Source organism: Orussus abietinus, unplaced genomic scaffold (genome assembly GCF_000612105.2).
Source record: "Orussus abietinus isolate OABI.00-Male unplaced genomic scaffold, Oabi_2.0 scaffold17, whole genome shotgun sequence".
Classification (NCBI taxonomy): domain Eukaryota; kingdom Metazoa; phylum Arthropoda; class Insecta; order Hymenoptera; family Orussidae; genus Orussus; species Orussus abietinus.
In genome coordinates this window covers 1,711,630-1,961,030 of record NW_019395988.1, presented here as the reverse complement: position 1 = coordinate 1,961,030, position 249,401 = coordinate 1,711,630, and the positions used below count along the sequence as shown (strand labels likewise).

The 249,401-nt window shown below is 46.4% G+C and overlaps 12 protein-coding genes and 1 long non-coding RNA gene across 17 annotated transcripts; 5 read left to right on the top strand and 8 right to left on the bottom strand.

The window, feature by feature from the left end:
* Positions 1–6,391: 6,391 nt before the first annotated feature.
* Positions 6,392–87,451, top strand: LOC105702413 (mediator of RNA polymerase II transcription subunit 20). The gene is made up of 5 exons (XM_012429965.2): positions 6,392–6,746; positions 7,004–7,146; positions 81,520–81,779; positions 86,639–86,749; positions 86,845–87,451. Exons 1-5 carry the CDS (start codon positions 6,733–6,735, stop codon positions 86,935–86,937), a joined length of 621 nt encoding a protein of 206 aa, XP_012285388.1. The 5' UTR covers positions 6,392–6,732; the 3' UTR covers positions 86,938–87,451.
* Positions 14,480–66,788, bottom strand: LOC105702411 (facilitated trehalose transporter Tret1-2 homolog). Of its 2 annotated transcripts, none has more exons than XM_012429962.1 (8): positions 66,719–66,788; positions 21,811–21,918; positions 16,743–16,876; positions 16,349–16,595; positions 15,952–16,236; positions 15,519–15,771; positions 15,048–15,394; positions 14,480–14,759 (listed from the first exon to the last, which is right to left on the bottom strand). In XM_012429962.1, exons 1-8 carry the CDS (start codon positions 66,740–66,742, stop codon positions 14,622–14,624), a joined length of 1,536 nt encoding a protein of 511 aa, XP_012285385.1. In that variant the 5' UTR covers positions 66,743–66,788; the 3' UTR covers positions 14,480–14,621. The 2 variants fall into 2 exon arrangements, with proteins under 2 accessions (XP_012285385.1, XP_012285386.1); XM_012429963.2 differs by lacking the exon at positions 66,719–66,788 and adding an exon at positions 37,436–37,853.
* On the bottom strand, positions 84,540–86,735 carry LOC105702415. The gene is made up of 3 exons (XR_001104292.2): positions 86,652–86,735; positions 85,997–86,215; positions 84,540–85,406 (listed from the first exon to the last, which is right to left on the bottom strand). It is a non-coding gene; the product is annotated as an uncharacterized LOC105702415 (long non-coding RNA).
* Positions 87,452–89,292: 1,841 nt separating the features above from the next.
* On the top strand, positions 89,293–91,102 carry LOC105702412 (very-long-chain enoyl-CoA reductase). Its single transcript, XM_012429964.2, has 5 exons — positions 89,293–89,422; positions 89,505–89,552; positions 89,902–90,212; positions 90,310–90,719; positions 90,859–91,102. Exons 1-5 carry the CDS (start codon positions 89,417–89,419, stop codon positions 90,984–90,986), a joined length of 903 nt encoding a protein of 300 aa, XP_012285387.1. The 5' UTR covers positions 89,293–89,416; the 3' UTR covers positions 90,987–91,102.
* Positions 91,103–91,141: 39 nt separating this feature from the next.
* On the bottom strand, positions 91,142–95,295 carry LOC105702350 (cilia- and flagella-associated protein 57). Its single transcript, XM_012429849.2, has 4 exons — positions 95,068–95,295; positions 93,459–94,968; positions 93,207–93,380; positions 91,142–93,039 (listed from the first exon to the last, which is right to left on the bottom strand). The coding sequence occupies exons 1-4, from the start codon at positions 95,268–95,270 to the stop codon at positions 91,267–91,269; spliced, it is 3,660 nt and encodes a 1,219-aa protein (XP_012285272.1). The 5' UTR covers positions 95,271–95,295; the 3' UTR covers positions 91,142–91,266.
* LOC105702410 (leucine-rich repeat-containing protein 49) lies at positions 94,909–101,409 on the top strand. 2 transcript variants are annotated; one of them, XR_001104291.2, is made up of 10 exons: positions 95,302–95,917; positions 96,211–96,371; positions 96,455–97,090; positions 97,161–98,410; positions 98,503–98,876; positions 98,964–99,203; positions 99,299–99,323; positions 100,593–100,806; positions 100,949–101,107; positions 101,285–101,409. XR_001104291.2 is itself a non-coding variant. In XM_012429961.2 (8 exons), the coding sequence occupies exons 2-8, from the start codon at positions 95,819–95,821 to the stop codon at positions 99,500–99,502; spliced, it is 2,964 nt and encodes a 987-aa protein (XP_012285384.1). In that variant the 5' UTR covers positions 94,909–94,929; positions 95,765–95,818; the 3' UTR covers positions 99,503–100,157. The 2 variants fall into 2 exon arrangements, 1 of the variants encoding a protein (XP_012285384.1); XM_012429961.2 differs by lacking the exons at positions 100,593–100,806; positions 100,949–101,107; positions 101,285–101,409 and adding an exon at positions 94,909–94,929 and having other exon boundaries at positions 95,765–95,917; positions 99,299–100,157.
* Positions 101,410–101,873: 464 nt separating this feature from the next.
* On the bottom strand, positions 101,874–103,046 carry LOC105702414 (doublesex- and mab-3-related transcription factor 1-like). The gene has a single exon (XM_012429966.2). It carries the CDS (start codon positions 102,390–102,392, stop codon positions 101,937–101,939), a length of 456 nt encoding a protein of 151 aa, XP_012285389.1. The 5' UTR covers positions 102,393–103,046; the 3' UTR covers positions 101,874–101,936.
* A 3,306-nt stretch (positions 103,047–106,352) lies between these two features.
* On the bottom strand, positions 106,353–117,935 carry LOC105702425 (DNA ligase 4). 2 transcript variants are annotated; one of them, XM_012429987.1, is made up of 13 exons: positions 117,796–117,935; positions 117,434–117,493; positions 113,579–113,749; positions 113,345–113,502; positions 112,752–113,026; positions 112,269–112,589; positions 111,668–111,974; positions 111,437–111,566; positions 111,092–111,349; positions 110,590–110,778; positions 110,204–110,515; positions 109,662–109,901; positions 106,353–109,578 (listed from the first exon to the last, which is right to left on the bottom strand). In XM_012429987.1, exons 3-13 carry the CDS (start codon positions 113,738–113,740, stop codon positions 109,225–109,227), a joined length of 2,706 nt encoding a protein of 901 aa, XP_012285410.1. In that variant the 5' UTR covers positions 113,741–113,749; positions 117,434–117,493; positions 117,796–117,935; the 3' UTR covers positions 106,353–109,224. The 2 variants fall into 2 exon arrangements, with proteins under 2 accessions (XP_012285410.1, XP_012285411.1); XM_012429988.1 differs by lacking the exon at positions 117,434–117,493 and having other exon boundaries at positions 117,796–117,882.
* LOC105702424 (general transcription factor 3C polypeptide 3) lies at positions 113,756–117,747 on the bottom strand. The gene is made up of 5 exons (XM_012429986.1): positions 117,733–117,747; positions 116,635–117,049; positions 116,363–116,566; positions 114,391–116,270; positions 113,756–114,243 (listed from the first exon to the last, which is right to left on the bottom strand). Exons 2-5 carry the CDS (start codon positions 117,036–117,038, stop codon positions 113,963–113,965), a joined length of 2,769 nt encoding a protein of 922 aa, XP_012285409.1. The 5' UTR covers positions 117,039–117,049; positions 117,733–117,747; the 3' UTR covers positions 113,756–113,962.
* On the top strand, positions 117,491–123,965 carry LOC105702423 (membrane-bound transcription factor site-1 protease). 2 transcript variants are annotated; one of them, XM_012429983.2, is made up of 15 exons: positions 117,491–118,186; positions 118,261–118,373; positions 118,605–119,161; positions 119,235–119,366; positions 119,431–119,640; positions 119,727–119,911; positions 119,990–120,287; positions 120,416–120,567; positions 120,642–120,922; positions 121,009–121,120; positions 121,213–121,471; positions 121,540–121,814; positions 121,882–122,171; positions 122,281–122,560; positions 122,649–123,021. In XM_012429983.2, the coding sequence occupies exons 3-15, from the start codon at positions 118,616–118,618 to the stop codon at positions 123,019–123,021; spliced, it is 3,393 nt and encodes a 1,130-aa protein (XP_012285406.1). In that variant the 5' UTR covers positions 117,491–118,186; positions 118,261–118,373; positions 118,605–118,615. The 2 variants fall into 2 exon arrangements, with proteins under 2 accessions (XP_012285406.1, XP_012285407.1); XM_012429984.2 differs by having other exon boundaries at positions 117,492–118,186; positions 118,256–118,373; positions 122,649–123,965.
* LOC105702427 (protein RTF2 homolog) lies at positions 123,607–125,286 on the bottom strand. Its single transcript, XM_012429990.1, has 4 exons — positions 125,218–125,286; positions 124,714–125,097; positions 124,169–124,566; positions 123,607–123,892 (listed from the first exon to the last, which is right to left on the bottom strand). The coding sequence occupies exons 1-3, from the start codon at positions 125,284–125,286 to the stop codon at positions 124,171–124,173; spliced, it is 849 nt and encodes a 282-aa protein (XP_012285413.1). The 3' UTR covers positions 123,607–123,892; positions 124,169–124,170.
* Positions 125,287–125,307: 21 nt separating this feature from the next.
* On the top strand, positions 125,308–127,354 carry LOC105702426 (ataxin-7-like protein 3). Its single transcript, XM_012429989.1, has 2 exons — positions 125,308–125,965; positions 126,119–127,354. The coding sequence occupies exons 1-2, from the start codon at positions 125,749–125,751 to the stop codon at positions 126,889–126,891; spliced, it is 990 nt and encodes a 329-aa protein (XP_012285412.1). The 5' UTR covers positions 125,308–125,748; the 3' UTR covers positions 126,892–127,354.
* Positions 127,355–128,328: 974 nt separating this feature from the next.
* On the bottom strand, positions 128,329–191,646 carry LOC105702349 (MAP/microtubule affinity-regulating kinase 3). Its single transcript, XM_012429848.1, has 11 exons — positions 191,629–191,646; positions 179,579–179,707; positions 175,799–175,965; positions 131,901–131,962; positions 131,637–131,766; positions 130,698–131,010; positions 130,092–130,195; positions 129,914–130,021; positions 129,104–129,403; positions 128,586–128,778; positions 128,329–128,457 (listed from the first exon to the last, which is right to left on the bottom strand). The coding sequence occupies exons 1-11, from the start codon at positions 191,644–191,646 to the stop codon at positions 128,329–128,331; spliced, it is 1,653 nt and encodes a 550-aa protein (XP_012285271.1).
* Positions 191,647–249,401: the final 57,755 nt, after the last annotated feature.

The following is a 249,401-nucleotide window of genomic DNA, read 5'->3' as shown; positions in this document are numbered from 1 at the left end:
CGAGATTACAGTAAGAAACATCAGTTAGGATCAAAGGAAGAAAGGAAATTGCTAAACTAAGAAATATATATTTTTTATTTCAAAGAATAATTATTTGGCTCTAATAATTATAATATATTCGATTATTATTCGAGTCAAATAATTATTCTCCGGATGAATGGAGCATTTCTTCGCCACTACTCGAAGAAATATTTCCTTGGTCCGATGAATTTTTTTCTCTCCTTTTTTCTCTCAGTGTATGGAACGTAATTCTACGCGCAAAAAGCGAGGTCCAGTAATCCGAATCTTATCGAGTAACCCGAGTTTATCGGCCGCTCCAATTTAAGCTCGCATTCGTTAACTTTTGCCCTAGGATAGTTTCTTAGGGAATTCCATTAGAATTTTCCAAATTGCCGATAAATCAATTAAATCAATCGATCCGCGACCCAAAAGATGTAGGGAAAATTCGTACGCCGTCGCTGAAGAATCGAGGTCCTAAGTCTTAATTTTAATTAGCTTTATTAAATCTAGCTATCCATCTATCACCGAGCGAGCGGAAATCTTGAATAACTTCGATCCACTTTTCGGATGAAAAAAAGGGAAAAAAAGTATCTCGCGAACCAGGGTCGACCTGGGTGTTGAATTTCGTGGGGTCAGTAGATTAGAGTAGATAGGAAAACGTGGGCAGAAATTCGAAAGGCCGGCTCTGTCCCTCGATGTTAAAGAAAACCTGGACAAGCTCGTCCGAGCTAACGCGAATCCGATACACCCTCCTCGGTCTCTCTTCCCTCCTTTTCCTTCCTCCCCAATGCCCATCGCTCTGTCCCCCTTTCTCTCGCTTCTGCGCCGCCCTTGCTTCCGTCAATCTCGGAACTTTGAAGCGTTCCCCTAATATCGAGTGGCCCAGGTGGTGGAACCCGTTCGGCAAACTTTACTCGAGCAGGAATTTCATCCTTTGGGGGACTCGAGACACTCGTGGAGACTTTAATAACTTCCACCCTCGCGTTAGATCCGATATCCTACCTACGTACTTCGTCCTTATATAGGCGACATGTCCTGGAGTCGTCTTTACACATCGGGCATGTAGAGATTCACTCGTATTTTCCGGGATACTTAACAAAAGATTTCTGAATAGTCGCAAAGTGCGAACCAACGATAGAAATGATCGCTGGTTCGATTGCAATAGAAATTATTCTTGCAAGTTATTCTTTGCAATAGAAATTATCGTTGGTTGGATCTTTGCGATAGAAATTATCGTTGGTTAGGTCTTTCCGATAGAAATGATCGCTGGTTCGATCTTTGCGATAGAAATGATCGCTGGTTCGATTGCAATAGAAATTATTCTTGCAAGTTATTCTTTGCAATAGAAATTATCGTTGGTTCGATCTTTGCGGTAGAAATTATTTTGTTAGGTCTTTGCGATAGAAAATATCGTTGGTTAGGTCTTTCCGATAGAAATGATCGCTGGTTCGATCTTTCCGATAGAAATAATCGCCGGTTCGATCTTTCCGATAGAAAGGATCGCTGGTTCGGTCTTTGCTATGGAAATTATTGGTGGTACGGTCACGAAGGTTCGTTTGCTCAACTTCGGTCAATTTTTAAGGCACCTGCCCTTAGGATGCACCGTAAGTCGAGGTCCGATAAGCGATTTGGCATTCGGCCATTGCCAAGTCGGGCGTTAATCTCGCCGGCAAACTGAATGCAGAAAAGGGCACACGCTTGCAGCACGCGACGCTCCGAGATCCTAGACGCCGATTGCTCCCGGAAATGTGTGCTTCACGTTTTACTCTACCCCCGGTGTATTACATACTTATTGTAGCGTATTGCACGTTTATCGCAATTACGCCGACCGTTGTAAATGTCGCGGAAGGCCTATTATTCCGCGGCTGTTCTCCAAGATGGATGGCGGTCTCTAAATCGTTCTCGAATCCCTGGGGAGATGACCGACAGTGCATTGAACTCACAATTATCGGGTGATTGGTTTCAGAAATTTCCGTGAAACAATTGATTTTATTATTCGGGGGTAGAAGATGATTTCTGGGGGGGGAAATAAAAGTCGGGAATATCTGGGTTAAGATTCTGGACGTTGAATCGGCGATCGATGCCGTGACCATTACCGGGGAATCTTCCTTCCCCCGGATGCTGTACCTTTTCTCGTTAAGCGACACTCTTTCGGAGTAATCCTCCCTCTTCTCCTGTAAATCCACTCGCGCCTTTCCTGTCTCTCCCTCTTTCTCTGTACGTAATCGTGGTGGGATATCCGGGAATGTCCCCGCTCTTCCGGGACGACCGGTTCTCTCTCTCTCTCTCTGTCTGTCGGCCTCTATCGCCGGTGGATCTCTTAAAGTGAAAAGCGCAAAGAGAGGAACGAAAATCGGCCGATCGATCGCCGAGGGAAAAATCCTTTCCCTTCCTTTTTTCCCCTTTTCTTTGTCTTTCTCGTCGCAGCGGCAGAGTCGCTTGGAAAGTCGCCTTGTTAACGAGCACTCGAACGATTTATCACGAGCATCGTCGTCTCGAAAGTAGCCAAGTACAAGAACTCGATCCAGGACGCGTACCCAGAAAAGGAAGCGCCGATAAAAATCTATGATAATTTACATTCATCTTGGAACATCTCGCAAGTGACGTTCCACGTGGAATATCGTAGAATGGAAGAATTAGAAATTGGATTTATTCACTGTCCGAGTAAATGGCGGGAAAATACGTAAACTGTGCCGTTACCAAAAGGTGCATCCGATGGAGATTAAAGGAGACTGAAGACCGATGTAAAAGGAACCTCCAGGGAAAAGGAGGAGAGAGGAAGAAACTAACCGGCTCTTATTCCGAAAAGATGCATTCGGGGGGATTAAAGAGACTAAAGAGCACGCCAAAGGTCGGCGAAGAAAGCGGATCGAAAAAAGACAAATCGCTCCCAACCGGAAATGATTTCAGAGAGATAGATTAAACGAATTGCCCTGAAATCGGGAAAGAAGGTCAAGTGACTTCGACCTGGATTTCGATAAATTAAAGGAAAATAATAAAAATCAACGTCTCGTCTATATTTTCACGGGACGTCCTCTTCGTTTCGAGGCGATGTAAGTGGGGAATAATTTACTCGAGGTTGGTATAGGAAGATTAAAAGTCTTATTAATAATCCGACCTCTCGGAAGCCACTTGGATGTCACCTTAATGAGCAAGGGGATAATGAATCATTGGGGGAATTTTTCTTATTCAGTTCTTTCTTAAAAAAAGAGCTTCTAGACGTTCTCTTACCTGAACAGAGGACACCTCTGAATGGTCGGTAGAAAAGGCGAAGAGTACTCGAGGAACCTTGGGAAAACCAACCTGTCGGTTTAATGGAAATTGCAGGGGCTCTTAAATTTGTTACTTCTTTCAGGAGGTCTTCGTTTCAACTCTGGGTTTTGTTGACAGGAGGAAAGCGCACGTAAGAGCTTCGCCAGCGAGGTTCCGATTACTCGCTGGAAATATGACCGTGTCGCGAATGATTCAGTGACGATGGCTTCTACTTCCACCTACCTTTCAACGACATTTCTATCCACGCCTCGGAGGCAATTTTCCACTTTAAGAACGAGTGCCGTCCACGGTGCTGAAAGTAAAATGATCGCCTGGAAATTGCTTTCCAGTTAAATAAAACCGGCAGGCAGATAAGAAAGTGGGACACTCTGTATTTCATTGTCTAAAAAATGGTCAAGACCTCCGCGTCTACCCCGAGAAAGAAGAAATTAATTGAACCAAGATAATATATATATATATTTTTTTTAACTCAAAAAATAATTATCTCGCTGTTATCGATCTGTATTAAATACCATAACTTGATGTGCGCGTTCAATTGCGCCTGCAATTTCCGTACCGGATGCAGATACTGGGACTTGCATCGATATAAAATTCCCATTATCGCAAGGATGCAGATTACAGTAATGCCATTCATCGTTAATAAGTTATATTGTAAGATACTGGTGAATTATATCAGCGGAGGCCGTTCTCTTTACGCGGGTGCATAATTTCTGCATAAAACCAATGCACTTCATTTATCCGACCTCAGGCCTCGTATCGAGAATTCATAAAGTCATTTTGCCAGATTGATAATCCCCGATGGATATATGCCAGGAATTCCGGGATATCACGTTATCGATATCTCCAGTCTTCGCCGACCGTGTTTTATTATTATTAAAGTGAACGGAGGTAATTTTTAATGGTTTCTCCATGGGGAATAATGTCACAATTGAATTTACGTAGGAAATTCTAGATGCTTATGGTGCTTGAAATGTATCACCTCGGTGTCCCATTTTTTTCCGATTACACGTTCTCATTAATCTCATAGTTTACCGCCAGCTGGAAAGTAATCCCACGCGTTAATAAGGGACAATGTATAAAAAAATGGGGTTTCTTTAAATAAAAAAAAAAGTGTCTGCCCTATAAGCCTGGACGGGTCAAGAACGCACCTGTGACGCCGATCAATCGGTTCGATTGGTGTCAGGTCACAGTAGCTTTGGGAAACGCCGAGTTTGAACCACAAGCCAGGATCAAAGGGGATTTATTCGACGCTGAGGGACTTCCAAGTAACTGCCAGGACGTCACAGACGCCATTGGGAGGTAAAAAGTCCTGAAAAAAAAAATGAAAACGTGACACGAAGCAAAACAAACCAGTTGAATCGCGAGAAAACGCCTCCGCGAGGTTTCTCACCGTCTCGAACACTTGTCGAGTCCTCGTTAAAATCGAGTCCTGGTTCAAAGGACATCCCTCAGGATCCGGTGGATCGTCGTGGGAGGCTTTCCACGTGTCTCGATTTTCTTCTTTTTTTTTGGAATTTTTTTCTTCCCCCCACAAACCTCTACGACGGACTTCAAGTAAAGAGTCCTACCTCGTGACATTAGCTTGGAATTAAAAGGGGAGAAAAATGGAGATTGCCCCCAACTCCGAAGGGATCTTCATTCCACGTGCCAGTGCCGAAAGTCTTTTCGAAGTCCTCGGAATTTAAAGTGTGAGGAAATTAAAGAGAAAGAGGGAAACCGAGTTTGGGACTTTCCTCGAGCGTCGAATTTGTTCGAGACCGAACGACGGTTCATTTTCCTTTTGTCAATGACAATTTGTCCGACTCTTTTGCCTCGAGCCATCTTTAACGAAATACTGCATTGCATTTAATGCACTGGGCAAGGAATCTGAGGAAGTCTGAGATCAGTGTTAAAAAGTTGTAACTGCAGTTTAATACAATAAAAATGTCAGGGTTTTATGGGCATTTATTAAAGGGATATTTTAAGAAGGGAGGTACATCAAATAGAGACGTGGAGGTCCCGGTCGATGACTCCTCGTGTGTAGGCGATGTGAAATCAATTGAATTCCGGAATGTCCATCACGTGCCGTGGGATGCACATTGAATGGGCGACCGAGACTTTTAATTTAACGCGCCGATACGCTTTTCCTCGGATTAGTGAAATTGAAATTTCTGGGAGCGATGGGAGGTGGCAGAGCGGTGTGCTAAAAAGACAGAGAAAAGATCTAGGGGAAAACTAGCGGTAGGGAACTAGGAACATTGGTCCAAGGGAGAGCGGCGGGGCTAATAATAAAACCTGGGCCGGAAGATGGGACCGGATGTCGAGGGACACGTGACGAAAATACAGAACGATTCCATTCATCGGTGCACGTGAGAAATCGTTAAACGATCTACCCATCCGCGACCGTAGGCCAGCCCAGTCATTACTCTTAAAATGGTTATGGTCCTACATGCACGAATAAACGTCCCGTTTTTGTTACGCAATCGTCCAGAGTACCGCAAAATGGACTCATTTATCGAAACCAACGAGCGATGACGCGACCGACTTCGTTGAATAATTATTTCGACTAGACATACATGTATAAACCCTGATTTAGCCTGGAAATAAAACCGAATGTTGACGTAAAAACGGGGGGCATTATTTCGCAAAATCGTTACAAAACTTTCGCTAAATCTCCGGTAGGCTATTGGGTTGGTTAAAATCAACATTTCATTTATTTATACGGTCTTGATTGGTATTTTGTGTTTATTAATCAAGGTATCACGCAGTCAATTCTTGTATAAACATTGGATTTACTACTTTACTCAGTTTCGCTGGTTTCTTTTTCGCTACTTAAATGTTGCCATTATGACGTATAGCGTGCTGTACACGGGAATGGTAGCGATAATTAGGTATGGAATTATTCATCCCCGGGCGTCTTTTAAATTACAGTCATTTGAATTTCGCGGAATTTTGGGATTCTAGTTTACCGCGACGGTGGCGCCGCTCGGTAACTGCGGCGGCTTCCTGTACCAGCTCTGTCCGCTGCTTACCGTTTGCCGCCAGTCTCGTATCGTCCGAGCTGTTGCCACGACCGAGTGATATCCGTTTCTTAAATTTGAGGATTGAACTTCATTTCTTTGCCCTTTTCGAACTAACTTTATTTCTTGGTCTATTTCACACCTTAAACGTATAAAATCTGCTCACGGAAAGTGTCAATTATCCGTAATTTTCGTACTTCTCAGCGGGTAATTCAATCCGTAGAATTGGAATCGTGGTCGGTGAAGCCATCAGACCCCAAGTAGTGGGGGTTATTTAGTGTATTATCCCACCCATGAGGGAACGCTGAAGACCGTATACGCAAAACTACATTGCGGTCTTATGGGACCTTCCGCTCTATCTAATACTCTTTGGTCCAGAGTCTAGACTGTGTATAAACAGTTCGGTTGAGAATCCGGCGTTTTCAATTAAAGTGGATGGTTAGGACGAATTAATTCTACAATGGGGGTCACAGTGTGAGTATTGTGAATTGTTGAGTATTGTTAATGCAGACTTGATGTCACGCCGGGTGCAGATCTTTTGTTGACTGTGTATTGTTCGAAATAATCCGGTACGGCGGTTTGAGGTTATGATATTTTCTCGGCACGTGATGATAACAGCTCTGTGATGTTTTCATCTGTTGATTCTATCGATTCATAGTCAATGGGAGCGGGAAGATAATATTCTGAAAATCGTCACATTAATTTTGTTAAATTTGTCGTATTATTTTCAGGCTCCAACAATTTCCTACTACAGAGAATCGAACTGGCCCACAAACCATCGAGTTCCTCACGAAGCGAGTCATTGCCCTCGGAGCGGTACAGACTGGACAGTTCTTAGTCGACTGCGAGACGTACATGTCGATGCCCCAGCTCGGTGAGTTTAATTGCATTGAAATGCAATGGTATAAAGTTCTGAAAAGCGGATCCTTCCGACTAATATAAAGATAACACTTGCGCCAATTCTCACTGTCATCTGTCTGTATGCGCTTTTTGGAACTTCACCCATGCAGTGGTTTTCTTTTTTTTTTAGCTCGTTTTGATATTATAATATGCCTTGGGAATTATGAGATTATTAGTCTCGGTATATTACAAAACAGAACGAAAGCATATCCGAAAGGAAATATATTATAGTGGAACTTTAGAAGGGAAACGGGACAATGAAAGCTGCAAGACTCGGGTTTTTGTTTGAATAAATATCTCTTATTTTAGAGAGTATGTATGTATTCCTCTTGCCCTCTCTTTTACACTATTGTTATTTTCTCTTTCTTTCTCTTCTCTCTATACAAATACACAACACCTTGGTTCCACTGTTTCCCGACATTTTAAGCACCTTGTATTTTCCCTCACTTTCTGGAAGTGGAAGTATCTACGTACTCGCACGATGTATCCCAACTTGCTGTCCTTAAGTACACGTATACACGTATCGCAAAATACATAATTGCTATTGTATCGGCACAATAATTAATACACAGTCTCATTCACGCATACCTTACAGTTCTACCCCGGCAGGACTACTTTGTGCTAAGTACTCGTATCTAAATTCGTACATGGGAACTAATCCAGTACTGGTTCTTGTACGACAGGCGAACAAATTCCCTCGTACAATAAAAAATCTCATATAGACTTCCTTGCAAAACTTCACGGAGAACGCAGTTAATCCGTTTCCTCCTAACTGAGAACATCGTGGCATGCTTCGCACTTAATGCAACTTCTGCTTTCTTTTATCTATAGGGCCTTCGCATCGAGAGAGAGAGAAAAAAAAATAATTATTGTTTCCTTTATTACTATCATCGAAGAGATTATCTTCTTTCAGTCGAGAATTACGAGTGAAGTTAAAAAGTCCTTTCCTAATAAGTTTCAAGTGAGTTCCGAAGGAGCTTCGCTCTTCGATGGCAAAATGCCTGGCAGCTGCCTCGCAGAGACGTATTCGTGGAAAGTCTCTTTACTCGCATTCAAATTGACATATTGAGCTTTCATCTGATAGATATGCAGTTCCCAAGGAACTGTGCTTTGGAATTGTGTTTTTTAACGTATTAATTATTCATTTTATTTCGTTTAGAGCCCTGGGGACGTCCACACGAATACGCTTCTTTGGGGCTACAGTCGAGCATTTTTTATTCCGGCTCGCTTCGGTAAACTTGTCTCACCGAGATGTAACGATTTACTCTATGAAGGTACAAACGAACTACACCCTAGGCGTCATTACAAAAATATTAAATCTAGTAAGCGAAGCTAAGAGGAACGACCCTCCGTCGAGGGGTCGTTTACTCTACCGCATCCTCTCAATAGTTGGAAAATACATTTTGAGATTTCATCTCGAACGGCGTTTGTGTATAGGTAATCTCTTTTAAACGCATTTAAGGTGTATAGTTGCGGCCAGCACTCGGTTCTACCTTAACTCTCCCCACCTGGGGTGTATACTTCCCCTTATTGTCGTGAAGTATGTAGTTTTTAAGGGATCGTCATACATCTTTATCGTTAGAATTATCATTAACGTCGATTTAATCCTCGCCTGCGTCTCCGTGCAGGGTTTTGGGAGAGATTATCAATGAAAGTAGCCTGAAGAAAAATTCCTCCATTGTAATTTAGGTGATAGAGTGCAATGCAAGTGCCAGTCGGTGTGGCTTGGTATATACATGTATCGGTGAAAAGTTAATTAGCGTTCTTTTTTTTGTTGTCTTTTTCTTTTGTTATCCTAAAAGCGACTTTCATTAACAGTGGGTTGCATAGTCTCGACCTCCTCCCTACGGCATGCTTTTCTCGGCCATCGTACTGGATTTTATCCCCCTACTTTATATGCATATTTATGTGTACGTATATATATTTAAATGTATGTTTAAACCTTCAATTCGCAAAAGTGCACGGTGCAGATTTTTTTTCTTTTTTTTTTTTCCCCTCCTCCTCGGTGATTACTTACTACGGAGCTAAGGAAAGGTCTTGAAGTCTTGAAATTCGAAACGCTTGCGATTAGACGCATCCGATGTCTGTCCGTCGAGGTTTTACCATGGGAGAGAACTTTAAAGCGGTTTTTTAATACACTCGGACGATTCCTCTTTTGCAAAGATAATTAGTCGTTTTCAATAATCGAAAAAAATCGTCGATTTATGGGTCGAAAGGAAATTGTTTAATCCCGTATCGGCATATACAAGTCGTAGCGTCGCCTGGTTAAGGTTAACTTTTGATAACAATTTTTCCGGATACTTCCGGGTAAGTGATAACACGCGGTTATTGAACTCATCCCCGGAATTGAAACTCCTCTCGAAATCGCGATTTTTGGTATGGCTCGAAAAGAATTCATTGAATCGAGGAAACAATTCATCGAACAGTCGCAATGAGGTATTTCTCTGCTTTAAGTGACACTCTTTTTCTTGCTTTCCTCGGTGCACCGGTAAGTATATAAGTGGTCTTGACGATGCATTTATATTGTTGGACGTTATATACGTGCACTGTCGGTCAAATGTCCTGTATACTTACCGGTCTGTGGCCCAGTACTCCATGCAAGAGCCGTCTATAAGTGCGAAAGCCACGTGCAGAAACGAGGCCTACTCATGCTTAGAAGCGAGACTTTGCAAGTGAACGTTATTTTCGTTATCTTTTTTTTTTTAATTTTTCCCCTCTTTTTCGTTGGCTTGTTACCATTTTCGGAAACTGAGATAACACCGCGACCTCTTATCTCACGCGGATAATATTCACAGAGAGAGAGAGAGAGAAAAAAAAAAAAAGAGAGAGAGCACCGCATAAATGTATTTCACTTAAGTACACGTTCCGTCGACCTCTACCTCAACTTTACTGTAAAATATCGGATATGGCGGTGGGATATGATTCAGGGGAGTAAAAGCAATTGCTGGTTTAAGACCTCCTTGAGTTATGGCGGCTCCGACCGCAAATTAGGGGATAAGTGACCGCCCTATGTTAGAATTCGGTATTATACACCCTGGTTAATGCGCTCCCTATAAACTATATAAAAATACAAAATACACGTGTTACTCTAAAACGGCTTGTGGTGCCTGCTGATACCTCGTTGGGGGCACTGATATCCTGCTTGACATTTTTTTTTCGTCCCACTTGGGATTTTCTCCTCGGGATTTCACGCCCAGGAAGCTTATTCCGAGGATATGGGACTCGTGTCCCTTATCCATGGTGTTTTATGGCCAACCTAACGAGGCATCGGCCCCCTTCGGCTCTGGTTTTTATTTCCTTTCTTTCTTTCCTTCCTTTTCTCGCGCGACGAAATCCTTGCTCCTTCGACTCTCGATTCCATTCGCATTTTCACCCCCGGGATTTACCACGATATGGTGGATATGAAACTGCGAAAATAATAAAAACCACAGCCCTTCGGCTGTTCGAGTAGATCGGCATTAGCCTATAAAGGAAACGTCAGGATAATTGGCGGTAAATCTCGAAGTAACAAGTGTCCTTTGGTTAACCCTAGATAACTAAGCTGTGAGCAAAGTTATGATGCAATCGTTTGGTTTTGTTCTTCTCCTTCTATTTTTTTTTTTAATTATTGTTTTTAGTAGAATGGCTTGTTATCTGGAGCTAACCTCGCCGGAAAACGCGCAATTGCACTCTCGTGCTGGATATGTCGCTAGACGTACATTTCTGTATAATTACAGTGTATAATGTATACGGCGATTTCTTCGTAGGAAAAGATAGAAGAGGAGGAAGAAGAAGAAAAGAGAGAAAATAAACAAAATCACCCTAAAGCTCTTATTTACGAGTTTGGCAATGATTAAGTATTGTCGATAGTTCATTCGTTCGTCTGCCTCGCTAATCGTGGACGTGGTCGATTAATCTCGACACGCATCAGACAGTGTACACTCGAGTGTCTAATTCATACGAAATATAGTATATTCGGGGGTTACGTGTGTATACTTATCTCTAATATTTATATTTATGTATATGTATATATATATATATATCTACAAGTGATATTGTCGTAGGTCCAAGTCAAGCTCGCCCGCGCATGACCTGCGTGGTGTTCGAGTACGCGATCGTGTACACTGCTAATATTAATGTATATTTGTATCTTATGGCTTGGGTTGTTTAAAAATGACCCGTCACTTTTTTTCTTCCCTCTTGCCAAATCGCGGATAAAAAAAAAAATTTCGGGTGATCATTAATCGACCCGGTATATTTATTTATCCCTTGAGTCGCGGCCACGTCGAAGGCGAGTCATCTTGTTGATTTCTTCTTCTTCTTTTTTTTTCTCCATTTTCCCTTTCGCTCTCGGGTTTCCCGATTTTCTCGAGGCTATCTTGGTATTGGTCTAAATTTATGCGATATGTCTGGTTGAGGAGGAAATTTCATCCCTTCGCGGGGGGATTGAAATTCTTTCCGTGGGGCGTCCCGTTCCCGAAGACACCCCAGACCCTGTTTTAACGCATCCTCGATTACTTAACGATACTTTTGAGCGTTTCGGCAAACCTCGAATTGGTTTACTCCTTTTTATTTTTATTTTTTAACAGTCTGGAATCCTAGAACTATCTAGCGAGAAAGGGCTTGACACGTGTCGAGATGTTGAAGACTGATTCGCTGTCGACGTGGCCGTGATTAAGGGGATCGTTAAATGCTCCTTGAATCGTGATTTTCGGTACGGTGCGTTATGCACTTCTATGCCCTCAAGCTTAACCCTTTCTTCACCCTCGGATCATCCCCCTCCCTTTTTTTTTTCTTTTAGAGGGGGAAAGAAATTAAATTCTATGTTCATCGACGCCAATTTTATGTTACCATTAGAGAGTCGATTCTGAAGAACGGGATGGGTATAATCAGATCGCACGAAGTGTTCGAGATAATATTTCCTTTCTGTTAAGAAAAGGGAGCGTACCTGGAGACTCAAGAAAATCTCTAGAATGGAAAAACAAAAAACAAGTCCGTTCGCTCTTAAGGTCCCTGCACTTCTCTCTATCCGAATAGAACACACTTTGCCCCGAGACTGGGGAACCCTAATGGCCCTTACTATGGGCCGCGGCCTAATCTCCTTTAATTATTTACAGTAATTTTACTTTACCGATACAGTGGTAATATTGTCATGGTTTAACAAGGAAGGCACGATGCATGGAAGTTTGCCTTCAGCGATCGGCTAAGTCTGGCTGGCTCTGGGAAGAAAAACCGTCGTCGAACGATTCGCGGTCCCAGACTGAGAAAAAAAAAAAAGATCAGTCGACTAAAAAAAATATATCGTTGTCTGACTCGTGTACAATTGCAAGAAACAATTATTTCGTCGAGGGGATGAATCGTTACCGTTGACTTATGCGAATTTCGTTCTCTTCATTGATAACATCTCTTAGGACGTAATTTACGCAATGCATGTTTATTTGAGTCAACCGACCTTTCTTTTTTTTTTTTTTTTCTCTCGAAAAGGTCCGCCGAAGAGAAAGAATCGTCGCAAGTCGCATAATCCCCCTAACGAAACTCCACCCTAATTATTGTCAACGTTGTCGTGGGATAGCGCATACAAAAGGAGCCGTAAGAGCCCTCGTGGTCCGTCGATTAATCTTAATTATGATGCGCCAGATTGGTCACTCTTCCAGATAGCTCGGTGCTCCACTTTCCTTTTCGGAAACGAGAGATACTTAATCAGCTCGGTTTCTGGTAATTATTAACGCTCCCGCGGGAATTATCAACGTTCTCTGAACGTTTATTTTGGCCACGTGCAAGGTATTGTCCGAATTTGGTAGTCTCTCATCTCCGACAGTAGTCTAAATAAATCGGAAATTAATGCTCAGAGGGCGAGAAGGAGGCGTAGAATTTTAGAGGAAAGAAATCCCGGGGAAATTATTCCTCGAGGCAGGGTCAGTCGTCGCGTTTCACTTGGGAATCTTTCGCGAGAAATGGCCACCGTTGAATCCTGCCGAACGCGAACGACGGCAGTCTTTCCCACCGTTTAGAGGAGCGTGGACCCCGTTAATTCGTTTGGGTAATCGATCATCGCATTGCGCGATAAGAGAGACCCGTTCCGAGTGGCCTCGTTATCGGGCACGATCGTGCCCGACGTCGCTCCAATTAATTCCGAATTCCTCTTCGTCCTCTTCGTGTCGCGTCCCAGGAGTCCCGGATGCACCGTGGAAGAAGGCCAGTCCGATGCACTCTCCCGGTTGCATCCTCTTCCATCTCGAGTTTTCTCCGTCAGCCTCCCCAGGCGCGGATTCGCATTTTCATTATCTCCCCAGGAGGATCCTTGACCGACCTGGACCAACGGGATCGTCGGTTTGGATCCCCTTTTGGATGTCCTGGATGATCAGCGGTCAATTTTTATCAATGCATTAGGGTACTGAATGTTCATGACTATATTTGCCAATTGGTTTCGCTCCGTCTTCCCGTCGAACGTTTTCGACTGGCTAAAAAGGATAAAGGACTTCGAGGTCCAACCGAGATGAATTTCTTAGACTCGAGACTCCCTTCGGATCCGTAGATGCCCAACCTCGTCGGCTCTTTCGCGGATCACAAGTAACAGGTCTTGTAGTAAATTAGCGCGACGGTGTCCTTGCCGTAGATCCTGTACTCCCTCTCGTAATGCACCTTGCCAGGCATGTATCTACCCCTGGGGAGGCTCCTGTCCAGCCTGGACAGGCTCCTGTAAAGCTTGGCATAATTTTCGTCCACGTCCTCGAAGGGCCTCGAGTCCCTGCCCTCTCTCCTCCAGGAGGTTCCGGGACGAGGGTATCCCCTGCCCAGGGCGTCCTCTAGCTCCAGGTCGGTGAGGTCGTGCAAGCTCTTGGGGTGACGTCCCCCCGATCTCCTGACCCCGTCGTAATTCGATCTCCCGCCGAAGTCGACGGTCCTGCTCCTACGGGGCACCGTGGAGTACGGCCCGAGACCGACGTCCACCTTCTCGACTCGTCTTGACCCCAGGTGGTTCCCGTTCTCCAGGGCCGGTCTTCCGGGTCGACTTCTGCAGGAGGTCTTCTTCCGCAGGTCCAGCTCCTGGGAGAAGAGGTCTCGTCGGTGGCCTCTAGGGTCCTGTCTGGCTCTATCGAGACCTCTCATCCCGGTGGTCCCGTTCAACCTGGAGGTCGACTTCTCCCCAGGATGGTCGATCAATCTCGATGGTCGCTGGTTGTCCTGTCTGGTCGTCAAGAAGCCTCGAGATTGCACGTAGCTCCCCAGGTTCTTGCCCAGTCTGCCCGTCTTCTCGGCGAAGATCCCGCAGTAGTCGGAGATGATGCTCCCGCTCGTTCTACGGGGGTACATCTCGGTGATGGGGTTGGAGGGGTTGGTCGTCCTATGGGGACCGGGGGTCGAACTGTACAGGGCACGGGGGTCGTGCTCGTTCGGGTAGGCCCCTCCTGGCAGTGGCTTGCTCGTCTTCTCCAGGTTCGACAGCCCTCCCGTGAGGGAGGCCTTATACTACCGGGCTTGGGCGTATTCTGGGTTCATCTCGTCCAGCTGCTTCCCCTTCGTCTCCGGGACGCAGCACACCACGAAACAGAGGCCGCACACCGCCATCGCCGCGTAAAACCAGAACGCTCCGTGCAGGCCCAGCAACTGAAACGTGGGGAAATGTTATATTCTAGGTCCCTGGGATGGGGAAATGGTCGTTTCGGCTCTTTTGGCAATTTTATCGAATCTGGAAAGGCTAGATTTGTTTGGGGGGAGCGTTCCATTTGTAGCGAGATGTTATGTGGTCGCGTCAATGATTCATTTAAACTGATAATCGGAACTTTCCGGCCGCGTTAATGGGACTTTCTCGTTAACGATGGCTGGTGGTAACGGATTGTGAATCCCTAATCGCGAGCCACGCTATCCGCGAGCTCGAATGACGGAGGCACCGACCTGCTGGAAATCCATGAAGAGCTTGATCCCGAAGAAGGCGCAGATGTAGCTGAAGCTGGAGCTGATGCTGGACCCGAGACCTCGGTACTCCAGAGGGAAGAGCTCGCCAATCAATAGCCACGAAATTGGCGATATGCCCAAAGCGAGGGCGGTGGTGAACACCAACACGCAGAGGAGAGGAATCCAGTCGTGTTGTCCGATCACCGATGGGTCGGCGTAAGGGAGGTTTTGCGTCTGCGACATCGAGATGTAGTAGGCGTAGCTGCCGAATCCGGCCAGGGCCAAGGACATGAATACCGTGCTGGCGATCAGCAGAGGAAGGCGGCCGACGATGTCGATCAGGAAACCTGGAGAATGGACGTTAATCGTTGATCCGCCGATTCCGTGATCGCAGCCAGAAGAGCCTGCACCGCATTCGACTGGTTTTCTTTATTTTTTTTCGATCAAATCCAATGGACCAGAAGGAATTACCTGACAGGAGGGACGCAAGAAGCTGCACGAAGCCGATCGCTATCGTCGCCCCGTGGGGGTTCATCCCTCCCAGGGTCTGGCGAAATATGATAACGGCGTAGTAGTTGAAGGCGTTGGCACCCGAGAACCTTTGGAAGAACATGAGGCCGCAGGTGATGGCGATCGGCTTGTACAGCCGCGGGGTGAACACGCTGTTGCGGAAGGTCAGGCCGTACTGCTTCGCCCTGGATGCCAGGACGTTGGTCTTGATGACCTGAAACCCAGGGTTGATAGAAACGATGCATTCTATCGAGAGATAAAAAATGGCCGATTGAACAAAAGTCAGCTGATCCTTGCCCGCGTGATGTTAAACCCCAGCCGATTTTAGGTGGGGTTCGCGATGTGGGGAGTTAGTCGAAGTCCTGATTGCACTCGGACTGGTCCGTATCGTTACCTGCAATTCGTGCCTGACGTCCACGTGGGAGCCTCGAAGCCACTGCAAGCTCCTCGCGGCCTCCTCGTCTCTCCCGTTGAGGACCAAGTACGAAGGCGTCTCCGGGATGAAGATGGACCCCAGGAACAGCATCAACGGGGCTATGGCGACCAGCAGGGCACTTTGTCGCCAGTCGAGGTACGTCCCTGCCATGTACGACAGCAGGACCCCCACGTGGCCGACCACCTTCAACATGGCCGATAGACATCCCCTGATGCCCGGCATCGAGATCTCGGATATGTACACCTGGAAGAGGAAGGCTCGTTACCTGACGTTACGTCTTTGCTGGAAGAAGACAAAAGGTCTGCCCCCGGGATGTAGGATAGAGAGGAAAGGAGAAGAGACGACTCGGGGGTACCTGGGTGACCATCATGATGACCGAGCAGCACAAACCCCCGACGAAGCTCGTCAGGTAGACCAGCTGGACGTAAGGTGCCACTGCCGTGAGGATCCATGCCGTGGTCAGGGGCAAGGACGTCACCCTAAGGGCCAGCCTTCGTCCTCGTCGCATGATCCAATCTCCTATCATCGCCCCGAACCAGGCGCCCAGCATCGACAAGGACGCCACCCACGAGGCCTCCTGCTTCGTCACGGAAAAGCCCGACCTGGGGAGATGTACGAAAGTTCCGGGTGACGATGCGCAAAATCGAAGAACCAATTTCAATTTAGATGGTACCTCAATGATAAACCTTCTAAACCCGGTATTGGATAAATGTACCAAATTATGGATAGCGATGAGGAAGACTACCCACCAAGTGTCGTTACCGGTCGACTGATAGAGATGCGTTGGTTGGGCATCCAAAATGGAGTCCAGGGCAGGCGAGGTGTACCCCTTGGCCAGGCCCGATGCCAGGGTCCCCATGGACAGGGCCAGGGTCGTCAGGACCTGGAACGAAGAACCACGTGAAAACGTCGCTCGGACGTGCTCTCGAGGCTCGATCCAATTTTCCAGCTTCCCCGTAAATCCGGGAAATCCTCTCGAGCGGTCATCGGCGATCCTCTCGACGAGGAAGCAGGGCCTCATTAAAATGACCGAGTGCCCTCGCCCGATCGCCGATGACTCCCCCGCAATTGCATCGCGGCCATCCCCCGGGAAAATGTGGATTAAATGACCCTCCACCCTCCCAACGAAACGGGGAGTTAAGAACCGATATTTTCTTATCATAGATTTCCCTCGAGACTTCGGTCAAGATGTTCGGTCTTGCGCATCGGGATGTTGGGATAGGTCGCGCATGCACTCGGTATCGCGCCGGTGCATCGTAGACAAATTGCATTTCCATTATAAATGCAATTCATTATAAATGCATTCATTGAGGATCTCAGGGTGAATCGGATGAACATTATCGAGGAAAGGAGAAAGTAGAAACTGTTTCCCCGGGGATGGGGTCCACCCCTTTAATCGGCTCGATCCCCGGAGGGAAGTTCGGCCTTGCGCATCGGGACGTTGGGATAGGTCGCGCATGCACTCGGTATCGCGCCGGTGCATCGTAGACAAATTGCAGGCCGCAAATTGAAAGCCGAGTCCCGCGTGCCGCCTGGAATACTAAACGCCTCCCCTGCCCGCCCTCCACCTTGTCGCGGTTCCCCGCGTACCGACACACGTTTAAAGGGCTATCCGCTTGCAAGTGCACCTAGTGCATGCACGCGGCGCTGCACGCCGGCTTTTTGCTCCCGGGGCCGTGTCCACAGGCCGACATTCATCCGCCGAACTATCCGTTTTCAAGTGCAAGCGTTTTACGCACTTGTGAACCCCCCCCCCCCCCCGGAAGTGACCGAGTAATCGCCGACCGGGTTCCATGCACTTTTTTGCATCGACCCGGGATCTCGTTATGCACCGCCGCACGGAGGCAACACCCTGATTAAAATCAATGAACGTTTGCGTACAGCTTTACACACCTCGTAACGTAAGTTTCACGTAGAAGGGAGAGAGAAAAAAAAACAAGTGAAATGGAGAGATCAGAAATTTGGTTGCATCCGTTGCACCGTTTTCCTTTTTTTTTTTTTTTCTTTCCCCGCTTTCGGTGCATACCGTTTGCTAGTTCGAGTTCATCGATCGCCATCGGTGAGTAAATTATTTTATCGAGACCAGTTTGATATCGATCGGGGACTAATCGATCGCGTTGGCGAGAACTTTTTACGCCTTAATTACCCTCTCGAGCGGCGCACTTTCGGTGTCTAGGTGCACTTGAATGTCGGAATGGATTTCATGAGGATCGCGTAACGCTTCTCTTGGAGTCCGCGTTCGTGTTGTCTTTCTCTCTCTCTCTCTTATTTTCCTTCTCTTGCTACTAGATAGGTCGTCGCGGAATTGCGCCGCGAAAATGTATGTGTAAGATAATAGAGAGAAAGAGGGGAAAAGAGGGAAAAAATTGCGAGGTCTGTTTCAATTGTGCCGCCATTGTCGGATCATCGGGTTCTATGGGTGCGCGGTGCATTTCGAGATTTAATAAATCGCGATTTAAATCTTGATTTTGTAACATGATAACCGGTCGATTAAGATTCATGATTCTAATGAAAGGATTTGAATGCAGGCTCGATTCGGCCTTTTGGTGGATGTTAAACGACGTTGACCGAATTCTCGTAGGTGTGCTCGGTGGTGCAACGTCGGTAAGACTCGCGTTGCGGGTGCATTAGCGGTTTAAGTGAATCTTAAGTATCCGAGGTGCGCTCAAATTCGAAACTCGGCTCCGCCTATTGACTCTGGACTCGAGTGCGGATCTCTTGCTGAATTATTAGCGCGATCTGCCGTGCACTTTCATTTGAGATCCGATGCCGCGAAAAGTGCACTTAACCCCGGGGTTGCAGGGGAACATAGAGATATTCGCGGGTGCTTAGCCGCTACCTTAGGCAAATTAATCGCACCTCCACTTTCGGAAGTCTCATCGAAGTCCTAGGAGAATGCCGGAATTTGGAATTTTCCGCTCGGCTGACCGAGAACCGATTTGACGGTGGGGTCGGATGCATCGCTTTAATTGCACGTGCCGGGAATTCCCTACGACATTTCTACCCCGATTGGATATTCACGCGCCGAGTCGCGCGGGCGCATGCGCGATGCACCTGAGATGACAGCCCCCTCTTTAAATCGTATGATTCTCCACGAGAGCATGTCACATACCCGACGTGCCTTCGCGCGTGCGCATGTGCTCGATCGAGAGGAATCTTAAGTGTCATGTGCGAGCCTCGCCTTACCGATCTCCCAGAAATCCATTTAGAGGATCAATTGTCATCCGGGACGATTGAGCCACGCCGACGTTACCCAGGTGCGTCGACAGCGACGCGCCTCTCGATTTCCCATCGACGAATGAACGTACGAAGAGAGGAGGAAGAAAAAAAAAGAAAAAGAAATTGTAATCTCGGGAAATCGCTACGATTTTTCATACGACGCGGTGCATCCTCTCTTGGAGAGATGCATTCGATGTGCACCGTCCCCTTCCGCTTTTAGCGAAGATAATTGTCGAGGCGATCCACCGGCACTTGGCAAGAAGAGGCGCCTCCACTATCAGAGTCTCGCCATTTGCTTCTCGACTGATGGACCGGAAATCTGACTCCGGCGATACCGTCGCGTCCCTATCTCCTGGGACAATAAACAACTGGGTTATCAAATACCGTCCCGGCAAACAATCGCCTTTTTCCCAGGGGAATAACGCCGAGGAATGAACGATTAGTCGAGATTCGATGTGAAATTATCTCCGGATGACGGTGACTACTCCAGTGTCCACGAATTTCCTGAAAAATCGACCCGACAGCACCGGGTTTCGGGAAATCCCGGTTTCTTAGGTCTCTCGATTTTTCCTTCTTTTTTTTTTCTTCCTCCCTTTCCGTGGAAAACTGTGATGGAAATGTGAATTTCGTTGGACTCCCTATCTCCCCACTCGGGGACTCTCACTCATCCATTTTATCGCGGCATTCGGGTGCACTTTAGCAGACAAGCCAAGGGTAGAAGTTAAAATTAGCCATTAGCCCGGACCTATTAGTGCCCGTGGAAAAAGTTGTAAAAAGCCCCGGGCTCATTATGGAAATGCGGAAACGCGGAAGGGAGAGGTTTCCCCCTCTGGCCAGGACTTTTCATTGTGTCAGCGAGGGGCTTTTTGCTCCTCTTGTCACGGTCCAAGGAGTCTCTCCGGGGAACTCGATTTGCATCGTAAAAACACGCCGACGAGTGAACTCTATTTTCCTATTTTCCTAATTTTTTTTTTTCACGTTTCATCTACCCGTGATTTTTTCTCTCTCTCCCTCCTTCATTCCGAGACGCGCTATCCATGCAATCGCCGTATACGAGGCAAGGTCTAAGAGTCAAAATAGGAAAATAGAGTTCTCTCTATTTTCCTATTTTCCTCATTTTTTTTTTCACGTTTCATCTACCCGTGATTTTTTCTCTCTCTCCCTCCTTCATTCTGAGACGCGCTATCGACGCATTCGCCGTATACGAGGCGAGGCCTAAGAATCAAAATAGGAAAATAGAGTGAACTCTATTTTCCTCATTTTTTATTCACGTTTCATCTACCCGTGATTTTTTCTCTCTCCCTCTTTCATTCCGAGACGCGCTATCGACGTAATCGCCGTATACGAGGTCTAAGAGTCGCGATATTCCTCGCGAAGGTATCACGTGGTGAAATATGGGACAGGCGTGAAACGCGACTTCCTGGGCGTGGGCCTGGGAAGAAATCGAGGATAAAAAAAAAAGAAATAAAAAGGAACGCCGCGTATTCCCGCAATCTCGAGGATGCGCGACGCCATCCGCGAGGAGAGGCACGCCGGATAAAAAAGCCGCGTAGGGGTGGGACACGAGGGCGATATAAACGTGCGGGACAAGCACGCCGTAAAACAGCCGATAAGAGTGACAGAATTATAGGGCGAGGATAGTCGATATATCGGGGTGAGAGGGGGGGGAATAGTGAAAAAGAAGGCCCGATTGCCATTGTGGCCTGCGATTACGCAAGGAGGTGCAGCAGTCCTCCGGGTGCACCGGGACAGTGATTGGCACTACGGGATAAGAAACGCATTAGATCCAGAGGTAGATACGGATGTGCCAATAGCTTGAAATGTCGTCTGCTTGAAATGTCAATCATTGCGCCCCTTGCCCTATAGGCTGTCGATAAATCCCGGGTTTAGTATCGAGAGAACGGGGGCGTACGGTATAATCCACGTAATAAAAGCGGGAAGGAGGACTTCCCGAGCGGCGTCTTATCGGGGAAGGGCTCTGTAAAAGGATTGATAAGTGCCGGGAATAATGGAATAATCGAGCGGGAGTCGAGGCAGGAAGGAGGGAAGGAGACGCCCTTCGATTCGGCTCGATGCACTTTTACGATGGATTGCTGTGGTTTTTTTCTTTCTTATAATACATTTTTTCCCCCGTCTCTCCGCTTCATATGCCCGACAAGTGTACTAATAATTGGATATGTGGAGATTTAGACGTTTTTTAAATTTCTTATTCAGGAGAGATAGGAAATTTTCGCCTCCATAGGGCGAATCCTCTCGAGGTGTCGCTTTGCATTTAAATATGGCCGCGAGCCAAAGCCACCGTATCAAAGCGGGACTTAGTCGAAGATCGATAAAAATTCGAGATTGAAAGCCCGATCGCGGGCGGATCTTAGGCGGGATCCCGAAAGGATTGAGGTTAACCTTCGCGCCGAGTTATCCCTTTTTTTTTTTTTTTACCTCCGAACGATCGACTCCGGGATTATAACGACGGGGGCCGAAAGAAAGGGCTTAATTCTCCGGCTCTCGGCGCCGAAGCTTAGCTCCTCTCCTTGGGAGCTTTTTTACCAAATAAATCTACTTAGGGGGGGCACTGTGCTCGCACTGAGGAGGGCACCAGACCTGCGCCATGTGCTGGGGCCTCGTCGCCGTAGACGTCATGTGGACCACGGAAGCTCGCGGCATCTTGAAGCTCTCTTCGCCCCTTTCGCCTTCCGGTACGGTCGTCACCTGGAACCGAGATATTAAATCCACGGTTAATTTCCATCCAACCTTCCCCTTTAAGAAAATGATCAGTGCAAGTTCCCTAAGCGCGCGGGTAATTTACATTAACCCTTTGATAAGTACAATCATTCGGTTGCATATCCCTCGAGCGAGATGAATTATTCTCTTTGAATTGACAATATCGTTCCTTCGGTCCCGATGGGTTAATTTCTTGGGGTGACGGAAAAAAAAAAAAAAAACGCCGCGATTGGATCCGGGGATCCAATTGCTCGTTATTTCCCCGAGGGTTTATCTAGGACGGATTCGACGGGATTTTCGCGAGTCTTGGGTAAGCGCATCTAAGTGCATTTAATAAGCGGCATCGTAGGGCCGCAAACTACGGGACATTGTCTCGCAGCTGCTAGACGCAAAAGCATTCCGCGGGCATCCCGTCTATCGTCCATTTCTCTTTGCCTCTTCCGTACCGCGGCTCATGGATCGCCCACGTAATACGCGGAATCGCGAAACATTATAATTAGACCTCCCCCCTTGTCGGTTACGTCAGAGACCGAGTCGTTTACCGGACTTGCGTTTAACCCGTTCGCGAAGGTACTTGGCTCGTACTTGTACACGTACTTGTATGGGAAATGTCCAAAATCGGTATTAAACCATCGTAAAGTGGAACGGAGAGTTTCGATTGGATTGATCGTTCGACGTACCGAAACGAGGCGATCAAACGCTCCCATTTTTATGACTCGTGTAATTGGACGACACCGTGCCACGGGATAACGCACAGAGGATTTCGATTAGCACGGGGACAATGGGCACCTCGCGAAATGGACATTAATTGCAATCACGAGTTGCCAGCTGGGACGGCGGGTTACAATTAGTACCGAGAAGGGCGATTCCTCCGATCAGCTGATCGGCTCGCGAGATCGACGCCGTCAGTGAGATTCATTCACAATTTCTGCTGGCGGTTTCGCGCCGTCATCGGAAGTCATTTGCAATTTCTGCAGACGGGTCGCGACGTCGCGGTGCGATTCCGCGGAATCCGCGGCTGATCGGCCGCAGGGTCCGTCGGAATACTTAACGATCGGTCGAAACGCGCGATTCCCGAGGCGGGACGAAACAGGGAGGAATGGAAAATGCAAATCCATCCTTTTAGTTGAGGCCGCGGTTCGTTTCAGGCGGGAAAACCGCGGCGGAATTATATTCCCGATAAAAGGCGATGGCCGCATTGTTGTGCTAATTCGCGGATCCATTCCGTCCTATTAAGTTTCCACCGATCCGTCAGTCTTCTCCTCTTCGTTCCTCTCTTCCCGTTTTAATTAAATTTTTTCTCCCATTTACAAAGGACGATTAATTAATCCCGCTAGGCTTTTCTGGGGTGTTCTCGCTTTTCCTCTTCTCTCTATATTTTTTTTTCTTTTTTAATAAAAATCTCCAGCCGCTGGAATTGCACTCGGCGCGCCTCCACCTTCGGTGGGATCTGTGCAGTTTATGGTAACGATCTAGTTTCTAATAGAAATCTCGGGCTCTCCTGTATCGGACGTGTACACGTGGACGATCGATCGAATCGCCGGAGTCGATCTTCGAAATCAAGACATTGTCAGTCGACAAATCTCCCTTCGGTAATCTGATTAGAGGGGGATTATTCCGACTCGAAGGAGTTAATCACGCCATGTCCCCGGCGCCGTTCTGCGGCAGACCTTTCAATATCGTCGATTCTCCCCGTTCGATCGCCATTCGATTGGTCTACCCGTTCCAGAAGATAAAATAAATCCCCTTAAATCCGGAGAAGAAAAGAAAAGGAAAAAGAAAAACTTCAAATCGCTCTCCTGTCTCGTTGACTTTATTTTCGAAAAGTTTCTAACTCGGCAATTTCGGCCTAATTACCCCCCCGAGGGGGCAGCGCGTATATTTTCTTTGAATTTATTAATGAAGTTTTTGTCTAAAGATCGATCAACAAAAATAAATGGAACTTGCTGCCATTTGATAAGGTCGATATAACATCCCGAGGCACGGTAGACGGAAAATTCTGCCTCCTTGGATTTATTAATGAAGTTTTCGTATAAAGATCGATCACTTCCGGGGGATGCAGGGAACTATATTTGGAGATGCACGGAGATAGATTAGCCCCTCTTATCCCGAAGGAACGGCGGTTAGATATGTATGCAGGGCTTATTTGAGGATGAGCTATAGCCGGCCGCTCGATGGGGAGGAAGCAAGATGGCTTTGGAATTAATCGAGGCCGAAGCCATTGCAGCCGTCTTAAGGGTAGGCAAGGAGGTTAAGCATCCCCCGTTTAATCCTTGTTTTCCATACAAATTACCCCGGAACCCGAGAGCGGGGTAAAACCGATCATGGGCAGGTACCCTCCTTACCGAGCCGGCCACTCGAATTGCGCGCGTTAACGAGGACATAGCCGAGATTTTAATAAAAGATCCGGCCAATGGCTCGCCTCCCTTGGATCTCCACGGCTATGGGGGAAACGGGAGGAGGTTAATTAGAGATCCGCGTGATAAGAGACGAGGCGTTCGGGAAACCCGATCGACGCTCCGTAGAGAAATTGTCAATAGACTTTTACCTCTGAGTCACGGATGACTCCTCCACCGGTCGATTGTCTTTCCCCTTACGAAGAGTAGGTTTGTATTATCGTTCGGTTTATCGATGCGCCGATAAGGAGCGACAACGGAAACTCGGCTAGAGGCTGCGGCCTGCCTTTGCCGAGACGATAATATTTGTTATTTAATTTATTCTTAATGTAGAGGACCGAGAGCGATGGCAGGAGTTAGAGGGACCCTTTGAAGACTCCCGTCTCCACGGGTCGGGTTTCATTTTTATTTATTCCAGTATTTATGCCTGTTAAATATGCAAGGCGGAGAGGGGCGGTCGAAAGGATCTCGGCTCCTCTTTAATGGGGTATCGGGGCAAATAGTGGTCGTTATCAAAGGCGGCTCTTCCGATAGAAGGGAGTCCGCGGAAGCTCCCTCTCTCCCTCTAGAGGAGCCCGGGGGGTCGGCAAATATTGCCTTAATAATTCGGTCAGTTTGGATTCGATGCCACGTCGAGAGGATCGATCGCAGGAGGGACCTCGCGAGGCTCGTCCTGCGCAGAGGAGTCCTCGCGGCCTCTCCTGGTGGATAATTAATCGCCAGTCAGCGTCAGGGACGGGACCAAAACCGAAACTAAAACCTCGACCTCGTCCGAGAGGGCCCGCCGACTTCGGATGGTTTCCCCGTTTCCCTCTTTCGCTCGATCTTTTTTTTTTTTTCCTTTTTTTCCTCCACCCTCCCGGGCGACTCCTTCGAGGACTTTTGCGACCTCGCAAAGAGAAGAGAAACTTCCGGCGTGGGAGATTTTCCCCATGGAGCCGATTGGCCGACTCGCGATAACCGCGATAAGGAAGTTAAAGGATGTCTCCCTCTGGCTCGGTGTAGTAATTTTATAACCTCCTTTTTAGGCATTTCGCATTGTAAAGTTATTCCCGCAGGAGCAAACTTTCCTCGGCAATGCCTTTGCTGAAAGTGCAAATGTCTCTGTTGTACTTTTTCTTTTTCTTTTTCGCGCAACCCGCCTCAACCCCGACCTGCCTCAATTCCGACCTACCTTAACCCCTGACCTCCCTCAACCCCGACCTACCTCGATGCACCGCAAGGTGCGGCGCTGCTCCCGAGCACCTCGGGGGGACTTAAGCAACGAAACTACCCACGGTCGGTACTATTTCACGTTTTATTAGGCGCCTCTCGTGTTCCGCGTCCATTCGGGTCAAGCGGCTATGAATATCTGTATCCGAGCGCGACCACTGTCCCGCGCAACGGGCCATTTTATTTACGACGTTTCGGCACGTTTCGGCTGGCCCTCCCGATACCTCTGAACGACTTATTTGTTCTAGAGAGCCCCGATGCATTTAGAGATGCACGCTAACGAACCCACCGAGGCATAATTCATCCCGATATTTCGGACTCTCGTCGGGCCTCGTCGGCTCGGATTCTACGCATCCTGTCTCGGATCGGTAGAGACGAGTCTCGGTACAGGGTAATTAGGGCTCTCGTCGTGTCAAGGAACCGCCTCCATTAGCCGTTTCCAAGACTCTAGGAATCCCTTTGCCGGGTATTTTCTTTTTTTTTTTTTTTTTCTCTCTCTCTCACCGAGGGTAATTGGTAATGGGGGGTTCGATAACGAAGGGAGGGGGTCCAGGTTTCTATTCCCATTTTTTTTTGTTTTTTTTTTTCCATTTCTTTTCGTCTCTCCTGGAGAGGTCGTATATTTTAGTCGCCGTCCCGTGACTCCTATCCCTTGGCGTATAAAACCGACGAAAAAGAGGGCTCCCGATCGATCCGACCAGCGAAGACATATGTAGGGCCCCTTTGCATCCGAGGGTTAAACGAGTCCACGCAGCTTCCCTAGGGAAAATCGATTCCAGGGCGTCCGGTGCAAAGGCGCATCGGCCAATCCCGTTCCATTCGCGATCGCGAATCGTGAACTCGGGGAAAGTACTCCGAGGGGGAAAGAGAGAGAGAGAGAGAAAGGGAGGAGGAGGAGAGGGAAACGAGAGATTGAAACCAACCCCCGCTCTTCCGCAGGCCGCCTCCCCCCTGCAATCGGGGCTGCAATCGAGAAGTGGTCCATCGACGGGATGAGGTATAAGTGAATTCGAAAAATCTTTCGAAATATTCTCATTGTTTGTAATTTCTTTTTTTTTTTTTTTTCTTTTACTCGCCCGGTGCAGCAAGTTAAATAAAGGCATTTGCATTTATTGCCGGGAAGCCGGTAGGATGACCCCCTGCGAAGGGGCCGCGTGTATATAAATCTCTGTGTATAATCTGGGATACACGTATTAAAATATATACCTACCTAAAATACGCAAATGTACATGTATATAAGTACATGGATCGCTGTAAAAGCGACGGGCTACGGTATAACACCCCACAATGGGCGAGGCTCGGAGCGCAAGATTGCATTAGGGTGCACCTCCTCCTCCTCCCCGACCTCGTTCCCCCCTTTTGGCGCTCAGCTTCCTTCCGGACCGCTTTATTCTCACCGAGAGTTCTTAGTTTTCCCTGGTAAGAGTCCTCCCCGACACCCCGGGGGGCTGCTCGTTTCCTCCGTTTCTTTCGCCTCCTTCGCCCCCTTCGGGAGCGGCCCTCGTTTGTTCGGTCCTGCCTTTAGGTCGGGACTACCTTTGTCCGGTCTCTCGAGGGTGTCGATGACTGACACCCTCCCCATTAACGCCACCCAGAGAGGGAGAGGACGTCGAAGCCGATTAATTCGATTCCCTCTGGCCAGGACCCTCCCCTTTGCCTCCTCTTCGGGGTGGTCGGGGGTGACGTCCGACTCCTGAAGACCCTTAAGGGGAAACCGCGCACGGGGATGTTTTCATGTGAACTTTTCCACTTTCTATTTTCCACAAGGAATCGCTATCAATATTGCCTCTTGTTTCTTACCGGGCTCGATCCAAATCCAAGCACTATTGAGATAGCTCTCCATCGCTTGGGGCTGTATTTCTTTTTTTTTTTATTTTCATTTTATTTCCTTTTTCATTTTCACTCCCCCGGGGGAGGGAATGGGGCTTTTTACGGGGTCAGGAAGAGAGTATAAACTTTCCCGCGGCTACAATGGGAGTTATGAACTCTGCCACTCGGATTACGAGCGCACCGACGTTGATTGCAGTTTACAGCTGCACTCGTTGCACCTGTCCGCTCGGCGGTGTCGTGCTCTATTTCATTGCCCGGACTATTATTCGGGAGGTATCGATGGTTAGTCCTTGATAGACTTGCCGGGAGAGAAATGATTCTTTGATTCCTAATATAATGTTTCCTAATGGAAACTATGCTGAGAGGTTACTATTCCTGGTTGCCGGTGACGTGAATTCACGTAAGTTTAAATTCTATCCCTGATTGCCGCTGACGTGAATCACGTCCATAACGATACACGATACAAGTTTGCGGGAACCAGTTTAAGAATTTCATTATTTTCGCCGGTACTCAGTATTTGAAACGGAAAAAATTTCCCGGTGAGGGAGGAATCGATATCATCGTATATCGCGAGGAATCGATATCAACGTAGATTCGCAGCGATTTCCTCTTCTGCGTTAATTTTAACCATTTGTGGATACGGATATTGTCATTCAGAAATGCAAGCGATGTCTCTGTCTTATTGGACGCGTATCTAGGATCTTCGGTCCGAATCGTGGCACATCTCGAAGCGGTTGTCGAGGTCCTACGATGTTTGCCATTCATCTCGAGAGTACACGTCCTCGTTACCGCGGGCGTTATGGGTACAAGATACCCCAAGATTATGGGAGTTATGTTAAGGCGACAGTCGTAAGGGTAACCCCCCCTCAATGTTTATGGTTCCTTGCCCCGCGTTAATGGAACGTACGAACATTCGGGGAGAACTATCGTCGTCGTTTCGAGGTACCGGCCATCTTTAGAAGTTTCCCCTCTACTCTGGTCGGTACACCGGATATTTCTCTCATTCGGTACTAGGAGTGCAGTGAAATTAATATTATACCGATAATTCCGCAGTGAACATAATCCCATCGAAATGATTACGATAAAAATAATCGGATTTGGGCGCAGGGTACTAGAAGTTAGAAATGAAAAATCCAGGAAAATGGAATGGAGAAATATCCGCAATTGCGATATAAATGATTTACACTTGGACGCGGGGTACTATAAGTTAGAAATGAAAAATCCAGGAAAATGGAATGGAGAAGTATCCGCAATTGCGATATAAATGATTGAACTTGGACGCAGGGTACTAGAAATTAGAAATGAAAAATCCAGGAAAATGGAATGGAGAAATATCCGCAATTCAGATATAAATTATTGAACTTGGACGCGGGGTACTATAAGTTAGAAATGAAAAATCCAGGAAAATGGAATGGAGAAGTATCCGCAATTGTAATTGACTCGAGCAATCCAGAGACGGGGGGTGAAAAAAGGGACCCCGAAGGGTGACGAGTCGACGAGAAATTGGATCGGGAAACCGAGCCGGACGAAAGACGTTGCACCGCGGGTGCAGCAGACGGATGCACATTGCACGTACCCTGTGCACCGCGGGTGCGATACATGCAGCACTAGAAATGCAATGACTAGGAGCCCAAAGGCCAGGCCGGCGAGGCGTTAAACCGAGAAATGACAACGAACGGCAACAGCAACCTCTTGCGAAACTGCATTTTTCCCAAAGAAATAATAAACCGCGGGAGGTGTCGTACCGTCAATTTCAAGCGATTCGAAGCCAACGGCAATAAACGTAAAATACCATAAATTCGCAGGTTGGGAAACCGGTGAAAGTTGGCCAAGACTAGGTTAACGCGATGCAACGATAGGTGCAAGTTTAATTTCTTTAAATATATATTCGAGCCTGGGGAAGTATTCCCTGCACGGGGTGTAATACCTTATACGGGGGAGTTCAATTTGGGGGATTCTCGAGCCACCCCCTCCGCGTATCGATAATTTAAACTGTACGGAGAACTATCGAGGGATGTGCCCTCGGTTATGAAATGGCGCATTGTTCGGCGCCGCCGACAAAAGGCGGGGACTTTCTTTCAGAAACACTCGCCGATGCCTTCGATGATTTAACCGGCAATGGCTGCGAAATTAAACGAAGGGGACGCACGTCATTCGCGACCCCTACGTGACATCACCGCACCCCGATTACGAGTTATGGCTTTTTCGTAGGGGTTACGATTAAGAGCCAATCCGAGACTTAATCTGCCCGAGAAGCATTTCTTGTTCCCTTGGGAATCCCTTGAGATGCGAAAAGGAAGAGAAAAAGCCCTCGCGCTGCACTTTCTGCCGTGAAATCTGCGAGGCACCCCCGTGGAATCGCGATTACATGCTCGTTGTGCGCCAATCAGCGTTGCATTCACCCAGCTCGGATTTCGCGTGAAATTCCGATCAGCTGATCGCATTTTCCACCCGCCTACCGATTACCGATTTTCAATGAGCGTCGATCAATACTGCATAATTGGAAATCGTCAGACATCCCCGACGGGCGGTGCATTAAATGCATCTCCTGAGTCATCTATACAAATGTCAAATATACCCTAAAAATAAATTCCAAATATATTAGAAATAAATTCCAAATATATTAGAAATAAATTCCAAATATATTAGAAATAAATTCCAAATATATTAGAAATGAATTCCAATTATATTAGAAATAAATTCCAAATATATTAGAAATGAACTCCGGACCCACCTTAACAGCGAACGAGAGTTTACATCTATTTCCCGAGCTTCCCAAAGAAAAGAGTCCCTTTCCCGGGATAATTCCTGGACGCACACGATGCCTCAATTGTATACTTCGATCGCGGCTTTAAATCATCCTAGATAAGATCTCATTGATTGCATTATCGCCTCGAGCGCCGGCTACTCCACGCAGCTTCGATCGCTCGAGTCGGTAAACGAGGGCGAATCGCTGATCGGGAAACCGGTAGCGATCGCCGGGGATTAAAAATCGAGCAGTCTGGAGGCGGCGGGCACGCGTGTGCATCTTCTCACGATGCACCGTCGAGTGCACTTCGCGAGCTGTGTGCGCGCGCAGCGAGCGTGGGCCGGCTCCTCGTAAAGCACCGTTCGCAAAGGACCGGAACGCATTACGACGAGTTATTCTCGGATCACGGAGCGACATATCGCTTTCCTTTAATCTCGACACACCCTCCCGTAGGAGGTACCCCCCTCCCGCTTCCTATGCCCCGGCAAATCTCGAGCGCAGCGCGGAGGATGCACGCAAAGAAACGAGGAAAATAGGAATAACAAAATTCAAGGATCATTCCCTGTAAACCCGAGATGGGTGTCACCGAGCGGAGGATTAATTTCAAATGATTAATTTTACCGTCCGATTGTTTATTCTCCCAACAATTGAAGATTAACTTGAAAAGACGTGACGTCAGCGATCGCGAATGTGTTAAAAGACGAAAAAAAAGTCGGGCTCCTTGAAGGATCATTTCGAAGGATCTCAGGGGAGCTCGGGAGTTTTCCGGAAATCCCAGAGTGGAGTCCCGGATGCAAGTGCATTAGGAGCTCTCTCTCTCTCTCTCTCTCTTCCCCGATTAACCGAGCCCATTGTAAGGGCCAATGCACGGTAATCAGTGGAAATGTTCGAACCATCAATTCGAACCGAAGGGGGGGTGAGGGGTAAATCGGGTCGCGTTAAGATTCCTGGCTCGAGCGATGCCTAGGAAGTCGGGAAGAGGAAATGCACTCGGTGCACTCGGTGCACTCGGTGCACTCTGGCATCCCCTTATCGGCCGGCGGCCTCTGTATCTTTTATTCGTCATCGAATCAATCGAGCCTTAATAAATTGGCCCAATTTGTCGGCCAGGAGACAGTCGAGCCAAGAGAAAACCGATGCACCTCGAGGGGGTCCTTTTCAGGACGAGGACCTTTCCAATCCGCGGCCTCCTTAACGTGTTTCACTCTTCTTCTTCTTCTTTTTTTTTTTCTTCTTCCATCCCTTCTCTCTTGCTCCTTTTCTGAAAAATTCCAACCGGGAGAGAGAAGTCCCTTATCATTCTTCCGTTCGCCGGGTGGAAGGATGCTTCGTTTATCTTCTAATTTTTTCCCGGTTCTTTCGAGTAATTCCCAGGTTGAAATAGTGTCTAATTTTTCGCAAGGCGGTAATTCTTCCCCGCGGTGGAGAAATATTAGACTTTGTTTTAGCTTTTAGGGCTAAATGTGCCCTTGTAGTCTGGGGAAACGTCTAGTCACTGATATCCAGGGGTGTTGGAGAGACACGTGTTTCTTACCGGGGGTACGCCCTGGACAAGGTATCTTTTCAACCCCCTTGCTATCTTCTCCCCTTTCTCTCCAAATATTTGACCGACTCCTCGACCCACTTACACCGGGCGGAAATCTCCCGAGCAAATGTTGGCGCATTCGGCGGACATCTTCGCAGGATTGGTTTTCGGTTTTTCGAGATCCGCGAGTCGCGTCCCCACCGGTTAAGAGATCGAAGTCTCAGCCAGGTGGAGGGAGAGAAAATAAAAAAAAGAAAATACATCCTATGAGATTCGTAAAAACTTCCCCTTTACCGAAGGAAAGAAAAAAAATACCGATTTTTCGACGACTCGCTTTTTACCGCAATAATTATTTTTTTTTTTTCCCGTACCACGGTATTGTCCAGCTCTCCGTCAATTTGTTGCACCGCTAGCTCGTCCACTTTATTATTTGGAACGCAAACGAGGCGGCATTTGTCCTAGTTGAACCCGTCTCGGGTTTTATTTAGAAATGTACAAAATTAATTAACTCCCGGTTTCCCCGTTGATTAAACCGAGCTCGGGGTTAATAAGGATTTATTGCTTATTTCGTTTGGTCCTCGTTTTTCGTCGCGTCGCGTAGCGGACTCCCCTGCGATTCGCAGAAGGGTTCCCATGGTGTTCTGCTTCGGCATTTCGCTCGGCATGAAGTGGCTTGCCGATGTCCACCATGCTCGACAAGTACCTATTCATCGGCCCCGGCTTCCATCTTGCCGAAGGAAGTACAGGAGAAAGAGAGAAAGAAAAAGAATACGCTCTCCCAGAGAAGGGCATCGTCGAGAAAACTCTCCTCCCGCCGAGACGCTAATTCCGACGCCAAAAATCATTGCAAATCGTCCCAATAGCATTTCACTTTACTCCCTTCCCCGAGAAAGAAAAAAGAAAAAGAGAAGGGAAAAGAATTCATCGAACCGACGAAATGATTTTCTAGAAATAGTACCGACTAGTCTAGGTAATTCAAGGAATAATGGATTTGACTCGAATTAATTGAAATTGATTGTCAGGATTCACTCGGATTCATCTGAGATCAATTTTCGCCCCGGAGTTACATCCATTTCTCTTTCTTTCTTTTTCGTCCCCCCTTTTTTCCCAGAGTCGAGAGCCCCTGATTTGCGTACACGCGTACACGATGTATTCCACGTATTCAAAGGTGCAAACCCTTTCATTAGCGCGTAGGCCACGCGCTCTATTATTCCGTACAAAATCTGGGATGTCCATTGTCGGGCCCGCGAACAATGGGGCCGGCGCGTCGCGCGCTCTATTTTCAATTATCACTAGCGAAAGTGGGCAGAAAATCGGCAAATTGCGCGGCGATTCCGTTCGATCCCGTTCCCCCTTTTCTTCTTTATTATGTTTTCTTCATTCTCTTTTTTTTTTTTTCCCCAGGACACGTGGACCCTCCTCGTCGCCCCCTACTCGGCTCTCCATTCTCTCGGTGGTTCGTGTTTTTTCACCCCCTGTCGGGTTCTCATCTCGCCTGTCTATTTTATGAATTATTAACCCCTGCACCTCCTTGCCCCCCCCCCCAATCCCATTCCATGATTGGCCTCCACCCTAGCGCCGTCACCCTCGATCGCGACTCTTCGCCTCTCCACCCTTTCATTTTTCGAGATTTTTCGTAACCCTCTATTACGGAATTTTTCCAACCAGGTGTATACAGTACAATCAACAGGAATTTTTTTGTTTGGGCGTACAAGAACCGGATAGCAGGGAAATATCGAGCGAGATCCGCGTTTCAGTCCCGAAGAGGCGAGAGTTCTCGCGCCCAAAAGGGGTGGCGGGTTTCTCGGCAGGTTTAGGGGGGTTGCTCGGGATGAATATGCAAAAGACTATGCAGCTTTGTCGGCACGCGGAGATGATGCACCCCCAGGGATAATGGGGCAAGGGGGGAGGGTCGCGGGACACTCGGAAGCGGCCGGCACGTGCTCCAGTTTCCCCGAGACCCACCCCCTGGGGGGTGGTGGGTTTCGCGGGGGGTGAAAACGCGTTGTTAAAATCGAAAGGCGCAAGGCCTGGTCAGGAAACAATACCTCGAGATTATCCTTTCTCATGGTGATTCCGCGGCCGCGCAAAAGGGGGAGGACGAAGTAACCCCTTCTCTCCCCTCCTTTCTTCTTTTTTTTTTTCACTAAATTTTTAAGCCGAAAGGGGGAAACCACGTTTCGCGGATTTGGAGGTTCTGTGGAAACTCTGGGTCGTTTAAAAAAAATAAAATAAAATATTTCGACGAGTCTCTTTAGGGGAGGGTAAATCCTCGCAATGCTCTTCTTAATACTTTTGTCGTTCAAGTAGGGACCTCATTCGCACGGAATTTCGTTGAGAAAATCCCGACTTTTTTTTTTTTGGGCTGCAACAATTGCATTGTTCCAGTAGATACTTAATTCTGTGGATTCGGCTGGATGTCGAAGTTACTTAAAATACTTTCCGCGATTTCTTTGCTCGACCCTGCATTTAATTCACTCGAGACTCTTTTCTGGTCGCTGCACTAGTGTCATCGGGCAAACCTTGCGCCTCCGACGCAGACGGTGTGACGGCCGAGAATACGCACGCACGTCTAAAAATACTTGGCCGGGCGCGTGCGTGCGTGCATACGTGCGTGCACCTCCGTCACAATGGGAGGCACCTGTCTCTCGACACTTCCAACGAGGCTAGCCGCTGAAATGGAGCAAGATCCACGGGCGTCGCGGCGCGTCGACGCCTCGAGGGGGGGCCAGGAAAGGGTTAACGCGCGTCGGCGAAAAAATGAGTCGCAGTACGCGCGGGGGAAGGAAAGAGAAGAGAAAAAGAAAGAGAAATCGCGCGTAAACCTGACACCGAGAGACGTCTCGTCCACTTGACGTTAAGTGTAACCGAGTACCCTTTAAAGATATTCATTATTTTTCGTCCCATCGGTACTGGTGAGAGGGAAAAAAATTCATTCGGTCTTAGGAGGATAGAAGGAAATATTTCGCTAATCGTCGAGGTATTATTCGAGTACCCTTTGTACGATCTTCCGTGATTATCGTCCGTTCTATAAATGGTTGGCCCCCGGGATGAAAGAGATGGAAAAGATGGTACCTGCGACGCAGCGGAAGCCAAGTTAGAGAAAGAGAAAAAGAAAGGAAGAAAATGAGAGAGGAGAGAGAAAGAGAGGGGCAGGAATGAGACAGGTAGTGCGTGGTTTGAGAAGAATGACCGTGGACAAATCGTCGCACCCATGGGGTAACTTGGAAAGGTAGGCAGAGGTGATCTTCGTCTTTCCACGGGGAACGAAATGACGATACCTCGTCATTTTCCTAGTGCATTCTTCTCAGGTGTACTCGGTAATCGGAGCCATTTGCAAGCGACTCGCGTTCGGCTTGCATTTGCGGGAGTACTCGAAGAAGTGGTCGGAGGGGAAGATAAGAGGGAAATTAAGTCGGGAAATAAGTCGCCTCGAGGGAAATCAAAATCCATCGGAGTGGGATCTCTTGAAATTTAGTCGCCTTGAATTAGTGCCATTGGCCGGAGGAATCTTTAAATTTGGTCGCCTTCAATTAGTGCCATTGGCCAGAGGAATCTTTAAATTTAGTCGCCTTGAATTAGTGCCGGAAGTGCTCCGGAAGCCGTCCTTTCCGCCTCCTTCCGAATCTTCATTTTCGTCCTTTCATCGCGGAGGGTTAGATTTTATCTTTCAGCGCGGAGGTTGCATCGGTTGCATCGGTTGCATCGGTTGCATCGGTTGCATCGGTTGCATCGGTGCATGTCCAAATAATCGAGTGAAAGGGTCGGGCAATGGCGAGCTTTCGACAGGCAAAAGGCCGAGTAGAAAGGGAAGAGAAAAAGGCCCCGAGTCCCGGGGGATATCTCCGTCTTTCGTGGACCTCGAGTCCGGGAGACTCCCTCGGGAGTCCCGCGACTTCCAAGAGGTATATTCCTCCAGAACACCTCGGCCATTCCCTGGACCGACGAAATCGGCTCCTCCTTATTCGCATACCGGCAGAAAAATCGGATCCCGATCCCGCGAATCCGATCCGGGGATAATTGATAAGGGATGAACTTGACTCCGGCCTTCCGAGGAGCGGTGATAAGGAGCTACTCGGGGAAACGAGCGGGTCAGGGATTACGATACCGTGACGAGGTCTACATACGACATAAATATAAATAACGCAAAGTTAACGTGAAATTAACGAATTCACCGTTTTATACGATCCGCAATTTTTTTTTTCTTTTTTTTTTACCCGAGTGAAGTCTTTTTGTTACGTTTTCATTAACGATAATAGCAACCTTTTAACGTTCTGCCGCCGGGAGATTTCATTTCTCGCCAGGGCGTTGGGACTGCATGCTTTTTTTATTTTCTTTTTAATTTTTTTGTCCCCGGTCGACCTCGTTGCACCCTTTTCGAAATCGTGTCGGGAATGCGAGGGATGGCCAGAAGCGCATAAATGGCCTGCACCCGTCCGAGGAATTATTACTCGGCCAGCCAGTCGATCCATGAATGGGACCGCGGGCCATTGATGAGAGTAAAACCATTCCGAGATATGCTCGAAAGAGCCGCGATTTATTTGGCCCCGTATTTTACCGGCAAATTGGGACTGCCGTCTCGAGCAACGCGTACTTAATCACGCGAAGTCTCTCGATAATAATTATCCTCCTCTCGGCCCTCGTAACGAGACCGAACTCTCGAGGCTGCCGAAGGTGAGTGGAATATTGAGAAAATGTAGATCGATGCCATCTCGATGCCGTCGATGCCGAGAAAGCTGGAACGACGATCTCCCCTTGAGATTTTACGGCGAGGGCGATTATGAATTTTCGTGATCGTGACATTCCCTTTCGCGACAAATTACAGGAAATCTTGGGAAATCGTGATATATTAAAAAATAAAATATTTCACAGCATTGTTCCTTTAAAGTGGTCTAAATGTTAACGTAGATTCGTGTCACCATCGGGGGCCTCGCGTCCCTCGAGGAGCGCGAGCCATTAATGGGAGCAATGTATAATTTCGCGGGTCCTCGCCTTGCATCCCGAATTCCTAATATTCCCCTCATGGGATATCCCGAGGGTGTTTGCAAGGGAAAACAGGGATGCACATATGGGACGCGTTCCCGAATCGAAGACGTGTCCTACGGGACGACAGCCTCTAACACGAGGCGTAATCCCTGGAGAGCATAGGACATCCGTCCAGAAAGGTCGGAAAATTCTCCCTGCCTCGATTTTCCTGAATTTCGCCTCCTCCCCGAAAATCCTGCCTAATGAAAACCCGGAAACGCGTAAAATCCGTACGCTCCAATGAAAACATAGAGACCGATGGGGTCCTTTTTCGCTCCCTCGAGTGCATAAAACCGCGACGCATCGCGGACATCCCGGATTTTTCCTGGGAAAACAGATTTTCCCTCCTCGCTTTTTCACCGCCCTCGGTTCATCTGGAACAACTGGAAATTCCGCCCCCCATGGAAAAACGCGTTTCCGCTTTTGCGATTCATTTTTTAACACTGTTTCTACCAGGATTTTGTGTGTACCTATTTCGACCAAAAGGTTTTGACGAGCTGGAGGAAAATCATACCGCTAAATAAATTTAACAATTATTATACGTAAACTCAAAACATTAATTGAGAAAGAAAATTATTAAACTTTGAAAATAATTTCAAGTTAAAATTTTAAATGGTGTCTTTCGACACCTTAGGTAGAAATAGTGTTAACGAAGGCATGTACTCCGGACAGAGGGTTCTCGTCCAGAGTTCACTTTAGCACGGGTACGAGCGAAAATGGGGAAGAAGGGAGAAAAGGGATGCGAGAAATGGTCACCAGGAAACTCACCTCGACGTACATCCGCGGGAACCGCGAGTTTCGATTATTCTTCCCTTTGAGCGGCGACCCCTTGACGGCGACCACGTGGGTCCCGATTGACAGCGACCACGCGTGCCGCGGTTGACAGCGACCACGTGGTCCACTCGGTGCGCGCGCACTAGTGACGGTCCTTAAAAAGCGATCAGTGCGCTCTTTCTCCGATGTCCGAGCAATCGAATGGGATTAAATTAATATCCGAGCTATTCGCCGTATCAAGGGAGACAGCCATCCATCCTCACTTTTATCCTACGTTATCGAGTCTCCCCCGGGCATCCCCGTCTCTCTTCCACCGGGCGTCATGGTCGTCATCTCTCTTCCCCGAAAGTCTCTCGTCAAGGCGACCGACTAATCGGCACCTTTTCCCAGATCTCTTCCCTCCCGCCCCCCCAGCCCCCCTATTCATTCCCTCCTCAAGGGCCGACGAATCGCGCGGTTTTCAGGAACTCTATCTGGATTTTAATCATAACATTTCGGGGGAGAAAATGCCGAGTAAAAAGATTCCCGCTTTCCCGGAATTTTAATTGAATCTCCTCCCCCAAGAGAATCCGGGCTCCCTTTGACCGTGGATCCTCCGACGCAGAATCCCGAAGTACTCCTCCACCTCGCTGAGGAATTTCCCCTCCGCGTCGATACTTTTTAATCCCGACCCGATACCGACACCCCTTTCCCCCCGGTGTCTCCGTTATCACCCGATACCTCGATTTAGCCTTCGAGTTCGGTATGATCGGTCGAGATCCTACCACGAGGGCCGAGGGTGAGACCTCTCCCGTGACTCCTCTCACTCTAGGGGAGATCGAACGCGCACCTCACGAGTCCACTCGTCGAGTCTCGATATTCCGTGTCGGGATCGATTTCGACGCGATAGTCGGCGGTGGGTTTCTCGCCCTCCACGAGTTGAGTCTAGGAAGGGGTTACGTCGATCCATGTCGCGAGGGGATCGATCGGCGATCGATCGGGGTGCACCCCGGTCGGGCGCTGCGCGGCCGTGACTTCCCGCGCTGGTGACCGTCGCCGCACTGAGAGCACGACCGAGGGCGACCGGGAGACCTTCCCGAGTCTCTCTCGTGCACGCGGTCTCCCGCGGGTGCGCGCGCACCCCGCGTGCACGCACGACACGCGCAGCGCGCGGCGCGGAGCGTGCATTCGGCGCGCGACCGCCGAGCGGAGCGCATCGTGCTACGTCCTCGCACGTTGCGATATATCGTAGCGATTTTGACGCAGTGCCGCTGAATCTATAACAAATTGTCCGTAACAAAAAAAAAGGAAAGAAAGAAAAATGTTGCCTTCGAGTAAGCTCTGTATATACCTACGTAAATACATTTTTAATCGCCTTTTATTGACAATGGAAATGTCTCTAAGGAAATAATTTACACCCTAGGTGCCCAACGGAATCACTGAACAATTGTTGACTAATTGCCTCCCGCTTGAGGGTTTAATATTTCACTCTGAAAAGCGATTTTTCTTTCTATGCTATCGTTCCCTTGCAAATAAACCGAGATATAGATTAGACCGATATCACGACGGAGGGAAAGAGAAATATTTTCTCGGCTCGATGGGTGGCGACATGTTCTAAATATTTAGACTGGCCTGGGGTATTCTATGGTGTTGGTACTAAGGTTTCTGGTGTATTATGGCTGGGGTATAATTCGTAGGGTTTTGAGTACGGTTTGCGAAAATCTCTCTTTCGACCTGTCGATTCGGTGGAATCGATTCGGTACGAAGACCGTGTTAAGAGGCCGATTTATTACCTCGCGGTTGCATCGAGATACCTGGGGGGCAGGTGTGTCATAAAATTCCGGTGATTGATTGCGCATAAAAGCATAACATTAGTGGCTTTATGTCCGCCTCTCGTTAGTACTAGCCCTAGAGTGCCGCTTTCCTTTGAAGAGTCCCTTTCCACTCGCTCTTCCAGAGACCTTCTTCAGGGCCGACTTGGGTATCGCATTTAAACTCTCAGTTACGAGTAATAATAATCGTGCCGTTCCGTCTGCAATCTCCTACGTTAAAAAAAGGAACCATAATAAATTTACGAAACACCTATTGGACATTTCTTATCCAGGGGTATTAAATTTACAATACGGCTGTACTTAATAACCGTGATTTTTAATTTCACGGACTGGGGTAAGAAGCGATAATATTCCAGACGTTTGTACATTTAAAAATTATATTATCGACTATGCTCAATTTTTAATACAAATGCGAGACTGATACGTTAAAAAAAAAACCGTAATAAATTCACGAAACACCTATTGGACATTTCTTATTCAGGGGTATTAATTTTACAATACGGCTGTACTTAATATCCGTGATTTTTTAATTTCACGGACTGGGGTAAGAAGCGATAATATTCCAGACGTTTGTACATTTAAAAATTATACTATCGACTATGCTCGATTTTTAATGCAAACGCGGGACTGGTACTCGACTTCGGACAAGTCTGAGGTTAGCCGGCGCTGCACCGGTGCACCGGATGCACTCTCCATTCTTATTTCACGCGCCGTACGCACCGATTTTATGCACTGTCGCAATTGCGTCCGCGTGCAGAAACGTTTAATGGCATACAGAAGCGACCATCCCAGGGATCACGTGACGGATCGCATATAAATGCAAATAAGGGAAGAGAGTCGTACGAGCAGGACCTAACTTACGAAAGTTTCGCGGGGATGCAGAAAAGTGCATTCGCCTCGCTAGGCCCGCGTAGCTCGATTTAAGCGCGGCCGCTTTCATTTTCTTTAATAATTCTTAAAGAACAATCGGCATCGTTTCGCCCATTCGTTATCGTTATCGCATTGATTCACTTGAATTCGCTTATATAGTCCTTTTTTTTTTGAATCCTCGCGACGGGATTTTCAGTAGAGGGATCAGGAGGTGGAGGGGCTCGAAAAAGAGGGAGCAAGGACTCGTGGGAGAATTTCAATGCTAGCCATCAGTTATGTCCGCGCATTGAACACACGGATTCGCTGAATGGACGCGAGGCGTTCCCTAACCTATAATCTAATGCCCATTACGTTTACGTTGGGTACTACCTGTGCATTGCTGCCGGGAACATTGAACGAGTGAAGCCCACCGGTCTAACCCCACGTGCCTCGAGATCTCTATACACTCCTGGAAAGATGTACGAACGCAAAATCCTTATAGAAATTAAATAAAAAGAAAAAAGGAGGAGGAGAAAGAAACGATGGAACGTGTCGCGGGATTTTTGCACCTGAGGGGAGGAAGGTGGGGAATTTCTTTTACTCCAGAAGAGGACGCTTATCTCGAGGGCCTCGGAATTAGTCCTTTTACAATCCTATCCCGACATTAAAATTCTTTTACAATCCTATCCCGACATTAAAATTCCTTCGACCCTCCTATTCGCGCTTGGGCGAAGTTGCGTGGCGATCGGCTGCTCTCCACTTTTTCTTCCTTCGGGATAATCTCTCCCAGTTTTTCTGGGACCCTTCCGGGTCCCTTTGGACGCATTTGGCACGCTCGGAGAAGCATTTTGCAGCTTTAGTCCTGGCAGGTAGCACGGCCGGGCACGTGCTCGCCAACGCGCGTGTTTCCTGAAACGTGTTCGGTACGTGTCACGCACGTGTTTCCTCCGAAATGTTCCTGGTGGCCTCGAGGCTGCTTCTGGACTCCTCGAACCTCTTGAACGAACTTAGAAACGATTTACACGGAGGCCGATATTTTTTTTTCGGCGTAAAAAAATTCTCAGGCTTGAAATGTCGATAAATCTCTCTCTGAAATACATGAACTTGCGTTTAGAAAATTATTTAGGGATAAATGAAAATGTGGACAGGAAAAGGTCTTACGAATTACTCGGGTTAAGGAATTTACTCAATGCTTCGTTTAGTTCCCTAGTTGATATCCAGGGTGATAATTTGTTTTAATAATTCCAGAGTCGATTCGTTAACGCGTCGGGGTCGGAAAAAATGTCCGGCGGGTAATTTCGCTTGAACTTCCTGGACCGGGTGTGCGGCTGTAATTATAACTCCCGAGATTTACAAGGAAATGGCTAATAAAAGGCTGTGTGCATTAGCGGACGCGGTAATTGCGCAAAGCGAGGGAAATTATGTTCCTGTCGCGATGCATCTTCGAGGCAGGTCGGTTATTAATTTTATTTGCCAAGGGTGGGGGGCCCGATCAATCGACTCGGTGAGTTAATCAAATTAGGCCTTTTAACGCCCACGAGGGGGGCGGGGGAAATTCTGCTTTTCGCAAAAATCGGTAATCACCGGTTGTCCATCGATGATTATAATTCAACGAGGATATCGTCGTCTTCTATTAATCTCTCCTAGGCAAGGTACGATGTAACCGTCCGGTTAATCAAGGGAATTGCATAATTTCCGGAGGGATAATTAAAGTCAGTTCCCACTTGAGGAATCATTATCTCCGCGACTTCTCCAAATCGGAATATTCATTTTAAAATCGTGCGCCTCAGGAATTACCTTTAGGAATTCTTCCTTACAATTGCGACGTTAATTGCCTAATTAATCCGTAAAGGGAAGTACCCGTAATTCCGAAAATGACGGTTTCCATTCGAGTAGCTCTCCGGAGGCTGTCGAGACCGGCGCTTTTCCTCGAGTGCACCGAGAGGAGTCCTAAGTACACGGTGACAATATTTGTCCATTCACCGAGGCGCGACGTGTCCCGAGTGTCCCTTCTGTCCCTCGAGTGACACTTGTCTCCCTTTGAAAAATCCAGCCCAGGAGGATATTTGATTAGAGCTTCTTAGCACGCGCTAGACTTTCCGGGACGACCATTAAGGTGATACAAAAATGACATCCGAGGAATTTCCTTCATTAATTTTGATTTTTTTTTTATCCAGAACAAGGCATAGCGAATCGTTTGAAACTGTAGCCCGTGATCGTGTAAGCCCTAAGAACACTTTTCACATTTATTTACCATTACAAATGTATACATTTTAAAGGATTCGGCACGTCCAGTTCGGAAAACAGTTTCATAAACGATCGACCCCTCGGCTGCCACTTTCATGCCACCTTAAAGGGACTGTAACCCGTGATCATGTAGACCCTAAGGGCACTTTTCACATTTATTTACCATTACAAATGTATACATTTTAAAGGATTCGGCACGTCCAGTTCAGAAAACAGTTTCATAAACGATCGACCCCTCGGCTGCCACTTTCATGCCACCTTAAAGGGACGCTTCGTCTCCCGGGGATTCATTTGTCCCTTTCGCGAGATCTCGGCCAAAGGGAGGCCTCTGAATAATAAAGCTCGCAGATGAATTAGTTATCGACCTCTCCCTCGAGAGAGAGCCGAGGGGATAATCCTGTCGTCAGACCCCGACGTCTGTACAGGACGGCCGAGGGTAATAAGTTTCCCCAGGATTCCGTTCTTTTTCGTCTCGTGATAAGAGCATGGGACCCGATATCAGGCCGGATGCCCGCGTCCCGTGGAATCGTCGGGAATTCCCTCTCTCCCCTCGATAGGACCGTCTCACCTCGTCCTTGTATCTCTCCTCGCTCTCCTATTTTCTCGACTTCCCTCCGAGAAAAGCAAAAAGGACCTCTTAATCGCTCCTTCGAGTCGGCGCATAATTCCCACGTCGCTGATAACGGTGATACCCGATGGGTCGCCACGTGGGCGCCCTTTAAACATTTCTCGCGTGTTATCATCTGGTCCGGCACAGCCTCCAGGGTCCTTCGTAATAAATTTGATAAGATGCGTCCATGACCTCTCCAGGCACGACGTGATTACTCGGTCTGCCTAATTTATATTTATTTAATGAACCTAAATTTAATCACTCGCTACTAACAGATGTTTTGCTATGTATTAAACATGAATGATTACAGGGGCGCCCAATGTTTAATGTTTTGTCATTTGTTCCCAAGGACCACCTCGTCCTCGCTGGTGGAGAGGAACTCGTCTCCGAACTGCCCTCGGTGCAACTATTCCGCCCCGCCGCAAACTGCATTAAGATCAATGCTGCGGGTTTCTAGGCGAGCCTCCGGCAATGTTGCACAACGGCCCCTGTTCCCCGGCATTTCCCGGTTACTGCTCAATCCGCTCGCAACTAACTTCCATTTTCGACAAGTTCCCGCGAAAGACAAACGAGGATTCCCAGGGCTTGATTATTCGGGGAGGGTCGACGCGAGATCGACGACTGGAAGGTGCGAACAAGGAAACTCGCTTTTCCTCCGCTTCCTCTCCTGAGAAAAATATATATACTCTCACCCCTTCCCACCTTGCGTTGTTAAAAATAACATTGGGAAGTTTCATTGAAAAATCAAATTGAAATGATCAATTTTCTTTTTTTGTTTTTTTTTTGTTTTTTTTTTTTTCAGTCTCGAGGTGACGCTGTTACCGTGAATGACCGAAATTGGAGAATGTCGACTTTCACCGGTAAATGTCAACAGATACCAAATACGTCGGTGAAAGATCGAATATTTCATTACATTGTTGTACATTCGGACCCTCTCCAGTGTGTGTCGACAATCAGATATTAGTGCATGGTGAATGTCAACATTTACCGGTGTAAGTCAGAAATAAGGGTATTTAGCAAATATTTCGAATATACACTAAGCGACTATGTGAATGTTGACATTCACTGGTGAAAGTCGACATTCTCCAGATTTCGGTGTTTCACTGTAACAAGGCGAAGGCGGCCTCGGCGGAACTTTTCTCAAACCTGGACGCATCGAATCGTTCCTGACCGTTTCCTTTTCTCTATTTTTTTTCTTTTTCTATTTTTTATCGGACGTAACCCTTCTTTTTTTAATCCACGATTTTTTGATCGATTAGACCCCTTGATCTGGTTGCGACAGAAAACTTTTCCCGGTGTTAGGAGAAGTTTGTTGCCCCCTGCCGTGCACATGGTTCAAGTTATATGCGAGGACGTAAGTGCATCCATGTGAGAATGTAAAGTGCGCTCGTATCTAATTACGGGCCACCCTCTTGTGTACCTCTGGCTCCGTGATTTATAGTTAGCCAAGTTAGGAGCGCCGTATTGTTTCAACGGCAGGGCCGCTCCTACTCGGCTGAGATTGACTTGCCACTATCGACTCTCTAGATTCGACTTGCCGCAATCGACTTATCCGAATTGAACTTGCTCGCTGACCTCGGCTCTGGGGAAACGTGATCAACCGCGCCCATTAATTCTCTGACGTACGTCGAAAGGCTTTTCGACTCCGCGAGAGTTTTTCTCTCCACGTTGAAAATTCAACATTAAACCACCACCTCGACATAAAAAAAAAAACTCGTATCTCCGAGCGATATGTGTACACTTATCGATATCATTCACCCTATCATGTATTCACCTTGCAATTGTTTGAAAATGATATAGTACATTAAAATGTCATTTGGCATTAATTTTTTGGACCTCGCGATTCCAAAACTTCGAGGAGTCGCGCAAAATTTCGGCATTTTGATGCCGAATGGAGCAAGCGACATAAAAAAAAAATCATATCATCGAGCGATACGTGTATACATATCGTTATCATTCACCCTATCATATGTTTTCACGTTGTAATTGTTTGAAAAGGATTTGAAACGTCATTTAGCGTTGATTTTGGAGTACCTCGCGATTCCAAAATTTCGAGGAGTCGCGCAAAGTTTCGCCATTTTTATGCCGAATGGAGCAAGCGACATGGAAAAAAAAAAAAAACTCGTATCATCGAGCGATGTATGTACACTTATCGATATCATTCACCCTATCATGTTTTCACCTTGCAATTGTTTGAAAAGGATATAGCACATTAAAACGTCATTTAGCGTTGTTTTTGGAGTACCTCGCGATTCCAAAATTTCGAGGAGTCGCGCAAAGTTTCGGCATTTTCATGCCGAATGGAGGGAGCGAGCGGGCTTTGACATTACATCGATCTAAATCGACCAGCTCTAATTTTATGCTCGTTAAGCATGCACCCAATCGAACTGGTCTTGCCGTTATTTCTGACATAAGGTGCGCAGGAAAGGGTGCGCGCCAGAGAAAAGCGCATTTTGGCTCGGCCGGGACCGGAAGTGCCTCTCGGTACCACTTCCGGATAATTGTTTCTCGCTTCCCACAGCTCGTTTCATTGGATTATTCCCTCCCGTTACTTTAACCGGTAAAATGAATTTCCTTTCTACAATCCCGCACGGCCGCTTCCAACGAGGGTTATCAATTAATCAGTGAAATCATAGTCAAATCGAAGGATAATAAATCGGAGGCTGATCATCTCGGTCCCTCCTAAGTCTCGTCGGATGGAGACGTATCCGCGTCCGGAATTTCGTCACGGCTCTCGGTCACGAAACTGCGTGAATAATTGCCCCGCGATTACGGCGCATACGCGCACTGTAAAACATGGCAGCCGACGATAATAATGACCTACGGCGTACCTACTATAATGGCGCCATTGATCAACTCGTAAAATGAGCGCATATATCAGAGGCGAGCTCGCGAGAGCTGTCGGTAACGACGTTTCGTCTCTGGCCCATCTTCGGAGAGAAGAATCGGTTCATGTTCAATCACCCCATAAAACCAGGCCATACAGATTCTTATTAAAAATAGGTCGATGGATTTTCTCTAGACATTAAACAGTGGATTTTTATTAAAAACAGGACGAGGCAGACTCTTTTCCACCCGACGAAGGCGCTCGTATGATAGCTTGTCGAAAGGATTTATATACAAATTATTCCATAACAATTATTATATTATTTATATACAATATATTCCTTTCTGTTGATTCAATGGAAGCGGGAGATATAATGATAAATGTATTTTCTGATAAACGACAAAGAGGGATATTCCATTGGGTCCGGGTAAAGGATTCCTCCGGGTTCTCGCGAAAGGAACTCCCGTGTTTCTCCTTAACTCACTTCCTATTGAAATTAATTCAATTCGCAATCGCGGACTGGGAGGAGTCCGATATCGATTCCCTTCGGGTCTTCCCTGAAGGAATCGATCAAAATAACCCGATCGATAGATCGGGGAAGCCACGCGACATCTCGTTACGTCTTCGAAGGACCTTCGAATTCGCGAACCCGAACCCCCAGGTCGTTACGGTAACAATTGAGGTCGTGGAAAATGGCACCGATCTTCGAAAATGTCCCGAGAAAATTCGCGATTCCCTCGCCGGGGGAATTTTCCAATCCTTGGAATCTTTTCCCCTACGGGGATTTATTTGCGCCGGACAAGTAAATTATCGAGATCGGGGATCCCAAAGAAATCTAAAAATTCAAGCGGTGGTGGTAGGGTAATTAAATATGCAAAGGTTTTATTTTTATTTTTTTATTTATTTTTTTTTTTGGTACTACAAAGCGCACATCGTCTACGAGCAATAGAAGCGCTTCAATCCTGGATTTCCCTCGAATGGTCATATCTCGAAGTAGCCGAGATGAGAATCCGCAGCCTCGCAGTCTGGCCATGCATATTCTCCTCTTTTTCCTTTAACGAGATCTCTCAGCGCGAAATGGACCGCACCGAGGCGTTGACGTCTCTTACGCACGCGCGCAATTACACGCCCGTTATGCACGCGTGCAGTTTGACGTCTCTTAAGTGCGCCTGCAATCTTACGCCTATTGCATCTTGACTTGCGACCGCGTATAATTCTTTCTTTCCTATCCGTCTGTCCGTAATTGCAATTTTGTTTGCGCACTCGTGTAACGTCGCATCTACTGCACTCACGTAATTTGTTTCTTAATGCAATTCTGCACCATAAGCACACGTGTACTTGAAAGTCCAGAAGACGCGCACGTGTATGCATTCCAAGGTAAAGTCCTTCCGCATAATCCGGTCATGCACCGCAATTACGAAGGTGCGCCTTAAGAATTACCAGAGTGCACTCGAGCTTGCACTTAGAACTGACTCTCGGAAGTGCAGGGAACGATCTCAAAATCGGGCGCGTTTACACCTATAAATCCGCGAGGTGAAATACGACGTCCAGATTGGCCATTCTACTGAAATTCCCTTCGGGTCTAACGGAAGTACCAATTCCTAGACTTCGCACTTCTGCTTCTAGTACCTAATCGTGATCGTACGTAGACGTAGGAATTTTTCTTTTTTATCACATGCATCGCTCATATTTTTATTTTTTTTTTTTTTCAATTTTATTTCTAACTCGTTAATCACAGCTATTTTGGTTTTAAGAGACCTTTGCTTGGATTTCTTCTCTGATCCATCAACTATCTACCGGAGCAATAGTTTTATGATCGCATATGCGCGTAGATGATTTTTTTTTTCTGATCAATTTCCAGCTCGAGAGACTTTTCCCCGTGTCCAGGGTAATCGTCCGATTCGGTCGATCATTGTGTTATCACCGACGGCAAAATTCATTACCACCGAAGCAGAGGCAGGACAGGAGAAACGGGGAGAGAGAGAGAAGGTGCCGCTTTCGAGTTAACGTCTTCATTAAACTCCCACCTATTACGGATTCGGGTTTGACGTTGACGAGGATCCCTCTTCCCCTTCTCGTCATTTATATTCAAAAACCGGCAGGGAGTCGAAAACTCGCTCTGAAAGGCAGAGCCCTCTAATTCGAGCCTTCTCTCTTTTCCTCTCTCTCGAGAGGGATTTTCAACGGAATTTAAACCGTTTTAATTCCCTAATTTATTTTGTATTTTATTTATTAACTTTCACTATATTATCCTCAGCTCTCGTGACTAGTATAATAAGAAATTAGATCTTTAGGATATTTAAGAATTTCACCTAGTGTCCCAAATTGTATGAAACGAATATTAAAAAAAAAAAAGAAAGAAAAGAAAGAAGAGAGGCTAGGGAAAAAGGGTCCAATGATACAGGGGACGCTTTGCGGTGAGGTTTCGGAAACGAACGGTAATGTTGCGGTAATCCTGGGTAATAACTGATCCAGATGCATCGGTACGGGGTTAATAGCATATTCTGGTGAATCGAGTCGTAAAGTCGATCACAGCTCGCCGAATGGGGAAATTCGAGGGAGATCGATGACGGTCGTGGGTAAAAGTGCCTATCAAAATGTTCCAACCTGGTAAGCATTCTATGCTAATTGTACGTATCGGTGTAAAATGCCGATGTAACCCTTTTTTAAACATACGTTAATGACATGACGTTGGGTAATTTGTAGGTAATTTCTGTTTAACGGAGGAAGGGTTACGAAGGAAAGGGAATTTATAAAGGTTTTTCGAAATCTGTTGAAACTTCGGGGCGGAAAGCAACTCTCTTCGCCTTTTCTAATATCTATTTCTTGGTTTTTCTCCATTCCGCGCTCCTTTTGTTCGCCCTCAAAGACAGAGGAACGAGCTCTCGGTCTCCGGCATCGTCGAGGTGGGATTATTTCGAGGAATGGGAAGATGTTTCATCCTCCTGGCCACACCGAGGCGGCCGCCATTATGCTAAGTGCTGCCAATTAACTCGTAGGTTCTCCAACTCTTTGCACTGGGAGTTACTAAATACCTAGAGAAAAGGAAATGTCATTACCGAGGGAATTCCAATGGCGACAGTGGAACGTACAATCGAGATTCATGCGTTTTACCATTTTGATTAGAATGTACGCTACAAAGGTATGCATTTTGGGAATACTTTAATTAGTCACGCCGCGGCCCGACAATTGGAAGAGCCGAAGACTGAATTTCTTTCACAGTTTCGTAGGAAAGTCTTCCAATGATACTTTATAGCCAATCACGCCTAATCCATAGAGCGATATTTCTCCTGTAAAGACTGTATGAGGGAAAGATCGAAATTCGAGATGCATTTCCGTAGGAAAGTCTTCCAATGATACTTTTCAACCAATCATGTGTAATCCATAGAGCGATATTGCTTTCGTAAGGACTGTAAAAGGAAAAGATCGAAATTCGAGATGCGTTTCCGTAGGAAAGTCTTCCAATGACACTTTAAAATCAAGTACGTGTAATCCATTGCTCTCATAAGGACTGTATAAGGAAAAAGATCGAAATTCGTTCGAAATTCGAGATGCATTTCTGTAGGAAAATCTTCCAATGATACTTTTCAACCAATCACGTGTAATCCATAGAGCGATATTGCTTTCGTAAGGGCTGTAAAAGTAAAAGATCTAAATTCGAGATGCATTTCCGTAGGAAAGTCTTCCAATGACACTTTACAGCCAAGCACGTGTAATCCATAGAGCGATATTTCTCTCGTAAGGTCTGTAAGAGGAAAACAGGGCCGAAATTCGAGATGGAAGGCGAAAAGAAAGAAAGTAGGTTTTGGATTCGCTGATAGGCCCTACTTGAATTACGACTCCTCGGCTCTTCGGGTCTTATTTACGTCCCTGGATGTAAACACTTCGGTCCCACGGAGAGTTCCACTTGGACGTTTCACGGTGACGGTACTTTCTTTCCCACTTTTCCCCGAAGACCTCGAAAGTGCTCTCTGGACTCGGACGCCTCTCGTTCCGGAGAATCCGGAGACGTCTGCGGAATTCTCGGCCGGCCGATAAAGATGTCGACGGAAAGGGAAATCGCGGGGAACAGTTTGTCAGAAATTCGAGAGGCATCCCAGTGAGCTCCATTTCGGTTGGATTTTGGAAGGATCTTCCCGACTTCGGGGTACCATGCCCATGAAGAAGACCACCACCGGTGACGAAGGCCAGAGGCCTTCCAACGCGGAACGTCACGTGCTACACGTCAAAGGTATTGTCACTTGATTTTATGGAGAAACTCGAGAAATGACTCAGCTCTCAAAACGATTTTTTCCATAATTTAGAACAATTTCAGGCCTTTCACGTCCCGCGCACGAAGCTTATTAGCTAACAATAACCAACAACGACACTGATAAATTATAATTCGATAATTTGGCAATTTATTTCAAGTCAAAATTGTAATAGAAGAAATACTATCGGTCATGTTTCTTGTATCAAGAGGAACTCTTGATATAAAGTATTGCATGAAATAATGGAAATTTATTATATATTTATATTTTTATTTACCGAGACCCCGCGACTAGTGTGATCATTTCTTTTCTCGGTTCATTTATGGTATTCAGGAACTTCTCCAAGGGTCCCAAAAAATACCAGCTGTGCTTAACGTTATTTATTGTTAGGGAGACTTCTTGCATTTTCTGGGCCTCGGATCGGGTGTTGACGGCGTCTCGTTTATTTATTATCGAGCTTCAAAATGAAATTGGAGTAGACTGGGAAGAGAGAAGAGGAGAGTTTGGGCCTAATGGGCCCAGCTGAGAGAAATCTCTTAGCGAACCGTTCGAACCGTTTGAATTATTCTCCTCCTTATCAGAGGTTGGAATAAGTTAGTGCGGATCCGGAGGTCTCCCCGGGGGATTTATCGACCGTCGACTTTCCGCTTAAATAAATATCGAAAATATCTACGGGGACGGCGTTAAATCTTTCGCCTTCCTCGCTAGAATTTTGGAAACATTAGAATTTAGGAGCCCTAGGGACCCTGACTCGACTTTCGACCCTGTTTATCATATTTTGGGCCTCATCTTTGATTTTTCGTCTTGCCGTTGGGAAATGTTGCAGATCAATTTTTCTGGATTACATCCCAATTAAATTATTCCGTCAATTTAGTCGGTGATTTTTTAAGGAACTCCGTCAATATTAAATATCAAATTTTCGGTCTTACCCATGCCAAGGAAAGCTTCATAAACCATTTTTATCAATTACCTACGTCTAAGTAGAAGCTTCGGTCCTTTCATTCTCGACATATTTCTAGAACTATTACCGCATGTCGGGCCTTGTTCGATCCAGGAAAATAAGCTAAATTTTCCCATCATTTTCTGGGCACACCCACGAAGTTTCCCCGTAAGGGGCCCGTCTAATCGGTGTTATTTTCGGTGGTGGGGCCCAAGGCGATCGGCACAGGGAAGGGAACAATAAGATACCGATGGAAGCAGCCATTCGCAAATTGACCGATCCCTCGAGAGCTTTAGGGGCCTTTTGTCCCAAAAGGAACCGGCAATTATCGAATTAACTTCGTATTTACGACCACCGGGGCCAAAAAATGGGCCCCGATTTCGCGGCCTTAAGGCCACCTCGGACGATCCATGTGTGAGAACCCTTTCTTTCACCTCGGCCATTAGTTGCCCATATAAACTCGGTACTTCGTTAACCCTTTATTTACGGTCAAGAGAAGCTGTACTCGTCCTGCTCGCGACGCGCGCATGCAAAGTGCGTAAATAAACGCGGTAGCCGGCAATTACTTCGAGCTAAGCACCCCTAACAAATGGAGGCCATCTAGACGAGTTCATAAAAGGGATCGATCGTCCCTTAAAAAATGATTAAATGGTCAATAACGAGGAACGATCCTTGGATCTCCTCGAAATTTCCACACAATATCGTACAATTTCAACGTCACAGTTTGAAGGTGAGAGGATTTATTTCGTGGAAAATTATCTTTGAGAATGTCGATAGGGAAGGAGGGGGAGTGACGGGATTTACGAGGAGTTAAGGGCGAGTTAAAGGTGGAGAGGGAGAGGGAGGCCGAGAAACGCTGGGCATAAAGTGTTTTTCCCTCAGGAAGCGAGAGAGGGTCCTAAGTGGACGAAAGGACTTTTGTGTTGGGGTAAACACTCGGGGGCAGGGGGGGAAATCCTTTAAAACGTTCTGCCAGTTAACCGGGGGTCCACTCCACCCACGTCTTCTCAATAATGTCGGCCCCTCCCCATGGATCGACCCCCCGCGAACTCTCGCTCTCGACGTCCCTCTTTCCCTCGGAAAATTCCCTTCCATCGATTCCTCCAATCCGGCTTCCTTTTCATCTTCCCACCCCTCGCATCCGTTCCTCACCCTCTCGTCTTTCTCATTTCTTCCCCTATTTCTTCCCCTTAAAAAATGCCCCCCCCCCCCGCCCTGATTTGTCCCATTATTATCTCGTAGGTTATACTCCGCGATAATTCTTCGCTTTTTAAATGTTATCGAGAAGGGGGAGAGATGCCCTTCCTGTCTTTCTCATTTCTTCCCCTATTTCTTTTCCCTAAAAAATGCCCCCCCGCCCTACTTTGTTATTCCACTGATTTGTCCCATTATTATCTAGTAGGTTACACTTCGCGATAATTCTTCGCTTTTTAAATGTTATCGAGAAAGGGGAGAGATGCCCTTCCTGTCTTTCTCATTTCTTCCCCTATTTCTTCCCCTTAAAAAATGCCCATCCGGCCTACTTTGTTATTCCACTGATTTGTCCCATTATTATCTAGTAGGTTACACTTCGCGATAATTCGTCGCTTTTTAAATGTTATCCAGAAGGGGGAGAGATGCCCTTCCTGAACGAGGGTCCATTCTTTCGGGGTGGAGGAGGCTTCGAGTGCGCCTCTTTCTCCAGAATTTTATCCCCATCGAAGGAGAAATATTCCGTCGCTTTGACGGAAAGGAAAACGCGAGGGAGTCGGTCGTTATTCCGCCGAGAGGGACTGGCAGAAATCCGAGTCCCTCTCTCGGCAACTTCAAAGCGAATCGCGAGCGAGTCCTCATCTCGAACTAAGCATCGGATTCATCCCCGAGATCGCGTCGCTTTGTGAACCAGAAGTTCGAGCTCGCTCGATAAACATCCCCGTAGATTTTTGCCATGCAAATATAGCCGGCTCGAATCTCCATTGGCCCGGTTCTCGGGCCGGCCCGTGTTTCTATTTCGTTTGTTTTCCCTCCTTCTCTCTTCTCTCCTACCTCTTCGATGAAACTCTAGCCGCGCCCTAATAATAGGAAAACCCGCTCCTCCGTTTAAGTTGTCAAGGAGTATCTCGGTTATTGATCCTCGTCGGGGTATCCTCGAAGTGAAATCTCTAGACGCGGTTGTAAGAAACAATCGTTTTAATTTGACAATTGTTGGAATTGTTTGGAATTGTTGGAATTCAGATTCGTGTTCTTATGATTGCATTTTTAAAATTGAGAACAGAGTTGGACGAGGGAATCAGCGCTTTTATTTGTGCATTATTACGGATGTACTTGTGATCTTTTTCTTTTCTTCCCCTTCTTTTTAATTATTCATGCGGTTATCGTTGTAAAAATGCCGGCCATTGAGAAGGCGAGCCGCGCGAAATGCATCTGGGTAATGGGAATGAGATAAATGGGCCTCTTCCTTTTCCCCCTTTGAGACGGCTCAAGTATGTTGTCGCAAACACGGGACTTAACCTAGGTATTTAGATGTTATATTTCAACTCGAAGAGAGGAGAAGAGAAGAGAGAGAGAGAGGGAGACTGTCGCCGCGAGGCTGGGCTCGGCTTTGATCTCTAACGCGCACCGCGCGGTGTACACGGATAAGTACGGTAACGAGTACATACATAAAGTTGCGCCAAGCCGTGATATTTCCTGAAGAGACCTCGTACAGACTAGGGAATTACGGGATCAACTGTCCCGAACGGCTGTCTAAATTTCAGGGAAAACAACAAGAACAAAAAAGAAAAACACGAAGGGTAAATTCTGTCATTGTTCGAAATTTCCTTAAGAGGGAAAAAAAAAAAATGATTAAAAATTGCGGGAATTATTTATGCACCGCCAAATGAAATTTCCTTGACACACAATCAATTCCTCGGGTGATGGATAAAATTTTCCTTATTTTCTGGTCGATTTTGATTTTTTCGGGATTTTCCTATTTTCCCCCGAAATGTTCCGAAGAAATCTTGCTCCGTCAGCCGTTTCGCAAAGACGAGGCCCTTCCTGGATACCGATCGAGTGCGGACGAATTTGCCTAATGGAAAATAAATTTCCCACCCTCCTGGCGACCCCCTGCGACACCTCGGAGAGCATGTACCCTCGTCACGCGATAAATACCCCCCGCGATATCGCGATGCCACGGAAGCTGTAAATCACTCGTGAAAATAGTCGGCTCATTAATAAGAAGTCCGGGAAGAGAGGAAGTGGGCCAAGATAGAGGGAGAAAGCCGAAGAAAGCTAGGGACTTCTCCGACTACCCCTGAGCTAGTTACATACATGCACATGTATATGTATGTATACATATCCGACCGAGCCGCGAAACTGGCATCTCACCAAGTCACGGACAATACTCATTTCGGGATTCCAACACGTCTCTCCCGGATCGATCCGAGACGATCTCTGCTTCCCATTTCCTACAAATCTACGAAAATGAAGGTTTCCCCCTCCCGCGAAAACCAAAATAAAAAACACACACCCGTGCTATCATTTGTTTCGCGGTTTGGCATTTTATGAAAATTCATTTTTGCATTTCTTTCTTAAATTTTCACGTTTCCAGTCGAACCCCTCAGCAAGTTTGATACGTACGATACAAGGCGTGACATATTCCTTTGATAAAAATATTGAGACACCTGATAATATTTTTTTTTTAATTTGAGAAATTTACAATTTTAATTTTGTTGGGTGATTCTATATGTGAGAGGTGGGGGCACGTTCGTGAAGATCTCGTGCACCTAGTTGCGTACGTGCATTGCCAAGTGCACATTGCGGTAAACAGGGAGTAATTGGCGACGTCGAGGTGTCTCCCTTTTTGCAGCAGCTCGTCAGGGATGTTTCAACAAAACGAGTCGACTTCGGCTAACCGGAGTTTAACTACTCCGGCTAAGGGATGGTTAATTCTCCCACACCCCCCAGAAACTTCGGGGTATAATTAATCGGCACTTCATTGAAGCGTACAAGAGGGCTTCCCACTCTTTCCCGGGTGGAAACTCTCTCGGGGATATCGGACTTCGAAATAGCCACCCCCGTTGTGGCGGGGTAAATAACGAGGTAAACAGAGGGGGCTCTTTAAATGTTAATGGAGAAATTAGCATGCGAAGTGGGTAGGGTATTGTGGGTTTCAAAAAAATCCCCCGTTACCCTGGGATCGTTTCGTCCAGAAAAGTATAAGGAACCACCCCCAGAGAACGACGATTTGACACGCAGAAAAATGATTTCGCGAACGCATCAGCTGATCTCGCCAAACTAACCGAATTTCATTCCCGGCGGAGCATCCCTTAGTCGATCCGGTGAAACTCGGTAATCGTAGGAGAGGGTTGAGGCCCGGGTTTAAATCCCGGAATTATAATCCGGAAAATAAAGAAGGAGAGAACGGAAGAGGGAGGAAAAAGCGTAACTCGGTGACCGGGAGGGTTGGAAGCCGAAAATTTCGAGGGAGCTTAGGGGGGCGGAAAAGGGGTGGCGGAAGGGTTGGATCTCTCGATTCGGGAAGTGCTTCCTTTGTAAAATAGTTTTTCTGGGTTAAACGCGAAGGCTGGGAAGGAGCGAACCGATGGGAGGGGGCGGGGTGCCCTGGTGGGGGGGAGGGAAAAAGGGAGATGGAAAAAAGAGGGAAAACGCCGAAAGGCACCCAGAGTGATACAGGGACCGAAAGGAAAACCGATAATTAATTCGGTCACGTCTCGGCCTCCCATTTGGAAAGGATCCCTCCACCCTCGTCGTAAATTTTCCTCCCGGCGATTCCACCCTCTCGCTCCCTCTTGCGCCTCTCGGGGGGAGGAAAAGAGAGAGGGGGACTGGGTAGGGTGGAACCCTGACCTACCTCACCGCGAAAGCGTGCGCGCACGTCAGAGACACGTACGAGAGAGCTTTTCTTTCCAACGGGGTGCCTCGGGGTGCATCTCGCTTCTGATCTGCGGCGAGCTTGCACACCCCACGAAATGCACGTATCGTGGTTAGGAAAAAATTTTCCCAGACTTTCCTTTCGACCCAAGACTCATTCCATTACGCGAAAGTCCTGCCACGGAAGGGTAGTTTGCGTGCTAAGAAATATGAGACTTATTTCTTCTTGATGATAGGTAATTATTATTTATGTTTTCTGTTTATACCTCAACGGTTCCGTTGTTATCGTACGATTTGAATTAAGTTTCCCCGGTCGTGGGTAATTTATTCATCCCGTCACATTTGCGGAAAATAGAGGAAAGGGTTGATCGGCCGTGGACTCGCGGGAGAATGAGTGCATCCCGAGTCAAACCGCGACCTGGCCCGAGTCTCCTTCACCCCCTGTGTTCTCTTCCTCGGAATAAACCCTTTAAACTCGTGGAAACTCTTTGCCCGTCATCCCCCGGGTGGCGTTTAAGCCCAGGAAACCGAGAGCTTTCCGGATGCCGGTCCATTAAATCCACTTGCAGCGCGTCGATAGTCATCGGAGGGTGATGGACAACTTCCAGGGGGTTTGACGTTTCTATGTGTACATATGGAATGACCCTTTCGTGACGCCTCAAGGGATGAGAGAGCATCCCTCTCGAGGAGCATCGGAATCCCCGGGAATCCCTTGGAAAATAAATTCATCCCCAATTGATGGATGGCTAAATGGGGGAAGATCCCTCCCGGTCTTTCGCGAGAAGGGGTTAATTGCTCGGGCATTTTTGCAATATATTCCGTCAGTGTCAGACCCACCCCCGAGAGGTATCGATGGACCAAGTCGCGGGGTGAAAGAATCCCCCGGGACTGCCCTCGATTCCGCCCTGGGATGATTTATAAAATGTGGAGGAAAAAAACTGGAAAAATAACAAAAAAAAAAAGGAAGTTGGGGAAAGTAACGAGAGAAAGAAGACACGTATACCGGGGGGTGGTGGGGGGGTATTTTGAAATATTGCCTGCATCGATCAGGTGGCCAGGCTCGGTCGGTTCGACGGCGGCAGCTCGGTGTTTCCGGGGGCTCGATTTATTTCGACAGGGGCGGAAATTAAAACCGATCAATGGCCGCCCTATCCTGCCTAGGGGCGAGAACGTCGGAGGGAACTGGAACGGCGAGGAACGGGTTAAATCGGCGGTCTTCCGCGGAGAGAAAAACGAAAGGGGGTAAAATCGAAATCGTAAAAGGCGAATCGGCGCTAAAGGAAACATCCCCCTCAATGTTACGCGCGGAAAGATATTCGGTTGAATAAGGGTGAATAACATATATATATTTATATATATAATATTACTGTACGTAGATTTACGTATCACCGCGACCAGGTAATACCTTGCTGGAAATAATTGATATTTCTACCCCGAAAAATGGTGAGGGGGGTGTTTAATAATTTAAATATTTCTAGTTTGAATAAGGGGAGTCCTTTAGCTGGACCATTTTTTTATTTTATTTTTTTTTAGGGCGCGAAATAGCCAATGGGAGGGCGGAAGTGCCTGCGAAATCGAATTTCCACGGGGTTTAGGGGAGGTTCTTGGAGGGATTATTTAATATCCCTGGGGTGGAGGGTCTCCAGGGAGCTAGTCGCAATTCCAATTTGCGAGCGTAACGATCTTCTCGATGGAGGATGCACCCCCTCTACGAAGGGTGGGCACCCCTCCAGGAACTGCGGAAATTCGGGGAAATTACTCGTCGTTTGATCGCGAAGTTCGCGGGGGTGGTTCGCCCCCCGCGAGTGTTCCCCCTTGACGACCCCCTCGTCCGTACCCCATAATCGGGCCATTTAGAGGACTTCGATTCGGACCGGATTTAGCTTACCCTATTTCGAAAGAAGGGGAGCCTCGGACGACAATCTCTCCTCCCTTCTGCGTACACCCGTGTATTCTATGTACGCAATCGCGGTTATCGTCATTAAGGTGATACGAAAGTGGCGTTAAGATGTTTCGTTTATGAAACTTTTCCCCGAACTGAATGAACCTAGTCGCTTCAAACATGACAGGGTGAACGTGGAAGCTATGAAGAAGGTCCTGGCACTCGAAAAATTTCTTTACAGATGTTTTCAATATTTTTTTTTATAAAAAAAAAAAAGAAATTTCATGCGTTTCAGGACCTACCTTAAGGCCTCCGCATTCACGTTGTAGAGTTTGAAAGGATTCGTGAGATTCAGTTCGGAGGAGAGTTTCATGAACGATTGGCTTCTCAGATGCTACTTTGGCATCCCCTTAAGACTCATCGTTGTCCCCGCACCTCGTCGCTGCGCCGAGTAGCGGCCGATCCGCAACAGGTACGCGGTAGCGTCCGGGCCGCGAATCGCTGGTCCACCCTTTACTTGCGTATATAAAATGCAGTTTTAAGGGAGCGCAACCGCGTCCCGGGCCGAGGGAAGGTAAATGACGGGCCGTGAGAGCATATTTGAGGAGCGAACTCGAGTTGCGGTGGGGCGATACTCGTGAAACAAGCCGAAAACGAGGCGCACCGCGGAGCGAGGCAACCCCGAGTGCTAAAAAGCCGTCGCAAAAGTAATAAGCAGGCGCCGCGGTTTCCCCTTTCTTCTCCTCTTTTTCGCCTCCCCCCCGTTTCCCGGCGGCCCTCTTTTTATGGCTTTTAGCCGCTACTTTGCTGCTCCTTTGACCGGAGCGTATACCCGGTGCCAAAGCGATCCCGGATGAGAAAGGCCCCGTGTCGCCAGGAGACCCGGGGTAGGTTTAGAGGCTAGGGGAAATTGTTTCATAAATCACGCCTCTGTATTCTTGCCAAGCGGAGTTCGGCCGTCGGGCCGACCTATCCTCGCCGCGGCCTCCTGCGGGAACATCTCCCGCGGGATGCACCGCTCTCGAGATGCATCTTTTGGCCCCGACGGACCTTTTTTTACTAGGCGAGCCCTCGTGCACGTACGCGACATCCTCCCTTCTGGAACCCCCTCGCCGGGGGAGATTAACGGAGCACTTCTTCCCCATTTTTCCGGCCCTCGATGGCGCAGGCCGTCCTCGAGGTCTCGCTCGACCGGCCGAGTTTGACATACCCTTCCTGCATCCCAGGATGAAGATGTTAACGTTGCGTTATTTCTTAGTCACCCTCGTTAAGGGGATTATTATATCATATGTGCCCATAATTATGAAAGTGGTCTAAGTCATATATTTTTTGTTTCGAAATTACATTGAATTAATTTCGTTTGAAATATATATGGCGTGAAATAACTTATAAACTCATTTTTTTTTTTAATTTTGACTTAGACCACTTTCATAATTATGGGCACATATATATATTATACAATTAACATCAAAATTAAGGGGACGTGAAAGTGACGAGAAGAGGTTTCGCTTATGAGACTCTTCTCCTCGGGACCGAGTCCACCGGATCGTTTTCAAACCCGACAATGCGAACACGGAAGCTACAAAGATGGTCCTGACCCCCGTAGAATTTTAATTCTTTAATGATTTGTTCGTAGAAATTTTCTAATTTTTTTTTTTTTTTTATTACGAAAAGAAATGAAATCTCGCGAGTTTCAGGAGTTGTCTTAGGCCCTCCGAGTTTTCATGAACGATTGAGACTTCGGATGCCACTTTCACGTCCTCTTAATTTCCATGTTAATTGTACTCTCGTGTAATTGAATTGAGAAAAATGTATGTACCACCCCGATTGCGGGGGCAAGGCGCCTGATTAACGCGGTTAGGGTTAGACGGAGGTGGGACCTCGGGTCGACGCGTAATCTTGAACTTTGACGTAACGCCATTATATTTCATGAGGGCGAGAAGTCGTATAAACCTGCGCCTACGACGCCGCGGCGGTTAATATGCATAAACGGATTGTCCCACAAACTTGTAAGGGTTAAGTTTAGAGCGTCGGGGGGCCGTGTCGATCGAAAGTCGGGCCGACGTGTCGGCGTGTTATCCCGCTTTTGGCCGGAGATCGTCCCGCAAAACGCTGACTGTGGATGGCCCTTCCGTAGACTCGAGGCTTCCTTTGCCTACTCGTTCCATTATAAAAGTAAGCACCCCGAGCTTTTGCTCGGAGGTCTCGAGGGCTTAACGAGAGAAGGCCCGTCTCCCCGCCTCCCGAGAACAAGGTTGAGGGCGTTTTCCTCTTTTTTTTTCCCTCGCTTTTCTTCATTTTTTTTTCCCCCTTCACCCTCGGGGGAAATTTCAGCAGATTCTTCAAATTTCTTCATCCGCGGAAACATATTTGGTCCGATCGATTGAATTTTCCCGTGAGCTCGATCGCGGTATGTGCTCGTCACGCGGAGGGTGTACTTGCAATTGGCATTACGCGAGATGCGAAAATCTGGAAATATCTCAGATCTCACTTCGGGATTTTAGGTTGTTGGGTGGTGGGTGGAGATTACGTGTGCCAGCTCGTTACGGGGGGGTATGTCGGTTTACACGTTACCTCGACGGTAATCTCGCATTTTGGCGAGAAAGGGGTAGTGCTAATCCCACGTAAAATGTGCGCCCATGTAAATGTGTGTCAGCCGAGATTATGCACGGCCACTCTTTTATGCAGCATGTAAGGAGCTTAAACCGTGGATTAATGTTCGCATTCATTTCGGAAGCAACCGTTCGAGGAACGGCTCGTGCCCGGAAACAATGAAATACTCCCGCGGAATTCCCTCGGAGATTCCCAGGAATTGAATTCGGATACCGAGGACGTGAGGGCTCACTCCTCCACCTTCCTCGAGACGGTTCATCTCTACTCGGGATACGCACTTGCGTTCTAGAAACGCGGAATTTCGCGATTACCGAATTAATCTGTTATCTGGCACTCGTACGGGTATAGAGCGATGCCCTTTATCAGGGTACGAAATGCCGACGAAGTAACTTTCTGTCGATTTATTAAAACAATTACTCAGTTTTCTAGTTACCTTGATACCGTTGCATGGACTCGTCGCATGTATGAGAAGGAAAAAAAATTGATAATTAAATGGCACTTTTAAACGGGGCGGTTCATCCCTCCTCGAGATACGCACTTGCGTTCTAGAAACGCGGAATTTCGCGATTACCGAATTAATCTGTTATCTGGCGCTCATACGAGTATAGAGCAATGCCTTTTGTCAGGGTAGGAAATGCCGACGAAGTGACTTTCTGTCGATTTATTAAAACAATTACTCAGTTTTCTAGTTACCTTGAGCCCGTTGCGTGAACTCGTCGCATGTATGAGAAGGAAAAAAAATTGATAATTAAATGGCACTTTTAAACGGGGCGAAATTTCATGGCTCGTTGAAGGGCCATTCCCTCCGGGTTGCGCATCGGGTGATAGCCCCATAACCATTATCAGCAGATTTAGGTCAGGCTTAACTTCGGCTCGGATCGGTTTCGTTAATATTGCGCAACTACTCGCATAACTGGGCACTTAGGCTCGTTTACCAGCTGGATGTTTCACCAAAGAAGACCGGTGGTAGTCCCGCGAAGATCATGGGATTTTATCTAAATTCTTCTATGAAACTTATCCTTCGAAGTAAGGGAATATTTGTTTGATTCGGTGACTCTTTTTTTTTTTTTTCCCTTTATTTCGGTGCATCACCTTAATTTCATTATTTTGCTCAAATAAACGATACGACGGGGGGGAGGATTCCCAACTCGAAGTCGGGTGCATTTTTCCTGTCGTTGCGGAAGTTTGCGAGGTGGACCGAACTTAGATCTACGCAGAGGGAAAAGTGCAGCGGGCCCTCGAGTGCACTTCAGTCGGGCTAATGCACCGAAGTGGACGGCATGGTACATTGCCTGATTACAAGAGTCGTATGACCCGGCGTTACCTACGCCCTATGGGAATAGCAATGAGCAAGTGCAAGATCGAGACCAAAAGTTGCTGGTCTTGATTTTGATCTTGAACTTTCGAGTCTTGATCCAGGTCTTGCAATATCGAGTCTTGGTGTAATACTTCCTGCAGCGGACCGAGATTTGTCCCATCGTCGTCTCTAAAGCCATTCGGTCCCACGAATCTTCAAAGACCCAGCCTTATCGACCCCGTGCACATCGATGTATACGTACATTTAATGTGTACATGTAATTTAATACGTATATGTATAATTAAATCCCGGCAAAGTGAATGCACGACGGTATCCCAGCATTTTCTCCAATTCCAATAACTCGTCCCGAGGGTCACCGAAGTGGCCCTCGACATCCCGCAAGCGATGCACTTAAGTGCACTTCAATCGCATCGATGCACCGATGCGTCCTACCGAAGAACTGTCCCCTGGTGTCGAGGCTCGCTTTAACCGATAAATATTTTAATCCAATATTTTCCCCACTAAACATCCCTTTCCTAAATCATTCCCATGCACTCTCAACCATTCCCCGATATTCTCCCACGCGTGTTCCCAAAAATCCCAGCGAGTCTCCAGGCCAGTGCGGCCCTCGAAACGAATTTCCGTCGGCGATTTACATAGGGGAATTTTTCTGCAAACAGGCCTCGGTTTATCCTCCCCTCCCCCTTTCCAGAAGGGGGGAAGTAGCTCGCGGGGAGTAATTATTCACGCGGGGGCACACGTACGCGTGCACACGCGCTGGTCCGATTCTCTCCCGGGGATACACCTCTTGGGCGCGCACCCCCTCCGCGGTGGGTTAAGGGTTGTGTGGCGGGCAGTGGGTGGTGGGAGGGCGTGCGAGAGAGAGGGCGCGATCGGACGAACCGGGTGCCAGAGAGAGAGGGACCGAGGTGGCGGTGCGCAGTGGGCGCGATCGCGTGCGTCTGCGCCGCTCGGGCCGTCAGTACCCGCCGGGACGTCGGTGTGGGTGGGTCGATCGGTATCTGGGTCGCGGGTTTTGGCAGTAGACCCACCCCCTCGCCTGCCTATCTGCCTACCCCTTTGCCTGCCCACCCTGGCGGGCTCCCTCGCTCCCCTGCACCCCCCCTCGATAGGCCCCGCAATTTACGAATCCCGAACCTCCCCCCCCCAGGGAGCACAAACTTCCCCCGGGCTCTTTATTCCCCCCGGATGGGGCAGATTCACCCCCCGGCCCCTCGGTGGCGGAAAACCTCGCCGGATGGCGGAAACGGAACTCCAGGGCGACGGAGATGGCCGCTCGAACAAAGATATCCTATCAACGGGGGGGAGGAATTGCTTGTCTTGGACTTTTCGAAGAGGGTTGTTTCGTTTTTTATTTCTTTTTAGATTTTTATTTCTTTACTTTTTATTCCTGTTAAGGGAGGGCATCCCGGGGACGAGGACTTCTGGCTTTGGTTTTGCCCGTCTTCTGACGGCCCTCCGCTCTTTTTTGGGGAAAATCAACGAAATCGTCCCTGCGGCCCGTTTTCCGCGACACTTGGCAGACCTTGCGGAACGCTTTAGCTCGGGTTATCGCGAATACGCCGGAGGCCCGTTTCCCGTTTCCCGTTTCCCGTTTCCGCGGAATTATGCACACACCTACGTTCTTCATTCCTCTTGTTTTTTTTTTAACGACCCTGCAGACTGGATTTCTCCTTTTCGGAGTCGAGCTTACCTCTCGTACGTCGTGCATTTAGTTTTAATCCAATTAATATGATTTCCGTGTAATAAATCCCACGAGGCGAGAATTCATTGAACCGAGGGAAATATTTCTATGAATTTGGGTGGAATTCTTTTTTTCTTTTTTTTTTTTCTACCACCCTTTCGTGCCCTCCGATGTGCCGATCGCGTTCTTTTCTAGATCCTTGTACGAGATGAAAATGAAAATAATAAGAAAAGAGGAAATGATATACTTCGCCCATCGAGTCTGCTCGAAAGTCCCCTCGAGAAACTCGTTCCCTCTTCGGTTATGGCGATCCCAGATCTCGTCTAGGAGGTGGGGCAAACTTTTTCTCCCGCGAAACCCGGTTCTCCTCCCTTCCTCTTTCCTCTCGCTCTTTGGCGTGGGCGTAAACACGTGCTCCTCCTTTTGTTCTTGGCCTCGGCCGCCACGTTTGTCTAAGCGCGACGAATGTGGGCCGCGTTTGTCCCCATTGTGTAACCCTCGGCTGAATATCTTGGGATCCTGGGGTAACAAAACCTGGACCTCGGGAGAGGATCTCCCTTTTCCGGGGACTGTATTCCCGGAGGGTGCGACTCCACCCCCCGAATTAGAAGAAAAAAACAGTCCCCCTTAACACTATTCCCACCAAAGGTGTCAAAAGACACCTTTTAAAATTTTCACTTGGAATTATTATCGAAGTTTAATAATTCTTTCTCAATTAATGTTTCGTGTTTTCGTATAATAATTGTTAAATTTATTTACCGGTATCATTTTCCTCCAGCTCGTCGAAATCTTTTGGTCGTAATAGGTATACACAAAATCGTGGTAGAAAGAATAGCTCGAAAAATTCGCGTGAAATTCCTGAAGGATTTTTATCCCTCGGATCCCCCACTTTCTCGTCCCCTTAAGGTTACTAGGTTCCCGGCTAGGGGATTCCTCATTATCCTCGATTAGAACGTCCAATCAATGCGACTAGAATATTCATACACCTCGCGCAGTATCTCGGGATATCCTGAGAGGTTTTGATAAAAGTCCTCGCCGAGGAAACGTATCTCCTCCCGGGTGAGTTAAGGGATAAGGGTGCCTTACTTTGTACCCAGTGCACCCTCTCTTAGACCGGGAGCCGTCCCGGGTTCTTATCGAGGTTGTTTCAGCCATAAAGTCCCCTAAGCTCGAGCGAGCCAGGCGAGGCGTGAAATTATGGAAATCCTTAACTTCTTAACTTACGGACGAGACAAGCGTTATGGAGTACGAGAGAGTTTTCCGGAGGTTGGGCACAAATATCGGGATTTAATTCCGCCTTCATTCCATTTCAGGATCCTTACTTCTCTCCCCCGCGATCTTCCTATTAAATTAACTCGATTTAGTTTCACGTGGTTTGTGCACAATTTTTTTTTTCATATTTTCTGTACGTTTCATCCTTGACCTAGGGTACCGATCGGACAGATCGTCCTTAATGCGCGCCTCGTTTTTTATTTTCATCCATTTTTCCAGCTCTTTTTCCTTTTTTCTTCCTTTTTTAACGAACATCTCCACGCGATCGGGATCCTCGAGTCCTGCGAGGCTGCTCTCCTCGGGTGACAGTTTTTTACGGGCTTTACGGCTGTTTTACGAGGGTTTTACGTTTGCGACACCCGGTAGTTCGTAAATACCCGCGTGTGTGTGTACACGTATACGTGATTATATGTATGTATATGTATAAAATATATACAGGTACGAAGACACCGCGCAACAACGAGCAGTAAACGTTTTACCGTTTAGCCGTTCCGGTCGCACCCCTCCTGTGCTTTCGGCCACGGGAGGAACGCAAACCGGGCCACTTTTGAAAAAGCTCGAGACGACTTTACTGCCCCCCCCCCGGGGGGGGGGGGGGATCGTAAAAGAATTCCCGGAATTAATGGGGCACACCATAGGGACGCGATTTTTGCCACGCGGAAGAGGTACGCCGATAAGGCCCTCGGGAAAAAATGACAACCGCTTTACTACCGAGGAGGGATCGTAAAATGGCCATCGAGAGGAGAAGAGAAAAAGGGACTTCCGAGAAGACGACGAAATACCGATCGGATAATCCGCGATTAACTAACTAACCGTGGAAATCTCTAGGAAATTATATCGTCGGGTTAAATCGACTCTGTTATCAAATTAAATTGGAGTTAAGTGGGTATTGAATGGAAGAATGGGTTTTTCCTGGGATTTTCGATATTTTAAACGTTTCGCACATTTCGGCACGGGTCAGCTGGGAATTTGCACGAGCTCCGGGTTTTTGGAGCTTTCAGGCGTGCAAATTGCGTGCCCGGGTCGATGCAGGCTCGAGTCGAGTTGCTCTCGCGGTGCTTTTCCATGGGTTTTTTCCCTTTTGAGATTTCCTTTTTTTTTTTCTTTTGGTCGCCTCGGAACTTTAAATATACCGCGCTCGGGACGACTGAGTCATCCGCTATTCGCGGGCAGAGTGTACCTTGGACCGCGGTCAAAAACGCACTCGAGGTGTCCCATCTTGGGATGCAACTGTCGAAGCCCGACCGATCGTCGTCACTGTCAATCGCCGAGAGAGCGCAGTCGGGTCCGAGCCGTCGGCGGAGACGGATCTCCTCCGCCTAGCGCCTCGCAAGAACATAACTCACGGAAATAATTTCTATGAAGGGTTTACAAAATTTCGGTATTTCACGGGTAAAAAAATCCACGGTTCCCTTTCGATTCCCTGAAAACACTCTAAATTCTTTTTTATAATAAAATGTAAAAAGATCAATGCCCTACCATCCCTTCTATCGAAAACGACCTTTTATGGGGTTCCGCACCCCATTGGTCTACGTTTCGCGAAGCCTCGGAGAGGTTATGGTAATGGGGACCAAATTGGAGGGTAAACTCGTACATCCCGGTAATTCCCGGGGATTCTCGAGGATGTCCAAGGAAGGGGTGCGTGGACGGTTTCGGGGTCGATATCGGTCCGGGACTTGTCCGGTTCGCGCTTATCTATTATGTACCGGTCCCGCTCGTTGCGCGCGATAATGGCGTCGGCGGGCTCGAATTGGCCGTATTATTGTCGTCGGGCTCCCTCTCGCGTTCAATTTCATCCCCCCGATTCTTACCCCGAGGGTCGCCCTCTCACCTCGGAGAGGACATTTTCCGAATTCTCGGAGTGGCCTCGATTCCGCCTATCCGAAAATCTCTCACCCCCTTCTCCGTTAACCCTTTGACCGGTAAATCCAATTACGTCGCTAGGTCGCAATTAACGAGCCGTGACGTCGATCGCACGTATCCTGGATCGCCTTTAATCGCCGTGCTTTCCCGATGTCCACGTAATGATACACGTAGAATGATATGACGCTTAAAAGGAGAAAAAAAATTAAAGGGATGAATTCTGATAGCATGCCGAGGGGAAATGATTTATCGTTACTCACGTAGTACTTGTGATGCAGTGACATTTCCTCTTCTCTCTTTCGCACTTCCGGCCTCACGAATCACCGCTCGACGGAGCCACCCATTTTCGACACTCTAGTTCCTCATCCGATAGCATAATCGGTCCGTAATCCTCGCACTTAATAAAAGTACCTCTCGGTACTTCCCTCCATCCAGCATCCCCTTCGCGTTTCCTCCCCCTTTTCGCACTTATCGGCCCCGGGACGAATTATCAACGATATTATCATTCCTCCCTCGCCACTCGCCGCGAAGTCCCGATCATAAATCGATGTAATCGATGTAATCGATATAATCGACCGGAGCACCCCTTCCGTCGTCTTCGCCGCGAAGGGTCCTCATCGCGTCGTCGTTTTCGCCCCTTTTTATCATCGCTTCTTTGCCCTTCCTTCCGCTTTTACCGAATCAATTTCCTCGGTCCGTGATCCTCTATCTCGAGATTTTCGGGATTTTCTTCATCTCCGATTCATAATTATACCTTCCTCGTCGATTTTTTATTCCCTCGTGACTTCATTTTGAATTTCAATTGTACATCCCGTATGCATTTTCTATTTCTTCGTGTCATTGTCTCGGACTTTGTTAGCACTTACTTCATCGAATTTTTTACCCCCTCGGGTCTTCATCCTGGGTTTTAATTCCACATTCTTTATCCACTATTCTTTTCTCGGATTTTATCTAATTCCGTCTGTTTCTAGGATCGTTTCACGCGCTTCGTTTTTTTTTCGGGCTTGCTCTCGTAAGGGTTGTTTCCGGTGGAGACGCCGGAAGTACCGGAAGTAGTCATCGATGGTCCGACCTGGCTCCCCGCGGTTTCCTTCCGTATTCGCGGATTTCTCTCCGCACTACTTCCACCGTCGGCGGGTTACTGTCGAGCCCCAGGGTTTATTGTCATCCCTTATCGCCTGCGAGCATTTCCACCTTCTCTGTGTCTCCCTTCTGTCCTCTTCTTTCTCTCTCCCCTCTTCTTGATCCTCTCTATGGAGACTGTAAGTCGTCCCTCTTCGAATTCTCCTTCAACTCGATCCTCTGGAAGTCACAGTTGAGATTGTGCCACCCAAAATTTCACCCCTTCGGAGGAAAAGCTACCCCGAAATATGGGGATGGTGATTTTTTCCCCCCATGTTCTCTTCTTCTTTTTTCTTGAAATTTATTTTGAAAAGGATTTCAGGAATCCCCTTCCTCCCTCTTGCTACTCTCGTTTTCGCCCCTTAGGCCGCGAAGGGATTCCACCCTCTTCCCGGAAAGTCCACAACTTTTTTTTTCCCTCCCCTCGAGAATCTTTTCCGCCGACTCGTTTTCCCTCTTCACACCTCGCCGAGCGATCTCCGACATTTCCCACCAATTTTCGCCGCCCTTTTCAACCCCTCGGCCTCGAGGGGTGATCGCGATTCGCATCCCTCGGGACTCCACGAAACGTCCCCCTTTTTTCCCTCAATTCCCTTGTTAACCCCCTACACCAATTTTTCCCGGCTAAACTTAATGCAGCGTTTTGTTATTTGCGATCGAGGGACGCGTATGAAAAATTGCAAATTACGTAGAAGTGCGTGGGAAGATAATTAAAAATCGTCAACTTATAAAACAGTCGTTATCGGGCCGTTAATATTTCCAAATTTCACCGTACGTCCATTTTTCCTGGCTAGGATAAAAAAAATACAAAAAAGAGGGTTACACAGGGCTCTGTCTGGCTTCTCTCCCTTTAACTCGTATCTTGAAATTTCGAGCGTGGAGTGATGGTCGCCGGTGTGAAAACGGTGCAACTAGAAATCAGCGACTTAATTAAAAATCGTCAACATATAAAACAATCGTTATCGGGCTGTTAATATTCGCAAATTTCACCGTACGTCCATTTTTTCTGGCTAGGATATGGGGAAAAAAAAAAAGAGTTACACAGGGCTCTGTCTGGCTTCTCTCCCTTTAACTCGTATCTTGAAATTTCGAGCGTGGAGTGATGGTCGCCGGTCTGAAAACGGTGCAACTAGAATGCACCGAGCGGAACTCCCGGATCGATGTAACGCACCGATGTAATCTCGTAAAAAGCGCGGATACCGAGCTGCATCAGCAGAGCACTAAAAGGGTGCACCCGAGCAAGAATTCCGGGGGGATTTTTCTTCGGGCACTCGACCGATCCCCGGCGATTCTTTTTCCCTAGGAATTTTCCGAGGCCCTTCTATCACGTGCCCTTAGCTACCCCCTATCTGCCCACTTAACCCCTTTCCGAGCTGGCCAATTTCGGCATATTGAATTTCCGAAGGATGCAGTCATTCTATCAGCCCCTTCTTCGACGGCCCCGTCGGGATAAAAAACGATCCACCCTGAGAGAAATTTAGAGAGAAGAGAAATGCTCGACGAGATAACAAAATTAACGATGAATGAAAGCATCATCCCCCTGGAGAGAGAAAAAAATCCCACGAAGAAATTGATATCGCTATTAAATAAAAAATCCATCCCTAACCCCGGAAATAAATTTTGGGAAAGGCACCCCGTCAAATTCCTGAAATTAAAAAAAGGAAGGGAAATCCTCAATTGTATCCGTTTTCGTCCTCGGAAAAATCTTTTTGAAAATTGGGACCGTTTTTAGTTTATAAATTAATGGAATCGTCGATGAGGGAATGAAATTATCGACTCTGTGAGATGGGAAGTTTTTCGGTTTCTTCTGATTTTTATTTTTGATTTTTTTCCCACCCTTGCAGTCGCGATTGCACCGAGGGAAGCAGATGACATGCCCGGGTGCATCTCTGTCCGAGTGTGAGAGAACATGGACGAGCTCTTCCTCGACGAGTGTCGCTCTTACGGTTTCCGGGGCTTTTAGTCGACCCGGCTTTAGTTGGCGAGCCTGTAAAAACGTCCCGGTCCATTAGCATTTCGACGGCGTGCATTCGTTTTTCTTGCATTCCCTCCCAGAAAAGAAAAAAGGGGGGAAAACGGGAAGCGGGGAGAGGAAATCGCCGAACTCGCCCCTCCGGACTTCTCGAGGGCGCCTCGAACTTCCCAGATTCAGACTTGCATCTAGGTGCATCTCAGTGCATCTCCAGGTTCGCACTTGCCGAGGGATCTCCCGAATACCAATGAATAAGAAATGTTCCCTTCTCGCTGTTTCCCCGTATCCTTTGTTCCTTTTTTTTTTAAGCAATTCTAGTCCTTTTCTCTATTTTACTTATCATTGTAGGGTGCCTTGGTTATCTAATAAATTAAATTCCGAAATAATGGATCTTTAGGAATTTCACCGAGTGTCCCAATGAGCGGTACTTTAGATCCTAGGGGGGAATTCTTTTCGAGCGGGATATAATTACCCTAGAAAAGTACACGAAACCTCTTATCGATTCTCGTATCGAACTTTGCGCGTTCGATTAATTTAATCTAAACCGCGAATCGAGGTCCTCCCTTCGCCGATATAATTTTCTCGTCGTGAGACAATGCGTCTTCACGCAGGAGCGATTAACAATTTCGGCTAGCTGGGGCTTATCAGAGGGGTCGGTGTGTTATCAAGCTCGGCGAGATAGTGGCGGGGACCTTTGTTCCTCGGAAATCGAAGTTATCGCGAAACCATTGGCGAACGTCGAAGCGGGTCACGTGGTCGGCTGTTGGTGACATATCGCGATAACTTTTGCGCTGTCGGGACAATGCGCGGCTTTAAACAGTCCTAATTTATGGCGGCGCTCCTTTGCCGGTACGTTTTTATGCGAGATCGCGGAAACGGGAAGAGGAAAGGGTGTACCAAGATAAAAGAAAAAAAAAGAAAATATAAAGAGAGCCGATTTAAATGCTGTATTTAGGGAAGGGAGAGAATGTTTATTCCCATCCGTCCACGGTATTAATATTAATCCACCGCTGTCCGCGAGATGCATGAACAAACGGACTGCGTTTCTTTTATAGGGACGGAATACCCGCAAGCGGAATTTGACACGCACGCGCGTGACCGCGTCGACGCGAGCGGGATTCCGGCGACGTCGAGCGTCGCGATTTTCCGCTACCAATCCGCGTAAATCCCGCAATTACGTATTCGTCACGGCCTCGTTGAATGCCCGATAATTAATAATTCGTTTATACATGAATAAGCGATAATAACTCGGCCCAGATTCCGGAGTTTCTTTGCGAATGCTCTCGGCGGAAGATCGGAAAATTCGTTGCGGCAGATATTCCAAACGCGCGAGGGAGTTTGCCTTTTTCTTTTCTTTTTTTTTTTTGGAAAATTCCTCTTTTCTCGTCATTTTGTTACCACCTGAATTGTGGATCAGCTGTGCGGAATTATCCGTGGAGATATTTCTCCCCAATATCCGCGGGCGAGGAATTGGCAATATTCAAAAACGGATGGAAATTGCATCCCGTTCGCTGCAAACTCGCGGGTGAGGCTTTCGAAAATTAATCTCGCCTTTTATTTTCATTTCATGCGCTTCGAGTCGCGGATTCTCACCCTATTGTGGGCCGAACAAATTTCGTATGAAATATTTTACGGAAATATCCGCGGGCGAGAAAATGCAAATTTCACGGCGGGTGGAAATTGCATCCCAGTCGTTGCACTCGCATGCGAGGTTTTCGAAGACTCTTTCGAAGACACCAATATCATTCGGAGCGATATTCCGTATTTTTTATTTATACTTTTCATGCGCTTTGATCACGGATATTCACCCTATTGTGGACCGAACAAATTTCGTATAAAATATTTTACGGAAACATCCGCGGGCGAGAAAATGCAAATTTCACGGCGGGTGGAAATTGCATCCCAGTCGTTGCACTCGCATGCGAGGTTTTCGAAGACTCTTTCGAAGACACCAATATCATTCGGAGCGATATTCCGTATTTTTTATTTATACTTTTCACGACGGATTAGAAATTCTCGTCTTGGCTCGAACGTCCTGGCTGCCAATTCGGATGCAGATGGCGAAATGCAAGGCCGCGATGCACCCGGGTGCAGATAAGGAAAGAAGACGATAAGAGACGTCTCATATAGTTTATCGCGACATTTAGCCCTTTATCGGGATACTTTTTCAGGATAGATCCCAATGCCTGCTGGGATGCAGATGCAACGTGCTAGGTGCAGCCTTGCACATGCACTTGCGCGCGCATTTACACGCCCGCGCTCGTCGCATTATTATTCACGAGGATGGCGATCGAGCAGTCGCATCTTATTGTCCCTGGCAAAGGCAGTTAACCCTTTACCACCCCCCAGTGACCTGGAAAAACGTCCACCCCTTTGCAAACTGCGCCCCAAATTCGTTGCAAGTCCTCTTCAGATCAGATTCTAGACTGTCACAAAAAATTGCAACAATTGTTCTCGGAATATAAAAACGCTCGTGGATCATTCCATCATCCCCCGCCCTTATATCGCAACCCTTTAAACCATTAATCCGTGATATTTGGGGCAAAAGGCTCGAGATGCACTTTTCGGGGGAAAAGTGCATTTCCTGGAAATGACGCGTTTTCGATACACTCGGCCCGTTCGATTCGCCGTTTAAAAGCGCGGGTGGCTTTCGGGGTGAGGGTGGAAAGGGGTTATCAATATCTGCGAAACACTCCGGGCAAAGTGGCGCTAATCAGTGCGATCCCAAAATGACCTATCGATCAGCGGAATTAACCGCGCCAGATTCGAACAATGCGGAGCCAATAAACGCGCCGCTGCGTTTCCGACGAGGTGCATTATTGTTAATCGAAAATTTACCCCTCCCCTCGAGACCCCGAAATTTGAGTAAACAAAGTTACATTACGACCCAGTTTCGCGACTTGGAAACCCGCTCTTAGAAATCGTTCATTCGTTATCAGTCGGGTCGCATCCCCAGCGAATCGAAGATTGGGGCTGGGAAGGAAATTGGGGGTGAAAAAGATATCCCAGGGTACGTCGAATTTCCGATTGTCTAATAGTCGCCTATCTTCAGGGTCAATAAAAATTGTCGACTGAATTCTCATAATTAAATTGAGGTAATAAGAAAACGAGTGATAAGAATTTCACGGGGGCGACACCTCGCTCTATGGCTCGGGAATTCTTCCCTTGTGAGTGGAGATTTTGCTTTTAAATGTTAATTTCGTTTTATTTGCAATGTTTAGCAGTTTGTCCCGCCTTGTCGACAATTTGCCTGGCTTAATTTATGAATTAAATTTCTGGGACGTTAATGATAAGGGGTTAACCGCGTTTAAGATGGGAGTCACTCGTGAGGTTTAATCGAAAAACTAGCGACTCGCTCTTTTTGAGATTCCGGCCCCGTTCCTGTGAGTCACTTTTCGATTCCACCCCCAAGGGGTGCTTTTCCACGGTTGACCCAGTCACTGATAGCCCCGACCAACTTACTCCCATGGGTGAGTTCCATTACTCGGCCACTAGGAAAAGTGTCACCCCCCACTGGGATATCTGCACCCCAAGTGATAAGTCAGCCCAAAAAGAGATTCCAAAATGCGCAGGATGGGTTAAAAGCCCAGCCCCTGTTATCTCTGCTCGAACTGTTCAAGCTTATCAGGAGAAAATTGCTATGTCAAGAGAAACGTCACACCTAGGAAGGAAAAGAAATTCCTCCACCTTCCAGAATGCACACGCGGCCCTGTTATCACCGCTTAGAATTTCCCCTGTTATCTCTCTCCCTATCGAAATGTCGCAGGGCGTCAAAAGGGTTGAGAGCGAGATATCTCTCCACCTAAAGAATAGAAATAAAATCAGCACCTTCCAGGATACGAGCCTAGGTTTGTTATCACTGTCTCGAGTGCCCCCGAGTCGTTGGTATCAACTTTGATAATCTCGACGAAGGGCGGCAAATAAAGGGTCGAGAACGAGGGCGAGAGGGAGAATCGGGTACCCGTGAGTCGCGCCCTCGCGGGGTTGCGTTCCCGTGCAACCCCCACGACGAATCGCGGGCAACTGTGGGCAACTGAACTACCCCAATCGGTTGGAACGGCGGCTCGTAGTGCGCGACCCTCTGCGCAAAACTACCCTCGGCCGGCGATGCACCCCCTGCACCCGGCCACGGAGCCATGGGACCAGTAGGCCTCGCGGCCGCGGAGCGACGAGGACGGAGCGACCGCCCGCCTGCAGGGTAGAAAGAGACGGAGCGCCGCGTCTTATCGGATAGAGCAGGGAGTGATATCGGTACAAATGCCCGATCACCCGCTATCACTGGCTGACACGTTTCTCCTGGTATCGATTAACTACCCCGACGTATTTTCAGATATTAATGAGTATTAATCAACATTGATCGATATATATTTTTTTCCCCTCGATTAAAGGATTGGGAGAAAATTCAACTGGGAATGTAAATTAATTATAAGGAATGGGGGTGGTGATGATTTCATTTGGAAGTGGATCTTTATTTCGGCGCACTGAGGATAAGAATAATGTCTTTCAACCAGAGACATATTTCTTTGGTTCAATGAATTTTTTTTATTTAATGCAAGGAGAAAAATATCGTGAAGTAATGCATAATAAAAAAGTATATTTATGTATATATTTTGGTTTTGGCGAACAGGCTGAATTCAGGGTGAGATCCCGGTTAACTTTCGACCGGGAGCTCGGCGCATCCTCTAAGGGTCGGAGGTCATTTTTCGAATCGATGACTCGCCGGCGCGATCGGTCGAGGTCTCGTCCGCCCCCCGCGAGGGCCCACGGGCTACTGAGCCTCCCCTGGCGCGGGGGGCGGCCCTCTGCGCACGACTACCCTCGGCCGGCGATGCCCCGCACGGGTCGGCGGGCCCTGACTGCGCGAGAGCGAGAAAGACGCCGCTACCCGCATGGGCGCGAGAGCGAGAGAGACGGAGATACCACCGGCGGAGAGAGGCGAAGCGACTGCCGGTCGACCGGTGAGAGAGGGAAACGCGGATGGGACGGGGTACAGCTGCGGACGCCGGCTTAACCTGGGTTAGTTAGAGAGATTATGCACCCAGGGGGGGATCGGGACGAGGAAGAAGGTGAATAAACCTCGACTAAAGGACGCGCAAAGCCTCCTCGAGATGACGGCGAACCCGCCCCGTAATTTAATAACTAATCGATCGGACATTCTTTCCCCTTGTGTCGTAGGGAATTTTTAATTTCTCTCCCCTGGATCTTTGGTATAATCATTTATTTTCGGGACCCTATGAAAAGAGACCTACCCTTCGGATGGCACTTTCGTATCACCTTAAATCAGGAGTTGAGAATTTTTAGCGAATTAATTACAGTTTCATGAATTTCTGCCGTCTTGGCGGGGGGATGAAATACCTCCTGGGGAGATTTTAAAACCAAGCGATTAGGGGAAAATAGGCCGGGGGGATTTGTATTGCTGAAAGGTGTCCCTGCGGGGAAACGCTGCGGCGATAATGCAATTAATCTTGCAATTTATCTCGACGTCACATTTTTATACCGCCTCCCTCCGCCTTGGCAATCATTTTCTCCCCGGTCCCACTGTACACGGATGTGCGGAAATGAGGTTTGAAATCACCCCTTGAGTCTAGGCCACCCTCGAGAGGGGTTCACGTCCTGAAATCGTGTTCCTTTCCGCACCTTTCCTTGGAAAAGCGATTTCATTGCCATCACTATCGCGTAAAAGAAAACCCTTTTTATTTACTTACAAAATTTTCAAATTTTCAAGAAGAAGTTACCAGTAGTAATTGAAGTAATTACACCGAATTTGTAATTTCGGTGTAACGACTTCTACCTTGCGTGGTTAAATTCCAAAAGTATGAGACTTCTTAACGCGTCCAGGGGAGGTTAATAATTTTCCGCAAATCTTGGAGAATAAAAAGAAAATATGTCCGACTTGGTACATCCCCTCTTGGCACTCGAAGTCGATTTTCCGTAGTGCAGGCGTCGTTAATGTCCCTTAATTAATGATTTCACAAGGCCCCGATGCCGAGGGGATAGTTAAGTAAGCCGGGATAGAAATAATAAAGGAGAGGGAGACTCCCTGGATGTGGAATAAGCCGAGGGAGAGAGAGAGAGGTAGCAGCTGGAAGTTTTAATAAAGCGATCGCAAATCTCCCCGAGATAGGCGCGCCGGAAGGAGAAAAAGGAATTTTATTATGTTCTTGGGAGGAAACTTCCTCCGCAAGTAATTCCGGGATTTACGAGAGATAATTACGAGAAGCGTGTATGGTGTTAACACCTACTTCGCAACCATACCGCCGTTTTTTCTGAAATTCCTCCCCCCTATCCCCAGATGAAAAATATGCTAATCAAAGTCATATTCGATCGAGCGTATTTTATATTGCTAATCGTATAATCAATGTATTTCGTATGTTTTCCGCATTTTCACCGTCCAATTAATGTCCAGGAATTTTCTCGCCCCTTTTTACGTATCATACGGGAGACGCCTCGCGCTCGAAGGGAAAAATTGATGAAAAGCCGGCTGATGGGATGAAATTCGTTCGGCTCTCTTTCCTTCTCCCTTGGAATTGTGTTTTCCACGCGAAATATATCGGCTCGGGGAAAACGGATATATATCGCAGCTCCCCGGCGGACTTTCCGCGTTTCATGAGTCCCTCTTGACGTGCAATAGTTCGCCCGGTCGCTCTTCAAAAGAGTCGCGGCTCCGTGTCGGGTTTTACTCCCTTTTTTCTCTCTCTCTTTCTCTCTCTCTCTCCACCATACACCGGTTGATGACGAAATTGCATTTGGCTCGAAACCGAAAAACCGCGATTCGCGTGCTCGTTGCCGTAAAAAAATCACGCCTCGTAATTCCGCTCGGTGCGTCCCATTCCGCCCCAATCGTCACGAGGTCGCCTTCAATTAAAGGAAATTCGGAAATTGATATCGTCAAAATGAGATTTTTTTTAATGTTCATACGTAAAGATAATTTAAGCCAACCTTCCCCATCGCTGGAAAATAATTTAAAATCTATTTAAAGGCAAGGTAACGCTCATGTGAAATTCCTAAATCTCGTAAAGAGCTTAATCAACTAAACTAAAAAAAAAAAAATTCATTGAACCAAAGAAATATTTCTTTAATTCGAAATGTATCGTCCAATTATGATGGCGTTTGAAAATGTTTTCCCTCCAGACATTTTTTAATGGGATTATTCTTCCCAACGTAGATATTCGGGGGAAAAGTTTCAGTTCCCCCAATGTCCAGGGTTTCCTCCAGTTAGGAGCTCGCCGCTAAAAATACTGCCAGTCTAAATAAGAGAATCGCGAGACGCATTCCTGGATGGCCCGTTCTATTAGGAATCCCGAAAAGCGCGAATGAGTCTCGTTTCTTTTAAGCATTCCGCGAAAATGGGGAAGGGAGACTCGCGACCGAGAGGTGAAATGCCGAAAGTCACGGGCGAGAAATAGAATCAGGCGGAGAGTCTCACCGACTTTACTCGATTCGAAGAAAATCCAGCACAGTCGCTCTTACATATATAAATATTTTTTAAACCTTACCAATTATTATTATAAATAAATAAATATGTACCTATATATTATTGGAGAGTCGGCGATAAAAAAAAAAATGTGAGAATTGCGAAACCGAGTGGACGTTGTCGAGCGTTGTCCCCCGAATGTCGACAAGACCTAGAGAACAGCAGGTTGGAAAAGAGCCGTAACAATCTAGCACGTGCGATCGCTCAATGCGGGAGTAATTAATGGTCGGCGGGCTGCGTAAATCGCAATGATAAAATGCAACGCGGAAATGAACCGTTCGGCTCTATTTTACGAATGTCCGCCATTCCGCAACCAGTTCGCGCGTTCGGCTCCCGGAACACGTCGAGTGCCAAAGATCTGTACAAACGTTGAACAATGGGCCTCATTACCTGAGCTTTCTAACCGCTGATAACGCCACTGTGAAGAGAGACGTTTAATATCGTTTGATATCATTTTAATCGCAGACCCTCGCGATCTCCTTAAAAAAATTATACAAACTAGGAGGAATAAATAGAAAAAAAAAATTCAAGCCTGCCAATTTTAAGGACTAAAGTGGAGCATCGTGTTCCTATCCGAGTTATGAATTGTTTATACTACGTCGAAACCCATTTAAGACCTGCAATTAGAGGTTTCGGGACTAAGATTCCGATTTGCGCGACACTCTACGCTCTTTCAGCGACCAAAAGACTCGGCTCCCTTCGAGGCAGGTGCGATAAGAGATAATCGTGATAAATAGGGAAGGTGGGCAGGAAAACTGGGACACGGGGAACTGCATATCTAGATCCTTTGCCAAAGGATCTAGGACGAGGCTTCGTGCGTGCAAACACCTATAAAGCGTGGCAAACGGGAAGAGGTTTCAGAACTCGTCCTCACAGCCGGTGTATGTATCTCTTCCCTGCATCTGCACTTTTCAGGGAAAAATCAGGCGACCTGCCCCAGAGATCTCGGGGTGGAATATGAAAACTGGAGTAGCCAAAATATTTTTCCCTCCTGGCCGAGATCCCGGGCAATTGGTTCGAGACGACAGGTACACATTGCACGTTCATAAACAAAAGATCCAGAGAAAAAGCAGACTCGTATGCTTCCGGCGTATTGCCCTCGACATTCCACGATGCACTATCCCTAATTGCATAACGATATTATTTAAAGTCTCGTTAAGGCGCACCTGCATGCGGATTAGGTCGCGAGATTGCACCTCGCAAGAGGCGACCTTACTTGCATCCTTCCGATGCACTTAGTGCACCGGGCGCAATGGTAAGGAGAGAAGTCGCGAGGAAAATTGCAGAGCGAGCGATAACGCGTTTTACCATTCCCCCCACTTTTTTTTTCCAGTAATTTGTTAACTCATTAATTTGCTTATATATTCCTTTATCGAGCCACCCTGACTGGATTGAGCAATTTTTTTTTTTTCCCCCTCCTAATGCAGAAATTTCATCAAGTGTCCTAAAATGGATGCATGACAGCGGTACCGTAGATGGAGCCGGAATAGATAATCGAAGTTATGCGAGTAATTGAGCCATGCACTTCTTGGAGGAGCAGTTAAGGAACCGATGACCATTTCTACGACGGTTTTAAGCTCACCTTATAAGGGGCCGCGATCGTCTCGGAGGCTAACGTGGACGCCCCTTTAATTTCATTTCCTCCGCGCGACATTGCCGCTCTAAACGGCGCAATTAACATAATAGCTTACTTTGCCGCTTCGCAATAATTTGACGTCCCGCTTTCTACGCGTGCCATAACTCATCGCCCCGCTTCGGGAAATCTCAATCTCAAAGGCTGCGCATGCCGGGAGAAAAATGATTTATTCGGAAATCCCAGGGCAGATAATGAATATGACTCTCTATCGAGTCTCTTCTACTTTCCAACGAGATTCCTCGAGGTGTATATATATATATTTTTTTAAAGAGCGCAGAAAAATGAAACGTGATAAGAAATCGATTATCTAACTCGAAATGTGAGGCACCCCTTTTTAATTTTTTTAATTTTAATTTCAAGTTTAATTAAAAAAAATATATATACATATATGTCATCCCCATAGAAAATGAAAAAAGACCGAATTCGTTCGTCGCACCTTACCAATTCACGGCTGAAGCAATTAGGCCGAGTACTCTAGGTGCAATGAGAGCTCTAATGCCGTGCACCCGAAGTCGGTGCAGATATTCCCGTTCGGCTCTAGTCAGCGATTTAACGTGTAATCGCTTACTCGGACCGTGGAAGAGACGCATAAATGAAAAAAAAAAAAAAAAGACAAAATTCGTTCGACGCACCTTACAAATTCACGACTGAAGCAATTAGGCCGAGTACTCGAAGTGCAATGAGAGCTCTAATGCCGTGCACCCGAAGTCGGTGCAGATATTCCCGTTTGGCTCTAGTCAGCGATTTAACGTGTAATCGCTTACTCGGACCGTGGAAGAGACGCATAAATGAAAAAAAAAAAAAAAAGACCAAATTCGTTCGACGCACTTTACAAATTCACAGCTGAAGCAATTAGGCCGAGTACTCGAAGTGCAACGAGAGCTCTCTAATGCCATGCACCCGAAGTCGGTGCAGATATTCCCGTTCGGCCCTGGTCGGCGATTTAACGTGTAATCGCTTACTCGGCCCGCGAGAGAGACGCATAAATGGAGCTTCCGCGTTTGCGGTCCATCCCTAAATCCGGTAACGGGGCCGCATGTATCTACCGGGCACGCGATGATGCACGCGATGATGCACGCGAGGGTGCACACGAGGGTGCACGCGAGGCTGCACACGATGTAGGATGCTCTAGAGCCGCATTTGCAGGGGTTTAATCAGTCCGCGTTCCCACTTCTCGGCCCTCTCTGTCTCTCCTCCCCTTGATGTCTTTTTTGCTCCGGTTTTGTCGTACGCGGTATCGCCCCGACACGCGTCTAACTTTTCGCGTCCCGTGATTGCGTGGCCGAGGGAATCAATGGGTGCTTTCTTTCTCATTTGTCTCGCGAGAGAATGCCGACGTTTCCGTGTCGCTTTCCGCTTTCCCTCCTGTACAGGAGGGAGATAGGGCCGCGGGGAAACCGCAGCAGAAACCGGCTAATTTCGTCACACTTTTCACCGTTCTTCCAATTATTTTTTATTTCATTTTTCAAATGGCATAAAATGTCGGAAGGGGTGCGGAACGATTTTCCTTTTTTTAATTAGTCTACGGTAAAAGTAGCTCGCGGATAAGTGCAGCCGATAAGACGATACCGTTTATCGTCTGGCATGCGTTTAAAACCCGGCTGCATGCACTCGAATCACTGACCCAAATTACCGGGACCACTTGAACGGAATCTAAAAAGAAATGATCGGGTTAAACGGTGACGTAAGAGAGATTATGATGGCCGTAGTCCCTGATTAGAATATACATATAAACCACGCCGGGCAGATAAACGACGAGGGGCCGGCACTGTTAAAAGGATTCATAAGATATGTTATTAATTTTATTTTTAATTATGTTATTAAGATATGTTATCAATTTTATTTGGAATTATGTTATTAAGTTAGTACCCCGTCTCCGAGTGATAGTTCCCTCATAAATGTAACAAGATTGTGATATCTTTTTTTTAACAGCGTGTAATAAGATCCTGTGCCTCGTTTCATGGGTAATAATAGCGACCTTCTCGTGTTATTAATCGAGCGGGAATATTCCTCCGTGGTGTAAGTACCGGCGCCATGAATCTTCATTTGCGGAGTGGGATTTATCGCGAGAGGAGTTTGACGTTTAATCCGATCTTGCGATCCGGCCTTGCGGACTCTATCGAGGGATCTTGAATGATAACGTGGATTTTCCGTCCCGACGTCGCGGCGAAGCAATAAATAAGCGCAAGGATGGTCAGGCCCCGAAATTAAGGCGTATAAAATCAACGTCGGGGCTGTCATTAACAATTTTGTCACCGGGACTTGGGCGAGGGGACCTATTATACTTGCGAGGCCTTGTAAATAATTCATATGCACCCACGTTCGGCGACACTCTGCTATTAGGGTGGACGGTGGTTCACCGTGAATATTCAACAGTTCTCACCTCGTACGTTTAATCCCCATAGAATCCCCGAAAAAGTGGGCGGACGTTCGAATAAACATTATGTACACCCCGTGATTATCCGCGGTAAAAAAGACTCATTTTTCTCTGGGGTAGAATTAGGTTATCATGGTACCCTGCCTTTTCATGGAAAATGTGGGGGAATAATTATATAATGTCATTATTTGTTCTTAACAGGCGTCTAAAAAACGGTCCACGGTCCAATATTCCAGGATTTAATTCCAATATTCAACAGTTCTCACCTCGTACGTTTAATGTTACGTTTAATGTACATTAAATCCCCATAGAATCCCCGAAAAAGTGGACGTTCGAATAAACATTATGTACACCCCGTGATTATCCGCGGTAAAAAAGACACATTTTTCTCTGCGGTAGAATTAGGTTATCATGGTACCCTGCCTTTTCATGGAAAATGTGGGGGAATAATTATATAATGTCATTATTTGTTCTTAACAGGCGTCCAAAAAACGGTCCACGTGCTGCACAATTCCGAGCAGCCGGCATCCGTTTTCGCAGTCCTCGAATCCGGGAATAAAGTGGTGCCGCTAATTGCCGATGGATTGTTCGATTTGCTCATGCAAAAGATGACCAACATCTACACTAGCAAGAAGCAGACGAACATCGAGTCGAAAGGACCTCGATTCGAGATCGGGGATTTCTGCGTGAAGCTTGGCAGCGTGACCATGAGCCAGAACTTTAAGGGCGTCTTGGTAGAGGTTGGTCCAGAAATTAATAAATATATTAATTATTCCTGATTAATTGTTGGGGATAAACGAGGTAGTATATTACGGTCCATTGAAAGGGGGAGAATCTACTTGTAAGTAGATCTCGCTGTCGAGGTCGGACGAATTCTTCATAAGAGTACAGGAGTCTTTTAACTTGTATTTTATCTTAAGGGGATATGAAAGTGGCGTCGAAAAGGTTTCGTTTATAAAGCTTTTCTCCCAACTCGGTTTACCGAATAGCTTGAAACTTTACAACGTGAATGGGGAGACTATAAGGAAGGTCCTGAAACTCATGAAATTTCAATTCTTTTCAAATTTCTTTATGGGTAGTTTAAAAATAGTTTATAAAAAATATTTCGCGAGTTTCAGGACCTACCTTAGGGTTCCTATATTCGCGTTTCAAAGTATGAAAGGGTTTGTGACATCCCGTTCGTAGAAAAGTTTTATGAACAATTGAGCTTTCAGATGCCACTTTTGCATCTCCTTAACTGCAGCAACGCGTAATTCTGCGGTGCAACCGGTTGCACTCGCATGCAAGACCGTACTTATTAACGCATCGGATAAATCATTGGCGCGGCTTATAAGGGGCATTAGAGCCTTCTTAAATAAATACACCGCGATTAAATTTATCGGCGGTGTAACGCGGCTTGATTAACAACCGTTTCTCCGAGTCTAATAAGTGGCGCGTGACGCAAGTAGAACGTGTTTAATTCATTTCAAATCGATCTGAATTACGAGCACTCCGGTAGGGGCCTCTCTGCTAATTGAAAATAAATCCCGAAAGCTTCCTCCGGGGGGTGCAACGTTATTATAATCCCAGGGTTATGGTTTAATCGTTTACTCGAATTTCTATTTTGCCCCCGTAAGGGAGCGGAGTAAGGTTTAAACAATGCACCCCGGAACAATTAATTTGTATCGCTTCGCGATACTGGCCGTGCAGATAACAAGCCCTTTGCCCGTGTTTATTTAACAATCATCTGGACAATTCGATACGCGCAAAAAACAAGAAACAATTGACAATGTGATAACAAGGAATTATATTTCCCTCGCGTGTCGCAGCGTTCACTCTTCGCGAGAATAATTTTCATATCGCTCGGTCAATCCGATGGGGATAATAATTTCTTCTTCGTTAATTCTAATAATAAATAAAAAATTATAATAATAGAAATTCATTTACTAATTTAGCAAAGATTTTCAGTTTGAAAGGAAGCTCCCCAGGGTTTATATCTACGTTCGGTACAATTGCAAACGTTTTTGCCGTTGCTGGCAATTGTTACAGCGGTAAGAGGAGTACTTTCTTCAGCGATGCCTTCCTATTGTAAAATTGCGAACGTCAATTTTTTTTTTAATTTTTTTTCCGTGATTATTAGGGAATCGTCATTTTCTTTTTCTCGACTGGACTTTTATTGAACAGTTCTTCCGGCGTTCTGAAATGATCATCGAGTCGGTTAATTCGCGTCGAGATGACGACTCTTTACGTCAAGGCTGTGCACTCGAAGTGGTCCAATTTCCACTTTGCAGTGCAGCCGTGAGGTGCGAGTGCACTTCCGGTAGGTACCGGATACGACGCGATTAAAATCTCCGATAACGACTGCGCTCGTTCGACGTATCGAGAGGTCGCAGGCGACCAGATGCGAAACCGATTTTCCCGGAGTCTCGCTCGTCCTCGATTTCCAGCCTGCCGAAGAACCGAAGCCGATTGACGAGGCGGCAGTCTCTGATTGGATATTGAGTATATTATGGAGGCCGTTTCCATCCCTGCGATTTCACATTCGCGACCGCTGACGTGAATTCACGTCATTTATATATTCTATTCCTGACTGCCGCTGACGTGAATTCACGTCCATAAGGATACACGATACAAGTTTGCGGCAACCACTTTCAGAATTTCATTATTTTCGCCGGTACTCGGTATTTGAAACGGGAAAAAATTTGCTGCTCGCGAATCTGTTAAATTGCTGTTTTTTGCGCCGGGTGCAATCACGGGATCTGAGAACCGTCCATGATAAGACATTCCCAAGGGATTTAAATTAAAGCGACTTGGCCAAATGATTACTACTTCGAGTAAGGAAATACATTTCCTGGGTTCGATGGATTTTCTTTCTTTTTTTCTCTCTTTTTTTTCACCGGTGTAGGAGTAAGTTTCACTCGATTTGACGTTTTTCGTCACGAGAGATTTTACCAACGGGGAATATCTCATTGGAGGGATCGATCGCGGTATCGGCGAAATTCTGCAACGCCTAATCTCGATCGGTCCCCGTCCTCGTTACAGGTTACAGGTACGAGCGAATGCACCTGCACCTGCGCCCGTACGTACAGGGGTGCACCTAGGTGCAACGCGACTCGGCGTAAACTCCCGTAACGATGCACGTGCGTCTGCACCCGTGCACCGCTGTCTCGTGTAGGTGCAGTCCCCGAGGACGTCGTTACAATTTGTCGCTGGCCGATGTATAGGTAATCGATCGATAACTTTACGGCCGTCGATCCAATCGGTGTCGCAGACGTCAGAACCGTGCGCCAGTTTTCCCGACATCCCGGGTGTCCAGCTTTTCCCAGAGATCCGAAATGATGGAGTGCATTTTGCTGGGCGATTGGTGCAACGGTTGGCCAACCGATAATTGCACAGTAATTAATATATATAGATTAGGAGAATATAAAAAAATTATCGCGGTATATTTTCAAGCTCGCCGACGCGTTACGTCGAGTGAATTCTTAAGTGATACGCAATCTATCGTAATTAATATATAATTAATATATAGAATAGGAGAATATAAAAAAATTATCGCGGTATATTTTTAATGTTCACCGACGCATTACGTCGAGTGAAATCTTAACTGATACGTAATCTATCGGGATTACGTTCGATCCAGGTCGCCCCAATTTTCGGCGAGCATATTTGCTCCCTGACCTCGAACAAGTCCGAGCCAAGTCGAGGGTTGGTTGAACGTAGAACCCTCGCCATTTGTCTCGTATAACTGCATCCCCTGGATACTTTATACTCTTCGACCTCGGAAATACTCTAAAATAACGCCAGGAGCCATTAATTCCAATGGAGGCATTCCCAGCTCTCTCTCTCCCTCTTCTTTTCCCCTGGGAGTATGTACTTTTCATTATCGCTTCCTCGGGGCAAGCCGCAGCTTCTCACCTCCTTTTATTCGGCCCCACTGCTCTTGCTTAATCCAGTGCACTGCGTCCCACGATAAGAGCCGAAAATTAAATGAGAAACGATCGAGGAGGGCCGAAGGAACGGGACCTCTCCTCGGGGAGGAATTAAATGGGAATTAAATGCGAATGGAATTATTCTCGGCGAGAAAGTGGCCCCGGAACATTTTCCCCGCGGCTTGATCCTCCGGGACGGTTAAAAAGAATCCATTAAAAAGAAAGTAATCAGCCCGCGGTACCCCCAGCAGGGCACGTAACAGTTTTCTCATTTAAGTTCTTCCCTTCGCCAGGCGCAATGACGGAGGCGGCTTTAATAGGCTTCCTCGGTGCGTGCGGTGTACACGTTACCGCAGGATTTCCGTTGTCCCTTTATTTTGCTCCGCCATTTCGTCGCGAATATCCCGGCCAGTCGCAAAAAGGGAAGCCCGGTAGCCCAGGAACTGCGGGAACGTGTTCCTGTAAATGAGGATTTTAATTAAACACCGCTTCCCGTGTCCGGAAAAAAAAAAGAGAGAAATGCCAAATTTGCATCTAGACTCCGTCAAGAACGACCTGATCTCGGCGAAATTTCATTCGATTACCTTCGCAAGCAGAAAAGTGCAGGCTAAAAATGAAATTCGATCTTGTAAGAGTTAGCAAATCGGTATAAATTTCATTCTATTATCTTGGCAAGCAGAAAAGTGCATTCAGAAAATGAAATTCGATCTTGTAAGAGTTAGCAAATCTGTATAAATTTCATTCGATTACCTTCGCATGCAGAAAAGTGCATTCAGAAAATGAAATTCGATCTTGTAAGAGTTAACGAATCGGTATAAATTTCATTCATTTCACACAAAATGTGATAATATATACCCCATGTGTGTTCGAAGAATGAAAGTTGAGAATAGCGAATTGTACGATAGGGTGGTTTAAACTTGTTTGTCTACGCTTTTCAGACGGTATGTCAAGGTCTTAAACCTTGGTACGCTCTGGGTTAATTTATGAAAGAAAGAAACGGTAGGAAAAAAGGAGTTAACTGCGGAATGATTGATTCATAGTGTCGTTACGTGTCGCTTTGGCAGCTGTATATATTGGCTTTCGCGTGTCCTGGACTCTCGAAGGCGAAGAGAATCCTCTGCAACCGTGAGAATGCTTGTTATAAAGTCGTTTCGCAGCGACCCTTCGGAGAATCCGGGGCTGATAGATTGTAAACGGTCTCTTCGTCGAGATTTACATCTTCGCGTCGTTTAGGTACCTCCCTTGAACCTAAATTCTCCACCCAAGAGCTGCAACACGTGTCATGGATTATCAGATATCAATATTTCCGAAAGTTTATTTCTTATAATTCACCCTCGAATCGTCCCGATTCAGACAGCCAAATTTTAATATAAATAGTAATTAGCTGTAAAATATTACCGTTTTACGTTTCGTTACGCTTCAGACAGCCAAACTTTAATATAAATAGTAATTAACTGTAAAATATTAGCGTTTCACGTTTCGTTACGCTCCCCTTGATACTTCCATTTCCCCAGAAATGTCGGTAATAAGAGAAATTAATGTCTCGACTCTAACGCTCAGGTTTAAATATTAATAGTAAATAATTGTAAATATTTCACGTCTCGTTCGGCTACCCTTTCTTGATGTACGAACTTCTCCTAGCTTGACATAAAATGTTTCACTTAAAAGTGTGGTCGAATTGCAAATTTAAGGTGGAATACAGACCTTGCGTCGTGCCGGGAAGCGCTTGGGAGCTGATGCGAGAATTTCTCCAAGGATTCCTCGGATCCGCCGTGTCGAATCAAATTCCGCAATATCTGCAGGTAGGGTCTCCGCCTTATTTCTTCCCACGTTCGTAAGTGCTCCAGTTCTCTCAACCAAGGAACCGGCGAGACCCTATAAAACGAATCTGTTGCAGAATCGAATAAATGACATTTATCAGCCGATGGACACGATTCACCAATATCTGGAGCACTTCGGCCAATACAGGAAGTCGACGGGCGTGATATGAAGGAGAAGTTCCGCAAGTGATCCTCGTACTTGCAGTTACCTTGTTTCCCATTTTTTTTATTCCATTAAAGCGATAAAAACCGCGGATGTTCTTGAACCTTGATCTTCCTGGATTTCTGTATCGTACGATGTCGTGAAGGATGTACAGAGCATTGCATCTGCAATTACGAAAAGTGAGTGGAATTTCAAATGAAATTAATAACTGTACCTGCAGGAGAATATTTAGCCGAACGATAAAATTCTTGGTAATTGGTAATTGGCGTTTGACCAAAATACTCCATGTCTTTATTAAAATATTCTCGGAAAATATTAACGGGTTTAACCGATTTTAATTAATCGAAACTAACGAATCTGGTCAAGTTGAACTAAAGTGAGGTTGACTCGAGCGAAACGTTTCCTGAAACGAGCCAAATGCCGTCGATTTTATTCAATGGACCGATGCTTTTTTTTCTTGGCCTTTTTCTTTTTCCTACATGTAGCAGGTTTTTAATAAAGCAACGGTGAAAATGCATAAACGACGTGTAGTGGCTCTTTTACCGGATAGCAGCTGTCGGTAACGGGAGTAATATTTCCTGTCCGAGAATCGTGTGCCATCTAGGGTAGAGAGTTAAACTCTTTTACCGACCGAGGCGAACGGATGATTGTTGGAAAATAATTGACCGACGCAAATCGGTAATCGCCCTCGGTGGTCGTTCGGGTGGGCTTAGAATAATGGAACCGGTTATTAACTTCCGATAATTAACTCTTCGCCTCTGTGCTTAGGGAGAGAACCCCGAGAATTAGAGCTAAGGAATACCAAACTTTAACGACGGGTCCGATATAATTCTCTTAGGGCGACGTTTATGATAAAGTATTGTACCTGCACTTAAACATATGTTATTAGCTAATAAATTACGAGAACGGGGTAATTTCTCCTTACTTTAGCTCCGAATTGGACTAAACTCGGATTATGACACGTACTTGTTGGTTCCTTTTTCAACCCTTTATGTAGAAATTATTTACCTGCGCGGAGAGATCTTATATTAATATAATTAACGGCTAATTTCTTACATTGGGTTACCTTAAGTGCGGGCAAATTATTACTAGATGGTATAATAATTATGTTTTAATTCATTCTGCAGAATGTTCCACCTCGACGAAGATTCTCGTAAGTAGTGTTCGACTGGTTGCAGAGAGTGCGCCACTAATCTGAAAACGTCCTATTTTTTACTTACAAATTCTTTAAGATATTGCGTTTATACATAATTGTTACACTACAAGGTAAACTAGAAATAGGAAACTGTAACGTCAATTGAACACCAACCCTACACGTTTATATGATAATTTTTATACCTGTTACAACTATTCAACATTAATTGCGATACTTGATATAAGCCACCATACATTTGCAAGATAGGGCCATCTTTAATACGGCAATGTATATTAATAATATATTAACTACCTGCAGTTGACGTTTTTTTTATTCCCCGTGGTTCATGAATACTAACAGCCTCTGGTGAATTCCAAGTTTAAAGGTAATAAACGCTCCGTCGACTGTTAATACGAGTGCACGGAAGCAATGACATGAAACGCAAAATGAAACGCGCAAGCTGAACCGTTAATTATGTAAATGCAATTCTAGACGGTGCGTAATTCTTGCACATATTCGCACAAAGAGTAATTTCGTTCGTTCCAGCCTACGTTTATTAACTATACCGGTGCACTCTAAATAATAACAAGTTTTGTTAAAGAAAAGAAAAGAAGAATTCCTACTTTAGTCGCTCACGTTGTAGAAAGGATGTTAAATAATGGAAATGATACAGCCAGTACCAGATTAACAAGCGCGGGCATATCAATGGATGTTTTTAAATAGGTTTTTTAAAGAAATCCATGACATGTAAATTATTATGAAATCTTTTTTGCGGTGTGTCTCGCAAATGGAGAGGGACAGAGAATAAGAAAAGGAGTTCTCCTTGGCCGTTTCAAGTTCGATGTCGTATGAACGACTACCTTTGCGCTGTCGTCGTTAATATCCGGTCAAAGATCATCTTTTAACTACGCTTCCCAGGGAATTGATTAACCGAGCCATGTAGACTCGTGTATAATGAGGAATTTCTTAAGTAACCCACGAAGGCTACCACTTCCGGTCGGGACTAGTTGACTTCCGTTTGCCGTGAACATCCAAAATCGAGGCATAAGATTTTAATGTCCGGAAAGGTGATTTTATTTTTAACAAGATGCCGAATCCTCGTAAAACTCAAGAGAATCCTTTATTCAATCGTCCTTAGCTTGATACGCGATTATTTCGAGTTATCTCGGGAGTTATTCGCGGAAAAGGGAAATTCTAAATGTCGAATCAATCTACCTTGTGGGCGCCAGTGGCGCCGTCGCGTGGCTGGAAGACGAAACGCTCGGCGAACGGACGAGACATCGTGAAGCGGCTTTCAGACGTTCCTGGGTATTTGTAAAGAAAACTCGACAGTTCTGGCCGCTGAACAACGATGGAGGTATTTATCACGAATGGTTACAAAAATCGCGAGCCTTACGGGGAGAGAATTAAGCCTACTCCTAACTCTGCCTTTCTTGCAGATCGAGGTCGTGTCTGCTGGAACCTCCAAACTCATAACCACCGTGGAGGTAAGCAAACAAAATGTCTTGATTAGGACAGTGCATAATTACTGTAAGTCTCGCTACAACACGCATCCGAAGAGATTGAATTTCGCAAGAACGTCGCCAACCTGACCACTCGCTCTAGAAGTGTTTTCACTGAAGATTACTCTGGGTCTTGATGCACTGATTTAATTCTTTTTTTTTACGCCGGAACAACATGTGTAAATGTAGAGGTCACAAGATAACATGCTGGAAACATTTGTCAGCAGAAGCAACGTCATGAGTTTTGTTATAACATTACTTGAAAGAAATATTAAGTTACGTCGGAGAGACAGGATTTTCAGGCATGGTTTAATTCATCTTCTGTGATTTTTAGGTTACTCCGAGCACTACGATTGGGGAGATTAAGCAAAAATTAAATAAACTGAAGAAAGCTCCATATGTCGAGAGGCAGAGTTTACGATTGGATTCTAAGGGTAAATCCTTGTCCGATTCGGAAACCGTCAAAGGACTGTCGCTCAAAGCTGGTTCCAAGTTGTATTATAGGGATCTTGGACCACAGATCGGGTGGAAAACTGTTTTCCTTGTGGAATATGCCGGTCCTTTAGTCGTATACCTTTGGGTGTACCAAAGACCATGGCTTTTTTACGGCAATGTAGCGGATACAAAATTGGAGCCAGTAGTGCAGTGAGTAGTACTAATTAATTAGTTTTCATCCATGAATAAAACAACATTTACTTCGTCGAACAGTTCTTCTCAACTTCAATAACTATTTGTGTTTTAGCTGGGCAGCGGCTTGCTGGACAATTCATTATGCGAAGCGGTTATTGGAAACTTTGTTTGTTCATCGATTTAGCCATTCCACTATGCCATTAAGAAACCTCTTTAAGAATTGCTCGTACTATTGGCTATTTACAATGTACGTGGCTTACCACGTCAATCATCCATTGTACACAGCCCCTAGCCAATTCCAGTCGATGCTCGGAGCAGCATTATTTGCAATTTCTGAGCTGGGGAATTTAAGTATTCACTTAGCATTAAGGAATTTAAGACCGCCGGGTACAACGGTTAGGAAAATTCCAAAACCAACGTCCAATCCTTTCACGCTGCTGTTTGATCTAGTCTCCTGCCCCAATTATACATACGAAGTCGGCAGTTGGATTGGTTTTACAATAATGACTAAATGTCTTCCAGGTAAATTTGCCTTTAGTAGCGCCGTTCTCATTAATAACAAAACATGTTCATTGACGTAACTAAATTCTTAAGAGATCTTCCTTGAGAGAAAAAATTATTAATAAAAGCTAATCACACTAATTATTGCATTCTATTTCAGCGGGCATATTTACGCTTGCTGGTGCATATCAAATGACAGTATGGGCATTGGGAAAGCACAAAGCGTACAAGAAGGAATTCCACGACTATCCAAAAAGTCGAAAGGCCATCATACCATTTATAATTTAAAAGTACTGTCCAACCCGACAGCTTTATGAGTTTCTTAGCCGGATCTAAAGCTCAGCGAACGTACAACTTTGTTATCGTTGAAATTTTTCATACCTAAATAAATTTGTCAAAATCCACCTGGGCGGAGTAATTATTACTTAACGATTAACAAAACATTACTCGGTAAGTATCACACTATTGAGATACAAATTAGCCTCCCCACGATATAAACAATAAATAGCAAAGATTATCCGATAACTCCATTTTTACATATATACATCAACCCGTACGTACTTGCACATTATAAAAGATTTTTATCCACATTATACTCCTCTGGCGGTAGCTTGTTAAGAAGTCTCTTGATGTCCTCCTTTAACATAATGACCATATGTTGGCATTCTTGCATTTGTGTGCGATAAATCTTTTCCAACTCCTCCTGGCCATGGCAAGCTTTCGCCAGTTTGTTCCTAGCTTCCGCCATTTTAACATCTTTTGTTCCTGGTATCCCCAGAAGATTCTCCATGTCAATAATGCGTTTTTGTGCACGTTTAAGCTCGTCCCTCAAGCCGTTCAATTCCGTTATCAGCACGACGTTTTCCTCCAGGACCTTGTCCAAGCCTTTGTCACCAGGAGACACGCCTCGGAACACCTGCTTCCTCAAGGAAGCCACAGTCCTCTCCAGGTAATCCCTCTGCCTCATGAACTCACACTGAGCATCCAAATCAGCCTTCCGACTCCTCAGGAACTCTTCGTCGTCGCTGTACCTGTGAAATAAATTAATCACCGCAATTTTCAGGGCATGGGGCTCCTGCACGAGTCCCGCCGTGTCCAGAAGATCGATTCGGATCTTCCTCAACAGCAGCTGGTTCCTCTTGTTGCCCTCAACTTCCGCTTGGACCTCTCTACGTGCCGCCGCGAGCTTCTCCCTGAGCTCGAACAACTGCAGCTCCAAACTGACGTTGGTCTTGTGCAAGTTCACCAGCTCCGTCTCCATGTCCTGGATCTTCTCCTTCAAGGCTCCGATCTCCTCGTCGCGAGGGTCTATCTGATTCTTCAGCTCCCGGATCTTGTACTCCAGGACGAACTTGAACTTCTCCAGCTCCTGGTTGTTGCGCTTCAGCTCGTATATCCTCTTCTCCTTGTCCTGGATAGTGCCGTCTCTCTCGTCGATCTCCTTCTTCAAGCCCACGACGTTCTTCTCCAGCTCCTGTATGTTCTTCTGGAACTGGACTTGCTCCCTCTGGAGATGCGAGACTTGCCTCTTCAGCTCGTCCATCTCCTTCTGCCCGGAGACGTACTTGTTGCGCATCACTCCTGCCTCGCCTTTCAGCTTAAGATTGTTCTGCCTCTCCTCGTAGAGCAGCGTCTCGTAGTTCGTCCTTATCTCCACGATTTCCCTATCGGCGTCGTCTTCGATCTGCACCTTCAATTGCTCGTGCACGCGAACCTGGTGAGCCATCTCCTCGTGGGTGTCCTCCAGTTGGGCGTTTTTCTCGTGGATCTGCGCCTCGTATTTTGTCACGGTCTTCTGGAGCTCCTCCTTCCTCATCAACTCCAGCTCTTCCAGTCTCCTCTCGTAATCCTCTCGCATCGCGTTGGTCCTCTCCTCGAATGCCTGGTACTTGTCGTACTCCGTTATCAATTTCGCATCGTAGCTCGCCTCCATCCTCTGCATCGCCTCCTCGTGGCCTGTCTTCATCTTCACGATCTCCACGTTGATGTTGTTCAGCTCGTTCGTCCTGTCTTCCTGGAGTTTGTCGATCTTGTCCCTCAGCTCTTCGATCGCCTCGCAGTATCCCTGATGCACCTCTCGCATCTTATCGTTGTGTTGCACCTCGGTTTGTCGCATTTTGTATGCATGCTCGGTCTCCAATTCTCTCATCCTTGTTGTCAGGTCCTTGATGGTTTGTATCTTCTCTTCCAGGTCGCCCTTCGAGATCAAGACCTCGTTCGTGTAAGGCAGTTCTTTCACCAGCATCGCTGCCTTGCCCTCCGGGAAGTGCACTTTCCAGAAACACATGCTCCCGTCTCGAGAGGTCGATATCATGATCTGCTCGTTATCGGACAAGAGGATCTAAAAAGGAAATAGGACATTTTAATGATACACTCCAATTGTAAGGTTTAAAGGTCCCGCTCGTGGTAATACTAAAGTATCATGATGAAAGAGTGAATCGTTGTAAATAAAGCGATGCGCTTTCCAGGACAGGTCCCTTTAGGAAACCATTTAAAAGAATTACGTACGTGCGTAGTATCGGCAGAATGGTAATGGAAGTCGGAGTACTCCAAGGGGTCTTGAAGAGGGCATTTAAACGACAATATGATCCCACCGGGACACGTGATGAACATCATCAGGTCGTCCTTCCCCATTATCATGGACTTAAACTCCATTCCGGGTATCGAGAATTCACGTAGTATCTGAAAAACGAGGGTAAGTGATAATGATAGAACGTTGATAATTGTTTAGAAAATACAGGAGATTTAAATAAAAATTACCACGCCATCCTTAATCTCCCTGATCGCGTGGTCGGTGGCGAGACAGTAATAAGTTTGCGCGTCGGCGGTCAGGACGATATCGGTAAGGACGATTCCTTTCAGGATGACCTCGGCGACCCGCGACCCGGTGCTCATGTCCCAATCATAAATGGCGCCTTCCTGTCCAATGGTGACCAGCTTGGTGTCCGTCTGGGTCCAGACGATACCCTGGATCCTCCCGGTATGGCCCTTCAAGATGAACCGATTCCGGAACCCGATGGTCGTATAAACCTGAATCAAATTCCCATTAACCGCGGCGAACATGTGCCCGCCGAAGCTGAACTTGACCGTCTTACAGTTCCTGATGGGGAACTCCTGCATGGAGAGGAGATTGTCTATCAGGATGCTCATGAACCGCAACTTATCGCTGAACCCGACCAGGCAGAACAACCCCGTGGGATGCAGAGCGATGGAGCAGATGTCCTCCAGGTACTGCTTCAGCATGACCAGACTCTCCGATTCGTAGTCCCACAATCTCACGGACCTGTCCTCTTGTCCACAGGTCATGAACATGGGCTTCCACGCGCACATGGTCAGCCCGGAAATGGACCCCTGGTGCAGCATCTGGCCCATGATCTTTAAAGACCGGGGCTCCGGGTCCATGTTCAAATCCGGACCCCATAACTTGGCGTAGAACAGCTGGGCCCACCCAGTGGTGACCAACAGCCGATCCGAGCTCAAGTTTGCGTTGATGCAGTTGATTCTGTACAGATTAGGGTTCTCCTGCTTGGAGGCCTGTTCGGGCACCACGTAAACGTTCCTCTTGGTGTACTTGTGGGGACCGTCTCGCTCAAAGACCACCAGGGTCCCGGCTCCGAAGCCAAATGCAAAGCCCCTGTTGAAGGCCACCAGACCCCGGACGTCGTGCTCCCAGAATGCGTCGTCTCCGGCCTCCATGCTGGACTGGGATGCCGTCGTCTGGATCACGTACTCCTCGCGAATCTTCAGGTTCATCAGAGAGATGTCCTGCATCTTGTAGATGTTCTTCAGGTCGCCGTTCTCCAGGTAGAGGATCCTGCCGTCTCGAGTTCCTGCCAGGAGCCTGTCGGTGTTCAGCCAGGTCATCGAGCTCACCAGGATGTTGTCGGCCTTGGCGAAGCCGTAAGGACGCCACACGGATTCGGAGACCGTCAAGAACTTGAAGGCGTAAGGACCACCCATTGCGATGATCCCCGCGTCGCCGGGGTTGCAATGGATCGTTCTCACCAGCGACATGTTGTTCTGAGGATTGCCCACCTTCAGACTTGACTCCATCTTTCCCTTTTCCCAGTTGTAGAAGAGCATCGTCTGGTCCGGCTCGCCGGTCACCGCTGCCAGGTACTTGTTGTCAAAGGTAAAGGAGATGCAACTGAACTTCGTCACTCCTGGCGCTTCGTAGGGGATCCCCAGGAACTTCTTCCTCTTCAAGGTCTGCAGGTCGTAGATAGAGATGGTAGGCTTGTCGCCGATCTCGCAAAGGGCCGCGTATCTCCTTTTGGAATAGAAATCGCACTTAAGTAGAAACATCAGGGAAAAGTCAGGTATTCGATGTATTTAAATCCAAGCCTTGAATTTTTACAAGAATGCTTACTTATTCGGCGTAACGGAGATGATGTTGACGCGATGTTTTTCGGGCAAACGAATTATCCTTTGTCGCCTCTGGACGAAATTGTGAATCGCAAGTGTACTACCGACAGGGTACAGGATGTCGGTGTCGGTGATGTAGTGCGCATTTCCCGAGATGTCTGTCTTCAGACCGAAGAAAACCCTCGACTGCAGGACCGGTATCGCCATTTTGAGATAAAAAATACCTGCAAAGTACCGATAGAAATGTAAAAGTTAAAACGTTCCCACGACTCGTTCGACACGGGAGGATAACCCTAATAAAACGGCGTCATCGTTTCCCTGGCAACGGGCCTTCCATTTGATCTGTCTTTTAGCACATTCAAATTTCCGCGGTCGATACAACAGCGCCACTAGCGGAGAAATCTCACATTAATTTCGTCACTGCTTGAAGCTTTGACTGCATACAGAGTAAGTTGGGAGATTGCTCATGGACAGGATCCACTTTTTTATTTTTCAAGTCATCACAGAGATGCGTTGGGAGCATAGATGAGGATTATAAACGCGATCGCGCAACGCCGCTCGTGAGCAATCTCTTAACTCATCTCTGATCGGAATGCTCTTGCGCGGTAGATAAAACAATCTTTAAAAATGGACGGACGAATCCTGTGGAGATTTACGAGAGTTGCAATGCGCAACGACAAACAAACGAAAATTAATTCCAGCTATTCCAGAATACAGGAGCTGGGTGATCTCTTTGACAACATGACATTACTCAGATGACTTGGCCGACAATTACAAGGACCTGGTTCTATTTGTTGGTTACTTTAGCACTCTTTGGTTATGTGATGCCAATAAGCAATAATAACAGTGGAAGTGTAAGTACACGTAAATTTGAGAATTTATAAACATTTTCAGCTCAGCAACATGATCCGTACATGTGGTCAATATTGCTAATAATTAATGTAAGAGATATATCGTCTAAGTGTCGACAACTATTTATGTCTTTGAGTAAATTTCATGATTATTTAATAATAGCCAACTACTTTCACATATACATAATTTGTTGATGGTAAAGTTAGGAATAAGTTACTGTCCCTTTTAGCGACGTATTGAAGTCGGCATGGGATTTCATTTATCAGATATTAAAAATGAGTATCGTTATTTCTAGGCTAAGAAGTTGAATTTTAATATCAGGGGTAAATCAGCAACTGCTCATGAAGAAATAAATGAAAGGGATAATCAGTTTTTAACAATCGCACCCGCATTACCAATATTGCCCGGTGCTCCGATCCCTCAGAAATTAGCAAAACGGTCTTATAGCTCTCTTAGGTAATATGAACATTAATGTCAGAGAAACATTGCTTTTGTATTTGGTCACATTGACAGTTATAATAGATATTTTTTTAAAATAGTTGTACATCCAATTTCAACGTCGAGGATGCCGAAGTTGGGGGCTGTGACGTCGTCACACTGCAACATGCGGGAGAAAGTAGAACAGTGGTGGCCACGCGTTCTCCAGAAGAGCGGGAAAAGAATCCTGACAGAATATGTCTTGACAGACGAGGGCTCACAACTTTTCCCAGTATAGTAGGGGAGACTAAATTAAGATTAATGTCTCTCCAGCACAACCTGCTAACTAAAATCGATGGAAAGCATTTTTCTCAACTGAAGAAACTTGTCTTTCTTGATCTGTACGATAATCAAATAGAGAAAGTGTGCAATATTGACCCGCTAGAAAATTTAAGGGTACTTCTGATAGGAAAGAATAGAATTAAGAAAATAGAGGGCCTACAAAAGTTATGCAAGTTAGAAGTTTTAGATTTACACGGAAATCAGATTGGGCAAATAACAGGTTTGGAAAATCTGGCTTCGTTAAAGGTGTTGAATCTGGCTGGGAATAACATTAAAATCATTGGACAGAATGACTTTCAAGGCTTGACATCACTGAAGGAATTAAATGTCAGGCGTAACAAAATTAAGAAATTACTTGGCTTCGGAGAGACACCGCAATTGCAAAAACTGTATCTTAGTAACAATGACGTCCAGAAGTGAGTATAATTACTTGACTTTTAAATGCAATCTAAATGTACAAAGTAGTAAAATCTGACTTTCTTTCAGAATCGAGGACATGAATAGTTTAGCAAAAGCCTTGCAAATTAGAGAAGTATCCATCGATGGCAATCCTGTCACTCTGAGTCCGAATTGTGTATCTTTCTTGGTGGCTTATTTGCCAAATCTGCAAGTTCTGTCAACTATGCAGGTAAGCGAACAGCTACGCAGAGCTGCTGCAGCCTGGAGGACGACGAAGGAACAGTCGAGCTCTGCCTTTTTGGATCTGAGTACACAAGTTAGTGTAAATGTCTTACGCGAAGAAGTGATATCAAATGCAAAGACAAACTGGGAACTACTGAGATCGCAAACCAAATGTTTAGTTGGCGGCACAGGCAAGGCTAGTAACATTAAAAGTGATCGCATCAGAGGTCTTAACCTGCAAAACTCGAACAAACTTGACACCGTTAAGCTAAAGAGCTTGGACAAAGCAATGTGTAAAGGTTTTGGAAGCTTGACTTCCATAAATGAGAATGCAGAAATGAAAAAGATTTTATTTAAAAAGAGAAGCAACTCCAGTGATAACATGTTCGCAGGCAATGATGTGTGTAATGTGAATCCTTTGGAATTTAAACTACCGCCAATATTAGTTCCTATTATAAATAATTTAACTGAAAACAAAGGCAACGCTGGTATAGGCAATAGCAAAGACAGATTGCTCTTCATCGATGGTGAAGAGAGTACAACAGACTCCGATCTGGAGAGTTCTGAGAGTCACGAGAGTTTGAAGAGTAATTTAAGAAACCACTTAATCAATTCCAATAATCACTTCTCAGGAGATAAAAATGGTTCAGTAAAGAACAAGACCTCTGAAGCCCATCCCTCCGTCAGGAAGTTTCAAAATGAGGGTCCAAACATGATGTGCTTCAACAAGAGTAGTAAAGTACCTGCCAATAGTTCCAGCCCGAGAAGACAGCCTTTGTCTAAAAATTTAAAGCCATTTTACGATTACGAAGGTCGAACTGACTGCCAATCTAGCGCAGTTGGCAGTCTGTCATCGTTCCACTCCTCCAGTTCGAAGACCAGCAGTGTTGACAGTTGCAAGTCGTTTCTCAGTGACTCCACTGGATCTTTGGGACTTCAGGCTACAGAAGACACGACCCAGTTGTCTGAAAGTGATAAAATTAAAGAGAAGGTGCAGTTAAAAAGAGTGGTACACTATAAGAGTAACAGAGCTGCCACTGCTCGAGCTAAACACAGAGCTGTGCCACCGCCAAGTCCTCCACCGCAGCCGCCTCCACCAAGAGAGAGAGAACAAGGTATAAACTTTAAGGATTTTTAATCTCAACCTCTCATCACTTCCTTTATTCCGAACTGGAACGTAATTCATTTTTTAATGATTTATTTACAGGTGGTGATTATTTAGTAGAAATAGTTGGACGATGTCTAAATGTCTACGGGCAAGGAGCACTGCGATTCATTGACAGACCTTGGAATACCTCAAAAGCCAATGACGTTAACGTGGTCAAATTTAACTATGTGCAATTCAATGGTGTAGCCACCGTACTAAATAAATTAAAACACAGATTCCCTAATGCGGAACACTTCATCTTTAAAGAGACCAACATTAGTCATCTGGGTCAGATTAATGCTCTGGCTGAGGTACAAGGTTTGTCGAGTATTCGAATAGAAGCGGAAGGTAATCCAATCATATCGAAGGATTGGAAGATGTATGCCATTTTTCGCCTGGCTCATTGGGGATTGAAGGCCATCAATGGGAAAGAGGTAAATCTCTAATAAATTACAATATTTATGCTCCATTCATTTGATATAGATTTCTGTTCTGTAACCGATGAATATAATTTGTATTAGATAACCGAACAAGAAATAGAACTAGCCAACGAAGAGTACTCCGGGTTAACAGACATCGTCATGTGGTCACTGCCAGAATCGCTTCTGCAACCTCTTCTTCAAAGGCTTCATTTGGAAAAGGCTCAGAAACAGAACGGGGAACAAATTACTGCCAAACAGTTTTTATTTAACTGCGACCCGGCTTTGAGGAACGTCGTCGCCAAAGAAGCTCTACAATGGCGACGAGGAAACGTCACGCAAGTAAGTCGATAGTTCATTATATTCAGTTATTAATTTAACAACCCAAAAGGGGCAGATCAACCTAAAGGTTGATTCATGCTACGATAATGTTTCAGGAGGATCTTATTTGGAGGCACAAAGGTAAAGTACATCTGTCGAGTTTAATCGATGTTACTATCGACGCGATAGAGAAGCTACAAATATTAGAAAAAGAATGGCCCAGCATCTTGCACGAGATCGTACGCGACACTTTGGTGGATTATACCGACATGAACGCGTACATGAAACGTTGCATTTCAATGCTTGATATGGATAAATAGTGCACATTCCCTTAGGCAATCTAGGAGTAATTGAAATTCGGCGCAGGTCCTTTTGTCTCAAGTGATGTTCGATTTCATACGTGTACAAAATAATCCAACGCAATCGCCTCCGGTACCGTTAGGACATGTAATTAAACAGATTTGTTTGCAACCATTTTAGGAGATAGCAATCATTAAAGAGGTAGATAATAAATATTGACGAGGATTGGAAACGAAATGGCATGCAAGTATGAGAGTACAGCTAACGTTCTGATTTTAGTAATTCTGTATATTAACCACTAAACCTGAGTACTTGTAATTCATGACTATGCCAATTCATCACTCGCAGAAGTGTGATAATCGATGATTAATCGCATCGCTAGTTAGGGTACACTTTCGCTCAATTGAACTGTACAAAACGAGTTTACGGAGTCTTCAAAGTTGTTACTGTTTTTGTAATAAATGAGTTTATCATCGTGTTGCAGTGCAATAAAATGGATCATTGTCCGATCGAGCAGTCGAGCGCGACCTCGTCCTCTTTCTAAAACGTCTTATACTTGGATATGTTTGATGCAAACCTTGAAATAATTACCAAACTACTCCGCAACAATGTTATGAACTATTTACAGTGAGTGATGTAAGCGCCGAAATAAGAATACAACTTCTTTAATACGGATAATCGATTATTCAGGCTGTGATGATCCTGATATCCTATCGCAGTAATTTCATGAAAGAAATTTCATTATATTACAACCGACATTAAAATATCACTTCGAAGAAGGTATCCTGCGCTGTGTTATATATTTTCAAGAAAATTAGATAGAGTGTCTTCGTTGAAGTGAAAGTATTTTTATAAAAATATACCACAGGCACAGTCGAAGGACTTCCTATCCGAAGTGATTACATGAATCAGTTCGACAGTCTCTCCGTCTATAAAATTCATAATTCTAATCGCATATCCTTATCAACAGAATAATATGATAGATATATCTAAGATCAGTCGCAATTACAGTGTACAGTAGAGGAGCAAAATGTTAATGTTTATCAGCGTCATTTTCTCCCGATGAGGGACTCCACGCTGAATGGCAATGGAGGTTTCTTATCGATGCAGGGATTACTATTATCAACGGGCATTTCCTGCGCATCCGAGGCTGCTCTGAAGAAATTGCTTACATTCGAGTTTGAAGTTCGATAATCCGGAAGGCAACTGTACCAAGGAATACCCGGATAGGCCGGACAAAATTGTTGGATCCCAGTCAAAGTGTCTACACGTCGTTTCCGGTCGCACTCCACGGATGACAATGGTCCCAGCAATCTACCGTCTGGTATAACTGGAAAAAATCCAAATAGACAAAATTAAAATAATTTCCTTTATTCAATGTGACATTCCTAGCGACTAACTTGATCGCAAGAATTTTTTCGTCGCGATGTATATATATCTATGAGTGAACGAATTTCTTTTTCCAGGTGAAATAAATCAGAATATTGTCAAAATTCTATTCTAAGTGTCGCGAGACTCAGCCAACGTAAAATCTCCGCAGTTTATTAGTAAGGGGCAAGACATGAACGATTGGCAATTACATCTCGATCAGAACTCATTACCGAGGCCTAATTTATCGTTCAATAGTAAGTATTAAACGTTATACCTAATCGCATCCCAACAAATCGCTCAATCAATATTCGGGAATGTCCTTTGAATACTTAACATGGCTCGATACTCATTAAATGCAATTTCCCTACTATTTCAATGGAACTTTATACCCCGATTATGAACATCTATATAACGTTACGTTCTATTTGCAGGGAGAAGTATATACGAGAAGGAATCGGGTTTAATCGGAAATGGTGGTTTCGTCCATGATACGATTCCTTCAAGCGAACGCTTTCCAGGTGGCTCGAGAGGAACGAATTCGCCCCGAACAGCTGAGAGCAAGGCTCGTCGCCTTTTATGATTTCCGGAGTCGCAGAACCCCTTTGAAACCCGAGGAAACTCGCAGGAGTCGGGAATAACAGAGTTTTCCGCTCCCTTCCGGAAAACGATACCGCGCTCTGTATCATTCGAGTGGACAAGGGCGAAGAGGAGAAACGGAGCGAAGCAATATGGCGGCGCAGAAGAGATGCACCTCGCAGCCGTAAAGTTATTTCAGTCCCATTGTGTGTATCTACCGAAGGCTCGGGACGTTTAAACAAAATTTCACATCCCTCGTCGAGAACTGCGCAAACCAACGAAAGCGCTCGAGAGGGTTTGCGAAATCCAGCGATTCGGGGAACCCCGCAACACTTTAAGGCGATATCAAAGTGGTACCCGAGGAATCGAATCGTTTGCGAAACTTTTCTCCTAGCTGGGTGGAATTTCACGAGTATCAAGACCTTCCTTAGAGCTTACATTTTATCGTGGCGTAATTTAAAACGATTATATAGGGGATGACCCTTTCATGTCGCCTTAGATTTTATATTACAATGACTGCCTACAGGCGTTTTGCAGGCTCGGGACTGCGTTCAGGCTTTGGAAATCCTGGGTGACGCTGATCCTGGTCTGCGTGAGATGCAGCTGATGCCTCTGGAAGTTCCTCAGCCTCCTTTGATAGGCGACCGTGGCTCGTTGCTGGGAGTTTACTGGAGGCTGCTCGTTCCCCACCACCGAGGGTGTCAAGAGGGCATCAGGAACACAATTCCCTAGTGCCTGTTGCTGCCTACGCAATGCTACTTGGGCAGCCATTACGCGTTGTCTTTCGACCACCAACAAGCAACATGGACATCGGCAATCCTTCCAAGCGCAGGACCTCTTGTGACCTTTCAGACTGGAAATGATGCCATGATTCCGGCACCTCGCACATTTCGGACTTCTCAGCCGATTCTCCATACTAGGGGACTGACTGGAACTTCTTTCACCTCCCTGGTCCGTTTTCATGACACCGACTTCCTGCCTCGATTCTCCCTGGAGCTGGAAAATAATCCATTGCTAACTTTATCTGTACTATCATTGTTAAGGGGATGTGAAAGTGGCGTCAAAGAGGTCTCGTTTATGAAACTTTTCTTTTAACTGGGCCCATCGAATCGCTTCAAAGTTTGCAACGTGAGTATGGAGGCTGTGAGGAAGGTCCTGTCGTCCATACAATTTACATTCTTACAAAATTTGTTTATACGCATTTGTTTTAATTCTGTATTAAGAAGGACATTTCATGGGGGTCAGGACCTTCCTTATAGCCTCCACATTCACGTTGTAAGGTTTGCGCAGTTATGTCCAAGTAACGCAAGCCGGTTTGAAGTGTCTCGCTGTACAAAGATAGACTTCTATAAAACGAGGAGAACGACGAAGAAAGCCCTTTCCCCTAGCTAGCTTAGCTTCGGAGAAAACGGTTTGTCACGAGCCTTTGAATGGCACCTCGCTCATCTCACCGAAAGGACGCGCAAGTAACGCGCACATAGACACTGTTACAAATGCAGACCTGGGTAACGCATCATTCTCTATTTTAAATGCAATGCGGAAAACGATTTTCCCTTTCACAGTTCAAGGGGACGGTTTTTAAACCATTTTGCATTCCCTATTAAAGGGATTTATTTTAAACAGTTTATCCAGCTTTGGTTAGATGACACTTTCCTCGGTAATGAGACTGCGTAAACTCAAATGACATGTTCTGAATTTAATCTGCCAATTTGAATGGGAACTTTTGTTAAACTCGCATCCGCGAAATCGCTTTCTTGTGACGTCCTTTGGCGTTAAAAATCCGTTAACAATTTCTGTGTACGTATGTGGTACGTAGTGCGTGAATATCGCCGGTTGAATTGAATCGAGATGAAGCCTCAAGTTATGTATAGAGCTTGGAAAATATTGTGTTGCACTCTGCGGTGCCGTAATCGACTCTTGCCGATCAAACCACAGACTAGTATCAGTGGGTTACATCAATGTTGGGTATTTTAAGATCGGATTCAATAGTTACAACTGGGCATACGTAACGATTAAACGATAAACTTACAGTCTCAGTATTGCTTCCCTTTAGAAGCAACATGCTTAATTATGGACTGATGGAAAATCCAGGGAAATTTACGTAGGATTTTCACACACTGATGTTCTCACGTAGAAAAACGTGAAACGGAAAGATTACGAATCGGACAATGTATAAATACATATAACGTTGTATATTAAATGTAACATTGTGTTATATTTAATTAAACGAATTATTTTAATTTAAAATATCTTGATAATACAATTAATTAAAATGAATTATCAAGATATTTCTTTGGTTCAAGGAATTATTTCCTTCCAACGTAACGTAATTACCTCGAGGTCGTTACTTCTCGCGAAGCGAATTATTCCTTTATACGGGAACTAGGATTCTTTAACAACAATTACAATTGTCATTTCACATTTGATACACTATCGAAATCTACGTTACTAAATCTCAGAAACGCTGCGTTACGTTATCGCTTAGAAACGCGCTCGTTAACTGAAACGCAAATGAGTTCCCCGAGAACAGTTACAAGATTATTATTTCTTCCTGCGAGGAGGAGGTAACGCGTTATCTCCTCCTACCGAATTATAACATATTTTTAGCCCTCACAGCCTCTCCATTGGCTCGGATCTTACGGAGGCCCCGCCATGTGTATACAGAACGAGCCAATGGACCGGTGCTCCGATTTTATCCTCAACTCTTAAGAAGAGGGAAACTACGAGTATCAGTAGGCAACATACGTATATACACATGTACACCCTAAGAAAAAAAAATAATCCATTGAAACAAGGAAATATTTCTTAGAATAGTACCAAAGAAATACCGATTTCATTGAAGGAATAATTATTTAGCCCAAATAAGTTACCAAAATTCCGCAGAACCGTCGCATCCAATTCATCCGAGTTGATTTCAGGGAAATAATTGTCCTCTGAATGAACAAAATATTTCTCTGATTCAATGGGATTTTTTTTTTCTCAGTGCGCTAATCACGACTGGTGTGATCGGACTTAAATGAGAAATGGCCGCGAGGTATAAATCGCTAAGAGATCCCGCCAACATGAGGTTGTTTTCGTTCCTCTTCCTCGTTATTTATCTTTCCCCGGTTCTCTCTCATTCCGCCCGCTTTTGTCTTAGAATGCGTCTTTCTCGGCTTCCCTAAGAAGACGCCGCATCTTCCTCGCTCCGCGGAGGTATTCCTTCGACAGCTGCGACCACATGGCCATTTTTCTCTGATCTGACATTAAGAGCTCTTCGATACGATCCTCTTACATGTTGCCAGCGCACAGTTAATATTAGTTTAAAGTTTGTTATTGTAAGACGTGAGGCGTTGCCATGGACTTCCTCCGAAGATTGACCGCGCTTTAGGACGCCATCCGGCTAATGCCGCGCGCCGCCATTGTTGTTCCCCAAATAATGCCTCGTCTTGAAGTCTTGCCGCCTTGACGGGAAGCATTCGGCATTTTTACCGCACCGTGCATTAGAAATGACACGTGCCACGCTTTCCCGTCGACGGATCGCACGTGCTTGCTTCCTATCCGCGCTGAAAGTTGTCTGTAAAAGCCGAGGAAGAACGGAATGCCGACGCCACCGCCGCCATCTTGAAAATCACCGACCGCCGGTTATCGCGAATTTAAGAGTAAATCATGAATTTTACAAGTCCAGAGCACTAAACTACCCGTTTTTGTTCCTTAGTTTAGTGTCGAGTGATCCGAAAAGAACGCATTGACATAAATTGCGACTTAGAATGACTGACGGATTATTCCTGATCGCCTTCGCGTCATCGGTGAAGGCGCCAAGCCAATTCGGACGGCGTTCTTCTGGGCGATTTAAAAAATTCCCTGAAGCTTACCTTGTAGGTAGTCTCAAGGATGTAAATAGGATATTTTTTAGGACGAGGTCAGTTTAAATATACATATATCGGAAGGAACGAATGAAGGACGCCTAGGAATTCTCCCTAATGAGCGTGGAATGACGGGGTGTCGCACATGGAGCTTTTTCCTTCTTACTTCATGGACAGTTGACACCCTCGTAAGCTTGTCACGGCAAATATGTTGACAGGCCGTTCTCTGTCTTGGATGTCGTTGAGAAGAGGGAAAAAGAGAGAAAACGGCAAAAAGCTTGACTAAACCGACGTTACATCTTCGTCGGCGAAGACGATGTTCCGCTTCGGCATCTTTTTCCTGTTCTCTTTCTTTTCTTGCGGGAATCAAAGCGGAGGACTTCTAACTAAGACACTTGATACACTTCACGGTTTTTCGGCTGTTAGAGCTTCTGTTTTACTCCCTGTTGATATTTTAGTTCATTCCGTTGAACACTATTTTCCTAACGCTTATGCTGTAAAAGGAAAATTATGCATTCGTGCGTCGAAGAAACATAACGCGCGGCATTAAATTAATTGCAGAAACTGCGCTTTATTATGCGAGATATTCTGTATGTAAAAATGATCTTTAGTAATTCTCGTAACACATGGATTTACGACTTTGCCTCAGGATGTCAAAATCAAGCGGACAAAATCACAAGTCTAACCTATCCTCTATATTTATTCGTTAACATTTCGGGTTTAGAAAAAGTAAGGGCAGCGCAATTTCCGGGTAATTTTCTGTAATGACTTTTAGACGTTCCTTGATTTTTCAGAAGTCATCGTAAATGTGCGGATTGGAGCGTTTTTCTGAAAACGCAAATTCGCCCTTGCGATGCCACATTGCACCAACAATTATGGTTGGTACCTTGGGAAATTCTTTCTCGGTATTACTGGCATATTCCTCCTCTACGTGCGCTTCTTAAAGGAGCCGTAAGTGTGTAATAATTATTCCCTCTTTCGGGAAGTACCTTTAAATAATTAATTCGTCATTTTCAATTGACATTCCATTTTAGAGATATACTTTGTCTGTGTCGACCAAGGAAACGAGAATGGGCCAGGTCGAAAGGAAAAGAGTGAGCTTTTATTGGCTTTACGTGCAATTATTATTTCTAAGAGCTACTTTAATCTGTCTTGTGTCGAATTGCCAAATTATTTGTTGGAAATTTTCCGCCACCTTCTTGAGAATTATTATTCCCAACGTTTGTAAGATTAATGACTAAGCGACGTTTCGGAGAATTCTTAAGAGACGCTTCACGATGTTTGATTGGCTATTTTGTTATTTTGCGAGATACAATTTGAGACAAACTGACAATGTATAAATTAATAACATTTCATTCTTGTCCCGCAGGCGAGCTGATCGATGCACCTGTAAAAAGAAGTAAGTTTTGCCGTTGTTGGTAGCAAAGTAAGAACAAATGCTCTCAAAAATTATTAACGAAAATTGACCAGACAATTATATGGAATTAATTAAACTAATGCGTCTACAGGTTTTCTCGTGGTCAGAATTATTATGCGTGTGGTTGCAAAAAAAGGCCGCCGTAAGTGGAATTTTCATTTGATGACATTGTTGTTGATACATTTTTTAATATTAATTAATATCTTTTTATATTCCTATAGACCTGAAGATGCTCAGAAGGAAGCTGTTCTCCAGCGAGTAAAAATTAACACCGACAAGGACAAAGAATGTTGTTGCAGCCACAGAAAAACTAGATGATGAAAAGGACGTCGATAAATAATTTTTCAGAAATATTCGATGAAAAATCACAGTTAAATATCAAAGTGAGAAACGGAAACAAATATTAATAATGTACAAATACAAGAAATTTTGTACCTCGATGAGGTAGAGTATAAAATCGGTTACATTGGAATACTATCCTTGAAAAGAGACGAGGCAGAGAGAGAGATATCAATAGTCGGAGATTTCGGAAAATTAGGCAACAGAGAATTTCAGAGACGTCGGATCCAACGACTGACAATCCAATTATCTTGAAGATATTTGAAGAAACGCGAGATAAAAATAACATTGCCTCCGAAGTGCTGGAAACGGACATTAACAAGGTTTCTCGTATAAAAAAACAAGCCCGGATAAAGTACGGTCGATAGGGTAAAGATAAAGTTGATTAAAGCAAGGGAACGAAATGATGAACCTCATAGTTCAAAAAAAGAAAATCTATCATCCCAGCTCAGAGCGTGAAATATCTTAAATTCACTGCTTAATAAAACGCAGTTCTCCATTATCTCTGCCATACAAAGGAAGGAAGTGTAAGTATATTCTTTAAAATGAGAAGACATTAAAATGATATTAAAAATAAGGTATAACAATTCATTCCCTTGTTCAGGTCTTGTAAGTGAAAACGCAGAGATCGCCTCGCACCGCATTCGGAGCTCTCAATTAAGCGGTTGGCTACTATGGAAATAAATAATAAATCACTGGGCAGACCTAGAGAAAATAAAATGAGGAGTGGAAGAAAAGGAGGAAGGCCACGAGTGGGTAATTATTAAATAACCATTTTCGCAACTAAGCCCGGGTTTTCGTTAGTAACGTGTGAATAAAGGCACGCGAGTCTCTAGAGGAGTGCGTTCCAAAAGAAGTCTGAAACTCGATTAATACGCGTCTTGCTCCGACTTGACGGGTCTATAAGTGGATCCCCGTTGGAAACGACATCAGTCATATTCATACATTATTCCAAGTCCGAGCCTCCCAGAGCACCGGCCAGGGTGTTGCTCCGCCTTTTTGCTAACGAGATCCCCGATACTATAACAGTATACACCTAAATGCCAAGTCCCTTCTCAGGAGCGACGTGACACGTCGTCGACGTTGACGTATTATTTATTTCCTCCGGGTCAACGGGGCCTCCGAAATGGTATTTCGACGTCGGCCATTTGGCCGAGTCTTCCTCCCTTTGCCACTTGATTTAGTCACACAGTTCATCCTTTCATTAACTCCCCTTGCAATATACATCCTGTAACTACTCGTCGATATCTTCATTAACTGTCAATTAACGACCTTACTCTCGAGATATAGAGTTTCAAAGGAATTACATTTACAATTTTAACGGTACTCCGTATGATCGCGTCGAGTTGTCCCCTAACTTCGTGCCATTTTTTGTATTTAAAAGGAAACATCTACTTTAAGAAGTAACATTAATCAATTATTTCGTTGTTCACGACTTATTTCCAATGTCCTGTTAGTTTTTTGGGTTACAAAGTGACGTTAGGTAAAATTGTTAATAATTAAACGGCTCGAGCTTACAGCCCACCCTAATATACGCAATCCAAGATGGCGCCTTTGAAGCGTTCCCTGCGTTTTTGCCATGCTGTTTACTGAGTCCTTTTTCCCCCCGCAAATTCAGATTTCGCAAGCCGGGAACGAGGGGCAATGAGTCGTCTCACGTTCACGCAAAAGAAGTCGCACTTAATCGCGAGCCCTCGCCCTTTTCGTCCCTATCTAGCGAGATCTCTGAATGGCGGCCATTGTGCGGGATAAACATCGCGTCCGCATCTGCAGGCTTGGGCGGATTTTGCCCGCATTCCGGGAATAAAAGGAGCAAGCAATCTCGGCAAAATGGGGGGTGGCACTCGGACCAGGAAGGAGAAATATATTTTGAAACGCGTACGAAGATGTTAAACGAGCAAACTGTCCGAGCAGGTCGGTTCGTCTTCCCTCTGGCGGTGGTTTCTCAAGGTATTTCGACTCGACGTTCCCGGTCTGAGAACCAAAGCCAAAACGACCCGGTCTATTTCCACGGTTACTGTTACGCCCGTTTTACAGAAACACCCGTCAAGAAATGCGCGTTTAACCCATCAGACATGTAGCGCCGCAAATGTCGATGCTCACTTTCTAAAATTATACACTTATCTCTTAACAAGTACCATATTATCTTTAAATAAATACACCCAGATTAAAATGCTTCTCATCCGAGTTAATCTCAAGACACCTCGAGCATGTATTCCGTGTCAGGCAGCAATCTTCGTTCCTTGAAACAGTCTTCTATCCACTGGCTTCGTACAAGCTTAAGAATTCCTCTTTTCGAGGCAATAGCATCTTTATATCGAGCGCTGGCTTGCGGGATGTTTTCATCGAGGAACACCCTCGTTACTTTATCGTGAATGGTCTCTTCCACTATCCCATCCATGAATCGAAATTCATATTTTCTGCAGTCCATCGGGTCGTCGAAAAATCCAGCAACGCCCCTGAAGACCGAAAATGGAGAGACTCCCTCTTCGAACAACTCCTTGTCCAGCTCCTTGCACTCGTCCAATGTAATCGCCACTTCGCTAGCCTACAAAATCAAACCTTTACTTACATATCAAATTTATATCGTATTTTTATTCGAAGGGTCTTCCATAGAAATAGTAGCTATACCTTCCCCGACATTTCCAAAGAGCGCGACAAACTGTTCTCATCAGCCTCGCAAGTGAAGCTGTCGTAATAAATGTCATAAAGCTGGAAAAGACGATGTCTGGTGGGTTCGCTCGCGGAAAATAATTCCCAGGGGAACCAGTCTTGCAGAGCCGACCAGTTTTCCTCTTGCGTAACGCGCATAAGCCAATCCAAATTAGCCACATCATATCTTTCACTTTTAATCAGAATTTGCGGCTTTACCTGTAACGATATCGTTAACGGGTGTCATTCAGTACCGACACCTGGTGAGATACACAGAAACAAAGTGCCTCGAGTAAAGGAAATGATTCCTTCGAATGTAGTTAAAGAAATGAAACGTATAATATCGATTTCTTATTTTATTATTTCAAGCCGCGGGGTATTCGATCCATTGGTTAAACATTCGGCATCTTTGCAGCGGAGACTATATTTATTTGATCTTACTCCTGTTTCTTTAACTCCATTCAAAGGAATGATTTCTTTCAGAGAAATAATTCTCTTTCTAAGCGTAGACTAGAAGATACCTTCTTAGGATCTCCTACAATCACGCAAAACGTAGAAGGTCCTGCATTTTTCACGACCCTGGCTCCATGGTCCAGCAAAATCCTTTCAACGTCGCTCTTCGTCAACTTTTCGTTCCCGTTGATTACGCAAACCTCCTTCCCATCGAATAATCGAGTCAACCTCACCACCTCCGAGGCTCTTGGCTCGTCATAGCTTCCCTGTATTTTGATTTCTTTTAATCGCAACACTCTCGGAACCTTTTTACGAGGAGCGTCATCGATGTCCTCTACGGTTGCGTGCCGTTTCGTTAATTTTTGTACAACGCCGCTGGTCTGAAATAGAGTAATAAAATAATAAAAGGTTATTCTTGTAGAGAGAAATTATGGTTTAGATGCGGAATGTTTACTTGAATCAGTGATAAAAACTGCGTGGTTGTACACGCGTCGTCCCATGGCTTATCATCTCGAACTTTCATTACTCGAGGAAATCTCAGAGTGTATCCAATAGGATGATCTGGACAGCGAATTATTTCAGTCGCTCGTATTTGCAGCACCGTGGAATGTTCAGGGTGGATCCATAAATCTGGTGGACATACCTGCGATTTTTAATGAAAATTTATTCAATCCCTCTCCGTGATAATTAATCTATTTGTTTCGCGATGGGTTAGGCGATGCGAAAGCGGCAGTCAATGTTTTATGATACTTTTCTCCCAGCTGGATGTAGCGAATCATTTCAAACTTTACTACATCAATGTGGAGACTGTATAAAAGGTTCTGGTACCCATGAAATTTCATTTTTTATACGAACTTTTAAAAATGTCTATAAAGAAATTTCAAGAATATTGAAATGATTCTTTTTTGATGCCACTTTCACGTGACCTTATGGCTAATTTGTTTCCTCTGACGTACCCTAGGACCAACGACTCCTGGGGGAGCTTTCGCAGCCCAATGTTCTTGGAACTTGTTAAGCAGCTCGTTTAGCTTCTCTTTAGCTATCCCAGAACTTACTGCACCAACGGATTGGAATTCCGTAGGTTTTCCTCCAGGTTGAGCAGGGGGACACGCCGCACCCACCAGGAAGCTGTTCACCACTCCTCGACATTTTCCCTCGCCATAAAATCCTCCAAGGATCACCAAATCTATGTCTTGCACAAGTCCGTCCGAGTACTGTTTAAAACAGGTGAAAAATTACAGCTTTCTGTTTATATTATTAAATGTATTTTAATTTACCACTTCTTCATTACGTGAACGTACTTCGGCTTTTATTTTGTAGCAGCCACTTCCTTCGCGGATTTTCGGGACGTAAAGTGACTCCGACCTTTTCAGTACTATTCCCTCGTCATTGTTGTCCAGACTCACGTTAAATAATTGCAGTAGCTCCTCCCTGCGCGATGAAAATGTATACAAATTGCCATACAATTATACACATTGTCCGAGGGAAATAAATAAAATTTCAGGGATGGAAAAGAAAAATTGATGGAATACCTTTTCGAAATTATCTTGCTCTCGCTTTTGACCAGGACTCCTTCCTCCTCTGAGAAAGCAGTGTCCAGTAATTTAAGTCTCTCTTTTAAGGGCAAATTGACAAGCAACTGGTCATTGTACATGACAATGTCGAAGGCAACAAAGCAAGGTTGGTGATGACTCGTAGGAGACAATTTTTTAACGTCAAATGCCATTCCTTTCGATCCGAACTTCTTGTTTATTTTGTGCCATCCCATCAGCTCCCCGTCCAAAATGATCGAGTGGCAATTAGGGTTCACCAGACTCGCAATTTTCCTCGATAAAAATCCTACATGACATACCGATAGTTAAGGTTACATTATGAAGCAGAAAATCCCATTTCTTTTCATGGTACCTTTCATTTCTTTTAACGAAGAACAAATACTTCGCTCGAGTTATTCCATGTTTTTCTTTTTCTCTTCAACATTATCATTCAATTCAAATGAGCATTATTCAAAGGAATTTTTCTCAATACAGTCATCCCAATTGTGGTAACAATTACATATCACGTTTCCCCGTGTACGTTTTTAGTGCAATGAAAAGCTGACGATACATTTCATTTCATAATCCAAATTATCATTACCTGCGTCCTTAGTCTCGCCGTATCCTTGATTGCTCGAAATATCGAAACCCATTCTTGTGAAATATTTAAATTTTCCATCTTTCATGTGCAACTGAGACCTCTCCCCATCGTATTTGGTTTGTACAAAGTAAACACTCTGGTCTCCTTTGCCGAATAGTTTTCCAATTTCTTCGATTTTACAGCGTTCCAAGAGCATTGGCTTAAAGTGAGTGAAAATCTCGATACCAAATCGCGCTCTGATTTTTGGATCGGACAATTTTTCGCAAACTTTCCGAAGGCTGCTCGTCACGTCGAATAAATCCTCAGCGTCCGGGTGGAAGGCTGCAATTTTGATTAGAATTTTTCAGAATTTTTTTACGTGATTTTTTTAACGATACGAGATACGAACGATCTGCCCCGATATGTAAATCAGGAAACTAGGAGACCATCGAGTGAATTTTCATTTAATTATATTTTTAATAATAATTTCTTAAGTAGACCAACCTTCGAATATTCTTTTCTGTCCCATACCGAGTCTTAAATCTTTGAGGATAATTCGAGTCAACCATTTCAACTCGAATGCACTTATCTCCCTCGTTATTATCTGAAATTCCTGGTCTTTGCTCTGATTAGCCGCGTTTCTCGCGGCTACATTCTCAAGGAAGGTATTTATTTCCTCGATAGACCGGGAAGTTTTCACATCGGGAAGACGAGTTCGCATCACCCAATAGACGCAGTCAGCAAAATCTCCAACGTGGGATTTATCCGACGAAGGGGCTCTAAATAAATATAGAAAATTAATGGGAGAGACACTCTGATTAAATCCCTTCCTGGAAGGGTTTATCGATGTAAATTTACATACTCAATCGTTGATTATTGTCTTAAAGAAAGTTATAACACGATATTACATTTGATCCAAGTAAAACTGCACCAATGCGGTAAATATACAATGTGCATTTATACATTTTCCAACTTGTAATCTCTCCGCTTTACGTTTCTCTACGTGAAATTTCAACAATGAGGTATGCAACAATGTATGTAAATTTCCAGCGATTTTAATCCAGGGTCGGGAATAAAAATCGGACGGACGAGCTTACTTATAATTCGTTAATTTTTTCGCATTCTGGCTGTTTTTCCCAAAGCAGAACACGCGAATGTATAAATTAGCCAAAGTCTTCTCTTTCAATCCGTGAGGTCCGCGTTCTCGTTCGAGTTGCGGTAAAAGTAACCTGAGTAGCGGAAACATTGATATATCCTAGGGAAAAGTATATGTTTATTTATCGGATAAATCGTGCGGCGGAATATCGTCTAAAAAAAAATAAATAGCCTACCGCGTCCGGAATTTTGTTCTTAAGTTTAGCAGCCAACTGTCTCACGAGATCTATGAATCTCCGCAATTCCTCCAATTTCGCATTTCCTTTAAGCCTGGTAATTCGTTCCAAGATCTCGCAGAATTTTTTGAATTCGATCTTCGAGGCTAACGTCGTGGTCATTTTTGCTTTCTGGAATGAAAAGGGTATTTCGATGAAGGAGGATGTTACTTATTCATCCCGAGTTAAATGGCAACTACCGCACTTTAAAAAATCGCTGTTACAGTAAAGTAATGACTTGTCGAGGAAAGAAAAAGACAGTAGTTGGAGATATTTAAAAAATGTTTAGAATAGGCAAATATATGTACAGGTTTATGGCTTATTTTATACTTTAAGACTAGTACGTCACACTGTGATGTAATTCTCTAGATACATTCTAGCCAAAAGGTGATTCTCAGTGCTGACGTAAATCAGGTGTAAGTTAAAAGCGGCCTCTTTCCTTAAATCTAAAAGATTCGAGCGCTCTTGAATAAGTTTAGGCACTGGAGATTCAAGAACCAATTTGTAATGGTAAATGGCTCCGGGCAGTAAGCCAAGCTGATGGTAACACCGTGCCATATTGTAGTTGACTTCCTGTTCACCTCCGTCTCCTCGAAGTTCCTTATATTTTTTGAAAAATGCGAGAGCTGGAAGAAAAAATCGTAGTTGTTTGAAGCATGTAAAAAATCTATCAGAATAATAGGTAATTATTTATAAAGCTGGTGAGAGAACTTCTCTACCAAATGATAAAATCAGCGTTTAAATTGGTACTTAATAATATTCCCATAACTTACCTTGAACCACGAGTTGATTCTTTTTAGCAGAAAACTTCTGGCATGCCATTTGTAAAAATGTAACTCCAATTAAAAGGCACAGCAGTGGATTAGGGCTCACTTTGAAAAGTGCAACGTAGTCGTTCAGAGCATACTTGTACGTTCCAGACACAAGACAATTGTTTGCATGTAAAATATGCAAATAAGAAAAAGCATCTTCCTGTCCCAAAATTCGCATAATAAATCTGTTGTGCCTACAATCTTCTGCTCGCTGTATAACCACGTTCAGTAAATTCCATGCGTTGGACCTTCGACAAACTCGCACTAGCTCCCGGACCAAATTATATCCATAGTAAGAATCCCTGTTATGGATGCACGAAATCAAGCTAAGAAATATCACATATGAATTTAACTCTTCGAATTTTCTTGATGTCAATGCACTGCAGCACACCCTTTGAAGAAGACCGAATTTTTTGAGGTTAAAAGCAACTTTGCATATCTGTAGCAACAGGAGGAATTCTTCACGTATAGTGGGTTCATTGTTCGTAGAAAAATCAGGAGAGTTTTCATCTTCTAGAGACTCCCCACGTGACAGCCGATACAGATTCAAAGCATCGATTCGTTGACGGATACCGGTTGCTTTGATCAAGCAGTGCAGTTCAGCTTTGGAACGAAGGATAGCACAGTGTCTTGAAAGTAGCAGCATCCCAGACCGTAGAAATTCACCATAATCCTTGACCTCCAAAAGGAGTAAAGTTCTTTGATACATCACTCCTGGATCCAGGATATCCACTTCAGGATCTTGTTTCAGAACCTCGATCGCCCTGTGATACTGATTCGTATATTTGTACAATTTAGCGAGTTCAATTCTCGCTGCCAAATGTCGAGGGGAAAGGGTCCTTACGATCTCATAAGACTCGATAGCTTTCTGTACATTCTGACAGCCGACCCAGCATTCGGCATGTCTCAGCCACACGGCAGCCAAACTGTAATTTTCACTTTTAACCAATCGTTCGAGGAGAGCCAGAGCTCTGCGAAACATATATTTTGTCATCAATGCCTCAGCAATATCTAAGAACAGGTCTCCGGAAACTTCAGGATCTTCCGTAGTGTAGAACTTCGGTAAGAGCTTAATCACTACATCGATTTGATCTAACTCGATAAGAATGACCAGAAGTTTTGCTTTCAGATCTACGACTACGTTATCAGGCATTTCACAGGACTCGATTTCAAGTTTTGTCTTGGATTCTTTGTTATCTGTCTTCTGAACACGAGCACTGGGAGAACTTTCCTTAGCGATTTTTATTTCTTTTGTTCCTGCATCATCATCCGCACTGTTTTGCTCATTAGAAGCCTTATAGTGTATTTGAATTTTTGTATATTCGGTCAGTAAGTCTAGACATCTGCGGTATTGTTTCACTGCGATAAGCAACTCTATCATAATATTAACTTCCTCCAAAGTGACAAGCTCAGGACATTTAGTGAAGATGTGTTCCATTGCTTCTAGTGCTTGATCATTGTTGCTGTCTTGCATGCATCTTTTGGCAACCATTTTTGCACACTTGACGATATGATTTCCATCTTCCGATGTTAAATGATGGAGTAACTTGAAATATCCTTTAAGAATTCCCCTTTTGTCACCAATCTCTTCTTGAAGCTTTGCCCTGGTCTCGTACAAACATATATCTTTCGGGTTTCCTTGGATAGCTTTGGAGTAGCAAGTTATGGCTTGTTTGATGTTATCATGCTCTAATGACAGATTTGCAAGTCTGATCCACTGATCAGCATTTTTTGGACTAAGATGAGCTGCTATTAAAGCAAATTGAAGAGATTTCTGTGGCTGATCGTTTTCATAAATCATTGCCAAGGTGTAAAACGGTTCCGGAGCACTTGGCACTTGCCTGAAGAAGTAAACAATTTTTTCCATTAAGGATGAGTTTCATTTTTGTATGAAAGCACTCAATATATCTATTTATAGGGTACTATAACTTGCCTAATAATCTCCATACACATTTGTACCGCTAAGTCGACCTCTCCCCTTGCAAACCTCAAATTAGCCTCTCCCATTAAACCTTTAAGAGCGGGTGGAAGAATTCGTCTTCTACGTTTAGATTTCGTTTGGGAAACATTGGTTGACTTCTGTGACTTGCTTATGCCAAATTGCTTCGAAGCCATTAATTCATTTTCAAAGGCTTTTCTGAAATCGAAATAAGTCATCACAGAATACTGCTTTTTTCTGTTCTATGTATAACGGTTAAAGCCTACCTAGAAACTTCAGAGTCTACTACTTCAGTCTCTACGCTTTGATCCATCCGAAAAGAGTACTCCGAGAATGTTAGTTCACCATTTAAAAATTGCTTTGTCAAGCGGTCTTCTTCATCCGCTGTTAGTACCTCTTGACGTTCAGCATCAGATGGTACATCGGTGAAATTATTACTTTGATTAGGTTCATTTCCACTTGCAGCAATAAGCCCTGGCACTTCGTGAGCTTCTAAAGCTTCGGCTTCAATAAATTCGGTCATATCCACATCCATAGAACTAATAACGCTTTCATCTAATTCTTCTATCACTACAGGTGCTAACATCGAATTTTCATTGATGATAACAGGAGAATTAGCACCTGACTGTTGGAGCTGGAACACAGCTCGTGCATCGTCTTTGGAACTCATTTTGTCACTTCCTAAGTAAATAAATAAATTACATGACTGCCATTCCTCTTTACAAGAACTCCGCAAAGTGTAACTTTTGACACGTTTAAATAAAAATTAATAATTCAGCATGAAATATTTTTAGCATTTCACGCAACATCGTAAAATTATAAGTGTATGTAAAACTGTTTCATGTAAAAGGTGCATAGTCTCACAAATTTCATATTTGTCGCAAGAGCATAATACACGTTTTAATACACCATCTTATATACCTTTTACTACTAACAATTCATTGTCATGCTTCTAATTATAGACTCGATGCAATGCCAATTTACTATAAATATACTCAAAACGTGAAAATATCAACAGGGAACTTACGTACAGCTTAGAATATTAAAAATAGCATGTTTATTTACCTACAATCCTGTGCCTGGGATTTTATACTTCTTGTTTTGCACTATTGCACAATTAATTTCCTAGCATGAAAACATACGAATACTTTTTAAATTTTCGGCACTGTTGATTGCTGTTATTAAATATTACAAAATTCCTGTGATTTGTAAGATAAGTGAATATGCACAGAACGCGTAGTAGTCAGAAACGGAGAGGTTATGTTCGGTTCAGTATTGACTATACACGATAAATAAATTTCAGCCTTTTTGTGATTTCTTTAGGATACAAGTAATTAACATTTACATTAATGTTTATCACTTACAGAATGTGAACATAGTCCGGTAATTAAATAAATATATGATCACAGAGGTTATGATCAATCTACCTGTTTCGTTAATTTGTCTTGAATAATTGCTTGATTTCGCAGAATAGATATTTGTCAGTATTTATAGAAGGTTAATTAACATACAATTATTACTTTTCTGTTAAAACTTTAACGATAATACAAAGAATTAAAAAAAAAACCATAAGAGTGACATCTCCGACACGCCTTAATACGCAGCGGAATCGCGGAGCTTACTTCACCCGAGGACCGTCTTCTATTTGTTTTCATTATTTATAATTTGTTTACAACCCAGAGGTTTGCGATAGTGGAAGATGTCAGTACGATTAACGAGATAACCAGTTGCTCCGCCAGAGAATCGTAAGCAAAAAGGCTCTTGTAGAAATGCGCATTTCATCATGGACTGCGACTTTAGGAATTTTGAGGTTAACACGTGAGTACGACAGAGATTTAAAAGTACTTGATTATTTATTTTTTTCTTATCAATCTTGTATTTTTGCAGAGAAGTGGTACGTTACCTGGTAATGCAAAAGTTGAAACACCCGTTAATGGTGACAGATCAACAAAGAATAGCGTAGATCACTTCAAAAGGATATATGTAAACAATGTGCTTTAACGTGGTAAGCTTTTCAATGTACATTGCACATTGGATTGTATCAAAAGATCTTTCATATTATTTAATACAATTGATAATGAATAGCTCAAAAAGTAAAGCATTTCAAATGAATTTGACAGGTGTCGACTGAATGCATTCGTTTTAGCAAATAAAATTCCTTGATTAAGTGAAATTTCATATTCGATATGAATTAATAATTGCACTGTAGTTTAAAATCCTTGTATATCTGTACCAGGCACAAATAACATGAAGCCATATGTTTTTTGGCTGGACATTTTCCTGGTGCTGTTAACCGTTGCTGTAGGTGAAATCGGAGAAAATCGATCCAGCACTTTGGGACATAAAGGAAACACTCCTTTCCCAGAAACTCAGCCATGTTTTCAAACTAGTCACTCGACTCCCAATTTATGCAATTCGACTCGCGACCAAGTCGAAGTTAAAGTTAAATTTTCTACAAGAATTGTGAAAAACGAGTATATCGTTGCCTTTAAAGGCTACTACAAGCCTCATACCCGAGAAAGCTACATTGGAGCTGCATTAAATTCTTCCGGCATTCGAAATTGGAAAATTCTTTCTCGTGACAATCCTGCCAGTGGGTTTCCCAGTGATTTTGACGTGGTACTTTTGGAAGAAACCGATAAACACAATGGTCTTAGCGCATTAAGTGACCATCCCCTCGTGAGAAGGGTTACTCCACAAAGACTTGTGCATCGGACATTAAAATATATTAATGTGTCCGAGGATGGCGATGCTCCTGAATATAGAAACTTCAGGCGGAAAATCAATAACTATGTAGGTTAATAGAAATTCACAGTGAGAGCCTAGATAAAACCGAATAATAATTTAAATGGTTTAATCATTTCAGAACAATCAATATTGGCAACCAGCAAATCGCCATGCATCTCGAAGATTATTACGTGCAATTCCTAGACAAATTACAAGCATACTACAAGCCGATGCTCTTTGGGGCATGGGTGTCACAGGGCGTGGTGTTAAGGTAACATCTTACGATACAGAATTGTACTTAAAATTAGCCCATATTAAATTTGTCTTCTTTAAAGGTAGCGGTGTTTGACACTGGATTGGCTGCAAATCATCCACATTTTAAAAAGATTAAAGAGCGTACAAATTGGACTAATGAGAAAACATTAGAAGATGGTCTCGGTCATGGAACCTTTGTCGCAGGTGTCATTGCGTCTTCTTCACGAGATTGCCTCGGCTTTGCTCCGGACGCTGAGCTGCACATTTTTCGCGTTTTCACGAACGCGCAAGTGAGTTTCCTAACTAAACACATCATAGGTTCCATTATTTCCACGGATTTAAATATTATAGTACATCGTACTCGTGCTCTTAATAGGTGTCATATACTTCGTGGTTTCTCGATGCCTTCAATTATGCCATTCTTGCTAAAGTTACCGTACTTAATCTCAGCATCGGTGGTCCAGACTTCATGGACCACCCTTTCGTTGATAAAGTGTGGGAACTTACAGCTAATGGGGTTATAATGGTTTCTGCCATTGGCAACGATGGTCCATTATACGGGTGAGAATATATTCCTGCAATTAATAATTGTTTTCTTATTTCATATCTAAGTAAGAAATAATATTTCCCTTATTTTAGTACACTGAATAATCCAGCTGACCAAATGGATGTCATCGGGGTCGGAGGAATCAATTGGGAGGATCAGATAGCCAGATTTTCATCTCGTGGCATGACGACTTGGGAACTGCCTTCTGGATATGGAAGAGTTAAACCTGACCTGGTTACCTACGGATCAGGTGTTCGTGGATCTGCTTTGCAAAGCGGTTGCAGAACTTTATCTGGCACTTCAGTAGCAAGTCCCGTTGTTGCTGGCGCTGTAGCTTTATTAGCTAGTGGCTTTGTGGGATCGGATGATTCCCAAGCCTCGAATCAAAAGGTAACCTATTACGTTAAGGAATAAGTTTTCGCCTTATTTTTAACACACTTCATTTTAACGATATGCTTTTCAAAGCAAGATTTAATGTGGCATTAATGTACCGAGTAAATTTCTCAATGATATGCAAGGTAACACCAGCTAGCATGAAACAAGCATTGTTGGGATCAGCACGACGATTGCCAGGAGTGGGAATGTTCGAACAAGGCGCAGGCAGATTGGATCTTCTACGTGCATTTCACTTCTTACGGTCATATACTCCCAGTGCTACGTTAAGTCCCAGGTGATTAAAGTCCTAAATTGACTAAACCGTCTCCTTGAACAATAATTAACATTCATCTTTTCTTGGTGATACAGTTACATAGATTTAACGGAATGCCAGTACATGTGGCCTTACTGCACGCAGGCTATCTACCATACAGGCATGCCAACTATTGTTAACGTAACAATAGTGAACGGTTTAGGTGTCTCTGGACACATAACAAAGCTCACATGGCATCCGTACACTCGTGAAGGAAATGGAGAACGCGTAGACGTTTCTTTATCTCACAGCGATGTACTCTGGCCTTGGTCTGGTTGGTTAGCCGTAGCTATCACAGTTCCATCGACAGCCAGCGATTGGCAAGGAATAGCTCAAGGTATGTTAACAACATTAAAGTATATCCATAATTAGTCTCTGCCTATTTCTGATTAAAATATAGAAGCTAGTAATTTTAAATAACAGGCCACATCTCCCTGACAATCGAGTCTCCTCCTGGTGACGGTGAACAAGAACCCAGACGAACCACAATCGAATTACCATTGAAAGCTAAGGTTATTCCCACGCCTCCTCGACAGTAAGTAGGACCATCGATTTGAGTTAATTAAAAGTGATTAAGCTTTCCTTTACGTCGAGGTTAACTCATCGTACCCGAATGCACTTTAACAGCAAACGAATTCTCTGGGATCAATTCCACAATTTGCGATATCCTCCTGGGTACTTCCCAAGAGACGATCTGCGCGCCAAGAACGATCCCCTCGATTGGAACGGCGATCACATCCATACAAACTTCAAAGACATGTACCAACACTTGCGCAATGCAGGTTACTACCTCGAGGTACTAGGAACTCCGTTTACCTGCTTCCAAGCGAAGAATTATGGTACTTTGTTAATTGTCGACTCGGAAGAGGAATTTTTCCCAGAAGAGGTAATACGTGAATTCTTAACTCTCACAACCTGTGGAACCTCATCGAGAGAATGACCATTTTCTACCAGGTGACGAAGTTGAAAAGAGACGTGGACGAGGAAGGTCTATCGGTGGTGGTGTTTGCTGACTGGTACAATGTCACTGTCATGCGGAAGGTGAAATTCTACGATGAGAATACTAGACAATGGTGGATACCGGATACAGGTGGAGCCAACGTTCCTGCCCTAAATGATCTACTTTACCATAACTGGGGAGTAGCTTTCAGTGACTATGTCAGCGATGGCCAGTTCGAACTTGGACAACATCCTCCCGTAACATTTGCATCAGGATCGACGATAGCACGGTACATTGGCGACTGATAAGATAGGCGTATGGTACCCGATTATCCTGACTAATCCTTCGTGTACTAGATTTCCCAGAGAAGGAGTGGTCCTGCACGCGGAATTGCGAGACCAAGGTCAGGAACTTCTGTCGGAGAATGAAGGTGGCGCGACATCGTTGGTGCCGATCCTCGGGTTGTTGCAAGTCAAGGGCCGCGACAAAGTGCAGCAAATTAAGGAGATCGTCAACAACGAGATACCGGATCAAGCCGAAGAGGGCGACGATGATCACGACGCCAAAGAAAGAACGAACAATAAGGCCGGCAGGCTGGCGGTCTACGGGGACTCGAATTGTATCGATGATAGCCACCTTCAGAAATGTAAGAAAATAAGATAGGTCGTAATTTCTACGAACGTCTACGTGCTGGATATAAATACATCATAGCTTCATACTTCTGTGTTATCATATGAGATATCATTTCTCGGTAGCTTGTTTCTGGATGCTGGACGCCATCTTGGAATTCGCAACGACCGGTCAAGTGCCCTCGATATTCACAGAGGCGGAGCGTCGACATAAAAATGTTAAAACTGCGGATCTTGGACGACTGGAGATCGGTGAACTACCGAGACGCATGGAAGGCAGTCATTTGAATCGCCATAGCAAGGTCCTCGAATCGGAGAGTTCTGCCGGTGGACGACTTCGTCCTTTGCCGCCATGTCCGGTTACTGTTCCTGCCACTCCGAATCCCCTAAATGATTCCGCTCCTGTGTAAGTGGAATCTACAAGTGAAAAGGAGTTAAACTAACAACTAAGAGGTCACTGTAACAAATTACATTTCACTGTTCCTATCACCCAGGAATCTGTATAAGTCGCAGAAACTGCTCTCGGTGAGCGACAACGTCATAGCAGCGGTTCCAATCCCGCAGGACTCCGGTTCTTCCTGGATAAGGCGACGAGGAGGTGGAGTGAACAACGTAATTCGACATCACTCAGGATTGAACAATGTCATTGCTGGAGTGAAGATGGAATCCTTGGAGAACGACCGATGGTTCCACGTGAACCAGTGGGGTTTCTTGGCAGGGATGATCCTCTTGGGTGGGATTCTATTTTATATGTTGAATCGATGGGGCTACTGCATACCTCGACGACATTCACGTAGAAAGAGAGCTGTGGGAAGACTGCGGAGAGTTATTCAAGCCATTGCTATTCGCAGAGTGCCACAGATGTGAGAAATTGCATCGGAAACCCTGGAACAGCTTATTTTGAATGGAACTTCCAGAAGCATCTCGTGAAACGACGGATAAAGTCTGTCCTTTACGTTGGAGGCACTCAGGAATCCGTATACATTGTATAGACGTGTTTCGTGTTCCTGGGCAGCGTATTCGTGTAGTCACGTTACAGCGTTGTAGAGACTAATTTCGAAATCGTCGCACCAATGATCCATCTTAGTCCTTGAAGCGTCTTGTAAATTGACCATTGAAAGATCAGGAAAAATCAATCACGCGTAATGCCGGTGTGGTGTAATTTTATCGAGGTTTTATCCACGTTTTTGTAGATGCGATTTTTCTATTTTTTCATTTGCATACAGGACTGGTCATGAGAAATCCTTTAGATAGCCGTGTATTTGTATGACGTGAATAATGTACCGTTTATTCTGGTTTTATTTACTGCCTGGTATTTCTACGGAGTACCTTTACTAGTACAAATGTAATTTCTTGTAAAATTACATGACACGTTATGGGCGATGTTGGGATAGAATATTTTTTTTTTATCTTATGTGTTTAAAGGAGGATGTTTTTTTATGATTGTTTAAGTACAGTGGATAATGGTGGGCTTTATTGAAACATTAGAACCTGCTTAAATTCGAGTTATGTACCTAGGTGTTTCGAGGAAATGATGGTCTTAGACGCAGCAATGGATCAAAGTACTTACTCGACTAATTATTTTTTTACGAGAAAGATCGTCTTTATGCCTCAGAAATCTAAATAACTGTCAGGCCCACAATTGTGAACGAAGTTTCGAGCGTTTTGTTACTCATGTGGCCGGAAAGAATACATATTACAGCACGGATACATCACCTAGTGCATCTTTTATAAAAGGCTGTAATATGGACCAAAATAAATTAGGTAACAAATTACCTAGATAAGTAGAGAGTAAATGTATCTTACAATTAGTTCGTCTCGTTATTTTTGTCGCTTGGTTCTTAATCATTCAAAATCTTTGCTAAATTCTCACAAGCCACTTTTAAATTCCAGTAATTTAATCGCGTATACAATGTCAAGACTAATTCCATACTTGTTCGTAATTTTTCACTTTTACCAAGTTGTTACGCTTAAATTATATTTGTACTGTTATAATCTACAACTATGAAATTACCTTCAATTATAAAATGGATTGTAGGTTATCCAGTGAGCTCTGGTTTGCTCTTCGGCAGACTTGTGAGTCGTGAATATACTTTTTAAAACTTCTGAAGCATTCGGATCCTTGGCAACGCTGTAGTCTTCTTTAGCTTTCTTATATGCAGGGTCTTCTGCCTCGACTCTTTTACTCGCAGGCTTTGTCACTACTTTTTCCTCTTTTCTATTTTTCTTTCTTCCCACCTCCTCCTTCTCACCAACTTCGGAACTTGTCTCCCCAACGGTTCTCTTCTTTTTTCCTTTCCTGTCAGCTTTCCGGAGAAACATATTCACCTCCATTGTTTTTAAGTCATCACCTTCTGCATTCAGCACGATAATGTCAGTTTCTTTAAAAGGTGTTTGGCATTTGTGGCATACCTGCAATCAAAATTAATTGATTATTAGTAGAATATAAAATATGACAAGCAAATGCTATAAAAATATTTAGTAAAATATTTTTAGATTTGTTTGAAGAAAATTGGAGGTTTCATTTTACTGCGTAATAGTAACGATAATAGACCCTACCGAAGTTTTAATTTCCTTCAAGGCACGTTCGCTCATTGCGCAGCCACACGTCCACAGGAAACAAAATTTATATTTTCCATTCATTTCCAAGCCAATGACAGGGCAAATATATGGGCTTTTTCCCCCATCGAAATACCCATCACCCTTCTCCGCTTTAGTTCCATCAAATGCAGGATTAAGAGTCAGCTGCAAGTCCTTGACATCCTTTAAATTTTTAATGTGTAGGGCTACTTCGGGAAGGGTGCTGCGATCGAGGAGTCCTTCGAGCACGGATTCTTTACTGTAAAGACGACCCAAACTGCAGGCCACAACTGGAGGTTGCAATGGCAATTGTCGTATCGTACAATGACGCCACCTGAATGCTAATTCTGCATCTTTATCTTTCTGTAAGTAAAAGTGTCCAGTCAAAATTAGAAACAATTCACGTGTACCTTCCAACGATACTCGTAAAATTTCAACAATAACGATTTACTAAAAGTTTAGCTTTCGTATCCATTTTTTTACCTGTTCTGGCTTCTTCTTTACGCGAACGAGCTCATCTCTGCGAGGGATGGTTCCACCATCGCAACCCATTGTCCACCTTTTGGAAACACTTTATATTCTTAATCAACAAATAAACGACAGATTAATGCAAATAAAGAGCGCAGAAAAGTTGTTAAAAACAATCGCATCGACGTGACGTATACTGGGATGTATCGAAAGAGATGAGTTGGGAGATTGCCTACGGGCAGGGTAGCGCGATCGCGTCCTGTGCTGCCCCTGGTGGTTGGTGAGGCGACTAACGTACGAAACGACGAAAATAGAATGTGTATAAGAAGACAGGGACGTCACACCTCGAGGGTGTCCGTCTTTAAGTGCATTATATGATTTTGCAAAAGTTCTAACGAGTTATGGCCGAATTGGATATTATCAGTCTATTTGGTACCTGTTTTCGTCACTTTATTAGGAGTTAGAATTGCCTGTCATTCACGTAAGGTAAACACAAGCGCGAAGAAGCTTCTAACTGTTACTTGAGAAAACAGCGTGACATTTAACATGTCTGTCACTGAAGAACGAGTACAAGAGCTTAATAGACATTTCTTAGAGTTTATGAGTAAGTCTGAAAATGTCGACACTGCTACGAAAGAAATCTACGAAGACCTTTTGGAGGAGGTCTTGATGGGTTTTGTTTTCGATGTTCATCGGACAACAAAAACTGGGAGCTCTGACGTCGAGGAAGGAATTCCAGACGACGAGTCTTATGCTATCGTGGGTAAGAAAATTTAGTGGTATAGATGGGTTTAGTACAAATGTATTTCTTTGTGTTGAATCGTTTTATAGCTTATACTTGTATAACTTGGTTATAAGACTTGAATGACAGTACGCTAATTTTAGCATTATCTAAGGAAGAAGTAAAATATTTCAGATTCGCCTGGGCTGGACGTATTTGGTCAACATCCCATAAAAAAGTCGCAAGAGTGCAATTGCCCAAACTGCGATAGGGGTGTGGCTGCGTGTCGATTTGCGACTCATCTAGAGAAATGTATGGGCATGGGCCGGAATAGTTCTCGAATTGCATCTAGACGTATCGCTAATAATTCCAAGGACCTGAGCAACTTTAGTGGTGTCATTAGTGATGACGATGACGACGTGGATTGGAGTTTAACCAATGACAAACGTAAAAGAAGAAAAGACCGAAATGGAATAAAAAGAACAAAACAGCAAAAAAGTGGCCAAAGGAACGGTGAAAACGTCACTGAAAGTACGCACACAAGCAATGAAAACTCTCCTTCGAATTATGAAAATATGTCATTGGAAGATAAGAAGACATTGTTGACGCAAATATGTGGAGTGGTATCGGAACACACTAAAAAGCTATGTACTCGATCTATGCGCTGCCCTCAACATACGGATGATCAGAGAAAAGAAATGAGGGCTAGTTTAGAACCGGGAAGCAGTATGCCAAATTCTCAGGATAATCTTCACGTCGACGTTGACACCTATGACGAGGGAGATGGGCAGAATTTAAGAGAGGTCTTGACTCGATGGGACCGAGAAGGTTCGAGTCATTCCAGTCCTGCCGATTCCACATCAACTACCTCGACATCCTCTTTAAGTAGAAAACGCGACACGAAATCGAAGGGCAAGGGGAAAGCTCCTAAGAGAGACCGCGGGTCACCGATTTCTCAAGGAGATTGAATTAGTGTCGGTAATTTATTAAGTAGCTGGATGCAATTCACTTTACTAGTGATAATTATTTAATAATATTCCTCAATACTCCATAAACTTGAGTTTAACCCGCGACATGGGCGAATTCATTTTAACCAACTCGTGGTTCAATGATTCTGATTAAAATTGCTCCGCAACAATGTCAAGTGTATTGTATGGGACGAACTTAGTTGTAAATTTATTTGCTACAGTACGCTCTAGGAAAAGTATTTTAAAGCTCCGATCAACTCTATTGAGAAAATACAACATTTTTTGTGAAGAATTGATTTTTACACGATCAGCAAATGTCTATGTTGCGTGCTTTTGTATGATCATATCCTGTGACTGATCGAAGTAAAGAACTGCAGTGTCATGTGTTCATAATGAATGACTATTGGAAGGGCATTGTAAAGTTTAACCTGAGTAATATAGCAAATAACATGTTATAATAACATATTTGTGAATTTTTTTCGCGATGCGAACTGCGTCCACGGTAGCTTGATGGGGAAGGTTGTTCCGTTTAAATTCATCTCTCGAGCTAGTGGCTGCGATTTTTTTTCGAAGGAGACACAGGGTTTGGAGTTTTTGTGAGGAGTTCATCACTTTTTCAGCCGGTTCTCTGGCTGCCCAGAGTTGTAACAGGTGGCAAGTGCATTAGCCGTCTGCATCCTCCACTGGAGGTAGCACAGGACGCGGTCGCTCGATCCTTCCCGTGAGCAATCTCCCAACTCATCTCTGGGGGTGCCAGATTTACCATCGACAGGTTGAGTCGATAAGTTAGTACAAACCTAGAGGGCGTCAACATGTTTCCACGCGTCGCTTACAGATGGCAGCACAGACAAGTTTCCACCGCGTTTAAAAATTCCAGTATCATTGGAGCACTTGTTGCTGTCTTCTATTAAACGAATAACTTATTCTCTAACCGTTAAAGTATGTAGCGAATTTCGGCATTTCTTCTCGAATAAGTAAACGAGTAGAGCTTCACGCCATATACACCGCACGTTTAGCTACAGGTCGATGTATTCATGAAGCGTTCGGTCAACGGAACGAGTAAAAGTACTCATCATTTATTCAGCATCGGTATGTACACAACAGACATTACTTTCGAATAAAATACCTCGGAATGCTCGTCTTATGGTTGACTTTTCCCTCGACTGCGGTTACCGGTCTCGTCAAAGGGTTACCCTCCTCCACGACTCTGGAATGATTCGGCCATATCAGTCGGATTCATCGAATTTTTTCCCTGCTTTTCGAATTAGTCATCGTCGACCTCGCTAATCCTCCGACATTCCATAAATAAATTTCTCTTCCGATGTTTTCTACTTCTTTTCTTATTTTGTTGGTCAAACTCCGAGATATGTATCTCCGAATAGAAATAGGGGAAAAAAAATGACAGGGGGGTCTTGGATGAAAAACAATGCATGTCGTTCACCTGGAAAGGTGTCGTTGAGGGTACTTTGTTCTCTGGCTCATTATTGGACCAATTGATTGTGGTGATCGTGTGTTTTTAGACGGAAATGGTGTTGGTGGTACTGCAATACAATCTCCCTGGGTAGACTAAAGAAATTCGTAATTTTCTGCATTAGGCAGTGTAATTAATCGTTTTCAAGTTTAATAAACATAAAGAACCATTTTGGGATTTTTATCTTTTATGTAAAAATTCATGTAACCAGTGTTCGGCTTACAATTGGGGCCAATAATTCCTCCTGGCAAATCGGGGAATCCTCTTCTTTGTTGCACCACCATTGTTTAGGATTCTGATCAACTTTTGGAGGAGATAAGCAATAATGTTGCCGTGATACGTTGCATGGTGAAGACACGCTAGGATGTACGTTTTGTTTAATCTTTGGCTGGGTTACGGGCCTTTCGGCGAAACTTCTGGAATTGTGAATCATTATGGTCATTAAAAAACTCGGTAGAGTTTTGCGCCAAATACACATATGTACTCATAATTATGAAAGTGGTCTAAGTCAAAATTAAAAAAAAGAAATGAGTATCAGTTATTTCACGCCATATTATTTCAAACGAAATTAATTCAATGTAATTTCGAAACAAAAAATATATGGCTTAGACCACTTTCAAAATTATGGCCACATATAGCGTCGGCCTGGCGCGTCGTAATCAAATTTTAGACATCTAGAAATTCGTTATAAGGAATATTTTATAGCATAAAATAATATCGAAGAAGGGACTCGTGGCTCACTTTTTACTATTTGTTCGGCCGCGGTTTGCGTTTCCTTTGGCCTCGGATTTCTTGAGCTTCCGTTGAAGAGTGTCGAGGTTCGTCGAAAATACGGGAATTGGTCTCATTCTCCAAGATTGATCTTGTAGAGACGAAGTATCCATCCTGGACCTCTCTGGGAGCAACGTGGAGCAACGTCTCTCTTTGAACAATGGCTTTGTTGCAATTTTGCCAGACCTAATCCGACACCTCTCGCTCAAACTAGACTCAGGATGAACGATCATCGAGTTCCTCGGCATCTTCTCATCCTTTGCGAGGAATCTACCCGGTAAAAAATACATTTGCACATTTAGTAAAGGACAGCATTGCTGACAAAGTTTTGCTCTTACTGCAGGAACAATCCCACCAACGGCAGAATCCTTTCCAATAATATCTAACGTAGATGTGACCATTCCAGAGAGCTTTCTTTAAAAATAAAAAAAAAATAAAAAGAAGTGCCTGCCAAATGAGCAAATGAATTTGTCGCAAGAGAAAAGAGTACTGTAGTCATGAACGGAATTTCTGTTGCGAGGCGAAGTAATCGGTCTTTTGTTGCCAATGTTAACAAAAACCTTTCTGGATTAATGTTTCCCTGGCCCATTTGAAAGTATTCATGTTTCTTCGCGCATGTTAAATTTCTTATGACCGTACATTTAATTTCTATTTTTTTTTTCTGTGGTGTGCTGACAGTACGGATGGCATAAGTGTAATGTAGGATTTATCGTGCAAACTGTGTTATGAAAAATTGAGGTATTAAGGGTTTTATTTGTAACCGTGGTGACAACTACTGACTCAGAATTTTCAGACGGCTGATCAGACTTCTGCTTCCAGGTCTGAACGGCTTGCCAAGACTGAACCTGGACCACATTCGCTGAGGCAATCTTTAGCATCTCGTGAGCCCTGGGAAGTAAGTCCGAGATCATCTACGAATTCTTTAGTATCTAGGTACTCTGCGAATTAATTTTTTTACTTGATATTGTACATGCCGCCAATTTCCCCATATTTCTTCTGAACAATATCCGCTTCTATGGTGGCCCTGTCCAAACTCGTCGCTTCCGCGATCTCTTCCAGGATCTGCGGTAATGAATTTCGATAAAAAATCTCTCATTATGGCTTATTTATCTAGGTGAAGTCGGAGGAAGACGTTGGTCTTAAACAGTCGTTGGAACAATGAATACCCGGGATTTCGACAGTTTTGCGTCGATCGCTTCATCACTTCTCAACCGAAATGGCATATGGAACCCTTCAGTCCGTATAATTATCAACGTAGACTGTAAAAGACTTGAACGTAAGTAAAAATGTCGGGAACGGGACCCGCCAGCTTATGATACCACTTGGGTACTCAATGTGAAGTTACCACCAAAAAGGGTATAGATGAATTTTAATTTAGCGAGCTGGAATCAATTTCAGAGTGCCTTTCATATCATCGTAAGAGGGGTCGATCGATCTATCTACGAGGTTCGATTAGCGAAAATCGAGGAGATTCGAGGCGGCGTGGGACTCGACTTGGAGGGCCAGAAGATAGGGCATCCGAAAGGAGGGTTTTGCGAGGCTGTAGATCCACAAGAAGGCTCACCGCGTTGTGCTCGACGGCATCCAAATTGTCTTCCGACGTGACCTTGGCCGTGGTTTTTTGCCGGGCAGCGATCCAAGGATGGTAGCACAGTTCCTTGATGGTGATCCTCTTGTGGGCGGCCGGAGTCAGCAGGCGACTTACAAGGTTCTTGTACTCGACGGACATCGTGGTGATCCTTTTCTCCTGCAGCGTGGTGAAGCCACGATTAATTTGGGTCATCAACCTCCTGCGCCGTTCCTCCGAGGACGTTTGGCCATCCTCAGGACTCAGGAACGGCAGGCTACCGGTCGCCATTCCGTACAGGACTACTCCTCTGTGAAGTAATTTCCCTTTCAGACTGTGGCCATCATTTTCGAGCGCCTTTTAATTTATTACACATTAATAATACATATTAATAATATGTATTATTGATGTATATATACGTAGAAACTATCTTGATAAAAAATGGAGGGAAAAGGAAATAGGGAAATAGAAAAAAAGGAAATAGGGAAAAGCTGCAGAAGAGGTGATAGTCACATAAATCACCTTTCAGACCGTCACTTTAGATCGCCCTTTACTTACAATTAATGTATTTGTAGTTTACGCAGAAATGATCTTTACCGAAAGCAGGGACATAGGGCAAAGCTATTTAACGTTTGTGATATCTGGTGCTAGATGTTAACACGACCGTTAAAGAACAAGTAATTAACAAGAGCCTTACCACTGTGCTGCGTGTATTTATGTAGAAATGCGTTTGGGTGGTACGAGAAACGAAACGTGCTTATGGAGGTTATCATTTATCGGGTAATCATTTATCATGATAACGAAGGTTTGTGGTCGTTCATACACGGCAAGAGGATTTTATTTATCGCGATTTAAGCAGGAAATAGGGGGAAATTTCGTTCCGAGTGTTTAAGAGAAACCTAGAGGAAGATACGGAAATTCATTGGGAACACTCACAGGCTCCAAAGGTCTACTTCCGGTCCGTACTTCTTGCCGAGGACGAAGAGTTCCGGCGCGGCATATTCCGGGGAACCGCAGTGCGTCTTCAGGGGATTGTCCCTCGTGTAGAAATTGCCCAACCCGAAATCTGTGCTCATAGGGAAAGAGGAGATTAATTTCCTCCGGGTTTCCGTCTTTCAGGTAAATTATTGCAAATCTCGCAATTTCCGGGCATGAAGAAAAACCCGCCTCGCGAATGGCGCTCGCCTTGGCGTGACCCACCTACGACTTTTATTCGCTCCTTGAGCGCATCCTGCAGCATGATGTTCTCCATCTTGAGATCTCTGCAACACACGATGGGAGTCTTTTTATATCGCCAGCCAGCCGAGGGTATCGCTCGATCAGCCGGGAATTAATTGAGAAAAATAAACGGCCTCGCGAGAACATCGTCGAGGGTCCTCGGTAGGGAGCTGAAGAGGAAGGTCCTTGCGCCGTTTTCGCGCACTCGAGTTTCGGCCGAAGTCATACGATCTCGGCGTAAGTCTTTTAACCTCGCGGACGTTCCGTTACGGGATGTGGATCCCGATATCGCGTTTGAAGATCTGCCGGAAAAGGAGTCAACATGGCGAAGAAGTTAACCGTGGCCAGGCCAAAGAAAGACGATTCGACGTTTCCACTCCTCTGGAATCGTTACCGTACCTCTTGAGTTCTATAGTACGTTTTCACTCCATGACATTAATCTCAGGACTCAAAATGAACATTTGAAGCTTTATCAATGATTGGGTTCCGCAATACATTTTTTACCCCTTGAAATTAATTCCAGGACACAAAATGAACATTTCAAGCTCTTTGAACTGGCCGGGCTTTGAAATCGCCTTACAAATAGTTGGGTTCCGTAATACATTTTTGTAACCCGTGAAATTAATTCCAGGACTCGAAATGAACATTTCAAGCCCTTTCAAATGATTGGGTTCCGTAATACATTTTTTATACCATGAAATTAATTCCAGGACTCAAAATGAACATTTCAAACTTTTCGAACTGGCCGAGCTTAGAAATCGTCTTTCAAATGGTTGGGTTCCGTAATACATTTTTGTGACCCATGAAATTAATTTCAGGACTCAAGATGAACATTTGAAGCTCTTTGGAATGGTCGTCGGGAGTTGTCCTGTTTCCAACTCGATCGTCGAAATTCGCGAGGGCCGCGACCAACACCGGGCAGGGCGCGGTGCCCTTCCGTGTCGAATTACCTCGCCTGGGTCCTGAAATTCGAGAGCAGGGGGAGGTAAAAGGGAGAAGGAAATCTCGCGAGAGAGCGATGCGATTAATTTGAAGGGTGCAATCACGGGTAGAGTCGGCGCGCATGCGCAGTCGACGTCGCCTCGACCTCGGGATCCTCTCGCTCTCTCGTCATTTCTCGCTCGTCTAGAGATTCGGCTTGGATCGATTCTGCTCCTTCTGCCCTTTCGAGGGTAGAAGGCCGCTCTGTTTAAAGTCGTTTACATCGAGGACGCGATCGCAAGATTTTTCAGGGCTAACGCGTGTTTATAGAGCAAGAATTTAGTTCCAGCTGAACGTCACAGATGGCGACGCTGGTCTTAAACAGTCGTTAGAATACCGAATTTCGGGGTTTCGACATTTATACGTCGATCTCTTCGTCCTTACTTTACCGAAATGACATATGTAACGCTTCAATTCGTATAATTATCAACTTAGACTGAAAAAGACTTGAGCAGAAATATAAATGTCGGTGACGGGACGCGCCAGGTTATGTTACCATGTATTGAAAAAGAAGTTAAGAGCGAAGTAACTCGTTAAGGGTGATTTAAAATCAGTGCTATTGAATGATACCGCTTATCATTGAAAAATGATCGGCAAGAAGTACTCGGAGGACAATGTTTCCCGGATTATCGAGGTAACCTCGGCCCTGGATATCGATTTAACGATTCCCCTCCATTATTCCCGAGAAGACGAGGAAGATCATTCCGTCAGGGAAAGAACGGCCAGGGAAGGCAACGCTCGGATGCGCCGTATCACAGAATTGACCGATGCCCTCCGTGGCCTTGGCGGCGAGATGATAGTCGGAGTGACCCTGAAGACGAGGCCACGGTTGTCCATTGGCCCGGACGCTCGTTTTTCCCCGGCAGTCCCTTGCCCTCGGATGGAAACGCGTCGCATCCGATATAGGCGGAATAATGCACACCTTGCGATCCGCCGGTTTATTTCTTCATTCCGGTTATTTGTGCGCCTCCTATTCTTCACCAGAGACTGGCGAGCACACCCTCCTCGCTCGAATGGTCAAACGAGTTTGACCAGAGAAATACGGAGAGCTGACGTCACGCACGGCACTTCTGGAGTTGATGAGAAATACCCGAATGCACTTATTAACCAGAATACCGGGGAAAGAAAATCCGAGATATTGTAAAACCCAACGACAAAGCTGAACCGTCTGCTCGGAAATCGGGAAAATTGACGTGGATGGTTTCCATGGGACTAATATTGAGGATAGAAAAGGGAAACGCATAACCCGAGGTTCGATCGAGGTCGACGGTTGAATTTCAGGAGGGAGTTCTGCATTCGGCGGTAAAGTAGAATTTTCTTTTCTTGAATTTTACGGGGCAGAGGATCCGACAAAGCTGAACCGTCTGCTTGGAAATCGGGAAAAGTGACGCGGATGGTTTCCATGGGACTAAAATTGAGGATAGAAAAGGGAAACGCATAACCCGAGGTTCGATCGAGGTCGGCGGTTTGAATTTCAGGAGGGAGTTCTGCACTGGTCGGTAAAGTAGAGAATTTTCTTTTCTTGAATTTTACGGGGCAGAGGATCCGCCAGAACCGGTGTGACCGGAGAAATCTCTGCACGGTTGTAAGTCACGTACTCGGGTCGACGTATCTTTCGCATCTACGGCCCTGTGGGACTGTATGCTATATCGAAAGGAAAATCTGGCCGGATTGGGTGTAATTTACCCGTGTATATACGGGAGTACGAAGGTATAGGTCGAGCGATCCGCGGCCCAACCGCGCATTAGCCCCTAAGGCTCGCAACATTGTACCTTGATTAACCGGGAAAAATGATTATAGGACGGAGGCGGTCGCCGAACGGATTCTATGGTATTTATAGTTGGGCCGTTTTCTAGTTAAGTACTGGATATGCCGGGCTAAATGAAATGGGAGGTAAAGCGCCGATCGGATAAGCGCGATGCTATCAGGGCCCTCGATATTACGCGGTCATATTACACGGTTACCGCGGAGGAGCAACAGCTACGAGCTGTTCCGAGTCCTGAGAACAAACGCGGGGACCTTTGGACGGGTATGTAGGTGGTAAATCCCGGGATCGACCACTGGGCTGGGGCCGGGATGAAATAAATTCCCGTGGAAGGTCCTGGGAGTCCTTTGGGGGTCCGCTTTAGGCGGGCCGGCCGTAAACGTCCCGACCGGGCAGAATGCACCGGCCGGCGCGGATCGGCAAAAGGAGCGGAACGCGGCTTTTATTCGGCTTGCAAATGAAAGGATATGCCCCGGAGAGAAAAAAGGAAACCGGCCGCAGGGTTGAACGATCGGCAAAGCCGATCGGGTTTGGTCGGAGGCCTTACCTTCTTCTTCAACGATTCGGCCGACTACCAACAGGGACGCGAGGTGTTCCTCAGGGATCAAAGGAGCGATCCTGGATCCTGACTGGTCTAACACGGCTGAGGACATCGGGTTTGGTGCCATCATGAAATTGATATCGTTATTGTCTGCATCGATGGGAAGGGTGTAGGGAGAAAATCTGCAAGGCTGCGATAACCTCATTGCGCGACAACGTAATTTCTTTCACTCTTTGTTTCATTAGACTGGACCCTTAGAAGACAAAATTCATTTAATCGAAGGAATGTTTTGTTAACTCAAGGATTTTCGGCGGAATGGTCAATGTGACTATGGCTAGAAATTCCTAAGGCGGAAGTCTTGGCTAGGGATTATATCTTATATAACATTTTCTAGTCACTTTGCAGCTCCCTGAAGATCTGATTTCTTGGTTTAGAGGAATGAATAAAAATGAATAAAAATTAGTGAAGAAATCAATTTGCCCGGACGGATCGGTTTCGTTGCTCGGGCTAATCTCACGGATGAGGGGGAATTCCGGGGCGAATGCTAATGCAATCTGTTTTCGTTACCTTTCGGCTTGTTTTTGCATAATTCCAGGTCGGCGGCGCGGCTCTACCCGCGGAGCCGAGTCGTAAAGATTTCCCGGGTTTTATTCCCGGGCCTCCTAAATTAAATGGACCCCTTTTTGTCCCTTTTTCGATCTCGGGATTAAATTAGCTTTATTCCCCGGCTCTGGAAAACAGGTGCAAAATAATGGGATCGTTGCGCCTGCCGACCCAATTGGCGCCAATTGGAGGTCTCGAGGAGGCATAATTAAATCCTTGCACTCGAGCAATGTCGAGGATGTTTGACGGGTCGTGCCCACCTAAGGAGAGGATTTCAAAGGACACCTCGTCCTCCACTGGAGGTCGGGGACATCCTGTACATCGTTGACAAGTAGCCTGGAAGGAGTCGAGTGCACCTGCTGCAACCGATTCCCCGACATTGTCCACGAGTGCACGTGCCACGTCCACCTAATTATTGCGACGTCAAGGTCCCTAGACGGTAATGAGATACCTCTTTTGTCAGAACTCGAACCTCGTCATTTTAATGCCGAGCTTTGTACCCTCCCCAATGATGAATCGCTCGACGAGCATCTTTGCTCTCATCAGTCGAGCTTTTAAAATCCCGGGAAAAAAGGAAGATGTTCTTTCGTCCTTTCTCCTTCCCTCCAATAGAAAGGAACCTCTGTAGAAAATTGACTATAAGGAGAAAATAATTCCTTTACAATTACTATACCAGCATGGCTAAAATATCGTTGCAATATGAACCATGCGGATGATGATCACATCTAATGGTAAATATTCTAGTCCCTAGGCTAGGGAAAATTTCTGGTTTAATTATTCATCAACGTAATTTGATCAGAGGTTCCCTTTCTATGAAAGACTGTACGTAGAAAAATGTGACGTTCCACTTTTAGAACCCTAGTTAGGTTCAATAGAACCCTTGCAGATTTTCCACATGGGTAGTACTCTGTGTACGGATTTATCGGGAATTTTTTTTTTTTTTTTCGCAGTCGGTCGATCGAAATTAATTGCCACGAATTGATCTGAACAGCGCTTGAGGTTCGTCATCGGAAGACCGCGTCGCTTTGGTGGGGATAGTTTGCATCTGAAAGAAGTCATTAGGGAGTTTAATGATTTCCGTATCTTTTTCTCGCATTTCTGGAGTTCGTGGGAGGTCGGGTTTCAGGAATCCTCCGTGATTTACACGGGGATTTGCATAGGCAACAAAAGACACACAAGTCATAGCAGCCCCTTGTAACGTGACAATGTTTACACCCGTCTATCCGCCGTCTAGAAATCATTAACTCGAGATCATCTCCCGTGATTTGTGGACCTAGGGTGGCAAAGATTATCCCGTAAACGCCATCGATCACCTGTTGGCACGCCCTCGCAGCTGATAACCGCTCAATCAAGAATCCTGCTAATTAATAAATCCCTAAAGTGGTTAAAAGTAATCCTTCCGGAGATTTCGGGCGCGTCCTAGCCATTAACCCTGGATTTACCACCAGCCACTTTGCTGTTATAAAAATGTCCACCATTAAGCGCACCGCGGGTATTCCGTGTAAAAAATGGCGTTATGCCTTCTATCATGTCCATTAAGAAATTCTTATTAAAATTCTTCCTGTGCGGCACGGGCTTGCATATTCCAGGGGAAAACGCGATATCCCAGGACCTCTTCTTATTAAACGAGGAGGACTTTTATATCCGACTTTCAGGACGCATTCCCTTCGGCCGAAACGCAAGGACGTCTCGTAAAGTCCGCGGATAGGTCGTTACTCCGCGTTTATCTAGAAATCGGCGCTCGGACATTGTTGAGCGGCGAACAGGTTTTCAAAATGGCGATGGATTCGGATTATGGGCATTAGCGTCAGGGGGGCCTCGCGATAAAAAAGGAGACGGGGCCCGGGAGGAAGAAAAAGAGTCGCGGCCCCGTCTCGGCCGAGCGAAACGCGAAATATCGAGGGCTCGCGTCGACCGGGAACCCAGTCGACTTTACGAGCTCCCGTTCCCGGTCCCGGGAACCCACCCGGAGCCCTGGGAACCCGGCCGGCAGGAAAACTCCTGGAACCGTTCGCCACGACGGTCGGCCCGCGACTGATCGCTCCATCCTCGGAGACCCCCTCGGTACCCCGATAAGCCGCGGGATAATTTATTCCAACGAGTGAGCCTTTCCGTGAGATTAATCGCCCGACGTGGGGGCCTTGACATTTATCACTCGAATATCGATACATATTACGCATCCCTGTACTCTCGGGAGGGACTCCATGTCGCGTTCCATCTGGATTCACGCAGAGAAAGATATCTGTTAAATTAATAGATTGTATCCGTTGACATAAGGATTGCAAATGTTGTGTCGGTCCCTTTAAGACCGCAGCTTTGCAATGTTAGACATTTAGTTAACTCAAGTGTTGGCTAATTAACCGCAGTTTATTCGCGAAAATGTCCTAACCCCCAAAGTACGTCGGGGTCCATTGACAGTTCATGATCTTCAAGTTGTACACCGGGAGACATCAATGCCCTCCCATCCTGCACAGGCGATGCCGTATCTGCAAGGGAGGCATTCATGTCCGCCATTGTACCAATGTCTCGTCGCATCGCCATTTGCAATTTATTTTTCTTTCCCCAGCACTCGCGATTTCGCCGGCGACGTCACGGTGCAATTAACACCTCCAATGTTAAAATTTCACCTTCGAGATAAGCCGGGCAAATGCGTAACCTCGTCTCCCATAAAGCCCATTAAGGGCCCTATCTGCCGTGACCTATAATGGCGGGACGATACGAAGCCTCCCGTCGGTGTAAATCAAAAATGCATTAAAGTCCCCGCGGGGCTGACCGAACGCGAGATTAACGATTTTCCTTCCGCGTAAAGTCCGAGGATCGGGATTAGGAGTTGCCTTTACGGCTCGGCCGATCCCGAGGCCGTTAACGACGCCCGTCGACGCGGCCGTGAATAAAAAGAGGCGAAAATAAAGCCGGGGAAAAGAATGAAGCCCCGAACGCGGCCGCGATCATCCTCCCTTAATGGTGCATTCCCTCCTTAACGTCTTGCTCCTAAGGCCGGCACGAGTGGCGCGCTTTCGTTATTACGGGAAAGAAACTCGGTCCAGGTGTTCCAGATACCCCGGCTTTAGCCGACATTAAACGAAGAATTATGTAAACTCGAGGGGTAATGACCCGAGGAAACCGCGGACCTCTGGGAACGGGGAGGAACAATTATTACCGAGGTCATTGCCTCGGAATTGCTTGATATTCCACCGAGATCTCGCGAACTCCTCGTTAAGGTATTTCATATTTTCACTTACGAGGAAGTCGAGGAAAAACGTCTTTAAGGGTGTACCTTTACGGTTTCATTCGCATCCTGTAGAAAGGAACTTTTTTCCCTAGTATTTATTGGGATTAAAGTTCTTTAGGAAATCTCTTCATCCGTTTGCCCTCCTTTGTCGGGTTCGACTCGACATCCCAATGATTTTCAGTGTAAAGGGTTAATGGCGAGTAAATATTGTTCCGTATGAATGTGTGTCGGAAATTGTTTTAATTTTTTTTTCATTTCATTCGTTGCATTTCATGCCATTCATTTTATTCCATCAACTCAATTTATTGACGCAAGAATTTATACCTTTTTTTTTTCTGTAGTAAATGATTTAGATTCAGATTTTTTCCCTCAGGATATACGCATATATTTTATACATATATTGGCATTAGTTTGGAGGTTACCGTCGGCGCGCGATTAGTTCCAAGGAGCCCCGTTGGATGGCTCCACCAGTGTCGTGAAGTTACACATCCTCCTGTGATTTATTCGCTCTCACGTGTACTCGAAGCCGCGGGATTTATTGCCGCGAGGCTTGGGCAAAATTTGCGAAATTTATTGCATACAAATCTGGCACGCTCGTAGTCAGACACGTGCGACGGGACGCACCTGTACTATCACCTTGCTTTATCAGATATCTCATCGGTTCCTCTTTTTCCCACCCCCGCGTTTTTCGCGAGTTCCGATTTCGGAGACGATTAATTTATGCATCGCGCAGGTGGAATCTCGGGCAGGTGAATTTTGGGGTTTCGAGGCGAGTTCCTTTTCCACGCGCAAAAAAGCTCAGGGGAAGAACTCGTATCATAAGTTTTCCGCGAGTTCCGATTTCGGAGGCGATTAATTTATGCATCGCGCAGGTGGAATCTCGGGCAGGTGAATTCGGGGGTTTCGTCGAGTTTCCAGCAGCACTTGGCTAAAGTTTCCTCGGAGGGGACCGTAAATCCCGTTGGGCCTCGTCGTTCGTTAGCGCCCGGGATTTCGGTTACCGGTCCCCGACTCCTCGGTCGGCGATAAAACTCTTTTGCACTTTGCGCCGCCAGAGAGCGCGACCGCGGAAAAGGAGAAACGTCATAAGGGACGAGGCTGGTGAAAAAGAGAGGCATACAGGAAGAACGCGAGGGAGGGGCCGCGGCCACTCCGGGCAAGAGGGCTAAGAAAAAGAACTCGCAGTAATTTACAACGATCGTAAACGTAAGCGCAGGCGCAGCCGCTTGATTCATAGTGATTGCCTAACGGAATCACCGCGAAAACTTACTCGCGCTAGCGACCGGCCCGGACAAGCCAAGTGACGTCTGTATCGCACCTCCTCTCGAGATTTCGCATCTTGTCGTTTCGGCCCTCTGTTTTTAAGGTGACGTGAAAGCGGTCTCGTTTATGAAACCGTTCCCCACCGAACCGTATCAACCTTTACAATATGAATATAGAGGCTGTAAGTAAGGTCCTGACACCGATGTCCAGGTTGCTAAGGACGCGAAGGACTTAAGGTGACGCGAAAGTGGCGTCGAAGAGGTCTCGAAAACTTTCTCCGAATTAGGTATACCGAAACCTTTACCCGATTAGTGCGGAGGTTCTAAGGAAAGACTCGACGCCCCTAAAACTTGAATTTTTAAAAAGAATTTCTTTATAGGTGTTTTCCAATTTTTTAATAAAAAGAAAAAAATGAAATTTCAAGGGTTTTGGGATCTTCCTTACAGCGCCCGGGTTCACGCTGTAAAGTTTGAAACGATTCGGTACACCCATTTTGCAAAAAAGTTTCATGAACGATTGATCTCTCGGATTCCACTTTCATATTCCCTTAACCCTTTCAGCACTATGCCCTGTTGGCGTATGGGCGAATTTCATCAGAGCGTACAAGCAATATTCGACCAAACGTCGGACGTACTTATGGGACCACAACGCTGAAAGGGTTAAGGAAGTTCTTGACCCTCGTAAATCAGATTTTTCATAAGGAATGAAAAATTGCTTAAGGGGATGCGGTTTTCCATTTTTCCTCCACCGTGTCGGAGTTCGCTCCATCGAGCTTTATGTAGTTTAACGTAGGATTTTCATTTTTCCTCCTCGTGTCGGAGTTCGCTCTATCGAGCTTTAGGTAGTTTAACCTAGGTTTTTCATTTTTCCTCCTCGTGTCGGAGTTCGCTCTATCAAGCTTTAGGTAGTTTAACGTAGGTTTTTCATTTTTCCTCCATCGGAGTTCATGGCCTCCCCCACCCTATCGAAACGGGGCCCGACTTGGGTCGGAGAGTCGTCAGGCCCGCGACCAGGTTGGCGCAGTCGGGCCCCGGTCTCGGGCCTGTGAAGGGCAGTGGGTCAGTCCCCGTCTGCCGATGGACCTTGAAGACCAGTTGGGACCGAGTGGGACCGGTCCCCCTGGGCCCCCGGGCCCCTGGGACCCTCGCTCCCTGTACCGGTAGTCTCTCGTAACTCTGCCATACCGGCTGAAAAGTCGTTATCCTCGTGTCGATTTTTAACGATTTCCGGTCTTACGGTGCGCCACCTCCCCGCGCGAGTCTCGGGCCCTGTCCTACGCACGTGGGCCTTTAAATGTAGGGTACGTCGTCTCCGTACGCGAGTACTTGCCCTCCATATGTTCTGGGTCTTATATAACCGTCCCCTTATCTATCTCCTTATCGAAATCAAATTGACATGCCCTCTTATACCTTAAAAACCGATTGAATTACGTAGACATTTTTATATTTATACTCGGCATTATATGCTGCAAAATTATACAATTATTATTATTTTAATCAGTGCTCTACGGAGGAGTCATTGAGGCCTCTGCACTTTTTACGCAAGGGCCAAGACGAATACGATGCAACGTTAATTAATATAAGTAATGACAAAGCACTTAAGGTGATATGAAAGTGTCGTTCGAGGAACTGCTTGACATTTTTTTTTTCTTTTTCGAAACGGACTGCAGAAATTTAAAAAATGAAATTTCATACGGGTCAGGCTACCTCAGGATCTCCATATTGCCTTTGTAAAATTTCAAACAATTGAATAGACCAGTTCGGTGATATCATTGAAACTCCAGATCCCTCAGACGCCACTTTCATGTCGCCTTAAGTTGCGCTTAAAAAATTATACCTACTTTTGCGTTTCTTGCAGTACAGTCATAACTAATACGGCATATCCGAAACATTAACTGTGTTAATTTTCCTAGTTAAATTTCGAATCGGTTTCGAGTTTACGTAAAGGAAGAAATCCCGGTTGCCGATTTATGCGAGCGATTCATGTGCGTTGATATACGCCGGCGATTAACGTCCAGGGTAATGCCTCGAGTTTCTCGATGATCGTTAATTACTCGTTATGCAAATACTCGTAGAGTCGGGTGGCTTGCGAGGAGTCAATTAGAAAATCCTAATATTATTAATCAATCGGCCACGTCCGTGAGTACTCCCGCGACACGCCTAATGCTCGCTCCGTTTTCCACGCACTCGCGCGCATGCGTGCGTGTCCGTATGAATTTGCATTAATGCGACATCTGAGATCGGTCCGAGCTCGTCTCTCGCGATCTCTCTCAGGGTAGCATAATTAACCGCGTTTTTATTCACTCGGCGTGTACCGGGATCCTCTTTCGCGAGGGATGGACGGGGATTATAATATTTAACACGGGTGTATAAACAGTGCCTTTGGGCTCTGCTGGTCCGCATTCTTCGACCCGAAGAAGTCGTCCTTCGTCGTGAAAGATACTCGCTCGCCATAATTTCGCATCAACTTCGACACTAACAATAAGTTGATCCACCTCCAGAGCGATACATCTTGCATCCCTCAAATCGCACATAAAGACATTTCTTGGGGGAAAATTAACATGGGAATCTTAGACAATACCTGAACCCTAGCTAGGACTTCTTTATCATATCAAATTCATATCATTTATCTCCGCAATTTCAGAAAATTATAACACGGTGTTATAAGATCGTACATTTTATTTTTTTAATGTGTACTAATTCACCTGTTGAGACGTCAAATTTATAATTTTGCGGCAACCTTATGTATTAAAAGTGTATGAATTTTTTTTTAACAGTGCGACTTAAGCTGAAAGAGGATGGGCACTTTATTACGCGGCGAATCACTTTACGATGGGATAAAATCCCGAAGCGAAATGCATTACCGATTCCTCGTTGGCGAACGCGTGGATTCTTCGCCGTCGAAATTGGGGCGCGTCCAAGTCATTTTCTTTTAACCCGGCTGAATCCATTATCCTGCTCCTCGTTCCCGTCTGGCACAATCCTTCCCGGAACCTCGATTTGCATATTAATATTATATTCCGAGGTCGGCAAAAGTGACCTCGAGTGAAACTACGATTTTTTGGCCACTAATGGGTGTTCCGTCAATGTTTCCCGATTATCCAAAAATCTGGGAAAAATCGATATCTTCAGGATTTGCGCCAGGAGACGAACTATCGACAAAGTACACGTCCAATTACAATTAGATTACGATCATACTTCATAAATGTAGGATAAGCCATAAAGGAATGGCGATTAAATTTCTTTTCATTCGGAAGGTTGTAGCAAAACGACGAATCTGACGTTTCAATAGTGAATTAGTAATAATGTATTATACACTCATAAAATCATAACATCGTCTTAGAATTTTTCTTAAATTGCGGAAGATTAAATTAATAACGTGTGTTATAAAATTAGTATAACATGTTCGAAGGGTTTTCTGAAAAAAATATATAAATATGTAAAACCATATTTTCCTTTACAATGGTTTTCTTAGGTGGAGGGTCAGTGCCGCAGAAAATGGAGTCGCATAAGTTTCGGGAGCGCAAATTGAATAGAGATGACTTATCTAGTCATAGATTCAACGTGCGAAATAACGCGTAATGGGCACCGAGGAGACATTAAATAGCATCTCTGTCTGGTTTATGAAAGCCGCGCATTATCGGGCGGGACAGATCGCCATTTGCGGTACGTCGCTATTGTTTGCCGGACAAACTTTTCCCCTGGAAAAGTTTTCCCCGACAGCAGGCTTGCAGTTTGATTGTCTAGGGCCCGCGTTTGCCGGAGTTTCGCGCGAAATGGGCAAACCGGGGTGGACATTTGCGTCCGCGTATGTGCCGTACGTGCGGTAGGTACAGGAGGAGTACAAAGAAAAGTACCTAGATACGGAGACGAGATATGATACGGCGATAATTCCTGGCTTTGGAGATGCAACCTAATCCCACCTAGAAATTTGCAAGAAGGCTAGGACATATCTAGGGTCCCAACCTATCCATATAGGGCCGTAACTTACCAATATAGGGTTTACATTGTAATCCCAGACTTTTTTACCTAGCACCTACCTATCATATTAATTAACTGATTTAATGTGGATTCATTTTTCTTAGGATTACCAACGTCAGAGTACACTGATCAAGGTACTATTAGGACGCTTGGCCGGAAATTAATGCTCGGGACGTTTCTTATCACTCGGGTAAAAGTGGAGATTAGCTTGGAGGGGGCAATTCCTATCCGGGACCGGGATGCTTCCTTCGTGTCCCTTCAATTACGAGGCGCAACGGTGGCGACGTGAATCACGACGCTTACGATTTGACGGGATCGCGATAGGACGTCGACGTCGACGTCGACGTCGGGCAATGAGCAAGCAAGTCGGTCGTCCGCGCGTCGCGGTTTCCGGATCGATATATATACATATATATATGTATATGTACATGTATACACGCGTATACAGATGTATAGGCGAGTCCTGATGCACAGTTCCGCAAGGACCTCCATCGGGTCCGCAGTGGCGCGGAAAGTTTCCGTCCCGGTTTCCGCCGTGGCCGGTCCTTCTTCTCCTGTCCCTCCCCTGGACCACCCGGGACCACCGACGTCGTGTTTGCTCCCCTTTTCGGGGCATTTGACGTCACCCTCTTTGGCGCGCTTCAAACGCGATGACGAAGATTAGGACGATCCGCTTTCGCCGGGAGTCTGTCACCATCTGACGTGGATGCCAGACAGGATCGCGGGTCCCGATGAGCTCTTCCGTCCTGCCGATCCTGCCGGTCCCTTCGCTCCTTATCCGGTCCACTCCATTGTGACTCCTCGCTCCTGATGGCCGATCCTCCCACGAGGGTGGCCCCTGCAGGCGCCTCCATTACGCATTGATACGGAGTTGGCGAATCCTCGGGGACCTCCACGAGGAACACGACTCATTTTCGCGATTGCCTTTAGGACTAGAGATAGTCTTCGGCGCTTCAAAGATACGATATTGGGAGAGAAGAGAGACTTACAATATTTTAATAAAAGGACACTTCAATTGGATATTTCTTTTTTTCTCTCGAATAAGAGAACTTGTCATCGACTCGTGTTCGGCATAATGAAAGTACGTTTTGTTTTGTAGAGCCTGTTATTTTTTTTTTGCAAATTATTTATCCCAGTGGCATTGCAATTTAGTCCTTATGTCGGTAGTTTGGAGTTCAAGCTAGGTCTTTGCTGGCAGATTTGAACATTTTCTGGACTGTTTGCGGTGGAGTTGACCGGGTACGTGGAAGCGTTCAGATACGTTGCCATTATCAGGGCCATTTTCCCGCCGGTCTCTCATCAGCCAAGATGCTCGTACAGAGACTCGGGCGTAATTAACGCCTGGCCCGCGAGCTTGCAATTAACCGGACGATTTAATTTATTACGCGGCGTGGACCGGGCCGCCTTTAAGACGCGGTCGCTGGTCCGTCGTAGCCTTAATTTATTAATCGAACCTGTTCCTGACACCTCACGTGCGCCCGTAATTGATAATATACGAGCCCATCCGATATCACTTGCATTCGTATCACTTGCGTCCACCCCCGCGATTACTCGAAAATTTCTACAACTCCGAGTAGCTTGAAATTTCTCCTTATAAATATGGAGCCCTCAAGGAAGGTCCCGACACCCATAAAACATCATCTTTCTCAATTTGTTGATAAGAACTCAATTTTTTACAGAACAAAGTTTCAAGTCTGAAACGACTCCATATACATATGAATGAGACTTGATATTCCCCTTTGACAAGTGCGTTAGACACCTCCACCTGCACTTTGGCATCATCCAAGATATCGGATCTAGGAAAATGACGAGAGATTCAACCCATTAATCATTTTCTCAGGACCTTTTTTTATGCCAATTGTTGTAATTAATTCCTGCGAGTAACGTGGCCGTTCTCTTCGTAGGCGCGAGTATAGGCGCGTGGGAGGTTTAGAGAATCACCTGTGCGGGGAAGAGCACAGGTGAGTTTCTCAGGAGGGGGGCAAGAACGCGGCGCGTTTTCCGCGAGTGCGTTCCGCACCGAGGAGAGACGCGTCCTCGATTATGCGCTCGTTCCGCCGTCGAATCTCGAGCTCGAGCTGCGTCCAGGGATCGTAAAGGGTCGTTAGCGAGAATAACGGGCGGCGCGTATAACGATTCTTTAATTGTCTCATTAACGTTTAAGCGCGTTTTACGGACTCGCCCGTTGACCTCGGACGCGCCGCCCGGGAACTCGAGTTTTCCTCCAGGACCCCGAGAGAGATGCCATGGGATGTTAATTTTTGAGATAATCAAGGAGTTGATCAGAAGTTAAGAGCGATCGTCCGAGGACTTTTTTAAGGATCCTCTTTTTCCCTGCAAGTTGTTAACTTATTCTCATTCGGTCCTGCTCTCCGCGTGTGACTCCGGCGCGCCTTTCGAGGCGACTCGGGCACATCGATCTCCGTCTCTTCGGGTGTCTTTTTGCCAAGGGTCTGCGCCCGGTAGACGATGGGCATCGATTCGCCGGGACGTCGGCGTCCACCTACGTGACGACCTCGCCGGAGGTTCTCCGCAACCTCGAGGACATTAACTCCGGCCCGGTCTCGAGGACTCGGCGAAACTCCTCCCGTCCTCCCGCAATTACTCCGCGGGTTGACACGGGTCAAGACTCGGCCCAGGGGAAGGACCAAGTGTCCTTTTCTTCCCCAGATCCGCGTCCTTACCCTCCACTATTCCTCCTTTTCCTCGCCGAATTTATTCCTCCCCATCTTATACGGGTGGCGGGAATGACCCTCCTTCCTTCTCGATTTTCACTACCCCCTTTTCTTTAATGTTCGTTCCCTAAATGTATCAAATTCTGTTTTTTTATTTTTTTTTTTCGATTCTTTTAAGACATTGAGCGAGGAAGAAAGGACATAACAAAGCAGATTAGGGTCGCAGGGGAGGGGTGGTGAGAAATGAATGATCAAGTATTCTTTAACACCCCTGCAATCGAAATTCTATCAAAAATACGATACGAACTCGAGTTAACGCCGAGTTTAACGCCAGTAATTCTGGTCTCTTTGTCGGTGTCCGCCCTTCTCTTTTAATTTCTGCTAGCGGGCGGAATTGAAGAAAACAGGTGGAGGAGAGAATTAGAGAGGACCCAACGGGGCCGATTAGGGGCGTGGGGGTGGAAGGGTGGGAAATCGAGTGCAAAGACGTTTCTCTGGGAATTCGAGGTGCGTACGGTCTCTCTCCTAATTTCGAGGTGGTCCCACGGGGTCCCCTCGCTTCTCGTAATTTCTCGTTAAACGGAGCATTCCGCTAAGAATCATCGACCATTAGGCTGCGAGGGCTTTTAGTAAGATCCGAGAGGAGCGAGGAGTTAACAAACCCTTTGTTGTTACCCGGACGAACGGTTCCCCTCGCGAGGGGATAGGGGGAAGATTAAAGTTTCGGTAAAACGTGAGCCACTTCCTGACTCGCGTCCTGGAACCTCCAGGTTGGATCTTTTCGCGGCTTAGGCAAACGACCGAAGCCATTTTCCTTCTCTCTCGCTTTAAGTCGAGGGGCTGCTTCCATTTGCTTAAGACTAGCGACAAATTCCAATGCCCTTGGCCCTTGTTCAACCCCTATTCTTTTATTCCAGAATACTTCGCTTCCTCTATACAGAATCCCAGCGACTACCCTTCATTATGGGGTCTACGGGTTTTTTTTTTATTTTAGATTAGATTATATTATTAGATTAAAAGTGCCCTAGAAAAAGTCTCGGTACCGCCACTTTGGAGAAAAGCTACATCTAAGAGAACCACAACTCCACTTTCACATCGCCTCAAGGAGTTACGCACGTGTCGGAAGTGGAGACGCCTCGAAAGGCGCGGTTTCCGGTTTATCGTTCGAAACCACCCCAGTTCGCGGGGGGCGAGCACCGGCCTCTAATTCCAACTTGGCAGGCACGTTAAGCTCGTAACGCGTAACAATTGCGCACGAGAGGGCAAGATTGTACCCCGTCCGGCGTATTAGCGAAGCCCTGACCAAACTATTCTAAATTGGTGGGACCACGGCCGGGCTCGTCCCCAGAGGGTCGGACAACCCCCGAAGTTTCGGGGACGTCTCTATTACCTATTCGGCCGGTGTATTCGAAACTTCGCCCCGATTCCGGGCTCGCTACCAACTTGGGGCCAAAAATCCCTGCCCCTTCCCCCCGCGAGTTAATCCGACCCCCGCGAAGGGCTTTCGCCTCCATAAATTTTCAACGTCGCCGAAAAAGCCCTTAATGATCTTGCGAGTTTATAATATCCACTTATAATCCGACATCGGTTAATCTACGTGAAATATTCATCGGTGCGGCACAGATCGACATGAATTTTAATCACGGTTTATCTCTTCCGGTCTGGGGATGTCAATTGACGTCGACGCACATTGTCTTAAGGTGATATGAAGAAGTTATTGTATATATATACATATATATATATAAAGCGTCAAAATGTTGATACCCAACAAAAAGACCGCGGTTCATCGATGCGTTTCCTTTCCGCTTCTTCTTCCTGTTTCCGTTTCGACCCGTCGACGTAGTCGACGCATTATCGTTCAGGCGTTTCCAAAATTTCTCACGAATAAAGCGAAACGCGTCCCCTGCGGCTCGTCGCCTAGCAACGCGGCGAATACCCACGCGGTGCGCCGTAGCCTCGCAAAACAAGACCCTCGTAACTAGGAAATAACTATCTCTCATTTTCGCGAGCGGTTTTCCCTGGAACGAGCGATGTTCCGTATTAAATGAAAATGAGGCCTGCGCCGGGTCATAAATATTCCAGAGAGAGAGTCCGGCCCCGAGGGCCGCTCGTATCTCGCTTACACACGGCCGCCCACCTCCGGCCGGCCCATCTCTGCGTTTCCCCGCATCTACATTCGGTCCTGTATATTCGGTTCGACGTGTTTCAAATAAAAACAAGCCTCACCGGCGGCGTCGGACCGCCCCGTGCCCGGCGTTCGTTACGATTCATGAATTTTAATCCGCAGTAACGCCAAATCGCGGATCGGTAGCGCCGGCTTTGGCGCCCCCGAGGCCTTCAAGGTTCTCCAAGATGGCGGCGCCAAAACCCTCTTTAGAGGGGAAATCGTGGATCTAGAAAATTAGAGACGGAGCGTAAAGTTAAATTTTAGACACGTCTTCAAGGTTCTCCAAGATGGCGGCGCCAAAACCCTTTTTAGAGGGGATATCGTGGATCTAGAAAATTAGGGACGGAGCATAAAGTTGAATTTTAGAAACGAAGATTAAAACTCGAGACGCCTTCAAGGTTCTCCAAGATGGCGGTACCAAAACCCCCTTGAGGGGGGAAATCATGCATCTAAAAAATTAGAGACGGAGCATAAAGTTGAATTTTAGAAACGAAGATTAAACCTCGAGACGTCTTCAAGGTTCTCCAAGATGGCGGCGTCAAAACCCCCTTCAGAGGGGAAATCATGTATCTAACTCAACGAAATATGGCCTTCTCCTTTCGTCTCAAACTTCTCAAGCGATAGGAGCCCTTTCTTCTAAGATCCACCGAGAGATCGTTAATCGCCTCGGATGACCGATCGGCGCGTTCTCCCCGAGGCTCGATTCCGCACGGTAAATAATTATAATTAACTGTAAATAACTGTTAACGACTCGAGAAAAGGGGCTCCGAAGGACCGTGATGGCCTTTCGCGGGGACCTCTCTCGCCATATTTCAAAGTCTGGAACCGACGCGAGTGACCCTTGGCCGGCGTCGCGACGCCGGCGGCGCCTCTTTCGGGGCAAAAAGGAACCTCTCGAAAAAGAGCGACCTTTTACATATTCCGTCGCGGCGATATTTCAGAATTCCGCCGGACGGCGCAGTATTTTTCGGCGTGGGGGACCTCCGAGATGGAGGGCGCATGCGCTCTGCATCTGAATCAGCCCCGACGAGGAGGGCCCTACGATGATCTATGAGTCCTCGGTGATGGGTGCATATATCCGTACACAACGGCCCGGGGATATATCAATGCTCGTTACAATATTAATGCGGTTATTATGCAATGTCGTTCTTAATGGCCCTCGCGCACCCCACGGGGCCATAAGTCACGGGGGAGGAGGAGTCGGTTTTTCACGCGGTTTCCGCCGATCGCAGAGCTCGGCTCCGATAAATGGCACGCACTTGACCGCGCATCCCATACTCGGAGGAATCGGGGAAAAACTCGAGTGGACACTTTCCTAGAGCCCGAATGTCGACGTCTTTCACACGCCCGACCGCCCATTGCGGTGCGGATTAACAATTTTCCTCCGCAATTTGGCAAAATAACAACGCGGTTTTTAATGTATAATTTGACTGCAACCTTATGTACTAAAAGTGTATGAATTTTTTGAATTTTTTGAATTTTTTCTATCAGTGTAAGATCCCACTTTCACATCCCCTTAATAATCAATTAAGGCGAGACAGGAGCGAGGCATTGCGGAAAATAGGAAGAGGAAGTCGCGACCCAGGCCGAAGGTGCGGAAAGCTTCACCGTAACACCGTAAAGTACCGGGAAAGAAATGGCGGGATACTTTTTCGCTCCCGCGAACGCGCGAATGCATCGAGAGGAGGCTTGGCCTTCTTCGCTATCCCGGCTCCTGGGATTATACGTACTAAAAACCGGGAATTGCGGGGCCGATTCCCGCGAGACCAAGATGGCGGGCATCGCGCATATACGCGAGGGCACTTACGTCGATAGGAGTGCGGCGGCCGACTCTTCCGGACATTAAAGCCAAAAGTAAAAGGAGGAAAGGAAGGCCCGAAGTGGCCCCGCATCGCTATTTCTAGGTTATGCTTCGATGACTCTAACTGCCGACGGTGGACGGTAATTCCGCAGCCCGCTCTCCGCCCGTAAAACCCCGCACCCTAAGGCCCTCGATCGGGCCCGAAAGGATCGCGAGAGCTTCGATCCTCCCCGGAAGGAGCGGAAATATTTCCATTTATCCCTGCCGATCGAGCACCATTATCGCCGACATATCTGCATACCCTCCTCCCTCAATGTACAGTGGCACTTCTCTTCCGCGGTAAATTGTCACACAATTTACCGCGGTTTTTATCTCTGATATTTTATCTTTGGTATCGCAATGTCGTGTTCTCTTTGTGCATGGCTCGTATATATCGTGGAAGAGGCCAGGGTGCTTTAGATTTATTTTTTTGAGGGTGGCATCGAGCGCCATTATCGACGACATATCTGCACACCCTCCTCCCTCAATGTACAGTGGCACTTCTCTTCCGCGGTTTTTATTTCTGATGTTTTATCTTTGGTATCGCAATGTCGTGTTCTCTTTGTGCATCCCTCGTATATATCGTGGAAGAGGCCAAGGTGCTTTAGACTTATTTTTTTTTGAGGGTGGCATTAGACTTTTGTCAGCTGTCCCCAACAAATTGCTCGTCCTCCACACCTTTCCGAATGGGACCCTTCGTCTTTCCTTCTTGCAAGCCAAGCATCCTGCACAACTTTCCCCGGATTTCACTTAATGCTCGAACGAGCCCTCGTTTTCGAGAGGAACTTCCCTGATGTACCTCGGGGTCAATTACTCGTGTCCGGTGATAAAATTCCTCACGACCTAAATTGCGCTATGCATGTTCTAAACGACTTCTTCCCTCCCCCGAAGGTCGTGAAATTATCCGGCTTTCTCTGAATCGTTCACCATTATTGGTAAATTTCACTTTCTGTCGCTAATCCCGATCATGTGCGCAAAAAAAGGATTAAACTGAAAAAAATAACGACTACAAACGGAAGAGGCTTTGAGTTAGGGTTCCGCCATTAGTTATCCACCTGAAAAGATATAAAGTTGAAAAAAAAAATAAGAACAACTAGATCAAAGAAGCGGAAATGTCCAGATAGATGGTCGCATTCCTTAATTATTCCAGGTTACGCGAATATCGAGCGCCGTCGGGACAATAGGGCTTTGAGTAGGGGTTTTGCCATTGAGGGTCGGGGGGGGGTGCGCGATTATGCTTAATGAAGCCCGCGGTCGAATGGGACTGCGTGCAATTTAATTATCGCATGGTACCCGGGATACTCGGCCGACATGGCGTGCCAAATTGAACGAGCTGACGTCGTCGCGGGGTGCACTTGAAAAAGTAATTGCACCCGAGGCGCGGTGCGGACAGCGGCGACGATCGACGCCGATCGACGTCGTAAGAAAAGTGAAATTAATTGTATTAATTCGTTAATGGGGCAGTTTTTAGCCGCATCGTGAATGACAATTTCAAACAGCCAGGTTTCTGTAACTTTAAGGTTCTTATTTTTCTCCGTGGAGGCTTAGTAGATCAGTGCATCTGAAGAGCGGGATGTACTAGGGCAAGGGTGCACCCGCCGATCGACGTCATAAGAAAAGTAAAATTAATTGGATTAATCCGTTAATGGGGCAGTTTTTAGCCGCATCGTGAATGACAATTTCAAACAGCCAGGATTCTGTAACTTTAAGGTTCTTATTTTTCTCCGTGGAGGCTTAGTAGATCAGTGCATCTGAAGAGCGGGATGTAGTAGGGCAAGGGTGCACCCGCCGATCGACGTCATAAGAAAAGTAAAATTAATTGGATTAATTCGTTAATGGGGCAGTTTTTAGCCGCATCGTGAATGACAATTTCAAACAGCCAGGCTTCTGTAACTTTAAGGTTCTTATTTTTCTCCGTGGAGGCTTAGTAGATCAGTGCATCTGAAGAGCGGGATGTACTAGGGCAAGGGTGCACCCTTCGACGGATGCAATCGGGCGGAATGCACGCGGGCATTCCGTCGGGGTGGAGGCGCTTTGCGATCGGCCGATTCCAGTAGCCCGGTCACTCTTTGACCAGAGGATCAATCTAGATCGGGATAAAGTGTCGAAAGCCGCATCCACGAGGCGTTGCCTCTTCCCCTCTGATTTCTGACTGCGTGTCGATCCTGCGTTGAACCTCGGTGCGGAATGCGAAATTCCGTATGCGAGTAGCGTGCCGCTCTCCTTCCGCTTTGTCAAAATTTCCGCCCCTTCCGTCAGGCACCGACGCCGAGTAATTTGTCAAAACGGGCCGACGTGCGGATCCGGAAACGCTCCGGGAATTTTCCGCCCGCTTTCCGAGATCAAACGGCTCCAAGGATTGATTAAATTCAAGAGCGAGCCAAACCGAGGCTTTTCCGCCCCGACTTCCGCACCGGCAAAGAAAAGGACCCGCTATGGGGGAAATTAATCCACCCCCGCGAAGACGACCCCCCATGGGCCCTCTTCTATGCATGGAGAAGACTCCTCGCTCCGAAATGGTCCGGACGAATTTCGTTAAGAGTTATTCAGAAATTAATTAAAATTAATGATACCTGATTTCCCATCGAAATATCTTTGATTATCTCGAAAAGGGGGCTCTAAAGTGAGGACCTTTATATCCTGACTGGGAATTTTCGAAAGCGGCTTAATCCAATTATAGTGGCTCCTCGATTTAAGGGTCGCGTACCCCTGGTGAATCGTATCTCCCTTCTGCAAAAGATCTTCAGCGAATTCGTTAGCGACGTATCGAATAGATTTCTGGAGACCCTTAAGTGTCATATGTATAAATAACTAATAATAATTTGCGGGGATTTTCATTAAAAATATAGGAACACCCATTAGCAAAGGACAAGCCTACACTGTGAAAAGAATTCATAAAATTCATACATAAGTACATAAGGCTGCAATGAAATTATTAATTTGATGTCTTAAAAGTGAATTAATATAAATAAATAAATTTACAAACTTTATAACACGTTATATATTTTATTTGAAACAATGTTATAAAATTCATACAGATTGTTCTAACAGTGTATGCCAAGCATCTAGAAAGAAGAACCGTCATTAGGCGGAATGAGAATTTTTTTAATAATACTAGGTCGATACGGGACTTGCGGCGATAACGATAAGCCATAGCCGAATATTAACGAGGTCTAGTGGTCTAGCTGAGCGCTTTGGAACTTAGCAACGGTAATTACATCCACATATGGGAGCAATCGTTCGCGCAATATCCCGATAGCAGTCGTTCGCGTCCGATGAACCGACCATGGTCGCATAACTGGAACAATGAACATCGGCGAATTACCGGCTGATTAGCGGTCGGGCGTCATTTGGCTCGCGATAACCGAGACAATCCTCGATACGGTATCGCCGGATAACGAGGTCGGCGGTAATGATTTTCTACCCGGGATTATAATAACGCTCGGTCAAGGTGGATCCGCAATGGAATTCGAGCCATTATCCGCGGTGCACGATTCGGCGTACCCATCATTCTGGGCCGCTGAATCATAGAGGCTGGTGATAAATGACCGGGCCTAGTGAAAATGGACAATGGTCCCGGTGACATATCGACTCCTAGAGGGACATCGAGAAGACGCCCGCCGTCCCGGGGAACGGAAGAGGGAAATCGTGTTCGAATTCGAGCCTCGTTTGCGGCATCGAAATCCTCGAGCCCCTAATCAATCTCCAGAGTTGTGGACCAATTTTCGGGGCCCCCGCGCGAAAACCTCGATTACTTACTCGAAAGTGCCGGAGAAAATTGGGGAATGGTCGGTTCCCATTTCTGGTCCAGCTGGATGAGCTTTCGGGAGATAAGGGCGGGGTGGGAGGATTTTTGGGGGCACTGGGGGGTGGGGATAGAGTTCCAAACGTGATAACCTACGTAAGGGATGATGAGAAACCCCCTGGAAATTTACCGCTCATTTCTTCAAAGCTTTTCCTATCGAGAAATTGTGAAAATTTAAATATTCTCCACGAAGTGGAGGGAAGGTTCCGATTGAAAACTTCCAATCGATACCTTTTGTCATTGGTCATTGATATCATATGTCGAATGATTACCGCTCGGCGATATTGTTACGAGCTTGCGATATTGTCACGAATCCCGTTTAGGGAGAAACCTCGGAAAGAACCGAGAATTTCAGCGGGGGTGTAGCCTCACCCTTTCCCGATCAGCACGCGGTATGGAAATTAATTTGAAGCCCGATTTCACAGGGAGCTTAACCAATGGGCTTCCGTAACGACGGGTTACGCGTGGATGAAGCAGGTCTCTGTACATCGAGGTCCCATTGTTCCCGTGTTCCCGCACGGAATGGGATAATCGATTCGCCGATTACGTCCTAGCTCCCGATTGTATCGAATCACGCATCGCCGAGATCTGACGATCCGTCGCCCATTAAAAAATCAATTCCACCGTGCACTTCTTTTCAACTACTTTCCCCCCAAATAGGTCCTTAAGGTGACATAAAAGTAACATCTCTTTTATGAAACTTTTCCCCGCACTGAGCGAACTTAACCCTTTGAAACTTTACCACGTAACAGTGATAATCCTAAGTAAGGTCTCGATGAAATTTAACCCTTTCTGAATTTCCTTAATTTTGCCAGAAAAATTAAATTTCATGGGCGTCGGGACTCCTCTTAGAGCCTCAGTGTTCACGTGGTGAAATTACAAACGATCCGGAGGATCGAGTCATGGGAAAAGTTTCATAAACAATTGATCCCTCAGACGCAGCTTTCACATCGCCTTAACCCCGCTAATGACTTCCCCATCTAAATTCGATTATACCACTCTGTTCTTCACGAATGTCTATCTTTTTTCTTCAAAGCTGTATTTTTCTTGGAAAACAGCTTAGGGCGACGTTTTGGGAGGGTTAATCTCCAGGGTCTGAAACTGGAGCACCCCTAGCAAGAAGCTCGATTCGTGAGCGCCGCCGTTAAGGGGGTGCAAAAACCCGAAGGGTACAGGCTTGGGGCTCGTTAGAAATCGAAGGAGCTGACTCCTCGAGTCTCCTTCTTCCCTTATTTCCCTCATTTCTGAAAATACCCCCTTTGCCCCGGACTTTTCGGGGGCTCGTAGGGGTGTGAAATCGACGAGGCCCTTCCGGGGGCGAATCGATACCGCCGAGACGAGCTATCCGAGTCGTTTATATCCTTCCCTGGTAGACACCCTCTGCTTTAATATCGATTCCGCGGTCTGAAACCGTCCAAGCGCCAGCTAACACCGTTCAAGTGTATTTGACTGGAAATTGACCCTTAGGAACTTTTAATGGGGCCCCGCGCCGCCACCTTTTGTCCTACTAGTACGGGCCAAGATTACCGGGGAGGAAAAAAGGGAGCGAGGGCTCGGCTAATGGCTCTTTCTCATTAAAATGATGCTCGGTTAATCCCCGAAATTACCTCGTGATTTGGTAACCCACTCTGGGGAACATCTGCCCCTGGTGCGTCGCCGACGAACTCTCGGAGAGCATGCAGAGAAGTACATGCTTGGTACAATAACAGTTTTATTGTTCCGACCACTTAATATAGACAACTAGGTACTTGGTTGACGGAACGAAATTCGATGATCTTCCGATTATGCAAATAATTGCGATAGGTGACGATCGAAATATATTGTAAAATCAACGAAACAATTTAACGAAACATTTTCAGGTGCACTATAGTTCAGTATATCCATTTAAAAATTTACCGTCGACATAAAAAATTCAATTATGATCACGACCGCTGGGCTCATGTTTCATTCATTTATGCGGTTTTATTTCCCGAGGATTTTAATCATGTCCCTATAGTAACAGTAACAGGATAATTCCTATTTTTTTTTACCGTGGGTAGTTTCGCAGGCGGATTTGAAACACCCTGGTGGGAAAATAGGAATATCCCAAGGGCGAAAGAAGCTCCGGATTCGGTCAGGCGAAAGTCTCGAGAGTCCGCTTCGTCAAATTTATTGCACCCTAGTACTGACCTAACGTACCCGTCTCGACGGGGCTTAACCCCCGAGGTCGCACAGACTCCGGGATTTGGCCTGAGGAAAGGAGAGTTCTGTAAGGAGATGTAGAACACAGCGAAAGAGGGAGAAAGCAGGGCCGGGAAGAGGGGAGGTCGACCGGAGAAAGCGGCGAGAAAGGGAGAGTTGAGAAATCCTGGGTCGTGGGGAGCGAGGGGGTGGTGGGTGGGGAGTCGGGGGCGACGTCGAACCCCCCCGTCAGGTTCAATGCACAGACACCCCCAAGAGGAGGCTGAGGCCCTCCCTTATTCGAAGGCCGAAGGCCGATGCTTTACACGGGAGAGCCGAGCGAACGTACAACAGCCCCAGACGACTGGCACCTTGCACCCCCGACAGGGGGTGAAGCTAAAGGGGTGGATGACTTTCCAGTCTCGCGAGAAGACGAGATGGGCTCCCTTAAGGTGATATGAAAGTATGATACGTAAGAAAAATTGAAAATAAAAAACTTTTCGCCAAAATGGGTGCACCGGATTACCTGACGCTTTAACAGGTGATTATGGAGGCTCTAAGGAAGAACGCGCTGCCCTTGAAATTTCATTTTTTTGAAAAAAAAAAAAGAGAAAAGATATATTTCTTTCGGTACTTGTTCGAGATAAGTAGAAACATTTTTTTCGACTGACCGTTTCATATCACCTTGAACCTTAGATTGTATGATTCATACATTAAATTGGGTAAGTAGGGTGTTCCTAAAAGCTTAGCTTCTGATTTTGTAACGACTGGAAAATAGATCGTGCATTTTCCCGAGTGTGCGTGGCCCTGTATAACCACGATGGTCTCGGAAAATGAAAAACGATCGTCGACTCCGTCGCGGTTTGACTCCCTCCCCCAGGGGTGGGTCCAGAGGGTGGAGGCTGGAACGATCGAGGAGATTCAATTCGGCACTTCGGAATAGAGTTGGCGCCGTGACCTTGGAGCCTGTGAACTTTTTGGCCTTCTTGCCGAGAGGTCTCCAAGTCGACTTTACGAGAGCCCGGGATTTACGAGCACCCCTCGTCGGGGGTGGGTGGGACTCCGCCGCGAGTGTCCCGCGATTACTCGGAATTTTATATCCAGGGACAGCGGTCCGTTCTTAATAGCTCTCCATAATTTAACTTCGTTAATTAAGGACCGCTCAGTAATTGCCTAATGGACTAACGACGCAACTTGGAGGAACTTGCATCGCCCCGTGTTCCACCCCCGGCCCTCGTCTCGCTTTTTCATCGTTGCTATGCAAGAACCCATTAGGAGCTGCAGGCAACCGGTTCATTTTTAATCGCACAACTTTTCCAATAATCGCTCCCTCCCTTGCTGGCCTTTTTCCACCCCCTGTTGCCGCGCGTCGATTCGCCCCCTGCCTCGTGGAAATTTTATTTAAGCCGAACTTTTATACCCTCCCTTAGGTCTGGGAAACGGATACCGATTTGCGTTTTCCGCGATACTCCCACAGGAAGAAATCATATTTCCACCCTTATCACGGTATTACGAGCTATATTATTCTCTTATTCCTATTTCTTTAGAAAAAATGCTCGCTAAATTGGCAAACATATATTTACTGTGTATTATTTTTCCCCATGTGAGTGATCAATTAATAGGAACTCCGAATGTAATCGCATCCCTGTCACGTCTTTAATTTACCCTTCCCGTTCTGTATCCGATTTTTAAAATATTTTGTAACATTCTCAGATTTCAAGTTCCTAGGGGAGGATCCCTCGAGGGGTTGAAATTGAATCGGTTCGTCCATCGGTGCGTTCAAGACGGGAAAATAATTCACAGGGTGGAGGGAGGTCTTTTAAGGGACAGGGGATGATTTTCCGATGACAAGGTTGACGCCGTCGTTGACTTTAGAAGGGGTTCCAAGAATTAAGACGAGGACCGGAATTGGACCAACCGAAGTGAAATAAAACCCCTTTCGGGGGTGTCTCCCGTTCCAAGGAATTTACCCTAACGCAGGGACCACCCTTCTTTCGCATCCCTGAAAATATCCGGGGAGAAATATCGGTACATTCCATTACCGCGTATTTTTCCTGAAAACACCTGGAAATCCTCCTTTAGTGCATATTCGGAGACACCCCAGGAATTCGAGCCGGTCCCTTGGGGGTTGAAATTGAATCGGCTCGTCCATCGGTGCGTTCAAGATGGCCGAGTAATTCGCAGGAGCCGCATTTCTGGAGGGTCGGCTCGGTGGTTGTCCCGACGACAAGGTCGAGGTCCCCGACGACCTTAAAAGGGGTTGCGAGGGAAGGGTGGAGGCGCCCTTGCGAAAATTAAGACCCTCTCCTTGGGCCTCGGAGCGAAGGGGCGCATTAGAATAACCGAAAAGAAATAAGCTCCTTCGTCGGTGTCCTCGGGAGGAAACTTTTCCCCTCGCCCCCTCCCTATAAGGAGTTTTCGGCCCAGCAATGCCACCCTCGGGATCTCGAATTACTTACCCTCGGCTCGGCCCGGCTCGAACACATCGTTATCTCCATTGCGAAAACGCCGAAGTTGCGAATTAACCTCGCGAGGTGCGCCCCCCAACTTTTACGAATTATACCGCGAGAGAGCGCCGCCATATTGGACGCCCAATTACGATTCTTTCGTAGCGAAGTTTCTACGACAATTTGCAACGATACTTTGCGGGTACCGAGGCATTGTGCACCCGACAATCGGAGGGCGGACCTTTTATATTATTTTTATCAGATAATTTCTTACGATAAGCCACGTAATACCCTGTTAGAATTATTCATCCAGTCCATGCACTTCTACGCGAGGTTGGAGTGAAACTATAAATTCCTCGTTTTAAAAGTGAATTGGCACACGTTTATTACAAATCTCTAAATAAACGTTTTAATTAGTCCATAAAGTCCTATTACAATTCGATAACACGTTATAAATCTTATTTGAAAATATGCTATAAAATTAGAACACCACGTTTGAATTAAACGTCCGAGAAAAATATTTGGACCGAGAAAACGAAACGAAAAATGGCGGCTGCACAATATACCTTTGCAATTACCTCGCGTGTCGAAAATCCGATCTGATATGCTGGCGACCTACTTTCTTTTATTTAGCATATATCGGTATATGGAAAGGAGGCATAATTGCGCCTCTCGCGATTGATTTTATCGCCATCTTGTCGGGGCCGCTTACGTACCGAAGTTGGCGAAAATTAGGGGGAGACTTTTCGTCTTCGAGAGGAGGCTTTATTGCGCGGCACCCTGCTTATTTATTACTTGTCCTTATTAACCGGCTGGTGCACCTCGGCGAGTGCACCGTTGCAAATAAGCCCCGCCAAAAGATAAAGTATGTAATCTCGAAACGGAATCCCGTAGACGAAGGCATCCTCTCCCGAGAGGATAATTCCCTGCAAGAAGTAATTAATATACAACGAAGTAATAAAAATTCCCTGACAAACTTCTACTGGTCCTGCACCTAGAAACAATTGCACGAGACTTAGGATTCCGGTAACAGTGGAAATCATTGCAAATGCGTCACGCATAGATGTAAGTAGGAAAAATCATCCTTCTGAAAAGTGATAATTTCCTAACTCCACCCCGAACGGCCTGATGTAGTATGAAATAAACCCCCGTGTAAAAAGTCCTATTTTATAATATATAATAAAATCCCGTGTAAGGATTTTTAAGGCGGGAGATTTAATTACGATTGTTCGAGTCCTTGGGGGTTGGAAATCGGCTCGAGGGTCGGCCGGGGTTAAGGGTTGAGCTTGGCTCCATAATGCATTAGTCAACAACGGAAAGCAGGAAAGCGATCGTTATTACGGGCTCTCTCTTAACATAACGTTTGCGCGATACAGGAGCACGCGTGCATGCGTGCGTGCGTGCGTGGCCCCGAACAATGCGTAATCGAATATTTGGCATCTGTTCGGGAGGCCAGGTCGGCACAAAGGTGCGGAGGGAACGCAGAGCGCGCGTCGTTCGCGGGTAATTACGATCATTAGATTTTATAGTTTATTTACGGGGGGTCGGGGATTATCGATGGGGCGTAATCGGAAACCTCCCGGAAAGCGGCATTTTTTCCCCCGGCACCCCCCCGACTAATAGAGTCAATTATGGTCCGAGCAACCCCCGCTTTCCCGGCCGTGCTCTCTCTGGGCTTAGCTCCGATGAGGTGCGAGGACCCTTTTGCAAAATCAATGACCCAGAGAGCCCGACCCACGGGAAACCGATTACTTTCCCAAATCGTTCCATTTGTCCGAAGGAGAGGCGAATTTGCTTAGGAGGAGCTCTGGGAAATCCGGGGGTGGAGGCCACTCGGATTGGCGATTGATTTTCTCTCCCTGATTTTATACACTGTTTATATGATATTCCCATGAGGTTCTGGTGATGTTTAACATTGAATTTCCCATAAGATCCAGGAAGTGAAAGCAATGATAATTCATTTATTTATTTATTTACATATTTACAAGTTTACTTCCTGAGTAATACAATGCCTTTCGCAAGTTCGCTCCTATCGACATTTATTAATACCACCAATTGTCCCAAAATATATGAGCGGTGTAAAACACCATGGATAAAAAAATCTCGTCAGGAACATCCGCCGTGAAAGAAAATCAGCGAAAAATCCATGGGGAGGAATTGGGAAGTACTCGGAAATATTGCCATAAATTGACACGTCGGCGATGGAGGATGGCCGATTTAAAATTCCGAAAGACGTTCTAAGGTGTATGGATGGGGATGAATTTCCCCACAGGTCCAGGATGGGAAAGCAATAATTCATGTCCGGAGAGACGTCGTTGGATGGGCTCGACTGTTTCCAGGGAACGGCTCCATTTTGGCCGAGTTAATGAAATGGGCCCGTAGTCGCGCTTCGGAAGAGGACGTGATGTATTAAGAGTGATTTTCCCTTCGACGGGGAGAAGAGTCCAGGATCGAAGGAGAAAAGCACTCGTTAGGGGGTTGCAAGAGGTTACCACCCCAGGAAGAGGTTATTCGACCACCGATACCGTCTAATACACACGGGAATTGACGGCTCCTCATTGGCCCTGACAGGTTCTAATGGAAAAGATGTGTTTCTGATATTCCGGGACCAATCAGCCCGCGGGAATCTAGATTCTCTTTCCGGAACGATCCCAGCATTAATTTTCATCCCTCGGAGCGCGTCACGTACCCCCCCCAAAAAAAATGAATCGGACCGTATTTTGTTCATCTAAAGAAGAATCATTCGACTAGAACAAGGTGAAATAATTATTCCTTGAATTAAAGAAGATATTTTCTTCGCATCGTTACAAGAAACATGCCTTCGATTAAACGAATTTTTTTTTTCTCGATATAGAAACCACCCATAGGGTCGCGATTCCAGATATCGCTCTTCCAAGTGCACGTCCCCTTGCACCCTTGCCACCACCGTAACGTCTCCCACGACGTTGCACCAGGACGATTGCACCTCCGACCGGGATTTTCTTCGCATCGTTCTATGAAACATGCCTTCGATTAAACGAATTTTTTTTTTCTCGATGTAGAAACCACCCATAGGGTCGCGATTCCAGATATCGCTCTTCCAAGTGCTCGTCCCCTTGCACCCTTGCCTCCACCGTAACGTCTCCCACGACGTTGCACCAGGACGATTGTACCTCCGACCGGGATTTTCTTCGCATCGTTCTATGAAACATGCCTTCGATTAAAGGAATTTTTTTTTTTCTCGAAGTAGAAACCACCCATAGGGTCGCGATTCCAGATATCGCTCTTCCAAGTGCTCGTCCCCTTGCACCCTTGCCTCCACCGTAACGTCTCCCACGATGTTGCACCAGGACGATTGCACCTCCGACCGGGATCAGGGTCTTGGTTCCGGGAACGGAAGGCTCGGAGTAAAATTCGATCGTGGCTTCGAGGGGTCGTATAAACTGTATAAACGACCCCGAAGCACCGGTCGATGAGATGTTCACCTCGGCTCTCGGTCTCTTCCCTGTTCCCTCCTTCGCGCCGGTAGGTGCAAAACGCGAAACGCGAATCGTCGATCGCCGACTCGCGCCTCCCCTGAAAAGCTCGCACCCTTGACGAAAAATCCCGCGGGTTTATAGTCGAAGGCCATAAACCAGCCGGCGCAATATAACCCCATATCCGGCCGGGCCGCGCGGAATGGCTAAGCCAATCTCGCGTATCTTTCATCTTTCGCCGCTCCCGTTCGAGAGCGAGAGAGACAGCCCCTCGTTTCTAGGCACTTCGGCCGAAATCATCCCTCGGCGCGCGTCTTCGCGCCGTAATCCCCGGATTCCCGATAGATTGCTCGTAAAGGCGATGTTCATTGACTCGAGAACTCGAGAGATCCGAGCCTGCTCCCGCCGCGGCGTTGACTCGACGGAGCACCCTCGTTAGCGAGTACGTCCTCTCCGGGGTGGACGTCGTACATGGGAGTGTTTTATATAAAATCTTAGCCAGGAGTTAATTTTTAAGAGTACTTGCAAACACCGAGAATAGAATTTTTCACCGAACGGAGGAAATGTCTCATTGGATAGTACCATAAGTGCAATAAGAATTTCAATGAGCCGGTGAAATGTCTCATTGGATAGTACCATAAGTACAATAAGAATTTCAATGAGCCGGTGAAATGTTTCTTTGGATAGTAACAAGTGCAATAAGAATTTCATTTAACCAATGAAACGTTTCTTCGGATAGTACCAAAGAAGTGCAATAAGAATTTCATTTAACCGATGAAATGTTTCTTTGGATAGTACCATAAGTGCAATAAGAATTTCATTTAACCGATGAAATGTTTCTTCGGATAGTACCAAAGAAGTGCAATAAGAATTTCATTTAACCGATGAAATGTTTCTTTGGATAGTACCATAAGTGCAATAAGAATTTCATTTAACCGATGAAATGTTTCTTTGGATAGTAACAAGTGCAATAAGAATTTCATTGCACCAATGATAAGTTTCTTCGGATAGTACCAAAGAAGTGTCTTAATTCAACAAAATAATTATCCGATTGAAATAAACGCGAATAAATTCCGAGCGCAATTTAACACCGGCACGCAAATTTCGGCGTTTTCCACCCCTGAGAAAAGCAGGGTGGTTTTCTCAGCAGGCATTTGCATGACGCGTGCGTCGACTTCTACGCGCTTTATTACTTTCGGAGAAAGGAGCAAAAGTGCGTGCCCAGATATTGAGAAGGAAAGGGGAGGATTTTTGTACGGGGCGAGGGAAAGGGGGCCAAGATTTCTGGAATTAGCAAAAGAAAGGGCCGAAATAGCAACGCGTTGCTCTCCCTGTTCTTTGACCGTGTCCGCTCTTCCGTCCCTCTTTGCACGTCCTTCGTGACGTGATCTCGTCAATTCACGGCTGAGGGAAACGCGGAGGATGGGGCGAGGGAAGGGAAGAGGAAATTTAATTTATTCACGAGCTCCCGTCGGATTTCAATGCCGAGGACTTTCGAAAGTCCGCTGGAAAGAGACTCCTCGATGTTGCTGGGGCCATGGGCTCGGAAGTATTAAATTATCCAATTATTTGGCTGGCTGAGGTACGGAGACAAAGCGATAGGTACCCCTTCCCAAGATCTCCCCTTCGCCATTTTTGTATCTACTACACACAAGAGAGAAATAAAAAGTGAACGGAATAAAATAAATACCTAAACTTCAAATTAATATAAATTCCAAATTCCCAGGCAATTAATTAATATCAGGAGGTTGACATCTGCAAACGTCGCGTTACAATTATCTGACTCAAATAGGCTCATTGAAATCGACATAATTCCGAGGTACGACGCATCCAATTAATCGGAGATAATTCCAGTCGAATTATTCCTTAAAGGAAATCTTTCTTGTTTTCTCTCGATGAAATATTTCCTTGGTTCAATGAAAGTCTTCTTTTTTTTTCTTTTTCTCAGGGTGGGACCCCGGGGCGGAAAATCGACTTTACCTCCGCCTCCTCTATTTTCTCGTCGCGGCTCGCAATCTACGCTTACAATCCGCTTATTCGCGGGAAGAAAAAGAGAGAAAAGAGAGCCGCCCCCCCTTGGCAATCCTCCTTTTTGGGGTTTCCTTAAAGCGCTTAAGAATCGCGCGGAGAGGCGCCGGCCTGCAGGAGGTTCGGTACCGAGGGCCACCTGCGCGTAATGATGATTAACGAGACGATCTTGGTTATTAAGAACCACGGTGGGGTCATTAGTCTCATTCGTTGCACTCCGCATCCTCCCTGGGCATCTCTTATCCCCTCTGTCCATCTCTTTCTCGCGCCCCTTGTCTTTTGGCCTTCGCGCCTTTGACTCGGTCGCGACCTCTTGTCGTCTCTCTCGCACTCCCAGGGCCAGAGATAATAGAATATTACGAGAACAGGTCTCTCATAGATGATGCATTGCCGGTCCTAGGAGCGTACTATTGTGTTCCCGTCGAAACGAGCCACGAAATGGCCGCCATCGACGTCGACGTCGACGCCGTGCTCTGGGGAATCGAAATTTCCCGGCGCTGCCGGTTCCCCCAAATTATCCGTAATTCTACGAGGTTACAGTATACACGGCTGTTCATCGCAGTGAAATAATTCCTCCGAACGTTATCTTTGAAAGTAGCGCTTTCATGGGGATGGTTTTATCGAGCATTCGGTGGGAGCAGCGACGTTCTCCAAAATGGCCGCCATGGTAGTGGTTGCCGTTTGTTTCTCGTGAATTAAAAGGCTGACATTTTTCCCACCTCGGCGTTATGTCGATAGCGTCAATTTCGACGTATAAACGACCCACTGGGAATATTTCTTTTATGTACATGTCTGTTTTTTTGTCGAATTTGTTGGGACGCACTTCAATATGGCCGCCGCTGTACCAATACGAAAGACACTTCACGATCGTTTCTCGTAGGTTTCTGGACAGAATTATTCACTGTCTTGACATTATATCGGTATCACCAGTTTTAACGTATCCGTAAATTACTGATAGAATTTTTTTAATGCATTTCTAGAGTCTGTGGGGCATCCAAGGAGCGATTGGAAGCCGTCATCTCGCTACTGCATTTCTTCGGGGAAGATGGCGTATCCTGGAGACTGGAATCCGAAGGTCCTGGACATCCTCGAGAGGATTCCTACGTGGACGTCGATTCAGCGAGGACGTAAGTACCTTCGCAAGTTATTTACATACACGTGAAAACGCCATATCGGCATTTTTCAATAGTCGGGGGTCGAGTCCGAGGGGTGGGACAAAGTGGGTGGCGGCCGTGTATTGAAAATCTATAATGCGTTTTCAATGAGTTCCCCCCGGGAGCAGGAAAATGCCTGGGAATTTGCCGAATATTCCCGAAATTGGCTATTCCGTCGATATGCCCGGCCATCTCTCTCCCGGTGCCTATTATTTTTCCTTCCCTTCTCTCCTGAACTGCAAATCGCGTCTCGCATTTTACACGGCTGTTCAAATACCGCCCCGGCATGGTTTACATTAATTTCATGATTTCCAATCATGAAATGTCAAATTGCCCTAGTTAGCAGACGAATATTCCCTTGACAGGACGGGGTGAGCGTATCAATAATAGGATTTTCAAGATTTTTCCAATTAAGCTTTTTTGCAGTTTTCCGGGAGCCATCGTCGAGAGTTATTCATTCTGGGTTGAATTTTAAGCAATTTTCTGTAGAGAGGGAATTCATTTTGTTTAGATGTGTCTTCAAGGTACAAGTTGAGGGGAACATGACAAATCGATCGAACAAATAATTCCGTTTACAAAGGAAATGTAACCGACGTTGCAACGGAAAATATGTCGGGTGCCGAGGAAAAGGGGAAAATGAAATAAGGCTGGATGCACCGTTGGCCCTGCATTTTCCATCGCATGCAAATGTCATTGTTGGGAAGCGAGGCGTGCATTGCATTAAAATGGACCCATCGCTCCCAGATTGACGAATAATTGAACGATCACAATGACTAAAGGCGTGTCGTCGCCTTCGGGTACAAATCAATCAGTTACGGAGCATTAAAATGGGTCCGTATGCAAATGACTTTCATCGATATCCAGGCCAACCGACATTTACCCCGTGCATTTTAATGCGTAAAAAATCGGGCCCAGGGTCTTCCGAGAATGGCGAACGATCAATGATTCTCTTTCGTCCACAAAATCCATTCATCCGAAAATCTATAAATCATGAACTGGGATCAACGGCCTTTGACTTTTCATGCGGAAGAGACATCGGGTGTTACGGAGATAATTCTCAGGGAAATTTAATTCCTTCTCTAATTCTGAAATAACGACCTAAGAGTAACTTCCGACATTCGATCTTCCGAGGAAGAGACATTGAGTTAAGACAAGTAAAAATAAATGTACCAGGAATTTCAATTTATTTTCCATTAATGGTTTGGAAATAATATTTTCGTTACCTAGGAATTTCTTCGCATCGCTCAAGTCATTTTCAGGGATTGCACCCCGGCAAGAGGAAATCCGCAATTCCGCAATTCCGCGGCCGGTTGTGGAACTCCCTTCCTCAGCATCCACTTAGCCTTTACTTATATCCCTTTGCCCTCCCCGGGCTTATCCGTTCGAGATCGCGCAAGTTCGTTTTTCCCTGATGTCCTGCAATATCCTGCCAGCAAATGCCCCTTACCAAACATTGGCAGCGCGATCGGAGTATCGCTCTCGCGATACTTATCCAATATCAGGGAAATTGGATTGGCGTGAGACCAAAGGCAAATACTTGTTCCGCGTCTTCCCGGAGGCCTGTTGGAATCCCAGGGGATTCCTTGGCCAGGAATAGGACCCAGGACGTAATGCCGGCTGTACCTTGCGTAGAAAACAGTCAAGGAAATGGCAGATAACATCCAGATACCCGCTAGGACTCCGATTCCAGTAATCCTCAGCCATAACTACGGTAGGCTTAGTTAGGACTTGCACCAAGTCAACTTTTCCTAGTTACTCCAAAATTAAAACCCCTTGTCAGAATTTAATCAGGCACCCAAGACAATCATACGAACGCGTGACATTTCCACTTATATCTCGTATCGATAGATAAATTAAATTACATCAACGTCATTTTTTTTTTACTCTTTCGCCATTGGCCTGACTTATGATATCCTAGCTAGGCCTTACATACGAACGCGTGACAATTCAATTTAGCTCTTGTATCGATAGATTGACATCCTAGGTAGGCCTCCACCTCTTTGTCGATTTTTTACGCCAGATTCTAGCGGCGGAAGTTTTACAACTCGTACATTTAAATGTACCGATCGGGGACGACTTGCCAAGAGGAGGTTGTCGAAGAGACCCCATTGATTTCGGGAGGTAGTTCGATCTTTTAGTCCTGGTCACTCGAGCGATCCTTTAGACCCCTCCGGCACTGACCGGTTGAGCTCTAATTGCGTTTCCCGCCTCGAGCAGCCCCTCCGACCTTCCTCGTGGCCATTTCTCTTTAGGTCGGCCCGACCTTTTATACCGCTACTCAGGGCTCCCCTCTGGCCCGGCAGGGACGTACTTAGTCCACCGAGCATGGGTAATGGAAATCATTTTTCTACTCTCGGGCTCCTGCGAGCTCGGCTCCACTCGGAGCCTTGAATGGCCTCCGGTCCGAGTCTTTCGCCGTGACCGCAACCATGTTAAACCCTGAAGGGCTCTTCTGCTTGCGGCCTCCATTTGGACCGCATCCGGTCGAATCGGATTACGAATCTGGCCTCTTGCGTCGCGTTCGGAGAAACAAAGTGGACCAGGCCCGTCCTTAGCGAGTCTGCTGACCGCAATTAGTCGAGGGACAAGGAGCTCCTCACCAGTGTTACGTGTCATTTTCTTTTTTTTCGGATACATCGGTTGTACGCTCGGTACCTGATTTGGGAATATTCCGGTGAATGCTAACCCTGAGGCACGTTTCTTTTAATTGAAGAAAAAAAAAGAAATTGTTAAATTATATTTATCATTGAAAATGTACACTTTACTCCTCAAGCTCGAAAGAGTAAGCTTCTCACGATAAATCTCGTGGACGCATTCGATGGCCTGAAGGCCAATCAAAATTATCATACTGGGGTTGACAAGGTTTCAGTTAGAAATAAGAAAAAAAAAAGGAAAAAAAAATGTATGGAAGGATTCATTATCCCCCGCAACATTAGCGACCAATTCCTGAGATGAGAAAGTTCGGAGCCACCCTGGGGACCGTGGAAACGGCTAATTTTCCAATCCCGTAATGGCCTTTGCATGTCCTGGACAGTACGGGCAAACCGCGCCGTATCCTCCGGATCCTTGGAGGGTCGACCCTTTGAATTCGAAGCCTTATTCCCGGACTCGGCCCCAATAAGGCAACCAAAGGCTTCCTCTCTATTAAGGATCGACGTCTCCTAAAAGAGGTCCTGGACGCGATCCCGGATATCGGCCGATTGATAACTGCCCGAAGGACCGCTCAACGATCCTTGGGAGGAAATTAATTAAGGGAGAGGGTCTTGCCCTTTCTCTTTGAGCCTTCAGGATCGATCCTCGATCCGCTCTCGATTTTCCCACGGGGTCCCTCTTCGCCCACAGGACCTCCTCGCGACCTCGTCCTGTTTCGCCCCCCAGGAGCGAACTCTCCTCTCTCTACCCGTCTTGCAGAAGATGGGGAAGTCGGCACTTCCGCCGAGATTGCGCCGGCCCCTCCTTCTCCTGATTCCTCCTCGACTCACGGATATCCTTAATTGATTTAAGGGATAAATCAAACGGGAAAGCGCTAAATAAATAGCCAAGGGTTCGCCGAGCTCGCCGTTTGCCAAAACACTTTTCCCGCCGAACTTTCCCTCGCCATCCTTGGGATCCTTTTCTTATCCTTTCCGCCTCTTTAGGGGTGGCCCCAGCTTCCGGAGTGCTGAAAGTATCTGCCGAATTGGGTGCACCGATTCGTTTCAAATTCCACCACGGGGATATCGAGGCTCTAAAGTAGGTCCTGAAACTCTCGGAGTTTCATTTTTCATCAAACATTTATTTATTTATCATGGACTTGAACCAACATGGCGTGGTCCGTGCGCGTTTTCGATGTTTTACCCTTCTTGGAGGCTTAGGATCGAAAATGAAGAGTCTCAAGACCTAGCTCGAAGAATTTAGAATACCGTAGGAATGGAATATTACGGATTCAGGTGGGAAAATATGGAAAATACTTTCACCAACGATTGTAAGAGGACGATGAGCCTCGCTTGGATTTGAAGAGGAAATTCGATGTTGGAGAAAAATCGCCCGCGTCAACGTCGAATCAATTTATTGAGATTCAGTCGCTGGTTTAGGTGGGGCGCGACGAAAGTTTAAATTAATTTGCGGTTAATTTCCGTGGCGTAATGGGCGGGGGGTGCGAGTCTTCCAGAAACCAGGGTGGTTATCCGATGAAAAACAATCGTTTCCCCTGGGCACGGCTTACCCTATCCGGTCCTGTCAGGCGCCAGCCACCGGAAACGACGAAATATTGCGCCCGTCCTACTCCACTACGAGGAAACTTTCCCTCAACATCCTGGAAAGTATAAACCTTGCCCCGAGGTGGTCCCCGGAACGGAAGGGTTAAGGTGACCCGCGAAAACTCTCCGGCAAATTCGCGGGCCTCCTTTTCCTCGCGTCGTTTGCGCCTCGAAAACGTCTAAGCGTGAAAATAATTCGTGACTCAGAAAAAAAAAGGAACTCCGTTGTGTTTTTCTACCCTATTAAAAATATCCAAAATATAGTGCACGGGTTAACGCGACGTGGAACAGAGCTCCTGACGTAGAGGTCCTAGATCCCGTGGTACTTTTTCCTGACAATTTTCCACGTGGTAATTCTTTGACAATAAAAATGTGAAAAAAATCCTGTCGATCCTTTTAAGGAGTTTCGCTGTTTTCTAAGTTTAAGAGCAGGGATATTCCTACGGGATCGCACGGGGCAAACGGGGGATATTACTTAGGACGAGAGCTCCTGAGGTAGAGGTCCTAGGCAGGTCCTAGATCCCATGGTACTTTTTCCTGACAATTTTCCACGTGGTAATTCTTTGACAATAAAAATGTGAAAAAAAATCCTGTCGATTCTTTTAAGGAGTTTCGCTGTTTTCTAAGTTTAAGAGCAGGGATATTCCTGCGGGATCGCACGGGGCAAACGGGGGATATTACTTACGACGAGGAGGAATCCTGCGGAGCGTCGGTCGGTAGTCGGGAAGTAGTATTTCTCCTCGCGTAGTAGGCAGGAGGAATTTCCATTGAAGAATCCTTTCCCGGCTGGCGAGTGGTATAATTTCCCGCCGCTTTTCGAGCGGCTCCATCCGAGTGCAACGAGAAAATTCCAGGAGAGACCATGGTCTACGACACCGGGAGAGCGATCGGCGCGATCGATCCGTTCGATAAGAGGAGTATCGATCCCGCCCCTTCCGCGAGGAGAGAAAGCTCCTCTTCTCTTTTTCCTCTTTTCAACGGGGCGTGGATAAAAAAAACGAAAGAAGGAAGGAAAAAAACACCGTAAATCCTCCTTGCTCTCGGGCCGTGACACACGACCTCGCGATTCAATAGAATGAGACGATATTCCGAGCAAACGATCGCCTTGTACGACATTCCGGCCCTGCAGGTGCATTTGTCACTTGCCGGGTAATCCTTCCTTTCTTCCCAGTGGAGACGAAATTCCCTATTCCCGAATCCTTCCTCCCTCGGGAGGGAAGAGGTAAAGATATCACCGTTGGCGTAATACTTTAGACAGATATTACAGACATTGTACAAGTCTCATCCAGATTGTAAAATCCGGCGTTTTGAAAAACCCCTAATCGCATAGGTCTTACATCTTTCGAGAAAAAAAAAAAAAATGTAAAAAGTCGAAAAAAGAAATTTCATGAGCAGCGGGTTATTCCTTAGGGCCTCCATAGTCACGTGTTAATTTTTTAAATAATTCGGTGCACCCAGTTTGGCGAAAAATTTTATAAATATTTTCACTTTTTGGGTATATATCGCACTTTCATATCACCTTAAGGCCGTTCTCTCCAGGCCGTGACAAAATCAGCGACACGTAAATCGGCATCGCTCGAGCGATCCCCGTGACGGAACGATCGATCCGCGAATTGGTCCGCAAAAGTGTTAATGTTTTAGGTAATTCGGTGCACCCAGTTTGTCGAAAAGTTTTTTAATGTGTTGATTTTTTGGGTATGTATATACATCGCACTTTCATATCACCTTAAGGCCGTTCTCTCCAGGCCGTGACAAAATCAGCGACACGTAAATCGGCATCGCTCGAGCGATCCCCGTGACGGAACGATCGATCCGCGAATTGGCCCGCAAAAGTGCACCGATCGCTTCGGGGTTTGGCGAACAACCGCGAACTTTAGTACTTGCACTTTACGAGTCCATGTCCAACGGAGGAAATAAGAACGCGAGGCGAAACGCCGGGACGGCCGTGTGGGAATACGGTTGCATTTCAACTCGGTGATCTGTGATTCGATCGGCTTTCCGATCGGATCGATGCATTACGTGTGCTCGAATGCACCGATACGTGCCCAGCTTCGCGTCTGCGCACTTTCCGATCTACTGGCCTGCTTTTATTCTGGATATATTCGCTACTCGCTAAGGAGGCTTAAGGTGATATGAAAGTGTGATGTATACATAAGAAAAAATCCAAATATTGATGAAACCTTTCTGCAAATTGGGTGCACCGAATTATCTGAAACTTTAACCCGCGATTACGGAGGCGCTGAGGAACAACGCTGTTCATGAAGTGTCTTTTTTCGAGAAATTGAAATTTCACGGGCGACGCTTTCTTCCTTAGAGCCTCCATAATCACGTGTTGAAGTTTTAGATTATTTGGTGCACCCTATTTGGAAAGGTTTTATAAATACTTTGATTTTTTGCTATGTATATGCGACACTTTCGTATCACCTTAAGGTGATATGAATTTTTTTAACAGTGTGGGGTATGGGAATTAGAAACGTGGGGGCCCTAGGGGATAGTGCAGATTGATATTCGAGTTTCCGAGGTCCTGCAGGAGGTTCGCGTCTCCTCGAGGGTGGAGGAGGTACAAAATGGCCGCCTTGTCCGACAAATAATGGAAAAGCGAGTGCGTCGAAATTAAAAGCAGATCCATCGGCGGTTCGAGCTTCGAGATTCGAGGAGAGATCCCGGGGAGCGATTCGAGGAGTCGGACAAAAGATTCTTTTTTTTCTCTCTCCGGAGGGAGGGGGTGTAAAGACGCGAGGGCGAAGGAAAACCCGGCCCCGGATAAGGGAAAGGACGGATCAATTACCCAGCAGTAAGGATCAGAGGACCCTTTATTCCTCCGTGTATCCTGGCCGAGGACCCTGCCGGGTACAAAGACCCACGGCTTTCGCGATCCTCCGGAAACGCGGGGGAAGGGCCGAAGGGCGCCTCCTCGAAATAGGAAAATATCCAGGCCTGGCCTAATCTGGATCAGGCAGGGATGAAGTGGTACGAGCAGAAAATTGGCGTTTCACTTATAAGTCGTCCTTTCGGGTCCCGTAGGACTCGGATTCGCTCCTGCCAGGCTCCACTTCTCGCCCTTTCTCGGCAGCAACGAGGGTCGGGCAGCTCGATCCATTATTAAGGCTTCAGAAATTTGGCGCGCCGGGCTGCCTGATTAAGCGCGATAACGAGACCTGGGAAAACTCGACTTTCTTCTCGAGAAAGAGGTTCGACGTAATCTATCTTTTAAAATTTTCAAATCCCAAGAAAAAATCCCATTTCAAATTCCATCAACGATTACAAGGCTTGGCTCGGGGTTACCACGTGTCTTTAGAGCAGACATTTAGTTGCAGCCAAACGTCACAGATGGCGACGCTGGTCTTAAACAGTCGTTAGAATAATAAATTCACAGGATTTCGACAGTTTGGCACCGATCTCGTTACTTTACCGAGATGACATATGGAACGCTTCAGTTCGTATAATTATCAATGTAGACTGTAAAAGACTTCAATATTAATATAAATGTCGATAACGTGACGCGTAAGCTTATCTACCCACTTGAGTATTAGGAACGGCATTACCATTAAATAGGGTACAGATGAATTTTAATTTATCTATCTGGAATTAAATTTCTCAGCGCCTTTCATATCATTCTTAAGCATCCCTTATATTTCCGTGGTTGATAGCATATTTGAAAAGGAATGGAATCGAAGTTTCTTTGTGAGCCGAGGGTGGCCCTCGTCCCGAGGCAAGAAGGGGGTCCGAAAACCTTCTATGGGGTGCGTTTGGGACATCTCGGCAACATCTCGGAGCAAATCTGCTTCAGCCCGAGGAACGATCGACCATTAGCGTCGTAAGAAGGCCGTTATTCGGAATCCCATTAGTCGGCGAAGTAGCCGGTCGTTCCGAGCTAATCTTTCGCCCCGTAATCGCTCGTGGCGATTCCCAACCCTCGCGAAAAAGGCCGCTTCCCTTCCGCCGTGCAGCCCCGAAACGCGACGATCTATCAACATCACCCGAGATTGAGATTTTGCACTTTTGACAAAAACAAACTGCCGGGGCGCCTACTTTATATTCCGGAATTTCTCCTCTCGTCAGCCTCCTCCACCCCCGTGCGGCGCGTCACGTGTTCGCGTTATTATGTGTCACCTCGGGAGGGGGCGTTCAATTTTGTATAATGTATCGAAATTTTCTACGAACGCGACACCCCGCTCCAATGGGGCAATCTGCCAGCTCGTACACGTAGGTGAAACGATCCGCACCCTCGGGAAGATTCCGCACACGAGGCGCGGAATCATCTCCTCTTTTTCGCCCCCTTCTTTCGAAGGGATACCCGCGACCTCTCGATCGCTCCATTCGCGAGCGTTTCGTTTTAAAGGGTTGCTTAAGTGTAGACGGGATTTTAAATTCGGAAGAGAATGCATTTCTCGAACAATTATGTTTTTATTTCGATCCAAAGTCCTTCCCTGATCTCGTTAATCCATTTTTGAAAGGCAAGCTTCTGCGACGAAACGAATTTTTTAAATCTTCGCCACGTGAATATAGAGGCCCTAAGAGAGGTCTTGACACCCATGAAATGTCATGTTACATAAAAGATTTAAGTAATGCTTATAAAGAAATTCAGAAGAACGAAGGACCTCCACAGTCACGTGGTCACGGAAATTTTTATTTGGGGTTCCAGGCTCGGCCGAATTCATTTTGCATCTTTAGGGGTCCCAGGGCCGTTTCTTGGTAGCTTAATGTCAGAAATAAGCGAAAGCCCCGGTGTAAATATAAATTCGCGTCGGGCCACTGCGTGGCATGTTCTTTTTCGACGAAAGCGGGGACAGGGACAAACGATCCGTGTATGGTAACCTCCAATTTAATTTTCCGCTTGTGCCGGCTCCGAATTTAATGGAAAAAAAAAAGAAAAAAAGAGAGAGGAGGAAAGAGACCGTGGAAAAAGTAGTGCACCCTCTCGCAAAAAGGGTGGCGGACGAGAGGAGGGCCAATGGCGAGCACAGAGAGAATTACCGATACGTTTCTCTCGCCTCTCATTTTCGAGCCGGGAAATGAAAAATGCCAAAGCGTAAAGGTACCTCGCATTGGCCCGAAAGAGGGAAATAAATGAACCCGTGTGTATACAGGGTGTTTCAGACCTCGCAATAATTCCGGGAGAAGTCGGCGAAGTTTCGAGTAGAAACTTCCTTTACCACTTTTCCCTCGAGGAATTATTCACCGAGTTATTAACTATTAAAGCTATCGCATTAAGGACGTGCGACTTAATTTATTAATAAGTTTAAAAAAAAAAGAAATCCTCTTTCAAGGGTGTCGGGGCCTTCCTTATAGCTTCCAAATTCATATTGAAAAGATTGGAACGATTTGTGTTTTAATATCTCGGTAAATAATTATCGGGAGTTAAGTATTGTAGTTTCGAATTCACTCTGTATTAAGTTTCAAGGTTTTGGAACACTCTACGTGTATACAGGTAACCACAGGTACGGCCAAGGATGAAAAGGAGTGCAATCGTGACCGTTTACGCATTATGCCGTAATGGCCCCTTCGTCGTCCCTTTCTTTATCTCTTTTTTTATTCTCACTCACCGATGCACCACTCCCCTGGAATGCATGTGGTCCAATGCAGCCACCAATTGTCTGCCGTAAACCTTCACCGTCTTCTCTTCTAGGCGACCCGAAGGTTGTCGTTTAATGTGCGAAAAGAGATCACCGCCACTCGCTAGCTCCGTCACCAGATAGTACACCGATCCACACTGGGGAGCAATCGATCAATCATCGATCGGATTGGTTTCATTCCCCCATAGAATAGAGGCATAGATCGTGACACATTTTATGCAAGAGGATGGGTTAAGTCGAAAGGAAATGAAACACGTGGGAATATTTTTAAGCATAACCCAGTCATTCTATTGTCAGCCAACAATGCTTCCAACGAATCCGAGCATGATTTATATTCCGTTATTGGATCTATCAAAACTATGCATTATCGAGTAATCATTGAAATATTTAATCCTTGGCCTTAATGCTAGAAACGAGAGACAAGCGAAAAACGAATTTTTAAGGCGAGATAAATCTAATATAATTATTTCATAACGTCACTTTCATATCACTTTACGAGATAAAACTAATAATTATTTCCCGAAAGAAAAAAGTTCATGGGGACATTGGCGTGCCGTAAACGTGTAACAGTGCCATCGAAAACTCCGAATATTGTTATTGTATCGCAAATCTATCTCGACGAAAGGGGCGTTAAGGGTGCACACGAGGCGCGATCATAACGCAAACGCGTAAAAAGCGTAAAAAGCGTAAAAGGTGTAAAAGGCGCGTGCGAGCGCAGATGTCGCGAAGAGCGACGTCGGCTCTTGGCATCCCCCTCGACGTCGAAGATTATCACGTGAAAATGAGATATAACAGAAGTCATTTTTATGCGATCTCGCAAACAGCCCGTCGTCCCTTTCTCCCCTCTTTCGCAGTCCTTCCCTGTCGTATCTTCGCTCTTGCCTCCTTTCCCTCATCGCGCGGGAAATTCGTCGAGGGGATGAAAAAAGGGCTGCACAGAGTTCCAGGGAAATGACAAGGTTCTTTTACAAGATTTAACTTTGCATTACCCCTTTCAGTGCCGGACAACATGTCGTCGATTTACAAATAATTATCCGGCGAGTTACATTCAAGATTTTTATTACCTCTGGATAATCACATTAAGACGGTTCTCACTTTATCAATTTCTGCTCTAGGCATCTCTCTAGTCGGAATTTTTGTTTTATACGGTGGGCAGCGAAAGTTACGAACACTTCTGATCCAAAATTTCATTTTAAATCCTACCCCTCGAAAAATAGGAATTCTTTGCGAGCGATCGCCCGGATTAAATTAATTAATAATAAATAATAGGTGTCCGTACTATTAAATAGGATTGTTCCTGGAAATTAATGGGTCCTCGATGTGGTTGAGTTACGTTTCTTTTTCCCATTCTTTTGAAAGAGGCTCCGTAGAGATTCTCGCGTCTCCTCGGGGAAGGAAGATCGATTCGCAGGGGATGCTTTCGGAAAGTTCCGTTCGGCCGTCCCGAGGAACGAGGGAGGAAAAGGAGGGCTGAACGAGGGGGAGGCGACTTTGTGACATTTAATTTTTCTAATGGCCTCTGCGGACCAGCGCGATGCTCTTGAAACTTTTACGCGACGTCGGCTTTACTGGGAGGACCGGCCCTCTGGTGATGTCTCCTTTTTCCGACGACCGATATCGCTGAGGATATGGCATCGCGATGGATATCTTTATCCCCCAAAAATTCCCCAAAAATGTTTCGGTTTAAATCGGTTCGATAATTCAGAGAACATCTCGAAGAATAATCCGAGTATTGAAATGTACCTAATTACTTTAACATCGGAGCGATTCACTTTTGACATAATCAGTCAGAAGATATGAGCGTCATAAGAGTGTCAGGTAAACGAAATCCACCTAGGACACCAGGGAATATTTAATCGATTCATCGAGATATTTTTCAGCAGTCTTCTTGGAGGTCGGTCTTAATTAACTTCTTCTCGGTAGGTGCTTTAATTATTTCCCAGCCTCTGGCCGGCGCGTAAATCATTTCCGGCGTCTCTCGAAACCCACGGGGTGCGTTGGAAAAATTAGACCGGAAAAGGGAAGGCACTTAATCAGTCGGGGCTCCGCTCCCGTTTAAGCGTGTCGTCTAAACAGTTTTGCGAGGGAATTCGCAGGAGTTCCTCGCCTCGTCGTACACGGTGCTTCCCGGGGGAGAGCTCGAACGGGAATTGAAATTAGCGTCGCCTTTCGCACGCGGCGCCGTCAAGATTATTCCTACGGAAAGCGGCCACCCCCCGGAGGGGTGGGGCTCGGGGGATTTATAAATTCCGCGGAATGGCTTATTTAATTAAACCCGAAAAGACGGATCGTCTCGCGGACGTGCGAGGGCCCGCGTTAACTCGGGGACCTTCCGTCTTGCTCGCGTTTCATCCCCCGATGTTATCAAGGGGAGCATGTAGATCGCTTAATTGCACCTTGACGTCCATTTTTGCGCCCCGATAGAAACTTGCAAAACAATTTCCAGGGTAATTACCACCCCCGATGCACCCTGGATGCACGTGGGAAACGTTATTTACCCCCTTTTTCGGGTTATCGAGGTTATCAAGAAAGTTGAGCCTCGAGCCAAAGACATTAGTACGAGAAATTCTTTTTAGATTAAGTAATTATATTCAAATTTACCCGAGTATGATCCTTCGCGTCCGCGGGAAGGTACAGCAATGAATTTGACGTGCTATCGAAATCGCAGCCCCTTATCATGAAATTAATTGTTTCGTCCGTTTTGCGAGGTACGGAGATTATCACGTCACGGAGAGGGTGATTACTTTGCCCGATTTGCCGGATTTTAAGGTCGTTGCAACGGACAGGCCAAGGGGTGTCCGTCACCCGGGGAGGTTAGGATAGGGTGGCGCCTTATCGAGGTGATTAACTTCCCTTCATTAACGGCCTCATTAAGCCGCCAGGCTGTCTGTTCGTTTGGGAGACTTCACCGGGAGTGGGTCTTAAATTTCCGACGAATTTTCGACGACTGCCCCCTGCAACCCCGGCTCGCGTCGCCTCCTGCGGGGGAGATAAAAAAGAAAATCCTGTGGGACGCGAGGGTTAACCTAGTGCGATTCGGCACGCTTCCTTTTTCATCCCTTTGCCTCTCTTCCTCCCCTGTCGGGTCTTCTCAATGGCCGATTCGACGCGCTCTATCAGCGAGGCCTTCATGCTCGAAGAATTCCAAGCTGACGCGAGCACATACGAAGAGTCCGTTCGCCATGATTTATGCATTGTGTCGACCACAACCCCCGAATTCCGACACCCCCCTCTCGGTGGAATAGCTCGATGGGTTTTTAATAGCAAGGTAATCCCGAAAGTGCACCCCTGGACCGCGTCTCGTGTCCTTTGCCATCATTAAGGTGATATGAAAGTGCGATATATACATACCGAAATGTCGAAATATTTATAAAAGCCTGGACTAGTACCAAGATCATATTTATTTATTAATTTTTTTCCGTGAAAAATCAAATTTCACGAGCATCGTGGCGAATTTCCAAACGATTCGGTGCACTCAGTTTGGAGTAAAGTTTTATAAATACTTTGACGTTTTATATATATAATGTTATATGTATAGAGACAGCCTATATATAGAAGTCAAATCGTTGTTGAAAATCCTCCCATGATTGGGTGTACCGATTAGTTAGAAATTTTCCCACGGAGGCTCCGAAGTAGGAGGAAGATCTAAACTATCTGGAAATTCGCAGGAGTGGTGAGCGCCCTGGAAGAAATAATTCCCTGGGAAGAGGGGAGTTTTAATTTTTTTTTTCCTCAGTGTAGAATGATTACCTGTATCGTCTCGTAGAGCCTGACAATCCCAGGGTGGTGGAGAACGGAAAGCAACTTGGCTTCTCTGGCAATGTTCTTAACGACGTAGCTCTTGCGGATCGTCCCGGCGTCGATCACTTTAATGGCCACCTGTAACAAGGGTACCAGTGGATTTCCTAGGCGTGAATATTTAAGCTACTCCCGCTCAGGGATTTCGGCTTGGCGACAACCTTCGGGGCTAATCCTGGGTGGAAACGCAAAGCGAGTCCCTAGGGGTTCGCGTGGACACTCCGCGCCGAAAGGCTCGGCCGGCTCCCTCAGGACGGTCAATAATTCAGGCGTTAATTAACATTTGATCGTATCGCGTGGTGTACGCATTCGGGAGCACTTTGGGTAAGAGCTGTTAGGGAGACCGCGAGAAGAGGACGGGATGCACGTCCTGTAGGATAGTCGGAGAAGGACGGGAGCAAGGAGCAGCTGGTGGCCTGATTTCGAACGAATCCGGGAGGAGCCCGGAAAGATGGGGTGTAACGAGGGGGTGGCTCGTGTAAATCATCGGCACGTAGGCCCACTCCCTGCTAAACAGCCTTAAACGACGCCATGAGCATCCCTAACCTATAATATACGCGCTACGCATCCCTAACCTATAATAGACGTCCAGGGATTTCGCTTTCGAGTTACGGCCACGGTCGTTAAATCAATTCCGACCTCGCAGGACATTTAATTCCTGAAACTTCGCGCGATTCTTGGAGTCGTCAGCACTTTTAGTTCCTCCGTTGGATTAGAAAGAGCAGATTTCTAATAAGCGTTTCATTCAGTTAGGAGATTGTTTCTTTTTAAGGACGACATTCCTAACCTATATACGCGCATGGACCTCGTTGAGATTTTCTCATCGAGATGTAACTCGCGACATGAACTAGTGTTCCCGATATACGGAGAACATAATTTCGGACGTTTTTTATATTTTTCTTTTAGCCGAAATTTTCATCGCTTCTTCTGTCTAGTCAATGGATTTGGCTCGAGACTCTACCGACTTCTTCGATCTCGGGTATGAATAAACTTTTAATTAGAACGAGCGTTTGAAAAGGTGGATAATGAAGTCGTAGAGAGGTCGAGGGTCTTTTTCTGGGGACGAGATTCGATGCCGGTTTTCGTGTCGACTCGTAAACGAGGTCTCGGATCGTCGGTAAAGCTCGCTGCAGCGCTCTGTAACGGCTCTTACCGATGCCCGGTCGCCGTTTTTTGCCAGACGCGCCCCCAACTTTACGAGCGAGGCCTTAATTGCCGGACAATTAACGGACAACCGTGGGACCATTAATTAAATCGAAATAGCCGCGGGATTCGGGGGCAATTCGCCGTTTCGTCCATGAAGTAATCGGACCTCTAAATCTCCGGCGTCTACTCAGGCGAGCGGCCTTAACGTCACGCCGTATAACGGCGGCCGAGATACGCCCGATGGCTTAAATCCTTACGAGGCTACTTGTAGGAATTTACGAGCATCGTGGACCACTCCCGAAAGAGAGGACCCACTCTGCTCGGTCCACTCGAAGCGGTCCGGATGTCGTCTTCAAGGTCTTCCCCGAGGTAGAAAGTTCCCCGGAAGGAGTCGGCGAAGCTAACGCGACATTCATCGACGGGAGTTAGTTCGCAATTTCTCGACCTATCCCTCAATTTCGTTTACCCTACATCCCTAAACATCCCAGAGGTCCCTACACCCTGCGCCATTATGGAGAACGTCAAAAGATGTCCAACGAAGGGGTAGATCATTATTAACTAGTCTATTCAGCATTCGACGTACCAGGTTGCTCCATAAGTTCAAGGACACGTTTATAAAGGATTAAAAATTTCTTTGGGACGAAACAAAGCGTGTATTAATTAACAATGTATTTCCCGTCACTGGATTATTTCTTGTCTTTCATTTGTGCATTTTAGTTGTGTCGAAAGAAATTCTTGAATTTCCCCTACGACTACTGGATGGGAATTGCTAAACACGGATATGTGAAAGAAACTTGGAAAATTTCTTCGCGAACTTGTGGAATGGGTCAATTCGGTTTTCTAGGGAATTGTGTGTTGGCTCCCTTTGGGAGGTCCTTGGACACGCGTCCGGCTCGCCCCTCGAGAGTCCTGCCTGCACCCCTCTGGAGGGTAGCTGAGGAGGAGAGAGCCTCGTTGTGTGCTCGATGCCGAAAGCCAAGGCGTCTTGAGCTCAAATATGTTAAGACAGTTACTTGGGGGGGTCCTGGGAGCTCGTTTGGTCGTTTGATCCGCGGAAGGGCTGCAGGCGGTAATTCGCGCAGGCCTAAGCGATCGAACGCGCTGCTCTTTGTGGCCGTGGATGCGCAAGGGTGTGCCACCCTCGACTACCCTCGGAGGGTAACCGTGGCCGTCGTCCTGGGGAAATGTCGAGGAAATTGAAATTAGATGTCGGGAAATTTTCGCCTGGCGTCATCCTAGCTCGTGCAGGGATCCGATTAAACGTCCTCTCGGTTATCGGGTGGCATCCCCAGGGTGGGCCGCTCCAAGGCGGCTGTTTTGAATTTTATGTCCTCCCGCTCCGAGAGGCACAGGATCGCATATCATTAGCGGTGCGCGAGGCGCCGGCGTCCTTTGATCTCGGGACGTTCGTATGCGCCGGGCCCCATCGGGCCCATGGGGCCTATGGGGCCCCAAGAGGCCCCGTGCGGCCCTGCGCGGGTGAGGCTTAAGGTATGCCTGACAGCCTCCCCAAATGATTTGTAGCGCCCTTCGCCAGATACAAGATACTAATTCTTCGGGGTCTGTCAGTCGCCGGCTACCGTTCGCCACTGTTAACTCGCCGAGCGTTCGGTTACAACTTAGTCAACGCCAGAGCGAGTCGGCTCGCCCTCTTCGAGGCCAACGTCGAAGCTGAAGTAGCAGCTCTTCGGCCTCCCCGGGAAATAATTGCCCGAGAAGAGCCAGGATCGATTTTCGAATCGCTAGGTCGTACATCGTTGCCTCGAAAAGCACCTCGAGGTAATGCAAAGTCGGGTAAATTGTCCCGGGTTCACAAAAATGCCAATGGAGATGGTTTTGGCAGGATATTTTGGCGAACGAATTCATGTTTCATTTACCTGGGGAATTGTGCATGCAATGTACACACATGCTGTACATAAATTCTATTTAAGGGGATGTGAAAGTGGCATCCTAAAGCTCAATCGTTCATACTTTAAAACGTGAATATGGAGACCCTAAGGTAGGTCCTGAAATTCCCGAAATATCATTTTTTATAAACTATTTTTAAAATACCTATAAACAAATTTGAAAAGAATTGAGTTTCAGGACCTTCCTTATATGCTCCCTATTCACGTTGTAAAGATTGAAACTAATCGGTGAATCGAGTTGGGAGAAAAGTTTTATAAACAAAATCTCTTCGATGCCACTTTCGCATCACCTTAACGCGGTAGACATTCAGATGAAATATTCCTTACAGCGGTCACGTTTCAAGTCGTGAAAATGGCAGCAATTTTCCAAAGTATTTGAAACCTAGAGGGGTGGATTCTTTGCTTTCTTTCTCTCCTTCCTTTTTTAAGCGCGCCCTATAAATTACGTCACCGCCGGGAATTGGAGTCGAAATGACGGAGAGATCCACGTGAGAAAATTGACTCTTTTACGGGTCTCGTCGGAAAGTCCCAACCCCATCCCCCAGCGGATCCCGGCAGGGTTTCGACCCTCTTCGACAACCCTTCGATCCTCGGATGGTCCTCATCGAGAACACGAGGTTCCTGGCGGACTTCTCGTCCTTCTAAACCCACAGGCGAACAAATTCTCCCGCTCGACCACTCCACACACACGGTGGCGAATAATCGGGAACAACCCCTGAACCTCTGCTCCAGAAAATCCCGTCCCTCCAGGAATGGCTCCCTTTAAAGCGCCATCGATCTTCGCCTCTTTTCCACCAGGAGGAGCCACCCTTCTCGCGTTGCGTCGTTAAGGGGGTCGCGACGTCTCCTGGAAAACGGTGCACGAAGACATTGAATCTCTCTCCGAGGCCTCCAACAATAAGAAATTGCTCTAGTTTGAGTCCCGGATCGCAAAACGATACCTCTGCTACGAAATTACCCTTCATTAATTACGCCATCGAATTCTGCGCCGGCGAGCATTGCGAATTGATAAGCATTCAAATTGCAACACCTAGGAATGGGATAAATACATCGGACATTATGAAGAAAGGTCTATTTCATCATAGAAATGGTCTAGATTTACAATAGTCTCTTTAATAAGAATTGAAATTGTTTACGCGAACACTGGAGCAATTATTTAAATCTTGGACTTAACCCAGCAGAGGGGTTTCGGTACTCGAAGGAGGTCGAGGGCGATCTTAAGTAAATTACTTCCAGGTGATTAAAGCGAGAGGTCCCGAAAACGTCAGTTTAGAGTGTCTCGAGAACCGCAGGGTGGCAGGTCGGTCGGGTGTCTAACACCTGGTGCGACAGGTGCCACCGACTGACACTCGTGTTCAATCGCATCCAATTACAACGGTCCGGCCGGTATAAGGGAAAAGGGAAAAAAAGGAAGGAGAAAAGGAAAGAAGAGGGAAAGGACGACGGAGAAATCCCTGCCGGCGAGATACCGATCTGGCTGGGGTCCCGTCTCGTCCTTAATGCCTGCGTTCACGGAAAGGACCCGTCGACGCGGGGGCCTTAATAATGCAGGAGACACGTTAAGGTGGGCATTTTGGAGGTCGCTTCCGGTGGCAAATGTGGCTTTTACTCGAGCCCGTGAAATATACGAGCAGAATGCACATTCTGGGGAGTGCTGGTCTCTTTGGGTTCGGTGTTGATCAAATGGTGGATACAGAGCGTGGGATGTCCTGTGCAGAAAATCTAGTACTGGTCAGGACTCATCTAGGATGCCAACCTAAGAATGTATGGTGTACATGAGAATGTCACTTTTCTATGTAGAGTTGAGCTTCAATGTCCTAAGTAGGTCCAACAAGGGATGGGACAAGGTTACGTTGATGCGTAATTATTTTTATGTAGGTTCTACCTTCGTGCCGAAAGTATACGGCTTGATGAAATTGTCTTGGATTTTTTTTTATTAGAGGTTTCCTATCCAGTATTCAAAGTGGGATATGAATCCCATACCCTGATCTGCCTGTGGAGAGAAATTAAGGGAGGAAGGACAGGACACTCATCTTCTCCATCCCTTTGATTTTCCATTAAACAGCTGCGCGGCGCAAAATGGCAATTGTCTATCTGGCTGCAAGACAGAAAGGGCAGATCCCCTTTTCGCTCTCTTTCCTTTTTACCGCATTCACAAGAATATCAAGGGAATGGTTCCATATATACCACGTCCATGATATGGGGACCGAGAGGTGCATTGTCGATGGAACAAAGGCGCCCCTAGGAGTCCTTTTAATGCCGGCCAAGGAATCTCGTTGGTTTTGCCGGATAATCTGCTCGAGCGACTTTGTATCGCCCGGCCGTGTTTTGCGAAAAGCGGGAAAACACCTCTCGTGGAAACGCAAACGCCAGCTGCATCAATTGCGGGGAGCTGCGTCCCCCATTGTCGGCCACGCATTGTCCATAAGGACGCCAAACTTTGCTTCCTCGTGTATACCGTCAGAGCTTCGATTTTTCCGGGCACATTACCAAGATGGAACTTCCAGGGGGGAAGTTACGGCACTGTCGGTTTTTCTATCTTCCTCGAGGTCCGCGATCCTCCGGTGCCCTTCCTTTTATCATCACTCCCTATCACGGGAGTACTCTAAGGACTCGCAAAAGAACACAGTACTGTATATCAATTATTCTCCATTTTTGGAGGCCGATTTCTTCGGGGGGTTAAATTACCACGCTGTTGTACATAGGTTGTATATGGGGTTTCCAGCACCCTTTATTTTCTCCTTATCAGTTCTGCGGTCCAGGGTTAGAAGACTCTTCGGGAAACTGGGTATGGTTTGTAAATTATTATTTATTCCGAAGGGCTCATCTTTTTCAGGATTTAAATTGGTTGGCTGTTGCTCTCCAGGGTGCGTATTGGTAGGTGTGTATTCGAGGGTTTAATCTCGACGTAAGAATGTCGGGCGACCCCCCTTATCAAAACACCGTAGGGGTTGGAAACGGGGACTCGGTAGGGAGATTCGCGCTTGTATTTACCGACCGGGGCCGCACTTACCGACCTAATTTATACAGAGGATACTCCCTGTACAAACACTGTTCTACACCGGGATCCAATAATACGGACCCTGGAGGATCGTCCTGGGCCGAGGGAGGTCCTGTCCAATCAGGTGTAAAGGCGAAATCATTCCTCCTTTTCTCTCTTTTTTCCCCCTTTTCTTTTTTTGTCATTTTCCGCAAGCTTTCAACACAAGATTACGTTCACGTAGTTGTATTTCCTACGTACTTTCCTATCGTCGCCACTTCATGAATTAAAAAAAATTATCTGCGGTGATGGGGACATTTACTAAAGAACGTCGATACTTCTAAACATTTATCGAAGAGCGCCAATATTTTCCACCTCCACTTATAGAATTATTTTCATAAGTGCGCATTTAAATAATCGTTTTTCGCTCGTTATGGACTATCTTTACGTATTAATTGATTCTCGGCAACTGTTTGTAAAGAATTTGCGAAAAGTACGAAATGGAAGTTCTAATAGAAATGATTAATGTTCATAAAGTGCGAACTGCCTGTACGCGTTGTTCGTACTTGTCAAGACAAAGGGACGGAAAGAACTCGGTAAATTCGGGGACGAGAAAGGCACGCTTCTGGAATTCCTCAGTAGCGATCCCTCAGATCCCTCAGATCCCTCTTCTGTCCCTAAAACGCATTTCTGCCCCCTCGAGCGGGACTGGACCGATAACGAATCCGTCCCGGATCTGGTCCGGGAGAGATTTTAAAGGCCCCTCCAGCCCCGAATTCCCTGCTGGTTTGGACAACGAAATGGAAAGTAAATGGCCACGGTACGCCGGCTCAAAATAATGCGCTCCATTTCCCGAATATCTTTCCCAATAAATATTTATGCCACCGAACGTCAAACGACCGGCAGAACTTCGGCCATAAAATATCACATAAGTCCGGGATGGATGGTCATCATTTTCTTGGAATATAAATAATTGTATACGTATCTGTCGGAGCGAGATGATACAAAGCGATCAGAACACAAGATCGCGAAGGAACTAATTAAACCAATATATACTTAACATTGATAAACCATGGATTAAGGTAACTTTATATATTTTCAACGTACGAAATAAGGTCTACACTAAGTTAGTGCCGATCATCCACGTTAATATAACAATTTTAAAGCCGCTAACTTTGATAATTTTTTTTTTCATTTTGGAGTATTATCTTCGTTAATCTTAACCGAGGTTTATGTTAATCTCTGATTTTCTCTCAGAGGTAAGAACGTTACTTCGTCAGGTAAATGTGACATAAAGGAGCAGTGGTTTCCATCAGCGGCTCATTTCGCGGAGAAGCGTGATTTTTAATGCAAACCCAGTCTTCGGAGATGGAATTCCAACCCCGAGGGGAATTCTAATTGACTCGAAATCGGCGTGGAAAGAAGGTCGGACGGCAAGTTTTCGCTCCGGGTGATTATATTCGCAGTAACGTCACGCGCCACCGTGAAGGAGAGTACCCCAATGGGTGCGAAACGTTCGGAGAATTTCCGAGTCGCAATAAGAAGGATTCCCGGTGGTGCAGAAAGACCGGAGCCCCTGTTCTCCGGTTTCTTTGGGTTAGGGTGCCATCCCAATCGCGTCAGCATTTCCGGGCACTGGGACACGCTCGAGGAGGAGCGAATTCGGGGGTTGCGCCTCCTGGTTGGAGGGTGGCTCGTGCCACTGCCAGAGAGGCGGACATCTTGGGGGTGACGTATCTGGGGAACCAGGGAAATACTCGCCCCTATGGATTAATAAAAAAAATTAATTAATAAATAAACTGAACACGTTGGGCATGACGTTCCTCGGAAACCAAGGAAATAATCACTCACATTCTACGGAGTGATAAAAAGATAACAAAATAAGGTGGACATCAGTAAGATACGTTCTTGTATTCCCTATTCTACCATTAAGACATGAAATATATAATTTCACTGCGAGCTTATGTACTAAGAGTGTATGAATTTAATGAATTTCCTTTAACGGTGCACTTTCCCACATGAGAAATACTTTTCTCGAGTGGCTTTTCTCCAAGAAAGTCGCGACAGAGTCGAAAGAAGAGGAAATAACGAGCGATAGGAAACATGGCGGGCGCCGACATTAATAATCCCTAGCCACCCCCTCCCTCCTCCCCGGTCCTTTGTGCCTAGGGATTTTTTGTTAACCGGCGTCACGGCAGCGAAAAAAGATCTAATGGATTACGGGACGGTTTCGCGAATTCTCGGGAAATCGCAATAAGTGAAATTCCCGGGGGTCGCGGAAAGACCGCAGCCCTTGTTCTCCGGTTTCTTTAGGTTAGGGTGCCATCCCGGCCGACTCAGCGTTTCCGGACGTCGGGACGCCCCGAAGGGGGCCGGGGGTGGCGGCCCTAGGGGTGGCTCCGACACGGCAGGGACGTCTCGAAGATGATATACCGAGGCAATAATTGCGACACCCTTCCCTCCGACGCCTCTGGAATTATCCAGCTTTTCGGGCCACCTCGGTGGCCCCAAAACTCGGATACTTCGCCTCGGGGGTTGGGGACGGGGGGTGAAACGCGACTCCTTAATGAAAAGAGAGAATCTCTCGGAGCCGCGAGTCCGAAGATCGATGGTGACACATCGGTGCCATAATTTCGGCACCCTATCGGGAGAAAGACGCGCCGGACGTAATGACAAGCCGCCATTGTTGCGCGAATGGTTAAAGTGATATGAAAGGGTAATCCTATGTACATATAAAATATTAAACCGCCCTCTTCTGACTGTATTTACAAAATGAAGAAACATTGAAATTCATATTTAAACTCATTCAAGCCTGAGGATTTTCCATTCAGACAATTGGGATTAAAAATCACCCCTGGAACTAATGAAAGTGAATCCAATTTTCCGAATTTCTATCGGAACGTAGGCCTTAAGGGTTGCGGCGAAGGTCCCTTGTGGGCGATGCAACCCTTATGGATATTAGGGTCGGTCACTTTTGCCGGAAAAACGAGGAAATAAACGGCGGAGTTATTTCCCCGACAGAAAGCAGCCCTTCCCCTGTCTGGCGACCTACCCCTCGCATTCGGCAGCCTTTGTCGAGGAAACTGCGGTAATGGCTTTGTCGGGCTTTTCGGGGGAAAATGGCCTGAGTCAAACGTACGTGGGACAGATTTGGGCTCGATACTCGGATATATCGATTGATATCTGCCTGGAAATCGGCGAAACGCCCCCGAAACAAAGAGCCCCCGTAACCGCAGGTAACTACCCTCGTTCCTGCAATTTATTAATGCACCACGTACACGCCTCGACGCGATTCCGTGACGCCGACATCGCGTGCACTTGCATCCCCCGAGAGCACCCCTAAGTACAGGGGGTAGGAAAAGAAGAGCGTACGAAAAGGCCGTCTCATAAAAGTTTACACCCCCCGCAAAATCCGTCAATTTACGTGCGCCCGTGTGGTACAGGGTTGTCGAAATAAAATCGTAACAGCCCATCAGGGGCACCATCAGCTGGCAGGGTGGAGCGCGGACACGTCCCGGACACGTCGGGGGTGCTTCCGGGACCCCTGGCCCTGAAAGGTTTATTCCGCGGAATTATTTATTCCTCGATCGCCAGGACTCGGTTCGAGGAGTCCCGAGACTCTAGAGAGGGTCCTGGGGAAAAAGAAGGGTGCAAGTGGGTCCTAGAACCGTACGAGTGAATCTTTGCCCCTGGCCGGAATTCCGCGAGGGGTGGCTCGGCAGATGGGAGCCACCCTTTAAGTAGTAACTCATAACCCACATTTGACCACGACCCTCCTCCCCCTAATTTATTCCGGGTGCAGCTCGTACTTTTTCGTCCGTTTTATCGGTCATCTAGGGATTTATGTCCGGGACAGTTTAGGGCCGGCAAGCGCGAACCACCAGGATATCTCGCGATTCCGAGCGCCCTATAGCGCGGCCGCGTTATGGCGAGCTGGGGGTGCGCCACCCTCCATAACGGGTGGGCCTCGTTTATTCACGTTTATACCCCCTGGGTTGGTATACTGGGTGGTCCTCCGCGGAGCTATTCCAAAATGTCACGAGCACCCCGTGAGCTTTCCTCTCTCCCAGCTTTTGTTCCCCTCGATAGGGATTTTCCTTTCAGCGCAGGGGTAGATTCTGCTCTCGAACGGTTCCAAGGGATGCCTCCTTTCTTCGGACTGCGGGGGCACGGAAAGGACTTCCTTTACTCCGGATTATTTGTACGGACTCGTGATCGAACGCACCCTAACATTAAAAACACAATGAGAAAGTAAATAAACAGGGTTAAAGCGAGTTCTTTTGAAATCCCTATTTTCCTCGGATTTTTTCTTAAGGGGGAAACTTCACGACACGGTGGGGTAAGATCGCATGTTACGGGGCGATCGAAACGTGGAATATCTATTTATTCTTCATAGAGTTGATTGTTGCTTACATTCACCTTTGCGTCTCAGTGTTAATGCAATTTAGACGTTTTTCTAATGATATTTCATTCTTATCTGTTATCCGAGAAGTCAATTAGGGCAAAACAACCCTTAACAACCAGCTCCGAACTCCTAAGAGTATTTCATGAAGAAGTGGTTATGAATAATTAATAATTAAATTTTTCTTAGATCTTTCACGTCAAACCTGAAGAGTGGTCCTTTTTTAAACGTTTCGAGAGAATGGTACCCAGACGAAAAGATATTCCTGAAAATTTCGACGACTTTATCCGTACTTGCGTGAGATGCGTAGGTACGAAGGTACATGTCCACCTATGTATTTACGTATCTTCGTGTCTGGTCACCGAATTTCATTGATATTCCAGTCAGAGACGGGTCGCAGCCATGCCTGGTGTCGCCCTAATGAATTTAACCATCCCCGTTAAGTCCTTCATCTAAAACCACTCACTCAGCTGTTCGCGCCTCCTAGCCAATTCCCTTGACACGTTTCTACCAAATGATACACTGTTAAAAAAATCCATAAAATTCATTTACAATTCGGTCGGTCGACACCGGAGGATTTTTCAAGACTAGAAAAAAAAATTCAAATACCTAAATATATAAATTCGAATCCATAAATGGAGAAAAAAAGTTTAGCACAGTGGGGGCGATGAAAGAGAGAAAGATAGGAAAAAAAGTGCCACTTGGTGCCCAAGTGGTCCGACTAACAGTTGCTAATACCAAGGGAAGAATTCCGGGGAAAAAAAGGAGAAAAACGTTCCGATCAATCAGGGGTAATACAGGGTGCGTATTCACGAGCGTTTCCACCCTGCGCCCTCGAAAGGGGCGAGAACACCGGCGAGGCGATTCCCTTTTTGGCGGGTCTTTTTTTTGTGCGTCCGACCGACAGGTGCAGCCGTCGAAGCGTGGTCGAAAATCCAGGGGGTGGAAAGATGGAGTAGGTTAAAAAGGGGGAAAAAAAAAATGGAAGCGAGAGAGGAGTCCATTCGCGGGATTAATCGCGATTCAGGCACCCCTGCATCCCTGGACGGGCTGCTTACGTGCGCACCGACGGACCCTTTCAAAGTCGCCACCCCCGTCGCGGGCAGATTTTTAATTCCAGGGGTAAATATTTGGGAAGGTTGTTTGACCAGCGGTGCCCAATATTTGCGATCCAAGTGCGAATATATCAGGTTTCCCCGGTATTACGGCGCCGGGGGTAGTTACCGCCGGCCGCGAATATTCCAACCCCCCATATATTATGACTTCGCCATGGCGAACCCCATGGGCGCGGTAACGACGGTTTCGGGGCTTAAATCGCTCCTAGTAGACATTGTTCGCTCCTGAGAGCACTATTTAATCCCGACCATTGTCGATGTACTTAACGAAACGCGAGTTTATGGGGTGGGCCACCCCCTGGCGCGGAAATTTGTTCTTTGCATGGGATAAAAAGGAGGACCCTGCCAGATTTCATTAACTGTGGCCATGAGGGATGCGAGGTATTATATGGATTAGGGTGTCAAAGTATATTCATTTTTTCGGATCTTTCTGATGATAGCAAAAAACTCACCTCCTGGCGGAGAGGCATGTTTAGGGGTTGGCGACAAATTATTCGAGCGGTTACGAAATTCGGAATTAATTCGGCCTAAGGACGTTTAGGGGTGGTTACAAAATCACAATATTAAAAGAAATACATATCAATGGTACCGGAGGAAATGGGAGTTTCGTAGAATTTTCCCGGGAAAAATCTGGAAGTCTCGCCACGATCTGTGGAAACACCCCGACAGGTCTGGCAGCCGACAAAGGAATGCAAATTTCTATCGTTTCGCCACCCCCGGCCAAGGGGGTACCTTAGCATAGAGGACTGCTCTACCGGGTTACATGGAAAACTGTCAATCTGCATTCCGATATTTCGGGAAAAATTGTCAGGTGCAGGGACGCCGGAGTTATTTCATCCCCGTTCCTTTTTCCCTCTGGAGGAGAGAGGAGAGCAACAGGAGGAGGGATCAGGGAGCAGATACAGAAATTGCGAGCGTGGTTAAGGGGCGAGGGGTGGAGGCCACACAGGGGTGGTATGGGGGAAACGAAGGGGAAGGAAATCAGATTTGATTGCAGCCCGATGCAAGGAAATATAGATGTAGGCGGCCAATGTTACGAACGTGCCTCGAATAATAAACCCCTCGCAGAGGGTGGCTTTGGGGCTGAAAAGGAGAGAGAACGTCGACATCCTCGAGGACTCCTCAAACGCAGGAATAAAAGATCTCTAGACAAGGCTCGAGCTCGCTTTTAGATCTCGCGTCGAATCCCGCCGTAAGGGGTGCACGAGAAAGGGGAGGGAAAATTTTCCAACCGTTTAAAATGAATGAAAATTCTTAGAGTCAATATTGGTAGGGATTTCTTGGGGGATGAGGGATGTTTCCGATGATCGAAAGGCCTAGCCAGAAATTAGGTGTGTATTCGGGAAATATCTGACAGAACTTTTTGCAGCCCTTCGTGATAGGGTCGCGTCAAAGAGCGGGACGCGGAATTTCCCGAGACATATATTGAAATGTTGCGACGTATGGCACACGACAGATCGGAGAAAAGTTATTCTCGACACAGTCGGATTTTAAAGTGAGATGTCACTTCAAGACGTCGACTTATTCGGGGGTACCTCCCCTTGCTCGGCTGAAAAATCGTACGAGCCGAATTGATACCATTTCGCGAATCGCAATCGATTAATGCGCACTTCATTGTCTCATACAATGAATATCAAATTGATATCGAGACGTAGAATATTGCCTTTTAATTTAAATACAGTCTCAAGGTATACATGTCATTCGTTACATCGTTGCCTTCCATTTTCCATGCATCAGCTGTCTTTCTTCGATAAGTGCACCGTTCATGTATAAGATCCACTTTACCGTAAAAATGCGACGGGTTCATAAATTCCGCAGACATGACGCGAGTATTTTTCGCGATTTACCCCCCTCTAGGAAATTCCCGATACACGGGGCGAAGCGAAACGAACGTCATTTCCATCCCCGAGGAAATCGATCGGGCAAAAAGGGTGGCCGAGGGCTAAAAGGGCGGATTCTCGTGCAAACGATTTGGTCCACGAAGGAGGATCGGATTCGCGATTTGTCAGACGTCTATCCTCCCCCGTAAATATAGTTTTCCCGGTTAGTGAAAAACAACTGGCAGATTTCCCGTTTCCCCCCGAAAAGGGCGTGTACGGTATCGACGGGCGACGTAACGAATGGCCGCAAAAATTTCACCCCCCTTCCTGCGAAATCGATGTATCTATCTACGAATAAACGTGGGCAAGAGAACTCCGACTAGGCTGCCAGATATATGAAAAATAACAACTACCTTCAAGAAAAAAAAATAAGTACTCATAAACAAACCCTCTGAATTTCTTGCACGCGCTAAAAAAATGGAAATTAAAAAAAAGCTTACGACATTATTCCATATAATTCAATGTAATAACTTAAACATATTTTTTTTAGTGCAACATGCCACGGTAGTTTAATTTGGATTATTATTAGAAAATAGTTGCGCGTCGGAAAGTGAAGCATTAATTTTTTTTTTATATATATATAATTGCTAGTTTCATTCATCTTCACGGGTTAGTATTCAGAATATTCGGATTTTCGAATTTATTCTCAATTATCGGCATTTGGGGCGAAATGTACAGATTAGGGTGTACATAGCTATGTATCCAGGTTTAGTCGATTATTCAATGTATAATATAATATAATCAGCGGCGATGGAATTTCCTGTTTCGACTTCGAATGCATTTGAGCGGTGTTTACGCTTATCACGGGTAATCTTCATTACGAAGCGGTTCCAATCGATCGGATGTAATTGGTTAATCAATGGGAACGAAGGTGCGTCGTCCGTCACCTTCCATGGACTCGTGGAACGTGGCGGACATGTATACATGCGTACGAAGGACTCGGATTCTCGATTTATCAACTGTCTCTCGTCCATAAATACGACTTCTTCTCCCAAGAGAGGGAAAAACGGGCGATCGATTCCTCTAAGGGTACCATCTTACAGTGGTACGCGGTAAGAAAGTAATGTACATCGGCGACGTGCGCGGTGGAAACGAGTGCCGTTAAATCTAACGAATGGCTTGCGAACTCGATCTATGTACAACGATGTGCAACGCAACATTTACAGTCATTCCATTTACTTGAATTTTCACAAAATACCCATTAATACATACTGCCGCGAATTGGTTGGGGTTGTTACAAATTATTGGCGACTCTCTCTGGAATTAATATTTGTACGCACACCCTTTTGCATCTGCAAAGAAAAAAAAAGATTCGATAATTGGTTCAGAGTGCCATCAATTTGTACTGAAGAAATTGTTCGTCAAGAAATTTCTTTATGTTCAGTAGTCTATTTTAGATTTAATTCAGGACCTCGGGCGTGACCTAACTCCTTATGAGGAAATTCTTAATTAAAGGAAGGAATTAAGCGGGAGGAATTCCGTACCTTTCGGAAGGCGGGTTTGAAGAAAAGATTTATTCCCAGTTTTATCCATTCCCCCGTACGGGGGGATCGGAATCTCGATTTATCAGAGGACTTCCTCCGGTAAACTCGGTTTTTTGCCCCCGGCAAGAAATAACGCCGGGAAAAGACGTCCTCTCCGAGACGAGTAACGTATAGGAGGAACGGCGACAACGGCCGGCATCATAAAACACAACAAATGATCGCAAATTCGCCCGGGGGCAGGGGCGAAATGTATTACGGAAGCGCGGAAATCTACTCTCGATTATATTGAATCGAATCCACCGGGGATCCTCGGGGGTCCTTTCTCATCTGCCACCCCTTGTTTCCCCGTTTCTACGCGAACACTTAGCACCCTCTTTTCGAATCCGCCGATTCCTGGCAAGGAGGATTCCTAACCTCGTTTGCGCCTCCACTTCGCCGCAGAATTCCTGAAAAAATGGTTGTGCTTTTTTATGCAGCCCTTGAATTACTTTGAGATCCTTTCTCATCTGCTACCCCTTGTTTCCTCGTTTCTACGCGAACACTTAGCACCCTCTTTTCGAATCCGCCGATTCCTGGCAAGGAGGATTCCTAGCAGAATTCCTGAAAAAATGGTTGTGCTTTTTTATGCAGCCCTTGAATTATTTTGAGATTCTTTCTCATCTGCTACCCCTTGTTTCCCCGTTTCTACGCGGGACCCTTAGCACCCTCTTTTCGAATCCGCCGATTCCTGGCAAGGAGGATTTCTAACCTCGTTTGCGCCTCCACTTCGCCGCAGAATTCCTGAAAAATGGTGGCGTACTTTTATGCAGCCCTTGAATTACTTCGAGTAAACTGCGGGAGTGTTTAGAAAGCAGACGAGGGGAGTGAACTTAGTCTCGAGGTTATGTAAAGTTATTTGCTTCCTTTATCTTGATTTTATTTCGTCGAACGGCCCGCGATGGCCGAAGAAGTCGAGGTCGCTGTATGGAGCGTTTCGAATGATTTCTTTTGGGACGGTTCACCGAAGACCGCGGTGCGTTTTGTTACTTGAATAGGTGGTTCGAGAAGGAGATGGCCACGCGATAAATTTTCTGGAACATGCAGCAGCGAGCGATGCGGGAATTAATTTTTCCTTTTAACGGGCTCGCGTCATCGGCCCGGAATGAAAAGGAACGCGCAGGACCTGCGTGCATGCGTCATTGCAGCGAGATGGATTAAGTCCCGGCGTGTCATCGTGAGATCTTCAAAATGAATAGCCAAAAGGAAATCGTGGGCTTAAACGACGTTTACTACTTAAGCTGTCTTTAGTGCGACATATCGGGCTTTACGATCACTCGTTGCGATTCGCTCTTTGAAATTTAAAAGGCCCGATGCATTAACGTCGGATCGGCTCGCGAGGAACAGCGAGTGGTCATCGAGAATCCAGAAAACCAGGAAATCGGGCCGAAAATAGAATCGAGGGCATTCATAATTAATTATATTCCGCCATTATGAACGTCGCACGGTATCAATTACTGTATCAATCACCGTTTAAAGGAGTCCCCTTTGGGGAATTTTCTCTCGCTTAAAAGTCCCGGCACGGGTTAGGTAAGGACGAAGTCCTGGCTCGTTCGAGGGTCGTAACGACGCGTAATATAATAAGAAGCGAGGGAGATGAAGCGAGGGAAAGGAACCTGGAGGAAGCGAGAGAGGAGGTAGACCACCCAAATTGCGGCGAGGAACCCGGATAGCCTTTCGAAAAAATCAATTTCGGGTGAAAACTATAAAAGAGTCCCCAGAGAGCCAATCCCGGAGGCGTAAAACTCGCGACTAGCTCCAAGATGGCGTCTCCTCTCTCTTCCTCTCGTCTCTCTTCCCTTGGTCGGTCGCGTCCGTCGAGAACGAGAGAAGGATTTCCTAGAAGTACCTCGATCCCTTCCGTCGCTCGGCGGCACTTTGTCGGCAGGTTTATTATTCATAACCGAGGACCGATTCCCCGACTATTTCGGTAGTTTGTTTTCGGCCGCGTTACAACGCTAACGAGATATTTCGGATGCCACCCGTTAAACGGGCCGTCGAGGAAGCAGGAATATCGCCGGATATTCGCCTCGCTACCGAAATAGCAACGCGGTATGAAGAACAGTTACTTATTTTCATGGAATATTAATTGCCCCTTCACGTTTTTCCCCATTTTTCTCCGGTTTAAAGAAGCCCGAAGACCCGTGACGCGCGGCCGCCATCTTTCTTCGGCGCGCTGGATCGCCGAGGCGTAAGAGAACGATGAGGACCTCGATTTTTATTTAAATTTATTAATTCTACAGGACCTACGGATGACAAACTCAAGATTATTACTCAAAATATTATTTTAAATGCTAATTCAATGGAATATAGGCGCGATCTCGCATTTTTAGACACGTTTACTCTACACCGTGAATCGTCTCCCTGAAGTACCCTCGAGTCTTGTCCAAAATGGGCCGATCACGTGGACGAGACGAAATAACGTCCATCGGCATCGCAATGTGACGAAATGAAAGTTTAACTTGTCGTAAAATAAATAACGAATTAATATCATTACTCTCTGCTTACCTAATGAAGGTTGGATATACTTTTAATATTAATTATGGCGGCATCGCATAAGTACGTGTAACCATGGTAAGAGGTCACAGCGGGAACAATGCTCGTTTTAACTGCGATATAAGCTAATGGCCAGGAGCCAATCGACCTAATCGAACTGTCCTGATATCGCTATCGGTCCAGCCGATCGGATCCAACTAATAATGATAGGCGCATTTGCTTTAATCGAGCTTCGGCCACTGTAATACGACCTAAGAGGGGATTAAATTAAACCAGAACCCATACCCAACACCCTACGGGATTCATTGCAATTAATTAAACTCCGAAATAATTACCATACGCCGTCGTTCCGTATCGATCCGGCATACATGATATTCCAAGGAGATCTTGAAGCTCGTCCCCGTCTCTAGGTGCACTTTTTCCAGCAAATTGCCGAGGTCCCTTCTGTCAATAAATCCTCGTTAAACGTACTCGTTTCCGGGGAACCCTCCAGGACTTATCCCGTTGCCCTGTAACCGCGATACGTGGTTATACAGTCGCAGCGGTTACGACCAGATTGAGATCGACGTTAAACCGAGGGCTAGGTTTTAGGAGTACTGTTGGCCGCGAACGTGACGGCGATTTCGAGATATTTCGAGGAAACGCTTCCCGGGTCCGGAGATCCCTGGGTCAGGAGAGAAGTCGCAAGGAAACGGATTTTCTGGGGCGAGATTAGGCCCCGGTTTATATCCTCGCTCTTAGGACCAGTCGAGCCGAAAGCGGCTTTATCGTCCATTAGCGCGTTCGCGGATAAACCGAATGGGCTTTATTTCCTCTCCGGTTAAGTCAAAGAAACCCCTCGACCAACTCGGAGCACGTACGGGATCGAAAGCAACCTTAGAGCTATTCGACACCAAGATCCCCCGATCTGGAGCCATGGACCGATTTCCATCCGACTCGTCACTGGAATTGGAATCGGCCGGCAGGGACCGATTAATTCGGCGGATCGAAATTAGTATGCAACCATGAGGTCCTTAAACGGTCCTTTGAAGTTCGACACTGGCAGGAAAGCGTGGGAGAGGCCAAGGGATCGATAAAATTAAAAAGTCATCTATAAGATTTGCAAACAATGCGTAATAAATGACTTTCGTCAAATTGATAACGTTTCTCCGGGATTTCAGAAAATAATACGGCGTTATATGATTATAAATTCATATAGAATTCTATGATAAATGTATACTAATTCACTATTAAGAGATGATATTCGTAATTTTACTGCAACCTTATGTACTATAAGTGTATGAATTTTATGAATTTTTTAACCGTGTAGATGTGGACCTTGGTTTTATGTGTAGAGTCTTGCTGTCAATTTTTTACGCTAGGACGAGAATTGATATCCACTAGGTTTTAATTGTTAATTCCCAGCTTTTTTATTTAATGGCCATCGAAGGTGTCGCTCGGTATAGACCCTGGCCTCGTTCCCGAGAATATCGAGTGATACGACTCCGTTAATATTGACATTTGTCAAAATAGTACACGGGACAATTCCGGCCAATTTTCCGGGGCCCTTGTCGCTAGTGTTGGGATTGTCGAAGAGGGAGCGATAAATTTGAGGAATTGTTATCAACGCGCATGTCGGCCCGAATTGGCCCTTTTTGGCGGTTCCTCCGAACGGTCCATCCGGTCGTACAATGGAAATTGTTTAATCCTGTCCATATCCTTCCTAATTAATGGCTAGAGTCTCCACGACCATCCGTCGCGATGATTTGCATGATCACCGTAGTTTTTCGTATTTACGAAAACACCGGGGAATTATATCGAAAGTAACGAGTGCAGGCAACAACGATAAATCCCCCCCCCATTGGAATAATTTAGTATCGGCCGTGTAAATTAATTAACGCTTGCCAAAGCGTAGAGTCAAACTGTTCAAAGAGTGTCTGATTGCAGTTGCGTGTCTACATGGGAGCGGTGTAAATCCGGAAAATTGAGATTTGCTGGGTACACCGAGTCGCCCATCTCGAGATTCATTTCCATCCCTTGTTTACCACCGACTGGCGTGGTTGCTAAATCTTTGCAATTGCACTTTAGATCTATACTCGCGAGGGGGAAGGATGCAAGGTGCAAGAGGGGCAATGGAGAATGGGCTAGGAAAGTCTGGAAGGACTTTTGGACTAATTTTCCCTCAGTAATTCAATCCCAATGGCCGACAGCTGTATCCACGCCCTGGTCGGTTATTTCCCGCCATTATCGCGAAAAAGACAGTCATGGATAGCGAAATCGCGTGTCGGGAGGAATTTAACCCCTCTGCGTTTGTTTCTCCTCTGCCTGCCTTTTTTTATGCGGACTACATATGCCGGCGCGAATGTGCAATGCTCGTTATTTCAATGAATCGCGTTAGACGGCCAGTTAAATGAAATTAAACGCCACGGGAAGATGGATGGGAGGTAAGGAGGCGGTCAGCTGGAAAATGGATCGTACAAATAATTTGCAATTCTTTCTGATATACGCATTGCATTCGTGATCACTCCCGGGGCGCGGTTGAAGCGTCCTGAAATAAATGTTGAGAAATAGAGATTAGGAAAGTACGCCACCGTTTGTATCTTTGGTGTGTAATCTGTACCGTAGGTATAATTTCTCTTTTTTCCAGACGCTCAATTTCAACGTTCTAAAGAAAATTCTGATTCGACAATCTGGCGATATTTGGGAAAAATTAAATTTCGCCCTTGTACCTTTTGTCATTATTTTCTTATTTTTTTTTTTCCGGGGAAAACTCCAGCTCACTCTTGACAAAGTGTAGTGTCGCGCGTTGCTCTTCCTCGACATGTGCTTCAAGGTATGTTTGAGGATTTCGAGATGGAAGGTAGGGCCTCGGGTAGGTTACTCTCTAAGAGTGGAGGGTGCCTCTCGTGGACTCCTCGAAGTAGGAATTATAAAACTCTCCTCGAAGAAGGATTCTCGTTACCGGCTTTGCCGAAGGACTCTCCAAGGGGGCGGCCTAATTGGAAAAAGCGAAAGATCGGAAAAACGGCACGAGGGTCGGGTCGATACCCGTAAGAATCCGTAATTATAGGCTGCCGAGGTAAGGAAAAACTCGGAGAAGAAGCCTCTCTTCAGGTTCTCCTGCGAGCCTGCGCGTGCCGGGAAATTTTGCCAAACAAAATCCCCCGCGAGAACGTCTGGCTCAATGGACTACGAGTTTCGGCCATTATCTCCATTTTCCCAGGATCTTAGTCCTGACGCGAGGAAACCTCCCTCTTTACCTCCAAAAGAGGAAGATGAACCGAGAAAGGTACCCAAAAGAAAGAATTTCCAACACTTATGGACCGTTGAAGGGAGATGGGCTTCAGGGTCAGAACCCAAAATAGTTATTATTACTTCGATGAAGTACTACGCGTTAACGAAATATTGATAAATAAAGATTTCGCTTCACTGGGACAGGTTCCTTCACAATGCGTAACGCGTACCTTTGAAAAGCCATTGAAATGATCGTACCGTATGTAGGGATGAAATTTAAAAATAAATATGAATATTTTAATAAGACTGGGGGTATCGTTGTGCATTTACAAGGTACAATGGAAGGTAAACAGGAAAGTAGCAGGGTTTCTTTTCCCCCAAGTCCTGGACAGGACATAATACCCTCGACGGAACAAGCAGCGCCCGAAGGACCAAAGAGAGCGACTCGAAGACCATAAGAAACAGAAATTCCCGGGGGACCCGGAATCGTGTTGTTTCAAATAACATCCCCGATCGAAAAGAAAGACCACTCTCCTCGGACTTTCGATCGAAGCCTTCCATTTCGAGTTTCGGAAAAGGCTCTCGTTGGAAGTCCAATCCGGAGCCTCCGGCTGGTTCCCTTCATCATGGGCAAAGGAGAATCCTTTTGTTTAAAAGTCATTCGGAAGAAAGAATGTCCTTTGATCCGGCATTCAAAGGTCCTCCTGGGCACCTTTCCCTCCTCTAAAGGATAAGAATTAATCGAAACGAGAAGTATTGGATGGGATACGAGATGTCTTTGACGTTGGGCCGCCATGTGGTGGACCTAAGATGTGTTATGCATCTTCCCATCTGTATTCCAGATCGGGTACAATTCTCACCATTTTTAAAATTGTTGCTAAACATAGCCCACACAATATTACCGACAAGATTTGCCCACTTAATTGCTGTTATTTTCTTTAATAGTCATAAGAATCAATTTATTCAACTCAGAGTTCATACTTCTTACGACAACCCGTTGCGGCCAAAATGATGGGAATAATACTAATAACCGATGTTACAATTTCACCTGATATCACGCATAGAGAAATGTTAATAAAACGTGAGGACTCAACCAAAGGTCTTTCGTTTTGCGAGTAAATTAATTTTTTTATTCCTACTTTTCAAGGGCACGTAAAGAGCGGTCACTGAAGGCCATGAACGATGCTCAGAGGCGGTTCCCAGATAAATCGATTATTTATTGCTACTTCCAGTTTGGCGAGTTCCTCGCATTCGGTTTCTATAGCTGGTCCGCTGTTTGACGTTTCCACCGGGACGACTTTTCGACTTTGCGATTTTTCTTTGCCATGATTTACGTCGACCGATGGTCGTTGATGGCGACCCAGTGCGTTGGGGTGTAAAGGTGTCGCGGGTCCTGCTTTTCGGCATCATTGTTGGCCAGCAGAGGTGTTCCCAATGGAAGGTCTACATAGACTTCCAGTTAGATCGGAGAAACGATGAAGACCGCTATTGGGTCCATGTCGGGATGTCAAATGGCCCTGATCGCTTCCCATTGTGGGCCTCACTCTGGGCCCGCTCGTCGCTTCCGTCGCGGATATTTAACGACAACTCCATTGTAACTAAATTTCCGGGAGTCCAGGGAGAAAGAGCCCTAATGGATCCGAGATGGCGAGCATACGAAAGCGATCGATCTTTCGATCCTAGAGCCTAACCTACTGGAAACGCTTGACCAGAGGGTACAAACTCCGCAATACATTTCCGAGATGACCAGATCGCTTTTTCAAAATTTCCCCAGTTTCCTTACATCCGATCGATGGTAAAGATGAAGTAAGAAGGAATTACCGACCAACAAATGGCCTTCAAGGGGTGTTAAAAAAGTCTATTCAGGGGCACTCGGGAGGAATTTCGTCTATCCTAGCCCTCCACCTTATCGTCATTTATTCCACTTTGGAGGCCATCGTCGACGTGCCTCGAAGGACAGACATCGGTGACAAAGGAGCCCCGAAAATCTCGAGTGACGTCTCCTCTCTCCTGAATCAATCTCGCGACGTTGAATCGGCGATAACGACCGGGAGAGATCCACTCTCCATAGACACAGGCCGCTTCTCGCGACAATGACTTATCGTCGTTTCCCCCACGAGAGGAGAGTAGGTATCGGTGTCGCGTGAAATCGTCGCACAATGCCTCCTTTGAGTGAAATGAAAAATTAAATTCAAGGGAGGCCGGGCTTCGTCGCGACAAACCTTACAAATCTGTCGTTACTCGTCGCCAGGGACACCTCGCTTCATCTGCGACCATCCCTCGCCCTCTCGTAACTTAAAAGAAATTCCTTGAAGAAATGACATATCACCGCCTCGAGATTTTTCCTCGACCACCCTTAACCCTTCGATGTAACCCTTTAAAGAAATATATTTCCAGCGAAGGATCGATCTCACCCGCGGAAAGTGCTTTTGGCGTAAAATCGAAACGCGACGAGGAGCCGCTCTTTATGGGGCTTTTGGTTTCTCGTTGTCAGTTCTAAGGACGAGGGGGAATTCCCTGGAGATCCGCCGCTGGGACTCGGAGTTTCGAGGTTATGTCGGATTGCTCGAGGATTCGGCTGGGTCGTCGGACTCGTCCCCGGGTGGAGGGGTTTAAATTTCATAAAGTCCCCGCGTGCGTCGACTACGCTACGACGGTAACTTCCGGAGGCGTCATTGGCAATGCATGGGTTGTTGTGATCGCCCCCCATAACGCATCAATCTCACGGCAGATCCCTCGGGATCCCCGCACGGGGCCCTGTCCAAAGCCTGCTCGGGCTCATCCGTCACCGGGAGTGCGGCGCGTAGGTGTCGGCCGCGTGGCGTAGGTTGCGTAGGTTGCGTAGGTTGCGTAGCTACGCAACTCCCGTAGGTGCTGCGCCCCTTTTTCGCGGGGCTGCACCGCCATTGTATGCTAAAGCCAATGCCAAACCGGAGAGAGTCGTTTCGCCAAATCGTCTTTTCGGACCGGGACGTCGGATGCAAAAATCGGATATCGTTTCCTAAGAAAATCCTGCAGAACGTCGAGGAGCGTTTTTGAAGGATTCTGGATAAAAGAGAGTCGTTTCGCCAAATCGTTTTTTCGGACTGGGACGTCGGATTACAGTGCAATTTTTTGCTGTTGCAAAAATCGGATATCGTTTTTGCAAGGGTTCCTAAGAAAATCCTGCAGAACGTTGAGGAGCGTTTTTAAAGGATTCTGGATAAAAAAAATGGTGAACCCCCTGCGCCATTTGTGATTTTCGCGTCAACTAAATTTTCATTTCGAGACCTCGTATTATCATCGTTTTAGCATAACAGCGCATGGTTTCACTTCATCTTAAGACTATTTATTACTATTATAGGATATGAATTTGAGCTACGATGTCCAAGACGGATTTGGTAAAAAATGAAAATTTTGTTCGGGAAACTTTACCACTTTGGTCATACTGTTTTTCTAAATGTACGAATCCGATTAGTCCGGAGGTATTCAAGTCTGATTAATCACTTGCTATCGGGACTAAAGGAGGACGTCCTTTGCCCCTCGAAACTACCCGGCATAAAGTCTCGCAGGATCTCGAATTGTCAAGATTCTACCCCAAGATCCTGTTAATGTCCCCGGAACTCGTGTGGATCCGTTGACATCAGGACACGAATTTTAGGCAAATCCCTGCGGTATCGCTCCGAATTCGCTATCCGATGACCGTCCTGGCCGCAGGACGAAAGCTCGCTGATCCTCGCGAGGACAGAGGGGATTTTCGAAGGATTTGCGAAGGACCCCTTGAGATCTGGACTTCGGGGATCTGGCACTCGGCATCTCGGATCCTCGCGAGAACACTCTTCGGGATAATTCAGGATAATTCGGGATAACTCGGGACAACACCAGCCGTTAATCCAGGATAATTGCAAGTCCATTCTTTGAGATCATACGCTCTTAACGTTTTACGAAAGCTTTCAATTTTTAAGAAATTCCGTAGATTCTTGTAGAGGTTTCTGGTAAATTTCAGGATTTTACGCACGAAACATGAGGGAAGGACGATCGTCCTGTTCCCCCTTTTTGATAAGAATCACGCCAAAGGGTCCTGGTTCCCCCAAAAGCTCGAGCTTTCCTCGCAGCGTTTTCTGCTCCCTTTTATATATTCCTCTCCGAAGGAATTGCGCGAGGTCAGGAGAGGTCCTTGCCGAGTCCTCCAGGATAGCGGCAGACCGATCGACTCTCGAAAGGACGATCTCTCGGGCGTCGTGGCAAGATTAACTGCCAGGAAGGAGAGGGAAGATCGATCGTTTACGGCCGAATAAAGAATCGCCGCTCGTTTTGCCGTAATCCGCTGATCCAGGGAGATCAAGAAAGGAAAGCGAGTATGACCCTTCGGAGCTAAGGATGCAAAAACGCTCCCCAAGCGAGCGAAGGACGAAACCTCGAGAATAGGTTTATGCAAATCTAGAGACAGTGCGTCGAAAAATGAGCAACTCCTGATCGAACACCAAAGAAAATCTCTCTTGCAGATGATACTCGGGTACTTCGTAACCTCTAGGGATTTTCTTTACCGTGGAAAATCCCGCGTAGTTGAATGAAAAAAATGTTTCACGATTCCACCAGCTCGGCAAACCGAAGTAGTAATTTCTCCCAGAGACAATGGCCATTGACTCGATTTTTCCGGGGATAATGGCGTCTCGTCGCGAAATGATTGGTCGCACCTCCGGCCGATCGAACAGCTGATCGGCTCGCCGCGGGTTTCTCTGACATTTCGTTCGACTCGTGGCGAAAGGTGTTGCGATTGCACCGAACTGCAGAACACCGAGAGAGTCGGGTACAAGGCATTGTATAATTGTGAAGACGCGTGCTCTCGGCAGATGTTCGGAATCGTCCGGACCGATCGCGAAGTGGAGATGATTCTTCAGTTCAGCGATTTTGTCGAGGTGTTACAGGTTCATATTTCCCAGCTCGCTCCTCCGCTAAATTGCAATGCAGATGCATTCGCCACTCTACCATATCGCACTTACCCTGACATATGAAGAAGGAATTGTTCATTAAAAAATCGAATTTCATCGGACTAGAGTGGTATTTAGGATTTTTATAAATTTAGGAAATTTAGCGTACGCGGATAAACTTTTCACTGTCCTCCAGAGGACAGAAGATCTGGAGCGTTTTCACTACTTTCATCATTCCCATTCTTTATCGACCTCCATTGAATCGTTGCGCAAGGCCGCTATCTAAATCGAGTCAAAGTGGCCTTTGAGAGAGCCAAGCCGACCGATCCACACCTCGACGTCCCATGACGATTTCTTCTTCTATCAGACCGTGATTTCCGACAAAAGGCCCAGGGTGAACGGGCCAAAGGCTATCTCTACGTCGATGGTCCATCTCCAGGCCCAGCATCCACAAAATAAAGGGAGCCCGGCCCACAAAGGTGCATTGCATTTCCTCGTACCTGTCTATTAAGGTGATACAAGAGTGACATCCGAAGAGTCAATCGTCCAAGAAACTTATCTTCGAACCAGACATACCGAATCCTTTGAAACTCAACCGCGTGACATACAGGCCCTCCTCTCATGAAACTCCATTTATAAAATTTGTTAATATACAATTATTATTTTTTTTTTCATATAAAAAAATGTCGAATTCCCCGGGTGCGGCGTCCTCGTTTAGCGTCTCCACAGCCACGTGGTAAAATTTCCAAAATATTTCGTGTACCCAGTTCGGAAGGAAGGTTCATAAGGTATTGATACTTCGAGATGTCACTTTCCTGTCGCCTTAATCCCTGGCTGGTGGCCAGATTCGAGAGGAGGAGCCTGGATTCGTTCTCTCGGACCTCGGGGTTCATTCTGCTCTTATCGAGCGAACTGCTTCTCGGATAAAGAGATCCCGAAGATGCGCCGGCCGAGATACGCGTGTATCGCCCATAGGCCGGAACGGTCATTCATCATAGTTAGGAGGCGGTTAACGAGTGACAGATTGGATCGCACCGGCTATTATTCAACGATCACTCATATACGCTGATTTATCTCGCGCCTAAGCCCGAACGCATATGCGAGGGAGAAAGATGCAGCCAGGAGAAAGATGAAGAGTGCGACCCTCTCGATGGACCTCTCGCTAGAGTTCCCCACTGCACCCAGATCTCGAGGTGCCAAATGCCACTCTTTATCCCGTAAACAGATCCAAAGTACTCCCATTGTTTGCAAGTAGGTCTTATTTAAGGGATCCCTGGATGACATATATTTAATTTCAATTCCGTGTATACAAGAACCACATCCCCGTATTTTATAAACCCTGATAAGTGGTTTTGTCTCAAGCAGGACTTAACAGATTATCTAGACACTTTCTATGTAGACAGGAATTTTTTTATAGAGTGGATAGAGTCGATGTTAGAAGTGAATCATCTCTAGGAATAATAATATCTACGTCCGACGAAAATCCCAAGATAGGAGAGTCGGTCGCTGGTGAATGTGATTCACGGGCTCTTTTCCTTATCCTGTGGAGACTCTCTTAGCATTTCGAAGTGTAATTCATTCGTAAGCACGTTAGAGGGCTCGATATCGGTGTCGAGAGCTCGCAAGGCACGCCGGAGAGGTCCATACGGAGATTTATCGCGCACCTTTGAGTCGCCGGGCTTGCGCATCCGAGAAACGCATCCCTCGGCCTGAACGGCGTCGATATAATCGTATTTAATGCGTGCATGTGCATGGAAAGAAGAGGAATGGCGAGACCCGGAGAAATTTATTGTCCTAGAAGCGACACTTCCCAGGCAGGCCGCTTGCGAGTCCGCCTTAAGGCCCCTCTGGTGCTCGAAGTGCATAAAAGAGGATTTACTTAAAAAAGAGACGATTCTCCCAATAATGGCTAATATAGCTTCCCTACTTCCCGTATAAAATCCGCAAAACACCGTAAAGAGACATTAGAACCCCGGAAACTGCAGCTAATATTCCGCCTTCTAAGAAATATCTCCTATTTATACGGTAACAAAAAGGACTCACGCAAATTTCAGTTAAATAATTTACGCAAAGGGTATTCTTGTTCAGAGGCATTTGGGGGAATCTATGGCGACGTTTCTTCTCTTTGTTGGCCGTTATTCCGACCGAAAGATCCGGCCTTGCCTTTCTTGGCCACATCCAAGTATCCTCCGCAATTAGAACGTTTTGTCGAAAAAGTCAAGATGACGGCATCGGGGTTGACGGCGCGCGTTAAAAAGTGCCATCGACTCGGACGAGCGAGGACTTTGTCCGAAAGGAAGCACCACGAGGGAGATACTTTCCAAAATTAAACTTCACTCGGCTCGTGCAACCAGTTGCGGCTGATTTCGTAACGTCATGCCCGCCCTTCCTCCATTAATCTCGCGGGTATCTCCTCGCCGCGCCCTAAAAGCGCACGACGGATCCATCGTTGAAATCCCCGGAGTTCCTCACCCGTCGGTAAAAAAAGGTGGAAAAAGAAACCCCGCCGTTCCAATTTTTTCCCAGCCTTTCGATGAACAAGACAGGCATTAAAGCCCCGAAGCCTTTAGAAACCGTTTAAACCCCCCGCGACAACCGCGAAGGGAATGTAAAACACAAAATGGCGTCATTTAGGTCGATTTAACCCCCGCCATAAATCACGGGTAACAACGGATTTTCTCCAGTTTCCAGTAAAAAGTAGAATAGGGAGGCTTTGTTCCGTTTTCCCAGGCGTTTAGAGGGCGCCATGTCCACCATTGATTTATCCGCCACCGTGACCGGGGTGCGGTTGGACCCCATAAGTGCGGTAAAGAGACGAGAGGAAATGGCGAAAAATTCGCCTCGCGTAATGAATTTGGCACGCGCGTTCGGTGTTAGGTATGAGTCGACCTGTAGAGGCAGGGCCCCTCGAATCGCGTCTCTTGGGGGTGCGACGAGGCACGTGTGGGGGTGAACCACCCCGTAGGGGGAGTCACTCCCCCCGTGGCCCCGCCGCGTGCCACCGGCAACGAAGTCATACACGCCGGGAAGAATGGACAGGGGGGTTTGGTCTTCGGACCAAAAATTGGGGAGCTAAAGCGTTAGTTAGCCCCCGAGCCGCCCGATGGCGCCACCTCCCTTGGATCGCACGGCGATAAAGCTGGCCTAGCACGTGCCACCCCATGACACCCTTCGAACCCCATCGCATCCCTTCGATTTGCTTACACTTTCCTGCGTGGGACTGGGTACTTTCTCGGCCTTCGTTGTCGGCTGACATGGCGCAGATTTAATTGTATATTTTATAACAATCGTGTAGGATGAAAATTACGCCCCAGATAGTTTTACAACCCCTCGGAGAAAGTGTACAATGTTTCCACGGGCATGCCTGAATTTTTGCCACTGCATGCCGAATGAGAATTTTTTTCTCCTCGGAGTTTAGTACTCGGAGACGTAAGGGAAAGGGGGATGGCATCCACTTATCCCCTAATTAGTCGGATAATTAATCACGCGACCGGCTCGTCAGACGCAAAACTTGCAGCGAATCCGAAAGGGTGCGCTTCATAACGGGGAGGTTTAATAAAGATTAAGTGACAAGCATCGGAAAAATCCGCGGAAGGGCCGGCAACCCCAGCGAGGCATTAAAAATGTACATGGGTTTCAATAAACCGCCAGGAATGACGGGGTTGATTTTAAATATTTTTTATTAGCACCCCAAGCGCTTATCAAAGCCGCAGGCTAAGCGGAGCATGAACTGCCATTCAACCCCCGGACTGAGATTACTTGGCGAGCGAACCTTTCCTTTATTTTAAGCCATAATAAGCGTTTCGAAAGGTCCCACCCTTGGAGCGTGGGCGACAACTGCATTCGAAATGCTATCTTTCCTGGCGGATTATTTCCCAGAGGGGGTTGCAACCCTCGGTGGCTCCACTTTTGTACGCTCGGAGGGTACGGACTGAAGAAATCCACCCTTTGCGCGATGTCGCGTTTTGGGATACCGAGGACCTGACGGGGTTGGAGGGGCCTGGAAGGGGTTGGACGGTGATTGAATGAGACGCAGTTTTCAAGAATTTTAATGACACCCTCCTCGGGAACATCCGCGACACGGCGAGCATCCCAGTGCTTGAAGGCTCTTTAATGCACCGTACTTGTCGCCTCCGTTAAAAACTACGGTAACGAGAGAGCATGGGGGGCTTCGTTAATGCACAATTTCGGGGAAGTCGAGGAAAGTGTGGGAACCGCACATCGCGAAATGGATGAATTAAATGTAAGAATTTAATGATTTTTATCACGCATACGGAGCTTCTTTAATTATTATTAATAATTCATTTTGGGGAAGTCGTGCAAAGTGCGGCAAGATGGCGTACCCTCGCCCGGCGCGTGTTAAATCTGACCGGTGCGAAACGCAACGTTTATACGGCATAACGATCCGATAAATGGGTTGTTACGCTAATCAGCCTTTGTAGGAGAGGCCGCGCAGGTGGACTTAATGGCTCCATTTTTGCAGGGCATACGCTCCCTTCGACGGCTTTATTGCATCTAGTTGCACTTGCACTACACTGCACGTTTTCAACATACGCGCGACCGAAGACCACGTTCCAGTCTGTTCAGTCAATGAAGCATTAAGAATTTATTAATTATATTATAAATACATATAGATCTCCCTTGTATATCTTAGAAGATCAAGAGAGGATTAATGCAATTTACGAATGGCATATGTGCCCATAATTATGAAAGTGGTCTAAGTCAAAATTAAAAAAAAAAAAATGAGTTTATCAGTTATTACACGCTATATTATTTCAAACGAAATTAATTCAATGTAATTTCGAAACAAAAAATGTATGACTTAGACCACTTTCATAATTATGGGCACATGTCTCAAGGTATCGGTGTATTAATAAATGCTTGAAAGGAGACGAAGACACCGCTTGAATTGGGGTTCCCGAGATCCCGTCAATCAGGATCGACCCGAAATCCGGATATTCCTCGATGATTTCCCCCGTCGAACTTCCGGGGACTCGCAAGCAATCGCAACCCGGTCGAGATTATTGCGCGAAAGCGCGAGGAAGCGAGGAAGCGAGTGTATCGGCCGTAATAAGGGGAACAGCTGACAGTGGCACGCACCGCGTATATACTAAAAGCAATTATGAAACTGCCATCCCGTAGATTTCTATGGGCGCTCACCCCGTATGGTCTCCTCCGCGTTTCCACGCTGAGTAATATCACCGCCACTCCACGCGATCGGAGCCTTGGTGTGAGTAAATCTGTGGTGGGGCGGGTAAATGTGTCCTGGTTGTGTAAAATGTGCCCTGTGTGTGTAAACTATGCCCCGGTGTCGGTAAAATCTGCCCTGGTGTGAGTAACTCTCCTGGTATCAGTAACGTGTCCTTGTGTGGGGTGTGTGGTTGTGCGTCCGACAATGTGTGTCGAGCACGCGAGGGAGCCCTGCGGATTCTGGATCCACGCAGACGGAAGGATTCCGAATGAAAGAGCATGGAAAGAGAAAGGGAGCTATGTGGTTCAGGGCAGAGAGAGAGGGACAGCAGTAGGGGCGAAAATCGAGCAGAACCAGGGAAATCGGGGCAAGGGGGTTGCTTTATGAAGATTATAAGCTTTTATTGTTATTGCTACTTGCTGGTTCGGTGAGTCGACTTGTTACCGGGTACCTCTCCTCGATTTTCCGATGGTGGTTTTGATCGAGCTGGTATTGATCGGGATTAATGTTAACCCTGATATTCAAGTTTCATTGTACATTTAAACGTTTATATCATATTCGTATATATAAATTGTACTAATACGGTAATTATTTACCGAATGTCGCTTTACCATTGTCTAATGCGACTATGAACATCGGTGATCAAAATGATAAATGAACCCAGGTGGAGTTTCACGCCAAGTACATTAATAGCTGGGTATAATTGCGAAATGACCATCTAGTAATTATCTGCAGAATTTGGCTGATTAAATTGGATGGAGAACATTCCTCCAGAGTTTTTCGTTGAAAAAGTGGAAATTTTAATAAAGCTCTCTGGAGTTTTCCGCGGGGCGGTAATGGGTGGTTATTCCAGAGACGTACAAGGTAGGATCGAGGGTGGCTTTCGGGTCTGCGCCCTGGAGGACCATCAGGATGGTCTTCGTCAAGCGTCCACACGTGTTCCGCGGTAATTCAATATGTCTTATTCATCCCGGCACAGCGTTTATCGGAGATCGTCCGCCGTCATAAATTGCCCCAATAATTCCTGTCGAGTGCACTTGTCTCCCCGTCCCGGCCGGTCCGAGGTCCTCCCTTTCGGCTAGTTCTGGACATTTCGGAAATATGTATCGGGCGATTACGGGCGGGTTTGGGATGGGTCTAGATATGGCCGAAACTCCAGCGAACGAGGGTGCCACCGGGCACTAGGATCCTGGGGGATAGAGGGAGGAACTTTCGTAGTTAGTCATCCCGGGGAGGATCATACGTGTAAAGTGTGGGACGAGTGCGTCGCGCACCTCGTACGTGATGTAAAGGGTTTCCGCACCCTTAGTCAGTCCCTCTCGCAGCGCCGCAGGGGATGACGACGTCTCCTTATACACCAACTATGCAGACACGCGTTTAAATTCCCTCCCTGATATCGATCGCGTCCAATTCGGTTGCCTCTACGTTGTTTATGGGACCGATTAACTCTGACCGATAACTCCACCCTTAAGAAAAATCCTCGATTGGAGTACCTTAGGGTGTCCTACCTAAACTTCGCATAGAAAAGTGGTACTCCATTGCACACAACCTGTCAAAAAAATGGCATCCTAGCCAGGTCCTTCCTGGCGCTCTTCTAGATAATCCCACTTGGGAGGACCATCTCCCAGGACACCCACCATGGCAAACTTTCGGTTCCAAGCATTTCTCCCAACCTCTTATTCACTTTCCAGGGCTTCAGCCATATCGAGGCTGGGTACCAGCCCTCCACCCTTAACAAAAATCCCCGATTGGAGTACCTCTTCGGGGATGCGAATGAATCGTTCACCAGGAGTCGAGGGCTACCTTGGAAACGGACCATGAAGAGCTCCAGCGGTGGGCAGAGGCGCGAGTTATTTCTCATTTGCTCGTTAGAGGCTCGTGGCCATTACGACCAGTGGTCCTTGCTCTACGTTGGGTTTGACATAAATCGTGCGTGGTTCCAGCAGGGCCGACGACCACTTGCCGTCCAGATGACAGGGCAGGGCCTCGTGCGTCGCGTTAGAGACGCACACGGCCGGTCACGCGTGTGCGCCGACCTCCTCACTCCGCCTTCGTCTTCTTCTTCGGGGCTGCACCGGTGTTCGTATCCGGGGCCACGTGGCTCTCGTCTACTCCTTCTCTCTTTTTCCTCTCGCTCTCCCTCCTCCCTTTATCCCCGTCTCCCTGCGCCGCGCGTCGCGGCGCTACTCCTCGTTTTTCCCTCGCACCGTGCCAGGGATTCTCCCATTACTCTGACGAGAGTCCACGACGAAATTACATCGAGCATTTCCGCGCCCGGTCGGATGATAGTCACCCCGTGATAGCCCCGTGAAATCCTCCGAAATTTCTTCCAAATTTCCACCTAGAGACATTACCTGATTTTTTTAATAGACAGACATTTAACATGAATTTCATTTATGCATCGTTTAAATACAAATGTGGTATTACGCGTGTCCAAGGTTAGGGTTGACATCCCGAACAGAGGGTGGCGGAGGCTTGCGAAACGATTTAAAATGTGTACCAAGGCTAAGTGGAGCAATAAAATTAAATAAATTTCTAGGCGGTTAGTAATGTTGATCCCTTGATTTACGAGAGAGCTATGTGCTGCTACGGTTTTCCCGGTACCCTAATTGCACGTCAGGGTTGTACATGACGTGGGCAGCGTTTTGGGGTGGCATTACCCTTTATTTCTTCATTTGGGGAAATTTCAATGGCTGATCGGGATATTTGCAGTTTCCTCGTTTATTGAGTCGACGAGGGAGATTAATTGGATTGGCCCATTTGTCTTAGAGGATCTGCCTTCTGGGTGCATCGCTCGTTTTTCGGCTCTTTCATTCGGCCGTGCATCGCACTGGCTTTCGTCGTTTTTGCTTTGGGCCGTGCCAGGGATTCTCCCATTACTCCGACGAGTCGAGGACGGAATTACATCGAGCGCTTTCTCGCATAGTCGAGGCCACGCGTGTGCGCGTCCGAGTGAGCACGCATCTCGCGAAAACTCATGAGTTTTCCCACATTTGATATTAAAATGGAATTAAGACGCATGCGAGGGAGAAGAACGACAAGCCGAGGTTTGAAAGCATCAAGCTCGGTGCTCTTCGTGTACATGGATTACTTTTCGAAGCACTCGAAGTTGAAGTTCGTAAATGATTACCGCCCAGATTCATAAGTGTTTCATTACAACTCAAAGTTGGAGTTCAGAGGTACTCAATGAACATGAAGTTTAATTTCGTAACAGGTCCTTGCATTAAAAAGACCTGAGCCAAGCTTACAGAGCGTTGAAACTGAATCACCGAAAGACTCTCCAACCAGAATGGGCGACAGTACATTACTTTTGAAAACCCATTACACTTCTATCGCCATAATGTCGCCGCATTATTCACTCCATTACTCGCGCTCGGAATCGTATTGTATCGTAACGGAACCAGCGGAATCCGTGGTGGGAGTTAACCACATAATTGAAGTCGTGTAATCCCGAGTAATGGGCCGAGTAATGCAGTGACATTTTCCCAGCATCGGTGTAACGGGGTCCACACGTAACATGGACCATCCATGTACCCGATGCATCGAAACCATGCACTCCATGTATCGAAAGTATGCACTCCATGCATCGAATCCATGCACTCCATGCATCGAAAGTATGCACTCCATGCATCGAATCCATGCACTACATACATCGAAACTATGCACTCCATGCATCGAATCCATGCACTCCATGCATCGAAACCATGCACTCCATGCATCGAAAGTATGCACTACATGCATCGAATCAATGCACTCCAGCATCCAAACTATGCCCCATTACTCGTTCCCTTCCAGCATCAGCATCAGAACAGAATGCACAATCCAAGCTGTCAAGATCCATAACGCTATCACCCTCTCCTCGGGGGTCCAGTCTTCGGGTGGACTTCCCGGAGTTTCGTAAGAAACGAAATGAAATATAGGTGGAGGTATCAAGGATGGCGTAAGAACAGAGACCCAACGGAAGCAGATCATCGGGACGGCGATGGTCCCCTGGAAAGGATAGTTCATGGGTTCGAGCTCTTCATCTCTCCAGCGATCCAGACGAACGACCTCAATGGTGTCCCGAAACGGAACTGGTTCCTTGTAGAACATCCCTGGTTCCTTTTCAAGAAGGGCCCGCGGAGGTTCCTCCGGAGCTGGTAACAAGGACACCGGCGAAGCTGCGCCCTGAATGGACCATCTCGAGGGTTTCTGAGTTTGAATGGCTGGTCCCGATCTGCCGGAACGGAGAAAAAGAATCGGGATTCCTCCCCCACCCGGCCCATCAGGACACAAGGGGATCTGCGAGTGACAGCTCGCTCAGGGACTTCATCAAACGCCGCCTGATTTTCTTTGGCCCTAATCCGAGGCCCCGAAGGCCGAATAATGCCCTTCCTGGCCTCCATTAGGGTTCATTAATGTTGCGGATGACCGGGCTTTGTCGCTCGTGACTTCTCTGGACGTCATGAATCCTTCGACCTGGTTGTCTCTTCTGGGGACTAATCGGTCCCGTCTCTGGTTGGTTTCGATGCATGAAGTGCATAGTTTCGATCCATGGAGTGCATGGTTTCGATCCATGGAGTGCATAGCTTCGATGCATGCAGTGCATGGTAAACCTACTTCATGAACATTGTAAGGCCAAACCGCTGGCCTACAGATCTCGTATCCGTAGAGAAGGTGAATATCAGGTTGTCGGGCTTTCCTCGGGAACCCGATATCCTCGAGAAACCCGAAAATCGCCGAGAACTCGAGTAATTTTAAGTTCGCGGGCTCTTCTAATTGAATCATCAAGCTTCCCGACGACTATCAGGTTTCTCGAGCCGAGCGATGGCCGCGGCTTGTCCATCCTCGATAATTATCGAGTCCCTCGAAGTGCCGGAAGAGGAGGTTCGCAGGTCCCCGACCACTTTTCCTTGGGACCTCGGGAAATGATTTCCAGATTTAGAATAGAAGGGCGACTCGTCGATGCGCATGTCGGGGCCGCGGAAATTAATAGCGTCGCCTGGAGGGAAAACAGAGCTCGTCGGTCGTTAGGCTCGTTATTATAATCACCACCGCGATTCGGAGCAGTTAGAAGTGCCGGAGGAGTTGAAGAAGCCAGATTCGGGCTGAACCGTCGACGCGGATCCGCGGATAACGCGCCGCTTATCAATACGAGGCCCGCTTTGACGTCGACGGCCCAGAGGACGTTGACGACGACTTGGGGGAAGAGTCGAGGATCGATCCTGCAGCTCGTCGACGAGACTCTCGTTCTCTTCCCAGCTCGCGTTTAATTTCTCTCCGTTCCCACCCTATCTTGGATCCTCCCTTAGTTGGAACACACCAAAGGCTGCGAGATCGTCTTTCCATCTCGGATTTATTTTCTCTCGTGATCCTTCGTCGAAGACCTGTGTTCCTTTTATCTCAGGACACGTGGTCCCGATTCTTTACTACAGGCAGTTCTCACCTTTACGTATTAATTGACACCCCTGGCCATTCTTCGTCATTCGAGATGGAGGGAATTCGGGAATCAATCGGTCAATTCTCAAGATCGAAATTTCAAAATATTCTTAGCAGTATGAATAACCTCCTGGAGTCCGTTCGTAAGTCGGGAATTCCAAAAACTCCTCTATTGTTACAATATCTACTAAGGAAATCGACATGCCTGTATTTTTCCTTTTGAAGGACCCTTCAAATATTTTAAGTTATATCAATATTTTTATTCATTTAGGGGCGGCTCCGTTTGCAGCCAAACCCGTGACTTCCCCTCGACGAGTTGCCTCGAGGTCTGCTCTGCAACTTTCTGAAGCGTCTCATCCCTTAACGAAAGCGTCGCCTCGTCGCTCGTCGATCCCCTTCCGACTGTCGTTGCGTTCGTTCTCGCCCCAACTCGTTGGCTCCACCTCCAGGGACACTAATTAATGGTCGTCATTAATTATCGACGGGGCCGCCATTACTGGTTCAAATAATATCCGGCACTGGTTTCTCCTTGGGTCTAGGTGACGCCCGATCCATTCGTCCTCTCCCGACTCGACATATCTGCATCGCTTTATGAGTTCCGAGCAGGGAAAGCGTTACCGAAATACCACCCCCTTGCCAGGACCGGAAACATGAGGTGGGGTTTTTTGCCCAAGCTTCCCGTCAACGACTCATAGTACATAAATCTCTTAATCTTAAGGTCCCTTGTCCAAACAGTTCTTAATATAAATCCCATATGAAAAAAGTTGAGCCCTCTTGCGGAGGCATTATACATTTCATGATGCGCGTTATAATTAGGGGCGCCGATGACGAATCGGTTGGGCACATCGGTCGAGACAATTAAATCCACCCTTGCACTTAGAAGGGGCAGTTAAAAATACCCGCAACGATCGTGGATACGTCTTACCCAATTCCACCGGGCTGCTGTGTCATATTCAGTCGTATTTCTTTTTGTGCATCATGGTTTCAGATATTTAGCCGCCGTCATAGGTTCATCAGAAAACTGGAGCGCGAGGGTTCAAGGGTCCAGGACCTCGAGGACGCTTTTCCTGGTGCTCGAGGTTCTGAGGGATTGAAGCATCGATGGGTTCCGAGGAGACCCGGTGACCGCGGGCACACAGAGCCCGAGAGGGCAGATAATCCACGAGGTACCTCTCTTCAGGGCGCCTCCGCCCTCCGTCCTCCGGGTCTCTCAGGCCTCGCGACCCTCGAGCTGCGTGGCGCAATTGTGCGCGCACAAAGCGCAGCCCTGCTTGCGCCCGTGGGTGCACTCTGAATGCAGACGAACCAGTCGGGGTAGGGGGTAGGGCTCTCCATCGGTCCCGGTCGTCGCTGTGCTCGTCCAGGGGCAGGACGCGGCCTGCCAGGACCGAGGAAGCCGGACCTTTTCGAGGGCCCGTGAAATTTCCGCTTGGCTAACGAGAGCGACGATTAAACGCGATTCCGATCGCCGTCGAGCTCTCGCGAGTCGCGAGAGGGGTACTGTTCCTCCCCTCCTGAGTACCGAGGGCAAAACGCCTGGATGGTCGATGGAGGATGGACCCATGAATAAGGCTCCTGGCTTCTTCAGGAAATGGCCATTTAAATGGTCTTAATAGTCAACGCTCATACCACGTCGAAAAGTCTCGGCTTTAGTAAGATCACCGAAGTTAAGCAATATTGAGTGCTGCCTGATGGATAACGATCTTTATTTTACCTTTTCATAATTTATCAATGATCATGGATAATGCCGTATTATAATACATTCGATAATAATTCCGTCACAATGTGCAGTAAACCTTAAACTAGAGATTCTCCACATCCACCCTGTCGCTCGCCGCCTCTCCCTCCTACCCTTCCTAAAATTCAGAGTTTATCAATAGTCACAAATTCATAGCTGAAAAATGCCAAAAATCGACAACCATCCATAACAGTTAATATGGAATGCCTCCCGGAGCACCGTGTTAATAAATGGAGAAAAAAAAAAATAATTGAGCTCGAGGCCATACCCACCCATTCCGAGCGGGTCCTAACCTCAACCCTCTCGCGGCATAACGAGAGGTCGAACTTTTCCAGCGTTCCTCCCGGGATTCTCTGCAATCTCTTCATCGCGAAAGCTCACGGGAGCCCGAAGTGGCACGAGCCTCTCTCTCCCCTCGTTCGCGTCTCCTTTCTTCCTCTCGCTCGTTCCTCCTTTCTTCCCCTAGCGAGGTTAGACCAAGCCACGCGTCCAACTGCGCAGTTGCGGAGCGGAGCGTGACACACGGGGAAACTCGCGACGTTCCCGGGCCCCGTCCCGCGGCCGACTGCCCCTCCGCCCCGCGGCATTAGAATTAGACAAATATAACCCGCGAGTGGCCGCGCGCATGCGCGGGAGAGATCGTTCGCCTCCTCCGCTGGCGCGGTTTTTGGCCCGACTATTGCGCCTCCAGCGGCGGCGAACAGCTGTTCGTGCTTTGACATGTCACTGGCCTTGCCCGTTTCTGGCATCCCCGTCGCCCCCTCGAGCACCTACGTTTATCCTAGCTGCGCTGCCGAGTGATTCACGTGTGTGTATTCACGTGTTCGCCCCGGCCATTCGGTTTTTAAACCCTGGTCTCCTCGTCCTTGTCTCAGAGGAATTCTTACGAACTCAGTGGAACGGACATCTTCTATCACCCCTGAATGTCTATCAAAATTCACCCCCCAAAATCCGACCCAGACGCAGAATCTCAATAAGCCCCAATTTCCTGCAGATTTATTATAAATAATTCCTTAGTCTATCTCGTCGTTCTTATTAATATAAAAAAAGAACATGGGGGGTTTTCTTATGGGGTCCGAAGCAAATTAAGGGTCAAAATGGAGTATCAAAGCGAGGCGAAATTCCCCTTAGTGCGAAACTCGGATTTTCTGGGGTGAGGGGAGTGGGGCCCTCGAATTTACCGATTCGCTCGCGGAAGCGTGAATATCCCGTCCCGCGATACATATATATATTGCAACTCGTTCCTGGTATCGTCGAAAATAGGAAGCCGGAGCCGGGAGAGAGAGTAGTTTTGACATTTACTTCGGAAAATCGGGAATTACGGAAGGGCTTCCCGTGTGTATTCACGTGCTCGCCCGAGCGATTCGGTTTTTACGTCCCTCCCCTCGTTCGCCTCCAGCGCGGATCGGCTGAGAAATGGAGAACCGGGAGAAGACATAACTCTCTCCTGGGTCCTCCGATTCGCCCTTAAGGCCTCCCTGATAGCTGCTTCGTGAAAGATGAGCTTCTACTTTCAGCGGTACCGCGCGCGGGAGGCCTTTTATTACAAGGATTGTAATGGATCGTACCCGTTGTGGTGGGTAAGCGATCCGCCATGGTTGTAATCTCGGAACAGTCCTGTAGGTAATGCAAGGTAATACCGGGTACCGATCGCTCAAACGATGTGAAAAACTCTAGGGGATTCCGAAACCCCTTTTTTGGCTTTCCGACTTTCCCGCACGCCGCTTCTTTATAGTCCTCTTCCGGACTGTTCCACGAGGATAATTGACATTTGATAAATACAGAGGACTTAATTCTCGTGCTTGAAAAAAAATGAATTGAACTTGAATTAGGAATTTCTTCCGGGATTTCCACTTAACCTAGAAAATTAACTTGCTCACCGCCGATCGAATAGACATTTAGGGGTGGTTAATCAGTTTTTCATTTCTATATCCATCTGTCAGTATAGGTGTATTTATGGTATTGTTGCTTCCTGTACAGTTAGCAACCTGCCCCATTTCCTGATTCATTGGATTTACATGAAATTATACTGGAAGGTTACATCGAAAATGGTCAATTCAAATGAGCCATTCGGACCGACGTTTATGCAACCGCGGATTGGTGGTCATGGCGGAGTTCAGAAGATTTGACGTTTCGTTTTCCATGGAAGCGGCGTCGTAAAGTTACGGGGAGGTGTATCATTTGTTTGAGAAATGGCCTCACTTCCTTCTAATATTATAGCTCCGTTGTTCTAGGGAAAAACTGGGATCAGAGCCTGGTGGATTTCCGGTCTCGAGCGCCGGGGCAAAAACCACGTCAGAATTCACGTCCCATTAAGGGAGGCGGAATACGAGACGCTTCCCTTTTTTTTTCTCTCTCTTCGTTTCGAGGAGAACAACTGCAATCGACGTGCATCGCCGTCATAACGGAGGGTTCCCTTGAATTAATAATTATTATTCCAGTTAGATACGGTGCACGGGCGAATTGCATTTACGGTACCTCGTAGTAGTGCAATGCACCCAGTACCGTAAGTTCAGGAATAATGCGAGGCCTTTTCTCGCAATAACAAATTTTCCCGACTGTAACTATTTTATCCAACGGCAGAAATAAATGTCCAGCGATGAAAAATTGGGAATTTAAGAGTCAGGCCATTTTTATCTTTAAATTACGCAGAGGACTTAGATTAATTGTTGATCATAGAAAATGTGCGCTACTCTGTGAACTCCCCTGTAATGAGGTACTTAACTTTAGACGATGTCAATTCACGGAAGAAAAAAAATTCCTTGATTAGAGGTGTACACTGGGGCATAAGCTCCAGGGTAATGATAATTTTAATTTTTATACAATGTCCATTCCAGGGAATGAATTTCGACGACTGGAGGTCTGCGTTAGTTTATGAACTCCACTGTACGTAATGAAATAGCGCGGTAGTAAGTATCCCTATAGAAGTGGCCAATGGCGTGTCTTCGCAAAGTAACTCGAGGGCAGGGTATTACTGAAAGCGCTAGGGATTTTTCCCTAGGAGATATTCAGGCGCGGTCCGCAAGAAGCCGCGGTTCCCAGCCTGGTAATTACAAGGAATAAGCGGCCAGGTTCCCGGAAGAGGAGCGTGCAATTTCAAATGTCACTCGGGGAAAAAGTTCAGCCCCGAACGTTCGCGCTTCAACGAGAACGACGTCTTAACCTAACGCCGATGCAACATGCAACTGCGAGCGTTGCACATGTGCCCGGACGAGGTGCAGTCGCGATCAGTCGATAATTGGAGGGTCGATTTATATTCCACTAACAAAAGCACTTAAGGGTATGTGAAACTGGCATCTGGAGGCTCAATCGTTCATAAAGCTTTTCTACGAACTGGGTGTCGTTTCATACTTTAAAACGTGAAAATGGAGACCCTAAGGTAGGTCCTGAAACTCGCGAAATTTCATTTTTTATAAATTATTTTTAAAATACCTATAAAGAAATTTGAAAAGAATTGAAATTTCATGAGTTTCAGGACCTTCTTTATAGTCTCCCTATTCACGTTGTAAAGTTACAAACTATTCGGTAAATCGAGTTTGGAGAAAAGTTTTATGAACAATACCTCTTCGGTGCCACTTTCACATCACCTTAAACTTGCAGGGTGCCAACTTAACAATGCAGAGCCTACATTGGAATATCACCCTTATCTATGAAAGGTGGGTAAGGGTAAGATAATAGAAATCGGAGCAATTAAGAAAGAATCGGATGAAAATCCGATGTATAGTTAAATGAAGAAGGTCCTATCTAGGCGCTACATGTGAAGCCTAGATGAACTTATATAGGATGCCAAGCTCGACCTTACTTATCAACGCTGTTCCACGACGATGAACAACGAACCGCACCAATAAAGGTCCCTCGGAAAGCACATAAATAATTTTTAAACCCCAGCTCTCATAATTTTCATACCCAGCCGAAGAGACGTCAGCACTGCCCCGCGTCGTAGATCTCTCAGACACCTCCCCTGGAGCCTCCCCCAGATTTCCTCCCCTAGAGTCTAGAGATACCCCCCGCGAGGTTAATTCCGATCTCCTCGATTAATCGATTCCCAGGGGGCAGTAGATCGCGGTTAGGAGGTCGCCACCCCATTGTCCTTCCGAAAAGGAAACGTTCCCCTGATTTGTGTCTCCATTTGGGCGCCTCTCGCCATCTTTCGCCATTTTCATTCCGAGTCATTAAAACGGCCATCGACGCATCCCCGAAATTGTTGGCCGTCCTTCCCGTGTCCATCGACGGGGTTTCCTGCTGGCGCCATTTTCCCCGGCGTCGCGGCGGGAGAGAAAAGCCAGTTTTCCACGCGTAATAACCGCTAATAATTCTTGGCCTTCGTCGAAACGAGCACCCCGGGGGGTCCAGTTCTCGGGGGTAGTTTTCGCCCCGCAGGGGCGCGAACCCCCCGCGTTGTTGGGGCTGGCCTGGTGCTCTTCAGGGGCTCTTCAGGGTGCTCCTCAGGGCTGCCAGCACTCCCTATGCCCCGCTAAGTAGAGACCAATATTACCAACCTGTGGACGCCTTGGGTCTTTCCCTCATTTTCGCATTTTCCCGGTTTCCCATTTTCCACCGCGGTTAATATCTTCTTATCTCCTTATCACCGGGGCGCTTCTTGGCCTTATATCGCGAATATTTTCTGATATTCCGGGGCGCTCTGGAGGCTCCTCGGGGTATTTAAGAAGTTCCGGAGGTTCTCCTCGTTTTTCTTCTATTTACCTTCATGAGCGGTACAGAGATAGGGATGCAAAAGAGATGGCCATGGCTTCTCAATCTATCAACCCCATTTTTCAATTTTCTACACTATTGAAGATAGTCCAAATGTCATTTATCCTTAACTACATGAGATTGCGATGTAATTAAAAATTCGATGTCTTGATCATGAACTTGGACATATTTTGTATAAATTCATAAATCAATGTATGACTTTCTGAAGCTGTGCGTGGGTGAACAAAAATGAATACACTGGGTACTAAATTTATGACACCTTGAAATGTGTAAACAAAATGTTAGAAAATTAGTATACCACATTTGGAAGAAATCGAAATGAAATATATTATATTGTGAGAATATTTCTTTTAACAGTATACGCGTTTCATTATTCGTTGCAGCGTACCCTTGAGTAGCTTGTTAAACGGCCCAGCCGCGGACTGGGTAATTGAACGGCTCCAATGATTCACTGGCGGTGGAATAATTCGATACACTCGATTGTCCGACCAAACGGAACGATTCCCTTTGACGGGCGGATCAGGAGGAACCGTGTCATCTGATTCGTCACGGCCGAGCGGGATGTTTTATTCGAATTTCCGAAAGAGAAATAAAAACGTGAAAAATCTATATTTCGTTAAAAAGACCCATTCAGTACATATAAAGAAACGGCCAGCATGTAATTTCCCCCTGGGAAAAAGTGTGAAATATTAAAGTATGTTAATTAGTATCCACTATGAGGAAAGCGCTCTTCGCATCTTCATTCCATACAATTGAGATTCTACTTTAAGCGGAGTATGATCCTTCCTTAAGGTGGGATGAAAATGACATAAGAGAGGTTTATGAAACTTTTCTCTGAGCTGGATTTACCGAATCACTTGAAACCTGATAATGTTTGTAAAAAAAGTTTCACGAACGATTGACTTTTCGGATGCCACTTTGATATCCCCTTAAGGGGAACATAAAAAAATGTAGACACAAATTTGAAAAGAATTGATATTTCATGAGTTTCAGGACCTTCCTTCTAGTCTCCTTATTCACGTAGTAAAGTTTCAAGCTATTCCGGTAAACCGAGTTGGGAGAGAAGATTTATAAACAATACCTCTTCGACGCCACTTTGACATCCCCTTAACGCGTAAGAAGAGGACCAAGAGAATGACCAGGCTGACCCAGAATTTTCCGGAACCGAGGTCGGCCAAATCTCTACGAGGGATCATTTTTAGCCAAGGCAGTGAATTTGGGTGACAGAACGCAAGCCGTCTTTCGTAGATCAGTCGCGGGGGGAATTTCCGCGGGATATTTCGGTCCCCGGGTTTACACATGGACACAGAAGAGCGTCCTCTTTTCCGATTAATCCCGCCATAGTACGATGCGTCGAGAAACCTCCTGCAGGGTGATTTTCACCCGTGGGTTCTCGGCATTGAAAGTGTAGCGCCTGTCAGACGAGAGAGACGGGGCACCCGGGGTGACGAGAGACAGGGGCACCCATTGTGTCCCTCTGTCACTACCAGATGACAGTTGGCTCGAGTGTTTAAGCGTTCAAGGGGATGTACCGAACACCCTGACACTTTGTAAACCCCGGACTGAAGATTCTCACGATTGCCACGTTCCTCGATTGAGCGCCCAAGATGCCGGCCAGACCTCGAAACGATTGAATATACTTCATATAGAATAATTGGGCTGATCGGGGAGATTCGGCACGAACCTGGTCCCGGAGATTGGGGACTCGGGAAAAAAAAAAAAAAATGAGAACCCCCCAACCCTCACTTGGAATACATTTTATCAACTTATTTATATCTTAGGGGGAGAGTGACGCCTTCTTCTCTTCATTTGTATCCTTTCTTTAGCCGAACCTTTTGGAGAGAGATTTTTTTACGACAGTACATGAAATTACGCGTGGTATTAACAGAGCCTGTTTCGGCAAGTGAAACTCCTTTTTTATGGTCAATTACCATTTACCTTCGTTTTTACCTGCCGAAATTAAGACAGGTCGCATTGGCGCGTTACTCTCGGGGAATCGTTGACGTTTAAATTGAAATAAATTAATACAAGTGGAAAAGATAGATGATCATCCCTTCAATAATCAGTGCCTAACACGTAAGGGGGTTTGCGAGAGGACGATGGAAAATAAAAGAAAAAATACGGTTTCGCTACAATTTCAGACTGTCATTTTACGAGAAGCTGTATTAGACGTGTCCTAATTTTCCCGGGTATTTTTCCCAGGACCTCCTAGCAGAGTCCCTGGGTAATTTTAATAACTCGTCTTCCCGGGATCCGCGACGTATCGCAATATCACCGACCGTGTCATTTACGACGCAGATCGGTATATGCAGCACGTGATCGCGTTCCGCAACGAGTCGCACACATCCCCCGGCATTTATGACGGGGCGTGCAACGTTTCGTCAAGCCAATTTCCCTTAATTTCCGTGTAAAACTCATCTGGCATCTCCCGCAATATAGGAGCACCCCCGACCGAAGGATGCACCGAGGAAAGCTCGTTCTCGCACCCCTCGGCGCTTCCTTCGTATTTGGCCGTCCGTCTAATTAATATCGGGCCGCCGCTTTCGAAGGAGCCTGTATACGAGCGTTTCAGGATCATAAAGCCAGCCTCTAATAAAAGTCCTTCCTGGGGTCCTCGTAGTCCTGCTGCCCCCTTGCGGCGTCTTTTTCCTGCTTTCCTCGACCCACATCCGCACCCTCTCCTCTGACTTCCTCCCCCTCAACGAATCGCCCGAGAAATACTCGGCGGCTCCTTTTATTCTTCCACTGTTAAGAAACTCTATTTCTTCAATTCCTCTCTTTCTCAATTTCATATCAAGGTGATATAAAAGAGTCACTCTATATACATATATTTTTTTACATTTCATTTTTTCGATAAAAAATTAAATTCCACGAGCATCGTGTTCTTCCTTAGAGCGTCCATAATCTCGAGATGAAGTTTCAAATGATTCGGGGGACCCAATTTGGAGATGAGTTTTTCAATTTTTACTTTTTGGTGATATATGACACTTTCATATCACCTTAATAATATGAAGTAAAAGTCTGTTCGTTACGAGAAATCCCCCCTTTTTTTTTTTTTTCTAAAGAGAGTGATTTTTTCTCCCTCCTGGGGTCTTCTCTCGTTTCCTCCTGCTCTCTCTCGGTCCCCTGACCAGACTACTCTCTTCCTATCCATCCATCTCCGTTTCCCCTCCACCATTCGACCACGTAACATTTAGCTGAACTTTACGGGCCGCGATTATTGCCGGCTACCCGAACACGAAAGTATTTTATGATGTAGTGTGTATATCCCGAGAGGGCGAAGGGGGGGACAGAAGTGCTGGAGGAGCCGGAAGAAAGACGCGGGGGGCAGGAGGACCCTCGGAAGGACAAAGGGAGGAGGGGATGTGAGCGTTATTAAATTGCGCGGAAACCAAAGTCTCGTCCTGGCGGGATTTATGCCGCGAGAGATAATGGCGCCTCTTGGGGGTAGGAGAGAGAGGGAGCTCCTTTTTCCGAAATTTCGACTCCTCGACCTTTTTCCCATTTGCGCCACCTGATTTAGGGCTTCCAGATACAAGGATGCTGGGCATGCATTTGATTAATGATGTAGATACCTCAAGAGGTCACCGGATGATCCGACTCGAAATACAACCCTTATTGAAAGAAAAAAATTCGGCAAGGACCCCAGGACTAAAACCGTCAAATAAATCAATACAAATATGACTAGCTCCGACGTAAGATATGTATTTTAATTAAAAGTGCAATTTCACTTGCAGTAAAAATTGGCAAGGACAGGCTGGTACCCACGTCCGGTAACCTCTACTCTTAAAACCAGTAATTGAATAATTAAGAACTCACCCTTAATTGTAATTTAAATTTTGAGGTCGTTCGGTCACTTTCTACTAAAACCGCCAATTAATCCATTAATAATAATAATAATTCGGCGGAGTACAGGTCCTAAATTGAAATCTCGTAATTAGTAGCTACCCTTGCGAGCCAGTTTTAACCGTGCAGAAGGGGTGTAGCATTAGGGTGAGGGAAATTCGGTCTTGTAGGAGAACTGTTGCTAGGAAACATGACCCATATCCCTAAGTAGCAGGGTAAAGGAGCCGCAGGAGGGAGGCGAAGGATCGGGGAGGAGGAGAGGGAAAGAGATATAAGCTCTGCCACGAGAGGGAGGGAGATGGGGCGAAAGACGAGCGAGGGGGTTGAAATGTGCGTTATTAAATCGTGCGGAAATCAAAGTCTCATCCGAAGCCGATTTATGCCGCGGGAGATAATGGCGTTCTTAGGGGTGGGAAGGTCCTTTTTCCAAATTTCATCCCCGGCCCCCCAGTAGTCCTTGATTTAACGGGAATGTTAATTTCGTACTTAACGTTCGCTGCGAGAGCTTAATTTCCGTTAGCGCCTACGATCCCCCAAGGGGTGCCGTTCCGAGGACTCCCTCCACCGAAGGATATCCGCTAGGGGTAGTCCTTCGAAGAAGCGCTGAAATAATAAGACTTAAAACCCACCCCGTAACCTGCCAAAGGTTGCTACGACCCGACAATTTCTCCATAAAAAGGGAATGTCCACCTTAGAGTTAAATCCACCCCCTGTAAAGATTCGCAGCATGGCCGTCACGTGTTGGGTGTGAAATTTCCACCTTAAGAAAAGGAATTATTAATGTAATAACAATATTAACCCCCAGTAATGAATATTGGTAGGGATTAGCTAGAAAAAAATGAAACCGAATAAACGAGAGGAATTAAGCATTACATTTCTCGATATGCCTCTTTACTCAATATGCGGACTTACTTTACGATAAAAAATGACGTTTAAGAAATCCACCCCCATGAGAGTTATCGATTGCGATAGTTCCACGTGGGAGAATTAAATCCTCGTTTTTTACGCGTGGGGTGTGAAAAATCGGCAACGGGAAATTCACACGGTGGGCATCGTTTACCTTGTCTCACCCCTATGGGGGGACATATTTCACCGGGATGGTTAATATTTTTTTTAGCCGGGGTGGCTCCTCATTTGCAGAGTCGACGGCCACCCTGTAGTCGAGACAACGTCCCGAGGGACCGCTAGGTGGGGCCAATAAAAACCCACCCCCGTTTCCTTTATGTCGTGTACGCATCCCCGTCATTACGCGATTCGTCCTCGAAGGTGGAGGCGCTTCCTCCGTCCTTCGTCGGGTCGCATAAAAGAACGCGCAGAAATGGTAATAACGCGCTCGTGATGCCGGGCAATATCAATTTGGCCGATATCTGTTCCGAAACTGAGGTTACGACCCTCTTCAATTTCCCTCGGCGATAAAATTCCGCCAGGCAATAGTGGAACTCTCGCCAAGCGCTTTTATGCCTTACGGAATAAAAGTAGTTCCCATAGCCGCCCTTCCATATCTCGAGCTTTTCCGAACCTGACGCGATAACGCCGATAACAGCCTCGCGTGCGCATCCACGCATTGTCTAGCCTGAAAAGAAATGGACACAGGTAGCCGCAAGGTACATAAACAACCCCCGAAACGCCGCCATTGTTCCGGAATTTATGATACGTCACCCGATATCACCCCCATCGTCGTATCACCTCAGGCAAGATTAATCAATGCGAAAATTGAGCTCGGGATGTATTTTTTTCTTCTCCCACAGGGAATGGCTCGATCTGGAAAATCGAGGGTGGAGGGTACCAATGGAGAGATGAAAAAGGGATGAAGGATCGAGAAGGTTCCTGCCGTATTGACTGAGGTGGTGCACCTCGTGTTCCGGTCAAAGATGGGAATTGACGAGGGTTCCCTCCGGTGTCTTCTGGAGCAGGAAGCCGGGGGTGACTGTGTAGAGATATTAAAAATGTATGTCATTTTGGGGGTGTATAATTTCCCGGCGAGAGGGGCGGCCCCGGGTCGAGGTTGGGGTGAAAACCCGTGGGTGGCTCGGCCTGTTGCTTATTAGGCGCCGGGGGTTGTTGGTTTAGGTATCCTCGCGATGCCGCCACCCTTCCAGGACACTTGTATACACCGAACGGAAAAGGGATATTTTCGTTTCGGGGTCTCCACCGGTGGGGGAGGAAAAACTCAGGACATATCTATTTCCAGGGCCTTCGACGTCGCACCGAGGGGTCGAAGGTGGCCTCCGTGGCGTGTAAGCACGCATAAATCCCCGGTTCCCTGATTTCACCACAGGCCTCGAAAACAAACAAGGAATAAGTCTTCCGAAAATTCCCACCCCTTCCGGCTGATCATCCCCCGTTTCGATTCGTCGGACCTCGACTTCGTCGGCCGCCGGCGAAAGAGACCTAGCGAAACTTTCCACCCTTGGCCTTTACATCCATTTCTAAAATTCATGCAAATTTAATAAGGAACTTCTTAACCCCTTGACATACGTCTGGGAGACGTCATTCATTTCTCGTGCCATTGCAGACTTCGACAATATTCTTTTGAACAGTGCAGCCTCGACTTGGCTCGCGGCCCGTTACATAAAGGCCGTGGAATAATGGCCGAAGCCGGAGAGGGTGGACCTAGGGAAAAGGGAGCCTCTCCCGAGAGAAGACCCGAGAAGGACCGCGAACTTGGAACGCCGACAAATCTTTCACGCGCGTGAGCATAATCCCTTAATTGCTCGTAGTTTCTATGGGGTACAACGGGGCCGCCCCCGTATTACACCCCCTCCACCGCGGCTCGACTTCGTCTCAGCCGCGGTGGAGGGAGCCACGTGTACCACCCCCAGCCCTCCTCTCCACCCCCTCCCGAGCCTTTGACTCGCAATCTGAGAGGTAATTACGTGGGGTGACTGTAACCGCGCCCGCCACCCCCAATATACATTTACCTAGGTGCGCAAGAGGGTTAAGGTGGCCGAACAGCTGAGCTAAATCTTCCTCTCGCAAAAAGTGCATAAGCACGATCTAACCATAATTGCATATTACTTATAATATTCCGATCGGGCATTTACTGAAGAAAGAAAAAGTACTTGAAATAGTATTTTCAGTATTTCCAATTGCATTTTGGACCCAGCCCTGATCATCATAAAAAGCAGCATACAGGTGCACCACGCCCTCCAAGAAAAATCTCCCCGCTCGATTGTTGCCCCGTCACAATGGAGATTGTTCTCCGGCTTCTAGGTGGGGTCCAATTATGGCTGTGTTAAAGTTTGATTAATGCTGCACCGAGAAATGGCGGCGGTCTGCGGAAAAGCGCTAAAAATCTGCGACTGACGCGGATCCGAGGGCTACGGGGGGTGGAGCGATATTAAGGGGAACAGTCGAACCGAGGTGGGGATAATACTCTGATTAATGGTTGTTAATCGAGAAATAGGAGGAATTAATTGGTAACCCTTCCGTTACGTTTCACCCCCCCAGACGAACAGGTGAAATCCGGCAGCCAAAGGGTGATCCTTCCTCGATCGTAATGGATCGTCCGAGATCGCTCCGTCTGCCACGTTGGATTTCAATCGTGGTCGGGCCAAAGTTTGATTAATACCTCCATGACAAATGGTTGCCTGGCCGAGGAAAAGTATTAGGTTGAATTAAATCTGCGGCCGGCTAGAGAGCAACGCGTTTGACAGGATGAAATATGTTGTCGCGTCAGTTTGCCCGGAAATTATTCTGCCGAGTCGAGGCTGGGGAAATTGAAAAATCGATGGATTTTTTAACAGCCGGGGGGATGAAACCCGGGACTATCATTAAACCAAGCGTCCCGTTAAACCATGAGAAGTGCCCATGGGTCGAAATGTTCATGATCAGCTTGTTACCTCCATGCAACCACGTGGATAAAAAAATGACACATCAGTATAGATGTGTACAAATTCCCTAATATATTCTATACGAGGTCGAGTCAATGCCCCAGGAAGAAGTTCCAGTCTGCTTCCTGGTGCATTTCACGAAAACGCATGGGCATATGAGAACCGCATCTGCAGGCGCATCCAGGACGATGTATATCGGCGAGCGATCGGCACGGTCGGTCGTGTTCGCGCTATAAAACGTAACACCCTGCATATGGTCCAGCAGCGGATGCTGGGCGACTCACGATCGAGAGAAACCTCGGGCGTGATTCGCGCTAGCCGGAGGTTTATGGTTTCGTGACAAGAGAGGGTGTCCATGGGGCCCCGATCGGTCCTTGCCGGAGCCATCTCCCGGGAAGGGAATCGCGTCGCGTGAAACGAGGCTTTTCTTGCGCCATCCGGAATCCGCAATCGCCGACCTAGAAGGATCTTCACCGGAGGGAGGAAAGAGGGGCTGGTTTCTTGTGAGACCTCTCCGAGAGCGTCTAATGCGACTGGACTAGAAGGGGTTAAAAACGGAAGCCCACGCCCGGAAAGGATCCGGAATGGGAGGAAAGGAAGGATGCGGAAAGGGCGAAACCGCTCGCTACCGTTTCCTGGCAAAAAGACCGGACGATAATCCCGTCCCTGCGGTAGAATTTTACGAGATAGGAAAAAATACTTCCAATGAAAGTTACTTGGGGTATCCAGCTGGACAGGTTTTGTTTAACAAGATTTCCCGTGTCGTTGTTTGTTTAAAGAGAAAAAGTGAAACTACTCGGTATAGTCTGCCAGCGGAGGACCGCTTTTGCGCGGGCGAAGACCCCGTTTCCACGGCTAAATCTTATACGATATAGAAAAATACTTCGGATAAAAATTATAGGAAACGTTGCGTGGAACAACTTTTGTTCGGCAAGATTTTTCGTAACGTCACTTTTTAAGCGGGAAACTAAATTAAAATGGGTGGGAAGAACCATTCGTTGGGTTCCTGGCAGTACGTGAGGCACTATCGTCTGATTTGAGGAAACATAAGAGACGAGGGATGAAGAGCCAAACCCGGGCGCGGAGGAAAGGACCAGCAGAGGGTGAAACGATTGTCTAATGTAAGTGCATCGGGGGAAAAAAGTTGGGATAAAAAGGGAGTTCCGTGGAAGGAGGATGACTACAGCGAGAGGGACGGAGACGCGATTATCTAATGTAATGCATTGCAAATCGAAGGGACTGGACATGGGGAAGGAGAGGGGGAGAAAGAGAAAGCGGAGAACTCAAGAGGGTCCTGGGGAAAGAAGGACAGGGTGGATTCTCCCTTGGGTCCATGGGACGTCGGGATGCTGGACCTCCCCCGCGGCGATCTCCTCTCGGGGGACAATTAAATATTTAACCGACGTCTTTAGTAGATTTACTACTTTCCTAAAGCTGGGGCCACGGCCATGTAATGACTGGGTCGAGTAATGGGAATCGAGACATTCCTTTTCCTCATCCGACGTATCTCCGTCTTCGAGATACTGCTCGCCATTTCCGCAAATGGCGACTCTGCGGACAAGTGTTACGAGGTGTCGAACGAAAACGGCACTCGTCTTCTCTACCTCGGGAATAAAATGCCCCGGTTATTGCGATCCGTTTAATGCCCAGTAAACATCCCCCAGAACTACCCTCGGAAGGAATTTAATCAACCTAAACCCTCTCACCCAAGATTCATTAAAAACTACATCTACAAGAAACATCCCTGTAATTTTATAACATTAAATTACCCATATTCTATAAACTGCGCGTGAGTGTATTAACTTTCCTGGGCAGTTTAACAAAAGTGATAGAACTGTAGAATTATATATATCTTGGAAAAAATTCATACTAACTCCTTTTCGGGTTTACCATTTTCCTCCAATCTTATACATACCACAAGGTGTACACATATGAGCGTTTCATCTGTGTAACATCGATTCAGCATTTGTACCAACAATTTGTAGCCTCTCTGGAAATCCTTAAAAACATGCAGGAGTGTTTTTTATTAGAACTGTTTTATTTTTTTTTATATGCATTTTCGCTTGGTGGAGGCCTCGATGGCGTCGAAGAGAGCCTTGGAGCGTCTTCGGCGCGTCCTTCGGACGAGCGCAAAAGTTGAAGAGATATCTCGTATCCAGCTGAGGCCCTCGGGGTTCGATTCGAGCCGGTCCAGCGCATCGGCAAGTGGACAGATGTTCGGATGCTGCGAGATCGCATTATGCGCTCCGAGACCGGCGGGGATGCACACGTGCATCCGAGGGTGGGCCGTCTCGTTACGTCTCGTTTCAACGGACATTGGTCGCTTCGTCAGGCGGTGACTTTTATGCCCTTTTTATTGTCGCCCTTACCATTCGCCGGATTAACATCGAATCGCCAGGAAGAATATGCTTCCAATTTCATTCCGAATTTCCCGTCGTAAAGGACGGGCACGAGGAGCGAGTAACAACCGAGGAGACTCGTAAAACGGGGGAAAAGAGCGTAGCTTGTTAAATTAACAATGACGAATTTCTCAATTCCCCCCGTCGTCGTTTCCTCGGATTCGCCATTCACCCCCGTGACATTTCAATCCTCGATCGTTTAAATATCATTAAAATTTCCCTCCCAGCTGCGCATCACAAATTGGTCGAATTTCGTTGAAATTAACTTCTTTCGATATGATAGTACGCGTAAGTTCGCACGTCATTTCGTTGAAATTTACTTCTTTCGATATGAAAGTACGTGTAAGTTCGCACGTCATGCCAGCTGATTCGGAAAGTACCATTTCTTTTTTTTTTTCTACGGTCAATTACTATTCACATTCATTTTTTTGTTACCACCGAGACCGTCTCTTTGTCTTAGGGTTTTTGGAATTTTGTTGGAACACTTGGAATTTTTTTAATTCCCTGTATTCCCTTCGTCTCGTTTTCTCATTCCTGCATCTCGATGCAATGTGCAGCTTGCATAGCTGCACTTTCTTAAATCAGAGAGGCAGAGCTCGGGTTTCCAGCTTCTGGCCGGTAATCGGGGTGCGATAAACGCGGCGTCTATTTAGGGTTGCCATAACGCCGAGGACAAGGCGGGATGGTGGGAATTATCCTCGCGATTATCCCCACGTTTCGCGTTTCGCGAATCGTTAAGACCACGGCAAGACCTCGGTAAAGCAACGCTCTTTAATTACGAGCCGGGAACCCCGGCATTGGTGCGAGCACTTCGCGACCGTGCCCGTTCGCCATTAAACCCTTACACGGGTTTCGAAACGGCTCGACGAGTGCTGCCCAACACTAAGTACCATTGCTAATAACGATAATTGCCCTATCGAACACCGAGGGATATGATTGCACGGTACAGAGAGCAGCGTTGTTAAAAATCTTCAGAAAATTCTAACACCTCTGTGAAATGATAAACAAAGGAAATGGCGTCTTAAAAAAGGAACCATAAATCCCCGAATGAAATTATTGTATTTCGCGATAGGTCTGCGAAACTGGGGAAATTAACTTCTGTACTAAATTATTGTATTAAATACATTAATGTTAGGATAGCACGTGTCCGTTGAATTAATAGAAGTCGGTGCACCTTGGTTATTCCCGCTGAATGTGAAACCAGAGGTTATAGGGAATTGTTACTAGTGATTTTGCGCAACCCCAAAATACATTTCAGGGAGACTGCTCAGACCTCGGTACAACGAAAGAGAGCACACCGATTGTTAGAGTAAACTGAGAGAGAACGTTACAACTCCACTTCAGGTAACCCTTCCGCCCGAAACTTCTGTTTCTAAATACCCGAAGAAATGAATTTTTCACCTATTTCAATCCAGCTAGGGGGAAAATGTCGTACGGGTACAAGTCGGCGGCAATAACGAGAAGCAATAAGGCACGTCCCGCGTTCCTGGGAGGAGGTGGGGGGTACTCGTACGGGAAGTGCCATTTGTCACGAGAGAGACGAAATCACGACGAGGGCCAGAAAGAACGGAGAAGATGGAACGTCGGGGGGAGGGAAGTCTTAGAGGGCGCATCGGGCCGAAATTAACCAATAAAAACGCGCGGAGATTTCGCGTGCGTGTCGGTCGTCTTCAGGGTCGGTCGCGTAGAGAGAAATGGGGAAAACCGGGGGGGAAATGCGTCAGGGGGTAATAAAAGTGCGACGGAATTCCGAGGACGCAGGGGTGGTGGGTGGTGGGTGGTGGGTGGGCGGCATGAATATTGCAGGGTATGTGTGCGAGATGGGCCTCCCTTTAACAACGTATCATAACGCACCCCTGCTCGCCTAGACGACGTTACTGCCGCGACACCCTGTATATTAGAATTTACATCCCCTGCGAATCCACCCCCGACTCGCCCTCGCGAATTACGCCGATCGCTACGTCAATCTCGACGCGACGTGACGACTTCCCACGCCGCTCCGAGGGAAATACATACGGACGCGTTTATTTCGGGGCGGTTTCCACCCCCTGACGTGGGGGGGAAGCACGTTCTGTTTGAGAAAACCAACTCGCACGCCGCCCGGGAAATATTGTAAAACGGATCGGGGGAGTTTCGCCGGCGATTTTCCACAGGCGGGACGTGCGTCGTTTCCGAATCCCGGGTGTCATGGCGGCGCGATAACGGACGCCGGCAGGGATGCGTCGCGACGCCTTGGGGGAAAATTAAAGCCAGAATCGATTGCCTACGTGTAAGGTATCGGGACACAAAGATGTCACTCCGTTTCATCAAGCCCTCATATCCTTCGCGAAATATTTCCTCCCTTAATCCTCCACCCTCTCCGGCCCGTCGCGACCCCTGCAGACTTCGCAAGAATCGTGTCGCGTGCATGAATCGTTTGCACAGGGCTGTATTTGCATACCTTTACCCGTGTTCTCTCTCCGTATCGGGCTTTGCAGACGTGTGGTTGGGGAGAGGATGGTGAAATTTTAATGGAAGGAAAATACATTGCAGGGCAGGACCGCCCGAGAGGGGAAATGAGTTCCGCGGCAAGAACTTCCGAGAGCTTCGTTCCTTAAGGCGATGTAAAAGTGACGTCAAAGAGATTTCGTTTGTTTAACTTTTTCCCGACCAGGGTGCACCGAATCGCTCCAGACTTACCAGGTTTACCCGGGGGTTCCGAGGAAGGTCCTCACGCCATGGAATTTCATTTTATAAATTTATTTAAAGACATTTTCTAATTTCTTAGAAAGAATGAACGAAGAATACACGTGGTAAAGTCTGAAACGATTCGGTGCACCTAGGTCGGATTAAAGTATCATTAATGGGATCTCTCTGATGCTACTTTGACATCACCTTAATGTGACTGTACCCGTAATGATGAATCGGGATAAATGTGTGCGATTAATATCTGCAAATCGATCAGCGGAAATTTAGCAGACGCGTGGATGCCACATAAAAGCCATAAGTGAACTCGACTCCCCTGTACAGATAACAAATCGTTACGATATATCGTCGCAGTTGCATCCACCTTTATCCTCGGAATTCGCGAAAATCCCGAGAGACCTGGAAAAGTTAGTAAAGTCGGAAAAGTTGCGGAAATGTCGGACTTGGAGAAAGCCCAGAGCCCACGTGGCTCAACGTTTGACGCGATCTAATTCCGGGCGGAAAGTTCGGCTTTATAAATGAAATTCATTAAAATGCTAACGCGCCAACACGAGAAACGAATTTCATTTCGTTGCCGGTGGCCGCGAGCAAAGGACGATGGAAGAGAGGAAGAGGAAGAGGGACCAAGAGAGAGATCCGAGAGCCCTCGGGGAACACATAACCAAATTAGCCGATACTCTGATTTATTAGTGTCGCCTCCCGGACTCTTGTCTCAGGGCCGGATGTCGCAGCTTCTACGTGCATCAGAAATGTATGAAATAAAGTTAACTCGAGGAATTGGCTCCTCCAGGAGACGACGGCCAAGACAGTTTCCTTAGACTCCTCGCCAAAGGATTAACTCGTCCGCTGATTCCGGGGAATATTTTCAAAGTTACCGACGGCTGAATATGCAATTAATTCGCAACATCGTCCACAGAAACCTCAGAAAATGTTCCCCTTTTTTTTTTAAATCTTAATACAGGCAAAAAATTCATTCTGGTATAAATAATATTTATAATGACCAAAATATGTGGTAATAATTTTCTTTCGTAGTAAACGATGAATTTTAGCGGGGTATGTACAACTGGGATTTTCAGAGGTTACCATTTTCTTTTCACGAGTACTGCATTTAATATACATTATGTATACATATTGGAATTTAAATGAATACCTAAAACCTATCCTTCCCGATGAAAAGTGGAAACGAGCTATTTTTGCCAAATATGATTTTTTATCGAGTGGTGTACCATATTCCCCGGTGATGAGATTTTTACGCGCGTAGTTTAGTACGGAGATTTTACTCCCTCACATCCGAGGGACCTCGTGGACGCGAGGGGCTCACTTTTCCCCGAGGTTTCCCGGAAACGGGAGGAAATAAAAAAAAGGAAGAAAAGGAGGGAATAAAAGGAGCGAGGAGGAGAGAGAGCAAGAACCGGGGATCGAGGAGCCGCAGTCAACGGAGCGGAATCGAATATTCCGTATGCGAGTTTCAATTACACCCTCGATGAGGAAGTTCAAAGCAAAGGGCCTCCCTTCCACCCCCTGCGTGTTCCCCCGCCCATCGTCACCTTTGAATGTCTCCCCTCCGCGTGGCGAAACAGTTTTCGAGATATCGGGAAATAAAATCGACCTCTGGGTGTCGGAGGGTCTCTCTCTCGGATAACAGGGACGTCACGTTCACAGGGTCCTCTTGGAATTTCTTCGGAGCTTAGCCGGAAGAAATCCTCCCTAAGGTGCGCCCCTGGTTGCTTCAGACGTTCCAGCAGACTAGCCCAAGACGTAAGGGGTAGAAGGGTGCAGTATGTTACAATTATTCACCTGGGTCTCTATAAATCCATCCAGGGATTAAAACCACCCCCAAGCGTTCACCTGTTCCCCTAGGACCCAACCAGGTCGATCGGCAGAGCGTGAAAAGCAACGAGCACCCTTTTCGGAAAAATCCCACCTGTCCCTAGGTTCCCGATTCCCTTAACGAGATCGGCGACGATTTATCGTTAGCGACGCTCGCCAAGGTAATAGTCCGTGAACCACCCAATTTTCTATAACCTTCGGAACGGGTCCTTTTTCCCTCTTGAACGCGCCCCGTTTCCCCGTTTTTCCTTTTCGCCCTTTGAGTCTCCACCAAACCCGTCCCTGACTTTCGCCTTTCTCGCATCCCCCATGGATAGATGGAATTGGATCGTGGGGGAAAAGCAAGAGGGTGGTCGAGGGTGGACAACTCGAGCTGCCTCCCAGATGGATACACCTTAGGGCTCGGCGATCCACCTTGGATCTTTAGATATGCATACAGGTTGATTCACCGCGACTCTCGCGGATTCCTCCACCCTCAGAGAAAGAATCCACGTACTCCCTTCAATAAACATACACGCATGAAAATGGGCCAGCAATATTATTTATGCTATAGCGACAACAAAAGCACCATTTCTACTATTCCTTACTAGTAACAACAAACTGTGTGTCGTTCGTTCAATCGACTAACAAAATTTCTCTGGCTCTTCCTATACATTAATTTTCCAATTTAGCAAGCGTTTTCTCTTTTACACGAACCCCACGGTTACACTCTCGTCAGACACAATTGCTTACACTTTTTAATGTTAATTTTATTTTATGTAATCATTACAGCAATAAATGTAAAAAAAGCCTTTGTTCGACATCGCAATAGTGATTTGTCCACGACACCAACCATGCTGAATCGCCCTGTAGACTCGGCCGAACACAGGAACGTATTCTCAGGCGTCTGCACACACTTTGTGCGGACATTTATGTGGGAGAACACCTAGTTACGTACACACGTGGGTACCAGTCGTGCGGCTCTTCTGGAGTACGTGCAACCAGTACACGCATTGTTGGACGTAGGTACGCATATACGTAGCCAGGTTTCCCTCTCGACGTGCCCTCTTTACCGCGGCCCTACCTTCCTCCCTCCTGTACTCCCTGGAGGAATATGTTATTAGGCCTCCAGGATTATGTACTTCTCGATGGGAGGAGGCTTGGAATCGGGGCGAGCCTTGAGAAGCTCCTCGAGAGGGAGAGAGAGGGAGGGAAACCCGAGAGGGTGGAGGAGGAGGGCGCGGAAGCCAATTTAGCGTCTCGTCTTTGCATGTTGCCCCTACGAGGCAATACCATAAAATTGAACCTCTTCCTACCGGGCCTCGCCTACACTCGCGGTCTAAACAACGTTACTCGAGAGTGCGTTATCAACCCTCCCGGAGCGGAGCGCTATCTCGCGTCCGAAGTCGCAAACCGAACGGCTCAAATAATGGAGATATTGTTTTATGTACCGGAGGGTACCTTTCACCAGCCGGGAAGATTTTTCTTTATCCCCTTTCAGGGGAAACTTCGTGATACATTTTCCTTTTGTGCGGAAAGCAGACCGTCGTCGAGGGCACCTCTGCTCGAGCTGGATTTAACAGTCCAGGGAGAGTAATGATGAATTAAAAAGTGATCATTCGCGGGTAATGATGAATTGTAGGGAGAGGGTGGTACATACCTTAGGTTTTAGGGTTGTAGGGTCCAATCCTACATATTTCCGTATTTTCAATGTTTAAATACTGGTTCGAGTGGTCCAATAAGAAACAACTAGGTAACCCTGAATCTCGGGTGGAGGCGCACCTTGAAAAGTTTGTCGAAAAATATCGACACGTTCATGGCAAGTCTTAGGATCGTAGGGTACGCTAAGGAGTCCATTTATGGGATTTCTACGTCTAGATATTGATTTGATAAGTCAAACTCGATATATAAATAAGAATTGTGGCTGGATACAGCTTGAAGAGGTTGCTGAAGAACACCTGGTCGACACGTTCGCAGCAAGTTTTGGGATCGTAGGGAGGACGAGGACCCGGGTCTCGTCGCGATTAATTCAAAGCACCGCTCTGTAGCCGATGTAGTCCTCGATTAATATGCGGAGAGCGTGGCGTGCACGCACACGGTGCGTCAGTGCGGTGACACGCGTAATAAAGTGCCGCACGCATCGGCGACCAACGCCCCACCGACTGTCCGTGCCAGAGACGTCAATCATGGCCGCGGAGGGCCTTAATCAGTGTTTTGTTTCGCGATCGAAGTGCGAGGCCCCCGATGAAATGCGATATCCCCTCGGAATAGTCCACCCCCGAATCATCAGGCTGGAGCACGTGCCCTCTGGCTCGAGGAATCCACCTAGGAACCACCCCCAGGGGTGCGTATTGCGTTACGGGAGTCACGCAGGAGTACCACCCCTGATCGTCGTCCAAGGACGTTGCGTTTCGCGTCTTACACAATCCAAACCACAGGAGTAACGTGGTTATTGGCTACATAGACAGGGGATGAAGAGTGGTGGAGCGGGATACACGATACGCTTATGTAACGAGGGTAGACCAAGGTTTATCGGTAGCTGATTGGGGCATCAGCTCCTTCGTCAAAAAGTCCAGACCGAGGGTCAACAGAGGATCGACAGTTTCCTCTTTTTTCGTCATGTGTGGCGGCTTCTGTAGGGGACGTTTTGTGGCGTCGAGGGGTGCAGCTGGTCCTCCGGCACTTCTTTTCTGATGCTTTCCGTGGATTCGTAGGAAAGGTGTTGGGCAGTTTCTCAAAGGTCTTGAAAGGACGTCCAGGAGTTGGTCCAGGGGGTGTAGGGCGCACCACGTGGGCGCTGGTCGGGCATTGGGGGGAACGGAATCGCTGAAGAGCGATCAGCGTCACGTTACGACGATAACTTGCTCGCGACGCCTCGAACGATAGTGCCTGGAAATGGAATCGTTGGCCACTCCGTCTTCCCGTCGCCGGCCGGCATTTTTCTCGCAGAGTGTCGGGGGACAAAGTGCCATCGATGTCTTCTGTTTCGGGGGTTGCTCTTCCGGACTGTGGACTTCGGCCAGAAGAGGACGTCGAGCCGATCGCCGGAGTTTGAAGAGACCCGAGGTATTGATAAGGTGTCTCGTCAGGCTGATAAGACACATCTTCGTCTTTGGCGAATTCATCTGGGTCAGGGAGTTTCGGGGGTCTTCCCAGTGGGGTGCCGGGTCTTTGAGGTAGATAAGAAGCGGTTGCCGAAGAGCCCGAAGAAATGTCACCGGTGCCTTGACCCCATGAGGGCAACCGCTATAAAGTGGCATCCCGAAGAAATACTGGAATGGCCTCCCTTAATTTTGCGGACGGGAAAGGGAGAGGGCCGACTCCATGAGAGTGTCCATTTTCCCCTGGCCGGCTCCCCCGGCGCGGACCGGGACGACGACACGAGAGGAGGGTGTACTTCCGGCGACAGTTTTAGCACCGCGCAATCAATAGATAGCGGTCGTGCGACCCTCCCCATGGTCGTGTACAACGATATCGCTGTCGTACGAAACTTACGTGTTTACTCGCGAAACATTTCCGCCCCTTTGCCCGAAGGGGTGGACCAGCGCCAGTTACAGGGCTGGTCGGCTCGGTTGACCTGTCTCCTCTTCGTGAGATATCTCCGGGCCGTATTCATGAAATTTTCAGGGATTCTTCCCCGATCACCCGTTTCAACCCCCTATCTAGGGGAGTACCCTGGGTGGATGCGAAGAACCCACTTCCGGTTGCCAGGAACCATTAGCGCGGAAACCGCCATTGAAAGACAGCCTTCCGATGGAACTTCCGTCATCGGTTCGAGGATGCTCAAAGAGTGGTCCCATTAAAGCGAACACCCTCATCCCAGTGTCCAAATGAAACTACACCATCCGCATCATTCAGGGCTGCACCCAAGAACGCGTGGCATTGCCCCAAACTTCTCTCTTCTTCTTCCCAGCCTCCAGTCTCTCTCTTCCTCTCTCTTTTCCTCCCCATCGGTTCTTCGGAGTTCTCCGGGAGATTTACGGATGGGCCCGCGAGCAGGTCCCCTATTCGTTGGGTGCCGCCCGGCGAAACGTCGAAACTTTGTCCATCTTCCCGACGATTTGTCGGTGTGTCCTCGCAGGAACTTTCCATTCCCAAATTGGAGTTAGATAACGCGTGAAAGTCGGCCTAGTTATCGGGAATGGCCATTTTTATGGCTCTATGGTCGGACCAGGATCCTGTCCAGGGGGAGCTGACCAATGCTCCGCTGGTATTCCCTCTCTTGGTCTTCTCTTCGCTCCGTCCAGCTTCTGGGGATGCTTCCTCCGGGTCCATCTCTCATCCGGACTCGCCGCGTTCTCCTCCTCCCTCGGATTTGCCTCCGCAAGTTGTCCGAAGGACAACTTTTATTGGCCTGGCTCTCGTGGGGACGAAACCTCCAGTCGGCCGATGGCTCCTCTCTTTGCACCCGTTCCCTGGACCTCGGACTCGCCGTTCCCGTGCGCCATTTGCGCGGAGAAAGTGGTGGAGGAGTTATTACCGAGTCGTGTTACGACTGCCAGCGACATGCTTTCGTGGAAATCGCTGAAACGGTCTGGAAGTCTGCGGAGCTTGTTTCGCTGCACCTTTTGGTTGGCCCCGGAAATTTATCGGCGATCCTCGCCAGTCAATAGCACCTATCCAAGCTTCTGCTCTTATCGCTTGACAAAATTCATTTTTTCCTCCCCATCGTTACTCTTTTTGCAGACATGTTTTTTCTGTATTGTCCCTTTTCATATTCCCAGCCGTGTCGAATTATATTGGGTATTTATAATTTATAATACATGTTATACATTTTATTTGTGAATATCTTATGAAATTAGTATACCATGTGTGATTATAACTGCTAAGAAAAATGTTGTAAAATTATTATATTTTTTTTTAACAGTCCACTCGACTTCCCAGCAGCGTTGGAAGACGCCGAGCGAGCTATTCCGGATTTTGGAGTGACTCAATGGGGATCAATTTTCGCAGTTCGAAAGCACCCTGGAGCTTTTCCCCGCGGACGTAAGTACACGTACACAGGAGGCTTAATGCTTCGTCGGAGTAGAGCTCTAATAACTTGACAGAGCAGGGCCAGATGTTGCCGTTCTCATCCGTTCCTGGCGAGATCAAAGAAAATGTTGGCACGAGAATCCCCGACGAGATGCACCTCCACCCATGCTAGCGATTGGCTGGGACAAAATTCCTGCCCCTGATTTATGGCAGTCATATTTCCCGATCAGTCCCATTATCGGTATCGATATTCCCCTAGTGCCTCGACAGATACCTCGCATTAACCCTGCCCTGCTAGAAAGATTCCTAAAATTGGTACTTCTAGTACATGGGGTAGTACTTAATATGAATTTGATGTCTTAACAGTGAATCGGCATACACTGCAGATTCTTAAATCAATTAATAATTAAGAACACCCTGTTATATCATTTTATGAAATCCCGATCTTGGTCTTGCACTTTTCTAAAGGCAAAGATCAAGATCGACACCGACTTTGCTCGTCACTTTTTGCGGTAGTCTCTTAATTCGCATTGCGGAAGTTGAAAATGGGTAGCCGAGTCATGAAGACGACTTAACAAATGTTAATCCTTGTAAAGGATTACTCTCTACGGGAGGGAAATGTCGTAATTCAATAAGGCCGTGGTACACCGTGGAGATTTGCACAGCCCTCCAGCTGATTTCCACAGCAATGGCGAATAAGAGGGTAGAAGGTCCTGAGAGAAGCACCTAGACGAAATCCCCGGCGGCGTCGGAGATTTTCGCGGTTTCCTTGGATTTCCGAGGTCCTGCCGGAAGATTAAAGGACGCGGAGGAGGTCGGGAAGGATTCTAAAAGCCGCGGAAAAAATATAGCCCCTCTGGAGGTTCCTGGACCTCAGGAGGAGACGTCAAAGCGAGGTGGGCTCCCGACCGGGCCGCGCTCGTTTATTTCTCGAAGACGTAAATTCGGAGATCCGGAGGACGATGACCGAAGGAGGAGGTGGAAGGGTTCAACGGATTTAGGGAATGCCCGATCGAGGACCGAGATTGCCTGCCGTTTGCTCAGACCCGAGTCGAAAGTTCCTACCTCATGCGAGTCTGACCCTTAAGACTATCATCAGTATCATAGAAGTTATCTAGTATCATACAAAAATATACATACACCGAAACACCTGCTCCAGGGCCTATGAACGATTTCATGAATTATCCAGCGTGCATAAGAATGGAAAAATCGTTCTATCCCGAGGACCTCGAGGTTCACACGTGGATGAGGAACCTCGAACTTCTCAGTGAAATAAATCAGACGGAAATTTAATATCTTAGGGTTTGTCCTAGATTGTTTGTGAAAATAATCCCGTAGAATAGGTTTTTTCACGGTCGTGGATGGACCTTCCAGGGATTCGATTTGTTTTAACTGTCGCTGTGGAGCAAGCGGAGATCTCGCGGATCGCGGATGCTGGGAGAAGAGGAAGAGGGAGAGAGGAAGTACGGCCGTCTGCGCTCGGATCGTCAAGAAGAGTAAGGAGGCGGGCTGATTAACAGGGTCTTATCGTCTTCCAACTGGCAAAGCTCCAATAATCACCTCGAAGCCCTGCCGGTTAATCCCGAACTAATTCTCAGCGTGACAGGCCTGCCACTCCTACCACCCGCAAACTTCCTGCAACCCCTGTGTTCCGGGAGCCTATCTCTCCCCTGGCGGGCCTCCTCGGCCGAGATATTTAATTCTTCGCTCTCGTTTGCATTTCATTTGAATGTTTTCAATCGGCCCTGCTAGAAACCGGGACACATACTTGGCCGAGTAGAGCCCCCTAACCCAATCGGTTTTTTCCGCGCCCCACATTTCGCCCGCTTTCATCCCCCAAGGCGGTGCCTTTGAAGAGAGCCCCATGGTGCACCCCCTTAGGGACATCCCCGAAAAACCGTAAAAAGACCGGTCCACAGCGCGCCTTCTAACTCCTATTCCTCAGCTTTCTACTTTAGTACTTCTCGCGGTACTTTTTGTTCCTATCTTTCCTTGACAGCGTATTAAGAATTAATATCTATCGCGAGATATGAAAATTCCCTAATCTCCGGTCGAAGTTTCGGTCTCACTTTGAACCTGAGATATGTCATTTGGTACTATTTCATTTTTATGTCCTATTTTCGATCTCGTACATCGTACCTAATAAGAATGGAGCGCGGAGGTAGAGGACATGGAAATATCAGTAACTTTTAAGGTGACCGAATGTGGCATTTGGAAATGAAATTTCTATTTCTCAAGTTGGTTCATAAGCGTTCCCTTAATTTTGTATAAACAAAGGAATTTTCTGGTTGTTAGGCCCTTCCTTAGGGGGTCCATATTCACGTAGTAAAAGTTGAAACAATTCGGTACATCCATCTCGGAGTTTCATACTGGACTGACTCCTTAGACGCCACTTTCATATCGCCTTAAGTTCTAAAGAAGGATAATCGTATAAAAATTCCCTCCGTCTATATCATTTAAAAATCCATTTCTAAGCTTTCGATTAAACGTTCCAGGTAGAATGAAAATTTGTTCTCGGTCGGACGCCAACTTCGAGAGGCTGATCAGAAAATCCAGATCGTTCCCTAATTTTTCCTGGCTGAATAACGCCGCTCTCTGTTTATCTCGGGACACAGGAAAGTTTAGCAGCACCAGGGGAACGATTTATCGTCGATAATTTTTCCAGGGCCGAGTCTAAAAAAAATTCGGCCGACTAGATCATTTCGACCCTCGCGAGAGTCGATAAGGTCGAGTTAGGGTGCAAATTGAACCTGGAGCCATCCCACCAACGTGGGGGTATCCTTCAAAGTCGACGCCTCTGCCTCTCTCCATCCATTTATCTGTCCTCTGTCTCTCTCCTAACTTTCGTTCCTGCTCGGCCCCTGGACGGTATTTCTTTCTCCGTCTGCCAGTATTTCTTCCATTCTCGGGGCTTTTCATTAATCTCGCGGATTGCCACGGGGTAGCGCCGACATTAGCGCATTTGTGATGCAAATTCGCTTGCATAGGCGGCAGGTCCGACGATCAGGGGATTCCGGCAGGAGGCGGGAATGCGATCGATCACGATTTTAATTGACGGTGACATTGCTTCCTTCAGGGAGCCTCTGGACCGACCCTGAAGAGTAGCGATTCGAAAACGCCCTCTTCACTTCAGGATGCATTTTCATTGCTGATCTAATTGAAGATCTCTCTCTTATAAATACACAATATGTCGATTTAAAATGGTCCCTTGAATTATGCCGCGAGCTGGATCTTCAAGTTTGTTAAGATGATACGAAAGGCCCTGAGAAATTTAATCGAGGACGATAAATTATAATTCATCTGTACCCTTTTTGGTGGTAACGTCATTTTGAATACTCAAGTGGCAAGATAAACTGGCGCGTCTCGTTACCGATATTAATATACAAATGTTTCGGATTGCACAGAATGAAAGTCGTAAATTTATATCACTATTAGAATCAGGGATTTCATTTTTCCGGGTAGAAAACCTGATGATATTATTTATGTAACTGAAAGGTTAGGAAAAATTGAAATCTTAACCGCGAACGAGGAAGTGCGGCAGGTAGGAGTCGGAATAACATTGTTGCCTTTGATATTGAAAACATTTTCCCTACATAAAGGGCTTCAATGTGGCCCCCGAAAGCGGATTGATTGAAGCGGAATGGATGAAAGGAAAAATGAAAGGAGACTCCGCTGAATATGGCGGATATACACGGGAATCAATGGCGGAGAAACATCGCTGAAAGCACGGAATAGGCTTTACGCGTCGAGGTATTCAATATACGATTCGGTAACGTTAACGCGCTTTCAATCCCCTGCTGGACCCATGATCAATAGCTAATTGTACTCAACTTACGACTCCGACTGCGCACTTAAAAAGGAAGGGCACAAAGTGAGCTTTTGATGCCGGTGAACAAACCGCGAGCAGCGGTACCATTTACACGCACAGGAGGAACAGTGGACATTAGGGCTTTTTTTTAAATCTTGACTAAAAAAAAAGGGCTTTAATTTTCAGAAACGAGCGGATTTTTCACCATGGGAATTGACACGCATCGCGGGAAGAAATTTATTGTAAAGAGAGTAAGGTTAAATGCACAAATGGCCGGACAAGAGTCGGTCGAACTGCGGAGTGGAGTTAGTGGCGTTTACGAAGACTGAGAGGAAAATAATGGAAAAGCAAGGGAAATGCGCAAAGAGACGTTTCCTCTCTAGGTGCGGGTTCTTTCAGTGGGCTTATTGGCCGAACACGGTTACTCTTAAAGTCTCGATTAGCATTACCGATTCCGCACCGCCACCGGCGGAGTCGGCCGCGTCCTCGAGCGGTTACCGTCCGCGCCCTTTGCATTTTAAATCCATCATGGCCGCCCCCGTGCATCGAATGAGAAATGAGTTTCGCGTACGAGGAACCGTTAGCGCCAAGGAATGAATTACGGCATCGCCGAAATCGAGCGAGAGCTGCGACGGGAATGGATCCCCTTTCTCTCCTCATATCCCGACAGGCGGCGCCATCTTGAAACTCCACAAGGTCGTTCCGGCGAACTGATTTATTTATTTAAAAAATAGATACTCGCTTTAATATCACATTCCGCCAAGTCGAAACCATTATCTCCTTCCCGAGGTGACATAATCTGGTGGAAACTTCCCTCGAAACGACCGCGTCGTTTCCTATTCATTCTTCCCAGTACTTTTCGACCGACTCCGACGAGATCTGCATGACAAACGAAGGCCTCGTGGAAGGAACCGTTAACGTGGCAAAATGAATTGCAACGTGGCCTTAGCGGGTTGATCGTTTCGGCGGGTCGAAAATGAATAGACATAGGTCTATAAAGAAAGAGATAGACGGTATCGTAACACAGGTGAAGCTCAAGACGTACGAATAAAGCCCGCGCGGCGGCCATTTTTCGTTGCCAACATCCACCGCAATTCCCCAATGTTTTACCGAATTTAAAAGAAAAAAAAGAACCGCCACACAGTCCGCCAGTCGCCGTTCACGAATCCAATAATAAAAGGAATCCAAGAATGAAAAAAAAAATACTTGCCATTGATAAAGTATTCTCTAATTTATCCAAAATGCTCTAATCGATGGAAGCAACCGAGTTTGGTCACCAGCTAAAATTCCATCCGCTCAACCGAAACGTCCCTTGATTTTCTTCAATTAAATTTTCTTTCCTGCGTGTGCAGTATCTTCTTGCATCTGGATTTCCGATATCTTCGATATATCGCCCAGCGAATCGCTCGAAGGTCGCCCTTCTCGTCCGATATAAGACACGAGCAAAGAACGAGGAGACAAGAAGTCCGACATTGGTATTGATCGGCGAAAAATTAACGACGAAATCAGAGACCGGAACGCGACATCGTAGGGCGAGGGAGGCGGTAAGAAAGTCTCGGCAAGTGTCATTTGTTTCGGCATTCCGAGTGGAGCCCTAACCTCCTCCTCCGCGTCTCCCAAGTCACGTGGCCGGCCTGGCGCGCATGCGCGCGGCCCCCTAGCCGGACCGCGCAACATCTTAATCCGGATTATATTGTCGTTATTGCGACAAATAACTGTCGTTACGTGTCCGCCCGTTGTTATAAGCGGCCATTAAGATTTAAGACCGTAGCCGCGGGCGCGCATGCGGCCGAGGGGCCGCAGAGGGATATATCCCCGGCGTCTCTCGGCGTCGATGATAGGAATCGAGGAGTTCGCTCTCGGGCCCTGGGAAGACATATTTGCTCTGGCGAAATCACTTTTAGGACCGATCGTTTCGATCGGTGACGCGGTAATGATACGTCGCTGGTCTAATGGAGGGAATATCTCGACGAGGCAAGAAGAGGAAGAGGAACCACGTGTGCACCTATGCATTATGCCCTCCGACCATGCATCTTGCACTTGATTCGTAAAAAATAGTGGTTTACCCTGGGCCCTACTGTTTAATTATTCTACATCGTGTTTTAAACCTTTATTCTTCTTTTCTAACTCTCCAGAGGCCTCTATTCCATTTCTTTATAAAGAAACGAAGCATCGATTGGACACAGATTTTTTTCATGACATTTCATGAATGTCAGGACCTTCGTATTCACGAGGGAAATTAGTTGATGATTCAATGCATAAAGAATTTCGTTACGAGCGCCGACTATAGTTTAAGGATTTTTTATTTGGAAATTTAATAATGGAATAATACCGCGAAACAGTTTTTATTTAACACTTAGAAAAGTGTACATACAAATGGATGTCAAGGAAGGGCTGTTCCTATGCCCGACCGACGAAATCAAGTGTTCTAACAAAATGGACAGGACTCGTGATCCATAAAAATTGAGTCATCCTTCAAGTAACTCCTTGAAGATGTCAGGCAGAAAGGCACAAAAAGCCGAGAGGGTGGCTTGGGGTGAAGAAATGCGTGTCAGGGGTGTCAGTACACGGTGAAGCGCGCAAGAACGGCCATCTTAATAACTGATTTCGAAATCAGCTGTTCAAAGTGGACAGGACTCGCGATCCATAAAAATTGAGTCATCCTTCAAGTAACTCCTTCAAGATGCCAGGCTGAAAGGCACAAAAAGCCGAGAGGGTGGCACTTGAAATGGTCCGATTTAGGGCGAAGAAATGCGTGTCAGGGGTGTCAGGGGTGTCAGTACACGGCGAAGCGCGCAAGAACGGGGCCAATGGGCGAAGAAGCGAAGATGCGAAAAAGCGAAGGAGCGAAGCGGGCCCGGGACACGGCCAAGTGCGTAACGCGGCGGGATTCGTTTCAATGGATCATCTGCCGATGACAGGCGGGGCCCTCCATTCACGGAGTGCTTCCGAGCGAGCGCGCCTCGTCGCAAGAAACTCCACTTTTGTCGCCGGACAGAATGGCGCTGCGGGCGCAGGACCGGCCTCGCGGGGGGCCGGGGGAGAAAAAGGGAAGGACACCAAGCCGGGGGTGGAATATCTCGTGAATACGTCAGATACAGATACCGAACTTTTCCCCGACGCGATATTTCCGCGACGGCGGCTTCGCCGGCGCCGGGATCGCGAGCTGAATGCCTAACCTCACGGAGGGGCGCCCTGGAAACATCACCCTTCGAGCGGATCTGATTTTTCGGGGATACTTTCTCGGTGAATTTCTATTATTTTCAGGGAATATCCACCCTGGTGATAAAGTCCATGGGGTATTAACGTAATCATTGGCTGTTTCGATGCCAGAATAAATTACAGTACAGGTACATTACCTCTGTGACGTTAGATTTAATTCAAGTGAAAATGCAGTAAGACGGTAAATGTATATTTGAGGCTCTAATAAGAACGATTTCGTTAACATCTCCAGATCTTATGTCCTTGAATTATATCCAAAATCCGGGGATTTATTTATAACGCGTGTAGAAGGTAAAAATGTTCAGTGGGTAGATTGTATTTTTTAGGATGGAATAATGTTCTCCGATATATCACGGGGACCGGACAGAGGGAAGATAGAGTATCGGCGAAGTTTCTTACTTTTTTTCCTCAGAGGAGCGATGCGATCCAAGATGGTGTTCTTATTCATAGGAAGAAAATAAGAAACCGATTATACAATTCGTTGGATCGCGGATCGCAATCCGAACGTCTATCTTCACGGCGGAGCGAGCAGACAGGAATATGCCCACCCCCTTTTACGGCCGACTTTTT

Coding starts and splice junctions, on each gene's coding strand:
- LOC105702413 (XM_012429965.2), top strand. Junction 7,147..81,519: donor CATGTCGATGCCCCAGCTCG/GTGAGTTTAATT, acceptor TGTTCTTAACAG/GCGTCCAAAAAACGGTCCAC. Junction 81,780..86,638: donor TTAAGGGCGTCTTGGTAGAG/GTTGGTCCAGAA, acceptor TGCAAATTTAAG/GTGGAATACAGACCTTGCGT.
- LOC105702411 (XM_012429962.1), bottom strand. CDS start 66,742: ATGTCACTGCATCACAAGTACTAC. Junction 15,772..15,951: donor ACGTCAGGCACGAATTGCAG/GTAACGATACGG, acceptor CCTGGGTTTCAG/GTCATCAAGACCAACGTCCT. Junction 14,760..15,047: donor TCTTCATGGATTTCCAGCAG/GTCGGTGCCTCC, acceptor CCCACGTTTCAG/TTGCTGGGCCTGCACGGAGC.
- LOC105702412 (XM_012429964.2), top strand. Junction 90,213..90,309: donor AAATTGGAGCCAGTAGTGCA/GTGAGTAGTACT, acceptor TTTGTGTTTTAG/CTGGGCAGCGGCTTGCTGGA. Junction 90,720..90,858: donor AATGACTAAATGTCTTCCAG/GTAAATTTGCCT, acceptor ATTCTATTTCAG/CGGGCATATTTACGCTTGCT.
- LOC105702350 (XM_012429849.2), bottom strand. CDS start 95,270: ATGGCGATACCGGTCCTGCAGTCGAGGGTTTTCTTCGGTCTGAAGACA. Junction 93,381..93,458: donor GGGAGATTAAGGATGGCGTG/GTAATTTTTATT, acceptor CTCGTTTTTCAG/ATACTACGTGAATTCTCGAT. Junction 93,040..93,206: donor ATTCTGCCGATACTACGCAC/GTACGTAATTCT, acceptor TTTCCTTTTTAG/ATCCTCTTGTCCGATAACGA.
- LOC105702410 (XM_012429961.2), top strand. CDS start 95,819: ATGACTTGGCCGACAATTACAAGGACCTGGTTCTATTTGTTGGTTACT. Junction 96,372..96,454: donor CGGTCTTATAGCTCTCTTAG/GTAATATGAACA, acceptor TTTTTAAAATAG/TTGTACATCCAATTTCAACG. Junction 98,411..98,502: donor ACCAAGAGAGAGAGAACAAG/GTATAAACTTTA, acceptor ATTTATTTACAG/GTGGTGATTATTTAGTAGAA.
- LOC105702414 (XM_012429966.2), bottom strand. CDS start 102,392: ATGAAAACGGACCAGGGAGGTGAAAGAAGTTCCAGTCAGTCCCCTAGT.
- LOC105702425 (XM_012429987.1), bottom strand. CDS start 113,740: ATGACCACGACGTTAGCCTCGAAGATCGAATTCAAAAAATTCTGCGAG. Junction 111,567..111,667: donor AGCAAGATAATTTCGAAAAG/GTATTCCATCAA, acceptor TTCATCGCGCAG/GGAGGAGCTACTGCAATTAT. Junction 111,350..111,436: donor GCTACAAAATAAAAGCCGAA/GTACGTTCACGT, acceptor TGTTTTAAACAG/TACTCGGACGGACTTGTGCA.
- LOC105702424 (XM_012429986.1), bottom strand. CDS start 117,038: ATGAGTTCCAAAGACGATGCACGAGCTGTGTTCCAGCTCCAACAGTCA. Junction 116,271..116,362: donor ATGTGTATGGAGATTATTAG/GCAAGTTATAGT, acceptor TTACTTCTTCAG/GCAAGTGCCAAGTGCTCCGG. Junction 114,244..114,390: donor GAATCAACTCGTGGTTCAAG/GTAAGTTATGGG, acceptor TTTTTCTTCCAG/CTCTCGCATTTTTCAAAAAA.
- LOC105702423 (XM_012429984.2), top strand. CDS start 118,616: ATGAAGCCATATGTTTTTTGGCTGGACATTTTCCTGGTGCTGTTAACC. Junction 119,162..119,234: donor GGCGGAAAATCAATAACTAT/GTAGGTTAATAG, acceptor TAATCATTTCAG/AACAATCAATATTGGCAACC. Junction 119,912..119,989: donor AACGATGGTCCATTATACGG/GTGAGAATATAT, acceptor CCCTTATTTTAG/TACACTGAATAATCCAGCTG.
- LOC105702427 (XM_012429990.1), bottom strand. CDS start 125,286: ATGGGTTGCGATGGTGGAACCATCCCTCGCAGAGATGAGCTCGTTCGC. Junction 125,098..125,217: donor TAAAGAAGAAGCCAGAACAG/GTAAAAAAATGG, acceptor TTTTACTTACAG/AAAGATAAAGATGCAGAATT. Junction 124,567..124,713: donor TGAAGGAAATTAAAACTTCG/GTAGGGTCTATT, acceptor TTTTGATTGCAG/GTATGCCACAAATGCCAAAC.
- LOC105702426 (XM_012429989.1), top strand. CDS start 125,749: ATGTCTGTCACTGAAGAACGAGTACAAGAGCTTAATAGACATTTCTTA. Junction 125,966..126,118: donor CGAGTCTTATGCTATCGTGG/GTAAGAAAATTT, acceptor AAAATATTTCAG/ATTCGCCTGGGCTGGACGTA.
- LOC105702349 (XM_012429848.1), bottom strand. Junction 130,196..130,697: donor ATGCCGTCGAGCACAACGCG/GTGAGCCTTCTT, acceptor TCATTACCGCAG/ATCCTGGAAGAGATCGCGGA. Junction 130,022..130,091: donor GGCGGCATGTACAATATCAA/GTAAAAAAATTA, acceptor CTTACTTCCCAG/GGCTCACGAGATGCTAAAGA.